Here is a 273,509-nt window from a genome sequence, read left to right as displayed (position 1 = left end):
CAAGCTCTGCAGACATGTGGGACAGTGACTGTGGGAATCTGCTATTGCAGACTCTGATAAAGCAAACCAGCCATCAGGAAAGTGCACTTGCAAGTCTGTTACCAGGGATCGTGCGTTGGACTGGTGACTATTTCCAGTAGCCCACTCCAACCCTGTCACTGGGGATATTATTATGGAAAGTTCCCAACTCTAAAAAATCTGGGTTTAGTAGTTAAACCTCTGTAAATTTACGTAACTGTTTATTTATTTTCACTTTGATGCACTGGTTAGTGACAATTTTTATATTTTAAAACCATATATGAAGAGTGCTTAGTACATAAGAGCATAATCTTCATTTACTTTCCCAGACACTGCTCTGATACAAATTGCAAAAAATTGACTTTGATTTTTATGAACTTTAATTTGAATGCAGAAATTGTAGAAATAAATTTTTTCATCATTTGCATCATCACTAAATATTTTGCATAATTTGAGCTGAAAACTTCTATGTGTGATGTTCATCTTTGATGTTTTTATTCAGTGTTTCAGCAAAAATGTGTCAGCCTTTTTTGAGAACATAACTAGACAAAAATGATGTGGAACTCAATGAGGGAAACATCAGAGAAGAAGCTGAAATATTTAATGTTTTGAGATGTTCTAGTTCTAAGACCAAAAAATGATTATTGCTGCTCCACTGATGTGAGACTGAAGATATGATCTGAGTGGAGCATTAGGCAGTATCCCTGATGGTGGGAGGGATGGACAGCTGCCCTGCCTCCTGTCTCCCAACTAGAACTATTCCCTTTTGGAGACTAAATGGAGCAGGTAGAGCTGTCTTAAACTGATGCCATGAAGAGCATGATGCTGGAGACAAATGGAATATAAACTTGCCTTCAAAAAGTTGTGAAGAAAATTGATGTGATGTGATAAGAAAACATTAAGACAACTTTTCAGTTGCAGATAATTCAAACCAAAAATCTTTTCCAGTATGTTTACCAGGGAGAAAGCTTTCAGCATCTAATGAATATCAATATTATAATGTGGTTATAAAACAGTAAGTTAAGCATTGGTTTGAGTCAAAATGATGAAGAAAAAAGCTATGTAGAATTCAGCAATAAAAACCTAAAGAATGAAGATGAAGTTAATACTTCAAAAAAAGCATTAGTGCTCATTTTCAAGGTTATTAGAATTTGAGTTAATAAATGGAACAGTAAAAGGTGAAATTTTTGAGACTTTTGTAGTACTTTTGACTTAGTATCACAGAGAATTCTGATAAACATACATGAAATGGCTAAGGGCTGATCAGATGACAGGTCTTCAAAAGTACCTGTGATAGTAGAGTTGTATGGTGAGCTGTGCTTTTTCCTGCTCAATACTGCTGCTAGGAATCTGGAAATAGATTCTGAATAATTTATGTTGAAATGTGCTGCTGGCACAAATATTGACAAACTTGTAAATAACTCTAAAAAGATGATCATACAGATAATAGGAATCTATTAAAGCAAAGCGTGTTCTGAAATCAAATTGAAAGTAATAGGTTGAATTAAAGTTGAATTTTTTTCTTTAACAAGAACTGAGCCTGTGTTATTACTTTTTGTTCTTTATTTAACCCAAACAAAAAAAAAATCAATACAATATTTACAACAGCTCTTTAACACAAGAAGAGCCCACTGCTATGGCAGAAATCTAGGCAGGGGTAGAAGAATAAGCATGGGATGTTCTTGGTGCAGGCAGAGAGGGATAGTGGTGTGAACATGTAAGGCAGGTGAGATGAGGACAAGGTTGGCTTGAGAATCCCAGAGGAGATGACAGCTTGCATCCTGAGAGATAGTCAAATTAGGAGGAGAAGGATTCCCTGCTAGTGTTTATTGTCCTCTGAAATCTCCCAGTGCTGCTAAAACACCTCTGGCCTCTCTCATGTATTGTTCCTAAACACTTTCCCCCTACCCTTATTACCCCAATGCATGTTATGAAGACATTCATGACTGTTGAGATGTGAGGAATTTGCTACAGAGCTCAAATTAGGAAAATTTGGTAGACCAGAACTCAGTCAAAATATCACCAGTGCATTTTGCTGGTTTTAATACTACCAGACTGACAGTGGGCTTAAAAACAAGAGTTTTATACAAAGTCTTTCAGATCAATGTGTGTCCCATGGGACATGGTGATTTTGCAAGAGATCTAGAGATTTTGTTGGACAAGTAAATCTATTTCTAATGCTGCCCTGTAGCTCATATAGTCCAGTTTTTAGTACTGGGGTACCAGTTAGAAATTGCTAAGTCCACTTTGGGTTTCCATGCCTAAAAAAGATATTTGCAAAATCAGGGAAATAACTACACATGATAGCTGTAAAATTATTTAAGAAAATACTAGGTACATACACAGTTGAGTAATTAGTGAAGATGCAGGAAGTCCTAGAAGCAGAACAGAAGGACTGATTCTTGTTTTCCAGGTAGGAAGACCTCTGTGGCTGGGCTACAGCCCACAAAACTTTTATTTTCATGAAGCCTTAAAGAGACAGTGCTTTACATAGGAGCGTGTAACATTCTGTGATGTGAACAGGCTTCTGGGGATCAGTTAGGGATGTGTAGAGAGATTTTATGCACAGCCTTCTTGTCTTACCAAACATAGACATTTGAGTTTTAACAGCAGAGTGTAAAATGGAAGAATTGTTCAAGAAGCTGAATAAATTTTGAAAAATTGGCTTTGTTTCTTTCCGCTGTGAAAAATCATGTGTGCTAAAGTATTTTTTGTTCCTCACCTGAAAAAATATCAGAAATTCTATGCACTCCAAGCTAAAAGCTTTTTTTTTTTTTTGGTCACTATGCTTCCAATGTACCATAAGCTAGAAACATGAAACAATATAAAATATTGGAAGATATCTTGTTAATTTAACATGTAAGATTTATGTTTTATGCTTACTCTACCTGCTTACTTTATCTCCCATCTTTAAGATAGAGTGACAGGTCTTCAAGTCAGCATTGCCAAAATAATTTCACTACTACTCTTGAATCATTCACATCCTCTGATAAAAATAACAAAAAAATTATAGAAGAAAATTAGTAACTTTCTACTCAATGAAGGGGTTATGACAGGAAATCCTATGGTAAGAAAGATTTGGACACCATTTTGAATAAAATAATGATTTTAAAAAATTAACAATACTCAATGAAGCAAGACATTTGCAGAAAAAGTAGTATACTATGATATTGCTAGAGACAGTGTCATCATACACAAAAGAAGAGAGGGAAATTAATTAAATTACATCACAGGATTGTTGCTGTCATTTCTCAATATCTGAGTGATCATGTATTTTAATGTAGCTTGTGGGAGGGGTAATTATAATTGTTTTTATTGTTTGCTACAACATTTCTCAAATACTGTCTAAAATAGGATGCCTTTGTGCTGTGCATTATTCAAGCACACACCAGATGACAGCCCCTGCCCCAAATATCTCTCAGTGAAAAAAAATGAACACAGATCAAAGAGTGCATGACACAGAGTGGTAAATGAATTTGCAGAAATCAATATACAAATGTTGTTTTTCAAGTGAAGGTTGTCATTAGCAAGGTAATACTTGAATGAAAGAGCAAGGAAAGGAGATTTAGGCAAGCTGTAGAAGGGAGACCAGGGAGGTTGTGATGTGAAGAAGAGTGAGAGGAGAAGTTTGAACAGGCAGCCAAACAGCATGGGAAAGAGCCCAGTCAAACCCTTCATACTGTCATACATGAAGAACTTCACTTGAGATGTGTATTTTGGTGTAGTTTAAAAAGCACATCTTCAAATTCTTGAGAGCCTAGAGGTTAGCAGCAAGACTGGCTGAAGAGGGTGAATCAATTACTCTTACCTGCTTCATTTTGTATTTTGCACATGCTATGGAAGAATCTTTTGGCCATTTTTATACATCTGTTTGTTCAGTGAAGCTTTAGCAGGGTAGTCACTTGGAAGTGCTGAAGATGTGGCAGAGAGCAGGAAGAGGAGTTGTACTGTCTCTTGTATGCTGAAACTGGTAGTATGTTGGTAGTATCAAAGCATTGCTGAGAACTGTATCCTCTGAAGTTAATGGAAAAACAGTGTTGGTAGCCACTGAGAAATAAAAATACCTAAATTTCTCTGAAATCTGTAAACCTTTTCTTCCTATAATATGCTGGGAAAAAGAAATCTTTCCTACGTGTTCTTTTGTATTATCATCAGTTATGGTGACTGTGTTCTTTTACATTCATTTTGAATCTGTGTTTCCTGTCATGAGCAGATTAAAAACAGAAGAGAGTGGAGTGAAAGTTTTCTATTGCAAACATCTGTTTCTGAAAAAGGATTGTATTTCCATGTCCTGGAACATCAAGGGGAAAACCTTGCCCTCCCCAGACACACACCTTTGGTTTGCAGCAATAAGGAGTTTATAGACAAGGTTGCTTTACTACAGTAAATAGAAAACCCATTTCTGTATTTCCGGTGAGTAATACAGCCTGGATGTCTGAAGAGACCTTCAATTATTCCCAGCAGAGAGCTATCTTATTGTATATCTTTAAAATGGTTAACAATTTTTTGAGTGTGACATGAGCAATGCTTTTAATAACTCCTGTCTTTTGTATCTGAAACTGCATTTTATATGCAAATATGGTTGTCCAGATAAGTGTTCTTAGGGACTGTCATTAGAAATGGTGAATGGACATATTTACTCCATGGAAGTCAATGAAATCCACAGAAAAAAACCCCAAAACTACAGTGTCAACAGACTTCAAAAAGAAAAAAAAATGACGCTGATGTATCGTCCATATCTGTCTCCTTTTAAATAACACAAGGCCGGAAAATGAGAGAAAATACGTAAGAAACACTTGGGGCCAGATATATAGTACTTTCTCATAATTTTTGGTATTCTTACAGGAATTTAGCCCTGGAAAGGAGGAAATTTATTTGTTTAGAAGCAACCCTGAGACCTTCCTATCTCCTACATAAATGCCCTCGTTTTAAAACTTCAATATACAAATATCCATCAGTACAAATATCACCCAAAATATATTGCACTAGATTAATGTACTCCCTCGCCCCTTTGAACCCAGAGATCTGTTGTTTGCAAAACTGGAACAAATTTGGGACACAATTTAATGGAATCATCATCTGGGCTGGTTCTTAGTTTGTAATTGTCTCGGGCAGTGAGGAGGCTTGTGCTGGTATGCAGCCGTGATTTTTTCCTTTCCAAAGTGGAAGCACATCTTCAAGTAACAGTTTCACTTTGGGCAACATTATTGGTGAGGATGGTCTCCTGTCTCCTAATTATTTCCCTCATCTGCCAAATCTCCTTCATGTATACACAACTGATGGTGATATTTCCATATCTGTGAACATATTAAAAAACTCAAGGTTTCAAATATTAATACTAGAATTAATTGAAAAAATCAAAGAAAATTAATTGAAAAAACCAAAGCTTTAAAGTTTCAAAACCAGGTCGGCGAAGTTAAGAACTTGTTAGAAAATTCTTGTAGGCGAACAGATTTGGAAAATTCAGGAATGGATAGGAATTCACAGTCTGAACCTGTGCTTTGTAACTCTGGTTGTTCAGTTTAGTAAGAGAACTGGCAGTTGGCTGTTTACAGTGGTAATTATTATGACGTCTCTCTCACCTTCTCTAGAGGATATATTACAGTGTGAACATCTGCCCGTGACTTACATGGTTATCCAAGACACTCAGAAGACAATCTAGAAAGAATATGGAAATTAATCCTTCATCCTGCTTGTTGGAATAAGGATCCTTAAGATGTGAGAGGAGGGTACAGGGAGATCTGCTTGTCAAATTTGCATTTGAATTGGGGGTCATTAGGCACCAGACACTTACGTAAAGACATTGATGTAAACCCTATTATTTATTTTTATAAATAGTTCCAGTTTCTGTTAAATATACCCTATTTCCAATACAAAATAGTCTGCTTTCCAATTTGAGATTGTGTAACCTCATTGCCTTTTAAGCTAATACACTTTTTAGTTTAAGAAATCTTCTCCCTTTATAATCAAAGAATGTTTTTATTTTTGTTTCTTAAAGAAACAGCATGGACTTCTTTTCCCCCTCCCACAACTGTTGTAAAATAGGCTTTACATATTATAAATTACAATTGTGACTCCTTAATCTTTTCAGCTTTTTAAGCTCTTCTGTTCAGGGTAAGCACCAAAATGTGCTGCAATACAATCGCTATTCTCATTATTATTCATCTGCTTCTTCTCAAAAATTTGCTAAAAAAAAATTAAAAATAGAAGCTTTACTGAGAAAGTTTGCAGATGATGCACAGATTGATAGAACAATTAATAGCATTTTTCTGTTTGAGAATAGGGTTAGCTGCTGCACCGAACTGAGCTCAATTTTTTTAATCTAATATCTGTCAATTTCAGTGTCACTTGGTAAGGGTGACAGGTATTTTAATTTCCAGGTGTGTGACCTTCCCCATTTATGTGTTCAGACTCATTGCTTGAATGAGTTCCCCTTCCTACCAAATAACCCAGCTGTGTACAACTAGCACAATACAGTTTATCATTCCACTAAGCTGTGTATCATCTGCAAACTTTATTAGCAGCACTTTCCTTATTTTTTCCTTGTGGTTAATAACAACGCTAATTGCTAAAATGAGATCAGAAGCTTAACACCTGTTGACCTGGTAAAGATTTAACATCCAGGTAATGTACAGCTACGTGTACACTTTACTGATTATTTCGTATTAATCTAAAAAATAAGGCTTTAATGAAGTACTAAAATAAACTCTTTTCAAAAAATGTAGCTATGGCACAGCCAAGTGTATTTCTAGAAAGAATGAATTACGTAAAATGCAGAGTTGTTGTAATTATCTCTAAAAAGATCACTGTCATGTGAATATTTAATAACATTCCTAGACAAAGTTTTTCAAAGTTGTTCTGGTTTTTATTTTACCTTTTATATGCACTTTTGTGGCTGTGCTCTGACTATTGTGTTCCCTTCTGGGGAACACAAACCACCTATGGTTTATGGGACACTTTGACTGGGTATGCAGCTGCTTTGTTTCATCAGAGCAATGAAAGGCTGCTGAAAGAGATTCTAGCACCCTTTCCTTTCTGAACTCCAAATCCTTCCTGATTTGTCAACCCCCATCATCAATTATTCTTCATACCCCCTTGTTTGCATTCCCTTATCTTGGTTTTATCTGCAAATATTAGGAATTCTGCTGGCTTGCATGATTCTTCTCCCCTTGTATGCCAAACTGGTATTTAATTCTGGTGGAGTGACCAGCTGCTGAGGGCACCAGATTTGTTGGGGGGGATAGCAAAACCTCCCTGCTCTGCCAACTTCTTATCTTGTGCAGAGAGTGCACATGTCCACTTTCCTCTTCATCACTCCTCCAGGGAGAGGGCTCCTGGTTTCCCCTTTGGTGCAGAAGACAAGCATGGTGCCTCCCACCTTCCTCTCAGCCTGCCTGAAAAGAGGGCCTGGCACAATAGGTGCTTTCCTTCCAGAGGCTTCATATGAATGGCCATACTTGCTGTTGGTTTTTGTAACTAAAAGTTGTTTGGTTGTTGTTGTTGTTGTTGTTTTCCCCCCCATGCAGAGTTGTTCCCTTTTGTACTGGCCACCATCATCCATTGTTCTCCATGAAACAGAAACTGCCTTTGCCCTCGGGGGAGATGGTGGCTGCCTATACTGTGAGGCATCATAAAACACAGACCCCGTTGGGAACAATGGGGAAAAGCCTTCTCAACGTGGCCACCAGCTGAGGCCCACGCTGAACCCTGGGGAGCAGCAGCCACGCTGAGGGGAGGCAGCTGTCCACCACGGAGCCTCTTGGCCCTGCCTGAGGGAAAATGAGATTACATGCAACAGGAAAAACATCCAAACCAAACCAGCTTAATTACAAGAAGCAAGTGAAATAAAGTCCTTGTGCAAGGTTACAAAGAGTTCTACTTCTGTGTGAGCTAGCAGAGCTCTTCGCCAGTTTTGTAGGGGAGGTTGAAATTCTTTTTGCTGCTTTCTCTTTTGGTTGCCTTAACTCTCTCTGAAAAACTAAGTGAACAAAATTCTCATTTGACAGTTTTAATAGGCAACAATTTTTGTCGCAGAATAAAAAGCATTTTGTCTATGAAAATATTATATTTTTCCACCCTTACTCCCTTTTTACTGGACAGCCTTCTTCCTCATAAACTCTTGGCTCTATGGACTACGTATTATTTTTTTAACAAGATTGGAGATAAAGAAAGGTCAAATAATGGGTGGTTCATTTTCAATCTCTAAGTAAATCAATATATTCAAATATGTCTTTCAAGTCACTGTAAAATATGTAACCAAACTGTATGCATTGTGCTGCTAAGGAGAGTACATTGCATTTTTTTAACGGAGAGTAAGGAATCCAGAAAACATGCCTGAGTCTGAAAATTCTATCTAACTCTAGAATATTTTGTTGCCTCTGAAACATGAATTTAGTGAGAGAAAATATTTTAAAATATGAAAAATTTGAGAGCAAACATCATCAACAATTTTGCACAAACCATACTGTAGGAATGTTGTGATTATTTTTGAAAATAAGCATTGTGAGTGACGGAAAGAAATTGGAAGACCTCTCTTAACAGGAATTCAAACTGTTCAGGTAATTAAAATCACAGTTAGCATACTCAACCAAGTCAAACTATAATCTGTTAAAATGCCTTGTACATAAGCCTCCAGATCTCCATTCTTGTACATTTACAGTTCTGTAGGATGAACAGTCACTTGCTGCCATTATTCTTTGTAGCATAAAATTTCTTCTTGAGCAGAAGTCTTAACCCTGCCACAAAGTGATGCTTTACGATTATAGCCCATGGCCATCTGAGTGTCCTTGTAATTCAGTTGATAAAGTTGATCTGTAAAGGTTTAGCATATGCTCTCTGCTCTGCAGAGTAGGGACAGTAATTTTATTTTGAAAGTAGCAATTGTTCTAGAATTGTGAAGAAGCCACATTCTCAACAGAGACAGTAAGTATTTACTGGTACTGTACACTTATAACTGTGACTTTGGGAGCTGAAAGGCAGAGTTTTGGTTTTGAATCACCATAAATCCCACTCAGGGTGCTAGGTGTGCTGGTCGCCTTCCACACTGACTAAGAGAGTGTTTAACAAAAGCTTAAAAAATTGAATCTGTTACCCCAACATAAGCATTGAACGCAGGGTTGGAGGATCGATGAGAGTGATTGAAACAATGGAAAGCTGGAGGAAGCAGGAAGGGAGCAAACCCAAAAATCGTGATACAAGAAATGAAGTGAATACACAATGGCCTTGAAAGAAAGCCAAGGAAAGGAGTTTTTTGAGCAGAGCCCTGACGGCAAGCAGATCTGGGATCATGAGCAAAGCAACACATTCTTGTTCAATCTTATAGTTATTTCAAGAAGTGGGACTTTTTTTGTAGTAAAACAAGATTACTTCAAAGAAATACCTGGCTCTTGTAACCAATTTCTCATTCTAATGGAAACAGCCTGCTATATTGTGCATGCAGGCGAACTGCTCAGGCCATGATGGAGTTAGACACTAAAATCAGAGAGGGCAAACAATGAAGAAAAACAGGGAAAGAGACAGAGGGAGATTTTAGAAAAAGGCATGGCAAAGTGGGAGAAATGAAAACTTGCAGGAAATTAACCTAGGGCACAGAGATATAAAAGAATGAAGTCAGGATGTAATCTCCAGCATGATAGTCAGTCAACCAAGAGATGCTAATGTCTGGGGGAAAGAGTAAACCCTAAAGTGCACCCATGATCAAATTTATGATAAAAAAGAGCCTGTGCCTCCCACCCCTTTGCTATTTCAGAAAAGCAGCCTTCTCTGCCTGACAGGCAGCCAGGCATCATGATGGAGGGCTAAAACACATGAAGCTGCTGCCCGTTTGGAACACACTCTGTCTCCTTTCACATCTGCAGAGCATTTAGCTGCTTGCATCTGGTTGTGTTTGCGCAAATATAATTCCATATTCACTAATAATTCCCGAGGCTAAAGGCCCCTCTCCTGTAACCTTGTTAATATTCTCACAAGGCCTGGTGTGAACGCCTCACAGCATTTGGATTAGAATTCAGTCTGGTGGGTTTCCCCCCCGCCCCCGTCTCTTACTCCTTCTCTCACTCGTACTTTTCTGGCCTCCAGTTTCCTGGCCACCCACATGACGAGACACTCTCCCTCCCGCTCTCTCCCCATTCTCAGTTTCAAGGAATTTCCTTTTGTCAAAGGCGAAGTGTGATTGACATATTTTCCCCCTCTTAAGTGCAGTCTTCTTAATACTTGATTTAACTATGTCCTTATGGGGCTCATATAATCATTACCTAGGTGAGAAAGAGACCCCCTGCTCCCTCACTAGCATCCAATCTTGGCCTTCAAGTGCCAGACAACTGGCTACCTAGTGCTTTTTACATGGTTTTTATTCACATTTAAAGACATTTTTATTAATTTGGTGATGATGAGGTGTTCCAGATTGACAGCATTGGAAACTGAAGTAATTTGTTTGTCCACAAAACGGCTACCACTGAAGCAGCAGAACTGCTGGTTCCCCTACTAGTGTTCATGGGGATCCCCTTTCAGAAAAATTACCTTCTCCTCTGGCCTTTGTGGAAGGAAGGCAATTCAATTTTCTAATCAGTACTCAACCCTGATGCTAAGAGTGATAAAAAACTGAGCTGAAGCTCACTCTGACCACAGTGTCACAGGAATGAGGGGCACAAGCATTTTGCTGGCCTGCTTCTGGTTTCTGCACTCTTTAGCACAAGAAATGTTTTCCTTTTGTTCTCCAGACTATTTTCCATGTGACCTGCATAGCATGGGCTGTGAACAAATGTCCACCCCAGGTAGAGTCAAGGTGTGTTAGTGGGGGGACAAAGAGTTAAAGGAAAATGGCTGTGGGATTTGGGAAGGCAGGTGGACTACTGGCAGAAAAAGAGGAGGGTGAGTCCCCAGGCTGGTAGTTTGGAGTCCTTAATGATTCCCTGGTTGATCTATGTTGGACACCCTGCTGCAATGCTCTGTTTTCATCCATGTCTTGTGTACAGGAAAGTAAAATTCTGGATTATGATGTCTGTGGGTTGGCTGTGGGAATGGAGTTGAAGAGATTGCTCAGACCGAACCAAAAATTTTCAATACAGTGTAGGAAGGTCGATTAATGAGTTTTTGAATTGAGATTTGCAAGATCTTAGGACACCTTTTAATCCATATGAGACACGTTTTAATCCAACCAGAGTTTTGTATTGAATTTAACAGTAATAGTCCTGAAAACTGATTGGTATAACCAACATATAAAGAAATGTTTCTAATAATGCATGTGGAAAATTTATGCCACATCACTGTAACACCTTGTTTTCTGTTTTGTATCATCTTTACTGCATTTGAAATAACTACAGTGAAATTTCCCATATCAGGGATTAATCTCTGTATCTTGCATCCTTCTTTTCCCCCTTCTGTGAAAAATGGAGGAAAAATAAATAACTGAGTTTTCAGAAAATATTTTGGGAGAGTATTCTCACATATGCTGCAAAACATGAAAAGGATGCCGGTAACAATTAATAATCCCTACCTAATTTGGATGAAAGAGTTGTCTTTTGATCAGTAGATGGTGTGGAAGGTCCCTCTGATGTCAGGAATGTATTCTTGCCCATTTCCACAAAAAAATTCCCACATTTAGTCAAGTTGTGAGTCTCAGGAAGTCCCACTTCACACAAAGACATTAGAAATGCAAGGAAGGAAGAATTGGAAGGATTTTGGCCTGTTCTCAACCCCAGAGGTGGATGGCAATCTTCTCTCCCAGCGGAGCAGTGGGGTACATGCTGTGCCCATGCTGTCTCAGGTCAGGGGAGATGAACAGTGCTGCTCCCTCCACTGTGCTTTCAATGTTTGTCTGACAGACCCTGGGAGAAGAGAAGGAACCTTCCTGACAAGACTGCAAAAGGTAGGGACCTGGGACTGAAGCACTGTGAATTAAGGCATTGGGACAAAAAGCTGCTGAGCTCAATGTCTTGATGTTCTGAGAAAGGGGTGGGAGGCTTACAGTGTGATGAGGGAGGCATGGACCTCAGATACTTGGCTCCAGAAACAGAACAGAAATTTCCTCACATTGGAATTTCATCAATATAAGAGGGGAAAAACTACCCAAAACTAGAACTAGAAAATTAATGGTTCAGGCTTCAGAGCAGTTTTTGGATAATATGCAGAGTAAGACACGAGGCACATATTGAACAATGAGTATAAAAGAAGACCTTGAATACCCAGCATCTTCAGCTGTGGTCCAATGGAAAATTGTGTGGTTATGGAATAAGGTAGTTCACAGGCAGAGCTGAAATAAAGTCAGGCTTATCACTGATGATCCTTGACATCTGAGTGTTTGACTTAGCAGCATTAATAGTTTATCAGCATATTAATATTCACAAAGTACATTGACCTGCTATTGCCTCTAGGCCACGAACTCACTGCTGCAAAGTGAGTTAGGTTCTTTATCTCATTAAAGGCTTAAATTAAATTAATTAACAACCTTAGGTCTGGTTTCAAGCCATAAGGATTCAAAAGAACACATCCTTTGCACAGCCAGATTCTGTGTTTTCTGCAATGAGATCGGACCAAATGGTAATGATATAAAAAAATCCTTTCATTCTTGTCCTCCTTTCTTCACACAAACATGTGCAGCTGTGGCCCATATCTGCTGAAAATAGTCATCACCACAATATGGCAATGAATATTTTCAACCATTCTTTTAAGAAAGCTTTTATCTTTTCTTGGCCTCACAATGTCTCCAGGCAATCTATCTCCATTGTCAGGGCCTTGTTTTGTAAAGTATTGTTTCAAGAAGCGTAGCCCAGGACTTTTTTTTCCCTGGTATGTGCCTGGGAAGGAGTTAATTTGTAGATGGCTTAAGCAATGTATCAGATCACAGTCCTCAGCCTTGCTGCTGCCATGTGCCAACTGCTTCCCTTGCCACAAAGACCTGTGACCTGTTTTGCCCTGGCTTTGCATGCATTTGGTTTGCAAACTGGCCAGAAACTCACGTTGGCTACCTTACTACAGATATTGGTAAAATTCTGTGTTTATGAGTTAGAGGAATGTGCCAGATTCCATTGCTGTGGAGTAAATGTGGCAATGCTTCCAGAAGGTGAGGAGAGAACTGTTGTTTCCAGCTCCAAGGCAGCTCTGTGCTGCTGCAATGGTTTGCCCCTGGTTCAGGTTCTCACAGTTATTTCTGTAACTGCAATAATCAGAAGTTTTTTCTTAAAATCGAAGCTATAATTTCTAGAGCATGGTTTATGGTAGGTGGGTTGTCCATGGGCTGCAGAGTTTGGGAAGCAGAGTCTCTGAGTGTGCAGCAGGGCAGGCTGTGCCCGCAGAGCAGCTCACACCACACAGGATCATTGCTGTTCTGCCTTTTCCTCTGGGACATTTCTGTTGAACACCTTATGCCACGCATGGTTGTGCACACCCCCTGTGAAATGAATTCTCCACCCTTGTGTCCTGTTGGGCCAGTCTTTTGTCTAATGTTAGGTGAAGCATGGCTCACTTTCCTGCCTGCTCAGCCTCAGGGCTGTGGTGGGGTGTTTGGAGGGGTTCTCAGGCTTATAGGACTGCATTGTTAACCACAGTGCTCTAGGTGAAAAACCAGAAAGCAGCTTCTGCAACCTGTCAGCCAGCCTTGGCTTTCAGAATGACCCATTAGCTCAGGAGATAAGTGACCTGAAACCTGTTAGAATATTTATACAGTCTGGTTTTGCTGAAGAATATCCCCTCTGTTCTCTGTAGTCAAGAACTGAGTGATACCATCTCTTCTTTTTATTTCAAAGTAACAAATAATCCTACACCTTCCTTGCCAGATTTAAATATCTTTAAATCTTTTTCTTTTCTAACTGTTTGAATTGCTGGTGGAGTGTCTTGATGTGTCAGGTGTTTTCCAGGTATATGTACAATACTAAATGTTCCAGCTGTATGTAAAATAGGAATTTCCTTAGTGTTCTTACAGTGTCAAACAAAGGGTACAGAAATTCTGGAATTGGAAATTGGGAGTGGGATGAAGCTAGTAGCAAGTAGCATCACGGTCCTGGAGAATAGGTCTGGAGGGACCTATCAGCACCAGGGTTCAGTTTGGAGTATGGGGAACGTAATGCAGAGAGCATTTGAATCACTCAGTTGTCATCAGGTGTGATGTCCTGTCATCAGGACACAGTCATCAGGTAACTGTGAAGTTCACAGATGAAGTACACCTCACTTCCTTTAATGGCCAGGCCAGATATGAAATGGCAGGCTGCTGCTTCTGCTTGCAATTTGAGAAGCAAAGACTTTTCTGTCCCATCCTTCATCCTCAAACCAAAAGCAAACATGAGGGATGCTGGGCCTTCTGTTTTTGAATCAGTAGTTTGACAACTACACTGTGAACATTGACTAATAGCAAGGACAGTTAAGATGTGGAATAAGAGAATAAGAGAATCCCAAACCCAGGATATCCCCTAGGAAGAGGGAAAACTGGGATATGGTAACTGGTGTTTCTGTTGAGACATGAGTGATCAGGAGCTCCCTTCTGCATCTGATTTTGAGCTGCCTGCAGACATGTAAGGTGCTGCTGTGGGCTGAGGTGTGAGACAGGGTGCCTCCTTTAGGCTTTCCAGAAGCAGCTCCTGTTCCTGTGGATGTTTTGGACAGTGAATGGCATTGTTCTGGGGGCTGCAGCTTGCACCGAGAGGATTTATACACCATGTCACATCCCTCCTGTCTTGACCCCTCCTGACTCCTAGACATCTGTAAGGGAACACCCCTGAGAGGGTATCTTTAAGGAACTGTTTGTTTTGCAGTGAAGGGTAATCTCATAATAACCAGGGAGTTCCTCCAAGTTCCTGGGAGTACTGAGTGAACCTTGCCCAGCGCTGCTGGCTGAAATGTTGCAAACACAAGTACAATGGAGGCTCTGAAGAAAACAGAGAAGCTCAGCACCCAGAGCCCGTGTTTATTTTCTCCAGAGATGAAGGGAGGACTGCAGGTCAGCCAGAATTGTGCATTTTGACTGGTATTTATTGACTCAGAAGTCCTTGCTGACAGACAGACAGACAGTCAGTCAGGGAAGGGTTCCATTACAGTGACGTCGTTTCTTTCCCTCTTCTCCCCCGAGGCTCCCACTGCTGGCACTCTTTGCACATTGCTGTGGCTTCTCCAGCTGGTGCTGGGACGAATGGCAGCTGCCTTTCACCTCGCTGTTGCTGGAAGCCTGGCTGCCCCCAGGGAACACGACTGCCAGGCTCTCAATACACCCAGCAGCACATCTGTCAGAGATGGGGCAACAGCACAGAGATTGGTGTCCAGCCTTCCCTCTGAGACCTGGGAGAGGGCTGGAGGTCCGGGTCAGATGCTGAAGGTGATCCCTGAGTCAGGGATCACACAGGGGGTCAGTGTACAGGGCGTGTCTGAAAGGGAAATATATCCCTGAGCTCTGTTCAGCCCTATTGCCTCCTTCCATTCCCTAATGCCACCACTGCTAATTAGGCCTCTGATTGCCCATGTCTAATATTGTGCTTTAGGAGAGATTTGAGTCCTTTCTGTAAGTGACAGTAAGGCAGATCTAGTGGCAGATCTAGTGACAGCTACATGCAAGGATGCTGCAACACTGAGCAGCCTCTGTTTGGGCCAAGGGTCATGGCTTTAATACTTTTGATTCCTAGTATGGATCCTCTAGCCTGTCCCTTTGGATTTAGGACCATGCTGGAGACTTGTATCTATTGCAAGCAGGACCGTTTCCTATGCTTTTAGCCATCAAGAGCAACTTTTTTTGGTGAGTCCTCACTGGAAGTATAAAATACTGTATTCTTCATCCTTTGTCAGAATTGAGAGGCAAAATGTGCATGTTTAAATAGCATGAATTGTTTCTCTTGTCCCCACACTCTCCATGGGTTTTTTTAGGATGAGTTATCTCATTTTGAGTCCATTAAACCAAAGGGTGCAGCAGGCTGAGACAGGAGTTTGGGTTGGAAGGAACCTTTAAGATCATATAATTTTCAAACTCCCTGCCATGGGCAGGGACACTTCCCACTAGACCAGGTTGCTCAGAGGCCCATTCAACCTGGCCTTGAATGCTTCCAGGAATGGGACATCCACAGCTTCTCTGGACAAGCCATTCCAGTGTTTCATCAACCTCACAGTACAGATTTTTTTTTGCAGTATCTAATCGAAACCGTCTTGAAGTTTGAAGCTGTTTCCTCTTGTCCTGTCGCTCCATGCCTTTCTAAAAGGTGCTTCTTCAGCTCTCCTGTAGCCCCTTCAAGTACTGGAAGGTGCTATAAGACCTCCCTGGAGCCTTCTCTTCTCCAGGCCTAACAACATGAACTCCATCAGGAGTGTTTGCAGCAAAGCAGCGCCAGATAGATCCGGTCAGAAGTTTTTTATTTGCTTCACAAACATTGTATCAGCAGCATGGACACACAATGAATCACGCTGACCTCTTGGTTAGTGAAACTTACACTAGGGATGCTACAAAGTGACAATGAGGGTTTCTTTTCAGATACAGTCACAATGAACATGCTGTCTCTGCAAACACAGATGGGTATGGATGAGAACCCAAGCATCAGATAATTCAGTCCACTTTTTGATTGCCAATGCAAGATTATGTGCAACAGTACACATTTTGTTTTAACAGTTTTTAATGATGAGTATCTTCCGTGTTTGGATTCTGGCTGTTTTTCCTGTAATTTGATTCATGCAGTGAGGCATGGTTGCAACACTTTCTGTTCTGTGACAGAGTGCTTCTTACATCACCTATCATATATGGAATTCTTTTCAGGCTCTACCTCATTAAAACCCAATGCTTAGATCTCCTGCCTCTCTAATGTACAGGGGCAGATCTAGGCATATTTTCACTTTGAAAAGATTTCCTTTTCTTTTCATTAATGACAGCTGTACAGTTGTCTAAAGACTGTGGAGATCTCTCTCTACACTGCTGTGTTTACTGTCTTTGTAATCTGTTTTGGAGAGCCACATGCTTTTGTTCCCCCAGTAAAGCTCCTCTAAGTAGAACCTGTTTTCCCTAGTGTGGCCTTCCCTAATGTGGCCCTCCCAGTAAACAGGAATAAAGAGGGTGAGGAGCTCAATATATGTGTGGTGGATTCCAGTGATGGGATGGTACTGCAAGGAAAAGGCTTTCCCAGCTGTGTCTTGGCTGCTGGGAATGTCTCATGTCACGGGGCTGAAAAAGTGCATCTCTCTGTGAGGGTGCATATGAAGCACCCTCAGGCCGCTTATAGGTGCACACCAACCTACTGGGCTAAGGATAGGAAGACCAAACCAGCCCCCAAGCATTTTGCCATCTAGTCTTGCTGAGCTTTATGTCTAGCTGAGCAAAATGTATTACAAATACTTGCCAGAGTTATCAGCACTCTAATGGCCTTCTGTGCCTGAAGAGGGAGTAGCTTGACCATAGTGTCTCACCTAGGGGCTGACTTAAATAACTGGGATACCCCAAGCTAATTCCTGTTTGAATAAGAGCACATACATAGAAACAAACCTTGATTTAAAAGCAAACTAAGTGATTACCAATCTATTACATGACTATCACACTGCAACTTTTAATTTTTTTCTCTCTTTACTCCACTGCTTTTCTTAACTTTCCCCATGAGGTGCACTGTCTTTATGGCAGTGACTTTCAGTCTGTGACCACAGAATCCTGGAAGTCGGGGGACTGCTTCTAAAGGATGTGAGAAATAAGAGCAAAGTACTCTTTGTACTCTGTGAGAAATAAGAGCAAAGTACTCAAAGATGGGCTGTGCTGTAATTTATATAGTGAAATATATACAGTAGATGTTCCTGTGCCCATTGGCATGGTCAGGAAAGTAGGGTGATAGGTTTTTTTCATGGGAAGAAGCAGGGTATTTGAATCCCAAGTTTGTGGCAGTTTTGTAATTTTTAGATTCTGCTTTGTTTCAAGAGAGGCATGGCACTTTGTACTTGGTACTTTGCTGGTACTTTGTAGCTTGATGGCACCTCCCAGGAGTGTCCTGTATCTGCAGAAAAAAAGGATACACAGTACAGAGGGTGTTCACATGTGATTGGAATAGGTTCCATGCTACAGAGGTATACTGTATCTGGCTCAAAATTCTGTGTGAGGAAATCTTGGACATGACATCCATGCACAGGAAAGATGCTGACATCAAAGAGTGAAAGTAATCTCTTTAATAAAGGCAGGCACAGATGCAAACCTGTCCTGGACTTGGAGGTGAAAATTTTTTGATCCTGTGCAAATGACTATGAATCAGTTATGTTTGATCTCTAATTCAGATCCTATTTAGTCCCTTTCAAGTATACTCCCTTGTGTTCTATTCCATTTCTTTTACCCTTGCTTGAAGTGCTACCATGGCCCATTTGGCCACCTGTTAAATTTGATTCTGGTTTTGCCCAGCACCTTGGAGCCCCTTTTCTTCAGAGCCTGTGGTTCCATCCATTTGTGTCAGCTGTGTTCTAGAAACAGATTTTTTTGCCATTTTTGTTTTCCCTCCAAAGCAAGTGACAGGCACAATGGATGCAGCAAAAGCTCGCTTCCATTGTTACTTGTAGTTAGCTCTTAGCTTTTCCTTGCAAACCTCAGTCAACTCCACTTAGCTTAGCTGTCTTTGTCAGAAGGGGAAACAGACTTTGCTGTTTTGTTTTCTACCAGTGAACCCCAGCAAAGAATGGTACTTACAATATAGAAAATCTACCCACATAGTGCAGATCTGCAGTCTTACTGTCATTGATCCATGGCTTAGGCCTAGGAAAAATTAATTTTGGCAGTTTGGCTAGAGGCAGATTAAAGCATTTTTAAAAAATAACAGATCTCTGGGTTCTTTCACAGATCTCCTTTTGGTTTTGTTTCTTTCCTAAAGCATCTTGTGTTTTCCTGCAGACAAACATAATGATGTGAGATACTATGTATACCTAATCTATGCATAATTTCTATATAATGCAATGCACATATCTGATTCTCCACAGAAACATATACTCACAAAAAATTCTGTAGGTTTATAAATTTAGATACCTTAACAGATGCTGGATGTCCACAGGTGCTAGATGTTGTGAATGCACAAAATAAAACTAAAGTTTAATTCGGTGGAAGCTAATGAAATTTTGTTGAACATTAAGGCATTTTGACATATATGAGGAAAAATGCTTTATTAAGTATTATAATCAAAGGTGCACTTACCTAATCCTGGGTAGAAAGGAAATTTTTGTCACTGGCTCTTGAACATACATACTTAAATTGGAAGACCTTGGCTTTTGGGTTTTGTTTTTGCAGCATGGATCAGTTGTATTATGAACTGGGAGTTATGAAATATGAAGTGGGAAATAGTGCTTTTCTTTAAAGGCTTGTCTGCTTCCACTTTTGTCAAGTTTTTGTTCTGTGTTTATCCTGTGTACCTCTACTTCATTTTCATGTCTTTCAGCTGCACCTGGATGTCTGTTATTAACATGTACTGTTAATACTGCAAATTTAATTTTCAGAAGCACAGCACAAAACCAAAAGCAGTTGCCTTTGGTCTCAGCTGGAATCCAGCACCTCTGAAAATCAGGCACTCCTGTTTTTCAGTTGGAAGAACTGATTCTCATCTATAAAATGCTTTGAATTTACAATTTAAAGAACTTCCAATCTATGTAGGTTTTAAAACACTGTGTACATGCTATGTTTGCACAGGAATCTGGCAGCCATTTCTAGGGAGCATTAAGCAACAAGATCTTGTAGTGAGCAGCAGAAATATTTTTTATTTAGAGATTACATAACTCTGACAAAATGGAAACCAGCCCCTGTGCTTCACTGTAGACCAGAACTTTCTCTTCCCAGATGGAGGGTGACCTTTAATTGTGTCAGTTCCACCCCACATCCTCAGAAAACAAGGGCAGCTGCTTCACACATGAAGGGAAGCAGAGACTGAAGCAACCATGTTGATCAAGGATAGATCAAGACTGAGGTAATCTTCCAATAGCTCCACAAATCTGACTGCATCCATCAGTCAGGTCTCCAAGAGAGTCCAGGTAAAAATAATTGGTCCTCAATGTCTCAAAATGAATTAGTCCCCACCTACCTGTGTCCCTTTAGTAGCCAGTGCCCTGGCAGTATTGATGCAGGCAGCAAAGCTGCCTGTCACCACTAATCCATGTGGGATGGATCAAGCAGTGTTTGATGCTAGCAGTACAAAGAGTGACACTGAACTGGAGTGGGAGGACTGGGCAGATGGAGCTGATGGTGCCTTCAGGCTCAGTCAGGGGAGGAGGAGTTCCCATGTGGACTTCATGTAACTGGGACTCATAGCAAAGAGAGAGAGAATCTAGAGCCACCCTCAGTGCTCTGTCCTGAGTTAATCAATCAGAACTCTTATACCCCTTCAAAATATTTGTCCTGAAAAAAAATCCACCACCAGCTGTGCTCCCCTACCTTTCACTCCTTTTGTCCTAGACACTCTGCTAAACATTCAGGATTTTGATTCTCTTTCCCTGTTCCTTTAATGTGTTCATGGTGTGGAGGGGGTGGGTAGGCAGGAGGTGCTGGCACCCCTTCTGTGGAGCATCTGGGATTGCTGCCCGAGGATGTGCAATAGTTGGGAAAGATTTTGAGGTATGATTTTTTACTGTACGCTGAAAGGCTTTCTCCATCACCCTGAAGAAGAGAACCTGAGGAGTTGTGAAAAGGTATAGAGTTGTCAGCCCTGAAACAAAAGCATTTGCACAGTTGGGAAGTAACTGGACAGTGTCTGTGTCCTCTGATGAGCTGAGACAATTCCATTACCCACAATTTGCCAGAAATCAGTGAGTTCCCCTCTCTGAAACAGGTATTCAGTGTGTGCTCTGCTATTCCTTAAAGTTCAGGGCTCTTGGTCAGAGATTTGACTTGCGAGCCGTGGTGTCAAGGAGTCACAGCAGTGAAGACTTTATCATTGCTTTTGGCAAAGTTGCCACTTTGTCAAAAGAAGGCAGTTGCTTGCTAAAACACAGTTTTAAAATAGGAATTCACTCTGACTCTGTTTATGTTAACTTTCTGTGAACAGTCAAGCAATTTACTTTTATTGACAAGAAAATCTGTAAAAAGTCAATGTCAAAGATACATATGTGTGCATTTAAGTAAACTAGTTTAAAGTTCTCATGCATAAGCATTCAGTTTTGAAGTGCTTACACATTCCCTGAGCCAAAGGAATGGAAACAATACAATGTGATTTATCTGACCAATCAAACCTAGCCCAGACAGCTGCGGCACAGGCTCTCCTGCTGGCTGCTATTTTCATGCCGGCAGAAGAAGAGGGTAGATGCCTCACATGATTGTGTTTTTGTTGTGATCTTGGCACTCTGCTCTTCTCACCAGTGACTCAGAAGCTAGAGAAAGGACAACCTGCCTCAAAGGGTCAAATGGGAAAAGCCCAGGAAACCTGGTGCTCACCAAGCAACTGCCTACCCATGGTCTTCACCACGTTTGATCTTTCATTTTCGTATTTGAATAGGGATATGTTAATAGGGAGCAGTTTGCATGCTGTGCTGGATACGAAATCTCAGCCCCCCATAACTGATCCAAAATCATTAAAGGAACTTTGGACAAATTCTATGCACTATGTAGCATATTTGGACAAAATACTCTGATATTTCTTGTCACAGTGTTGTTCTCATGTAGCATGGGGAACACGAGATCATCACTGAAGTAACAGCTTCAAGCTGTACCTTGTATCACTCCTGTGTGCACATCCCTGTGAACAGCTCGGAAATAAAATACAAAGGCCTCATTAAAAAGAAAAAAAACCAACCCACTAGCACCAAGAACCAATACCAAGATTTCTCAGGGACATGACAAAAACACCAGCAAACCTACGGCCAAACCTGAAGATGTCTAAATTCCTTGCTGGGCTATTACATTGCCAGCAAAACTCCTTGTGATATTGAAAGTGCTGCTGAGCAGGTAAAATCTGACTGCATTGGGTAGTGCAGCATGTAACCTGCAAGATCTCAAGAAGAAAACCAGAGAGATGTGAGCAGGATTTCCCTGCACACCTCTCAGGTCTCTGTGACAAAGATTACAGAAATCCATGCCTGGGATTCAGGCAGGTTGTGTGCATGCTCGTGATGTGCTGGCGATCCCACCTGGCAATGTGGTTTAGTTCATAGCTCCCTGTCCATGCTAGTTCTTGGAATCTCTCTTACTTGTCTTTCCTCCATCTGAATTTGTTACAGGGAATCTTTGCAAAGAACTCGAGAGAAAAGGTAATCTGAGGACAGGTCTGTATTTTCAAGGGGCACATTTTGACTGGGCTGTGCACTTGGAATAAAATGACTCAGAATGCAGTGCTTCTCAAATCAAATACTTAATTAACTGTAGGAGCATGACCTGCTTACTGTCTGAAGTCAGTTGTCAAACATAAACCTCCTTATAAAAACATTATTTTGAAATCAGAGAAATTGAGTGCTTTTCCCTTTTCGAACCAGAAGTCAAAGACAGATGGATATATAACGTGTGAATGCTGCCATTTTTGGTTTGTTGCTGATCCCTCCCATGCTTTCAGGAGAAACCCCTGTGGCTCCCAAGGTGTCTATGGCTATGAAGGGACCATTTTCCAAGGTGTGGGGAGCTTCTGGTGGCCTCCACAAGGGCAGGAGCAGCAGACATCTGCTGCACACTTTTTATGTAGCTCTTGTTTTCAGCAGCCGTATGGGCAGCGCGGTGCATCTCACACATTTTCTCAATCTGTATCCCAACTAGGTAGGATTGACAGCTGGAGAAAACCATATATTCTGGGTGCTAAATAGGTTATCCACAATACATAAGAAAGAAAAGCAGTGAGCTTTGCAGCCGTGCCTCCCAGCCCTGCCCTTGGTTGTGACTTTGCCACGGGCAAGGCTGAGTGCCTGACCCCTGCTAATGTGCGGTGCCTTTAATAAGGAGAGGGAGGGAAGTAATTTTATACTCAGCATGCAAGTGATTCATGTTCTCAAAGGGGATAAAAATGTTATTAGAAAATTCTCCTGCCAAATGTGTGGCAAATGAAACCAATTTATTAATGCTGTGAAGCCAACGTGTGAAATTGGGATAAAAGGTGAGGTGCAGTCTCACCCCTGTGCTTGCTGTGGCAGAATGTGTGCAAGACAAAGGGCTCTTGTCCTTGGGAAGGGGATGCTGCTGTTGTGACCACATGCACCAGCAGCAAACAAACACAGCAAGTTTTTTCAGCACAGATGCACTTCAAAGTGTTAGGGTGAGAGATGCCAAGACATAAAGAGCAGATCTTGATCATGGGCGATCAAGCTGCTGCTTGAAACCTGTAAAACATTGTCAGGACACGTTTGGAAATGCTTTTATTAATTTCATAGTTCAGGGCTTCCCATTCATTTAGGATTATTATTTATTTTATTATGTGTTAAGCAGTCTCAGTGCTCTCTGTGTCTCCAAAGACACAAAACAAAATCAGACCCAGGCCCCAGAACACTCCTGACCTGAAATGAAGTCCACACAAGCAAGGCATGGGTTTGGAGCCAAGAGGCCCCAGACATGGCCCTTGCTTTTGTAGTAATGAACTTTATGTAGGATGACAATGAAGGTGACCACATGTTCATGAAGTGCCTATAAAGCAAGTGCTGTACTATTGACAAAAGCAAGGTGAAAGAGGTTTATAAAGTGACCCTTGAGAGGTGAAGAGTCCTCTGCCTTGGTGCCCTTAAGCTGAAAAGGTCTGTGACTCTTCCTGCATCCCCCTAGTTTTTGCTCTCTCTCTGCCAACACCATGCTTGATGTGGCTGAACAAGTCTGAAACAGTATCGATGGAGTTAGAAACAGGATGGAGCAAGCCTTAGCTCCACTTCTTTTTACCTCATATGCAAATAGCACCATCTGCCTGTTTTCAGTACCTGGAAAACATCAACATCTGGACAAAGAACAGTCGTCCAGAGCCTGTCAGGACAAAGGAAATCTATGGAGGAATTTCTGCCTTGGAAAGCTTATCTTCTCCAGAGCAGTATCTAACTTCAAATTATCATGTAAGTAGTCATACACAGTTCTTCTTCGTTTCTCTTCCTGAGCAGCCCCCAAAGCATAGAATCTAATAATTCAATTTTTTTCAGCTGCAGGTATTTAAAAATCTGGACCTTGTTTAATCAAATTCTGATTTCACTGGAGCAATCATCATCTCTAAGGTGTTTTTTTTTTTTGCATGATTTCATAGTCAGAAACAAGGCTGAAGATTGTTCTGATCAATTTCTAGAGAGCTTTAACCCAGGAATCAGCTCACTTAGCCCATCCAAGACCAATCTTTCTGATCACATTTCATTCAAGGAAGCACTTGCCATATTATCCCCACACACTGGCAGTGGGGCAGAAGGGTCAAGCTTTGAACAAAGAAGTGAAATGGATTCTGAATGCTCCTGGACAAGTAATGTGAAATCTTCCTGTTGTTCTTTTATGCTAAAGAGGAACACTTAAGAATTTTCTGTAAGACTAAAGGGTATAAAATTTAGCTGCTCTAGTCAAGCACATGTCAAGTTCGAGTGGCTTCTTATCTTTTTGTCTTTTACTTTATCGATTCGACCAAGAAATGAAGTTGTGCAGATTTAACTATTCTCAAAAAAATGAATTTTGTTTTATATTCCCCCTCTCCTCCTCTCCCTCTCCTCCCTCTCCCCTAGCTTCTATTGATGAATCTTGTACTGGTAAATTTGTTCAGATATGAGATTTCTTCAGGCTTCTCTCAGCTTCCATTGTATGACTTTTCTGCCTGCCATCAAACCAGCAAACTCATTCCATAAGATCTTAACATTATTTGTATTTTGTCTAAAGAAGGGATAAATCAATTAGTTTCTGGCATAATGTGAACATTTTATTAGCATAAGTCACAAAGCCAAGTGATTCAGAATTCAAATTAATTTTTGGGATTAGTATAAATACCCACAGTCATCTGTCAGGTAAGTGTCTCCATATGTCTGTGTTTATGGCTGGATTTGAAAGGTGAAGTTTCCAGAATCAGTGGCTCAGTCCCTCACCTTCATATCATCAGCTAACAGCACTCAGCTTTCTTGCCACTAGACAAGAGTCCTTCCAAGAGTGAGGTAACCACAGCTGATGCTCAGGACACAGTATTCCCAAGTGGAGTCCAAGGTCTCTAACACATAAAAAGCCATAAATAAATAAAGCCTACCACTGTCTGGCAGAAAAAAATATTCAAGCTCAATATATGGTTCAGAGTTCCCAGACTCATGAGAGGGTCCCGTATCACACTCCTAATCCAAGCCCTACAGTGTTTTCACCTTCACAAGCTGCTTATTGTTGATGCAAGTTCCTGTGTCTCTTAACTTTGTGAGTGAGCTTCTGGGTACTCCACATTTTAAGAAGATTTTTGAGACTCCAAGCTTAATTCCAGCATTTGTCCATCCTCTTTATGGAAGTGACCTCAGAAATACCTGGCTGTGGGCTCACTCAGTTAAAGCCAAGGAAAATCTTAGGCGTTTATTGCGCTTTGAAATAAATTCAAGTATGCGCTTGCCCAGAGTATGGATGTACTTAATATGTTCTGTCTGATGAGTTGATTCCATGTGTTCTTTGGGCTCTTCAACAACATTGAAAACCCAGTACATTAAATTCAGGAACTTTCCTAGAAGAACCTCTGGGGCAGGTAGAACCTGTAGACGACTTCGGCAAAGGACATCTGTGCCTAAATTGAGGCAAGAGGAACACCTGAAGCTGCATCTCAGGAGGTGAAGCCTGAGATGAATGGGCTGTTCAAACCATTCTTCAACAATCTGCTAATTGTATTCCCATTTTTAAAATTTTTTTTTTATTTTTTGTTAGCACAAAAATATTAATACAATCCCTTCAGATATCAGGAAAACCAGGAAACTGTCCCTCCCTGAAGAAGTCTTCTCCATGGGATCCCTGGAGACCAGTGTGCTGCATTTCACGAGATCTAGGAGTTTACAGTCCGGCACTAATTCTGGAAATGCATTCCCTACATGAAGATTATTATTTGTACAGTTCTAGTTCACAGACCTGTTATTTGAATTTGCTAATCCTTTGCTAAAATCCATCATGGGTCAGTGATTACAGAAGAATATATTCTGACAACCACTAAGCAAAATAGAAGGCAAATAACTCCATTAATTATTAAACTAAGGGAAAGAACATGGATGAAAACTTGTGGTATTTGTGTGGCATCCACTAAAATTTTGATGCCTAATAATGACATCTTTCATTATTAGGACCTCTTTCTCTAATTACCTTCAAGAGCAGCTTCCTGAATGGATTCTCTGAGGTCAAGGAAGATCTAATCTTGCCTTGCCATCTCCCCATCAGCAGGGAAGAGCTTGCAAAGGCTTTCCTGTACAGGTAGACACTGTCATGTTGACTATCTAGAATCAATATCTGTGAAATATTGTCACTTGTGTCAGATATAGTTGAAACTGGCTAACCTGTTCAAGCAGCATTGTGAAGAGAGAGAGAATAGAAAGGAAATTCTAGGAAAATGAATATCCCAGTCTTCCATTTTCCCCTTTGACAGCCCACATATCTTCATAAGCCTTGCTTCCTCGGGAAGCATTTTAATTTGCTCTCAGCAGCAAAAGCGCCCAACAGACTTTTCTGCCAGTTTGATAATTTTGTGTTCTGAACAGAGACTTAACAGTCAAAATTATGGAAAGGACAATTAATGAGTTTCTGACATCACCTGTGCTGGTGTGTCTAACCTTTGGAGCTCTCTCTGTTGATGTCACTGGGATTACTCTGTATTTCCACTGATGTGAGCCGACTAAAGCATAGCCTAATTTGTGCTGTAACTAATTTTTTAGGGAAGCATAGGATTTTCCATTTTGTATTACAGTGCTTAATTGGGAGTTGTTTGTTATGTAGCATTATTTTCATGTGGCCTAAGTGTTAGTGGGCAGAATAATTTGTCAATGTAATTTTGTATTTCTTGAAATCCCAGATCCTTGGATGTCTCAGACACAGTGCTCCAGCTAGTAGCAGCATAGATGTGACTGAGCTGTAATAAGCTTTTGGTATTCCCTTGCCACATAAACTGTGATTTATTGCTGTGTATCTCGTTGTTGTTTGCAGCTATATGGCAGCAGTGCTCTTCACAGTGTGCCAGAACTGTTTTTGGCCTTGGGTGTCAACATTTCCATAGCAGGACTGCATGATTTCAGCTGGGCCAATGAACATTCATATGTAAATGGATATATTCATATACATACCCTCTTGTGCCTGCTCCACTGCTCTGTGAATCTGTCTGATGCTGGTGTTAGAATCATACAATAGTTTGGGTTGGAAGGGGCCTCTGAAGTCATCTAGTTGCAACCTCCCTGGAAAAAGCAGGGCACCTCCCACTAGATCAGTTTGCTCAGAGTCCTGTCTGACTTGGTCTTGAATGTTTCTAGGGATGGGGCACCCACCAGTTGTAGTATTTCCCCACCTTCATTGTAAATATTTTCTTTATTATAGCTAGTATAAATTGACTCTTTCAGCTTAAAACCATTACCCCTTGTCCTAATCCACAGGCCCTACTAAAAAATTCAGCCCCATCTTTCTTATAAACTCATTTTAGGTTCTGGAAGATGCTGCAAGGTCACCCACAGCCTGCTCTTCTAGAGGCTGAACAACCCCAACTCTCTCAGCCTTTCTCCTTAGCAGAGGTGTTCCAACTTTTTGACTGTCTTTGTGGCCCTCCTAGTGGGCCTGCTCCAGGGTCTGATGTGCGTAATATTTAAGTGTTACAGTGTTTATCATCACAAAGAAAGAATGTCCTGACAAAGAGCTACGCTGGCATTTCCCATTGCTTAGACTGCAAGACCCTCACTGAGAGATGAAGGTTGAAGTGCAATGTGTAGTAAATGTGTGCCTTAACAATGAAGGCTCTTTCAACAGTCTGTGTCTGTGTAGTCACAGTTGGATTAATTTACCTAAAAATTGGAAAACACATTCTTGAAGAGTTCTCTTAGTAGCTAAGTGGGGGGACAGCGAGGGCATGCTGGTTTTGGCTGGGGTAGAGTTAATTTCCTTCACAGTGACTGGTACGGGGCTGTGTTTTGGTTTTGTGCTGAACAAAGGATTGATAATATAAAAAAACTTTTGTTATTGCTGAGCATGGCTTGCACAGTGCCAAGACCCCTTCTGCTTTCCATACTGCCATGCTGGCAAGGAAGCTGGGGGTGCATGGCAAATTGTGAGGAAACACAGCCAGAATAGGTGACCCAAACTGGCCAAAGGGACATTCCAGACAATATCACATCATGGTCAGTATGTACAGTAGGGGGAGGAGGGAGAAATGGGGGATGTTTGAAGCGGTGACATTTGTCTTCCCAAGTCACCATTACATGTGATGGGCCCTGCTCTCCAGGAAATGGCTAAACACCTGCCTGCCATGGGAAACAGTGAATCAGTTTCTTGTTTTGTTCTGTTTGTGTGTGCAGCTTCTGCTTTTTCTATTTAACTGTCTTTATTTCAACCCATGGGTTTTCTCACTTTTACCCTTGCAATTCTCTCCCCAGTCCTGCTAGAGGGGGAATGAGCAAGCAGCTGTGTGGGGCTTGATCCTCGTTGGAGTTAAACCATCCCAAAGGGCCAGTGCTCCCTTAGGGTTGGGAACCTGGAAGCCAGCAACAGTAACGTGCCTGGCAGGGCAGCAGGTTTACCAGGCTAGGTTTACTTCCATTATACCTAAATGATGTAAGCAGACTAGACAGGGTCAGCTGAAACCAAGAGTCCAGATCATCAGGATGAAGATGAAGCAAGTGCAAGGTCAAGACAGGAAGTCAATCCATGGGACAGAGTCCAGGATTGTGGGGAAGGTCTGCAGTGACAAGACAGGTCCATGAATGACACCCAAAACATGGGGTTCAAGATCAGGCACAGGCAAGGCTGTGGCTTCTCTGGAGAACAAAGGTCAAGCAAGGGCTGTAGTTAGCTCAGGACTGAAGTCATAGGAACCTTCTGGGCCCATGGTCAGGGAGTATGGGAGAGTTCCAGATGTAAGGCTGGTCAGAGAAACTAAAGCCGGTTAGTGCAGTCAGGCCACTGACAGCTTTACACTGAAAATACTGTAGAAATAGTTAGAAATATGGCCCATTATTTAGATTAAATTTTCCTCAGTACAAAATGCTCTGTAAGCCTCCTTTTCTATGTGCCTGAATTCTGTTTGAACTATTCAATATGAAAAAACATTTTCTATCCAAATTGACCATGGTCTGGAGCTAATGTGAGCTCTAGAGCTTGCAGGAGCTCACAGAGGAGCTTTAACAGCAACATTCACAACATTCAATGCATTTCCAGGGAACATGGCAAGTGTGTGTTCATCGAGTTTTTTCTTAGTCTATTAGTCTCATTTTGTGTGAAAGGGAGTCAAGGGCATGATCTCTTAATGGAAAACAGATGCTGTGCTTTCAGTTTGGGGCAGTATTATATTATATTAACAGAAATACTCAGCTGAGAACAGGTCTCCAAAAGAGATTTCTTCTGCAAAGGAGAGAATTGTATCTTCAACTTGTCCAAAAGACCTGTAGGCCAAGTGATTTAGCTGCATTGTGGGAAATTGTCTAAGGTCCCCACAGTACTTAATCCACACTTGCAGTCCTTATCTCATGTATTCCTAGTAAGAACTTAGTCCAAAGATCTTTTAAGTCTTTTCTGGAAATCCAGCAGTTCCTGGGGCAAATGCCACTTTTTATGATGATTAATTGGAGTAGGGACTTAAGTCTTGTTTTCACCTGCACTGGACAACTGCCATATCTACTAAATATGCAGAACCAGTCACTTGGAGTCAGTAGGAGTAATGCTGACTTGCATTTTGGTCCACCAAATGTCTGATTGTTTATTTGAAGTCAAATCCTGTCAGTAGGAGAAATCAAATTGGAGAAACCTCATTTCAAGTTATTGGTCTTTGCATAGGTAAAACTGAAATCCACATCTCTGTTCAGGAAAATGTGTCTCCAGCAAAGAGTCCTACTATAAAATTGATATAATTGCAACTTTTAGTGATTGCCATCTTTCCCAGCACCAGACTACATGATGTTGGAATCGATACTCCACAACTGAGTGGAAGGAAAGAATGCAAGATAATAAGAATAGCATGTTTCTGTCTTGATAGGATGCTGAGCACTGTAAATCAGTGTGGACTTCAGCCAGAAAGAATCTTCAGCTCCTGCTGAGAGTGTCAGCAGCAGAGAGTTCCCCAAGTTTATATCGCTTTGCACAAAATTTGTACAAATTCGAGCTCCTCCTCTCTGGTCCAATAAATTCTGAAATAGATCTTCATTCTCCATTCCTGGAACTTGTGATATCAGTCTCTAGGGATTTGGCTTTTCTGTGTATTTTCCCCTTAAAATGTCTCCAGTTGAATGAAATAAAGTTGTTTTTTCTACAGTGTATTGGCAGAAGTAATAGAACGTCAGTCATAGAATTTCAATTTATTTTCAGCCAGTGTCTAATGCCTGTTCAGATATGCTGAGAATGGACAGTCAAACCCAATGCTGGCCTTAACCAGCTTAATTAACTAGTAGCACATTGTGTTCGGATGAATTGCATCACCTTACCCTAAGGTTAAATAGGGTATTTGAGGGCAGTCTCTTTATGCTTTTGCTCTTGTTTTGATAGAGCATGCCCTTTGTGGTGAGCTCTTTGAGTGAAATTCCACAGTCCCCAGCTGGAATGTAAATACAAGTGGAAACCATTGGGTGGTGAAAAGTGTTGTATCTCTAGTTGGCCAAAAGTCAGGTGAATAAATACAATTTTCATAGCAAACGTAACCCATAGTAAATGAATAGCATGGCTGAGTGGTATGTGGTCAATTTGTTTGTCTCTGTGTGTAGCTGAGCTCTCAAGTGGGATTTTGTATCTGAAATAACTCATAGTGGGATCCCTCCTAGACTCCTCATAGTTAGGTTTTTCCTTTTAGTTTCATGTTCTATTTCCCTCCCTCTCAGGATGTAAATGGTGCAACCTGAGGAATTCTTATTAAGCTGTCACACAAAGGATATTCCTTAGCAGGAAATGCAGCTCAGATACATGGTCTGAAAAGGAACTGGCTGGTTCTGTTACATCCCACAGTTAGTGTTGTGCTATAGGGGTGAGTTGTCTTACTGTGAAATTCTGTGTGAGGCTGACACAAAGTGCCTCACCCTGATGGAAGAAAGTAATTTTTTCCCTACCTTTTTGAAGTGAATGGAATGCTGTACACTAGCAGGACAAAGGGAGTAGGGATAGCTGCTGCTGAAGCCTAACTGGGAGGCAGTAACTATGGAAGTCCAGCTTGTGGCAAATGACTGAATATGACCTTTTGGTGCAGGGCCATGGCTGAGTGAGCCCAATGAGTGATGGCTGGGTAATCACTGGGTATATAAACAGACAACACTGAATAAAGGGATCAGATGTCCTCTGCAAACAGCACTGGTCACATGTATCTGGCACAAGATCTGTGCCTGGTTCTGCTGTCCACACCTCAAAAGGGTGATGAAAAAATAATGAGAGTTTAGAAACTACTGCAGGTAGGACCCCCAAAGAGAGTCTCTGCAATGAGAAAGCAACTCCACAATGGCCTGTAGGTAACTAAACAGACAGAAGATTTTGATTGAACTGCTTGGGCAAAGGCAGAAGTCACCAGGAGTCTGCAAGTTTACACATTGTGAGACAGACAAAATCAAACACAAAATCAAGTTTGGACACAGGGTGAGGCCAAAGAGTTGCTGGAAAAAAAACCATCAGCAAATGCAGTGTGTTCCTCTTTCCTTGAAATAACTAAGTAAATTTACATTATGGCTGGCAATTTGCCTGTGAAATGTCCTCCAGCTCAGAGAAGTTTTATATAGGATTTCTGTGCCTTGTATTTCACTAAAAGTGAAAATAACCTCCTATTTTTCTCCTTTAGCCATAAAATCTATGTCTACCTTCTCTCCTGCTCCTTTGGCCTGTGGGATTGCTTCTTCTCCTTTGTGGTGGGCTTTGAGCACAATTCTGAAAGCTGAGATAGTTCATATTCCTAATCTACAGGAAGGGTGGATTAAATTCACTGGGATCATTTTTCAAATTTTCATCATAAACAAAGAAGCTTGCCTATGCTTATTTCAGTTGTGTTATTGTATGAAAATGTCACGTTTAGCAAATAACTGGGATATTGCTGCTGCTGCTGCTTGTGTCTTCACCTCACTCCTCATCTTCTTTGGGCCAACTGCAGCTGTTGTGTTGGTGCTGAGTGGCTAGGAAAATAATGATCTGGAACTCAGCAGCATATTGTGTGCAAGCAATGAATTTATTGCCAAGAGTATGTATAAAATAAATTACTGCCACAATCCTTTTAGAAATCCTCACTTTCCTTTGCTCTATGGCATCTCCTTGGACAGTGCTGCTGGGCTGGAGCTCTGGCAGGGACTGTGTGTACCTGGACAAGAGGTTGTGATTTGGCATGTGGCAGTGGGAGGGTGGGAGAGGAAATCAGAAGGAGCTGGTGGAAAGGCTGAGGCTAAGTTTTGCTCCTTTGTGCTGTGAGACCAAGGTAATTTTTCTGAGACAGGCAGCTGGATGAGGGGAGGAGGACCAAGGTGAGAAAGATGCAGGAGAGAGACACATAGTAGGATCAGTTAAAGAACCACATTGGGAGGAAAAAAAAAGGCCATCATTCTTTTTCAGCCTCTGATGGAAAACTGAGAATCATTAATTTTTTTTATTCACCTACCTATTAACAATACTGTAAGGGGGCTTAATCTTTATATGTAGGATTAAAGACATTGACAATCAAATATTTCTCTCTATTTGATAAAACAACATAGATCTGTGTTATTTGGAAAATAACAGGATCTGTGTCCTGTTATCTGCCATACATTGCCACTTCTGTGCCACATTTTTGTGTTTCTGATTTTTCAGGAAGCCTTTAAAAAAATGTGTCATATGATTGTATACTTAAGGGTTGAACCATAGTGTGCATCCACAGGAGAGCCTAATTAATGCAGGCAGCATAAAAACTCAAGCACGTTAAATTATTTCTGATTTGCGATTATCTGGCTAGCAGTGTTTTCATAATTTCATTTTTCTGTTTGTTGAATTGTATGGTTCAACCTGGTGAGCAACTCCCTAATCTAGTAGGGATTGACCTGCTGACTGCTTTTTGCAAGACTCACACTTGTGCACAACCCAGCCTCTGCTGAAATCCCTGATTTGCCTTCATTTTCTCATACTCTTATCATTCCATTTCTATGGCTTCCCTCAGTCCCAGCTGTCCAAACCAGCACATACTAAATTCTGCTGCCCATCTGTTCATCTTCACAGAGAAGCGTGACCACATCCCCACAGCCTCAACCAATTTCATTCACTTCCTGCTGTCTTTGGATTCCAGATAAAGTTTTTTTTAAAGAAACCTGCCCCTAATCTGTCCACTGACTGATGTTAGTGGGCATGCTTTCATTTAGAAGGAGGTTTTATCATAATGGTTGTATTGCTTTTGTAACAATGCCTGCCTAAGGAGGTTTGTGAGTTGAGACCATGGGAAGAGCAGGCATTTCTTTGTTTTTGTTCCTATGAGGCATTCATTGCTGGGTGGCTCCACATTTCCACTGTCACCTGGTTTCCCTAGGAAGTTCTTGAATCAAAAATTTGCACTTATCCATTACTGTGTTAGGACTGGTGTCAAAAGCCCCAGTCACTAATATGGCCCTGCCATGTTTGGTGTTATATAAGCACATGGAAATACAGCCTCTTCCCCCAGTTGCTTACAATGAGCTAGCACCATGCAACACATACCCCTGCAGCAGGCACTTCTCATGTTATTCCCTGGTATGGATGCCTGCAAAATGAACATCATCTGGAAGCAATGGATCATTTTACCTAGGCCACCAAACATGTGTTTGTTGCTAATAACTTTGGTTTGCTATTCAGCCATGTCCAAGCAAAATGAATGGCCTGGATTCAGAAGCCTTTGTATCCTACCTCCACTTTTCCCCACACATTATTCTACAAGACCCTGATCTATGGACGTTTGCTTTATAGCCCCTATGTAAAGTACCATGTGTTTTACAGAACAGAATAATAGTGACTGCCACATTTTAAGTCAGTGTGGTTTGGGATTTGGATGTCTTTCCTCTGCCTCTCTCCCTGCTTTGGGACACGGTATTATTTTCAGAACTGGTATATCTCAGCAATCAGCAAGTTACTGTGACTGGGCTCTCCTTTACCTGGGGTCTTCTTGAGTCCTGTGCTGTGAGTTTGCTCCGAATTTAAACATGCAGTTTCTAGAAAAGGCAATCCCAGCAAGGCAGTAATATTTAGCTTCTTTTTGCAGCCATGACATCCAAGCAATGAGTAAGCCCACCAGAGTACCTGTCTGGCAGTGCACACGCCTGTTGTGCCGGTCTGTAAGCCAAAACACTTCAAGTGATGACCAGTGAAAGCAGGACACCATTGCCTGGGAAACCAAATAAATAGAAGCACACAGCCATCCATCACTGCCATCTGGAAAAGATTGGGCTGAACGTCTTCCTGTCAGGATCTGCTACGGTATTTATTTGTGTAGCTGAGCTTTGACTTTGGGGATTTCAGCAAAATATTTCTTTCAGTGACGACTCGAAGAGAAGATTTGGGTCTGATTGTCAGGCTAGTGCTAATTCCTCTGTTCAGTTTTGCAAAATTACAACTGTAACTAATATTTATGTTTCTTGTTTTTTTCACAGGTATGGACTTCACATGTATGGAAACAACGTGTAAGAGATGATCTTGTTTTGATATTGTGTACATGTGTTACCAAAGCACGGTGAATGACCATGAGCTGGTGACAAGTACAGGTGTAAATGATTCATGATGGATGAGTTTGCTCCTCCAGTGGATGTCTAAACCTCATAAGAAGAACAAGGTTTTGCTTAACACAAATAGTCTGGTGGATTCTCCTAACACAGCTGAAAGATGGAGTTATTTTAAGCATTAAAAATAGAACCATCTGAATTTACCTAGTGTACAAGGAGCTTGTGGGTCAGGTAAGCAGTTCAGAGGATAAGGCTGTACTAAGGAATGTATATTGCAATGCAGCAAAGCAAACCTTGAAATGTACTCGTGCCATAATACTGGAAGAACAGCATGAGGTGTCCAAGCTATACAAAACAGAAAAGGGCAAGCGGGAAGTTGTACTGACTCATTTCTCTAAGTGAGAACACAAGAAAAGGAAATAAACAAATATAAATGTGCACTTACCCTCCCCCCCAACTACAAACCAGAAGGAGAATACAAACAAAATCTTCTCAAAACAGAATATCATAGAATCATAGGATCATAAAGTCTTTAAGGTCAAAAAAGACCTCCAAGATCATGGAGTCCAACTTTTGACCAATTACCACTTTGTCAACTAAATCATAGCACTGAGTGCCATGCCCAATCTTTTCTGGAATACTTCCAAGGATGGTGCTGAATACAGGAAGACAGTCACTGCCCTGGTCCTCCTGGCCACACTATGGCTGATCCAGGCCAGGTGCCATTGGCCTTTGTGGCCACCTGAGCACAGCTGGCTCATGTACAGCTGCTGTCACCAGCACCCCCAGGTCCTTTTCCTCTGGGCAGCTTCCCAGCCACTCTGCCCCAGCCTGTGCTGCTGCCTGCGGTTGTTCTGACTGACAAGCAGAACCTGGAACTTGGCCTTATTGAACCTCACACTATTGGCCCCAGCCCATCAATCCAGCCTATACAGATCCTCTGCAGAGCCTTCCTGCCCCTCAGCACAGCAACACTCCCACCCTGATGTCATCCAGGAACTTAGCCTCAATCCCTTCATCCAGACCACTGATAAAGGTTTTACACAGGACTGGCCCCAGTATGGAGCCGTGGGGAACCCCACTGGCGATCAGCTGGATGTAAATCCACCCAGCACCACTCTCTGGGCCCGGCCACACAGCCAGTTTTTAGCCCAGCACAGAATGCACCTGCTCAGGCTGTGGGCTGCCAGCTTCTCCAGGAGAATGCTGTGGGAAGTGGTGCCAAAGGCTTACTGAAGTCCAGGTAGAAAACAAGCACAGCCTTTCCCTCACCCACTGTTACGGTCACCTGGTCCTAAAGAAAGGTCAGTTTGGACAAGCAGAATACCACAAAATGTCAAGTTTAGGGAGAAGCATAAACTTTATGTATGTTGATACCTGCCATAAATTCTCTTTAGTCGAAGAAGGGCAAAATTATTTTCTAAACTGAATAGAAAAAACAATATTACAGAAGAGAGGGAGTGTAGTCAGAGAAGGCGCTATGAGGTATCTGCTTAGCCATCTGAGAGGGCTGGAGAGCACGTGAAAGGCACAGGATAGTCTGGCACCAAGACTTGGGGTTGTGCCAACAGAGGACATGGACTGAATTACTGAATTCACAAATACACTGAAGAAGGAGAAGAAAGAAAAGGAAAAATTAATTAAAAATAGGGAGGACAAAAGAAGAGGGAATTGCAGTGGGTTTATTCTTTGGGAAAACGGGCAGGCATTTAATTAACACATTCAGAGAAAGATCTTCTAGTCAATAAAAGTCTAATAATCAAGGTTAATAGTCAAGAACAGAATGCAGTAGTAGAAAAATCTGTTCTGCAAAGCTGAAGCAGACATATCTGAGAGTAAAAGCTACTATAAAGGGAGAGATTATGGTGCAGAAGATTTTGGTCTGGCCAAAACCAAGTGCTGCTGATTTGCAGGAAATTTATTCAGAAGAGTTTTGGTCCAGAGAAAAACGAAACCTCAGATCCTGTGCAGACAACAATTTCTTTACCTTTCAGCTGTTCACTTTAAGTGCTGTTCTTCCCAGTTGAGTGAAATATGTTTTGCCAGATAGTTTGCAAGAGCAGTAATACATAGATGAAGAAATAAGCACTGAGCAAAGGTGAAGTTAGGGATCAAGCAATATGGTGTGTAGTTTCTGTACTATTTTACAGGGAGTCTGTCAGACTTGAAAGCAATGGCCTGAGAGCAGAAGAGGAAAATTTCTCAGTAACTGGCTTGCTTTCCAGTGAAGATGAGACTTTGGCATTCTGTAAATAAAATGTATAAACTCCTGTGTTCAGTGAAGTTTACATCAGCAGCAGCAGCAGCACCACCACCGCCAACAACAGATAGGTGTGGAAAATGAGAAGGAGAAATAAAATGAAAAATTCCCTCAGCGTCTGAACTGTGGTTTTATGTTGTTGGAACAGTAACTCTGGGACTTGCATGCATCACAGTGATGTAAGTCTACCCATGCTTAGATATTTAGATGGACAGATGTTGCAGTGATGCCACAATAATCACACCTGCTTTCTATGTCCAGCATCTTACTTACTTAGGACTCACTCTGGAGATGTCAAACAGCATTGCTTCTGTGCTCCTTGCATCTGCTCCCTTGGAGGAGGCAGCGGTTTATTTTCTGCCTCGCTCCCTAGGGAAATCCTGAGGCACAGTTGTGTGGGGATGGTTGCAGCGTAAGCGTGTCCCCGATGAGCTCAGCTCGCCTCTCTTCCTGCAGTGATGCCTTCTTGGCTGCCCTGCTGGCACATGGTAGCGAGCTCACAGTGTCCTGCCAACATGGAAAGCGTGATCAAGGATTCTGAGAGCAGATGTCTTTTTATTTTTGATACCTTATATTCTGTAACAGAACTTGGAAAAAAGGGAGCATTGGTGTTTTCTTAAAATGGGAATGAACTTCTACTGTGCCTTTCCACCTCGTTTCATGGTGCTAATTCACACTATTTACCTGTTTGTCCTGTGACAGGTAATATTTTGGTTTGTTTCTTTTGCTAAAGGGATTGTGTATCTCATCCTTTGTCCATAAAAATAGCATATTTGTATATTAAGAGGGCCAAATGTCAAGACTAAAAATATAGAAAGACATAAAACCAATTTATTATTTTAAATATATTTAATGACTTTTAAGTAAATCTAATGATCTTCTTGCATTTGAATAGTGGCTTCTGAGCTCTCTGATGGGCAATGCAGTAGCCTGAAGCTAAATGGGAATATTTTCTGTTGACCTTCATAGGTGCAAAACTATACCACCATGTGTTACTGCTAATAAACTCAATTTTATTTTGTTTATATAAGCTGCCTCCAAATATGCTGTGTGCACTGGGCTGATGAGGGAGGGATTTATATCATTTTAGAAAAGACACTCAGGAAGTCCCAGGTGAAAAGGAAGGAAGGAAGGAAGGAAGGAAGGAAGGAAGGAAGGAAGGAAGGAAGGAAGGAAGGAAGGAAGGAAGGAAGGAAGGAAGGAAGGAAGGAAGGAAGGATTGCCTGCTTGATCAGAGGCTAGATTTTGCTTTGATGAAGCTGCAAAGAATGTGAGCACATATGAAGAATGCCTTATGAAAGTTTTTAGAACCCAAATAAGACATACTTCACTTCTCAAAGCATTCCCAAAGAGCAATGTCCCATTTAGTGCATCAGAGTGCATCAAGCACCTTCAATTTATCACTCTGGCATCTCTCAAGTACCTTCTGTTCAATCCTCTCTTTCAACCTAGGCAGTTGTCTTTATTCCAGAAAGACTTTAAATGCAGGAAGGCTACGAAGGCAGAAGGAGGACAAAAAATACAGCAGCTTATATCAGGCTACTGACAATTATTTTAAAGCGATAGAAAATGAAGGACAAAGCAGGATACTTAGTGAAAGCAAATGTAGAGCCCGTCATCAAAAAAAGGAGCAAGATTGATGCTAGTGAATGCTGTGGCTGTCTCAGATGGCATGCAGGCTACCAGCTGGACTGTTAGCTGTGATATAAATACTTTGTTGAGGTTTTTTAAAAATATTCATGGCAACTTTTTGGAAACATTTTTCTCATTTCTGGAGTCACACTCTATGAACTCTAAAGTCACAGTAATGTGCTCTTAGGCCAGGAATTGTTTAGAGTCAGGAGTAGAGCTGGTAGATATTTTTCACTTGAAAACAATTTTTTGATGAAAAATGGCCTCTTTTCTGAAACCTTCTGTATTTAATGAAAAACAGAAAGCAAATATGTTCTTTGACTCTAAGTTAAGAGTAAATATCATCCCAAGGCAGTGTGAGTCCACATGAAGGGGGAAATCAAAGAGTGGGAAAGTGCACACACTCCCTAGAGCTTCTTTCACTCAGAACCTGTCATTTCCTCCATAGGGGTGCTTAATTGAAACTGGTGCGGGATATAAATGTTGAATACAGAGGAAAATAGCGGTTGCAGGCGGAAGACTGCAGCTGTATGCCTAATCAGAGAATATCAGCTAAGGGCTGATATTGTTGTCCTCAGAGTCAGAGTCCATGGCCTCCCTGTTTGAAAGACCTACCCATGCAATGATACTTTCTGGTCACTTTTCATCTTGGTGTTATTCATAGCCTTCCAGTGATTCTGAAATATTTGTGGTCTGATGTGGGTTCACAGAGTGAGCCACAGCTGAGGCATTTTTCACTCTAAACATAATTACCTTCAAGTTGTCATCATTTCCTAATGTGCTTAGTCTCTGTTCAGAGCTAGTAATAAGCTGGATTAATCTCCATCACTTAAGTATTTAAGTAGTGAATAGTTTTGGAGTGATATGTCATTGAACATCTCTGTACTTAAACATATATGAACTCTCAAGGACTAAATTTAATCCCTGGCCTCTTTGCAGGGTGTGTCAGCCTTGTTTGGTGCAAGGGAACTCATTTATTGGTTAACTTGGGGCTTCATTCCTTAAGCACATGGCACAAGACAGACTGATGCTGTGACTGGCTTCATTTCACTGATGCACTTCTATAAGCTGATGTCTTAATTACATTTCTTGTCAAGGTGAAGGGTTACAGACAGTCCCCAGAGGCAGATATTTTTAGTCACAGGACCTCTGTGACTTGGACTTTTCTTATGGGAAGCTTATCCCAGATAAAGGTTCCTCTTTGGAGGAGCAATGAGCAGAGGCCATGGATCACTTAGGGATTCAGCTGGCAGCTCTGACAGCTGTGAAATTGTCCTATCAACAGTGTCATTGAAGGGAGTGCCACACAGATCTCCAAAGAGAGCTAAGTGACTAGGAATTGCCTCGTGGTGCTTCACATTGGAATAAACTTAACATTTTTCCCTCAAATCTGATCTGGTCAGAGAGCACTGAGAAACCTCTGTGTGAAGAAATGAACATAGGGAGGGAGTGGTCCCTTGGGGGCCATCCTGTGCCCACTGTAGAAAGTCCTCACTGTTCTGCAGGACTGTGTCCCGCTGAAATGCAAGGAACCGGACACATTGTGTCTGGGAAGGGAAGTCTTCCTTGGTAAGCAGTATTCACAGCTTGCGAGCAAGCAAAAATCCTAGAAAATACATAGCAACTTGACATTGTCTTAATTTTTTTTTCTTGATTCCTAGATTAGTAGCACTTTTGACGTCCCAGGTTGTTTCTTCTGCACCAAGGTGAGTGTTAGATAGCCAGGGGAGGCATAGGGCCTTATAATAGATGGGCTACTACACATCTGTGCTCATGCTCCATGATGAGTTAATTCAACTTGGCTTGAGGGTCATGTTATTTATTCTTTATTTCCTTTTATTTATGCTAATATTTGAAAGAAAAAAAAAGCATGTTGTTTATTTCTAAAGAAGGATAAGTTGCAAATCAATGACAAAGCTTATAAATCAAGTGGGAATGATTGCTGAAGCTGAACATGCAGAAATTTTTTTAGTTCAAAGGCTGTCTTTAATTTGTTCATGACCATCTGTAATTTTCACCCTGAGAGTCACGTTTTCAAGACTGACCACTGGTCACATTTTTTTTAAAGTGGGAGAAAAAGTGATTTAGTAATTCCTAAGTAAGGGGAAAACTGCAAACTCCATTCTTTCTGATTAAAAAGGGATGGAAATTTTCTTATGATACCATAGCTGCAGACAAAAACTTCAAAATCAGCAAAAAAAAGTGTCTTCACTGAAGACAAAAGCTTGTGGATGTGCTGGTGAAAACTGATTTGCTTTTGCCTCAGGGATCAGACTCTGCCTAGACTCAGTTAGTTTTAAAGTGCTCCTGTGGTACTCTTAACAACAAATGCCCACTGCAGCCTTTACTACGTCCATTGTGTCTCCTGTATATAAATTATTTTTGTGAACTGTTTGTCTGGCACATGCAGTAGTGGAGGGCACTGTGCAAGTGTATTTGAAGTAGAGAAAATGGTATGGCAGAGGTAGGCAGGTTTCATTGGTGCTGCAGCATTATGATCTCTGCTTTAATAGTTGCCTTGGCATTCTGAAGGATCAAAATGCTACGGAAATATAAGTTATAATATAGTTACATAAAATTAGAGCTGCAGTAAAAATGAGAGTGGGCTAGAGCCAGGAGAGGATACATGAGAAAACAGTTCCTCAAGTGAAACATGGATTAAAGGTTCATTTAAACAGGTTGCTGTGTAGCTTTGGACTGACCACAAGCATGTTAAGGCAGCATTCAGCTCCTCTGTAAAACATTTGCTGGTCCACAGGAAGAGTTTGTTGCATTAAGTAATTTATGGGGTGCTAAGAAGTTCCTTAAGCTATTATTAAAAACATACAAAATCTTCCCTGGTTAGGAATCTAGTAACTCAGACTTCTAACTAAGCAGAACTGATAGGGCAGGCCTTTTGATGTTTAATGAGTTCTGAAGCAGATGTGAGATGTGATAGACAGGGGAGCCGGGGTGATTTAGTGCTCATGGAACAAAATGATGAGATCCCCCCCTGAAAAAGAAAATGTAGCTGAAAAGGACAGGTTTTCTGGTATTTTGGGATTTTTTTCTTCTTCCCCCCTTCTTCCTTCTTGGTGCATGTGTTTTTGATTTCCTCACCCCGTGCCTCTCAGTGCTGGCTTGTTTCCATTCAAACACACACAGAACACTGAAAACTAATTAGCCCTGGATGCAGCCACAGGAAGTTAGGCTGCCAAGTCCCCTTTCCCCCACAATTCCTCAACTTTCTCAGCTTGCCTCAGGCCAAGGGCCTTGCACTGGGCCTCTCTGTGTAGGTTGCCAGGTCTAATTTTACAATTTCCCTTCACCTTATCAAGTGTGCCCCAGGCCCAACAAGGGGGAAAGGATCAGAGCCAATGTTGTGTTGTGGGCCTTTCTCCCCCACACCCAGTCCCCACCCACCTCTTTTCTTTTCTGCATCAGTTTTGGGAGTCTTGGTCGTATCTAGTTTCGGTGTTGACTTGTTAATCTGACCTTTGCTAATGCTTTTTAAAGGAACTAAAGAGAGCTTCACCATCTTGTAAAACTTGAAAGTCCCTCTTCTCCAAGAGCTTCTCTTGAAGGTTAACAAATTTTCCCGAGAGCCAGAGGAGTACAGGTGTCAACCATTTTCAGGCATCTCATTTCAAAGCAGAGCCCACCACAATCCCAATGCGAGAAGCCAGACTGATTAGAGGAACACAGCAGGCTGGATGCCAGCCTAGAGTGGGCAGAGTCGTGACATGTGCAACTCAACTAGAAATTACCAACACAGCTGCAAAGTTATCATGGGCTGGGAGCGTATTGGGGTTCTCTTCTTGATTCTTATGCTTGGTTGTTGTGGGACATTGAGCAAAAGTCACTTCAGCATGTTTGACATGCCTTTCTAAGCTGGTTGTACCAGGACACAACCCCTACAGAGTGTACTTTGAGCTTTGTGGATAAAAGGCATGGAAAGAGTTGGAGAAGGAGAGGCATCGGGCAACTGAAGCCCCCTTCCTGCTTCTGTGATATAGAGGAGTGGAATCTCCTGGTCCTGTTGGACTGTTGCCCATCCAGTCCAGTGTCCAGAACCCAAAAGTCTTCAGAAGAAGATTTGAGGATCCTGTGGTATGATAACTGAGGAAAGAGAAGAGGATGGTTTGACCTTGTGTCCCAGTGCCATTAAGATCTCCAGGAGTTGGGAAGTGGCAGAAGCCCTCAAGTACGGAACATTTGCTGTTGTTGCCTGTGGCAGCTGTGGATGTTCTTGGTCTTTTCAATTGATGTTAGGTTTTGAGCTGTGCCTGTTTCCTGAAGCAATGAGCTCCACAGTGTAATTGTGTGTTGTGTGACCATCCTCTTTCCATTGATGGGCTCAGTGAATGTCTGGAGAAACTCAGACAGCATCTGCTGGTGTTGCACCTGCTCTGTAGACAGAGAACTCCACTCTCAGGCATGGCTGAGAGAGGGGAATTATCTGGGAACCAGCTCTAAATAAACTCAGAGTTTGAAAAGAACCTGAAGAAAAATATTAAGTACAGAGCTAAGAACTGCTGCTGTAGGAAAGGAAAAATATCCTATTTATATTCTTAATATTCTTATTTCATTCTTCCCTGATGCAAGACTTGAGAAGAGTTTTGTAGCTAAGTTACATTTTAAACACATTTACCATCTTGCCTTTCATTTCCATGAATGCTCTTCCTGTAGAGCAGGTGGAGGCATCTGATGTAGTACAATGTGTGGGGAGCCATGCCTGCTACCAGCCTCTTTTCACAGCCTGCAAAATGCCCGTTATGCTGTTGTATTTAACATTTCATACATTTTGTAAGTGTTAGAGATAACCAGAGCAGTGACTTCACTACACAGGCACACTGTTCTGGAGTGGAGACCAAGCAGGAGGACAAAAATATGAGGTTCTAGAGTCCAGTTCAGAGTGTTCTTAAATGTGTGGTGTATAACATGTGACTAGTCCATTCAAATGAAAGGGACTACTCTGGTGACAGCTGTAATGGTAAGTTCAAATAGCTCATTGAGCTCAGGCAACCTAGATAAATTTTAGGGAAAAAACAACTGTCTTTGGGTACAGACAATCCTGCTCATCTGATGTCAGAGATATCAGTGTAGCATAAGCATAGCACTGTTTTTTCCTCTGCATCTAGACCTGGCACAAGTGACTCCCAGTGTGTTTGGCCGGTCCCTGTTACAACATTGACAAATATAAATTTGGCAGGGTTGTAGAACTAGCAGCTCACTAGCTGACCTGTCTGCTCTTCCTCTGGATCCAAGTTTCAACAGTTCTTGCAAGAAAATAGCCTCTTAGTTTTTTGATCTCTGCCTGAGTGTCAGGACTCTTGGCCAAGATTATCACATCACTATTGGTTGCTCTGAAGGAATCTCTAACCCCCAGTAGAGAACTAATCAGCAGGACCACGTGTGTCTTCAAAGAACAAAAGAAAGACCATTTATGCAAACATCCGTATTTCTTTTGCGGAAATTCCACAGGATGCCTCCCAGACCCAAGCTGGGCACCACTGCCAACTCGGGCTGGTTTGACAGTGCCAAGCGCCCCCTGCAATCTGCTATCAGGAACTTGGACTGGTGAGTTTTGCTTGCCAGGGAAAAGGACCGGCATTTATGTTCAGGGGCTTGTGGTGCTAAGTGCCTGGCTGTCTGCTAGGGTTCTGAAAACCAGGCTGCCTCTGCCCCATTTGTCACTCTGCCCTTCACCCCTCCCCATCCTGCCCCTTCCCCGTCACTCTCCCCACCGCCCACCCGTGACTCCCTGCAGCAGCATGTGGGAACCCAAACACGAGCTTTGTGTGACACACAGACATTGTGGGCTGAGGGGCAAAGACGGGGCGGGGCTTGATAGGTGGAGAGCTGGCACCGAGGATTAGGGCTGCAAAGGACACAGGCTACCAGGTAGGGTTAGGGTGCAGGTGCAGCCCTAATGGTGGGACAGCCCCAGAACCCTCCCAGCAGGTTCAGGCAGTTACCCTAATGGTGGGACAACCCCAGAACCCTCCCAGCAGGCTCAGGCAGTTACCCCAGTTAATAGGTAGAGATGATTTTTGGAGGCCACAGAATTACAGGTAGGGGTTGAACAGTTTTTAGGGTTCTTTTTAGGATTTTTTTTCTGTACATTTTAAAGATTTTTTTTTTTTTGTAGAAGTTTTTTAGGAATTCTCTGAGAATGCTTGGGATGCTTTTAGGGCTTTTTCAGGGCTGTTAAAAGAATTTTTTAGGGTGTTTTAACGGCTGTCTTACTATCAACTGGAATTGTTAGGGGTGTTCTTGGGGCTCTTTTAGGACTACTTAAAAGTTTTTAGGGCTTTTGGAGGACTGTTGAGGGTATATGGAGAACTTTTTCAGGACTAGGGTATTTCTAGGGTTTTTGTGGGAATTTTTAAGGGTTTTTTAGAGTCTTATCAGGGCATTTTCAAGATTTTAGGGGTACTCTCAGAGCTCTTTTAGGGCTATTTAGAGATTTTTTTAAAGGTTCTTTGGGAATTTTTAGGGAGTGTTTTAGGGGCTTTTAAAAAGTAGGGTATTTTAGTGTATTCTGAGGCTCTTTTTAGGTGTTTGTGGGGTGTTTAGGGCACTTTGAAAACTAGGGATTTTTTGGGGAATTGATAGGGGTTTTTTTTACGGTCCTTACAGGGCATGACAGAGGCTGGGGGCAGCTTGAGGGGCACTGTGGCAGCTTGAGGGTGGCAGAGGCTGGGAACTAAGGGAGGAACAGGGAGAAGGGACAGTGGGTGACACACAGAGATGCTGAGGGTGGCAGGGGCAGCTGGAGGGTGACAGAGAAACTGGGGGCTGAGGGCCAAAGGAGAGGGATTAAGGATGACAAACAGGAGCTGAGGGGCAGCAGAGAGGGGCCTTGAGGGGCATAGGGGGGGCTTGAGGGTGACAGACAGAGTCTGAGGGCTTGAGGGATGGACAGTCCAGTCGTCAGTCCACCCTGGACAGTCCACCCCCCTAAGGGTGCAGCTTAGGAGGCAAGTTATGGTACAGCTGCACCACCCCTTAGCCAAACCCTAACCTCACCCTAACCAGCCCCCCCAACAACAGCCTTTTCCCCCAACAGCAGTGCAACACAGCAACCATAACAGTGAGACCACGGACCCTCCTGGTGGGACAAGACAGCAACCTTCACACCAGGACAATGACAGAACTCTCAGAGGACAAGATCCACTGCAAAAAAGTAGGGAAGACATCTGAGCATTAGCGAGCAACTGGTGGGGCTTGGACGCTGAGAAGATTTTTTTCAGGATTTTCCCACAACTTCTGAGGATATATAGGGGATCTTGAATGTTTCTTAGGACATTTTTGGCTTTTCAGTGTATTGTAAGGGTTTTTTTAAGGCTATTTCAGGATATTTTGGAGTATTGTTATGGTCAGGGTCAGGATCAGAGGGGATGCTCAATGAAAATACGGAGTTTTAGGACTGCAGTGGAATGCATTTGAAAAGGGCCAGTGGTAACAGAGTGGATTGAGTAAGACATTGCTGGTCTGAGGGCTGTGAGTTCCAGGAGCAGAGGAGTCATTGTGGCTAGGGTCAGATGCTGGCAGCTTTATAACAGAGATATCTAGGACAGTAAAATTCACATCTCCATCAGTTTGCCACATGTAAAGTGAAACCAGGAACCTGGGCTGCTGAGTTTTATGCCCCATGGAAAAGGGTGTTGTTGTTCAGGGGTCTGTGGCCCTGAGTGGCCAATCATCTGCTAGGGTACTGAAAACCACAAAGCCCAGAGCTCCAGGCACACTGCAGCTGCAATACATGTCCCGAGGGGAGTAAAAAACTGCCACAACATGGCTTCCTCCGCAGCTTTTTCCTTGGAATGAGCCATAGCCCAGGCCTGGGTTTACTGCCTTGTTTTGTTTCCCTGGGGAAAGGGCTGGCGTTCGTGTTCAGGGGCCTGTCGTTATAGAGCAGGACACAGTACAATAATACACGACTCCATCAAAAGTGTGCAAGAGAGAGATTTATTAGCGCAGCATTGCTTTTATACTTCTTCCAGATGTTTACACCCATCCAAAACACACACAGTGCCCATTGGCCATAAGAAAGAAACAAAGTTCCCAGTAGGCAGCCAGGGAGCCATGTCACTCTGTGAGTCAGCCAGAGTCCATTTCTCTCAACTTTCTCTCCTTCCTCCCGTCTCCATGGTAACAACCTTGGACTTCCTTCAGGAGAGATATGGGGCTTCTCCTTATCTTCAAGAGACCCTGCTATCTCACAAGGACAGCACAAAGTGTCTGTCCCACAGGGGCCTGTGGCCGGAAATGGTTGGCTGCGTGCTGGAATTTCGCATTCGCACAGGATGTTCCCCGACTCCAGCTGCCACCTGTGCCAAGTTGGGCTCGTTTTATAGTGCCAAGTGGCTCCTACAAATTGACACCAGGAACCTTGACTGGTGAGTTTTGTTTCCTGGGGAAATGGCCTGAACAGTTGTTCTGCGTCTTGAGGCCCAAAATGGCCGGCTGCCTCCTGGAGCTCCACATTGCACAGGATGCCTCCCAGACCCCAGCTGCCACCACCGGAATCTTGAGCTCATTTGACAGTGTCACGTGCCTTTTGTAAGCTTACATCAGGAACCTGGCCTGCTGGGTATTCTTTCCCAGGGTAAGAGGCCAGCAGTGGTGTTCAGAGTCCTTTGGCCTAGCGTGGCCAGCTGCCCACTGGAATTCTGCATTATGCAGGATGCATCCTCGCCCCTAGCTGCCAACAGTGCTAACTGAAGCTGCTTAGATCACGCCAAGTGCCTCCTGCAAGTGGACATCAGGAACCTGGCCTGGTGAGTTTTGTTTCCTGGGGAAATTGCCTCAACAGTTGTTCAGGCGCCCGTGGCCAAAAATTCCCGGCTGACTGCAGGCGTTCCGCCTTGTGCAGGATGCCTCCCAGACCCCAGCTGCAGCCTGTGTCAAGTCAAGCTGCTTTGAGAGTGCCAAGTTTCTCCTGCAAACTGACGCCAGGAACCTGGCCTCGTGAGTTTAGTTTCCTGGAGAAAAGGCCTGGACAGGTATTCAGGGGCCTGAGGCAAAAAATGGCCGTCTGCCGGCTGGAATTTCGCATTGCGCAGGATGCCTCCCTGACCCCAGCCGCCCCCTGTGCCGACTAGAGCTGCTTTGATAGTGCCTGGTGCCTCTTGTAGACTGACACCAGGAACCTGTCCAGGAGAGTTTTGTTTCCTGGAGAAATGGCCTGAACAGTTGTTCGGGTGCTGAAAGCCCAAAATAGCCAGCTCGCAGCTCGGAGTTCCACATTGCGCAGGATGCCTCCCAGACCCCCACTGCCACCTGTGCCAACTCAATCTCGTTTGGCAATGACAAGCCCCTCCTGCAAACTGACTCCAGGAACCTGGACTGGTCTGTTTTGTTTCTTGGGGAAAAGGTCTGAATACTTTAGCAGGAGCCCATGGCCAAAGGTGGCTGGCTGACTGTTGGAGTTCAGCATTAGGCAGGATGCCTCCCAGACCCCAGCTGCCACCTGTGCCAACTCGAGCTGCATTGATAGGGCATGGTTTCTCCTGCAAATTGACACCAGGAACCTGGCCTCGTGAGTTTTATTTCCTTGGGAAATGTCCTGAACAGATGTTCAGGGGCATGAGGCCCTAGATGGCTGGCTGACTGCTGGAATTCTGCATTGCGAAGGATGCCTCCCAGACCCCAGCTGCCACCAGTGCCACCTCGAGCTGCTCTGATAGTGCATCGTTCCTCCTGCACACTGATACCAGCAACTTGGCCTGGTGAGTTTTGTTTCCTGGGGAAATGGCCTGAACACTTGCTCAGGGGCCTCTGGCAAGAAATGCCTGGCTGCCTGCTGGAATTCTACATTGCACAGGATGCCTCCCAGACCCCAGCTGCCACCTGTACCAACTCAAGGTATTTTGGCAGTGCCAATTGCCTCGTTCAAACTGACACCAGGAACTTGGACTGGTGAGTTTTGTTTCCTGGAAAATGGGCCAGTGTTGGAGTTTGGTGGCCTGTTGCCTGGCGTGGCCATCTGCCTGCTGAAAATCTGCATTGCGCAGCATCTCTCCCAGACCCCATCTGCCCCCTGTTGCAACTTGGGCTGCTTTGGCAGTGCCAGTTGGCTCCCTCAATCTGCTATGAGGAACCTGGGCTGGTGAGTTTGGTTTCCCATGGAAAAGGGCCAGTGTTTTTGTTCAGTGGCCTGTGGCTCGGATTGGCCATCTGCCTTCTGAAATTCCATGTTGCACAGGATGCCTCCCAGACCCACGCTGGCACCACGGCCAACTCAGGCTGGTTTGACAGTGCAAATCACCTCCTGCATTCCGCCATCAGTAACCTTGCCTGGTGAGTTTTGTTTGACAGGGAAATGTCATGGTGTTTGTGTTCAGTGGCCTGTGGCCCAGAGTGGCCGGCTGCTTGCTGAAATTCCGCATTGCACAGGATGCCTCCCAAACCGAAGCTGGCACCACTGCCAACTTGGGCTGGTTTAAAAGTGCCCTAGCGCCTCCTGGAATCTGTCATCAGGAACCTGGTCTGGTGAGGGAAAAAGGCTGGCATTGATGTTCAGGCCCCTTTTGTCCTGAGTGGCTAGGAGCAGTGCAGTGCAGAAATGGAGCACTTGATCAAGCTTATTTCTGATTTCTGCTTTGCAGTTTTCTGAAAAACATATAATGTCCTACAATCCTGAAACACAGAACACTGCTTTTGTGTCTCTTTTCTGAGATTAGATTCCTATAGTTCAGCTCATTTTTCAGAATTCTTCATTTTTTCTGTAGACCCAAATGAGAAAAACAGAAGTTCAATATGAGAAATTTTCTTCCTTTCATATTTGTGATATCAAAGAAGTGCCTATATTTTACTAGAGTCCTAGCAAAATGAGCCCATGTGGCTGGTCCTAGAGGTATGACATTTATCTGATTGCAAGTATAACAAGCTAAGTAATTTCTATCCACATTTTTCTAAAATTCAGAAAGAATTTTCTACTGAAAATGGACAATTACTCAAAATAATCCTCATCTCTTTAAGTTGTTAATCTATTCTTCTTAGACCCCAAACAAAAGAAATCAGAGGACGTTTCTTTGTGGCTAGGATTTATAACCTTTTGTCAGTTGTTAAAAAATGCTTGCCTTGCCTTGCTTTGCCTTGCCTCACCTTGCTTTCCCTCTGTAGTTTGTCCTTTTTCTCAGTGATAGGCTTTTAAAAAGTAAATGTTTGATGTCCTCCTGTCAAGTTTCTCCCTCAGAAATCTTCACATTTCTAGGAGTATTACTGTAAAAGTTGCAGTCTGTCCACTTTTGATAATTCTGTGGAGGAGAATACAAATGTAGCCATTGGTGATGCCTGAGTATGGTGAACAGCTTCAGCTGAGTGCACATGGCTGGGTTTGAGGAGATGAAATTACCAGATTTTAATGTCTTAACACAGAAATCAAATTTTAAAACATGTGAGAAGCTGATCTCTCACCTCTGAATTTGCAATCAATAATAGTCTTTCTCCAGTTAAATAGGCCTGAATGTACAAAATCTTAATTATCTTTCTGTGCGGTCTTGCAAATTAGTCCAGATTCCTTCAAGATTCTTCTAATGTAATACAGAAGATGATGATCTCTGAAGCCCTTTCTCTGAAAAATGCATTTGTAAACATGTTTACAAAGACTCACCAGAATAAAATTTCTGCAACATTTTGCCATTAAAATCTCTGTGTAAGAATGGTCTAAATCAGGACTAGGGAACAGGGAAGTACAAAATTCATATTCCCCAAACTTATCAAGCCCCTCATCCCAAAATCAAGAAAATGAGATAATAATGACCACAAACCACTTTCAAGTTGCTGTAGTTGGATGCATTATCTTTTTTCTCACCCTCTAATTTTGGTTGTATACTAGAGCTGGTTGAGTGTTGAATTTTATTTGATTTGGGCACTTTCCCAAGGAACTTGGATTCTTTTAGTAAAAAATCAACATGCGCACAGAAAATAAGTCTTGCAATGCAAAATATCTGGTTTACGGAGTTTGCTTGATGCCTCTCTTCTTCCCAGTTTTCAGATTTTTGTCTCTTACAGCATCTGTCTTACCACCAGCCCTTTCCTGGTTCATGATTGTGCCAGAGCTTTAAGAAGTTATCTAGGACTACACGCTGGAGAAGCACGGGGGCCTGAGTGACCCAACAAAGATGAAAGCCAACATTGGTCATTAGAACTGCCATTAGTGATGATTCTGGTATCTAATATCCCATGGGCGTTTTACAGAGATACATTACATTTATTTACATTTACATTATATTTCTGGTGCTTAATCAGTCACAAAAGAACAGTTGCATGGTGTACAATGTGGTAGATAGGAACTAGTGAGAGAAAAATATTTATGCTTGTATATGAAAAGCAAATAAATAAAAACAATATCTCTCATGAAAGTGAAATCAAAAGATTAATTACTACTACTCTGTTAGAGAAAAACAAAGAGACTTCTCTAGTGCAGCTGATACCCTTAGAAAGTCTTTGATGTCACTGTCATCTGGGCTCCCATTTCTGAGAAACTATCTGTCTCATTCTCAAATATATCTATGCATATAAACATGACTTTTTATTTTTGAATCACATGAAATAATTTAGTATAAACTAGAAAATAACTTCCAAATGCCCATTTTTTGCCTGCAGTCTTCTGAGAACATGTGGGGAATATAGTACATAGTTTTCTTACAAAGAAAATGAAAATGTCATTGTTTTCCCCAAATGAATTTGAAAAATTGATTTTGGAAAAAATGCATCTTTGAGATCAACCCTTCCCATATCAATACATCAGAGGAGTAACCAGTCACCTCTGCAGAAACATTTATTAGTTTCCATCATGTTGCATTGTTTAAAGATGAGACAGCATACTCTGCAAAGGGCAGAACTTCCTCTTCTCTCCACTTTAATTGCATTTCTGTTCTCAGTATTACATAACTTTAAAGGCATGTTATAAATATTGTTCTGCATCATAGATCATGTCTATAATTTATACAGCAGTTTCACGTAGACATAGTCTCCTAAAGAACAAGTTAAACATGGGAATTTAAAATAAAAGGGGCCAAGATGCCCATTTGAAAGACATTTGGTGCTTTTTTTTTCCTTCAGAAGCCAATTTGATGTATTTTGTGTAGCATGGTAATTCTTCAAAGTCAGATTAGAAAGGTTTGATAATTTTGTTGGAGTCAGAAAAAGATTTTTAATGGAATTTCCCCCCCATGTCCATAATGTCATGTAATTATTTTAAATTCAAGATGAAATCATGTCTGATTTCCACCCACAGTGAGGTAACCAGATTAACAAGTGGGGAATGCCACACTCTAAACAGTCAGATGTGTGAGAACAACTAGCTTCACTCCTCGAGTTTTACATAGTACAGCAAGAAAGAGGAGTGCTGCAGGTACAGAAGAGACATAGAGACATTTGCTCTTTTCACAATTTGCTCCAGCAAGGTATAAGTTAAACTCCTATGGCAGAGAATAGGGTCATAATGCAAAGACATTTTACTGCTTATTGCAAATTCTGCTCATTGGCAACCTTCCAATCCATCTTACATTTTTCCATTTGTTTGTGAAATCGTAGCTATGCAAACTGCCACTTTTATCATTCAGGGTATGAATATACTGCCATTTGTGTCCCAGTTGAATCTTTTTAATTTTTCTGTGGATGATTCACCATAATTTTGAACTTTAGTAAAGAATGGAAATTTGTATTTAAGTAACAATTCTTTTTTCTAAAAATATCCTTACCATTACCATATCAAATGCTCAGACCATCCACTTTTCTGCAGAGTAGAAGTTCTGAAAAGCTTTATCCAGGAAGATAAATTTTTTGACATCTTCATTTCTAAAACACATTTCAATATCTGTGAATTATGTTTTCTTGGGGACTTTTTTTTTGAACCCTATTTCATCATTAAAATAAGTTTGTGTACTGCATTACAAGCTATGTAGTCCAGGCTCCTGCTCTCTCTTAGAGTTTGAGTTCCCTGGCTGGACAACATCTTTCCATGATGTGCTCAAAATCTAGTGATTCCCAGGACAAACTTTCTCAGGAAAAGAAGAGAATGGGAAGTGCATATGGAGATGGGATGGATCTCATCTAATGGTTTTAGTACAAAGCATAAGAAAGCAATGATGGCTTTTTGATGGCACAGACCTGGGGACATCATGAGCACAAAAAAGGTCTTATTTTACACAGGAAAAAAAAAAGGATATAAATACTGGTGCATGGAAAGGGGAGGGCAAGGTTGTTTCAGAGCAGGATAAAACCTGAGGGTTTACTTGATTGCACATTGGCTGTGAGTTGCCAGCGGGATATGAACGGGGAGAAAACATATGTCATCCTACAGTGTCCTGAAGCATTTCTACCACATGTTGACTTTTAATACCATGATTCAAGAGTTCAGTGAGAACACAGTTCATGCCTGGCAAAGCCTAAACTGGAAGTAAAATTGCAGAGGATGCCTTGCTGGCACAGTTGTAGGTAGAAAGCCTGTCTTATGTGTGGACACCTGTCATGGTTTGAGAGGAAGTAAGTTTAGAGGAACCAAGATAATTTGTCTTTTTTAACTGAGTTTTCAGAAGACCAGGAAGAAAATACTCATATTTTCTGTGCGCAATCCAGGGCTGAGCAGCCAGGGTACAGAAGAGCTGTATAAGCAGAGCGACCATCCTGGCACAAGAACAAATGGCTCTGAGCAAACATGTGCTGTGAATTGGAAGAGTTGAGGAAAAGCATCAGTAGGAATAATGGAAGCTGGAAGCTGAACAAACTCTAAGATGGAGCTGGTAGATGTTTTAAAAGGATTACATGATGTGATTGCCTGCTTTGGTGACTGGGGAGGTTCATTATGGCTCTGCTTTCTGCTTCCTTTCAGCCAGTGTAGCCCTTTCCTGGACACCAGCCCTTGGAAACAAAGGCTGAGAGAGACCTCATGAGATGAGATGTCTGCTCACACATCAATCACGTGGGTTGTGCCAGAGGTCCCTTTGCACATCTGGAAGGATGGAGATCATCCCATTGTGTCTCAGTGGACTGCTTTGGGCAGTCATGCAGCATCTGCCCTAAGTTTGCCAGGAGCTGGGTAGAAAACTTCCACTTCATGTTCTCCATATAGCTGCTGTCTAGCAGATGACATCACCTAAATGCCCATAGTCCTGGCTCTCCCCTCAAAAGGCAGTGTGATTAGGGAAAAAAGAAACCAAACCTCCTCCCTAATCCCCCTCATCCCTAGAAAAAATGCAGAAGTCAAAAGTCTTAATGAATTTTGTCGACTGAAGAGCAGCAACCCATCCTCAGGCCTCATAATTTGTTACGGATACTTAATTGCAGGGTTGGTTTTCTGTGTTTTTGATTGGGTGGGAAGCCTGCAATTCCTCTTAAGGCTCTGTAAAGAGCTTTGTGACATGTGGTAATGCTGGGGAGAATGAAGACCGGGAAACATATGTGGCTAGACAGGCAGGGCCAGTTGTCCTCCTCCTGCCAAAGTAGGCTGCCTTCACATGTGTTTCTGGCAGGGAGCTGCATGACACCTCTGGTTCCCTCCCATGTCTTTCCAAGAGTAACAGAGATTTTCTTCTTTGCGAAGGAAAAATGAAATCATGACAAAAAGTAATAAAAGCCATCATCCCAAGGCACTTGAAGGAGTATAAGACAAGAGTTGGTAGGTTTCTAGCACAGAATTATTTCTTTGCAGATTATTACTGGTTAATGTATTTTATAATTTTGTATTTTATTTTGAAGTGTTTCATTTCTTTAAGGTTGTGACCTTCAGCATGCTGACAGCATAAGTGGATGATCTTACCCTGTTTTGTATGGTCCAGTCATCCTTATGCATGTTTCAAACACTATAAGCCGCTCCGAAGGTACTTTGAGACTAGAGTTTACTAATTAAATTTTTGACTAATTAAATGTTGACTTTTCCCTTTAGCAGTGCTTGCACTCAGGGGGGCAATGGTAGTTTCCCTGCAGTGCAGAAGGAGCTGGCAGCAAGGTGGGTGGTGGTGTACCAGAGCTTTCCTGCAGCACAAATTGTGGGAAGATGGGTGTCCCAAGCCCTCAAAAGTGATTAGCCCATCCACTTTTAAATATTTATGGATGTATGATTCTTACAATGGCATAAACTCTACTTCCCTTCACTCTGTTTTGTGATGTCTCTGGCCATTAAATCCTCTCTGAGAAAATTACTTTTATTTCTTTCTCTTTCCTCAGGAGGGTCTTCGCCTCCCCAGCCTCTCAACATCTCTTTGTTATTTTGCTTCTGACCTTTACAGTCCTCTGTGGTTCTTAAAATCCTACTACACCACAGAGTCCCCTGAGATCCTTGTCAGCCCTTCCTTGCACACAGCATGCACACAAGTTTTTGTAACTACTTCCTCTTTATTCTCTGCGGTTTCCCCACGCATCCCTATTTTCCTTCTGTCTCATCCTCCTCCTCCATGTTTTATGATCTCTTTGCCAGTGCAAAGTAGTCCCCAGTAACATATTTACTGCACTTTTAATAATTACTAATGATTTAAATGTCATGAGAGGAAGGACTTGCCTAAATAAGTGATAATTCAAAGATGAGATCCTTATTCTCTCTTTAAAAATACAATCCAATTTGTCTTCCTCCCCGCCTTTGCCAAAACTACAAACCAGTCTGTCTTACATTTCTTATATATGATCTCATGTCAGAGCAGAAGTTTTCTGGAAAATTTGAGACAAATTGGATGAGGCATTTTTGGACTTGTAGAGAAACTGAAGCATTCTTTAAAAGATTATTTTTTTACACTTTTTTTTTTTTTTTTTGGCATGTCATGACTCAAAAGCACATGAGCTGGAAAATTCCAGATCTGCCAAAATCATGGGTTTTCTCCCCATAGTCTAGGTTTTCAGGTTCTTCTTGGGGCCCAGAGAGTAAAATCAATGAAAGGGACAGCCCTTTTTGGTTGGTTGTCTTTCTCCCTTCCCTGACTGAGCTGTGGTGTGTACCAAGGGACAGCCTTCCACATAATTACCCATCACCTCTCAATTCCAGAAACCAAGGGTTAGGGAATGACCTGGGCCAAACTGAGCCAAGCCCATGGTTGTTCAGTGTCAGCCTTTTTTATGGTTACTGAATGTTGGTTTTTGAATGGTTTATCAATAGATGGTTTTTCAGCTTGAATTCTGATTCAATAGTTCTGAATTTTTTTTTTCTTTTACTAATACAATTTTTTTTTCTCCCAGTAAAATAAATCATTTTTTCAAGATGACTTTTTTTTTCCTTCAATACTAAAGCAGAGAAATAATTTAAATTTAGTGAATTGTTTTTTAGTCTTAAGACTATTACCTGCAGGCAAATTTCAAAACAAAATATTTTGTGGAAAAATGAAAATGTTTATCAAGAAAATGTCAAAATAATTTCTTTCTTGTCCCCTCCCACCTCACTCCCCCTGCAAAATTTCTGTACATTTACTAAATTCAGTGTGGATTTATGTTTTGATTAACCCCAAATGATATTTTTCTGAGCAAATAGGTTAATTATTTGCCCCAATGTACTTTGTAGCTCCATTTTACAGTCTTTTTCTCAGTGATGATCTCATCACTGACTGTCACCTCTGACTAGTTTGGTTAAAGTTTGAAGTTGAAATAAACCTATGGAAGCCTTTAGGAACTTTACTTGCTGATTTTCATGAGCCTGAAGAAGCCCACCCCAGCCAGCTATGACATATTTAAATTTTTTTGTAGCTTCCCTTTTTGGATACAGCATAGGTTGAATTCTCAGTGCATATGGGGGAATTTACCCAAGCAGTTTTAAACACAGAGAAGGTGACTAGGAGCTCTGTAGTTCTTCCATGATAATGCCATCAATTCAAAGATTGAGAGGGCTTTGTCTGCTGTAGTTGAGGATCACAGGTGCTCTCCCTGTGCAAGCAGCAAGCTATTAGTATGGTTTTTATCCTTGCTAAAATCAGTTCCTACCAGAAGTAGAGGAAATGTGCATAGAATACTAAAAAATAAAACATAAAATACTATAAAATGTGCATTCTTTTATCTTGGGAGTGAGAACAGTGGAAAGGAAACTCTCCATTTTTTTGTTTCTCCATTTTTCCTCCTCCTCTGTTGTATGAGCCCTGGGATAACTCACAAGTGGCATGGGTATGGTCAGCCACGAGGGCCAGAGCTTTGGGAGGAGTAAAACTGGAAGCAAGGCTTGCATGAATTTTTTATTACGCACAAGTTGACAGTGATGGGCAATGTGGTGCAGTGCTGCCAGGAGAACAGTGTGACTGTCAGGGCAGAACATGATCACAGCTGCCAACAACGATTTCATGTCCTACCCTGGTATATAAATCAGGTCTTGCACTGGCCTTTTGCATAGGATTAATTTTATTCTAGAGAGGAGTGACATTTCTTCTACAGAAAAATGAGCACTCCAACAGTCTAAATTAAATTAAAATTAAGAAAATACCATTAATGTCTGAAGAATGAAAAATAATGGTAAAAGACTAGAGTTAAAAGTAAGTAGGCTTAATGGAAATTCAGTGAGGTAATGTACAAATCTAAAACCTCAGTGAGTTCAAGGTCTCAACAATCTGTAGCCTGTTTTCCTCTTGTTGCATGTATTCCATTTTCGGTAATGAAAACAATCCACACAGATCTGCAATCCCTATGTACATTGACAAGATGAGCCATCAATGTGCACTGTATGTGATTTAAGAACATCTTAAGCTCCCACCCAGGACATGTGGACATCTACATAACCAAAAATCCACATAACTACTCTCTTCTAACTCTTGTATCTATGGCAAAATCCTGACCTTTACAAAAGGAACAAAGATTCCTAGATTCCCATTTAAATTCCCCCTTCCATGTACTGAAAATATTAAAACAATTTAATCTCCTTACAATTCCCAATAGTGCCCTTTAAATCGGCTTTTCATTGGGAATTGAATACATACTTCCTGTAACATAAACTGAAATCTGGGAATTGTAGGCTGCCAGCAAAATATGAAGGTATGCTCAGATATATAAGATATGACAATACTTAATATATATTAAATTTAACAGGTGCTATGATCTCCTGCATAGATACACAATATTCAAAGGTGTACTCCAGAGAACTCTACATTCCCTGCTGGTTCTGCATTTCTGTCCTTTGCAGCACATTCTTATCTCTAATCTTACCTCACATTTCTTACAATCCAGATTTGTTTTATTTAAGCAACATTATCCATTTTTTATCAAGTTCCTAAATTACAGGCAACATATGCAACCTTAGTTCTGGCTTCCCAGAGGTGTTAGTTGGGGTAATTGCAGGCTGTTTAGCTAAGCTTTGAGAGAAACAGAATGAAACTTGGATGTCACATTTCTCACCCGGTCAGAAAAGCTCTTTCTCTCACATGCTTTCCATTTGAAACTTACGTGGAGAAATTTTAGGGAAAAGGTGGATGGGAAGAAAGGATATTTTTGTTTTTTAAGAGCTCCTTAGTCAGTGAAGAGCCATCCATTGCTACCTCGATCAGGGATGTAAAGCATATCAATGTGTCCACATTCTAAAATTTACACACTCTAAAAATTACAGGTCTTTCTGTGAAGACATGGTTCTTGATTGCCAGTTACAGCACCCACACATTGATTTCACTGATGCTGCAATGTCCCAGGCAGTGACCTTTAGTTTGTTTAATGTCTCACCCACTCAGGCATTAATAGAGACATCATCCCCATATGCATGACCGCGCTCTGCGTTCTCTGAGCATGTCATGCACACCCTTATTCGCTCAGCACTCCCACATCCACCCATCCTTCTGCAGCTCAAGGAAGTCACAGTGAGCTTTCCAGGCCAGCTTTCAGTGGGGATCTGCCAGCTGGTAAGAAGCAGGTTCTCTGAAAATTTGTTTTCCCTTTTCGGTCAAAGGAGGATCACTTACTGGGAGAGCTATGTGAGAGGAAAATGTCATCATCTCAGTGAGGTAAAAAAACCCATATTTTGCTCTCTGCCTGGTTCAGTATTTTTAAAAAGGGACCTGATGATGATGCACTGTACACAGAAGGAAGGAGACTGCTCAACACAAAAAGAGAGACACTTCTACACATGAAGAAGCTGCATGAGCTTAAAAGCTGAAGATCAGCCTATTAAAAACAGAAGAGATAAAATAAAAACTAAACTCCTGTAAACACAGGACACTAATGATGTTTCCAGAGATTTTAAAGCCCAGAGTAACCTCTACAATATTTGTAGTGTAGGCTTTTCCATAAGATAAGCCAAGGATTGGTGGTTCCGTCAATAGAATGGTATCTTCTGCTTTATCTCTAAATTAGCTGTTAGAAATACATTCCATTTTTTATTTGAAAATGTCAGCTGATGAAGTGTTTCTTGGGTACATGGCTTCATGGACAAGAATATAATCTAATTTATTCTCTGAGATGATCTTCTTCAGTTTCCAGTCATCGATTTCCTTTTGCTTTTATCTGTCTTTCACTGGGTATCTTTTGCCCATCAACATACTTCCAATAACTTCCTCTTGTATAAATTAACCAGGATGATGTTTTTTTGCTTCAGAGAAGACCATGAAGTTTGTATGAAATGTTTGAAATCGTTGAGTTTCCTTTCCAAATCTAACTTCCTACAATTCTGTGGTGAACAGGACTTCAAATGAAATTTTTCTATCAAGAGGCAGTCTCATTCTAAAACATTGAAATGTCTTTGTCAGAGGTATCTTGAACACCAGATAGAACCTGTTTTTAAACCTACAAGCAAACAGGAATGAAGCACTTTTGAAATGTGTTAGATCGTGCTCCATGATCAGAATGATACCTCAAAAAGAGTTAATCCCATTCCATGTAGTTGTCCAGCAGAGGGCCTGGGTACAGATATCACCAGTTGCCTTGAGAGGAGAAAAATGCTGATCTGAGAATGCACATTATATGAAGAGTGTGGAGGTGTATGAATTCTGGATGTTGGATGCATAAGTTGCATCCTTTGTGGATTTCATTGGTTTATGGATGATGTGAACTGGTGAGTCCATTTACTGCAACAATGGGCAGGTTTCAGGCCTCTGCAATCCTGCTGGGAAAGGTGTCATATATGTTAGCTATCAGAAAAGAAAACCCAAAAAAAAAGTTAAAGATTCCTTAATGCTGGATCCAGCCAAGATAATTTCAGAATCAGCAACAATATTGTCAGCCTTCTGTGCAATATACACACCTCTGACGGCCAGAGGTGCACTGGTCCAATCACATTCCAAATTTATGAAGCTTTCCTCTAGAAATATGAGTGTTCCACAAAAATTTCTGTAAGCATTTTGTAATAAGGCATCAACCTCCATATATACAGCAGAGGTGCTAACCCTTCCAAGGGATTAGCTTAAGTTGAGCCACAGTAATAGCATTTAGATTTTAAAAAATCAATAGGGCATGTATTTTAAGGAATGTGTGTTGTATGACATTTTGCAACTCTGGCGCAAGAGGCCTAGTGTTTGAAAACCAAATCTGATCCAATTGAGATTGGATATGAAACATGTGCATGGCTGTGGAGTCAGTTAACTACTGAAGTAACTTAGGCATATGGAGGAATTTCCAGTAGTTGGAGACTTTAAATAAAGCCTTTGAGCACATGGAAAGGTTGGGTACTGGGACTGGTGTAGGGAGAAATGTTTTAGATAATTTGTTTTGTCTTTACATTCTAGTAAAACCTACAAGGGAAAAAGATTACAGGAAATCAAGCTAGCCTCATTTGTTGGAAAAACACAATTCACACAGAATGAATAAACATCCTGTGGTTCTGAAGTGGAAGAAGGAGAGAAAGTGAGGATAAAACGTGGAACAAAATCTTTTTACTTTATAATTTTGGTGGGGTATGCCTAGGCAGCGTAAGGTGCCTACTCTATAAAACAAATAAAATGAAAGAAAGCATGGTATGAACAGCTGTGTCCAGTATGGTCGATAGCCACATGGAGAAATGAAATTTGTATTTGGTGACATGACTTGCTTCTTCCAGGTGGTTGCGCTGGTTTTGAAGTTTGAGGAGGTGTGTGGACACCGCAGCCACAGACCTGATGCTGGCAATTCCCTATGGGTTCTCACAGACCTCCCACCTGGGCATTACTTTGTGGCAGGATTTCCAGCCATTGTAAATACACCTCTGAATGGGTGTGTCCTAGCCCATCACTCATACACTGCAGATGTGTGATGGTTCCATTATGGACACCAGAAGACAAAATGGGAACACAACAGAATGGAATCATCTGTAGCACCCTCAATGCTATTTGCTGTTGCAAACCACTGATAACCAAAAGAGCAAAACACAGATAATCACAGACTAAACCAGCAGGAATATATAGGGTGTATATGGTTAGCCCTGAAATCTGATTCTCACTCTCATAGCATATTCACATTGTGATGCTGCCCTGTCAAATACCTTGTCTCTAAATTCTACTCGTTTTTTCCAAAGTGATTTTTTTTATGCTGCATAAATTATGCATCTTTCTATCCCAGAACTTGTTAGTTAATTGAAAAACAATTAGAATACCATGGAGCTAGACAGAAAATGGTAGCAAAATTGAGTAAGAAGCTGAGATTGCTGGAAAAATGAATATATATGGATTGAAAACCTTCCTGAGATCCACAGTGAATATATTACTTGTCATATTGAGTGACATTTGGCACTTCAAGACCTACCAGTAATTGCCTGAACAAAGAAAGGGAATGGTCCATGCAGGAGACTCAAGAACATGGCCAGAGTGCTGGGGGAAAGACAGTTACTATACTAAAGTGAGTACTTCAGGAAAACCTTCCTAAGGCAGGAAAAAATGTTACATGAGGGGCTTATTAATTAAACAATTGGATGTGTCCAGAACAGGAAATATAATAGAAACGAGGACAGCACTTCTTCATTAAAACTAAACAAACAAATACATGTACAAGAAACTCACGAGCCAAAAGTTTTGTGGTTGGTATTCTGTTACACCTATCAGGACCCAGAGAAGGCATAGATGTAGCAAGTCACAATGTAAATCTAGAGACAAATTCCCTGTCTGAGGAGCGCGGATATCCAGTTAAGAAACTTTACTGTGCTGCCATTAATTATGAAAGACTTGATGGCTGTTTTCTGGACTCACTTTCAACAGGGATATGCAGGACAAATGTTAGTTAGCCAGTATTTTCGGTGTTCCCATTGTCTGCCTGACAACATATGTAAAAGTAGGAGTAAAAATTACAGAATCCTCTTTGGTTGACCTTGAATATTACCTAGCACAGAGGCTGCCAAGAAGTTAAGAGGTTATTGGCAGAGTTACAAAAAACTGTAGGCCTCTACAGGATTTAAGATCAAAGTTGTAAACCTAAAGGGTTTAGTAATTTTTTTCAGTGACTTTAGTAGCCTGTGGTTGAGTTATAGCATATCCTCTGCAAATCTTTTCAGTTTTGATGTAAGGTGTTTTTGTAATGAAAAATACCTCATGTCTCCCCATAAGTGATTTCATTGTTTAAATAGAAATCCTTCCCACCCCAAATTTGTAACTCTCATAGTCTTTTCTTGCTAAACTAAAGAGCTCTTTCTTATTAGATACCTCTTCCCCACATATGTATTTGTTGTTAAGGTTCCAATCTCATCTCAAAACATCTATTGGATAAGGTAGGTTTGCATTTCTTCCTTTTCCGCTATACAGCAGATATTCCTGACCTAATATTAGTCATTAAATTATTTTCTGGAATTTTTTTGAATCCATTCCAATTTTGACCATTCTGTCCTGGGTGTGGACACCAGAACTAGAATCATTGCTTCAATCACAGTACTTTAGCTGTGGGTATAAACTGTTCAGCTGCCCATTTCTCTGTAGAAATTAGAAAGATGAGAGACAACACAATTGTGGAGGCAACTCCAGGAAGAAATGCAGAAGTGCCTAATCTCCAGTCCTCCAAGATGTCTCTGGGAAAAGTCATCCTCTTGTCAAAGATGGTAGAGGGAGAGAGAGACCCGCTTCCCTAAGCTGAGGTTAGCATTAGTAAAAACCTTGGAGCTAAAAATTGCTTTGCCCAGGTTGTCACTACATGATTATCTAGCACTACATGAAAATCTAGACAGATTTTCTCAGGCAGCTGATTCAGACAGAATCAGATTTACTCTTTGGCCATGAACCAGGTTCCTGGTTCAAGAACTTTCCTGACAGTTTTCCATGTGGGATGTTATTCTGATTCATGTTTGGTCCGCAGCAATAATTCAGTCCCTCCATACAGTAATTTTATGCTTTTCTAGCTTGTGTTCTTGGAAGATCTCAAAAATACTATAAATACTCATTGATTTACATTCAGGATGATCTAAGGAAGAAAGTAAATATATCTGCCTTAATAAGATTCTTCTGAGCCTTTTTTTAATATTACATGTAAGGTCAGTTTCTGAGAGGGAAATAGAGCCAGTTTCTCATGCAAACTACTGAGTCCATCATATCTCTTGACTTGATATTAGAATTATTGTGCTCTGCACTGAAAATTCCTCTCCTTCTTTGTCTGTGTAAGTAGCCAACCCTATTGCTATAGTACACAAATCCTTGACTATATGCTGGAAAGGAACCTCCAAGTATGTGTTGAGTGTGGCTCCTTTTTTCAACAGGAGGGTTTTTTCCCCCTCTCAACATTCAAAAGAAGAAGGAAATGTGGAAATAACTTCCCCAAAAGCATAATGGAATATTCCTGATTCATACATTTCTCCTCTTGGACCACGCCCCCTTGGCTTGAAGAGGAAAAACTTCAAAAGGAGAGGGCAGGGAGTTCTTTTTCAGTACATTTGTCTAAGCTGTGGTCCTTCGTGCTATGAGACACCTCTCAAGCAGCTTCAGCAAGAATCTTCTTTCTGCTCCCTTCCACATCTTCCTTTATTCCTACCTCCTTCTCCCCCTCCTCACTTTCTTTCATGTGGATCAAGGCCTGGAAAATGACAAGCCATTTGATTAATAGATACAGAAAGTCTTCTTATGTAATTTATTTGCTTTCTGCACCTGACTAGAATCACTAGGTTTATCTGGAAAAGAAAATATATTGCCCTTCCTGACTCCAAGTGGCAGCAGAGAGAGCTGAGCATGTGATATCAAGCTGCGCATGGAAAGCAAACAAAACGCCATTTCTGTATTTTGTAAGCATCTCAGGTCATAAAAGTGTCAGCACGCTATATTTCTTGCTGGGATCCTCTCTGTTTTATTATCTGAGCCCTTTCCATTGTGTTGAATGTGCAAGGAGAGTCTCCAAAGCAGGCAACATCTGTTTCCCTGCCATGTTTTGATAATCAACTCCATATTCCTTGCAAGTCTCTCACTCACATATTCCAATCAAACTCAATGGGGGCTTCAATAGTGAGGACACTTCCTTATCTCCCTTCCCCCAGACTCTCCATCTATCATTCTCACATGCTGGCTCACTAAATGCTCATGCAAGAAGCCTGTTCTTACACTTGGGGAACACACTCATAACCCCTCCAATTTGTTTTGTTTGCTTAAGTCTAATTGCTGTAAGGATGCCTGCCTTGTTGTCCTTTATGGGGGAGAGGTCAGAGGAAGGAAGCAGGTGGGACATCTGACTGATTTTCACTTTGGTACCTGTGGAGAACAGTTTTCTAATGCAGTTTTAGATGTGTTTCCCAGTTTTCTTCCCTCAAGAGGAAGTATCTTCCCCTCTTTCTCAGTTCCCAATTGCCAAATCAATCTCTCTGTCTTTTGCCAAGAGATCTGTTTTACCATTTATGCAGGAATTTCAATCTGTGGATGGGGATTCTGCCAATAAGAATCAATTAATCAATTGTCTTTTCCATGTATTGCATTTAGAGGTTATCTGGCACACTGAGATTTGGGAATGCAGAAATGTAAGTTTCATTGAACTATGAGTTGTTTTTCCAGTGATGTTTTATATTCACTTTCACAGGATCTGTTTGTGCAGAACAGCATTGAACAATCATAGGATGATGGCACCAGTGTTGCAGTTGAGATACAGGAATGGCATTCTGTACAAGAGAATTCAACTTATTTATTTAAACTGTAGATTTCCACCACCACAGGTAACCCATCCATCCATCCATCCATCCATCCATCCATCCATCCATCCACAACAAAGCCATGTTGTGAACCCACATGGCAAAGCATCCCAAAATATCTCCTAGATCTGGGGGAGATTGGACTTCATACTTGCCTTGGTTCTTGACAGTTCCTCTTGCACCTTGATTAAGAGGTGTGGGAAAGAGATCAAGGGTTCAGCAGGTCAATACCAGCACCAAACTGACTCCATAATGAAAGGCCATAAGGACTGAATAAAGAAGAAAAACAAAAGAAAGTGGCTTCTTGCAGAGCACCTGTCACCAAAGATGACTGCAGGAAACAAAAGATAAGAGTGAGGAAAAGTGGGGAGAAGTGATGGATGGACATAGCTCAGGTAGGAGCCAGACATGGAAGACCCCAGTCTGTTGGTGGGCCCACAGAGCAATCTGTGAGTGCAAAGGCAGAGTGTTGTGAGAAATTGCAGTGCTCAGGCAGCTGCAAAACAGGAGTGTCCTAGAAAGGGGGTAGGAATCCCTGAGGAAATAAAAGGTGGGGGAGAAGAAAGGGAGCTGCAGTAAGGTGGGAGAGTCAGATGGTGCAGGGTATGAATAGCCTGAATGGGAATTGTGGACAAGGAGAGAGAAATAAAAAATGGTGGTCAGGAAGAGAAGGAGGTAATAGAAAATTGTGGTGGAGATCCACAGAGTGCTGTGTAGGAAAAAGAGGTAGGACAGGTAAGGAAAGAAGATAAAGAGTGTGAGTGAACATGGGAGTGCCCATAAAAGGCAGAAAGAGAGGGGGGAAAAGAGATCACAACAGAAACTTCCTGTCAGGGATCCAGGAACAGAACACAAAATCCCGCAGCTGAGGTTACTCATCCACAGCTTTTGCTTATGTTTCATACACCCTGTACTAGATTTTTTTTCTTCTTTTTTTTTTTTATATGAGTGCTATCTTCCCTACCTTCATGATTAGAAATATATTTACATAATATATTATTTCCTGGTTTTTTAAGCACTATTTAGAAATTTTTGTGTTATTTTAGTAATAAAATATTTATGTATGATTAGATGCATACTTATGTATGATTGGAGCTAGCTAAAACTATTTCCTAGGCTGACTTCTTAATTCCAATTCCACTATATAAAAGTGTGAATGGCCTCATTAATTTTATTGGTATAATTTGCCATAATGTTTTTAATAAGTTCATTGGGAAATTTCTAGTATTAGACTGTTCTATTTAATACAGTATTTTTAAAAATGCATAATAATTTGCTTTACCCTTTTATACCTTTTAATAAAATACACAGCAGCAAGTTTGCATTAATGAAATCAAATATTTCAGCTTGAAAGTGAATCACTGCCTAGAGAAAGTGCCTAAAAGAAAGTATTTCAGTTATCTTGAATTAAAATTTGAGAGAGGGGTGGGGGGGAATGTCCTGTCCTGCCCTGTTCCTTTCAAATCACAGGGCAGGAAAAACAGCATGAAAAACCTTGTACTGGATATCTGGGCACAAAAAGCCTTTGGGAGGACACTGCACTTCTGAAATGGGAGGTGGGAGAGAAGGTGGCTGTTTGTGTGACACTTTCCAAAGGCTGCTCAGCTGAACATTCAACAAGAGGCTCTTGAGCATCAATTAGTTAAATTTGTGAAGGCATTCACTCTCACTGTAGAAGAAACCACATATCTAGACAGTATCAGGAACTGAATGAGATTATAGGGAAATGTGAATCCTGTTACTGGGAGTTAGTGACTTCAGTTTTTGTTCATGGATATTTCAGATGTGCTCGCCAGGAAACACCATCCAATAAAAGGCAATGTACTGTGCAGTGGTACAAGCAGAGTTGATTGCAAGACAGATTGACTCAGGGCTTAGCTCTGCAATGGCTGTAAAAACAAGAGCCAAGGAACATTGAAATTCCAAGTGCAGTTTGGCTTCAACTTGCTATGTGGTCCCTTACACAATATAAAGATGTCACAAGGGTTTGCCCTGTCTTGATCTCATGTGCTTGACCTTCCCAGTTTTCTCCCCCATGCTTTGATGACTCTTCTGCCCTTTCTGCTGCATTTGGGAACCTCTGTCTTGCCCCTGCCTTCCACACAGCTCTCTGCGATGCTCCTCCCCACCCACAGGAAGTTTACAATCTCCCTGTACACTTCATTGTCCCTTCATCTTTTTGTCCTTTATGGATTTCTACATTAAGTTTGAACCAAGAAGCAGTTGCAGTGCTTTAACTGGGAGATGTCAGATCACCAGTTCTAGTGTCTGGGCCTGGCTGTTGATTAATATTTAAGATAGATGCAGGCTATGATTTTTTTGCAGGCAAGTTCTCATTCCATTTGAAAATGCAATTTTTATTGAGTATGCATGATTGATAACAGCAGAAACTAATCTGGAAAACCTGACAAAAGCAATTATAATGCTATTAAAAACAAAGAAAGTGTTGTGTCTAATTTCTATTTTATTTAAAAATATTTGCTCATACGTCCTATGTGCCAGTCATTTGTGGTGCAGCATCACAACATCTGCAATTTTATTAGTTTGTCCAGACAAACTAATTCAGACTGGGAGAAAAGCTCTAGCCATGTTTTGCAGTTGGGAATGTGCCACCTTATGACCTGTGCCACTTTAGGATGGGCTCCTGGCAAACTTTCTGTGCTTCTGATCTTGCCTTCTGCTGCAGCTGCTTGCCCACAGCATATACATCATTTGACTGCCTAAATCCAGTGCTGTCTTTGAGCCTTGATGCTGTGCATCTGAGCTCACCTGTCAAAGGATAAGTAGCAGTAAGATCTACAGTATGGAAACATGAAGAGAAAGTAGACTTTGTCAGACAGAAGCTTTTAAAATAGATTTCAGTAGTGTGTGAGATGAATGGGAAGAGTGAGGGCAGTAGGTGGAGCAAATATGACACGAGAACTTTAACACAGAGCCAGGTTCAAATGTGCCTTACATGCCCTCCAGAGTACCCCCTGCTCCTGTCCTGCACTGCAGGAAGCCAGTCACACTGCCTCCTACTTTGTCCCTTCTCCAGGTCACCAATGCAAGCATGTCACCTTCAATTCTTCCCCGTCCTCACCTCATCTGGATTCCACATGCCTGAGGTCAGTGAGATGAATCAGAGCAGCCTTCAAGCAGTCTTAGGTTTTAGGAGGCACTTGCAGGCAGCCAGACTGGGAAGTGCTAAGAGTGCTTTGCTGCTAAGGTTTCACAGTGCTAAGCTGCTTTGTCCTGTCTCTTTTTTAGGATTGTGTCGATCATGTTGTAACTCTGGACTCAGACCTTTGGCTTTAGTAGCACAATTTAAAATGCTTTGTCACTAACAGGTAATCTGAAAACTGCCCAAAAATCGGCTTACAGTCTACAGCTTTCCAGAATTTTGCAGAACACATTGCACACTGAACAATAATGTGGATATTTTCTAGATCTTTTGGGCAAGAGAGTGAGGCTCAAGTTTCTCATGTCTGCAGGCATGAGGGTACTAGCCAGGTAGGTGGGAATAGAGAAAGCCCAAGAATCAGAGAGTAGGTAACTGGGTGACAAAGTGAAATCCTAGTTGGGAAAAGATAAAAACCAGTACATATGGGGAAAATTATCTAAAGCACATTATTCACCAGGGGAGCCATGGGAATATGTAGGCTAAGGAAAAGACCTAATTTTGAGAGAAGCCTGTAAATTACACATGAGTTTCCAATGTGTCAGCAACAGAGTTTGGGGTGCATACACAAATGATACCACATGAGAGAACATGACAGTAAACCCCCTCTCTACATGTCTGGTGTGCCTGTACCTGAAAATTTTAAGGACTTTGAGGGCAAGTGGAATTGTGCCAATGAACACCAGCAGAGTGTCTGCCTGTTGGGTTTGGTTATAGGGGTGTCATTAGAGATCATTATTGACAAATTGGGCAATTCCACACAACAGGAACAAAAGTTATAACTCAGATGGCAAGGCCCACACCTGTAAATGTGTATATATATATGATACTACATATGTTTGTGGAATGGTTGGGTTTGCATAGATTTGCATAAGAACAAAGATCTATGAACAAACATGGGTATGGGAGCAATGTTGGGGCAGTGCTGTGCTCCCTTGGCATGCCTTTTGTAGTTGCAGCATCCCTGGAGCTCTGGGCTTTCTTGTTCTTTCAAGCCTAACCCTAAGCAGAGCAGTAAAAGCAGCCTTTTAGCTGAGGTGCCCAACACATGGGTTGTGCCAAGAAGGAAGATGTGGAGGGAGCAAGCTTTGGGCAGTGGGATGCTCTTGTTTTGCAGTGAAATGGACCAAACCTTGCCAAAATGATACTCATTGAAATCCAGAAATCAGGGAATTAAGTGAAATAAAGAGAACTGGAGAAGAAATTGATTAAATGAACCACTAAAAATACCAAAAAGAAACAACAACAAGAAAAAATCCAAAGTGAAAACAATAAAAAGGAATGGGATGATATGAAGTGCAGGGAAATGGGCTGAACCATGCTGAATTGATCCTTATTGAAATCACAAGATTTCATTTCCTTTCACTAAATAAAGAATTTCATTTTGTGAAAGGATGTGAAATCTAAAAGAGAAAAAAATGAAAGAAAACTGACTGGGATGGACTTACAATGAAAGGAAATTTGATTGAGAGAAATACAAAAAAATTCTGGAAAGAAGTGATTGTAATCAAATGTAAGAACGTGACATGGAGTGCTCCAGTTTGGATGCCTTTTGTAATTGCAATGTCCCTGGAACTCTAGGCTTTGTCATTTTCTCAAGCCTAACCCTAAATGTTGCCCTAAGCCTTCATGCATCATTAAATGACACATTTTTCTGAGGTGCCAAGCACATGGGTGACGCTGAGCTGAAAGGTGTGGAAGGAGCAATACTGGGGCAGTGCTGTTCTCCCCTTGGCCTATCTTTCGTAGTTGCAGTGTCCCCAGTGTCCTCTAGGGTGTTTGCATTTCTCAAGCCTAACCCTTCAAGCTTGTTTTCTCTCCACATCTTAGTTATATAGAAGTTTAGGTGTATACATCTCAGTATAAGTGTCTAGATTTTTGTTGCTTAGTGTACAACAGTGAAGTGGTCATGAAGCTCCAAACATTTTCCATTTAATTTTTAAAGGAACACTGGCCTTTACAGCTAGTCAAGGCCATTGAATGCCATGTCCCTTGAAATGAAATCCTGAAGATGAAAGTTCCTTGTCATTCTGTATAAGTCTATCCTGGGACCTGATTCAGAGTTCCGGAATTCAGTGAAAATCTTTCCATTGACTTCAAAGCATTTTCAGTCATTCCTAGATAATAGCACAAATGTCACTTCTTTCTTTCTTTCCAGTTGGGTTGTCTGAAACTGCACAGTGGATGATTGAATCCCTATGTCCCTTGCATATCTTGCATGCCAGCTCCCTTTAACACATTCTGTGAAGCTGGTGATATTTAATGACACACTCGGTTTCTGTAGGCATCTTCTTTCCAATCTGGACCCCAGCTGCTTGAGGTCTAACAAATTGTTCTCAAAGGACAATGTGAAAGCAACATTTGATGTATCTAGTCAGTTTAGCTGAGCACCTCTAAACAGATGACTATGAAACTTGGAGAGTTAATTTAGTTTCAGGCACAGAAGCCTCAGCAGCAGACAAGTGATTACAAACTTACCTATTCATTAGGCTCGATAAAGGTAGATATTTTTCTTGTTTCTAGTGTTTATAATACAGAAGAGTCATGCTGAAGTGCCTACAGAGAATTTAACCTCTTAACTGTCAGAGACCCAGATGACCTACATCACATACACATATGAATGTGAACACATGACCAAGTCTGCAGCAAGGCTTTTACTCACAGAAAACGACAAACTTATAAAGTCTGCACACAAAAAAACCCCCAAAAACAAAACCAAAACAAAACAAAAAAAAAACCATGCTAAAGACAGATGAACTTCCTATCGTGTAAACTCCTTGAGTTTCAGTCATGTTTTTTTCCCCGAGATGATGCCAGAGGCCAATATAGGGTTATTCATCTTTGTATGTGAGATGGGAAATAAAAATCCTGGAGCTACCTCTCTGGTGTCCCTGAAATTGCTCAGTCTTTCCACCACCTGACTGATGCAAACACCCTCCAGATGCTATTTAGCTACTATTTAGATCCTATTGTTAGCACTGGAAACACAAAGTCTGCTAGTTTCATTAACACTTGGTATCCTTATAACAAAAGCTTGAAGGAAGTGGAATTATCTATCACAAATAAATGATGTCAGGTTTTTTTCAGGGGATTCAGTCCCACCCCTGAAGCTGGTCTAACCTGTAGGTAGTTCTCCTAAATTCACAGACACTGTTTCTGTCTAACAGTGTACAATCCACCTGTGTTGTCAGCCTCCTCACTTGGGCATTTCTATTGCATGTGACAGTGCAAAAAGATATCACTAACTAATATTGCAATGAATGCAAAGAGCTGAAGTTGAAAAATACATACAAGAGGAGGCAAGACTATTTGCCCTTGTCATGCTGGCTGACTGGTGATTAAAAAGACAACAAGGTTAAACAAAGCAGATGAGAGGTCAGTGTATTCCCCATCATAGGGGCAAAATAGCAGCATGGCTTACTAATAAAACCTGCAAAGAAACAAATAAGAAAGCCTTCATATGTAGAAACACTCCAAATACCACAAGCACTGATGGGGAGGAAATGAGAGGCTGGGGAGGAAATGAGAGGCTGGGCAGGTGGGATGGGTGAGAGCACCTCCGGCCAATCCAACAATAACTCCTTGACACAGATTTCAGACTCCAGCCTGAAATTTGGTCATTCTCAGAAGCTTCTCTGACCATGCCAGACAGGCCTGCTTTGGTGTTTCCATATCAGTCTCAGACACGCGTAGGCAGATGGAGTATTTACTCTGTCACAGCTTCAAACTCTCTTTTTTGAATTAATCCACATCTCCTAGAGAAGTGCTTGATCCCTGCTGTGACATAACTTTCACTGTCTTTATGAAACTGAGTGCCCAGTCTTCCAATGTGAAATCCTCTCTCAAAGGTAATAGGAATTATGAAATAATTATGGACTGTGACCTGTGGTGACACAGGAACATCTTCCATAACTGAGGGATAGAGGTGGACATCAGACAAAATCATGCATAATCTTTTGCAGACCAGAGCAGAAGAGAAGAGAACAGACAGCAGTGGAATGCACTTAAGAGAAATAGATACACAGATGAAAGAAAAAAGCCTTGATATTTAAAATATTTATTGTCTTAAAAGGCATGAAAACTGATACTAGCCATTAACTAATAGACGTTCTGCCTTTGTGATGCAGCTTACATCCCTAACTAAAACCACATCTCTCTTCTGACTTTGTCTGAAGCCAGGTGCACAGATGATTAAACTTTGGTCCAGCTGTAAGGAGAGTGTCTCCATCCTGTCCTCTCCTCTAAGCACACACCATCTGTATGATACTTATTCATCTCCTTTTGCTGGGCTGACATACTGAGCCCGTATTCTTCCAGCATCAGTTGTCCTCGCACTGTCAAGCTGGGGAAATGGAAGGGATCTACGCCTAAGGAAGTAGCAGGCTCTGGAAGAAGGCTTCTGCTGTATTAAAGCAGTATTAACTGCTCTGCTTTAACCTTGATGTTGTTCATATGCCTTTTCACAAAAAAGATTTGGGGCTCGCTATTCACTCTTTCCAGAATGACTTATACATCTGTATTTACCATATTGAAACGCTGTGCTGCTGTGAATGTCCTCCGTGTGAATCAGAAAGGGAAGAGGTTGGCTTTGTATCTCCAAGCATATGGATTCCTTGTAATGAGCAGAGGGTAGATTGCTTAAAGCATTTTTATTTTATTTTCTGAACATAATTTTTGAGCCCCTGTTCCTGTGTCATAGGCCTGCTTGTAGCAGGAAATTATAAACCCAGACCGCGCCTCTTTGAGGAAAGGATAGGTGGAGAAAAAGACTTCAAATACATGTATGTTTTTCATAAAAAGATAAGACAGCTACTTTAAGTGTGCTGAACATACCAGAGAATAGAAACAGATTCTTTTTTTTTTTTTCTTTTGTTTGCTTCTTGCTCTGGTCTAAGCCATGGAGCCTAACCAGATCAAATGTATGCAAAAGGTTTGACCCAGATGCAAATGTTATTCAGACCTGGATCCAATTCTATCACCCAGGTTTTTCACTCTAGCAGATATTGAACCACACAAGAGGCATTCAAACTTCCATTTCAAGAAGTTCCTCTAAAGCATGTCACTATTGACTAACCTTACCTTTTATTCTCCCTTCATTTCCTCTAAAATGCAAAAAGGCATTTTCTTCCTCATTTTTCACAAGACTTTAGGATCTGTTTTCTGTTGAGGAGGGTGCCTTCTAGATGTGATTCTGCCCTGTACTTCCCAGGATTATTTCAGGGAGGATGGACTCGGGCTGCACAGGGCACAGGTCTTGAATGGAAAAACTTTGAGAAGAGCAGGTAGAGAGCAGAGAAAACACCTGATGGATTCCACAAATAAAGAGGCTGATGGTGGAGATTCAACACTGCTTGTTGAATATATCTTGTCAGGAGAGAGCATCATCCTTTACCTCACATCACCCACAACTCGTGTCCCTCCAAGGTACCAGAACAATGTCGAGAACCCAGAAGGACGAGGATAGATCTGTGCTCTCTCTGCTTTTACCAGTAGAGCACCCACCAGTACTGCATTAGTTTCCATCTTTCAGTCTGATTAGAATCTAGGGTGTGATAAGCCTAGGCCAGGCCACACAGCCATGCCAAAATTTCTAGAGATAAGGAGAAAAAAATTGAAGTGTTGACAAGAAGGTGACTGCTTGCCAATAGCATTCTGTCAAGTGTCCTACACCATTGTTTGGATGCCATAAATAGCATATTCTGCAGGACATTGTCCCTTGATAAAAATAGAAGCCCCAAGTGAAAGAACATCCAGAGAAGTGAATTGCTAAAGGTGAGATAGAGGAGAATATGGAAATTATGAGCTATGCTTTGCAGCCACTTCCTAGTCACAAAGTCCTTGCTTTCCTCAGCCACCTAAGAAATTTTGTAGGGAAAAACTGTAATTGAAGTACAATTATGAACATATATAAATTATAATAAATAAATAAATATTTATGGAGTAGTCCATTTGTCTAGTGGGTTAGCAGACAGATGTAGGTGTAAAGGAAAAGTAGAACAGCAGATCATAGAAAGGGTTCTTCTAGAAGCACCAAGTTCCATATCAAGATAGCTTTCAGTGAACTCTTACAGTAAAAAGGGCAAGAAATATTTTTCATAATGAACAATTCACATGTAAATGTAACAAACATATTCAGTCTTGGGGTTTTTTTGTTTTGTTCAGTAATGGGCAACAAATTGTTAAACCTGTAACCGCTCACTCTGTCACATGTGAACCATAGTCCAAACATGGGACATTAGGGATAAAAAATAGATTTGGTTAAAGTTGACCTTGGGGTCATTCTTGGAATTCAACCTTAATTCTGCTCTGAGAAAGGCTGTATCTCCTCTTCTCTCCTGCACAGAGCTGGGTTAAAAATGGGAAACCACTGCAAATTGATTAAGAATAATGAGATATAAAAACTTTATGGTGACATTATTAGTGAGATGATTTACTATACTTGAGATTATAATGCTTTCACGGGCGAAAGAATTGGTCTTGCTGGAGAAAAGTAAACAGGAGAGCAATGCAGTAGCCAACAAGTAAGAAAAATCTGACGGTGTTCACAGGGTCTTATGTTGAGGGAAGAGACGAGGATCTGACTCCTTGTTTCAGAAGGCTTGATTTGTTATTTTATGATATACATTACATTAAAACTATCCTAAAAGAATAGAAGAAAAGGTTTCATCAGAAGGCTAGCTAAGCTAAGAATAGAAAGGAATGATAACAAAAGCTTCTGTCTCGGACAGAGTGCAAGCCAGCTGACTGTGATTGGCCATTAAATAGAAACAACTCTATGAGACCAGTCACAGATGCACCTGTTGCATTCCACAGCAGCAGATAACCGTTGTTTACATTTTGTTCCTGAGGCCTCTCAGCTTCTCAGGAGGAAAAATCCTAAGGAAAGGATTTTTCATGAAAAGATGTCAGCGGCAGAAACATTTCCCACCAACACCCAAACTAACAGGGCAAGGGCCAAACTTCAGGCTTCCAAAACAGCACAGCTGGAAAATCTATTGAACATTTACAAAGATCTCAGTACAGAAAAAGGGAGAGAAGATAAATGTACAGGACTGTCAGTGGCTTCTTTTTCCAAGTAGATATGTTGTTCTGCTGGATTAGAACCTTTTTACTCTAAGGTTTTTTTTACTTTCAAAAAATAATCCTTTTCATTGGGACAGATGCTTGATTGGAAGACAGGACTGCCCTTGCTTATGGAAGGAGCAGAGCAGGAAGTGCTGCAGGGAATCAAGGCACTGCAAGAAGTTCTGGTGTCCTTCAGGCCAGCCTGAGGAACCTTTCACAGGCTCTTACATCTGCCCCTCACACAAACCTTGCCAAGGCTCTGGCCTCCATGAAAAGGCTTTGGAAAGGGCTGCTTTTAAAGCTTCTGCCATAGACCCTCCCTGCTAATAGGAGCCAGCAGAAATGACATGCATGAAATCTGTGTAAATGGTGAAAGAATGCTACATTTGCAAAATAATGATTCAACTTTGTTGTAAGTGTTCTGTCTAAAGGATATTTTTTCAATAGGCTGAGAAGACTGATAAGAAATTAATTCCTAGAGCAATCACATATATTATTTTCTGCATATACTTCTCTTTGTTACAGAAATTCAATACCAGAAAAATCAAGCAGAATACAAAGTTTATTTTCTCCACTATACCTGAGTTAGCATAGTACTGTATCTTCCCCTGCTACAGTAAAATAAAAGATAAGAGCAGCCCTAAGGAGCTGGAAATTTGATTCACAGACAAATTAGCTGCATTGCACTTAATGTTCCCAGTGAGGAAATGAAGAGAAATTTATTCTGTTCCCACTCTCCACAAATTCACCAGAGGGAATGATAACCCTTAATTAAAGAAGACTGATTGCCTTTTTTTTTTTCCCAGCTTTCATTTGCCCTAAAATAAAATGATGAGAAATAAATGGTGCACATAAAAAAAAATATAAAAACCTCACTGGAAATGTTGCAGTCATTCAAATTTCTCATTGTAGTAGATATTACATTCTAAAGAGCTCTTTAATAATCTAGCAGGAGAGGAGCTCAAATTGGACAAATCCATTCAAGAAAATAAACAAAACCCCAGGAATTCTTTCTCTTACTTCAGGACTCATAATTTTGCATAGTTTGCAAGTATACAGCCTTTTTTTTCCCCTATAAGAACTATATTTAAATATGAAGAAAACAGGAAGATCTGGATGAAGAAGGAGATGGATGGCAAAGCAGAAAGGAGCCCAGGACTAGAACTATATTGATGACACCTTGGCATGGTCCGACGAAATTGAATAGGAAACACAGGCTGAACAGCAGAACTGATCCTAATGCAAGCTTAACAAAGAAGTGTGGTTGTGCCTAGAGAGCTGCAAACTGTTAAAATATTTGTCAATATTTAAGGAATATTTGTCAATATTTAAGGAGATGTGAACTAAAATCTTTATTTACATCTCGTTTATAAAGAATATTCATCTTTCCATTTGTTTAAAAATGCAAAATAGAGGAGTTGGAAAGTCTAGTTAGAGAGAAGACATCTCAGTACCTTCTACTGCACACTTAGACCAAGAAGGAACTCTGAAGGGTCTGATGGCAAGGGGGCCTTTGATAATGGGTAGGTAAGGTAGAGGATGACTCTTGCATGACTTGTTTCTCCTGGCCTGAATGTAGACACGGTGCTGCCTTAGACTGTCACTCAAAGGGCTGATGACACTATATTGACAGCCTCTGACACATTTCCCTCAGCATTCTACTGGGGGAACCATTACAGATCTTTTCCAACCCAAATTTCTAGGAATCTGTGTAAGAAAGAGGTCTATGAAAACTGTTATCCTGCTTTGATACAGGATACTTTTGGCTCTGGCACAAATCCTTGTGCAGCTTCTCTGGAGACATCTGCTCTGAAAAATATGTATTGCTACTCTCTGTTTCCTTTGTTTCAATTAATTCTTTTTCATAAACTTCCTTCTTATACAATGGCTATTTAGTGCACTTATCAGGCTTTGGTGAGGCAGATTCTGTCTACAGGGCTGTCTTTGACAATCTGCTGATGATCCTTTCAGAGATATGCAAGAAAAGCTCTCAGACAAGACTTCTCTTTACACAAAGATTTTTACTCACTTGAAGTATATTCTATCTCTTCACATATGAAGAATGAATTCTCTACTGAATGCTAACGATTTGTCAACAGCAGAATTTGCCCTCTGACACAAGCATGCCCTGGTCTTCTGGAGCTGTGCTGTTCACATTTCTAGGCTTAGAAAGTACTATGAAACATAAGAGTTGTGTTTCCCCAGATGTCACCCAGGACCTGTTTTAAAGATTGGCTTCATAAATGTCACCTTTCAGTCTTCAGGTCCCAAAGAGGTTCCAAATGGAAGGCTGCACACCATGAACAGTAATTCAGGGTTTCCATCCTTGATTTCTGCTTGATATCATCTGACTCCAGCAGCTTGTAATAAATATTTCACTTTGTATATTATCCACAATTACTTTGAGTTCAGATGTATCTTCTGCATTTTCCCCCATATGAAATTTTTTCCCTTTTCTTCCCAGTGAAAAACACTGCAGAATGGCTTAATTGTCTCTGATTTTTGTCTAATCACTAGCTGGCTGTGCAGAGCCCCTAGCAAGATTTTTCTCCAGACATTTTTAATGAAGTACTAGTTTTGATTTCCTTAGCTAGTTCTCCTCAAACTCTTCTAGGATTTTTGCTTTTAATCTGCCTGACAACACTATTCTTTTCATTTTATTGGTTTGGATACAATAGACATCTTTTTGGAAGTTGCCTTTTTGCTGCTAATAAACTTGCTTACTTGGCTGCTCATATGTGCTGGCCTCCTTTAATCCATTCTCCGGCCTTTCTCAATAGGTCATACGCAGCGGTGTTATGCTTCCAGTCTGGTGTTCTTCAGAAGTTTCCATGCTGTTTGCTAGGATTTCTCTTTGTTGACCTTTCTAGATTCTTTTTAACAAGCTCCCTCATTCCTGCCTAGCTTTTCTTGAAGTGGAGGACAATGGCACTGGTGTATTTGGCCTGCAGTGCTCCTCTAGAGCTGGTGAAGCTGAGCCCTCTGTGGTCACTGTCACAGAGTGGAGCTGCCATTAGAAAGGCTGGAGCCACAAAGCTGAGGTCTGCCTTTGCTCCTGTGGGCTCAGACCAGATGCTCCATGAAATAATTGCTGACAGAGCCAAAAATGTCATCTCTCTTTCATCTGCTGGCATGACATTTGTCAATCTACAGGAGGGCTGTTGATGTCTCCCATTGCTACTGTTTTTCCTGCTTCTCTGATTTCTTAGAGTGTATTGAATTCAGGGCATTTTGCTATCCTGGGTCAGTAACATTATCTATCATAACAATAATCTTCTGTTTAGGCCTGGAATTTCAACCAGCACAGACTTCATGTAACTTGAGATGGTGAACTTGTAAATTTTTTTTTTGCTGATGAGCCTTTGATGAAGCAGAGCAATGCTCTGCCTCCTGCACAGTTTATCTCTGCATTTTATATCCTGGGGTTAGTGTCCCTTTAATTGTCTTCTTTGCTCCAGGTTTCTAATATGTATGATTGATCAGCATCTGCATTTTGGATCAAACATTCTGCTTCCCTATTTCCTTTCTGAGATTTCACATGCTATGTGGAAGTGAGTGTAGCACTCCTTTGGTTCTGTTATTGGCATCTTGTATAAAGTTCATTATGTTTGTTCTCCTTTGCCTGCTGGGTTACTTGCATCTTCTGCATTATGATTTTCTTGAGGATTCAGAACTTCCCCATTTTTTATCTCATAAGGATACCCATGTTGAACCTGGCCTTTTCCACACCCATCAGCTTGCCCCAACTACTTGGGTTTTCCAGCCTGTTGGGGAATATTTTAATTCCAAAATTACTGTCTGGGGCCTTCATTTTGCTAAGGATGTTTGGGAGTGTTTTCAATTTGCTGCAAGACCAAGCAATATCATGAAAGAGACTTAGATATGTTGGATGTTTTCAAATCAGCTGGACTTGATGAAAATCCTGCTAGGATACTGGGAAGATTGTCTGAAGCGATGCCAGCACTATTAGCTGCATCTTTGAGGAACTGTGAGGTACAGAGATGAATGTGTTGCCTCTTACATTTTTTTTCAAGAATGAGGGAGCAGGGGAAGCAATAATTGAGCCTCCAGAAGTCAACTACAAGGTGAGTGGCAACTAGGGTGGATTTATTAAGAACAAATCATATCAAACCAATCTAATATATTCCTGTGATGGGACTTGTGGCAAGGGAAGAAAAGCAGACAGATTATTTTAACTTTAGTGAGGCTTGGAACATTGTCTCGTAGCTTCTAAGAAGCAAGCTAAGGAAATATTGTCTGTGTACAATTTTCAGCAGTTAAGAGCAATACAGACTGAAAAATATAATCAGACAGTAGTCCTTGATATTCACACTTAATTTGATTATTGAGATCTCTATTGCTAACTTTTTAATTAATCAAATAACACAGGGGAAAAAAAAACCCCCACAGAATATTTTAAGAGTTTTAAATTAGTTTAAATGATCTTGATGACCTGGAGAAATAATCTGGAAAACCTAGTATACAGTTTTGTGAGGAAAACATCTTCTGCCTCTAGCTCTCAATCACCAGCTGTCTGTGAGCTGGACAGCAGCATTGCAGGGAAGAATCTGGAGGCTGCAGAGCGTCCCAGGCTAAAAGCTTCATGCAAAGCTGCTGCAAAACAGAGAAACTCCTCAGTAGAACGTTGCCACAGACCAGTGGGCAAACAGGGTCACACTGCCTCAGCTCAGCTGTGTCCCCACTCTCAGAGCCAGTGCCAGCCAGAGGAGTGCCTCTGAGTGGGCTGCTGGGCTGGGGGCAGCCTCTGAACCCATTCTGGGGCCTCTTGAGAGCAAAGTCTCTACTTTCAAGAGAGACCGAAGCTCTGCTGGGTGCCTAGACATTAGCAATAGTAGACAAGCCAACTTCCAATACACCAGTGGAGGTTTGCTTCCTGAAGGCAGCAGTTCAGGTGCTCCAGAGCCCTAGGCTCAGCTTAAGCACTAATTCAGTCTCAAGGGTAAAAGCAGCCTCTCATTTATACTTTTGAGTCCACAGTCTCATTAACACTGAGATTCATTAAAATCTCCTTCTTTTCTGCCCTTCCACCACCACGAAATCTCAAGGCTGAGGTGGACCTGTCATGATAGAGATTGTTCATGACACTGTTGCTCAAAGGCCTCCTTTATACCATAGCAGTTTTCTCTGCCTCTTTTTCTCTGAGGTGACTTCCAGGATGTATTAGGGTGTCTCTGTCATGTATTTGGGATGGGGTCTTTTTAAGCCATCTGCCACCTCTCAACATCTTCAGCAAAAATGAGAGTTCTTTGCTGCGTGGTTGATCTCTGAGATTTGAGATTTCTATTACCCTTAGCCTGACTCTTATCTGAGCTGAAGAGGAGATAAGACTACTTCTTTGTTTGGAAGAGATGAACAAAAGTGTTTGTCTCCTTTCTTCATCTCCAGGATGAACTGGCACACCTGAAGCAATAAGTAAGGAGCATACTGCTGAGTAATGAACACAAAAATATTGTATCATCACAGCTGAATAAACAGTAGTATTGGCAAAATCTGTCTCCTTTGTTCCATATGAGGGCCAAGAGAGGACTCAGCTGGAAGATCATGTCCTGGTGCTTTAATTAAGGGAGGATGTTGAACAGCTGGAGAGTCAGAGGACAGAACTTGGGGTGACCAGAAGTCTAGAAAATATGGCTCATGATGAAAAGCCAAAGGAATTTGCATAACTTGGTTTAGAAAAGAGACAATAGAGGGGGTGGCCCATCAATGAACTTGAAATATTTTAAAAATAGACAAGAAGAGAAAGGGACTGAATGTTTTTTGCGCCCATTATGGGTGGAAAATAAGTGAAATTACAGGAAGGGGGATCCAGATGAAACATCTGTAAATTTTCGTTGTATAGTCAATTGATGAAACCGGTTTTCTTTGGAGGAACTGGCATCTCCATGAGTGCAGACAGGCATGGGTGTAGCTAATTCTGACTTCAGGAACAGGAGCGGACTGGATGGCTTCTCCTCTCCAACCTAGTTTTCTGTTCTTCTGTGAATGTTGTCCAGTGGCTGACAATGACTTAATCCTCACTGATTCCCAAATGATGCTGCAGATAGCAGGATTACTCCCACTGCAAGTAGAAGCTATCAGGACTTTTTCCAGCTGACAAAATGGAAAGGGAACATCAAGAGCAGAGCACTGTTTGACTCAGACAGGGGCAGGTCCGAGGTACCTCTTGTTTCTGTTTTTAATGTGCTCTGTGAATCTGAGCAAGCTACTGCTTTCACTGCTAGGACCATGGAACTTTAAAAGCAAGGCAAAGAAGGAAGGCCACAGCTACAGAAGCCTAGCTGGCCCAGCAGGCCAGGTAAGGCTAGGGACAAAATAATCCACAGCTAAACCTACATTTATCATTATATATGTCAGGGTATATCATGATTAATGTAATTTCCAGCTGCCTCTGACTCCCTGGCTTCAAGAGGGACAACTGTCCATGGAAAACAAGGGGAAAACCCCAAGCTGAGTCTTGTCTGAGCTCCTCTGCTGCTCCACCCTGTGTGAGCTCAGTGTCTTTGGAGACAGCTTTGGCAGCAGCTGGTGAGAACCAAAGGGTGTTCTGGGAAACAGCTTCCACAGACCTTCCTCCCCAAGTCTGTTCTTGCTCACACTTTACACCAACTTTTCATAAGGGCTATAAGTTGCACTTATCTGTGGAGTTCTTTGCCTGACAGCAGTCTTAGATAGGTACCTGAAGGGTGCTGTATGTTTTCATACTGAGAATATACAGTCAGTGTCCTCCAGCATTTCCCAGCAATAGTTCAATGACTCTGCATCTGCTCTCTGAAATCCATTTTTTAAAATGTTTTGTTATGGTCTCCTCAACCTGTGACTGCTTGCACACACCCTCCCTGATATCTGCAGGTCATCCCTCCTCACATGACCCACCTGGGTCTCCTACATCAAACACTGATGTGGTCTTTCCTCCCAGCCTGTTGGACTTATCCAAGCATTGCTGGTGTCACAGTTTACAGCTCCAGCTCTTTTATGGAGAGAGGTAACCAGGGGAAAAGATTGCATTATCTTTCTTCAGTGCCACAAAGCACTCCAGATCTTCCTCATTTGAAGAAATACAGAGGAACAGACTTCCACAGTAGGACACAGAAGCAGGCTCCTGAATTCTTCTGGGTTTTGTTGGGGGGGGGGGGGGGAAGGAGGAATGAAAAAGGAAATTGTAAGGGTGAGAGGAAAGAGGATACCACAAAAAATTCAGATGAATGCTGAGCATAAATCAAGTTCTCTTCTGGTTTTTGGAGGCAGAGGTTTTTTGCAGAAAGAGCAGCCAAATTCTTGGTAGTCTCCTAGAACACTAGAAAAGTGTGTCACAGTCCATCCCCTTCTGCCTCTTACCCAAATTTATCCCCTTCTCTTGATCCTTTTATCCCTCTGCCACTCTGCCATCCCAGGACATCCCTGTCTGTTTTGTTCCCACCTGCTCTGTCTCTGGCCTTGCTGCCTCTGCATATCCCTCCCTGCCTGTCCCTGGATGCTGTCCTGTAGGTCCTGTTTTGAGCCATTATTTTTCTCCTCCTCCTCCTCCTTCCCTTCAGTGCTGTTTAAGGCTGCATCCAGCTCTGGGTGGCACAGGGTGAGGGAGAGCAGGGCACAGCCAATTCTCTGCCCTCTGCTCGTACTTGGGGCTGAGCTCCTGCGGCACCAGCACGCTCTGCACCAGGCAAGTCTTCAGCAAAGACAACATCTGGATTTCAGACAAGCTCTGCAGGCCATGTGCAAGTGGAAAGCAGTGATTTACAGCTAGGTCAGATCTGACAGGATTTTCATATGGCCACCAAGTACAGGCTGATGTCTCCAGGGATCAACCCCCGCTAATTTCAAGCCCCTGCATGAAGCACTGAACTGCAGTGAAACCACTGCAAGATATTTTCAGCACGGGCCAACCATATTTTTCACTAACCTCATTCTTGGAAGTTGCTGACCAACTTTCAGTGAAATGTTCTCAAAATAAAAATTCAGCCCAACACAGAACAAGGGTGGAAAATTTCAGCCTAGAATGATTAAAATATGAAAAAATTAAAAGCAACTGAAAAAACAGATCTTATAATCAAAACTGCTAGGCAACATTAAATATAAGATTTGTTGCCCTCTCCACCTGTAACAGAGGGATGGCTATTTAAGCATTCAATTTGGGAAAAGCTTTCTTGCATAACTGACCTTCTGCACTTGAGGCATATGCCCAAGAAAGACATCTGATAAGGAGAAACAGTGGTGACTGTATGCAAACTGTTATGCGATCTGAATTATTTACATTGCTTGGAGTTCACCAGATTCTTCACCTAAGTGTTTTAAAGTCACTGAGCACTAGTGGAGCACTAGTGGATGCATCAGGGAGAGAGATGTCAGCTTGACCCACCGTGATTTGCCATCTGTGAAAAGCAAACAAATGCAACCAGCTGGAGGAAGGAGCATTGTGACTGCAATAGGAACTGGAGCACTGATTTACAGAGGATCTTTGTGTTGGACTCATGAACCTTTGACTGTGTTAGCACTGAAAAGTAAGCAGCTGCAAAAGCCCAGCTACACAGATCTGTGCAAAAATCAAGCTTTGCCTGTTGACTGCTTGACAAAATTCTACCTGCAAGGATGGACCAGATGTGTGTAATTATTTCTATACTATTTTCTTTAGTTTTTAAAAGAAGACAGCTAGGTTTCCAGCAAAGTTTTCAGAGAGTCTTTGTAAGGTTTTTGCTATGCTCCAATGAAAAGGCTCTGGGATTTTAAAATTTTCCACTTTTTTTCAAGTATATACAGGGGTTATAATAAAAGGTATTATCTCTGTGGCAAATTCTGATTTCCTCAGAATACAGCTTCACAGCTAAATCAGGAGTATTACTGCTATCAGAGAAACTACCACTTTTGGAACAACAAATCACCGCTACTTTGAATTGAGTCCATTGCTGAAAGAAGCAAATATATCTAGATGCAAAGTACAGCCTCTTAAAAGCCACAGCATAAACACAGAGATTTTCCCCCTTTTCTGATCCAAAATACAGTAGTCACAGACTATTTTTAATTCATGTAAAATTATGATAATCATGAAAGCATAAACTCTATGGTTTGCTGAATTGGCTGCAATGTGCTTCCCTAAAGTAGGGAAGTACTGAGATCAGCATAATGAGAAATATGACAGAGGACCCTGCAGATGACTCGTAGGCTGAACCAAAGATCATGCCAGACCAGATGTAGCTACATTTATTGCTGTGCTGTGCACCAGAAAATGTTAAAAATAAGGCACAGGGAGTGAAGATTTCCAAACACATTAGCAGTGCTCTGGTGATGTGATTGTAGCAGTTTTAAGGCCATAGTGCCTTGCAGTGCAGGCCAGCAAGTACTGCACTCTTGTTACTGCTTTTACCAACCTAGATATTGAAATATATGACCCAAACCTGACATCTAGTGGAGGAAGAACGAGGGCAAGATTTTCTTTGCCTTCCCAGGCATGCCCTGGGCTGTGAGCACACACTTTGCTCTTTTCAGAAGAGACCTGAAGGCCGTCTGCCCTATGGCTTGTGCTGGGCAGGGAAGCAAACCAAGGAGCTTGTGGGCATTTCAGCTAATTGTGCACACCTTGTCTAGCTTATGACACCTTTACCCACAGCTATCCATGCCAGAAGCCAGTTCCACAGTGCTGTCAGCAGATAACGAGCTCTGAAGGCTGAATTTAAAGTTTCAAAAGATAGTAGTAGAGCCAACCATGACTGGTTGAATTTAGGCAGGATCTTGTGAATGCATCTAACAGGAAGAAGAGGTGTTCACTACAGCTGCACAGATGGTGTCAGTGACCTTCAATTTCTGCTGTCACAAATGTCAGGTCTGCTCTCCTGGACCAGACCAGACAGTTCAATGCTAGCCCGTGAGGCTGCAGCTCTGTTTAGCTTCCAGCTTTTCCCACCACAGTAGTTCATTCACTCTCCCATCTGGGTTGCTTGAGCTGGGAGGCCAACAATACTTTGGGAAAGTTTTAACAAGTTTCTGACTTGTCCTCTGCACCTGCCACTGTAATATCTCATTTCTCAGTTAGCAAAAAATCAAAACTTCAGGCTCTCATACTTGCACAGAAATATTGAAAGCATGAACCCTAAAGGCTAAAAGAATCTAAAAGCCAAATAAAACTGTCCAGTGTTTATTTTTCACATCTTAGAAATTTAAATCAATATAATAAATTGTTAGAAATTTAATAAATTAATAGAAATTTAAATCAATATCATTTTGTTACCTCTGTCCTGATGAGACCACTTACAGGCCCTTAAAATTGGCGGAAGAGAAAGGGTATTTTAGTTGTTTATACACTGCAGGGAGCAAAAAACATCTCCCGCATGCTAGTAAATTATCCAGGTTTTGTAGCTGGGAGTTGTAACTACTCACACTGTCTGTGAAGCATCATTTTGGGAGGATGAACCAACGAGTTACCAACAGTTTAGAGATTCATTAAACCCCCTGAAATACTGTTGCTTGATTAAGTGAGTGCAGAGCCATCAGCCACTGCCCAAGAGTTCAGCTACAGGGCTCTGAGCTGAAGCAATCACAATGCTGACAAGGTGATGCATTTTTTAGGAGGGATTTTTAATCTCCTGATGGCAAAACAAAGTTAGTGTTATACAAACAGTACAAAGTTTACCACAGGATTGAGCTTTAATCTCTGGTGGTTGCTTATTGACTGCAGAAGCCACTCAGTGAAAAGACCTCAAAATCCTGTTTGCAGGCAAACTTGAAGGAGAGGCTCTCACCCCCTGCAGCTTTCCCTGAAATCCAAAGTAAGTCTGAACTGGGGTTGTTTAAAATTCCTGTTTATTCTGCCATGAGAGGACTTGGTTTATCTTATCTTTCTTGATGATGTTGACCTTTCGAAAAGTTAGAAAAGCAGAAGTTGTGATAGATGGTTTAAAGAATGTCACAGTACATTTATGAAGACTTGCGCTATCAGCATGATTCTCAAAGTCAGAGAAAGCAGGCTTGGGATACTTGCACCCCCTCCTACCTGATGCCTGTCAGAGCAGACAGAACAATACTAAAGAAATCAGTTGCATTTCTTCTTCTTCTTCCAATGAGTTCCTCATCCTGGGCTCTTTACTAGCAGAGAATTGTGAGTGCTAATTCTCAAATGCAAACACGGGTACTTCAGTCAGTGAGAAGCAGGGTGCCTGCAGTTTGACAGGTTGTGTCTGTGTACAGAACCTGTGTCTTTATCTGTGCCAAAAGTGACCAACACAGGACATGTGGGGCTGATTTGGGTGAAGATTGCAACCCTTGCTAATCTGGGGTGGGAGGTTAATCCTGAAAATTAGGATACTTACTTCTTCCTGTATGTTTTTTAGAGAAGTTAGACCGAGCCACAGCTGTTTTAAAATTTCATGTTTCCACATATCTTGCTAAATACAGGACTGCAGAAGTAATTGCAACAAACAATTTAGAAAATTGACTTTGTCTGTGTTTTGTACATGTTTCTGCACACACGGGCATGGTTTGCTAAAACATTCATTTGCACAGCTTTCAGTTCTTGCTTCTTCAAAAGTATGTAAGTGCAGGCATTTTCTGGGCAGCATTTATGTTGGTTTGATTAGACATCTGGGTCACACAACTTCACTTCCATTCCCTGAAAGGCTGAGGTTAGTTCTCAGAAATATGTTTCATATTGTGGAATTTGTTTTTTGCTAGTGTTTTCTTATGGTTTGTCCAAATTCTGTATATTCCTTTTATAGTATGTATCAGTGCTCCAGCATGTAATGCAAACACCCAGAAAGTATTTGTTCCAGAAGAGAAAGGAAGATCTGTAGAAAATTGTTTGTTTTTTCCACAGCACTGGCCTCTACAGTGATTTACTCTCAGGGTCTGGACATAGTTTTACAGTGTGTTCATTCTGGAGCAGGTTACATGTAGACTCTGTATTTACTTGTTTCCAGATTTCATGATCTTGAATTCCATCCCTGTGCTCCATAACTAATTGTTCAGTCACAGTGCCGTCCTTAGGGGTAATCTGACAAATTATGTTCTGGGACAACCTTTGAGCAGAATTAGTGGAACAAATAATGCAGCTTGTTTTAAGATGGAACTTATGACAGAATTACACAATTGAAATAGCAGAGGACCTAAAATGTCCTCTTCAGGCTGCTGTTTAAAACAGAATGAAGAGAGGCACAGAGATGCAAGCTTCCTCCTGCTCTCATGGCTGCATCTGCAAGTTTTCCTCGTACTAGGGTAGAGGATTCATAGACCAATGTGCAAGACAGACTGAAAACTCAGCAGCTCTTCTATAAAACAGGTGGCTCCAAGTTTTGCCTTCAGTGACATTAGAACCCCTGGAAGAGTGAATGACAGTTCAGGGATCTAATTTCTGCTCCATGTCATTCTTTTCTTCAAGGTTCCCTACACCTCTCTCAGCAATGTCGATGGTGTGTCTTTCTGACTTCGAAGCTTATGCTAAGAAGTATTTGCCCAAGATTGCTTGGGATTATTTTGCAGCTGGAGCAGACGACTGTACCACACGAGATGAAAATATCCTGGCATATAAAAGGTAATGTGAGAAGGGAATGAAGGGAGTCGTACTGGGACCTTTTAAACTGGTTTTGAGCAAGTATTTGGACTTGACAAGCAAAGGAACCTAAAACCTTGTCCTTTCCAGGGGGTCTCCAAGCTAAATGCAAAACCTGAGTGATGTGCACTGTGTGCTCTGATGCCAGACTGAGTATGACACGGGTTGTATGAGGCTTTAGGGATGCTGAGGTTATAGGCAGGTGCTAGGGTAGGGTAGGGTAGGGTAGAGTACAGTGTGCTATGGAGTGTGTGGCATTACAGGAAAGGGGATGAGCAGCTCTAATAGAATGAGTTGCAACAGGGAGCTCTTGGTGAACAGCAGGAAGCCTATGTGCAAGCAGGGTGGGATTTGGGGAACATGCTGCAGAACCAGAGGGCAGGCACACTGAACAGAGAGGACAGACACATGGATGGTGAGGTGGAAGGACCCAGCCTGCCTGCAAGTAAAAGGAATCTGGGGGAGGACAGTGGGAGAACAAGACACAGTGACCTGAGGCAGGAGATGCAGAAATTATGTGGTAAACGAAGACCTGGTTTCCATGAAATTTCAGAAAACTCACTGAACATCTGCTATCCTGAAAGCAGATGTGGAGAATACATTTTTTGCCTTACAGAATTCATTTCCGGCCACGTATGCTGCGGGATGTATCCGTGATGGACATCAGGACTAAAATCCTGGGTTCTGAAATCAGCTTTCCTGTAGGAATTGCCCCTACAGGCTTCCACCAGCTAGCATGGCCTGATGGAGAGAAAAGCACAGCCAGAGGTACTCTTCTGCTCTGGTGCTGTGTAGCACCAAAAGGGGGTTGTAGAAAAGCCTCAAGAAGCTGTTAGGAGGACTCGAAGTGTGACTGAGAAAAATTTTCAGTCTTGAGGGGGCAAACTCCATTCCCACTTTCTGACAGCCTGCATAGGAAGCTGTATAGATGGTGCCCTTCTTCTCCAGCTACCAACATTAAAAATCAGCCCCATGGAGTCTGCTGCAAACCGAAGAAGAGGGCAGTGAACACATTTCTGACTCATACCAAAAACCACATAAGGTTTTCAGTCAAAGGGGCTCTAGATGGGTTGTAGAAGAGGTGGATGGGACTCAGACTGTGAATTCCTTGTTACTGGTTAAGAAATATCTCCCTTGGACAAAAAGATATCCCACAAATCCCGTGGAGAGTTTGGAGACCTGACCCTTAGAAATGTTTTTTCTTCTGTGTACACTGAGTAGATCTAACAGTACATCCCTGAGAGGACTCAGTAATAAAGATAAAATTCATGCTTTTTTAAAAATGCAGATGCAAAATGAAAGCACAGCTTGGTTAATTAGCTCTCCCTTTTCTGCTTTCTTAACCATGGACTAACAAGAGTGCAGGGTAAATACAGTCATTGTTAATCCTGGGGCATAGCTGCCCTGTGCTTTGTAGGATGCACATGAAATCAGGAGTTGGGGTGGTCTCTGCAAACAGTGCATGGTTTTGTGTCTGATGCCTGGCAAGGCCCTTCAGATGCCTTTGTTTCTGACTCCTTCCCAATGCCCCCCCAGCGGCCAGAGCAATGGACACCTGCTACATCGCCAGCACCTACTCCACCTGCTCGCTGGAGGAGATCTCCGCGGCTGCGCCCGGCGGCCTCCGCTGGTTCCAGCTCTACATCCACCGCAACAGGGCAGCTTCCCAGCAGCTGGTCCGGCGGGCAGAGGCCTTGGGCTTCCAGGCCCTCGTCCTCACCGCCGACCTGCCCTACACGGGCAAGAGACGCGACGATGTCCGCAATGGCTTCCGCCTTCCTCCCCACATGAAAGTGAAGAACTTGGAAGGAGCCTTTGAGGTTTGTAAAATGAGCCCGTCCTTTCATTCACTGCACTGGCATGTACCACATGAGAGAAAAACCACTGGGTAACTGCTGCCCTGGCATTTGCTGTACTGGGGTGTATCTCCTCCCCTGCTGCTTCTGCAGCATCCTGGCTTGACCTCCTGCCGGACTGGGTTCTGTCTTCAAAATCCCCACCCAGCTGCCTCAGAGACACTGATCTCCACCCCCATTGTAATTATTCTCCTCCAGAGACATGTGACATTTCTGGAGCTGATGAACATGTCTGTTGGCAAGTTTGATTAATCTGTTCTAGGGCAAGGGGAGACACCAAGGGACCTGTGTATTGTTGCAGCCTGGATGAGTTTTCCTTTTGCTGTTTCACTGTGGCTGTAGGGAGATGACTGCTCTGAGTATGGACTGCCACCCAACAGCTTGGATCCTTCAGTCACCTGGAATGACATCTACTGGCTGCGGAGCCTGACACGCCTGCCCATCATCATCAAAGGCATCTTAACAAGAGAAGATGCAGAGCTGGCAGTGAAACATGGAGTTCAGGGAATTATTGTGTCCAACCATGGTGGAAGGCAACTGGATGAAGGACCTGCCACTGTAAGTGAGAAGGGATAAAAATGGATCTCCCACATTTTCCCCATTTAAGGTCTGCACGTTTGCATTAACCTGGGTGTCTCTATGCCCAGGTTTGTGTGTACCCTTCTGGTGGGCTTGAGTTTATCCAGTGGCCATGGATGTGTACAGATATACTTTACCTTTAAACTGGTGAGATCCATGCCTTGGTATGGGGGCTATCCACTGAAGTAATTCCTCAGCTTCTTGGGAGGGTTCTGTATGTACCACAGAACCCACTTAAGTGCAGGTAAACTCCTGGCCTAAGCCAGGGAGAGTTCCTGCCTGTGCCTCCATGAGCTGGTGCAGCACACTCAAACTCTTTGCGCACTGCAGCAAAAAGAAAACAAAGCTCTGGAACCAAAATTGTACAAATGAGAGCATAATGTATTCTCATTGTTCACATCTGTCAAAACATGCAAAACAATGCAGCTAGATTTAGTGAGAGGTCTGCCTGCGTATTTACAGGCTCAAGTCTAAACAGGAATTTATTGACTTACACAAGCCAGAAAAAGGACAACTTATCTGGAGAAAAATTCTCCTGCTTTTAAATTTGTACAAAGAAACCATGCATTGTTTAGACATGTGTGTATTTCACTGGATTAATTTGGCTTCTGTCAGTTTTTCCAATTGCTCTTATTTTACAGTTCTGCATTGCACAGTATCTTACGAACTTTCTTTTCTCGGCTTTCTTTTGTTAAATAAAAATAGGTACCAGGGAATTCTCTTCTATTCTGCGTCAAGGATGACAATAATGAATAAAAAAAAATTTAATAAGCTCAATGCTAAAGGCATAATAACAGAAGTGGCATCCACATTAAACTGTTCTTCTACCTTAAAAGTTGTTTTACATACACAGACAAGGCAGTAGATACCTAGTTGGGCTCTGCTATTTTTCTAGTGCCAAGCTTGACTCTTGCTGAGTTAGTCCTAGAAAATTTCAGCCTGAAGGTTCTCAGTTTGAAATTCAGAAAAAAAAAACTAAAGGAAGGCAAAAAGGTATAAGACACTGCAGAAAAGAGCCTTTTGGGTTTGCTCTGAAGGAGAGTTAATTATGTCCAGTGCCTTTTGCTGCCCCTGGCTATACTGCCTTTGGGGGCAGAGCCAGCATCTCTGCGTGGTGCTGCCCTGCAATAACATCTGAGGCTTACACCATGCTAAACTCTTCAGAAAAGACCTTAGGGAACATGGAGACCTAACCTGGAGGAAATTGTTGACTGTACTACATAGCAAATTAAGCCCTTCACAGATGCTTTAGAGGGAGGCACTCAACAAGTGGTCACCAGGATTAAGCTGAAATGTAAGCTTAGGTAGTTTGAGCAGTAGAAGTCTGGCATCAGCCTTTCTTGCAAACAGCTGTATTATTCATCATTGTCTCAAATAAAAGTAAAATGTTGATGACAGTTTTTCCATTGAAATTTATATTTAAAATCTTTCCTAAATCTACTGAAAATGTTACTTTTTCACTAATCAAAAGTGATAGCAAAGAATATTAGTATAAGCAAAGCACTGAAAAATGGCATTAAGTGTCTGGAAAGCAGAGCAGGGAGCTGCATGTTTGTTATTCTGCAGCTCCTGGTGCTGTGCTATTTGTGATGCATTGTCACATTTCATTTCGAGAAGGTATCCCACTAAAGCACTGCCTCCCTGCCTGTCTCTTTGGAATATGTCCTCCTTCTCTGGGAATCAAAAGCTGCCCTCAAGGTAAGACTGGCTTCTTCTTGCAGATTGATGCCCTGGTTGAGGTTGTGGAGGCAGTTCAGGGCAGAGTGGAAGTTTATGTCGATGGAGGGATACGAAAAGGCAGCGACGTGCTAAAAGCTCTGGCACTGGGGGCAAAATGTGTCTTTATTGGAAGACCAGCTTTGTGGGGCCTGGCTTACAAGGTGAGTAAGGAGCTCTGGGTCCATATGCCTGCTTCTCACACTCTCCAGCAGTCCTGCAACTGAAGTCACACAGTTGTCACTGGTGGAGAATATATTTTTTAATTTTATTTTGCTGAATTTGAAGTGGAATCACCCCAAATTGAATGAAACCCTGACATTTCCTCTGATTTAAAAATACCACTGAATTTGACAATTTCCTGGGATTTTGAACAATGGGATTTTGAAGGTGATAGCATTGTTTTGTGGGACCTGATTTCTTGAAGTTGCAGTTTGGTCCTAAAATACTTTAGGACTCAGTGCTTTTGAAAACTGGAGCTGGCTTATTTGCCAGAAAGATTAGTCTGACAATTTTATTTGCTTTCAGCAAATAGTTGGGAACAATACATGGTTTTAGTAGAACAGTTTCACAGCAGTGCTATGAATTCTTCAGAAATACATATAGAGCTCCATCCCATGGATGGCTGAAACATTTTGGACCAGGCTGAGCAAAACTGTATCCTGGAAAACTGTATCCACAGTTTTCCACTGTCGCCTGGGTTTCCACTGCTATTTCAGTTCCAGCTTTGCTGCTTCTCAACTCCAGGCATATTTCTATGGTCCAGAGTCATGCAGTCTGATGCAGGAGGTAAACTTAATATAATTAAAATTCAAATAGTATTATTATACTAGATGGGGGTTTTTGTTAATTTTTTGCTTTTTACACTCTGGATGGAGTCTTCCAAAACTTTTCTCTAGAAGAAAAGATACTTTTTTTGTGTGGTCTAGACACATTTCCTTTCTCTTAAATGGCACTCTTGTCCAGTGGTGTGATTGCTGTGGATTCCAGTAGCAAGGCTTTGATCAAGAAGTCACCTGAATCTCCTGAAAAAACCTGTAAGTGTTGGCAGTACTGTTTTTTTGGCCAGTAAATATCAACAAAGGGCCTAAGATGAAAAAGGTGTTCCTGTGAGTTGCCTGCACTTTCTCCACAATGGCAACAGAAAGGAGATGAGATTTTGGGGGGTTCAATTGTGCTTTGATGTTGTATTCCATAGAGAATTCCTAAAGATGTATCTCAGTGGCATTACCAAAGCACACAACAGAGGAAGGGCATAAGCAAGTGCCAACATTGACTGCACCCAAAGCATTCATTATTGCAAGACATAAAAAGAAAATTCAAGAGAAAAAAAATTAATCCCCAGTATTTCATAGGAAGATCAAAATCTTCTATGCATTTTTTTGGCTTTTGAGCTTCTTGGTGTCACTTACACAAAGGAAAACACATAGTGTATTATTTTTAAAGATTCAGTCTGCTAATTGATTGAACTACAGTTTCTGGAGTGGTAACATATATAAAACTCATTACTTTGTTAAAACCTGTCAGCATTGTAAGGCTTGACATTTTAAATAGCAAGCCCATTAGTGGGGGAAAACTGAAAGCTAAAAAAAAGAACCAGCTACAAAATGTCAGAAGTGAAAAACAGCTTTGTTTTCTTTCCCTGTTCAGATGTATCCCAAAAGGAAAAGCATCTAAATTAATCTGTGATGAACTGAGCACATCCATCACATCATTTTAATCATTCATCTGCATGAGAGACTGGAATTGGCACGGATTTAAGGGACTATCCCAGCTCTCAGGGTGCAGGCATCCTGCAGCACTGCTCTGTGCCAGGGCTCCTTTTACCCTGACTGCTTTCTCTGTTGGTGCAGGGTGAAGAAGGGCTTCAGGATGTCTTGAGAATCCTTCAGGATGAGTTTCGCTTGTCTATGGCCTTAGCTGGTAAGCATTTTGTTTGTGATGGGTGTTACAGATGTTTCTGCATGCAAGCCCTGTAAAATCAGGAGTGTGATGGATAGGTGACAAAAAGGGAATCCACAGGAGCTGTGATGATTCTAGCTGCTGTACTTGAGATTCTCTGCTTCCTCTGAAACCACTTGGCATTCCAGGTGTCACAGCAATGAAGTTTGCATGGAGGGAGTAGGTTAGAGCAGCTTTGTGACCCAAGTAAACAGATGCAAAACTCCGAAGTACAGCCGAGCAAAACTTGGAATTTCTGTTCTCCTGGGAATGACAGCAGCAGTTTTTCAGTATTTAGTGTTTATCAAGGTGAAATGCAACTGATCTTTTTTCTGTGTGAAGAGCTCATTAAAAATGGATGCAGAATTTTTCTTTCTGTGTGTTAGAGAATATGGTCTGGAGGTGATTACACATATTTTAAAAGCTTTTGTGTCTCCTCCCTTTACTCTCACTCTGTTTTTCTCACTCCTGCTCCCAGCTGTAGCTGCCCTGTTTGAGCCTCTCATCAAACAGCAAATTTGCAGAGCCCAGTGCAAGCTCCAGTTTTACTCTTGGACAAGAGGGTTTCGGCACTGGAACAGGCTCCCCAGGGCAGTGGTCAAAGCACCAAGCCTGACAGAGTTCCAGAAGCATTTGGACAGTGCTCTCAGGCACATGGTGTTATCCTTGGGGTGTCCTTTGCAGGGCCAGGAGTTGGACAGGATGATCCTTATGGGTTCCTTCCAGAGCAGGATATTCTATATATTATGACATGTAGAACTCAAGTGGATAGCAACACTGACTGGGAGACTGAAGCTGAAATCCCTCTGGCCATAGTGTGGTTTTATGGGTTACTTTTTCAACTAGTAAAGATTCCTGGGTTTTTTCCCCAGCAGACTTTTACAGTTCATGTAAAAGGGCACAGGATTCAGCAAGGTTGGGATCCTTTTGCTGAGGCTGTGAAATTCATTGAATGATACAATCTTTTAGGTTGGAAAAAACATTTTTAGATCATCAAGTCCAACTGCTGACCCAACACAGCCAATTCCACCATGAAACCATGTCCCTTAATGCCATATCTACGTGTCTTTTAAACACATTCGGAGCTGGTGACTCAACCACTTCCTTGGCAGCCTATTCCAGTGCTCGATAACAATTTCTGTGAAGAACTTCTTCCTAATATCCAATTTAAACCTCGCCTGAGCAGAGGATTCAAGGTGCAGCCTCATCAGTGCCCTGCACAGGGGACAATCACTGGCCTGGTCCTGCTGCCCACACCATTGCTGACACAGGCCAGGATGCCTGTACCACACCTGGGTACACAGCTGGCTCATGTTCAGTCAGCTATCAATCAGCATCCCTATTCCACCCATATTTGTCCAAATTAAATGGCAATGCAAATCTTCACCTCTGGCCATTTGGTGCACAGCAACCACTGTCTTTTCTCTGTGTTTTTCTGCTGACTTTACTGGATCAGGTTGCACCCTGCTGAGCTTCTTACAAAAAAATTTTTTTTCATGTTTCTGACTCTTCTTGTTGAGGGACTCCAGTGCTGAACCTCAAGGCTGATGATGCTGCTGAGGAGTGGAGATATTGAAGTACCAACCTATTTCAGCCTGGATCGTACAAGACTGGGGTTCAGAGCAGGGGGGCTCCCAAGCTTCACCCACAGACCTTTCCCTCTCACCAGTGTTTCATTTATTGCAGGCTGTGCCAGCGTCTCAGAGATTGGCCAGCACCTGGTTCAGTTCTCAAGGCTGTGATCAGTCTCCTGCCATGCCCACCAAACAGAGGCAGCTGAAGCTAAGGTCCCAGCCAGACTGAAGATGAAAAAGGAGGTGCAATAAGTATCTGATAAGGCCTTCTGGACACTTCTGAAGAGATGAGGAAAGGCTCTGTGTTAGCAAAGGCTGTTCTCTGCTTTTATTGAATGAATTCCATAACAGTTTGGGTAATTGTTACTTGTCTAAATGCATTTTCGTTAAACTGGCTGTTCCACAGCATTACCTATGTTGGGTCTTCCTCCAAAGTTCCTCTACACTGGAGAGCCAGACATGGAAAACCCTGTGCCTTGCTTTTTCCACTTGTCATGCCAAGTCTCACTGCAACCCAATCCACACGCCTCTCCTGCTCTGGGACTGTAAGTGTTGTGGCTGCTATCTTCCACAGACTTGGCTTTTCCTGGATGTATTTATAAAAGATGTAGAAGTGAGGTGAATCAGCTGCCAGGCACCCCAGCTGCCCTGTGCAAGTGGGGGCAGTTCTTGCCCACTGCTTCTAAATGCAAAGCAGGGAAGGGGTGGAGCAGAGTGCCACTTGTGGGGAAAGAGCCAGCTCATTTTTCCAGCGGTGCAGCCCCCTGCCTCCCCCTGCTTTGGAGCCAGCAGATTCCCTGATACCCATTTCCCTGGCACATGCAGTGGGAGTCATGCTACCAAAAGGTGACCTTTTGCATAAATCCCACTTTAAATCTGCCCAAAGAGGGCAGAAGGAAGAAGCTAACCCTGTTGGCTCTCTCTGTTTAGACTTTGGTTTTTCTCAGAGATAACAGTGTCTGCAGTGATCTTCCAGAGGCCTTCACATGGAGGACTTCCTCTCTGTTCCAGTAACAATAAACCTTGTCAGCAGACTGACAGCCCAGCAGATAAGACTTGGGAATTACAGCACATCACACACGTTGATGGATTTCAAGGATGTTCAAGAAGAGAATGAGACAACTGGGAGTGCTCAGTCCTGCGAAGGCTAAAGGCAGGGGGAGGAGGGATCACATCACTGCCTTTTACCACTCATTTGGAGAAGGTCCAGGCCAAATTCTTGGATGTGTGCAGTAAAAGGGTGAAAGGCAATGGGCACTAGTTGCAATGAGGAAAATTGCAGGCAGAAATCAGTGGGGAGAAAAACCACCATGAGTGCAGTGAGACACTGCAAAAGGGGTTTGTGAAACCTCCCTTGTCAGAGATATTCAGAGCTTGCCTGGGCAAGGTCCAAAGCAACCTCTCTGACACTGCTGTGAGAACAGGCTGGCACAGAGATCTCCCAAGGCTGCCTTTAATCTGAATTGTAGGAGGATGTCACAGAATCATAAAAAGAGCTGCACATGAGATCTGTACCTGCCATGCCACCGTGCTGCCATGACCAAGTACCTGGAGCTGCAGAGGCAGCACGTGTATCTCCGTGAAAGCCTGCAAGAAAGCATTTTGAGTGAAAAACAAAGATATTTGGTGAGTGAACTTAAAGTGAGAGGTCACTGGGTTCAATCAGGATACGAGCCTATTTAACAAACCCCGTTTTTCCAAGATATTGAAAGTTTTCTGTGATCTGAGTTAGGCCTAAGCCAATGCATACCAAAGTTTTACACCCTGTTGTCTGCACCCAGTTCTGCTTTACGTACTTGATGTCTCATACACTTTCAAGCAAGGTTAAATCTTACAAAAAAACTGTCCTCAAAGATTGTAAACATGCAGCTTCAGGACTAATCAAACACTGATGCTTCCCAGTATCCCTGGAGGATGGGACAGAGAATCAGCCTACCTACAAGGGTAGTTTATCTACAAAATGGATCCAAACATAAACATTTTTCTTTGGCATATAATGCAAATTTCTCCAGCCTTTAAATATATGAGTCACTCATCAATTTCACCTGAGGAAATAGAGTTCTTCCTAAAACTAAAGGGAAAAGGAGACTAAATGTTTGTTTCTAGATAATTGCCCAAATCATGTGCTGTCTAATATGGCAAAGACTACTGCAAGAAGCCTTTTTGATCGTGGAGATAATGTCAGAAATGTTTACAATCAGCTTCTCCGTTCTACTGGAATAATTTTGGTATTACTGAAATAGGAGAGATTTTCTTTGTCAGGTTTGAAGACACAGAAACACTGAGGCCTCTTAAGCTGGTTTTCTTCAGACCATGATAAAAGTGTCTTACAACTCTTCTCCACTATGAGAAGTTGTGTTTATTCAGAGTCCAATACAGGACAGATGTCCACAAGTCAATTATTTAAATATTTTCCCCCTCTTGTCAATATATAACTAGAAGAGAGGGAAATGTTTCCAGGAGGGAACAGTGCCTCCTACACTGAAGGGCAGAAGTTTTCCTTGAGTAAAACTACATTTCAAAGTCCAGCCTCTCTCCCAGAGCTGCCAGCATGCCAGCTTACAGACATACAGTGGTAGAGAAACACATTAGTTTTTCATGTGAGAAGAAACATAGAATTGAGTGAGAGAAAGAGAGAGAGAGAGAGAGAGAGAGAGAGAGAGTGTGTTTTGGTCATAATTACTCTATATTTTGAAATCAAAAGGTCCAGTGAAATAATGAGTATGCTTTTGCTGCTTTTGCTTTTCCCTGCTTCAGTTCTCATAGGTCTGGGCAACAGGCCAGACTTCAGAAACCCCTTTCCTGAATTAAAATTCTTTCTGGACAAATAGATCTGTTCTTTCTTTTTTACTTCTGGATACCCTGATTGATAGCGAAATCAGTTTACTTCATTCCATAATAATTAAACAGCATTGCCCTCTGTAAAAGTACCTTTTATCCTATAAAACTTCCATGCTCATTCCAATACCATGACACAGTTTTTTCCTAATGCTGCTGGGAATTTTCCCTTCACTATTTCTCTTTGTGTCTTCTCATCTCCCCTACACTCCCTCCCAATCCATTTTCCCCCTTGTGACAAGGCTAAGAAAATACATTCTCTGACACCTGCCAGTCATTGCCCCAAAGTATCTGTCACAGCAAAGCAGAGGAGCAGCTGTTCCTGGGCCAGTCTGGAATGGGACATGGGGCAATGAACATATACTAAGCTATCCACTTAGTCCACGTATAGCATTTCTCCAACACTCATCAAAATATACAAGCTCTGATTTTCTAAAATGATGCTCTTAGTAATGCAGTCCATTCTACAGCAAAATATCAGATTGTGGTGGCTTCATTTTACAGACACCAACATAGTTTAAAAATGTCTATGCCTTGACACAGCTTGGTAAACTTTTCAAACGCTGCCCAATTATGTTTTTATCTGCAAGTCCCCTACCTTCAGTGTGCAATAACTCTGAATTTCATCAAGTTGTTCCTGGTGGGGGGGTCTGGACTGTGGCCTTGCTGCTCCCTGGCACAGTTCTGGGGCGTGCAGCCCATTCCCGCATCTGCCTCCCTCTCCTTTGGGGAACACCAGAGCAAGTCCTGTCTGCTCAGGAGGAGCTGGTATGGCACTCAGCAGCCCCAACAGCAATATCAACACGAAACAAGAGGTGAAAATGTTGTCTCTAGATGAGATTGCAGAAGAACCAGGAGGTCTGAGCTGGAGTTGAGCAAATCTCTGCTGTCTGACCACTGACATTCACACACAGCAGTTCAGATGAAGGCTGCTATGCAGTGATGTATAAAATTCCCTCAAACTAAGCCAAGCATTTGTCTGAGTCGTACCTGAGAGGACAAAGCACAGCAGCAGTAAATCTCCCTGCAGTCCCCTATGAAGCACTCATATTCTCATACAAGCACTACCCTGCTAAGCTTGGTCATTCTGAAAGGCAAGCTTGGTGCACAAGAGTGTTTTGTATCCCAAGAGGCTACGTGGTGTTGTTTGGTCGTGTAATGCCTCTTCAAAGCATTTTATTTCCTTTTTGAAAGCAAAAAAGGAGCCCTATTACAGGGAATGCTACTTGGAGCAGCAGTATTTGGCCAGTTATTTTTCCTTGCAAAGTGCACAAAATTAATTTGCAGCAGCTTCTGATAAGAATATACAATGTCAAGGTCCTGAATGTGAAAAGCCAAGGAGAGAAGCACTGATAACAAATTTTTTAAAGCTCTGTTGGGGTAAGTAACAGATTTTCAAGGACTCTGGGACTGGAACAGTTGCCAAAACTTTGTCATCTGTGTCAGCTAGAAACCTTTCTCCTCCAACAGAAGTGGTTTTGCTTTTCTCCTGAGACTTGCAAGCCCAGTTTTGCTCTAAAAAAGTAACAGTGTGCGGATGCTTCTACAGCTTTTCTTCAGAACTCTCTTTAATGAGTGAACAAAACCCATGACAGAACAAAAAAAGGAGCGTAGCATGAAAGGAAACAAAGCATTTTTAGAGATCCATTCCAGCTATGCCCCAAAACAAGGATCCCTTCTCCAATGATTTCAGCCTAATTAATTGTGTTGCTGGGCTTCTTTGTAACTTCCTCGTCGCTCAAGGCAGCTCCCTATTTATCATCCTGCTTCAGCAGGGATGGCAGCCTATCCCTGTGTGAGAGAGAGAGAGAGAAAATACAGCTGCAGCCAGCATGTCCTGACAGACCCAGGAGGGCAGTGCTGCCATCAGGGGGTTCAGGCTATTGCCCTGCCCTGGTCTCACACTGCAAAACAGTTTTGCTGGAGGTGGAGTGAAATCCCAAGGAGAAACACCTGGGCATTTTCCCTGCGTGTTGGAGATGCAAAGCAGTAACAACACAGATCACTGCAGAGGCACAAACAGCCTTACTTTAAATAGCTACTCTTGCACAAGACATTTCCAGAGGTGAATCTTTCCCTCCTGCATCTTGGATTTAACTTGGATGGTACATTAAACAATTTCATCATTTCAAATGCCTGTAGTGTACTGAACAAATACAAAATCCCCAGGGTTCGTTTCTGATCTTGCACAGACAGAGTGACAAACCCACACTGTAATGGGGGAGCCCAGTATCCAGAAAATATACAGCAGCAGAATTCACTCCTCAAACAACCTTAAATAGCTTCTCCTCTATTCACATTTAATTTAAATCCTCCCTACATTCAATATTGGCACAATACTGGCGCTGTATTACACAAGCAAGTGCAGCTGAAGAGAATTATGAACATGAGGGTTTATTCTCTGGGGATTTAGGGATGCAGGACCACATCTAGGCTCAGACCTCACTGTATTCAGAGCCTTCCTCTCTGGTGGGAGTGGAGTGGAAGCATCACATTCTTTTGCAGCAAAGGAGGCACTCAAGAGGGAGGGGAGCAGAATGACTGAGGTGGTGCCCTGCAGGGTATAAATACAGGCAAATCTCCCCCACGGTCTGCTGAGTGCTAGGGAGGTGGAACCGAGACTCAAGGCAGACTTTTGTGGGGTTTGTTTGGCATTGAAGTCGATTTTGAGCATTTTCAGATTTGTTAATTGAATTGGTGGTTTGTAATGATTTGTTAGAATGTTTTCTTTGCACGGAAAAAATACATAGACTACCTCTGAATAGGATTAGCTAGCAAAAGTAAGGCATGCTTAAAAAATTTTTTTATGTAGGGATTAAAGTTTGTTTTTCAGTAGTCTCTCCTTCTGGTAACACCCTTTGATTGGCAGTGTTTCCAGAGGTTGATGTCATATGTTCCTTCCCTCAGGCAGGACGAGAACCGAGCTCAAGAGACGGCAAATCCACCACCGAGGAGGAACCCAGAGCAATGTCCCTGGCTGGGGTGAGCTGCCTGGTGACAGGGGCAGGAGGGTTTCTTGGCCAGAGGATTGTGTGCTTGCTGCTGGAAGAAGAGGAGGCTCCGGCCGAGATCCGGCTGCTGGACAAAGCCTTCAGCGCTGAGGCACTCGGCAGGTTTGACAGTAAGTGACATTCCTGGACTGTGCTGCAGCTGGGGGTGCTGCAGTCCCTCCTGGGCACCTGGGAAACCTTTACCTGTCATCTGAAACAGCTCTGCAGATAGAGGTTTCAGCTCAAGGAATCCTTGCTCTATCCCTTTCTCTATCTCCAGCACAGAAATCAGATGTAAAATGTGAAAACAAGAGGGTTTTTTGTCAGGCCCTGAGGCTTCTGTATACTGTTCATGCAGTAAACAGGCTGTCTTCAACCTGACTCCTCTTACAACAAAGCCCACTGAGCAAAATTAATGCAAAAATCTCACACTTCTTCTTGGGGAAAGGGAAAATTCAAGCATTGCTGTACTGGGTGGGAGGGCAGAGATATCCAGAGCATGCTGCGCTGGGCTCTGGTGTGCCAGACAGTGAAGGCAGTGAAAAAGTTGTGGGTGCAAATTCCAATGGTTTTCTTCAACCTGTGATTAATTTGATTAATAGTGATCTTCTGGCTGAGAGCTGTGGTGAGATATTTTTAAAACTGCTTCTGTTAATAACATTGTTGCAGTTTCCTGTTTACGCAAATGCTAAACAGAAGAGACAGAACCCATTTGCAAAGTGCAAGGCAGGATTCTTGAATGGATTGGAGACAGCACAAGGGAGCGGTGTGCCCAGTGTCAGAAACAGTCTGTGGCAGGGAAAGCAGCTCAGAGGGTTTTATTTTGAATGTCCTGTTTACTGAGATACACTGAGCACACTTATAAAAAGGCATCTAAGGGGCCTAAATTCAGTCAGGTTTGTAAGCCCTTACATTATATTTACTTAACAGTAACTTCCTCCATCACATTTTCAGTGCAAGACTCCTCTTCCTCTATGCAGGAAACTATATGGGAGCCCTTAAGGAATATCTCTGTATGATTTGCTGAAGAGCCCCAATCACTCTACAGAGCATTAAAGTGTCATCAAGGGACAGCAACAGTGCACAATACACCTGGTACAAATTGCACAAGCCTTTATCACTGTTTTACACAACTCTGCTCCATTTTACAGACTTCTTCTCCATTAAGTCTGACTCAGGATTTCTAAATGCCCCTGAGCCTTGCAGCAGCCCTTCCTGCTCTGGTTTCCACAGAGTTTCCACAGGAACAAACCCAAAACCTGCAGCTACAGTAGAGGCTGAAGCAGCAGGAGTGTGTGTGGTTTAGCACTGATGCAGCAGGGCAGAGGCATCTACATTGCTTTGGGCCAGAAGAGCTTTGTGGGGATAATGGAGCATCCTGGGGAGTGACAACCATTGTTTGTGTGGGCACAATGTTGGCTGGGCTGCAGCAAACGTTTTGATGTTTGGTTTTTTTGTTAATAGGCAAGCTCTGTGCCCTCTTTCCTTATCCTCCCTTCTTCCTCCACGGAGCACTGCCCACACACCCCCTCTCCTATTCTTTTAACATTCCTTCTGCCTACCTGAGCAGCACAGGAGGTAGGGAAAAATCAGTTACCAAAGCCTTTTCTTCCCCATAAATAGGTAGTAGGGACCATAGGCTGACATTACAGATGTGCTTAAACAGATTTGAACCCCTGCATTTTGACTGGGCAGCACCTCTGTCTGCATCAGCCCTTGTGGCTGCATCTCTTTTAGTGTCCTGCCAGTCCCAGTGCTCAGAGCTGCCCAAAATATTTCCCTGCTGCTCCCTTTCAAGCCCTTCTCTGTCTCACTGACTCCTATTCCAAGTGCTGGGCTGCTACAAAACCTGTGGGTGGGGCTGGAGTCTTCTGACCTGCATTATTTTTACTACAAGGACTTTTACTGGCTAGCAGATGTTATCTGGACTTCTGGAACAGCCAGGAGCAGAGCTGAGTGGGTTTCTTCCTCACTAATCTCTTGAGCACCTTGCACTTGCAATATCTGTGCAGAGTCAGGGCTGTGGGTAGTGAGACAGAGCAGTGTGTGCAATCACAGGTCCCTGTGCCAGAAGGCACTCAGGGGCACTCCCCTTTTGTCCACACAACTTTCCTGCTGAGAGCTTGCCCACCCCATCAGTCTGTATAGGACAGTGGCATTTCTGGTCTTCCACAGCCCCAGGGAGTCTGGGATGATCCAGTCAGTGTCCAGGGCTGTGAGCTGGAATCCACCTGGTTCCATTGTGTGGTTGAGAATGGACGTCACATTCAACATGGTTCTTTGGTTTCTTACCTCCCACCTCCCATGTCAGATTTATCTTTCTGCCCTTCCTGTGCTCCCACTTACACAATCCTTTTTTTTGTTGTTCACTATTGCATTGGCACTTCTGGAGAAATCAGAACTCCTCTGTTGTTCTCAAGTTTAGGGCAAATAGTCTGACTGTACTGCTGAGTCAAAAACTGCTCACAACAGGACACTGAATTTTATTGAGAAATCATAGCATTTTCAAGCAAAACCTACCCACAAGCAAGCAGGGAGATTACTTACAACTCAGAGGACACAGAAACCACTGGTGAAGAAGAACAAGTTTTCCCAGTGAGTAGGTACTTTGTCATAATCACTTTATGCAAAAAATGGAGAGCTGACTTGAATTTTTTCTGTTCCTCCCCCTCTGACCTACCCACAAGTGTTCTTTTGCTTCCTGGGCAATGGTTTGTCTAGATGGAAATCAAGAGCAGTTCTCTCTGCTGGCCATCCCTGACTGAAACCCCTGCCAGTCATTTCTTAACTCTCCTTTCTTCCAAGCTCACCTGTAGTTTTGTCTTCACCCAGAGCAAAACAAGATCAATCTGCTGATTCCTGACATGCAGCTGATGCTGCTAAATGGAGCAAGGCCCATATTGTACTTACCATGGCAACTTCTGCTGGCTAAAACAGAATAGAGGAGCAGATTTCCTGAGTCATATCATACACACACAAACTGCAAGCCCAAACAAGGCACAAAGCACCTAGACAGCAGACTTCTTGTGATCAGCTTTAAAAGGAACAGGCTTCTTCTGTACTTTTCCCAAAAGCTTTGATTTGCATGTGTAAAACTTCCATTTTCCTAACCCCTTCCTGGGCACTGTGATAACTTTGAAGGGGTCACATGTCGGAATTTATGTTGTGAAAACTATTTCTGTCTGTTCTTGGGATTATTACAACCCCGTAACGCCTTGTTCATGGAGAACATCAACCTAAGGGCAGTGCAGACACTAATATTTATTAGGGCAAATCTAACTTCCAGGAGCTTAAAAAAAGCCCAGCCCTAGTCTGACACTTTTGTATCCATGCAAGCAGAGATCAGAGTGAATCTTCTGGAGATGGAATCCTAGGAAATGAATGCAGTCTGTAAAAAAAAGGAGCAGAAGAGAGTGTGTGGCAATTACTGTGCTGGGAGGGCAGCAACTCTAGATTTAGTAACAGTTCAGCAAATGTTCCACAAACATTAAATCTCAGACCAACTGTCTGTGGTGGGAGAAAAAAAAGTCCCTTAAGCCTGTTGCATCAGAATAATTGTTAAATTGACACAGGATTACATTCTTAGCGTGCTACAGAGAAAATGAGATAAAACCATTTTAAAATATATCCCCACTCAGTTCCAGACCCAGCAGCTGTCTCTCTCAGTGTTTCTTATTACAGACATGGGATGAAATACTGCCTGCTTTGGAGCTGGTGACAAAGCACTGGGATACATGAGATTTCAGTCATGGCTGAAGCAAAAAGCTGTACAAATTAATCAGGTTCTTCTCTTATCTAAAAGGGGCATTTGATGATGCTGAAGAAGACAGAGGCTCTGCCTGTGCTGCAGTCCCTGCCCAGTGGCTGTGCCTGGGGAGCCATCTAGTGCAGCCACAGCAGAGGCTCCCAGGGGACTTGGTGATGGCACCAGCTCCTCACAGGCTGGGGTCATGCTGGGGAAGTCCCCTCCTGTCCCATGGCACTGCTGAGCCAGGCCAGCTGAGGCCCCTGCACAGCAGCACTGCCTTGGACTGGGCATCTTTTTCCAAGTGATTGTCTGGTGCTGACTCATTTTGTGTAGCTCTGGGCTGCAGAAAGAATCCTTCTGCCCAGCACAGGATGGCTCTGAGACCTAGAGCTCCTCTGGGGTCACACACTGCAGCTGCTGTGGAGGGACAGGGCTTAAAAAGCAGGATTTAATCAAGCCAGGCTGAGGTAGCTCAGGAGAACACTCTTGAGAGTTCAGGTATGAACCAGAAAGATGTGCAGGCTAAAAATTACCCACAGCACAGACACTGAAATGGAGCCAGAGCTGGAGCTGGAGGAGGCACTGTAGGTCCTGGCCAAGGTACAAGAAAAAGATGTCAGAATTGTATGTGATTTACTAGAAGAGCTGCAATACAGGCCAGGTAAAGGAACAGAAAGTAGGCATGAACACATCCCTGTGCTCACATGCCCTGGGTGGAGAGAGATCATTCATCAGCCTGAAGACAGGAACATGCAGTGCCTGTTCAGTGTTCTTGGGTTAACACATCCATAGCCAGCCAGCCACCAGAACATGCACAGCTAAAGCCACTCCTCTGTGAGCTTCAACACAGGCACAACTCAAGGAAGCTTGCTAGCAGGGGGAAAGATCTCTCTCTAAAAAATAAAATAGAAAGAAATACGTTGAATATTGGCTCCAGATCTATGGCAGGTAATGCAAAATAAACCTCTGCAGCACTGTAGTTAGCATTGACAATAGAGTCCTGGGGAGATGCCTTCTGTTTCACAGCCTTAAATATCCCTGCAGTTCCTGGACAGTCAGCACCTGCCAGGCAGGGTCAGCTCTTCACCAGCCTTCCAGAGCTCTTCTTAGGGTGCCTGTAAGGTCTTGTGCTCTGTTTTCTGCTGCCCCTGCAGAGTTCAAGGGGAAGACTGAGCTGAAGATCCTGGAAGGGGACATCCGAGATGTGACATTCCTGCACCGCGCCTGCCAGGGTGTCTCCCTGGTCATCCACACGGCCTCCCTCATTGACACCCTGGGCCTCATCGAGAAGAAGCTGCTCTGGGAAGTCAATGTGACAGGTGAGCAGGGGAAGCACCTTCCTCAAAGCCACATCTGTGTCCTGATCACTGCTCAGGGAAGGGAGCACCTGAGCTGTGGTTGTTTTGGGCCAGGTTACCTGGGTTGTCCTGCATCGTGCACAGACAAACCCAGGGGTGCAAATCCCGTGTCCGTGCAGCCCCAAGAAGTTCTGGGCCTCTCCACATCCAGTCTTCCACTTCAGGGCAGTGCAGGATCACTCACTCTTGTCAACACTTATGTATGCCCATGCTGAGGTCTGCACAGGCTCTGCCTTCAGTGGTGATAGTCATAAACCCATGCTCAGTGGAACTTTCTGGAAGAAATTCCCCTCTGAAATCCCAATGCTCACCTCAGAAATTGGTTCTTATTCTCCCACCCCACATGGCATCCCTGCCTGAGTACGTTTTTCAATGTTTACAACTACTGCAGGCTTTGGCTGCAGTTACAGAAATGTTGCACTGATAACATCCCAGAGCCTGTGGCTCTCTCCTTGCTATTCCTTTTCTTCTGCTCTTTCTCCTTTTCCTTCCTCTGCCTTTAAATCTGTGTGTGCAAGAAGGCAGTTGAAAGGAACAAGTACTCTCCCACCTTGAGCTTATAATTTAAAAGTCCCCAACAAATTCAGAGCTTTGGGAGGGAGGAGTTTCAGTGACACAGTGATGGGATTTTCCCTTCCACTAAGGAACCCCCATTCCTCAGGAAAGATCAGGTGAAGGGAGAAGGAAAATCTTAGGAATGGCCCATGTAGAATCACCTACCAGGAAGTTCAATGTATTTCCTAAAGGAACAACCTGTCTGTGATGCCAAAACCCTCAGTGCCATTCAGAGAACAGGCACTGCCTAAACTGCATGCACGCTGGCCTCCCTGGCTGTGCTGCTTCAACAGCTTGGGGCAGATTTGGGAAAGATGTTCTTATTTACATGAACAGCTTTCCCAGTACTTTGTTCCTCTCTGCCACAGCCACAGGGCTTCTTCACAGAAAAATAAGGAACATACCTGTACAGGCATCACTTTCACAAATATTGGCTGCTCACCAGGGCTCAGAGGAAGAGAGAATTCTTGGCAGGCGAGTTGTTTCTTACATGTACCTGAAAAACAGTGGGATGGCATTGTAGTTGTTTCATGTGCCTCATTCCCTGTATCATTAGCTTCCAGACCCTTTCATTTTGGTTCAATCAAAGCCACAAATTGTCAGTGATCAAAGCACAGAGCCCACTGGGCAGCCTCTTAGGCCCCTGTCAGGAGGGAAGAGTAGAAAGGCAAGTTCCTGGAAACCTGTGCATTGGGTAATATGAAAATACACCTGGTTGGTAGTTCAGAGAGAGAATTTCTAAAGCTCTCTCTTGATGCCTGTACTCCTGCTAAAATCTGGTTTTTCACAGCAGAATGTGTTGCTTAAACACATTTTACCATGGGGAAAAATAAAAAACAACAACAAAAAAAAAAAAAAAAGAAAAAAAAAGAAAAGAATGAAAGAAAAGAAAAAAGAAAAAGAAGAAAAAAACAAGAAAAAAGAAAAAAATCAAACTACTATTAAAATGTCCCAGAAAGCTCTTTAGCTCTGACTCCCCAGTACTCACTCCCTTGCCAACAGTGTCTGCCTATGGGTGAAAAAAGCCCCCTGGGCCAGGGAGGATTAGCTGATAACATTTGCTAGAATGAAAAACCACCCACAGTCCTGCTCCCAGAGCCAAGTGGCCACAAAGTCAGTGAGTGAATGCTGCTGTCCTCTCTTCCCTGTTTTCTTCCATTTTCATTCTGATGCTCTTCTGGTTTTCTGACCAGCCAGGGCACTGCTATGTATTTCATGGGCTTGCAGGATGAAAGTTTTGTTTCTCCTAGGAAATAGAACTTGTGTAATATAAATATAAATGTTTCTATAATAGAAATGTTTCAAGAATCAGATGTGGCTGTTCACGAACCAGGACAGAAGTGAGAAAGTTAAAGTTGCCTTGATGCAGGGCTTTCCTCCATTGCCACACAATATCTCAAAGCAAAAATATCTTTTTAGGAAGGAAGGGGAGCAAATTTTTAAAAGGAAGTGAATTGAGAAAATAATTAATTATAATCAAAACAAAATACCTTCTGTGAACCAGATCCTCAAACAGTAGGGCAGGCAAACCATGGGGACCCTCTCACTGAATAAAGCATGTAACACAGTAATAATTTACTTTATTACATGCTATATGAAAGATACTCAGAGTCCCACTACTGTAGGAATCTTTAAACTTTTACATACAACTCTGATTTTCAAATAAACCACATTTTATTCAGGTGAAAATTATCTTGAACAGATATCAACTGTCAAGCTTATTTTATTATTGCCTTTTTCTAATACTTGCTATCTCGTTTGATTTCATCAAGACCTTCTGTATTTGATTACTTTCCCTCATTTACCAAATGGTATTGACAGCAGGAATAAAGCTACTATTTTTTAAATAATATAATAAATACACTTTTTTTCCAGATGACCCTGGCTTTTATGTCATCTAAACAGGGTGTCTTGCATAAACTCATTTTTCACATTAATTTATTCCTGTCTGTGTAACTTTTTTTTCAGTGCACTTCCTTAATGTTTCTGAAAGCCTCATACAGATTTGTTTTCCATTTGTTTCAATTTCTTTCTTTTTCTTGTTCAAGCTTGAAAAGAGGAATTTTGGTGCCCTAACAATATTCAGTTCAATAATTCCTCCTATTTTTCACTCATTAACAAGTCCATATTTTGCTGCCAATATTTCTGGCTCTTCTGAACCTCTGTAATTCATTATATTTGTTTCAGTCACACTAGCCTGGTCTGCCTTGTGCTGCCTTCAGTTGTTGCTGTAGCAGACTGAGCAGACTTGGAAGATCTTTAATGTGCCTCACTGCTGGTGCTTGATTTTATCCTCTAGATTTTAGGCTACACCCTTCTGATATCATATCAGTCATTTTAATTTAATGTTCCTTTGCTGAAGATGTTTTCAAATGTCTTTGAGCTGTGTCTTCATATCCAAAGTCACTGGCCTTTCTGCATTTAATTTCTCTCATTACACCATGCACAACAAGTAAGGCAATTTCTGCCTGAAAGCTGGGTAGAAAAAAATATTCTAATTGCAACTATAACAACACAACTTATTAAAGTATTTATTTCCCCCTTCAGTGTGCTTTCCTTGTTTAACCTTCTTGGCTATTTAAAAGACTTTGAACAGCTGACCTCTGTTGCCCCCGATGAAAGCATTAAAGGATTTTAAATGTAAGAAATCCTGTACTACTGCAAGGAAAAACCAGATTATGCCAGAAAAGGAAGCATACATCCACAAGCCTCTCTTTTCTCATTGCACTTCATGATCTTTGACTACATGTTACTGTGTCTTGCTTCACCATGTTTCTGTCCAAGCCCTTCTCTTTAGTCAGTCAAATACTGGATAGATTTGCACTGAGTGTGAGTGCACTGATTTTGGAGCAGACCTTCAGGTCCCATAATAATTTTGTCCCTTCTTAGCAAACCAAGAGCATCCTCAAACCTGAAAAACATGGGCTTCACCACGGATGATACCTAAGGAGAGGGGCAGCTTCTCAAGGTTCTCTGCCTTAAGCCTACTCAAGTTGGCACAAATCCCTGATGTGTGGGAAGGAAGACTCCATGCTAAGGAAGGGCAAAATTTTGATTCTTGGCATAAAAAAACCTCCCACAATATGCAATTAGGATCAAATATTCACCCTTGTTTAACCCTGAAAGGTGCCCTGGTACCACTTAAATACACATTCAGAGCAGGTTCAGTGTCATTGAACATACAGCCCTGTTCAGGACAGGATTCTCCCAGCTGCAGGGAGGGAGATCTGGCTAAGCTCAGGCCAGAGATGCTGTTTGTGATCTGAAACCCCCACTTTTCCCTGGTTAGGAGGCCCTAAACTAGACTGCCTTTCATGTTTGTTTTTTGAAGGTACTCAGCTGCTGCTGGAGGCGTGCGTCCGCTGCAACGTCCAGCACTTCATTTACACCAGTACCATAGAAGTGACGGGCCCAAACTGCAAAGGGGACCCCATTTTCAATGGGGACGAAGATACAGCTTATGAGAGCACATCCAAATTTCCTTATGCCCAAAGCAAGAGACTGGCAGAGGATGCTGTGCTGAAAGCAGACGGCCAGGTGCTGAAGGATGGCGGCACGCTGATGACCTGTGCCCTGAGATCCATGTACATTTTTGGGGAAGGCTGCCCCTTTCTCCAAGGCCATCTGGACAAGTGCCTGCTGAACAAGAACGTCTACCTACGCTTCTCCAGGAAGGAGGCTCTGGTGAACCCCGTGTACGTGGGGAACATCGCCTGGGCACACGTGCAGGCAGCCAAAGCCCTGCGGGCCCCGCAGAGAGCCAAGCACATCAGAGGCAAGTTCTACTACATCTCAGATGACACTCCTCACATGAGCTACGCCGACCTGAATTACGAGCTGACCAAGGAGCTGGGGTTTGGGATTGAGCCCCGGCTGCCCATGCCCCTGACAATGCTCTATTACTTCTCGCTGCTGCTGGAGATGCTGAGCTTCCTGCTGAGGCCCTTTGTCAGATACGTGCCCTCCACCAATCGCCACCTGGTCACGCTGCTCAACACCCCCTTCACCTTCTCCTACAGAAAGGCACAGCAGGATTTTGGCTACGTGCCCCGCTACACGTGGGAAGAGGCCAAGCAGGGCACTGGTGAGTGGCTTGCCTCCGTGATCCCCCAGAGAAGGCTGATCTTGCAGAGCAGCACTGCCTGACCTGAAGAGGAGCTGAAACCCAGCTAAGCAAGTAGGGCCTTGAGCCAGAGGAGAGCCTGTCACAGACATGTTTTATGAAAAATCCTTTCCTTAGGATTTTTTCTCCTGAAAACCTGAGAGGTCTCAAGAACAAAATGTAAACAATGATTATCTGCTGCTGTGGAATGCAACAGGTGGATCTGTGATTGGTCTCATGCAGTTGTTTTTAATTAATGGCCAATCACAGTCCAAATGTGTCTCTCTCTGGTCAGACACAAGGTTTTGTTATTCATGCCATTCTTCTTCTTGCTTGTTAGCCTTCTGATGAAATCCTTTCTTCTATTCTTTTAGTATAGTTTCAATATAACATATATATCATAAAATAATAAATCAAGCCTTCTGAAACATGGAGTCAGATCCTCATCTCTTCCCTGGTCCTAGGACCCCTGCAAACACCACCACAGAGATCCAGGAGAGCAGCAGCAGCAGCAAACTACAAAGCATTTAAATGAATACTTTGTGTAAGAGCCCACTGAAATCCCACACCCTTGACCTCAGAATAAATAAAAGTGAAATGTTCATTTGTTTGTTGGTACAGGCTGATGAGGGTAACTGTACTGCATAGTCCACACCCACTTGTACATCTCTGCAGCACAAGGACTTATTTTAGCAAGACTCCACACAATCCATGGTGTGAACACTTCAGCCCTTCTTTCACTCCACGCCACCTCCAAGGCTTCTGTAAAACACAACTTGTCCTAGAAGTATGATTACACATTACAAATGTGCACTACTCAGCTACTCCCTATTCACTCAGAGTTTGCCAACCTCACCAAACAGGCAGCAGGCAGAAGCCACCTGATGGCAAAAGCTGCAACAAATCTTGTTCACTTTTTCAAGGGCGTTGTGCATTTCATGTTCACCTGACAGTCAAACTCTGAGCACCGTAAGCATTGTGAGATCAAAAGTACAATATAAGTGCAATACAGTTTTAATCAGGACAGCATGTGGAGGGAGAGAAGGGACAGATCTGGTCAGGTGAATACTCCTTTATACACCCTCATTTTGCAATAAATCCAGTGGGTGTCCAGCAGAACAACTTCAAGAAAATGGAATGGAGAAAAATATTGCAGGAAGGCCTTGATCACAGAGGGGTTCTCACTGCAGAGTCAATGTATTTGTGAACACTGAGGAAAAATAAAGAGTGCTGAAAAATATCCTGCTCCTACCACATTTCAGCTGGGAACAAAGGCTAACCTTAGCTGATAGGTACACGTGTGCTGCCCCTGTGCTTCTCTGATGGCCACATGAGCTTCTCCACAATGTGTGACTTGACTTGTGGGCAAAAATACAGATCTTGTCTGAACAAAAAAATCTGATCCAGTGTTTGTTTCTTAAACATACATCTCACTTGCTGAAAACAACTCTAAAAGATGGGAATTCCTCTGTTGTTTCGGAGGTGTGAACAGAAACATTTTACCTGACTCAATACTAATATAAATAAATCACACTTCCAGGGGTGCTGAGTGCTTGAAGTCTGTGTTCAGTTTAATTATTCAACGCCCTAGACATTAGATAGTCCCAGTGCAAACATAACTATGTGTTTTAGTAACATTTTTGGTCAACTATGTAAGCTCTGAAGTAGCAGAATAGCAGACACCAGAACTGTCAGTCATGTTCTGGGGATACAGATCCCCACAAGGGTATGGCCTTTGGTTTCCATCTGCCTGCAAGGAGATTACTTCATCCCTCCCTGCCTTCAGATGTGAGATGATTCACCTTTTCTGCCATGGTGACAATGATTATCAAATATCCTGAAGGAACACAGGATCTCTCTTCCAAAGAGGTGTGTGGAGAGAAGGAAGGGTCACAAGCACTTTGGGTGCAGCTGCTTTGGGCCCTGGCAGAGCACCAGCTCCTCCTGTCAGGCCTCACCTCTCCCTGCAGCTGGGACACTGCACTTGGATCTCTGTGCTTTCTTCTTCTCCATCCCCTTCCATGGACACTGTTCCTCTTCCCTCCCCTGCAGGCACACTCTTATTTCATTTATTCTGCTCTCTGCACACCCTTAGAAAAGCAAAAACATGTTTAACACAGCAACACCCACAGTTTTTCTGGGCTAGTGATATTTCATCCTAATGCTCAGTGAGTGCCAAGCTATGGGTGCAGCCACGGCTGCTCTGTCACTGAGGTAGGAGCAGGAAGGGCAATCCAGGCACAGGGAATTAGATCAGCAAGGGAAGAGGGGCAACAGCAGCAAAGCCACTGTTTAACAGGGGGAGACACTTCACACATCAAAGGGGTGGGGCATTAAAACACATACCAGAAAACTGGGACAACTTTCTACATGTTTAACAGAGATCCTAAAATATTCACAGATGGTGCCAGAGAGAATAAAGGATAATTTTTCTTCCACAGTTCAGTGACTTGTTTCCCAAGTGCAAGCTCCCATTGCCAGACTTTTCTTTGCCATTTTTGCCTTCACAGGAAGACAGTGGGATCTTTTTCATCTCTCCAAGAGCCTTGCTCCCAACAGTCAGATTTCTAAGTGCCAAATTCCTCCTTTGTTGAACTTACTCCCTGTGTCTTGCTACCACATCCCTTCCTTCAATCCCCACGACAAGCCATTTCTGCTTACAGGAAGCTCATTCCCCACTTCTGTCCCTGCCCGAGCACCCCTGGGTTGGCATCTGTGTTGCCTTTTGCTTCAGGTGGCTGCCCAAAATAGTGGAGTGCCTGCAATAAAGCATCCTGGAAGCCCAAGGGAGTGGCTGCCTGAGACATTTATCCTGCTGCCCAGAGGCACTGGAGCTGTTGTGTGCTGTTACCCAGTAACAAACACAAGACAATAAAGATATTCCAAGGATACCACGAGGGAGAACAGGCAAACTTACTGCAGAGGGTTGATTTTCTGCAAGTCTGCACTCCAGTCTACTTTGCAGTAACTTGTTTCCATACTCTTACCCTTGGCAGGTTAGCAAAATGGCTACAAAATGCACTTGATCAGGACAAGCCTTGTTGTTTTTATGTCAGCTGACCAGGACCATTCTTATGATTTAATTAGTTTGTCTGGCAATCAAGAAAGCAAACTATTGGTTATCAATGAAGCTCCACTGTCAACAGGATCACAGTCAGTAAGAAGAACTTTACTTCTGTATAAAGAACGGAAAAAAACCCCAAAGCATTAAGGCTGCTTTGCTGGAAAGGTGTTTATTTACCCTTCAGACATGCAGAAAAGGATGAAATAGCAAATATATCAGTGGTACTTACATGCTACTGGCAAATTAATGACTTCTGGTTCCAGCAGGTACCAAACCCTACATTTATAAAGGCCACCATTGGCTGTTAAATATTTTGTCACTGCAGAGGAGCAGAGTTTTGCTTGCTAAAAGGGACCAGGAACTATAATAACACACATTTTGAATAGATTTAGGAATAAGGAAGAAGCTCCAGAGGAACAGAAGCAAAAGGGGCTATCATGTCAATACCAGAAATCCATGCCTGGAATTGGTATCATTAATATAGGATACAGTCAGTGGAGGACAGTTGGACAGTTGATGCCAATGAGCATGTTTTTGTGAAAAATCCATTTTATCAGACAAGCATGACACTGGTATTCTGAGTGCATTGCAGACTTCAAAGAATGATAAAATTTTTTTACATTATGAAGTTAAATGGATTAATGCAGACTAAATTATAAAAATCACAAAATTAATGTTAATGTTCTCAATTATGATCTTTAAAATTGCTTTTTTTCTTTTTTAAATCTTTGGCTCAGTTCACAGGCTTTGTGCAGAATAACAATGTGAAAAGTTATGAACAGGCCCTGTAATGTAGGAAACCAAATGTACCAATTGTTTCTTGACCTGAGGAATCTGTCACTTATACATGTAGATAGATTATAGTGGCTGTAAAGCTAATTTGGGAAGTGGGAGCACAGTTGGGTACATTCCCAAAGAACAACTTCACCACTCCTTGTCGTGTCCCCTGCAGTCCCATGTAATACTCTTGTCCCTCCTGAAATCTCTCCCTCTGCATCTCCATCCCAGTTCAAAATCCACTGGATAACTGGAATTCAGGTGTAGCTGTGCAATGGATTTCTTACTCAGACCAGTGATTGCTATTTCCAGACATTCCTCATTCACAAAGCTAAACTTGTCTCATTTCTTAAATAAGATGTGTCTCTCCAGTGCTGGCAGCAGGCACTGAATATTAAGCAGTTAAGGATTAATCTGCAAAAGGGAAAAGAATATTAATAAAAACTAAAGATTTATTAAATCTCCAGCTTGATCCTATAACAGGTGCCACTCAAAATGCTTAACATGCATTGTGGAAGACCATCAAGACAGAGAAAGGTGGGGATTTTTTGCTTCCTAAAATGTGGAAAGACAATCTAGAAACTTGAAAGGAAACAAAATACATGTGGGCAAAAATTGCTTTGAAGGTACTGATATACTCAGTAATCATCTCATCCTTTCAGGTTTTTTTGGTTTTTTTTTTTTAAAGAAAATAAATTACAGGAATGAAGCATCTTCAGCTTCTCTATTTTCTCTTTCAAATATTCTTGCACCTCAAAATTTTCTATGTGGTGATTTCATCAGAAGCTAGATATATATTTTTCTGATAATCCCACATGCAATTTTAATTATATATTTAGGTTTCATTTATCTAGACCAAAAGCACACTGGATTTTTTACATGCACTTAGGCTTTCTACATGCTCTATTTGCAATTTCTTTGTGCTGATGACATAAGGAATGCTGCACACTCACCACTAAGTCCAAGAAAGTTCACTGTCAGGGGGGAGTTTCTTTTGGTCCATCTTGGAATTGATGTCTCTTGTCTACAGGGCTCTTGAAATAACCCCTGGCCCACAGGTGTTGCTGCAGCAATGGTCTCTCTGGCCAGCCACCAGCAATAATCAGGAGATGAGAACTGTCGGATCCCGGTCATGGCACGGCAGGTATTGCCTGTACAAAGTGGTTGGGGCAGTGTGGTTCTGCAGTTGCAGTGTTCAACTTCTCCTGCTTCTCCAGGAACTTTCCCTCAGCCCCCTTAAATGTACTGGCTATCCATTTACAGAGAGGAATTAGCTACTATTACAGCAGCCTCATTTAATTCGAACTCTGTGTTCCTGGCATTGCCATAAATGAGGGAAAGGAACCAGGACAAGCTCACAGCAGGAGCTGGATCACCTCTAGGAACAAGCCCTGCGATTAACTGCGAACTGGCCGGGTCCTGCTGCAGGACACAGATCCCAGCTGGACTCTGCTGCCCTCGGTGCCTCCCCCTGGGCTCTGGGAGCAGCCAAGCTGGGCATCAGGGGCTAGCGGCAGCGGGCAGAGCTCCTGATGGACTGGGAAGGCGGGTGGGAAGTGGCCACGGCCACACCTGGGAGAGGTCCCGGGGTAAGGACCCGATCTGTGTGAGACTCCGTGTCTGGGCGGGCTGCTCAGGTCCAATCCGGCTGGCTATGGCCCTCAGCCCACACGATCTTACACGGACGAAGACAAAAGACGAGAAATGCTCTTCTCCACGTGGGAATGACTGTCCTCCCTTTATTCCCAGGAGAACTACCAGATGGAAAAACCCGCACGGACCGAGACCGGCCAGCGGCCTCTAGGGCATTTTGTACCCGGGGAATGGGAGGCGGAGGAAGAGGAGCGCAGGCAATGGGACACCAGCGAGGAGGGGCGAGAGGAGGGACTGACCAGGGCAGAGACCACCAGGAGGTATTGGGGAGAGGGGTGGGTGAGGGGAAAGCCATGTGATAAGAGAGGGGAAGAACAAACCATGTGATGTAACATAAACTATTCAGTGCAATATAAAGACTACTCAGTGCAAATCTCCAATTACCCAGTGCCAAACAACAACTAAATTAACTGTTTAGTGCAATACCACAGATCTGCATTCAGATCTCGCCATCCTGCCACAGGGAAAGTTGTTTAGGGCAAGGGATGTCGTGGAGCGGCCGCTGGGTGGGGTGAGTGCCGTGTAAACCTGGGGCTCTTCCTGTGGGTCCCCTTCCCGCGGCTCCTGGGCGAGGACACAGCGCGATCAGAGCCCAGGATCAGGGCTTGCTCCTCGGTGGCATTTCTTCCTTTTCTTGGAAAGGCAGGAGTGCACGGTCAGCTGTTGGGTAGGACTGATGCTTTGCTCCACACAGCTTAGATCTGCTGGCTCTGTTGGTCTGTGCCTCTTACTGCCACAAGATGGTATCTTCAGCGATGGTTTCCCCTCTCTTGCTCTGCAAAGCCCGACTTAATATTCCGACTGCGGAGTTTCTGTCCTCACAAAGTCTGCGCTTTTATCACAAAAAACACCGTGCAAGGTTGCTGGTGTGGGCTGCCCGCTGCTGGGTACGAGGGATCCAGACAAACAGAGACAAATGAACATCCCTGATACATCACAGAAGTATTCATCCCACCTCCTCTTCTGCATTCTTGGGTGCTTTGCAACCCAAGACAGCTCCTCTTACGAGTCAAAATTTCTCAATGTCGCTTTAAGGGAATGACTTGATACATATATTTTAAGAAAGGATCTCAGGTTCATCCTCTGACACTGCTCCAGTGGGAGTGATGCCATGCTTAGCTGTGACAACACCAGAGCTACAGCACAGCTGAGATAGTGTCTGGAAGAAGCTTCCAAAACTGGAGTGTCACTGTCTAGCTTTTTGTTCCTGTCTGAGAACAAACTGGTTAATACACTGGAAGTCTGCTGGGTCTCTCTGTACAAGCAGATAAGTAGCACGGGATTAAAAAAATCCCTGGAGTTTCTCCCTTGCTTCCTCCCTCCAGCACTCCTGCTGCAAGTGATGGAAGAACCACAGGTGATAGACTCAAGGTCAAGTGTATGAATCCCATTCAAGTGCGTAAATCCCATTTATTCATTTCCACTTTGGTGTGGAAAAATTATTCTGTCCCCATGAAGATCAGTGCAAGAATCCTTGAAGTGACTCTGGGGCTCACATTTATATCACAGGGACATTTTACCTGGACGTTCTGGTTTTGAGTGTTATGTTTTGTACTTGGTTACTGTGAGCCATCTCACTAAAACCAAGATGCTGCCAACTGTTTGAACCAGACCAGTCCACAGGATCAATTGTGTGGTATGTCTATGGAATGAAGATCCATGTCTGCTTCACATTTAAGTTGTAAAAAATTTTGAAATTTTGTTTTCTGGACAGCAAGTTGGCCTTAAGTATCTGTAGCAACGCTCTGGGTGAGCTTAATGCAGCAGTGCCCACTCTTGATCATCTAATAATGCCGGAACTTCTGCCAGATTGGAAGATAAGCCAAGTTTTATTTTTCATTTATTTTTAAGGGTGGTTCTCACCATTCTGGAAAAAAAAAAAAAAAGGTCAGGGCTTGGAAATATTAAACTCTGAGTGGCATAAAAGCTCGAGATTAAATAAAACCCCACAACTGCAGACATGGAAAAAGATCCTCAGACTCATTATTTAGAAGCAATCTCATAATTCTTGCAGCCTGACTCATCAGTTTTTGAAAAATCAGGCTTGTCAAGCAGCTGAAGTACAGCCTTTTCCCAACAGGAGCCAGTTAAAATCTCATGGTGCCCACAGAGGTTACAGACCCTCCACATCAGGTGATTTTTTTTCCCTTCAGGAAGACGGCTCCTCACAGTCACAGTTCCTATCCCACATCACAAATGCATTTTCATCCTTTGTATTGATTTTCTGATCTGTTCAGGGCAGACTGCTGTGCCCCCTGTGCCTGGCTGGCTCTGCTCAGCCTTGCTGACTCCCCAAACCAGGAACTTTGCAAATCCTGGCAAGTTAAACAGGCAGGGGTGGACAAAGGTTGTTCAGCATTTGGGTGAGTGTTTGACATATGAACCTTAATGCTCAAATGTCACCATTCTGGAAGTCAGTCTGATACTATTATTGAAAACAAACTATGACTTCCAGATTCTGAGCTGACCTGCACCAGAGCACACCCAGCCACATCCTTGCCCTTTCCCAACAGCTCAAGCTGGCAAGAAGTTTCTACTGCAGGGGTAAAAAAAGGATGTGGGCAGAGCATCTTTCTGATGCAGCTAACCAGCCTCTGGCACCGAACATAACCTGTTCAGAGGGAACATCTCCAGGGCTACAGACTGTGCTCTGTGAAGCCTGGATGTGCTTAACCCATAGACTTCTATTAAGAAACAACATGAGCAGGATCTGGAGGAAATTTGAGGCAGTATATTGAAATTTTTTCTTAGGGGACACACTTGAAAAAGGAGCATTTGTGTATTATTTAAGCTAATAAAAAGTCAGCGTAACAATGTCACCTGGATGTGGCAGTGAATTTTTCACTGTTGTCACTGAAGTCATCAAAGCCTGCTTCACAGTGAAGCAATTAATTCCACAAGTTGATGGCTGGTGTGCATTCAAAGATTTGGAGGATTTTTTCCCTGTGGAAAATTTGCACTTCAGTTGCAAAATATCTAATGAGAACCTGAAAACCTAACCTTGCTGTAATACAAGTAGAAGTACAGTGTGGGAGTTTGGCATAAGGTTTAGCAGACTGTAGTACTGGTCTGACATAAATGGTTGCTCAAGTTACACTGGTTTTAAGATTTGAGCACACTAACAGCAAGAATCTGTGCATTCTTTGAAATTATGTGCTTGGCTGAAGTGTACAAAATGCATGACCATGTATCAGTGCTGAGCTAAGAGAACACTTGCAAAAATGCCAGAGAACTGTCATGGAAATCCCTTGATGAGAACATTAATTAGTGCAGAAATAGCCCACAGGCATAAAGCGCCCCAAGTAATAACAGGATGTGTACCCAAACAAAGGACAAGATGAGCCATCTAGAACTGGGAGCAGAAAGAATTTAAATGCATGCAACAGAGAGTATCTTCAGAGATTCTCTCTTGAGGGTACTGGTGATCTTCCCTTAGTTTGCTGTGTAAGAATTACTGCACAAAGGACTCTATTTGCAGACTGTACAACTCCTTTGTTTTAATATAATATTCTTAGTTACTTAGGGTTTTGTTCAGCAACAGTCTTTAGATCAAAAGAGATTGGTGTCCCTCTGTTGTTAACACCGTGCTCCAACACCCTGCAATCTGTTTCTGATTTCTCCACAGAAAATCCAGTGGCAAAAGGTCATTGGATAACCGTGTTAGAAAACTTAATAGGAAGTCTTTTGGTGAATTTCTATTCATCATTACTCAAACAGCATAGCAAATGTAGTGAGTAACTCCCATCCATGAAGTTAAGAAAGGCTTTTTGCTTCCTGATTCCATGGCCTTTTACACTCACCCTGCCCTAGCAACAGAATACAGAGCAAAGGAAAGAGCTTTTGTAAATTCAACCCTAGACTTAGAGATCCCACAGGAGCTCTGGAATGCAGGACAGCAAAGGACCTCCTACATCCTTGATTCAGGTAGATGAAACTGCAGGCAAGCACACAACATCACCCTTTTATTCAGCAGATAAACATGTGTTCTACTCCTAGGACATCCTTGTCAGAAATTATGCAGGTGTTGCAGATATCAGTTTGTGTGGGGCCTTTGTGCAAGGTTTGTCCTCCAGGAAAAACAGTTTTTTTCTCTCCCAGGCTGACCAACCACTTGATTGTGTTGTGGACAGCAGATATCCTCTCTGTGAATTCCTCTCACCTCTCCTGATGCCAACTCTCCATTCCCTGGTAAGCCTCAATACTCCTGTCTCCACTGAGACAAGCCCTCCTGAACACAGGTGACCAGAACCACAGAGCACATCTCAGAAGTGTTCACCCATCTCTGCACAGCACTGACATGCTTTTTGTGTCATCAGAAACGGCCTCCCAGTGCACGGATGCCTTGCCAGCACCATGAGGCTCCTTGGCAGAGCTTGCTCTGTCCCTGACAGCCACTATTGATTCAATGAGTGACTGGACTAATTCCAGAGAACAGCCCCCCTCCATGGATGTCAAGGCCTATTAAATACCACGATAACCACCTATGGCTCAGGAAGCTGCACATCACTTCAGGCTATGTTTGTGAAGTATCAAAATTCACTTTCCTGCTCCTCTGTTGGAGTTTGCTCTTGATCAGAGTTGAGTCAAGATACGAGGTCAGACAGACATTAGTTTTGACTCAGCACAACCATTTTAATTTTCACTTGTTTTTTTCACCTTGCACTGATGATTTGTATATTATGGCTGACTGTATGTTCAGCCATATATGTTCCCTTTTTTCTGTTACCAATTTCATATTGACAACATCACAGACTACAGTGAAAGGTTTTGCTCCTTGTCCCAGGAGGAGCAACTTTTCATTTTCACTTTTTAAATCTCTTTTGTCTTCTGCTGTTAGAGGCATCAGCATTATCTGATCCTTTATTCTCTGTATTGACAATTCTTTCTAGATTTTTCTGCAACCAAATTCTTCTTACCATTACAGACAGACATCACACCTGTCACCTGTGACTACTCGGAAACCACCTAAGAAAGCAGTGACACTGTTGGTACACATGAACACACGGTGCTTTTCCCTTCCTCCCCAAATTCTTCCCTGAATTTTTACCTGCAAGTTAAGTTTGGCTACATGAGTGACTGCTCTTTCTCAAACCATTTCTCATGGGGGTTGCCTCAGCCTGAAATATTGTCAAAAAGACTCTTGCTCTTCATATTAAAAAAACAACCACACCATCGCCAGCCTTCACACATCCCACACGTGAACCAGCAAAGATAGAGTAATGCTTCCTTTCCAAAGCCCACAGAAAGCCTATGACTTTGCACTGAGAGAAGCCAGCTCCCAGAGCTACAAGAAAAAGGCTAAAAATAACCCATTAAAGGATTAATTTCAGGATTTTTAAATACAGCTAATTAATATGCATAGGAAAGACACACGGTCTCCAGGAAGGAGCACACACAATCACAGAGTCTGCAAGGGAAGGGAGGGGGGTGGGTGACATGCAGGCAGAGTGCCAGCGGAGAGATAAAAGAGGATATTCCCTATATATATCCCTTGGGCAGAGAACATGCAAAAGAACGTCTGCTTCAGAGGAGGTGCAAGCAGAGGCAGGAAGCACTTCACTGTTGAAGAGGCACAGACAATGCAGTGCAACCACAAAGGACAGGACACACCTTGCTACAGCAAGTGAATCCCAGTGAGGTGGTTCAGGGGCTGAGGACACCACAGGGAGATCAAAGGATGCAAAAGCTGCTGCTCTGGAAGTGACGCTGCAGTTGGGAGCTGGGTGCAGCGTGAATGTGCCAGTGCAAGAAGCTATGGAGCAACACATGGATGAAAAACTGGATCTCAAGGAGGATGGCATGGCAGTGCAGCAGGGGCCAGGTGTTGCACTCAGTTATGACACTTAGGAGGCAATTTCTTCTTATGATCATTGCATCTTGAAAACAAGGTACCATGTATAAGCAACATGGGTGATGTCAGACAGAAAGGATTATGCAAAGTTAAAGTGAATCAGAAAGCAAATCTGGTTATTCACTGGTTGTACTGGAAAAAACAGAAATATAGCAGCAGTTCCAGAGAATTTCAAGATGCAGGGGAAAAACAAGCTCAGTTGAAGCCACATAGCAGTTTCCCTGTGAGTAACACTTAATTGGAAACTTTCCATTTCCCAGACAGCAGAGGAATGGACAGACAGATGTTATTGCCCAACTCACTGGCTACTGAAGTCTCAAGAAAAGCTGGGGGTTTAACCTTGTGGCTTAATTATTTAGTACCACTGCTTGTCTGTCTGACCCTTTACCCTCATCTAAAAGGATCTTTGGACCTTTTAGCCACTTTCACACAATTTCACACAACTTTTGTAAGGTTTGGTGGCTTTCACAATGACACCCAGGAACAGCCTTGAAGTGTTGTGCCTGAAGCTGCATCTTGAGAGCCATCTGATCACTACAGGGATCTGTCAGAAGCAAGTACAAGCTACAGGGGTTTAAATTTGCAACAGGGGGTCTTGATACATGTTTAAGTTGACTAAGTCCTTAGTAGAGCTGCAGTGGAAAGAAAAGTTGCAGCACCACCACGCCTTTGGAATAGGGTCAGCTTCACACTTCAGTGCTACAGGATGCTGCTTTTGGAGGCAAAGGAGAAAAACCACACTCTTTTCACTTAAAGACATTCTTTATTCAATCTTTTTTATATACAATATTATTTTTTAATCTGTAAAAAGTACATATGCAGGATTCCAGGTCAGAGGCAGAAGGTTTCCACATCAGAAGATAGACTTTTGCCCTTTTATTATTTTGGAGGAAAAAAAAATCTGTCAGTTTTAGACAAAGCAAGAATAAAGGCAGAATGCAAATCCAACTTCCACCAAGCAATTAGGATTAAAGGCAACAATTCACTGTAACAGGTCAGGCTGTCTCCTCTGACTTTGGTGGTTCCCAACTTTCCTGGGCAATTACAGAGCAGTTCGTTAGAAGACGCTGACAGCTGAAGCAGCTCGTGCTTATCATCTCTGCTGCAGCTTGCACACAACTTGCAAAAGAGCCTGGGCTTCCTCTGTGTATGGCAACTCAAACTCTTGAGTCAGAAGACTTTTCTCAAGATTCAGGGAGTGAAAGAGGGATGTCTTACTAGGGGTGAAGGGATCTCCCAACTACAGTATGGATCAAGAGCTTGCTTTCATTTTTCTCTGGCATCAAGAAGTCTGTTTCTTATTTGTCCCCTTATAAACATGGTCTAGGCTTAGTGTGAATACCAACAGGGCTTTGCTGAGGGGGTGCACCTCTAACCTTAAAGGATGGCATTACAGGGAGTGTGTAATTAATGTCACCTTTCAGAACCCAGGCAATATTCAAATGTTGTAAAATACTGTGAGGGAATGTGTCAGTGTTTGGGAGCTAGAACACAGTGATTCAGAAATCTCGAGCAGAGAGCTGAAGGAACAGCAAAGGTGTGACTGGCACATGGAACTACTTGCTCTTCCTTCTACTCCAGGGCACTTGCTATTTTCTATACTTTCCTTGAACATTCAGTTTGAAGGACTATATTGTGCAGCAAAGTTAACACTCAGAATATCCTTCAAGGTATTTTTTTTATTTAGAGGACAATTCTAAGAAGTTGACTTCTTGACTGCAGGACATGCACAGCTCCAGGGTTGTTAATGGAAGCTGCAGAAATCTGGCCTCTTTGAAAAGTCAAGCTCTATTGTTAGGAAAAAAATTGCTGGCAGATCCCAACCAAGAGGCAAATTTGAGGCTTGGATTAGGAAAAGAACCATACATCCTTGTTTTGACTGCATGCAAACAGGAAATAGACAATTTGGGGATTTCCAGGCTCTTGCCCAAATCCAGTGTGCCAAAAATGCACATGATTTTCTGGTTTTTATTTCATTCTGTAAGGGAAGAGGGTATTGTAGAAGCTGTAAAATGGGGCAGCTACCTAGAGAGAATGAGGATTGTTTTGTTAGAGAGTACAGTGCAAGACTCAGAAACAGCTAGGACTAAAAAGTCATTTTTGTGCTTAAATTTACACTCTTATCTTCAAGAAAGTAAGACAGCAGCAACAGAATGAAATGGCAACATTCTACTGTACCTTATGTACCCAGAGGGAAAACAGTCTGAACTTTGGGTTGCACATAATGCCATTTTGCAGATCAGAACCTACTTTTCTGTGAAGGACTCAGAAGGAGGGCACATCACTTCAGTCTGAAGTTTCAGTATCTGTGGTGCCTGGTAATTAAGCATGTACCTTGGCCAACACCCATAACCTTCAAACTCTGCTTGATCTAGGAAATCTCAGGATGAAATTTATGAAAGACACAGCAATTAGTCCTTAAAATGCATTGTTTTTCATAGACTCTGCACATCATTAGCTTCTGGAGGAAAAGGCCAGTTGGTACTTTAAAGAGTGATGGAGAATAAAGTGACTGTTATTGGGGTGACTGGGAAACAAGAAACAAGTGTTCTTTATTTAGTTCCTGCTGCTTATCTACACAAAGAAGAAACAGCAGTACTGTACATCTGCTTTGAGAAGAATACCATCCCATAACATGAAATGGCTTAGTCTTCAATTCAGACATTCTTGTGACATTAAGTTAACCCACTGGGATTCATGGTGAAGTTTGAAAATTTGAAGGGTTCCTCTTTAATTCACAAGAGGGGGATGGAGGAGGAGAAGCAAGTTTGCTGTTTCTGGGACTCCTTGACATTTCTCTGAACAGACTGGCAGCCATTCTACACCTGCATTTACCAGGAGGAGTACAGGGACAGGTCTATGGGGCAGAAAGTGCTTTTATTATTTTTAAATCTTTCTTTCTTTCTTTCTTAACAGAAAGGTCTGCTTTTCCTCTTTCTTCTATATACCCAGAGACATGTAGGAGAACAAGGCAATCGACTGCAGTTTTAAACTAATAACAGTTCTCATAGGATCAGAAAAACAATTTGAAAACACAGCATATCTGAACTTGGGAAAATGAAAAATTACTAGTTCTTCAGTAAGTCACTGAATAATAATTAGAAAAATAAATTAATGTGGGGCCAGTAAGAAGAATCCATTTATTAAGCTACTTCTAATTTTAACTAAACAGTTACTGAAATCAGTATTGTTTACTATACCAATTACTTTATAAGTTCTCAAATTATTTTTAGGATACTGCTGCAAATTACAGTAACAAAGTAACTAGAAATAAGGTACAAACATTGAGACTCAAACTTTTCCCAAGCCCCATGTTTTCTTCCTCTTAAACTAAAGTAACTGTCTGGAAAAAAAAGCATCTGACAGCATTTTTACTTAGATCATATGATGATTTCTTTGTCTAAGTTAGTGACACAGACAAATGAAAAGTAATTTTGGGGGGAAACTCTACAGTCAGATGTAATATAATATGTTAAGCAGCAAAGTTTTTTTTAAAAAAAATTCATATAAAAATGTTTTTGAGGAGGGAAAATAGCATTCACTCCCTTTAAATCTGATGCTGTACTGCTGTAGCTCACTGAAGAGTTCTCCTACTTGCTTCAGTAAAAAACATCATCAAGATTTTTTAAAGACTCAACCTGTGCACTAATTAGGAGGGAAACCTGCAGGCTGTTTGTCAACAAAGGAGCCAGTCACCATGGCAAAAAGATCTGAGAGCTATATAGGGGAATAAAAAGAATAGTTTGAGCTGTAATTATCTGAACAACAGTAAAAGAGATTGAGGAAGACAAAACTGAAAAGATAGAAAATCTGGAAAGATGGAACTTTTTTTAGCAAATAAATGAAGACTGAAAAAGACTCCATTTAAGGGATACTATCCAGCCCAGCCATGATGTACTTGAAAATACCCCATGCATTTGGCAGCATCATAAATTAATGAAAGAAGAGACTCTTCAGTTTCTTTTTCCAGTCACATATGAGAGATGTTAGGCTGCTTCCAAAGATCATGTTGGATTTGTACTGAAGCACCCAGAAGAAAAGCAAGTTTTGTAAAGTAATTCAAAAGCAGTTTTAGGCTTCTGTCAGACACCCATATACCTGCAAAGAAGGTTCTGTGAATAGTATCCAAAGAATGAAATGTAACAGATTGTGTACAAAAATACAGAGCAGCAAGCTCTCACTGCTTAGCTCAAGGGGAGCTTCTTTTAGTTCCATATACTGTATCCTCCTATATAAATCATGAAACAGTTATGCTCATGTTGTCATCTCTTTTTATTTAGCTAAAAGAACCAGGACTAAGAGGAGAATGTTTTTTTTCATGTGACATAATTTGTGAGGAAGGGAAACTTAGGCTCCTTCCTACTCCTGTGATATGCTCCAGACTCTCTGACTGAGCTTGCCAAATGAACTAAGCCCACTCTGCTGACAGTGAACTACAAAGCAAATGCTTACTAATTGTTTTTTCTTTTTTGGATATAAGCATTATTTTGAAAAGGGGAAATGAGGAGGCAATATTTTTTGTACTTTAGGTCTAACAGATACGAGGCTCTGAGAATGGCTGCCAGTCTGGACAGATGCTCCTTAGAAAATTCAGACAGGTACAGAAAGAAATTCAAATCCTGATGCTGCTGGTGCAGTGGTGTTGCTTTGTTCATGCCATCATAAAAAAATTTGAAAAAAAATAAAAAAAGAAAGGAAAAGAAAACCTAGGTATTTGGAACCCACCCAATCTGAAGAGGTGACTGTGTGTTGTTCCTTGCAACAGCAATCAGCAAGTTCCTTTCCCTGGAAGGGAAAGCCTCCTCTTTCTCATGCTGTTGCATTAATAGTATCTGTAGATTCCATGTCTTGCCAGGGTTCAAAGCGTGTGAAGTCTCCGCCTGCAAAAATCACACTCATGTGTTTTGGTCATGTATAAAACAGAACTTTTAACTTATTTATATGTTGAAGAGCTTCGTTTCCCATGCCAATACTTGCTTGACTCGGGGGTCTAGGTTTACCAAGTGTCTGTCTGTCTGTCTCCCCTCCTGCTAAAGTCTCAAGTGGTCCATGTAAACAAAACAGAGCTGAAAACAGTCTCTCTTCCTCTTCATAGAGCTGTTTTTATCGATATGCAGGATTTCCTGACAGTGTGGTGTTGGCTAAATGTAAAACAGGCAGAGGATGAGCTTCTGTGTTAAAAACCCAGTTGTCTAATGGTAGAAGATCATCATTGGAGAAAAGCAGATACAAATACCTGGACAAGAAGACAGAGATGAAAAACGTGGGTATTAAAGCAGAGCACAGGCAGACAGGAGCAACAGACCATCTTCAGGCCTCACAGTTCAGCAACTACAGTTATAAACAAATTACTTGCTTTCAATCTTTGTACAGCACACACACAACCTTCCCTATTATGACAATCTGAACTCATTTTTATTATGATCAAGTCCTTCAATGAAAAGTTGTTATAAAGACAACATTTTAATCTTTCCAAGAAACTTTTGTTTTTTGAGTCTCCCTTCAAAGATCTGCAGTGTAAAACAAACGTCAAGACCCCAACCACAAGTATTTGGGGACCAGAAGAGCAGAGAAGTTGTCAAAAAGCTTTTCTTAATGGAGGAAACCCACTTGGAAATTACTAATCCTCTTTAATCCAAGCCAAAGATTTTGTGAAGAAGCTACTAAACCATGGCAGGTGTCTGATTTGTCATCACTGATCACTGTTCTGGAAACTGGTTCAGCTTCTGGTGAGAGGAAATGGGACAACAGATTGTGCAGAGGTTTTCACAGATGTTGTACATTATAATAAAATGCAGAGGACATAAAGCACGTAACAAAATAAGGATTACTGGACACATGCAAAAAAAAAATATTTGTTGTTCCTTTTTTCTTAATGCACACTTTGAATGTGGCTGTGCTGTAACTCTGTAGGACATACTGGTAGTAGGGATCTGTCAAAGTTTCCTATCACAACAGCTAAAACTCAAATGAATTTTCCTTGTTACAGAACACCTGGCTGTGTGAGTGCAAGCACAACAGCGTGGGTGTACAGGATCTCTCACCTCCTGCTTGCTTTCCTGCCATCCAGAAAAAGACAGCTCTTGCTGCACTTGACAAGGAAAGGGTGTCATTCCCGTTAGTGGACTCTGCCACATCCAGAATGCACACACTTGTTCTGCTGCTCCTTTGCTCTCTCTTCTTCAGACACTGGGAGTGTCTGCTGCTTTCAGCCCTGTGTCACTGCCTGATCAATTCTTCTGCTGCCTTTATTTGCCAGCTCTATCCACAATCCAGTCAGTGGAGCCTTACTTTTTCTTTCCTTCCTCATCTATTTACTGTTTACAGATAAAAATTTCTTGCAAGGATGATTCAGTTTTGTCACACATATCTTGTTTCCTTCTCTACACTCTTCATTTGTCTTTAAAGCATCAGGCCTTTCCTTTCCTCAGTACTTCTGCCTCGCTCTCTCCTGCTGCAGCTCTCCAAGCTCCTTCTCACCACAGCAGCAATATTTCATTTTACTCAAACTCACCTTCCTCATTTGATTCACACTTTTCCTTTGAATAACTTAAGCAACCTATTTCTCCATCTTGGTCCTTCCCACTCAACAGGTACCTTCATGCCAGGTACTGCTCAAAACTCTCAAATTTGCTGTGTATCTCTGATGAGTTGAAGTATCCAAGCAGCAACAAAGCATATTTGGGACAGTTACCAAATTTGAATTTGAGAGGAATGAATATACAGAGAAAATCACCAATAGCAGAAAAAACTACAGCAGGTATAGCTTAAGACATATTTTACATCCCTCTTCTGAGGAACATCTTCTCAGAACATTTTTCTCATAACATCATACCCAACTCTTCTGTCTTTATTTTCATTTGGGTATCTCATGAAACCAGTTTCTGGTTTGGGCTATGCCAATTGCATCAATGTCAAAAACATCTAATATTCAGCTCTTCAATAAACCTTCATTTTGTTCCACAAGCAGGAAATACTCCAAACCAAAAGTCAGTAAAAATTTCTGAGTTCTTTCCTAGAAATGCCACCATCTGCAATGCTTGCACTATAATATATCCAGTTACTGAATGATGCATCAGTGAATTTTCAGATCTCCTTGTGATTATTTAAGATGCAGACAGGATTCTGGTGATACATCAAAAGTCAGCCTTGCCACCACACAAGTCCCTTAGGAGCAGATTTCATTCTCATTTGGCTTTTATAGGCAGATCAGTCATATACCATCAGCTCCTGGAGAGGTACTGTTTCTCTGCCCTGACCTGTTTGAAACTGCTGCCTCTCTCTTTGGGACCACTGCTTTTAGTCTCCAGAAAATGAACTTGAAGGGTAAGTGAAATAAAATTAAAGAAGACAACAGAGGAGGTGGCAGTGGCTGACTTCCTTTTTATAATGGTAACACAAGGCAACAAAGTATTGTGATTACCTGGAGGAATTTGGTAAGGAGCCAGCAGAAGGATAGAATAGCCACACTATCCCCTTAGACACAATGAACTTGGAGTCCCCTTTTCCCAGTGAAACATGCTGTGATGCCTGAATTAGACACAAAATCTGCCATTTTCAGGACATGTTTTCTATTCCATTTGGTGCTCCTAATACTCAAAATCAGTCTTTGTCTCCTTTAGCTACCTGTGGAGCATCTTCTAGAATTTAGATGTGAATTTTTACAGGAAGATGCAAAAGTGAAAAGTACTTACTTCAAAGTTTCAGCAAGGAAAAAGCTCTGCTGTACATCATCATATGTAGGAGATGAGGAATACACATCCTTGACACCAGAAAAGCCACCACTAACTCGGCAATACTTGTCAATTGCCTGCAAAAGGGAAGGGAAAAGACACAGGGAATTTAACTATAGAACAAAATTTGGAAATTTTAAAGCATCAAGCTTGATGAACAAAGAAGGTGGTTCTTTTTGTGCTGCATTTCTCTGCTGTGAATCTCTTTGTTGAAAGATGCTATGGACATTACCAGTTTATGCTGGACACATACAGAAGTCGCATCCTTCCAGGGTTATTAGTGACACCACATTTGGCAAACTGCTACATGCTAAGAAAGTATTCTGGGGAAGAACACTTTCTTTCCTGGGTATTTACTGTTGGCTGATATTGATGACATGACAAGGACTCCGCAGACTTTTTCTCTGAGCTCATGCAGTTCCTCATTGGTGACATTGGGTAGAACATCAGTCAAATCAATGGAATAAGTGCTGTGATGTGCACAGGAAGGTAACAAACATCCCTGGATATTGGAGCTGGAAGAGTCTGAAGAGTTATAGGAATTCTTTGATTGGTAGCTAGTCATGGAGACTTATTGAAAGTAGAAATAAAATACTGTTCTCATCTTTATGGACTGTTGATTCCATCCTGTAAACTCTTCTAGCTGCTGCTTTCTCCCCTCATCTCCTTCTCTTACCTACGTTATTCTCTGTTTCCTGTTTATACAGCTGAAACTCAAGTCAGCTTGCATGCTGGACTGCAGCAGAGCTCTTTACCTTTAAAGCATGGAGTTTAAATCCATGCACATTCCATGAAGGAAGGGGCCAATGGATTCTTCCCCTCCCCAGCTCCAACACAGTACTGTGAAAAGCACAGTGGAAGAGGAGGAGACGGGAAAGAAAGCGTTAGTAGCTCAGAGCACCTCTCGCCTACACTTTCATTATTCCACTGGCATGCACGACCTTACAGCACACAAGGATATCAGCCATTAAAACTGGCTCTGAAGAAATGATTCACAGGTTATTTGTGCTTCCCTGCTGCTTTGACTGTGCTTCCTCAGCAGATAGCAACTCTTTTAATAGATTCATGCAGGGACAGAAAAGAATCAGGGATGAAGGAAAATGTTTGTCTCGGGATGTCTGTCATTACCAACAACTGAACACAGCCACCTGTAGCTCAGTCATCTATGATTCAGCCCAATAGCCTTGTATGAAGCTCCTCTCCACAGGGTGCTTTAGGCCCACATTTCTGTTAATTCTGATTTTTGCTAGTTATACTCAGCAGAAGCTGAGGGGAGTCAAGGCAGGGGAGCAAATAAGTTTTGAATTATGCCCTTTTTATGCAGAGAAAACAGATTCAATCAAAACTAACTCTTCAAGGACCTCAGTATTGCCTTTGCATACTAGAAATACTGGGAGACAGACAGGAATTTTCCACTGGGCAAATGGACAAAGAATGTCAGCAGATGCTGTCACTGAAATCAGGAGGAAAAGCAAAAAAATTGAGCAGGATACCCAGGACAGTAAGTCACAGCAGGTACTTCAGCTGACCTCCTCCTAGAACATACTCTTACCCTGTGGAAATCTCAGACCGTTCACAGACCAAAGAATAATCCAGACTGTACAAAGTTCTTTCAATTTTCCAAAAAGCAAGGTTTTAGAAAAGCAAGTGGAGAGACTGGCAAAAGGATGTTATTGGAATAGCTGTGGCTCTAGAGTCTGAACTTCTGCCAAGAAAGGTACAGTCTTTCTTGGCAAAATCTAATGCTTGCTGTAATTCCTTATCTCAAGCACAGCTTTCTCCAAGTTTGGATGGAAAGGCTCCATTTTTTGTTGGGATTTGAGTCTAAAAGGAGAAAGTGTCTGGATGAATTAGTTTCAGATTTGGTTACTGGTGCAGGATAGGGCTACACTGAGAGTGCTCACATGCTGAGAGCTGGGTGGACCAGGTTTTCTCTACAGTGAAGGGAAAGGTGTGTGTGACACATCTAACCCATGACAATCTCTTTGTCTGCATGCTCTTGCACAACAAAAGTGATGCTAGCTACCACATGGCAGCCAAACAACAACATCAACAACACAAACAACCCCAACATCACTCTCTCCACACAAAATCAAACCACACTCATCAACCAAACCAACAAAGAGGAAAGAAAAAAAATGAATTGCTTAGCTTCTGAAGAAATAACGCATATGCTGTTTACAGAACAATTTGCATATTCCTCCCCAGAACTCCTACAGCCACCAGGTAGGTGTTTTATGAATAAACAAGAGCCAAAGCATTTTTAGGCAGAAAATGAAGTGCCTGCTCTTGGCACTATCCCCTTTTACAATAATGCAGAACCCGACCTTGTGTCTGCTCTGAAGCATGGCAAGGTGGAGGAGGAAGCCCCAGTGTTTACAACTCCTGCCAGAATTCCCAGCATACACCCTGATCAGGACTCTGGTCCACCAGCCAGCAACCCTGATGCTGTGTGCCCCAGCCTGTACAGGAGAAACCTGCTAGTGACTGTGGCAAAATGAAAACAAGGAATACATGGTACCACTGTTAGAGCACCATCTCCTTCCTCCAGAAGAATTAAATCCCCAAGCCAGTGTAAGAGACAAAACTTGCTTATTTTGGAAATTGCAGCTAGTGGATAGCACTGAGATCCTCCTCTATGCTGTAGAGGTCTCATATTTGGGTAACTAAGTGCAAAACTGGTGAAGCCATCAGGTCTACAAGCCTAGAGAGAGAAAATGTATGATCTATTTTTTTTTTTTTTATGAACAACTTTTTTTTTCCTTACAGTTACCAAGTAACCTTGTATCTTCAGAAATTTCTCCTTGGGAAGGCAGACTTGTGTTCAGAATAGGCAAAGGATTTACCGTGGCTGATCAGAGTTCTACATAATACAGGTAGTAATGAACTGTACAGGAAAAAAGCCTCTGAAAAATTGCTTTTCAGCTATTCATCCAAACAGAAAATTTTAAAATATGAACAATTAATTTGTCCTTGATTCCAAAATGTACAGAACTTCAGGACACTGGCTGAAAAACTTGGTGCCACAGACAAGCTGCTTAGATGCCACTTGAAATTCTCAGTGTTCTGTTTTCACACAGACCTCAGAGCACTTGGTGCACTGGCATCTGCTTTGCCACCCAGATACACTTTCACTCCAGAGCTGAAGACCAGTCTCCCTGATAAAACAATGCTTAATTTATTGCACCAGAGAATACAGGGAAGCTCCAAGATGACTGGAAGGGTATTAAGGTAATATTGCTACCATTATGAGGCATTGGCAGACTGAATAATTATAGGACAGCATACCTAATGTTAGTTCCAGTCAATTACAGAGACACATGGATACATACATATATATATATATGTGTGTATATAAAATTAGAGTATAACTGACACCAATCAGCATGGTTTTATAGAAAACTATTTTGGTCACAAGCTTGATTTCATTCTTTGAGAGCTACAAATTTGACAAATAAAGGCAATTGCAAAGCTGCAATAAACTTAAAAGCTTCTAAGGCAATTGCCGTGGTATTTAAGATGTTATAAGAAGACAAGGCAGCACTATACCATATCAATATAATTCAATTTAAAATTGACTGGCAGCACTCTAAGAAAGAACTGGCAATGCAAAATCATCACAAAATAGAGCTGCTTCTTACAGAGATCCACAAGGAGCAGTCTGAAGTTTTAACAATCACTGCAACACTGCTGCTGGCTACAATGACATACGTAAATAACAGCAGACAGCGTAATCTGCTGGTAACTGGGTGCAAAACAAAATAAGTTTCATAAAACCAGGCACATAATCCTAAATCTAGTCATCAAGACTGTGTAACTGCAGACCCAGGCTAGCCTGGAAGGTAGAGACAACCTTTGGAATGCAGAGACACTTCCAAGACTTCCATGGCCATGTAAGACAGTTCAGTCTGAGTTCCTGCTAGGACATTGCTTATTATAATCTATGAAAATTCTTTGGAAAGAAAACATGGGGGAAAGGACATTTAAAAATGGCATAGGAAGTCACAGGAAAACCCAGTGATTGAGAGCTGAAACTAGGCAAATTCAAATGGGAAATAAAACATGGGTTTTTTTAACAGCAAGAACAAATAAATAATGGAGCAAGCTACAAGAAGTAGTGGGTTCTCTACTTTCCTTTATTCAAATACAGAATAGAACAGGAGAATATTCAGCAGTATACTCCTGCCAAATACATGTGTCTTGACTCAAAAGTGACAAAAAATGAAATTTCAGTGCCGATAACATACAGGGAGGTCAACATGAACCTAAGTTCTTTGGAAATAAAATTTGATATACTTCTAGATTGGACCCCAGCTCCCTCAGTTTCTCTGAGGGTGTTTTTTGTGGCATATGCAACTTTTCTTGACTGTGCCAACAACATGCCCATGAAAACTGTGCCAGTTTCTTCACCAGCTGTCATATTCACAGCTTCTAACCCACGAAACTGTGAAACCATATTTCTTTTACCTCCAACTTATGTCTGGCTCTTTTCTGTCTACTCCTCTCTAAGTAGAATCACAGAATGGCTTGGGTTGGAAAGGACCTCAAAGATCATCTAATTCCAACCTCAATGCCATGGGTACAGATGTCACTCACTGGAACAGAATGCTCAAGGCTCCATCCAACCTGACCTTGAACACTTACATCCACAGCTTCTCTGGGCAACCTGTTCCACTGCCTCACCATGCTCTCAGTAAAGAATTTCTTTCTAACATCTAATATAAATCTGTCCCCTTTCAGTTTAAAACCATTGCCTTTTGTCCTGTCACTATGTGCCCACATAAAACCACCATCTCGCTTCTTTAAATAAGCCCTTTTTAGGTACTAGAAGGCTGCAATGAGGTCTCCCTGGAGCCTTCCCCTCCCCAGGCTGAACAACCCCAGCTCTCTCAGCCTGTCTTTGTAGGAGAGGTGCTCCCACCCTTGGATCATATTTCTGTCCCTTCCTGGAGCCTGCTCTAAAAGGTCCACATCGTTCTTGTGCTGAGGACCCCAAATCTGGGTGCAGCTGAGGTCTCATGAGGACAGAGAGCTATGGGTCTTTCCACTCCATTTTAGTATCAACCCTCAGTTTGCCTGAAGTTAGCCTGAGCTTCAGGTCTTGGCTATTTATTTTCACTGTTAATAGAAGCTCTGATGAACTCAGCAGCCTCTCTCTGGTGCAGTCCTATTTAGTGAGATACACAAGTCCACAGCTCTTAATTGAGCCCTTCATTCACACAGCTCAGATCAGTAATTGGCTTTACATGCCTGTTGTGAAATGGTGGCTCTTACTGCTTTCAAATAATTCGCCTGAAAAGGATTTTAGTAATTTTCTGTATTTACCCTGAGTATCCTCCATGCATATTTCTGTAATACTTCAGCCAGCCCCCCAGCACACCATCATCCAATTTGATGGGCCCAACACAATTGAGATGAATGCTGTCTCTAGTGCTTAAGTACAGTATTAGGGAGAATTAGCCTTTTTTTCATCAGGAAAGAGATAGAGACCCTGTCACAGGGATTTATGATCACTGAGGGAATGTAAGATTGAACTTCCTGGTTTTTCCCCCAGAGACACTGGATTTGGAGAGATGCAACAGAACAGGCCTTGGACAAAGCATAGGATTTGTACTAAAGTGCATAACTTTTGTCAAAAAATATAGATAATAAATCCAAGTATGCTTCAGAGGTTGGAAGGCAAAAGGAAGACAAATTCAGACAGTGTCGTACAACAGCAGTAAGCCAACTGCTCTGCGTGTCACACCAGCTTCTTCTCTATTTATAAATGATGGAATAAACACAGCCAGGGCTGTGTGTGATAGGGAAGAAGAAAAAGTAGTGAGTAGGTGTGAGGGATAAACACAAGAACTTATTATCTATATGCAATGAACAGAAAATCCTGGGGAGCAAAAAGCTTCAAGCTTCTGTGTCAGTACAATGGTGGGGTAGGAAAATTCCTAATTGTGGGAAGGAGGGGTTTGCAAAATTATTTATGAAGAAGTCAAAAATAATTTATGGCTATGTTAGATAAAGAAATCTCGTATCAAGGAAACAACAAGCAGAAGAAGGCAGTCTGTAAGGATAGAGGCAATTAAGCACAGGGGCTGCTTGATTTACAACTTCAATGGAGGTTGACAGAAGGATAAAATAAAATCCTACCCTGCACACAGAGAAAACTGGAGGCAGGGGAGGAGGAAGGGAGGGTTTGTTTTGAAAGCATTAATGAGAACCAAGATAATGAAAGCAAATGGAGAAAACTGAGCAAAATGCAATTAAAATAGATGCTTTGCAGTGTGCTTAAGAGACTGATTCTGGCTTGAAAATCTTTACATCTGTAAATTTTTTAACCTATTACAAAGGACCCCACCTCAGCTTGGATCATCCAGCCATAGCTTCTGAAAGGAGCTTGGTTACATCAGCAAGAATTTGTAATATCTACATAGGCAAGGAGACAATGTTTTGGAGACAGCAGCAATGCATTCTGGAATACAAATGTGGACTAATACACAACTGTAAAATACCTGGCCTCTTCTAGGTGTTGCAGCTGTGCTGAGGAATGGATAGTAATGAGCTTGGCTAAATATTCTGAATACCGGCATCTCAACAGATCTCTTCTCACCTTTTCTTGATCTCTTGCTTCTGGAGCAAAACTGGTTTTCAGCCACAGAATAAACTTACCCAGTCTCCTGGTTTGTCTCTTCCTTTGCTTTTCTCTCATCTCCTCTGGATGTAGTCAAAATATTTCATTACTGTCTTGTTATCTTTAATGTTTATTCTCATCTTTGAAACTGGCTTTGAGCTGTTTCCAAAGACTGCTGGAGCAATTCAGGGAAGCAGAGAAACTCTCAGGGGCTGCACACTACTGACAACAGTAGGAGTCATGACTAAGGAGTTCTGTTTCCATGCCTGAACTCATGGGCTGTGTAATGCTGAATGCACCTCTCACCTGAGCATCTGACTCAGCAAATGCAAAACAGCAATAACTGTGTGCACCCTCATATGTACCCCGATTTGCAGGAAACTGTGAAAATCAATTACCACTCCAAGTGTTTCATTACCATGAGACTGAAGTGGCTTCAAAGGGGAAATACACAAAATTAATTAGTGACAGATGATTAACAGAGTTACCTGTGCTGCCTCCCAGCCCCACTGCCTGTACTTGGGATCGTGAGTGAACCTCCACATATACCAGTAGGTCTCAATCACCTCTGGCCTTAGGATGTAATACTTCTCGTTCTGCCGTACTGCCACCGCCTCCACGCCACCATCAAATTTGAATGCTTCTGGGCCCAGCTTTAGTGCTGCAGAGAAAACAAACAACAACAACAAAAAAGTAAAGGTAAGAAAAAATTTGTTCCATACCAATCTTTGCAGGAAGGATGAGTAGGAGACTGCTTTATTCCAAGCTTGTGGGAAAAAAAACCAAAACCTTTAAGCAGTCTCATAAATATGTCTTACTTTAGAGGCCTATAATTTTTCTTATCAATAATTTATCTAATTCCTTTGAGAAAACTACCTATTTTGACAGGACTACAGTAATCCTCTTGAAAACTAATGGAACACTAAGAATATAAACACACTAACACATTCAATTATAGGATAAAATTGAAGCGACCAACATCAGTTCCTTACAAGAAAAAGAAAAAAGAAAAAAAGGGTCAACACAGGTTTTGATGTCCTTTGATCCCACCTAGAACAGTAGGAAAAGATCTTGGAACTAAACCAAGTAGTATCATACCAAATAACCTGTATCTTTATCCAAACTGTTGGTTTAAGGATGTGCTGTCAGGTCACTGTAACTGATGTGCTGTGATCTTCCAGTAAAGGGTTTACAACTGGGCAGCGAAGTCTTAAGTACACCAGAAAATAAATCTCTGAAATAAGAGATTCACTGTTAAAGCCCTTAAAGGAACCTGTAAAGGCCCTGTGCCAGCACCTGGAAGACTACTCATATAAGAACAACACACCTGTAAAACATCTGTCTATAGTAAGAAGTTACACATATTTTGTATTAAACAGCTGCACATTGGTCCTCAAATGTAACATTACTAATGCACTCTTATTACTGCAACGCACCATTTGTTTTGGCAGAGACTTTTTGAGGTGCTGAACTCTGAAGCTGCACTCAAGCTTTAAAAAATATCAAAGCAATTAATCGTGTAATTCCTATGGGCTAGAGATTCAAATTAACCAGGGTTTCATGGGTCTGAAAGGGGAACCTTAGAATGCTATAATGAAAAATACAAGCAACTCTCAGTGCAGCCCCAGCAGAAAATCTCCAGAAGTTCCTTAATCTTTTTGTTTCAAGGGACTATGGCTCTGGATGCCAAAAGGAAAAGCATCACACTGCTTCAGCCACATGAATGGTATGGGAAACTCCATCAAGAAATGTTTATTGCACTTCTTTCAAAATGGTACACTTTACCAGTTTCACTTCAAAAATTATATAAATCTCACTATAAAATAGAGGAGATTAGATACAGAGTTCTACCAATCCAAAATTCTGAGTATAAGAATGGTTATCTTGGACCAGATGGAATTCTGTCTGCTCCAGCATCGCATCAACAATTACCAAGATCAGACATTGATGGGGAAGTGGAAGCACCCATCAAGTATGTGAGATACCTTTTTCCATCTTTTCTACCAGCCTCTACTGTTTTTGAGCTCAAGACTTCTCCCAAACTAGACATATTTTTTTAGGTGATCAGTAATTCTTAATAAATTTATTTCCCAAGTACTCATCTGGTGCTTCCTTAAATCTATCTAAGCCTTGAGCATCCAAAACAAACTCTGCTAAGGGGTTCCACATCTCTAATACCTATTTGATGCAGAACCACTCTCCAATCCCTATGTGATTTTGCAAATCTGATGAATCCTACCTAGAAGGCCCCTTTTCCACCCTGAATAATATTATTCAATTCAGTTGTGCCTTGAATGAAAACTGTTCGATGCCTCTAGTTAATCTTCTTGCCCTTCTCTGCAATTCTTCCAGTTCTACTATATCCTTTGTTAAATTAGAGAGGACCAGCAAATACAGGGAAAAAAGGTGCAGGTGAGATTAATACAGTGACATAATGACATTTTCTATTTTTCTCTTTCTCATTTTGTTTTTCCTGAGTGCTACTGAGTTGACATTTTCATAATCTCAAAAGCAATTTCCTGAATTGCAACGGTCAGTTAGCACTCATCATTTAATATGTAAGGTTAGAAATAATTTTTTCAGAGGTGCCTCACTTTACAATTAACTACACTGGATTTAATTTAGCAATTTATTATGCAGTTACTCAACCTCATAAGATCCTTGTGTAGTGCTTTTTTTGTTATTATCAGCACACTTAGTTTACTGTTCCTGCCCTTTTCTGATCATTTATATATGTGTGTCCTTCATTTATAGATAATACATACTAAAATATGAAACGTAAATATACTACACACTTAAAATGTATATAAATACATTGTACACACCTATACACACAAATATATATATATATATCTCAAAGATATCAGAGTACTTCTGGTTAACCAGCATTTATCCACTGCAAGAGTAGGCTATTTATCTCTATCCTCTTTTCTATATTATGCCCATTTTCTTCCTCCATGCAGGTACTTGCTGCTTAAATTGTAATCGTTTAATGTCCCTAATGGGCCTTAGTAAAACACTTGTTGAAAAGAGTTTTGGAATCAGAGAAACATCACAGCTATGTTAGTCTTATCCACCAAAGAAGCTGGATTTCAGGCAGTTCTGGTGATCCACCACCTACAGAAACTGTGATGTCTTGCTTTGTAGCCTGCTTGTGCATTAAATCCTTAATTATCTTCTCACACCTACTCCTAATGCTATTGAGCACTATAAGAAATTAAACCACCCAAGGATGGGTGACCTCTGCATGTTGTGATGATTTCACCAAATACTTATCTGAAACCAAGGATGTAAAACTGATAGCTGACTAAAGAAAAGAAGCTATTATGGACACAGTATCTTTCAGGTGCCATTCCTCTAAGCCAAGAACCATCTATGGCCATTTCACAATGCTATAGTGGTCACAGATAATATTTTGGATTATAATCCAAATATTTTCATATTAATAGCACTGACAGACTATAGTCTAGGCAGCGAGAGTAGATGAGAAACAATTTCATACCAGTGCAAAGCTGAACAACCACCATTTAAAAAAATTTTAACTGACGTAAAGTTGACTTCAATGAGAGCTGTATTTAGCACTGCCAACAAAAGGGCAAATCTTTGTACTTTTAGATAAATATTTCTAATTCCGTAAGTATTTTTGAAAATATTGTTGTCTGCTTTGTATGTTTCTTTAAGACTATGATCAATCTAACAATAAATTTCCGAAAGTAAGAAAGGATGCACAGTTATAATAATACATGCTAGGCTCTAATTCATACAAAATTGGAGGAACAGAACATCCAAGACACTTCTCTTTGAGACTCTGAACTATTCCATCAACACATTGCTATTTCATACGTCTCACAAAAACATGTTATTATTCTCATTTCCTCAGCCTTGCCTGTTTAGCTGCTTACTGAAAGTCTTGGGGCAGAGATAGCATCTACTCATACCCTTGCATATGTCTCAGCTGAAATCTTAGTCATCTGGCTTATTCTGCACTAGAATTGTCACACATAAAAAACAGCTAAAGCTGTACTGCGATTCTGAGGACAGCTCTTGTCAAGAAACTTTAAAGAAGTGCAAAAAATTTCATCCTAAAATAAGCTCTCTGTAGTCAGTCAATACTTTACACACTATCAGCTAATGGCTAGGAAAATTCTTATGCATAAGGGATGGTAGAGTGTACTAAAAATACTGTGTGCTATAGATCAGCACACAAATGCCATATATACAGATAATTTTGCTTATTTATCTAACCTCTACAATACTTATGAAAGCTGATTATTCAGATTGATTTGTTAGTGATCTTTCCATTCCTTTGATTTCATTGAACTTGTTTTTTGTTGCCATCTCCAGATTTCACATTGCCAATTATTTTATGCCTGTGCCATGTTTCTCAGTGGTTCACATTAAGCATAAAAAACAAAGAACTAATCGCCAGAAACCAGAACACCTCAAGATGTGCAGTACTCACATAAGCTTCAACATCAAGAAACCTTGTGCCATGAGCACAGGAAGCTGTATTTTTTTAGCCTTACCAGTGCCCACTGACAGCATTGTGATTTCTTCTGCTGGTAAATGAGCACACAGATCAGAATATGCCTCCTACCCTTGTTTTTCTCAATCTTCTCTTCAAACTGAGAGCACACAGGACTACAGGAAAATCCTGAAATCTCCTGTCACAGGATGGGCGATTTAGGATGGCTACAGCATTAATATATTGATAATTCATGGTACAAAAAAATAGTAGAGTTGGTAGGAAGCAGAGGCATGTGTAGACTACACATCATAAGACTATTCTGGTTACAGTTAAGTTTTCTCATTGACCATCAATAAGCCTTTTCAAATCCTTTCTAAGGGGTGCCACATGCATTAACAATTTCCCGAAGAGGGGAAGAGCCTTGGAGGGGGCTCTCATGCTGCCATGCCGAATAGATCCTGGAAACACAGATCCCTTGCTCAGAGGCAGACCAGAACCACGACTGCACCCCTTGCCTTCACCTTCCAAAGTCCACCAGGCTCCTCCAGCTGCTGAATTAGAAAGACATCCTTTGAGCAGTGCTACAGACTGATCCTCAGCTCAAGCAGAATCTACAAGGATTGTCACAGAGCCATGGCAAGGGCCCAAGCTTCTCACAACATACCTAGTCACTTCTCCAGCATCTTAGTCTGGAGTCTAAGGTCTTCTCTCAGGTATTCCTGGGGAACATTGACAGGTGACTCAGATTATCAGTGAGACTACATCCCTGCATAAACTTCTCGATTACATGGCAGTGATGCCAGTTGCCACTGGACATAATCCCCAAGAAAATACATCAGGAATAGTTTCAAGGACTTTCCAGCTTCCCTGTACCAGTCAGTACTAAAATAACCAGCTTTCTGAAATATCAGGCTGTTTTTTCTAACAGGCTTTTAAACCTGCAATATGTGCAACAGGTTGATGATAGCTGTCAATATAATGCCCTCATTTTCCAGAAATGCTTTTCTTCTGTGAAATTTTGTTTCAATTTTGCTGAGACTTAAGCTCAGCTATGGAAATTTAGGTTGCTTCATAAAGTAGTATTTTCATACTGAAGTATTACATCACCATTACTGTAGTTTATTACAAGCAGCTGTGGGATGACACAGGAAAGGGCAGCTCTGCTGGTTTATCTAAAGAAAGAGCTGCCTAACCCCTGCCTGCAGTCTCTGCATCCTTCTCCCTCCTCTGGGCATGCCCAATGGGGCTAGCTCTCCCATGTCCATAGGAGAAAAATCAGGAAATCCCCTTTGCCTGCTGAACCATAAACCTATTAGCTGAACCAGGATGTCTGTTTGCCCTCTTAAAGATGCTTTTTCTGCCATCAGCCAGTTCTGCCATTAAAGTCTACCATTTTGCTCAAATCCTGCTGTTGAAACATAACAAAGAAGTTGACATTTTGCATACGTAAGTTCTTAATATCCTTTGAAAAATCAGGCCAGAAAATTAAAACCAAAACATCCAAACACAAACAATCCACATTTCTGGGACTGCATGACTGAACAAAAGAGAACAAGGGCATTGCAAATTTATAGCTGTCTGTACAGCTTTCAGTCTTTCTTGCTCATGCGTTCTTATACAGTCATTAAATATGCAATCAAAACTTTTATCTCCCCCATCTTTTGACTTATTTAGGGTACAGAATAAACATCTGAAGGAATAAAATTAGGTCTGCTCAAACAACTGTGAATTTAACATTGCTTATTTTTAAATGTCAAATTAAACATTTAAATGCAATTTTTCAGAATGCAACAATAGCTGCTATGTCCTACCTTTTTTTCTTCAGCATACTCATATTTTTTCTTTTCCTTTTTTTAAAACTGTTGCTTATGCAAATAAAATTATCACTTCTGTGACTGAATTATTTAGAAAGACAGGCAACTATACAATGATATGATGTAATCCTGTGGATAAATACATAAATTCTCATCTTAAAACTGCTTAAGTTATAGTTACCATTATTTCTACTGGGAAGGTATTTCAGAAACTCACTTCTCTGATAGCTATGCAAAACCATTTCCAATCTCCAACCTACACTTATGCACAGCGAGCTTAAAAATCTTGCTCTCATTACAACTGTGTTCTTTTATATCCTAAAATAACTATTTCTCTTCAGTGTTTACCCCTTGAGATGGCAATAAATTTGTTCCTTTCTTCGGTATTATTTTTCTAGCCTGAGCAGGCCAATCTCTCATATTTTCCTCACTGTAAGATAAAAGCTCTGTCACTCTATTCATTCTCTTGGTCCTTCTCTGCATTTGTTCTGCTTGAAATTCAGATTTATACAGAGTATTCAGGGTGACAAATTACACATGTCTTCTAAGGCAGTCTTAATATTATCTAATCTTTGCTGAAAATTCTTCATCTGATACAGACCAGGACATTTTTCAACTCCCACTTCCGACAAAGAGCTCCTGACTTTTTCTGGCAAACTTCTTATTTCTGATAGTCCAGTTCTCAAGATGTCCCTGATTACTATTCTGAGACTCTTCCATTTTAATTATGTTCTACAACTATATGGCCACCCTAAGCATACTCAGTACACTTCAAGCATCAAGGTCACTATAACATAATCCTGGTCCAAAAGACTGACCTTGAGAAGCTTCCAGCCTAACAAAGTCTGATGCTGCCTTCTCACTAGTCAGGCCTTTGGCGTCCTCACAGTCTGCACAATACTCTTCATCCTCTCTTGTTTAATTGTACTTTCTCAGAATGGACTATTACTAAAACCAGTAAAAAGTCTATTTACAATTTTTACCCTCTACTTAACTGTAAGAACTGTATATATGAAAGAAAAACTTCCCTATATATCTGTGACGACAAGAGGTCACACAAATTCCTTCCTCACCATACCCAGATAACCCATCTTAGCTGACTGATGCAAAACTGAGGACAAACATGCATGAAGGAACCATAAAATCTGGGTTTAGATTTACTCACCATGATGAAGAGCAGAAGTAAATACACAGATGTTAAAAATTCATACTGGTATAAAACCAGTGCATGTTAGACAGAGTCCAAACAAATCCTAACAATAATTACAAGAGTTGCTGCATTCCAACTATTGAAATAATTAGATTAACAATAGGTCTTACTTGTCCTGTCATACGACTCGTGACACGTATGTGCAATTTCAGCTCCGAGCTGCAAATAATGTCCAGCTTTATCATCTCTGGAACCATCTGCTCCAAGGGCAAACATTCCACCTGCAAAACAGGTCAAATGGCCCATCTTTCTTTCAAGATGCCCGTTCTTCCACTCCCCAATAAAGGTCAGTCCTCCATTGGACTTTCTGATGAGATGTTTTTCTATGGCCTACAAAGAGATTAAGAGAACATTCAAATGCTGTTCACATGCAAGCTTTACTTATTAACTTTCCTTTAGCAAGCAAAGTCTGGCTTTCGAAACAAAAATAATTTTCTTTTTTCAAATTCACTTCTGAGCACCACAGGAACAGACAGCTATAAGAATATAATTTCAAAGTACAAAAAACCCTCCTTAACTGCTAAAAATGCTAATGACATCTAACATATGAAAATCACAACAGAGACAATACAGTGCTTTTACTTGAGAATTCAACACTTATTTTATGGCTCAAAGAGTATTTGTCAAACTGTTAACTCTGGGAAGTACCAGAGCTCTGTGCACTCTGTGAGTACTCAGAAAACACAACCAGGTTGGAAATTTTTGGTCAGCAACATATGCAAACTTGTACCCTCAGTCAGTCTTTAATAGAAAGTGACAGGAATGCTCCAGCCACCTTCTAGCTTCTCCATAGCAGCTTTCTGATTGCACATTCTCAAATGATAGGTGTTGCAGCAGCTGATCACAAAAAAACCCTTTATTTTATACGTGAGGCAACTGCTGCTTTCTTTTTACACATCTGTACCAAAACATGCTGTTGCTTGTGACTTAGGTATCCTTCTCTTAGAAGAGCAGCTGACTTAACTTCCCAAAGTTTGCAAACTAGATGGAACAACATTTGCTTAAGCCTCTTTCAGAAAGGATCACAATTCCCACCAACCTACTTCAGTATTTACTATGTCTAGCATTAGACAGTGAGAAAGTAATGAAAGAGAAGTGCTGGCCTGCACTCCTGTTGGGTTAATTCCTTCACTAATACCACGGATAGATCTGAGGATTGTGCTCATGGCAGGATCCAGAGAGAAGAAGGCAGAAGTAACTGACAGAGTAGAAACCAGTAAGTCTCTGTCAGCTGCCAGGGTGGCTGTCTAACCATCAGGCAAATGGGTATTGACGACTGCCTTCTGCTGCTAAGGAGCCTGATGTGGTTAACTGTACAGGCCTCATTTGGGCTGAAAGTACTGGTACAGGAAGTATTGGATCTGCTGAAAACTGCCATTGGAAAGGATATCAAGATCTGGAACACTAACTCTGTTGATTCCATTATTCTAGACTGTGACAAAACTGATGTTTTTCGACCATATGGTACACTAAAGTTGAGCACTCTTTGAAGGAAAGCCACTTTAACTGTGAAGAGCAGAAAGGCACTAAAGCGTATGGATTATTTATTTCCTACAGGAAAGCATTTTTTTCCAAATGCTAAATGACATCTGAATTGTATCTTCCCATAACTCCGTAACTGTTGAGGAGCAAATGGTTGCAGAAGCATTTCCAGTGGGACAAAATTACTGTGGCTAGCACCAGGATAGCCAACAAAAGCCAAATTTATATATTTCTCCACAAGCTACACTTCTACTCTGGATTTGCTTTCATAGTTTGACTGAAGAGGATATTCTAGGTGCAACATGCTCCTCTTCTGAGCAGAAAACACATCTTCTGAACTTGGAAATAACTGCCTGGTAGAAGGGGTAGTTTTTGTAATCTGAAAATCAAGTCCTATCAGCTACTGAATAACTAGGTTAGGTTCTGAGAGTCACAAAGGAAGCATCTCAAGAACATAAATGCAACTCTCTCAAAATACTTTATTGTTCAACAACCTGCTGCCTGCATACTGCAAAAAAAAAAAAAAAGACAATTGGTATTTACAGTAATTAACAAGGGACAGCTGGGCATTGCTGGGAACACTGCCCAGGGGTGCAGGTTGGGATAGGTGGGGCATTTGTACCCTCAGCTAGATGGCTGAGGCCACAGAGCACTCCAACAGGAACTGCAAAGCAGTGATATCCAGCTGGACTAAAAGGAGTATACACATACCAGAGTGGATGTGTACACCTCAACTCCCAAAGAGAAGATTTAGTTCACATCAACTAAGAGATTAACTAATGGAAGGAGCTTCCTTAGTCTGAGCAATGCCTGAGCAACAGGGGTGGTTGAGGTCACTTGGTTTGTTCAGCCTAGAGAAGAGACTGAGGGGAGACCTCACTGTAGCCTTCAACATCCTCACGAGGGGCAGGGGAGGGAAAGGCACTGATCTCTTCACTCTTGAGACCAGTGACAGTAGGCATGGGGACAGCTTGAAGTTGTGTCAGGGGAGGTTTAGGTTGGATAGCAAGAGAAGGTTCTTCACCCAGAGGGTGGCTGGGCACTGGAACAGGCTGCCCAGGGCAGTGGCCACAGCACCAAGCCTGACAGAGTTCAGGAAGTGTTTTAACAACATTCAGGCACATGATGTGATTCTTGGGGTGTCCTGTGCAGGGCCAGGAGCTGGACTCAATGATTCCTGAGGGTCCCCTGCTATTCAAGGTACTCTGTCATTCTATGCAAAACCTGAATGTTCCCTGAAGTTCACGTGCTTTTCATGACTACAAAAAATAGCATTTTCTGAGCTGTCTTGCAGCAGTACTTGCTATGTTGTGACAGTCAAGCACACGGCCAAATCCTTCTTTTAGCTGCCTAATGCTGTGCAGTAAGAAAGAGTGAAGATCAAATTTGTGAGCCTTACAGATTAGGCTACTCAAGGCAGCAGATCAAAAAGAAGCTTACCTATCCTCCAGCTGATGTGAAAAGGAAAAAAAGACACTTGAAACCAGACTAGCTGGAAGACCCACATGATGATGTTGAAAGCAAAGTTAAGAGGCCCATCCTCAATTTTTATCACCACAAAAAATTCCCAACAGGTTTCACAACTTCAGCTTTTATCACAGCTGTGAATTTCCATACTAGGACATAGCATTGACGTGTCCTTTACAGTGGAAGATTGCACCCATGTTATACAGAGGGGTTATGGATATACAAATTGTTTGTATTCATGTTAGAAGTATGTGGTGACCTGGATAAGACTTCATATGCCATGGATTGGAAACCATGGCATCTGAAGAACTGATGCATTTTTCTTCCCTGTGATGGTTCTAAGGAATGAGATATCACTGTCTACTGCAAGACTTAGGAGTGAGGTTATGTTGTCCATCTTCCACTCACATTGCTGTAATAAGATAAGGGAATGAAGTGTGGCTGGACAGAGACATTCTTTTAGACTGGTGGGTGCTGAGAACATTTCCAACTCTGTGCTGTGAGTGGGAGGAATGCATGCTACACCTTTCCCCTTCTGCTTGCACAAATGATGCAAACAGCTTCTGCTCCACATTTTGAAAAACAAAGAATAAGAAGTGTTAGCTATGGAGGAAGACCTACATTATAGGCAAAAACAAAAGAATGGTAAGGGAATGGCCTCTTAAAAAATTATAATAAAAATTCCAATTGCAGTTACACAAAGCGAATCCTACTTAATGACTCTTTGCCTATGTCTTTCAATGTCAAGTAGGACCTGGGAGAGACACAAACCCTGAAACAGCACATAAATTCCACAGCACATAAATCAGTACAATTCATGCAGACTCAAATGTACAGGGTGGGTTTAGCTGAGAAAAAACAGAAGGAACTCTCTGATATTTGGACTGCAGGATATATCACACATGAATAAGGAGCAGCTTGGCTTTTCCTCCCTCCTATCCACAGTGTGTTTTCACATGGTCCCAAATTTGCTTTGCTCTGTCTCCATTCAGAGATGTGCCCATATAAAATGTTTGCAAGATGATTTACAGTGAAGAGGATGAACAAGAGAGTTTATTTCTTCTAATTTTGAAGTGTTCACAGTTTAAGAATTAGAGTAAAATATTTCAACAGTAACCACAGTGGAAGCTAAATATCAACTGCTAAAAGCTTCTAAACTCACAGGCCCCCATACACTGTATTTTAGCCTATTAAAAATACACAAGTAATTTATGAACTAGTAATATAGATTTTAACAAACCCTGGAAAGCTAAGGAAGTTCAAAAGGACTGGGAAACAGCCAATGCTTTATCAGTAGTTAAAAAAATTAATAAAACAATTATATAAAATGAATGATGTGGTTTCAAAAATAAATGTTTGGTTGATATGTGTATGCTGATACTAGAAATATTAGAGATTTCAAAAATTTCTTGGCATTTTACAAAATATTAGTCCTAAACAAGAAAAAAAAATTGTGAAAAAAATAAAAAAAATCCTTATCCCATGAAGATTCTGCATAGCTACTTTATTCAACACCAGACAGTATTTCTAACAATGATCTCCAAGAAAAATGCTAGAAAAAAAATTGCAGATGACACAAAAATTGATGTAACTATAGATAATGATAAAGGAAAAGTCAGTTCTGTAAAATCACTGAGAGCAGGTGACAAAACGGGTTTTGCCTGAACAATGTGTTGCAATAGAGATAAGTGTAAGGTCAAACACTGAGGAATCAGGAATGTAAATCACAGTGGTAGGAAAGCAGTAAATCGAAAAGATTATAACCAGCTTCAGAATAAAGCAACTGGAAAGTGGATGATGGTATGAGGCAAAGGTTAAGAACACAAGCAGAGCTTCTGGCTGGATGAAGAGGATAAAATCAAGAAGGAATCAGTTAGAAGAAGAATCACATTAGAAGAACATTGCTATCTCCATACTGAAGATACTGGGAAATACATAGAAAAACGCTTAAGAAATAATCCAAAATCTGTTTTATCTTGTGAGACCCAGAAAAAAAAAAAAGGCACTTTTCCTTCAGGAGAGAATGTCTATTGTACATTTGATAGTAACTAACTATATGGTGCAGATAACCCTTTAAAACAATGTAGAGAAGGGAAAAGTCAAAGCAGCTGGAAGTCAAATGTAATCAAATTCAGGTCAGGAGTAAGACATATTACAGCTTCAAAGCAATTTTGTACTAGAATTTTCATCATATATCTTGTAAAATGTGAATTTTGAGAATTCCAAGAATAGGTGTTTTGCTTTAGAAGACCGATCGCACTAAAACTAAGCTGTAAAAACTTACATTGAAAGCAACAGGACATGCACAGAGCCTGGAACACATCAGGCACCAGCCTCACATCAGCACTGGGACAAGGCTACACAGCCCCTGCTGCTGCTGGTACCATAGCTCACTCAGACCAGCTCAGTTACTCTTTATGTTTCTAAACTGTAGTAGGGGAATGATGGCACAGTGGGAACCACTGTGAGAGGCTGCTGAGAGAAGATGGGGAAACTGGGAAAGTAACAGCTGGGCAGCAAAAAGCTCAGAGCCACCAGAGAAAGGCCACCAACCCCCAAATCCCACTGAACCATCTGCAGTACTGCCCTGCTTAGGCAAGCACTTTGTCTGTGACAGGGAGTAAGACCATAGCACAAAAGAGCCATAGAAACAGGAATAGATATGAACTGCATTTTGCAAGGTAAATATGGAATATAACATGTAAATGCCCTAGAAAATAATGTAAAGAATAAAACAATTTGGGACTTCGTGTCCTAGAATGATGAATTCTCAACATTGTAAAAAAGTGACTTGGTTGTTCTGCACACATCTCAAGGTTGCTAGATCTCCTTCTAATAAATTAGAGCCTGGGCTTTTACATTGTACCATTTGGGAAAGCTGATTATTTTTAGCACAATAATCTGCATCACATGTATTCCACAATAATACTTTTTAAACTACTCAAAGTGAAAGCTAGTATTATTCATCACTTGATTTCTTAAAACTTACATAATCAAAACAAGTCCTGTGGTTGGTGGTGGTTTTTCTCCCTAGCTTTCTTTTTTTTTGATTTAATTTCATTTCCTTAAAATCATTAAAGATTGTTCCACTGTATTGGAAAACTCAATGAATCATAATCACCTCAATTGCATCGTCGTACATTTTCCTTGCCTCCGTGTCCGTCTTGTCTGACATAAGCCAGGCTTTCAATAAATATTCATAAAAACTGTCTCCCAGCCCGCCCACGGATGTGTGATCTGTAGAAGGGAAAGAGGGAAGAAAACAACAAAAAAAAAGGTTGAAGTTATGTAATAGCACCTTAGATTTATTCAAAACATAAACTTGTGTTTTTAAGGCCTACTTCTGCAGAATTATAAACATTTTTAGCCTGTTTAGAAAGCTGCACTGTGCTCCTTCCCCTCCAAACTTACATCACAGGCATAGAACCTTCTGTATGTGTTCCCTATTTGCCATTCAGCACAGGCTATGCCTCATATCAAAAATGTACTTTAACCTCTGTTTTTACTGCATTCCAAAGAACCTAATTGTTTTACTGCCAGGGTTTGGGGGTTTTAGTTTTTGGGTTTTTAAGGTATATGTGAAAAAAGCATGTAGAAAACCTCCTAAGACCTCTGTATCCAGGATGTAACCAGGTCATGTGGCTGGCTACAAACTCATTCATTAACTACACAGAATCCAATCTTTCCAGCAGATTTTTATTTCTTACAGGGTAGTTACTCAGCAGACTAATGAATTCCCTAAATTAAATGTTCTTATTGAAATTATTTTTCAAAGGCAAGCAAGGTGCCTTTGCAGTGTACAGCACAAGCCCTGCTCTGTTCCACTGTGCCTGAGAAGCTGCGCCATGTGCCACAGGGTAAGAGTGTTTCACTATTAGAATCCACCAGCACATAAACTGAACCTCCTAACACACAGATTTCTTCTTTGTCCCCTTTTTTTATTTTATTTTATTTGTTCCCTTGCAGAGGTTGCCTTTCACAAATAGTGCCACTGCTATTCTGTGCTGATAGACCACTTGAGAACTATCTGTATTTCTCTTTGGCTGAACTATCATACTTCCCCACAAAAAGCCTACTGATGGTCTGGCAGCCTTGCAGCTCCTGCTCCAACCAGGGTAAGCACTCACTCAGTACACTCTTCATTCAAAAAGCAGCACTCTGTGAGATTTAATAAGTGACTCCAACCAGAATACACAAAACCTTCTCTTTCCTAATGTTACAGCTCTCAGAACAGCAGCACCAGAACAGTCTTAGACTCCTGAAGCTAGGCAAGGGAAATGTTTAACACCAACATTGTCACAATGCCAGAAATTCACTGCCCTAAACATGGCTGGTTGAGTCATGCAAGTACCCTTTTACTGGGTGAAGAAAAGATATGACACTTCCTTTTACAAAATACCTCAAAAAGTGGTATTATTCACAGTTTTTCTGGGATAAAGGTGCAAAAGAGAGGTTGAGCTCTCCTTCTGTTCTTTTTTCCTCCAAGCACCACCCTACCACAGCATGTCTGCTTGTCTCTGAAGATGTGAGTAGGAGGTTAGAGCTGGTAGATGCTGCTATCCTAACTCTTCTAGCTGCCTCTTGGCTCCTCTGCTACTTAAAAATGGATTTCTAAACAAAGGAAGGAGCAAGTAGAGAGTCTGTAGCTTTCCCATTTCGTTTCAAGTTGTGAATTTGAAGCAAATTACTTCATGCCCTTCTTTTGTACCTCAGACTTTTCCTGACTGCCTTTTCACACCCAGTTACTCAGTGATTATGAGTTTTCATAAGCTTTCTCACCCTGAGCTATAAGAGGACATTCAGGTCATGAGTCACTTTCTTACACAAACACAAGGGCTAGAAATCATTCCTTCGATTTACAGTTACATTCTTAAGCAGACACAAGAAACAAGGATCTGTGGTTTTCAGGAAAAAAATAAAAAAAATCCAAACTATCCCAAGACTTCAAAGCTACAATTCATGCCAGCATTGCTCAGGGACTGACTTCACAAGAGACAGTTTAAAACTACTTCTGTAAAGCTGCTGCCTTGTCCCCAGCTGAGCTCTGTCATTTGAGTAAGGGATGATCCTTAGCCAGATTTCCTTGACAGATGCACTCAGGTCCCAACAAGGACAGGCTGTTGAACCCTCAGCAGTGTTCTCGTAGTAGCTCCAGCTGGGAGTGGGACAGGAAAGAGCAGGAAGATGAGCAGAAAAGGTTCATTTCCTAAACAGAGAAATCCACATTCCAGGTGTCTTTCAAAAGTCAATTATCAGCAACATGTCCCATTTCATGACTACTTCTCCAGGCAGTCATTTGAGAACTGTCCTTCTCTTCTGTCAGCAGCTCTCCTCCTTCACATTGCTTCTCATCTTAGCCAAGAGTATAGGGAACACAGGCACCAGAAAGACTGGGGGACACAGAACTTAGAGCCATCCCCTACCACAGCCTTTTTTGCACCTTCTTCGTGCAGAGAACAGGGCTGCTCAAGCCTCTTGGATTCAGATCCTCCTCCCATTCAGAAGCAGACAAGCACATGGTAAGAAACTAAGGCCTTTCAAGGGCCTTCCAATTCCCAGCAGCAGCATTTTCCTTGCTCCTTTTATGCATACCTCACTCCAGCTCTGACCAGCCCAGAGTTTTCAAGGCTCCTCTCTCATTCAGCAGTGGGCTACTCCACTCCCCAGCTGATGCCTTTCACAGCTGGACCAGAGGGAAGACCTGTCAAAAAAGGCAAAGGGATCCTGTTCCTTCTCTTCAGCAGCAGGAGAAGGACATATGAAATATTTCTGGCGGGAACACATGATGGTATTTCAGGGGAGCTGGCCACATCAAGATGCAGCTGTCTTTATGTCCTGTCCCCTCCCCATCCACAAAAATAGCCAAAAGGGGATGGAAGTGAAAAGGAGGCCAATGCAGCAGCTGAACTGAGATTTAAACACAGTGAGTTTTCCAGCTTCTGCAGCTGCATAAACTGCACTCTGGCATGGTCTTCTTCAGCTTTTCTGCTAGTGTCTGCTAAAGCAGAATTTGCTGCTTTAGAACTTTATAAGAACTATAAGTAGAAATTACTTAAAACACAGTTTGCGACAGATTGCTGGTCTTTGACAATTTGGTCTCACCTAGGGCAGAAATGCTAAAGAAATATTTTTCAAGATTCCTTAGCAAATATATAACTGGTGAAGACTGCAGAACTGGGTCATCGCATATCATTCTCTCCTAAAAGCAAACCTCCCTATCCAAACTTATCAGAAGGTCCATGGTGGTTATCACTTTCTCCTGCTCTTTGAGCTATAGCTCAGATGGCTTCAAAGATTCAAGTCAGCTTAACTCAGAATGTTTTGCTCATAAAAATGTTTTCCACATAAAATTTACTGATGTTTTCACACTGGCCCTAGCCTTCAGTGTCAATCCAGAGTACTAAAAAGGAATAACTTGTGATTTGAATAACTGAGCTTACAATAGCATCTTGACACTGGGTACTCCTCAGTGAACAACTGAGAAGACAAACATTAAGCAAAAGCATTTTGAACATTTAAAAATGGATTCGATCTTTCACAAATTTGATCTACAAGAATCATTTAATTAGCTCTTTGTCATGTAAAGGTTTTTATTTTGAGCTGTTTTTGATGAGCTGTTTTCCAGTGAAATCCTGGAGTAGAATTCATTCTAGATTAAGACAAATATAGCAAAAAGAACAGAAGTTCTTGATAGCACAACAAATGTGGCTGAAGCCACATGTTCTGTTCAATGTATATATTTTTAGAACACTCATTCCTTCAAATCAAGACAAATTTGGGTAATTTCTTCATTCTGCATTTTTTCAAATGTAGGCCCAGATGACTGGGCAAACATAAAAGGATTCCAGTCAAGAATTGCTTTGGAATTCTTTTCAAACTAAAAGACACGGTAACTGCAGTTGGAAAGAATGCCTTCAACTTTTGCAACCAAAAGCAATTACAAGAGACCCTATATTTTTTCTGGTTTGTCACACTTGAAAGCATATTGTGTGCAAACCTGTGCAGTTAGTCTGTTTGTAAGGATTCTTCTTCCCAAAAAGAGACATATAAAACCTTAATAGAAAGACAACGGTATTCCAAGCTCACAGCAATATTTCTGCTCAGCTACTACAAAGGGTCTTCATCCTGTTAAATATTGGCATTTTTCTTCTTAATAAACAGCACTCAACTGTAAACAAAAAACCCTCAATGAACAACAAACCAATCAATCTCAGAGCAATACTTTAATGAGTTTTTAAGGTATTGATAAAATATCTGTGCTTAGTAACATATCGTGTCTCAGCTAATATGCCGAAAACCAGATCTACCTCTTTCCCACAGACTGAGACGGGGACCTTCTTTTACAACCTCACACCATCATTATTTAATATTCCAAAGATAGTTTCATTCCAAATGATCTTATTGGTATCAGCAACCCATGAGCTCACTGCTGACACAGTCTCCCAGACAAGAAGCAGGACAGCACTAAACCACAGCACAGGCAGGAGGTCAGACAGGGCACACAGTCTCGCTGAAATGCCACTGGATCTAAGCCCCAGAGGAGGCAGGGTCTGCAGAGCTCCAGTGATTTGTTCTCTGTAAGTGAAACTGTTTCTTTACAAATCTGGGGAAACAAATAAACAGGTTTTTTACTGCAAACAGCTCTTCAAGGCATAGGCAACAAGGCTCCCCCTCCTCAGTGACAGGTGAGGCACTGAGACTGGTCTGTCTACTCTTTCTCTTCAGGACTAATTTTTGAGGACGGTTGTAGATACCATGGATACTATGCATTCCCATAGCTCATCCTCATTTGTCATACCCAGACGTACCTAATATCTGTAAATAACTTCCTCCACAGCAAGCCAATTTCCACATGAATGGCACTAGTTCCCAAGAATATGGTTATGGCCACAGACTGCAAGTTACCAACATGTGCCACTTTGTTTTGTTTACAGGGAAAGTTTGGTTCAGTGAGCATGTTTCCCACAACAACTGACAGCCCCCTAAAGATAACTTTAATAATGAAGCCTGTTCTAATGAAGGTCTACCTGCTCTCTAGAGCAAACTTAAGATGTGCAAATTATTTTTAAGCAGATGGCTTTAAGTAGTTAACAGCAGCTTAATGAGGCAAATTAAAAACAGTTCATGATTTGCTAAACCCTCTCTGCTTTGTGCCTTAATTGTTCAATTGTCATTTCTTGGCAAGGAGCAAGAATAAATAAAGAAGCCAAGCATTGTATTAAAGGCAGCACCTCATGCCAGAACTGATGCTGCAGTCCCAACACCTGAGGGTGAGGCTTCCTGCTAGCCAGGAGCAGAGGGGAGCAAGCCTCTGTCCTTCCCTGACCCTGGGGCAGAAAGTTTCTGCATGGCTTACTGCACACAGGATAAAAAAAAAGAAATATAATACTGAGCAGAGGTATGTTTAGCATGCACAGGCTGCCCTGCTGGAAAGCAAGACAGTGAGATAACATTGGAGCAGTGCAGAAGCACAAACAGGTGGAGATCAGGATCAGCTATGCCCACAGTATTTTTAATTCACAAATTGTAACTACAACACTGATTCAATATTTTAAACTAGAGACAGAGAGAACAAGCAAGCAAAAAATTACTAATTTGGCTATTTGTAAACTGAAATCTCGGAACTGTAATTGTCACTTTGGACTTTAAAATAAAGCAAAACTCACTAAAACCTGTGCTATTCTCACTAGACTGGAAATGCCAAAATAAACAAACCACTGATTAATTTCAACCAAGAGCAGTAGTACAGAATTACTTTGCAACAAAAGAAGAAAGCAATAAAAAGGAGGCTGATCTTCCCCAAGGATCACAAATTGACAAAGTGTTATTGTAATATGTCAGAGAAGGAGTTCAAGAGTGGAGAAGTTAAATGACCAGGAGGGGGTAGCTAATATTGACTTTCATTAAGAAACCCACATAACCCATCACCATTAGTTGTTCTGGCCTGCACCAACTAGCCTTACACTGCAGGAGTCCTCTTTCTCTGTGCAGGAAACTTCCAAAGAATTGTTTTTCTGTTTGTCTTTAGGCTGGCTCTGATTAAATTTCAGTTCAATCTTTACTTCATGTAGTTGGTCTTACTGCTCCTCAGCAGCTCTAAATAGGTGCAAGCTCCCCTTTTAATCCTTTAATCCAGAAAGCTGAGGCCCTGGAAATTGCAGCTGCTGCAATTCACAGCAGAAATTCAACCTAAGGATGTCATAAGCCATAGTAGTTCACTTAAAAGTGCAAACACTTGTAAATTAACTTCAGGAAAGGCAGCCCTGGTAAAAGGAGGTGGAGGTGCAATTTTCAGTCAAATATAAACTATGTATCACTAAGGAACACATTACCAGCATGAGAATTTTTCTGAAAACATTCAGGGTCTCATACAACAGAACCACTTTTGGAGAATTTAAGTTAAGCATTTATCAGTTGGGAGGTAGCTGAAGAGACACTACTTCCCATTCTACAGTCTGGTGCCACAACAGAATCCAGCACCATGAAACACCTCGCTCAGCTCCTCCCGACCTGGGGGTGCGTGAGCACGCCTGCTCAGCACTCACAGCTCTGGAGAATGGAGCAGTTGAACTCTAAATACTCCAGATGGAGAACCTAGATGTGAATATTTTAACAAGACTTGGGAAAATATGGATGGTTCTTGAGTTCCTTAACTGCACTCTTTGAAAAAACAGACTTTAATCTGAGTAGAATCACGTTCCATTTCTAGTTTCATTTAGAGATGACTAAAGCATTTTTGTCAAAGTTGTTTAAAGAAACCCCAAGAGAACAGCTTGAGGCAGACAGAATATTCCAGTTGTAAGAACTAAAGTCTGGCAGCTACAAGAAACTGAAAACACAATCATTTAATGGAAAGTATTAAGCAATCTTAATTATAAGTGCTACCAGTTTCTCATATAATAAAATTAAGCAAAATTACTTTCTAGATCTGTAGGGACTATCAAACTACAGATTAAAAACAGTTAAACTTGCACAATTCGAGTGAGTCCAAAGACAATAGAAATACTTTGAAACAGACCAGCAAGCATAACGAGCCAACTAATACACATATTTAGGTAACTAATGTTCTTAGAATCAAAACATTTCTTCAGACTGAATGTAATGTCAAAGGAATATCCTAATTTGGTATCTTACAACAGACTGTACTTTCACTCTCAGGAATTCACAGCTGGAACAAATGTTTTGTTTTTTGTATTCAAACTTTCCTGAAACATCAAAACATTCCAGCTATTATTTATAATTCTGGAAAGATGTAGGTCATCTCTCAGAAGACATATTCAAGAATTAAACACCAATCAACTAAAAAAATCAAGTCCACATGCTAAAATTAGAAACACATTAAATCCTTATATCAGTGTGTTTACTGAGAAGTTTACTCAGAAGCCTTTTATCACCTGAAGTTGTCTTTTCAAGGTTATTACACTCACCCACAGAGCCACCCAAATGAAGCACACCTGCCTCTCAGCCAAGTTTGGAGTCACTGTAAATCCCAACTGTGTGGGCAGCTTTAACAAAGCCTCTGGGATTTGCAGTGGATTGGTCACGTGCATGCTTGTCTCTGATGACTTTACTTGACAAGGTGGCTGTGAAAGAGCTAAAAGGGATAGCATCCCCTGCTGCAAGTATGCACACAAAACCCAAAGAGTCCTTGTTGAATAAGAGTTCATATATAGGGGGATTGACAAGTTCTTAAGGTTGTTACACCCTTTAGTTTATTCACCTTAATCTTCCTCGAAGATCTTGATTCTCCTCTTGAAGATTATAAACAAAAACATGGGAGAGGGAAAACTTTGTTAGATTTTAGATTAAGTCTAGTCCAACATTCATCTGCACCAAATCAGCTGGCAAAGCCACTGTCAAAAACTTCACCATTCAAGCTGTATCAAGACATGGCAGTTTATATATTTACATACATACATATATATATATATATATATATATATATATATATATATATATATATCCCACATGGAAGCTGACAGTCAAAAGTGATTCTGAGGAGCAAGGAAAGACACTCCCTGTTTTTGATGTACTTTTGGATTATACCACATGCGATATAAATCCAGGCTACTCTGTTTCCTTCTCCTAAACTTCAGTCTATGTAGCTCTTATTTTTCTTCTCATGACAGATGCTTGAAATGGTGCACGCAGCTGCCTGACATTTTGATCACTCTGTGGGTGCTGGGAAATTGTGCTGATTTTAAGACTTGTTCAGTCCATGCTCTGTGACTGACACTGAGCTATCATACCATACGTGGACTGCATTTATCACCACTCTTCTCTTACTTGACTATGTATGTCATATGGGACCATATCACACAGATCTTCAAGTTGAGACAGTATTTTAGGTTGCTGCTACAAGGACAGTCCAACTCCCAGTGAAACTTCAGGAGTAAAAGAAGCCATTGGTCAGATACATTCAATGTTCATCAAACAGAACTAGAGACCCTCTCCTCTCAATGTCACCAAACTGGAAATGTTTCTCACATGACCACCAGCAGTTACATCTCCAAACAGAACTCAGAATATGAAGTCTCACATACTGAAGACATAATAAAAAGAAACAGATGTCAGCTATGACAACAGATGTGTCATCTGAATTTACCAATCACCTAAAGAGCATCGATAGAAACACTTAAAGTGCACAGCCTCCAACACATTACAGAGAAGGAATAAAATAAAACCAAGAAAGTTTAATAAGGTTGTAACAAGTTTCTAAGTGGACTTTGATAGCCTTCCCTTTTGTAAGAAACTAGTAAGTCAAGAAAGGTTCAAAAATTCAGTTTTAGGCATAAAATTATCACAGAAATAATGAGATTCCACAGGCAATCAAACTCTAAAAACTCACAGAGGTGTCAAAGGATAACTTTATACTCCCCAATGATTTCAAGTTAATGTCTTCAAAGCCATCAGTTTAAGCTCTCAAAAACATCAGGCAGTACCCTAAACATGCCAGACTTCATTAATACAGATGAACTTACTGAATTCACAGTAAATGACAAAGATGAGAAAGACAAGTGGAAAAGCTGCTGTGGGACAAATCACAAATTCTAGATATTGATGCACTCCCCACCGAGATCATGCTCTAAAAGTATAGCTTGATGGTACAACAAATGAAACATTAATCTCTTTGCCTAGCAATGTATACAAGCATTCTCATAACCCAAAGTTACACCATATCCAAATCCTCTCTTTAGGAATTATTTATAGACACTTCTTTCCAAATGCATAATTCATATACATGTTTAACCTTCCAATAACACTAGAATCTTTAACACACTAAACAAAGCTTTTATTTGTTCACCTTTTCCAGCATCTTGCTCAGCAGACCAGCTGAGCATCTTAACCTTGTAGTCTTATAAAAGCACATACCTTGTAATGCACGGTTCTGTTGTATTTCATTAAAATAAAGTTTTAACAGATTATCATACTCTTGGCTTCTAGTGAATAAACAAATTTGAATGCAGCTTTTTCCTGGAACACAGCTAATTACATTTGTACAAGGTTGTAAAGCAAAAGTGCAAGGGGAATTCCCCAGCAGAGATTACACAGATTATCTTCTATTCAAAACACACGCATGTTCCAAAGGACAGAACAACACAAAATAAATTGGAGAGTAAAATTAAGGACACCTGTTAAGACAGCAAAAGAAATAAACTGCAAAGAACCACCCCCACCTCCCCATATGCAACAGCATGCCTACTACTGGAAGTCTAGAAATACTGCGGTAATTTTATTTGTTCATAATGTAATAAACTGAAAGCAGATTTCAAATAGCAAAACCTCCATAAATAAATGCTTACACAAATGTCCAAACTATCCAACAGATCACATATCTCCAGTTCTATAAATGATGATCCAAACACGAATTAAAAAAGAAATTTACTTGCTAAATCAAATAAATGTGCAAAAATGCAGTCAGGTTGGGAACTACTCCACATGTACTTTTACAATATGCAATTATTTTACTTCTGTACCATTTCTATTTAAGAGAGAGAAAATCTTTTCCTTAAGCTGAAGGGGAAAAATAATCATCTGCAACTTAAAGTATTAGAAATTATTATTCACAAGTCCAAATAGAAAGTAGTTATCTGATGAGTTTTGGAAAATACTTTGGAATATACAAGGTTGGTTTGACCCAATTCCCTTTGCTTCCTTTTAGCTTATGGATGTTTTGCCAGAACTTTACCGTACATTTCATAATTTTATTTTTCCTGACTCATGGCATTGCTATTTTCTTTAAAGAAGGTACAGGTATTAATAGACAAAATTTAAGATACTCCTTGTGCTAAGCACGGCATGTAGTAAATAGGTAAGGGTACTAGAGAGAATGCATAATATCTTCACAGTTAAAGGAGATTATGAGCAGCTTCAGCTGGAAAGGACGTGTTTTCCACAACTAGCATCTTTGCACTATCTCTAACCACACCATCAACCTGTTAATTTATGCTACAGTTACATTTTTATCTGAAATATTTATCTGCAGTATTTCTTTAATCTTTTCAAAGACTACTTCATTCTTCAGTATTATTCACTTCACCTTGCCATCTGCAAGGGTTTTCATCTCCCAGAGGCAGGTGTAAAGACTGAAAGAGCTTCTGCTTAATTTTAAAAATGAAAGGCCCGATAACTGATAAATAAATCAGGATCTGGATTTATATCTCTGAACCCTTGAAAGTTTGCATTTTAGAGAGCCACTCTCCCTATGGATCAGACAGAGCTCACACTGACAGGGCAATACCCTTCAGCTGACATGCTGATTTTTCTCAGTGTTTGCATTCTCACAAGGGGATGCACAGAGTGTGACAGCACCTTCTTCATCAAAAAGAGGTCTGCAGATCATAGGGGCTGGGAGAGCTGGGTGGCAGAGCTCAGAGGCTGACGGTGAGTCCCAGGGCCCCAGGTTTACGTGCCAGCAACTGAAATCACCTCTGTGTGTTTGTTTTTCCCAGTGAATTTAATCCTGAGTGCATGTGTAGTTCATTAGCAAAATCCCAGCTGGACAGCAGGAGACAGGAGACCTCTGCATCTGCACAGGTCCAGGGTGCAAGCACAGGTATTGGACTGAGAGCCTCTGCTAATATTTGAAGGGCCCATGAGCATGAGGATACTTGTGAAGGGTGCAAGCCCATGCATCTATTTGACAGTGAACATAAGGAGGAGGATCAAAACTTGGCTATCTGTGGGTGTGTTGCAGGTGAGTTGTGGCAGGACTACACAGGGGTGCTGCCAAGGCAGGGCTGTTGGTGGCTCTCTGTGTGGGCAGTTGCATCACTATCCTCTTAATGCACCTCTGGAATATGTCCTGACTGCAAATGGGAACTTCAGCAGTCACATCCATCAGACAGGGATGGAGATATTTGGACCTGGCTGGCCTTGAAGTGCTGGGAAGGAGGAATCCCCAGGTCTTAGAGTCTGCTAAATACAGTGGTTTTGTTACCATCTTTAACCATGTTATATACATTATCATCAAATTCATTTTCACTGTTCCTTTAAATTCTGAAAAATAAATATAGACAGATGGTGTTGTGTATTTGATACCATATCATACCACAAATGAAAATAGATAGGATGTATTGCTCATGGTTTGTCTATTACCTGCAAGAGTTTAAATGAAGCCTTTTGCTTAATTACTTTGCTCAGCCCAAGGGCATTAGCCTCAAACCAGCTGTACAGACAGGCATAAAAAACCTGGAATATTCACCCAGTATTTCCACTGACTTAATGACAGTAATTTAATGGTTTTTTTCTAATGTTTGAAATTTGCACCATTTTAAAATAAAGGTAAATCTAAGACAAATAAATCTACAGATGCCTCCTCCAAGTAGCATTTTAAAATTAAAAATGCTTGGTTTGATTTAAGCAGTTATTGTTGAAAATTAAAGGCCACCTGAAGAAAATGCAATGTGCACATCCATAAAGATACTTGCTTAAGTTTATTTGAAGGTCAGTCTACCGCACAACCAACTGGGAAATAGAAGATGTAAACTTCTCCCATTCAGCCATCCAGGTTGTACCTTTACCTACGCTGTAGTAACAGGTACAAGAAGCTGCAAGAAAGTGAGAACATCACCAGAGGGGCCTAAGGTAGTGTAACAGGCTAAATAACCTGTGTGAATCTTCTTATTGTCTTTAAAGGACAGCTATCACTTTGACATGGAAGACACCATTTAGATTTAGTGCATTTAATACTCTGATCACTTGTGATCAATATCACACTGCCAATGAGTCCTTATAAAGATGATGACAGTGTGACCCATGCTGGGCTTTTAAACTGGACTACTTGCAAGTCTGAATAAGGGGCTTGTTTTCTGTAAGGAGACATGAATAAAGCAGCAGAGAACAAACTGCAGCCTGAACGTTCATCACATCAGCATTTGGTGGTGACAAATTTGGTGTTTGCTGCTACTTTCCTAATAGCAATGCTCAGCTCATGATTCTCTAAATTCACATGCTAGCTTATTTCACAGCAACCTGTCAATGTGCCCACATATCACTAAGGTGAAATAAACATAGAAGTTTAACACAGTATGACATTTCTGCTTATTTTCTTGCATATGGAAGCCATATTTGGCCTAAACCCCATCTTTAGTTAAACTGACAACTCTCTTAGTAACCAATCCAGGTAACCCCATAGGTAGCCCAGATGCAGGAAATGAGATTTGAAGTTAAAAGTAATTAGAGTTCCTCTTCAATAACATTATTACTTGCAAGAGATGTTGGAACCAGAAGAAATAAAGTAGTTTATTTTCAGTGTTGGAAAGCAAAAACGAAGAACGACCAATTTACAGAAATGTGCAAACATGGCGTGCATGCCCTGACTTTGCAATAACATGCAGATTTGGCTTTTCTTTTGTTGTTGCCTTTCTAGTTGGTATTCTCATCTAAGATGTTTGCAAATGCAAACTAAATTTTTTCAACATATTTTAATTTTTTAAGAAATCACTTTTCTTCAGTACCAATCAATTTTCATAATTTTGAAATCACAGCTTTTTAATCAACTTTCTGTTATATCTGCTTAGGAAGCTTCTCTAGAAAGCACTGTTACTGCTTTTGAAAATAACCTAAATTCAAAGTTCTGATGCTTACACCAATCCAACTACTCACCATGTGTAAACCAAAAGCTAACAAAGTCAACTGAAGGTTAATGTGAGAGATTAGAAAATCCTTCCTGACAGCTATTTTCCTTTCAGTCTTACAGAAACTGAAACCCCAAAACAGAAGAATTGTAAATAACTTGTTCCTACTGGACCATCACCTTAGCCCATACGTAAAAATGGAATCTGTCAACATTCCTGTAGGCATTATAGCTCTGCCTTCTAGCAAATGCCCCAGTGAGCTGACATTCAGTGAGCTGAGCTGAAGCCATTCAAAAGATGTCTGTCATGACCCCCATGCTCCAATAATGCCTGCCCATTATAAGCTTAACCCCAAATATTTAGCTATCATTTTCCTCCTCCTGGGTATAATGAACCCCCTTGCTGCTACACAGCATTAAGTGTCCAGTTGTATTACAAAGCATTTGCATTGGTAAGGATGGGGATTTAGCAATGACCAGTAAACCATTCACCCAGCAGTTCTTAGAATTGGGGTTTACAGCATTCAAGTGGAAAGAAATTATGGGATGAAGCAGTAGTCCCTGCTCAGTCCTGCCTGCTGTGGCTTCAGACCCTGGCTGCTGCTGCTTCACTGAGGCAGGCAGTAAAAGAAAGAAGTAATCTGTCACCCTTCTTCAAGGGCTATGTCAAGTGCATTAAATGCAAATGAACATTTATATTAATTAAATTGTAATCACTTCAAAGACGTGCCTATAGATTAATGCCACACTGACATAATGATTTGACTCATCTCTATAACTTGTTAAGAACCTGGAAGCAATGGTCACATCGTTCTTGATGAAATGATTATTACTAATTGACTGGTAGGTTACTTCACTGGTTATAGCTGTTCAGGCATTTGTAAGAGAAGCATTGACTGGTTTGAATGAAAGCACTTGTCTTTTAAGCTCCAGCAGACGAACAAGTGGAAAAGATGGTCTGCACATCTCAGGGCACTGTCCCCAGGACGTTATTCCCAGCAGTGAAACCGCTGAACATGCTACTTATACTGAGATCAAAAGGCCTGCACTCTGATAAATCCAACCCTAGCAGAAATGACTCACTGGACCCTGCATCCTCACATCAGAAGGATGTTGACAAAATTACAGCATATCACACACACCACTCCCCTTCTCCTAACCCAAGAAGAGCACAGACCACATTTTGAGCAAACGTTTAAACGAGGCAAACCAGACACAGCAACATGGCCTAAGATCTACGGAGGCTAAGACAGAAATATTCTGAGGCACAGAAAAACCCTGTAACAACTGCTGATGCCCAAAAGGCCTGAAAGACCTTTACAAAAGCTAGCTCATCACCATTCATGAACACTGGATATGCAAAGAGGACTGGGGGGCCAATGTACCTTTGGTTAAACCCTACAAAATTGGGGTGTGCCTAGGCTTCTAGTGCAAACAGCTCTGAAAAAGAATCAAAATACTCTAACAAGTATTAAGGTAGAAGGTACCAAGAACTTTCCACAAGGTTTTGTTTGCAAGTACAGATAGATCCAGTTTACAGCCCTATGGGGCCACACCAAAGCCACAGAAAATGATGCTTCCCTTTTGTCCCACAATCTTGCAACAGGAATTTCCTTCAAATATTCAAGTTTACCCATCAGCTTGTTGGAACAAAATTAAACAAAACAGCAATACTTTTAGAGGGAAAAAATTTTTCTTCTATTCAAATAGTGTCATTTTTTTCTTTAAAAAATAAATTAAAAGGCAAAGAAAAAATATAACTGCTGAGAAAATTTGACCTAAATTAATTCTTCCACTATATATTTTGTCTAATACTACGAATCAACTGGTAGTAATAGCATTAATTGGTCTGACTGCTAAGTTCCCACCACCACTGATGTTATTATTACTTTGAATAAAGGTACTCACCACTAGAATAAAGGGTACAGAAATAGAAAATAAACCCACCACTAGAAATATGTTATATTGCCTCTATGTCCCATAGTTCTTCAACAGAGTCTTTAGGTATGTATTTATGCTGATTTATTTTATCTATTTCACACCCCTTGTGACTTAGTTGGAATACTGCACAGATTAACAAAAAAGCTAACTAGAATTGAACCAAGAAAGTCTGAGCAGAGAAAAAATTGTTGAAAGGAAGAAAGAAAGGGAAAAAATAAAAAAGGAAAGCAACACTAGAAAGGTCAGAGTGAAGTTACTTGTATCTAGGCAAATAATGTGTTCCGAAATAATTCTCAGAAACTTATCTGCAGAAAGTACTTTGTACAAGATAAGATGCATCAAACTAAAGGTCACAGCAAAGATGAAAAGGGCAGCTTTCCCAGAAGCTGGAAAAAGAAAAGCTATCTTTGATACTCTTTCCATTGTCTCAGTCTTTCCAGTACAAAGGTATATAACAAGCCAAATACAATACTCTTTGAAATTACCTTCTGAGGGGAACATAAAAGCCTTGCCTGCCTGTAATACCAACCATGGGACTCAAGCCAGTAACAGTGTAGGGGGCTTAGACATGAGTCCTCTAGTGAATTGGGATGTTGTGGTAAGGCATCATCCCTACTCACCTCACTCATGGATAGCAGAACACAACCTCTGTAAGGGAGAAAAATTCCTGCCTAAGCCCCTGCTACTCCATCCCATCTGTCCAGTGTGTTTCAGACCATGTGCTCCTTCACTGTAACTTCTTAAATTTTTTCAAGTAGATACACCTAAGATTGATCTACCAGGGATACAGCCAAGACATTTTCTCATAATTCCATCCAAGTTTGTCAAAGGAAATAGAGAATTATGCTATCCATAATATGAGTATTAGGTTTCCAAATGCTGTTTGTCCTAGTTTCAGCTTGGACAGCATTAATTTTTTAGAGCAGCTGGGAGGGGGCATGGCCAGACTCTAATGTTGCTCAATACCATCTCAGGTCATTGCCAGAAGCAGGGAAAATGACCCCTGTCAGGAAAAGGGCATAATTTCTGGTCAGGGAGAAGAAACTGGCTGGAAAGAACAGGTCTCCTCTTCTGTGTAAACCATTTCTTTGTCTTATACGTTTTGTTATTAATATTCTCGCAGTTATTGTTAATTTTCTTATCTCACTGCTGTTTCCAGCAAATTGTTCTTATCTCAACCAGTGATCTGTTGTGCAGGAGGCAGGCAGAAGGCAAGTGAGCAGCAGATATGGTTTTAGCAGAACTACTAAAATGGAGACTACTATCCTAAGCCATGATATTGCTGCACTGTAAAAATCCTAGAAATAGTACAAGAATATCTGAATATGCACTTGGAACCTTATTTGCTCAAAAAAAAAAACCCCAAACCCCAATCACTAAATTCCAGTAAATAAATTTTTCACTTATGATCAGCATAGAAAAATTAAAGGCTCTAAGAATTTGTATTTCTTTTTATCCTCAGAACGCAAGTCTCAGTTTGTACTCCTAGAGTCCCAAATGTATTATCTTGCAAAACCCATTTAACAGTATGTTTGAGCTCCATCTAACCTCTGCAAAGTTCCACTGTATGTTTATTTTTAGTGATGAGGAGCATCTAATTCCCAAGAGATACTAATTCTGTGCATTGTAATTACAAGAAAGCTGGACAGGGACTTTTTACAAGGGCATGTAGTGACAGGACAAGGAGAGATGGATTCAAAGTGAAAGAGAGTAGGTTTAAATTGGATATCAGAAAGAAAGTCTTTACTGTGGGGGTGAGCTGCCCAGAGAAGTTGAGTATGCCCAATCCCTGAAAATGTCCAAGGCCAGGTTAGAGGCTTTGAGCAACATGATCCAGCAGAAGGTGCCCCTGCCCACAGCAGGGAGGTTGGAACTAGATGATCTTTACTTGCCCCTCCCAACCCAAGCCATTCCAAGAGTCTATGAAACAGCCTCTAAAGAATCCTGGTGATACATCACATTAGACTGCTTTTGATAAAACTAGCACAAGCAGATAGTTAGGAATAAAAAAAAAAATACAAAAAATTGTTTCAAAGCAAAAATACAAAACTGTCTTTTGAATAAATAATGCCTGAGTATTTGTATTTGCATATTTTCTTATTTATGAATATGTTGTTAAACTTAAATTTATCAGAAAAATTTGTCCCATCAAACCATTTGCCCATCTCAGCTGGTGTCATGATCCACTCAAAGATATAAGATGCTTTGGAGAGAATTTTGGCTTTTAAGATGGGAATAGACTAGTATTTCACAATGACTGCAATGACAGCTGTATTCATCTCCCTCACATACCAGATTCAAAGTCAGAAGCAGATTCTCAGTTTGCAAGCCAGAACATGTTCTGCAGGATATTTACAGCCAACCACTGAAATCCCCAAAACTCTATCAATGATGTCAAACAGGACAGAAATAGATCATCTTGCCTGTTCTTCCTAAATAGACTTGCATTTATAAAAGATAAAGAAATAAAACCTTGAAGAAAAAAATTCTCTTTTATCACTGCCACTACCAAAGCACAAAACCATTCAACTTTTTTTGAAAGAGCCACTACAAGAAAGGAATCATGTTTGTGTCTCTCTCTTGATGTTTTATCTCTCCTCTTAACTTGTCAGCAATAATGCCTGCTTTTTCTTTTCATTCCAAAGCTTTTTTTTTTTTTTTTAATCTATAAGGAGGTTCATCATGCCATTTCACAGGCCACTAAGGAGATGAATTATGTTTGTAGATGTCAGTGCCTAACACAATTTAACCACCACAAACACGCATTAATGCACGTCACCTTACAATAATCCACTTACCAGATGGTTTGCAGAACAAAACCAGGAACAGAATCTAAATGAGGAAATACTTTCAGCCTTATTCTTTATTACTGAAGATTTTATTGACTGATAAACATAAGGACAGGCATCAGATTAAGCAGCAAGCTGTTTTCAGAAAGTACCCTAAAAAGTGAGCTCTGTGACTTCAGACAGAGACAGGAAAATATTCATTTCAGGAGATTTCAAGTTCAAGCAATCCTTCCGCATTTTATGTTATCAAGCAATGCTGTTTGTGCCCTACAGAATAAATTTTCTGATCTCCAACTCAACAACAAGATAAGAAGTAGACTTCTAATTAGGAATTAATAAAATAAGAATACTTACGCTGACCCCACCGGCCTGTTCTTGGATTCAAATAATTTGGATAAAGTCCATTAGGACGATCCATTTTTTGAAGTAACTTCCGAATGTGCATGACCTAAATTAAATCAAGAGTCAGGTTCACCACTAACAACGTTTGTCTGCCCTCTGCACAAAGTTAAATCTAAACTTTTTTATTTTTCTTTCATTTTTAGTAGCAAATTTTATTAATCTGAACCGCAAGCTTTCTTGAGGGCTTTCTTCAGATTTGTACATTTTTGGTTTTAAAGGACTGCTCACATAAACATGCTTAAAAATAATGATTCTTAAATGTATTCTGAAACAAGTAAGAAAACCTGTGTTATTATATATTTCTAGTTGAAAAATACAACTATTTGGTAACAGAAATACAAGCATGAAAATATTACCTGCTACCAAGAATGGAAGTAGAATTCAATACAGAAAGTACTTCTCCTTTAATTAAATTTATGATAAGAAGTATGATAAAAGAATATTGATTTTTGAGACTCACCTTGTTGTAATATACAGGGTCTCCTGTCAAATAACTAAGGTGGACAAATTCCATGTGCAGAGTACCAAATTCAGCAAGGATGCTGCTGCCAGCAGAAGCCCAGCCCCAGTTTCGACCAACACCACTGAATTCCAACAAATAAGCATAAAGAAAGGAAGAAAACAACACAAAATTCAGAATTATGGTGCACAGCACAACTACCATAGCCAATTACGCAAGCAACAACAATATTTTAACCCACACTTAAGTTTACAGGAGTTGTGATTTGATTGGTCAATTGGTACACTGGTTGGATCTTTTTGGAATACAGATACCATAACCTCATCGACAAAAAGTCCTATTATTAAATAATATAATACCATGAAGTCACACAAATATGATGACTTAACACTGGGCTCAATCACAGTTGTTTCTTATTCACTGCATGTTCTTAAGAACAAGAATCAAGGTAAGACAAGTTTTGAAGGTGGCAGCATTTGCTGCCTTGTCCTGTTGATCTGCTGTGTTCCCTTCACTTGTGTGAGATGTGCTTCCCTATCTTGTGTCTACACAGGAATACAGGATGTTTATTGTTGGCACAACATATGAGTTCCTCAGGCTCACCTAAAGAATCAGCAGAAAGCGTGACATATCTATTTTGTGCACTCAAATGATACCATCTTGCTAATCCTAACTCCTAAATTACCTCTGGTTTAATCTAATCTGGGAGTTTTCACCACCTTTCAGAACTGGGTCTTTTAATTTCTGTAATTAACTATGTATTTCTGAAGATTACTTCTACTTCCTCTCATAAATTATTTCAGTTATGAGTTAGTGTACACACAATCTAGATATACATCCCAATTCAGCTACTGTTTAAGGACATAGTGAAAATTTAAAGAATGCCTTGCATCAAAAACACTCTCAAAATCTGAGGGAAATCCTAGCACTGAGCAAGCAATACAACATAAATTAGGCAAGGCAGTTGTCTTCCATGAGGCAATGCAGACCATCTAAGTTCAGTCTGATCTGAGCAGTCATCTAAAGGAGCCTCTCCATCTGCACAGACCACAGTTCACTTTAGCACGTCAGACCCCAAGCTAAAATGCAAAATGAAATAGTAACTTCAGAGTCCCATCATCTTCGCAAATGCTGGGAATCTTCTAAAGGTAATATACACCTCAAACAGTACAGAAAACCCAGTAAGTTCAATCATGTCCTGCAAACAACTTTGATTTTTAACAGATTTTGTAATGAGTAAAGAAACAATTATTAAGCTCTAGAGCAACACACAGAATAATACACTGTGTGGTCCAATGGCAAATTGAATGTTTATTATATTACATATATCTAGATTATATTATGTATATCTACATACAAAAAAAACCCAGGATCAAAATGTATTGCTGTTATGAGTTAGAACGTGCTGAACTCTATCAAAAACATTCTAATGTGCCAAGAATGACAATTTGTCTGCATTTTCTACAGTTCCACTACTAAGAAAAACTGCTGTATGCCATTATTAATTTTAAGTTGGAGGGAAGGGGAGGAAGACATTTCACAAAAGAAAACTCATTACCTTTTCAGATTCACCATCGCCCATGGTATACCCGTAGGTGTGTTGAAGGCTGGAAGAAGTTTTCCTGCCAGTTGCACTGCTTTGATCTTGAAAACCTAAGATAGTAGGATCAATTGCAAATAGTTACAAAGTCTGATTTATCTCCCAGAACTGTAAAGACTGAAATTTCCTTGGCCCACCTACCTCTTTGTATTAAAAAAGCTTTACGTTGTAAAAAATATATTAACTTATAATTTTTTGCCACTTGTTCACTTTATAACTTTCGTTTAGATTTGAACATGAAAAGCAAACTTGTCATTTTGATTTCTTTCCTTCCAATCTCTCCAGCAACAGTTCTTAGAGTCCTATTACAGAAGAATATCAGGTCTCCTCCCACCTCCCTCCACCGCTGTTAGGAAATTCAAGTGCTTTTTAAAACAGTCTTTAAATCATACCTTGTATTTTTCAGTTAAAAACCAAGACACAACTCTCCTACCCAAGTATTTTAGCTTTTACAAACTTCCAACTTCTTTTTAATGAGTTTACTTCAGACATAGTTCCTATTCTTTTATGAACATTGTCTATGCAAAACCAGATATGCCGTTTCCTCTAGTTTTTCCTTCATCGATACTGCATATGAAAAATAATTTCAGGGCTAATCTTCCCTCTCTAGTCTGAACTCCCAAAGAAATTATTGACAAGACAAAACCTCAGTAATTTTTACTGTTATTTCTCCTTACTTTTAGAACATAAATCTGTAATAGCCTTACTCAGAGCCCAGCACTTATTAGACAAGCAATTGGGGGAATTCTTCTAAGTCTACCTGCAAGCATGTTTTCCAAAGGCATATTTGGTACCTAGATATACATAATACAATCTAGATATACGTAATATAATAATTCATACTCCATAGTATGAATCTGCTTTTACCAGTTAGTTGCTAGCACACATTTTAATCAACGCCCTCTCAGTATTCACTACATTTCTGGACAAGTATCTCCTTAACCTGAAGATAACATTATTTGCCAATTTGATGCACCACACAAAACAGTTAGAAAAAAAGCTACCACATCCCAGAATAACATGCAACACAGACATAGCATAGAAACATCATCTATTTGATGACCAGCAATAGGACATGAAGAAGTCTAATGAAGATGCATAAGGGCAGTTTCAGGTAGGGAAAATGTTCTTCACTAAGAGACTGGTCACAGCACTAAGCCTGCCAGAGCTCAAGGAAATTGTGGAGATGCTCTTAGTCACATGGTTCAGTTTTAGCTAGTCCTGAGAGAAGCAGGGGGTTGGATTCCCCAGTCCTTAAAGGTCCTTCTAACTTGAGATATTCTACAATTCTATTGTTAATGACCTGACCAGTAATCTGTAATCAAAATGAATAAAATCTTTAGGAAGGACTGCAGCAGCTGATTTGTAAGGTCTATGGGAAGAAACTGAAGAGATGCTCACTAGAGAAGAAAGCTGAAAAATAAGTAATCAAGAATATCCTTATTTTTCATATGAAGGTGGGAAAAAATCAATATCTTTATGTTTGAGGAAATGACTAGTGAGACATGAAATAAACCAGAAGAAAATATTAAAGATGACATCTAATTGTATTTGATGCAGTGGAGTATGGAGAGATATAGGTGAATCTGAAAGCAATGAGCCAGGATAAAGAACTTTTAGAGAGGTTCTCCATATGAACTGTAAGATGGGATATGTCTAAACTCAAAAAGGATATACCTGAGAATACAATTTGGTATAACTATGAAGCAACAGAGGCAATGCAGCTTGAATGATTTTTAGCCAAGAAACCGACAAAAGACAGTCTTTGAGAAAATACACAGAAATTTAGGAGTAAAATTCATATAGCACTTTGACCTCGAATAAAGGACCGATTCAGAACAGGAAGGCATAGTATAAGGAAGAGGTATAGTACAGGTGGAATCTCTGGTAACTGGGAAAAAAAGAAACCCTTAAGAGAACTAAAACCTCGGTCTTGGCCCAGTTGCATAAGAACTACCTCATTTGAATCTATAAATAAGCATCAAAAATTCATGGTGAACTTTTCGAATTTTAAGTAGCAGATGGGTCAAGGCAAGACAGAACTATCTACTGGGAGTCATCTGGGGGTACTCCCACTACAGCGCAGGCAAGCTTCAATACCTAATGAAGAACAGAATGATGACTTCCAGTGAAATTGCAAATAGTTTGGAAAGACATTTGTAATATGAATTTGTTTATCTTCAGCTTTCTTATCTTGCACCCTCTGAAAGTACTATACACTATCATATTGTTGATTAATAAAAGATACTGAAACATTAGGGTAAGACTATTCAATGGAAGAACATCCTGAGAAACATCCTTGCTTAAGAATATTCTTAATGGCTATTTAGATTGCTATCCAGCTTTTAATTAGTTTGAAATGTATGGTATCTGAGGAAGGAGTTTTTAGCTAGAGTGTATGAAGTAAAGGTTGAGCTGATCTAAATGTGCATGAATCTGGACAAGACAGTTAAAAGGCAATCACAGCACCATTTCAGCATCAGAGCACCAGCAGGAACTGCTAATTCAGACAACCATGCTGTTAGCAGTACCTGCCCAAACTGGCTGTGATTAAAGGCACTTTCCTGTCACCTCAAGGGCTGAGGACTCTTGAGCACCACTGATGTAGCATCAGAAGGGTACAACACTCCCTCTCTATATGCTTCACATCTAAAACTGAATGTATTGGTTTTAGCATGCCTTTACTTTCTATTACTGTCATCTCAGCCTGATCTCGCTGCTACTTCTGCATTAAAAAACCACTGAGTGCTTGGCACAGTGTTTACCTATGCAGGCTGGAGTAAGAACTGGGAGACAGCTGCATAGGATTTTATCAGAGCCAAGTGACCACAAGAGCATTTTTGGAGAGAGGGAGGGAAAAGAAATGTAGCAGGCAGTGGTGAGTGACGTGCTGTTTATGGGAAACTGCAGATGTGTCCAGAGAGTTCTGCTGCGTTCATTAAAGTGCCTTCTTTAGCAAGTTTCAAACTTAACATAAGAACAACAGTAAAAGCCTTGGGCTCTAGCTTATAAATAATGTGTTGGTATCAGACAACACAGTTACTTATCATTTAATGTTTTTACTTTAATTTTTTTTTACACTGAGTTGAACTCATAGATTCTATTTCAGCCCTGGCAGTTCCCTGTTGACAGGCAATGCATTTCAAAAAATGCACAGGCAAGAAAAACAGAAAAGAACAAAAAATGAATGGCTGCCTTAAAAATAGAGCTCATTAGGAAACAGCAGAAGAATTGGGGTTATTTAGTGTAGACATAAGATGTTCAAAAGAGGACAAGATAATGACTTTTCAGTATATAAAAGGCTAACACAAGTAAAAGGAAATAATATTTTTTCCATGGACACAGAGAACAAAAAATAACACCAAAATGGACCATGGAAAAGTAAGTTAGTTATTAGGAAAAATTTGATGATAAGAATAACTACTAATGCAGCATGACTCTGATTGCTTCAAAGTCGTCACCAAAGCTTTTAAAAATGCTCTGTACAATACACACAAAGACTTAGATGATTTAATTTTGCCAAGGAACAGAAGAATAACTGAGAATTACTCTGCTGTCTTAGCACTCTTCCAGCCATGTTGCTGCATTTTGCTTGCATGGTAAGGTTTTGGTAGTAGGGGGACACAAGGGTGGCTTCTGTGAGAAGCTGCCAGAAGCTTCCTCATGTCTGGCTAAGCCAATGCCAGCTGGCTCTGAAACAGGCAAACCATGGGTCAAGGCTGAGCCCATCAGTGATGGTGGTAGAGCCTCTGGGATAACATAGTTAAGAATAGGGTAAAAAACCAACCACAGAAGAGCAACTGCAGCCAGAGGAGTGAGAATATATCAGGGAATCAACCCTGCAGACACCAAGGTCAGTGCAGGAGGGAAGGGAGATGCTCCAGGCATCAGAGAAGAGATTCTCCTGCAGACCATAGAGGTCCATGGGGGAGCAGAGATCCACCTGCAGCCCATGGAAGAGCCCCACATCAGAGCAGGTGGATCCCCAAAGGAGGCTGTGACCCTGTAGGAGCCTACACTGGAGCAGGGTCCTGGCAGACCTGTAGTCCTGTGGAGAGAGGAGCCCACACTGGAGCAGGTTTGCTGGTGGGACTGACAACCCCGTGGGGGGATACTCACTGGAGCAGTTTGTGAAAAACTGTGGCTTGTGGGAAGAACTCATGTTGGAGAAGCTCATGGAGAGCTGTCTCCTGTGGGAGGGACCCCATGCTGGAGCAGGGGAGAGTGTGAGGAGTCCTCCCCCTGAAGAGGAAGGAATGGCAGAGATAACACCTGATGCAACCCCATTCCCTGACCCCTGTGCTGCTGTGGGGGAGGAGGTAGAGAAAATTGTTAGTGAAAGTGAGCCTGTGAAGAAGAGAGGGTGGGGGGAAGGTGTTTCAAGATTTAATTTTTATTTTTCTTTATCAATTAATTACCCCTAGTTGAGTCTAATTGCCCATGACAGTAGTTGGCAATTAGACCTCCTGTCCTTACCCTGACCCATGAGTCTTTCATTGCATTTTTTTTTGTCTCTCCCCTGTCCAGCTGAGGAGGGGAGTGGCAGAGCAGTTTTGGTGGGCACTTTGGTGGGCATCAACCCACCACAGTTCCCAAGTATGAGATGGCTTGTGCGCATTCTATACCCATAAAATTAAAATGTTTTGCCCCTCAGGTGTGGTATCTACTCTGTAGATACACAAAGCACCTTTCATGGATAAAGGAGACCATCCACCCCAAGGTGCTTTGTTAGCACAAAGCTACAATTATAGAACAGATCAGAATCTTCTTAAAGACAGTAGCAGCATGACATCCTGCTTTGCAGATTCAAAAATACTGTTCTAGGTAAATGGGTATTAATCTCAAGGTAGCTGTTCTGTCCACTCCCAAAATATGGGCATTCTTCAGAAAAGTTTTAGAAGCCACTGTAGCCTTGGAAAAGTGTCTCCATTTTACATGGCAAAATCTAACACATTAAAGCCATCAATTTACATGGCCTTTACTAGCCCAACACTTCTTTCTTCAAATACTGTAAACCAATAGAAGAATTTTCCCCCTTTCAAAAACAAATCAAGCTGTAGGCAGCTAGAAGGAAAGAGAGTGAAAATTGGCAGAAAAAGCAAAATCTAAACCCCAAATCGGATAAGTGGATCCCTCATTAAGATGAAAACAGCAATCAGTATTTACAAACTAGTATGTACAGCAGACCAGCTGTGAGGGCCTGAATAATTTTCATCCATTAAATTGATGCTTAACATATCAAACCTGCCACCCACCCCACAATATGAAAGCTTGCTCCTGAGCCGATTAATCCAAGCAAGGCCCTTAAAACATGCAGCAGAAAAGGGCCTTAAAGATTTCAATGATTCTTCAAAAGCCTTATTGATGTATCCAGTGACTGCCTAGATGCATGGCTTCAGCTCTCAGAAGACTGTATTATGCTAATACTGCTGTTAGGTGTTCCCTTCCAGCAAAATGAATGGCAAACAGCACCAAATGGCCTCTGCTCCTAACTTTGAGAGCGATGATAGATGTTTTCTACAAATAAGGAATCTCTTTCATTTATGTGCATAGAGCAGCCTTTGAATCGTTCTTATTAAAAAGTAATAAATGCCAGACTTCTCTCTAATCTGATAGTTATTAAGTAGTGAGAATCTATGGCCTTGCAATGTGGCTGGATCTGTAGGCTTGATAGCCCTGGATCACTGAAAAAAACATCAGACAAAGCAGACATACTGCACAAGTTCACAGAAATGTAATGCTTGGTTCAGCATCAGTACTACTATATTGGTATCAAATCCTGAACACATTTCCTTTGAACACAAAGGATGAAGATGATGGGGGAGACCTATCAATCTACTAAATGTAGATTGAAAAACCAGAGCCCTTGACAGCAATACCAGACTCTGACCCATGAGGAAACTACGTGGTATTCCTTGGCCCAATCAAAATTAGTTATCTTTGTACTTTCAGAGTTCAATCTGCAGCAGTCAGCTCCTCACTGCCTTTTGGTGGCTAAACACTCATTTAAAGGTCAACGTCTTAGAGAATACTCTCTGCATGAGTAGAGATAAAGGTTCATGGTGAAAATCAAGCAGTATTATCATCAAAAAAAAATTAAGAAAAGCAGAAGTAGCTTAATAAGCATTGCAGGTTTGATGATAGATAAGTCTTACTGCATAAGAAAAAGATGTCTGCATGTCAGATAAATAGCTCCAAGTTCCTAGATGAATAGGTCTTAAATTTCAACATATTTTGCTCCTGTAAATCTTGGGAGCTCCCAGGTTTGGGGGCTCCCACTGTTCCTAGGGCATTCTCTCCCGCTAGTGTGGGCCATCTTGCTACCGAGAAATGGAGAAACAGCTCCCTCTTTACACATCTGCTTCTAGTAATTTTCACTTTGTAATTACAAAGTCATCTTGTGAGATGAGGGAGATGCAGTAAGATCCTGGTAAGATTTCAGCTATCATAGTATGAAATGAGAGTGGGAGAACACTTGAGGTATATTTCATCGATGTTTGTTAGTGATGATTGAAGAGGTATGCCACATCTAGAATTGGTCCTGGAGAATGTAAATCATGTTCATGTGATATTTAGCAAGGCAGTTACAAACTATACTACCTACAGAGGTGAAATGATGTAGAAATACATAAATTCAACAGCACCTCATCAGCACTATAGGTTTCTTGAGTTGTAGCAGATGTTCAACGAGGGAAAATTTGCAGATACTGTAAAGACAATGCCATAGCTGAGGTACTATTGCAGTCCTTGGTGAGCTGCAATGATTACCAAAGTACTTGATGAACAACACTTAGCATTTCCAAAAGACTGCAACTCTTTAAACAAGAGAAGACTTATTCTGCAAAGGGAATGCTCTATGAATTTATATTATTTTGTGACAGAAAAAAATCAATATGAAAATGAAAAATCTAAACCCATCCCAGCAGTCTAAGATCAGAGTTAAAAAATCAAGAATCAGCTTGAATCTGGACTACAGTGACAACTTAAAATGCCTATGATGACAATTTGCTCTACTTTCTTTACTTCCTCCCTTCAGATATTTGCACACAGTGATGGGGTCTCTCCTGAGCCTTTTTTTCTCCAGGCTGAACAGTCCCAGCTCTTTCAGCATTCCCTCAAATGAGAGATAATCCAGTCCTTTAACTATCTTTGTCAGTCCTTTGCTGGACTCTCTCCAGTGTGTTCATGTCTCTTGTACTATGGAGCCTATAACTGGATACAGTAAAGGCTAAGAACTACCTCCCTTGACCTGCTGGCATATTTCCTAATGCATGCCAGGATACCATTCACTTTCTTCACTGCAAGGACGCATGCAGTGCTCATGCTCAACTTGGTGTTCACCACTTTTCTGCAGAGCTGGGTCTGTTTGTTCCTCCCCAGGTGTGGGACTTTGCCCTTGCCCCCACGGAACTGAATGATGGTCCTGTCAAGCTTATTTCTCCACCCTACTGAGGTTCCTCTGCATATCAGTTGCTCTTCCTAGTCTGGTGTCATCAGCAAATCTGCTGAGAATGCCACCTGTGTCATCACCCAGATCATTCCTGAAAACATTGAACAGGATTGGACTTGGGGTATGCCTCCAGTCACTGTCCTCAAACTCTATTTTGCATAGCTGATTATCACCCTCTGAACTTGTTTGCTCAGGCAGTTTTCAATCACCTTCACTATCTGCTCATCCAGCCCATACTTCACCAACTTCTTTACAAGGATCTTATGAAATAAAGTCAGTTCATCATAGGTCATCAGGGTTGGCTGAACATGAGTTCCCCAATGACCTTGCTGTTCTGGGGAATAGTTTTCTAAATTAGTTGCTCCATCATCTTTCCAGGCACAGAGGTAAGACTGGCCAGGCTATAGTTCCCCAGACCCTCCTGGTTGCCCTTTTTGAAGGCAGAAGTGATCTAGGGTGTTGGATCTCTGTGCTGTTTAGATGGTCTGGGAAAAGCCCAAAGATGGCCTTGGGCCCCCGGGTTCGAAAGGACGAGAGGAAGCTTCAGATTTGTTCTCGGTCTCGGTGTTTATTAATTGCTTATCTAAAAGATTTTCTCTTGGCCTGACAGAGTTCTGCTCAGCAGTCAGCCATGGGCACACACTGAGAGCCCCTGGGGCGGTCACCTATCTTTATACCCGGAGTTACGTATACAATATTTATCATTTTTCTCCAATACCCTCTATCCTTATTAACCAGTGTTCCCCTAGTAAGGTCCAATCCTGGAGTGCCAACTCCACCACAGAAGATGGAGGCCTAGAGGAAGAAGAAGAAGGAGAAGGGCACGCCCCAGTACCTCCATCTTGCCTCTCTAGACCCCCCTGTACAGGGATCTTAAACCCTGTATCTCACACTCCAATTAACTTGTCCCTTCACCATTCACCCCAGTGAAATCCTCCCGTCCTCATACTGATGTCATCTCCCATGTGGGATCAAAGTCCAGCCACCAGACATTTCTGGCAACATTCCAGGACTCCCGAGTCCCCCAGGGGTAGTCTGGTTCACCCTGCACCCCAGTTCTGAGAGACTGAGATCCCACACTAGGGGTGATACCATGACACTCATCTTGAGCATTAGCTTTGGTGCCCACCGACACCCACTTAAAGCTTTGGCAGCAAAGCTACTACACCTCTGCAAGGCACTCAGATGTTACATGCAGGCAGTTTACACAGGCAAAGGCAAAGAAACTCTGCCTAATTCTAACAGTCTCCAAAATTTTAAAACACTGCCAAATTCACCCTCATAAAAGTCCAGACTGGTTAAATCCACTGCTGCAAAGTACTCCTGTGCTAGGAGAATTCTGGTCTCTCAAGAGCAACAGGATAAAGCAGATAGTACTTAAGCCATAAATATTACATAACTTGATGATTTGCTCATTTCACAAGGCAATAAATGCTTCATGGAATGTTCCTTCTATGTGGAAAAAAGGAACTCCCTTAGTTTTCAAAATATGTTGACTAGGTTGACATTTTCTTTAACCAGTAAAATCACAAACAAGACTTCTACAAACACTTTTACTTTAAAAAGTCACACCGGATTCGTCCCTGAAAGATACACTTTTGCTGACAATTTGAAAGAACAGTAGGAAAGACAAGGAAGGCTGTCCAGTTTCAGATGACACATGAAATTAGGTGATGAAACACCTAAACTTCATGGCTAAAAAAGCTTGGTTCTCCATAGTTTCTCCGCTTAAGGATCCAGAGACTCAGCTTGTAAAAATATTCTATTGCAAGGTATCACAACTATCACAACTTCCAAGGTAAAAGCTTCAACTGTGCTCTACACTCTACTTCTGAACCCAAAAGCTCAGTAAAGCCCACAGGACTGGATAGGTCCATTCATACATCCAAAGCGGCTTCTTTCCTAGAGGCTCTACTCTATTTTGAGATGAAAATACAAGTAATGATTTTTTGGAATAATGAATACAGGGACAAAGACGATCAAAAGAGATGGGAAGAAACTATCTATCTTATCATAACACTCTAGAAGAACTATCCTAGTTAAGAGTTGTACTGAAAAGCATTAAAATGCCTACTTCATCACACTGTTCAGCTACAGTCTACAAATGAGCTGAAAAATAAACACACAAAAATACTCCAACTCCATCAGTTAACTGCAGATAAGACAGATATTATCTGGTTGACTACAACTTCCCCTATTTACATTTTACAAATTAGCAATCATATATTCAAATAGTGCTTCTTAGATAAAAGATAAATACTCTGGCATTTCTCTATGATCAGCAGGGAAAGATTTCCAAACAGAATTCTTAAGTGATACTATCTTTACCTTCTTCAAAAGTTTTCCAAAGCTGGTTTCCTGGACAAGAGACACGAGGAATTCAGTTACTGTTGACTGAGGCATCTCAGGATGTAATGAAATATTCATTGGTTTCACACTACTGATATTTTTGAAAAATCCATATGAGAAAGTCTGTGCATATATTAGCTTATTAGAAATATTCAACATTTTTGCTTTAGAAGATCTGAACATAAAAATTTGGCATGAACTGGACAACTAGCTAATCATATTTGAACTACCTGGCACTGGCTAATAATACTTCAATTAAACTGCATAATTTCCATTTACTTCAATAGCTGTATTAGCTTCCTTGGCACAGATTTCATGCATTTCTGAGTAGAAATGTTACATGTTCTCAATTTTTAAAGGGCCTTCAAATCCAAGGCACTTTACAGCAGTCAGTCAACATCACAGATGACTTAAAATTCAGAATAAATGTGATGAAAATCTGGCATATAAATGCCTCCTCAATCTGATAATTCCAGGAGATGTAGCATATTGCTTCACATCCTGTCTGAACCAAAAACCATGGCAGTCTTGAGTTAATTTTTTCTTCTGCTATTATTATTAGAGTAGTAAGCAATTTTAGTGCTTCATCTTTCCTGCTTTTCATATCTCTGGCTTCTTCACTCTAAGTTTACCTGCACAAGCAGTATTAACCTGCCAGTTTAGCTACCTTTGTTAAAAAAATGGTCCCTGAATTAAAAGCAACAATCTTGAATTTGCACAACACACCAACCACAATCACTCATGCCTAAGCACAATCTCCTTTTTCTGTGGGAGCTACTCCAGTAGCAGAGGGAACCAGATGTGACAGCATGGACAATGCCTGGCTTCTGGATTAAATGTTCCCCCACTAGCAGCTGGCACAGAGAAAGACTGATTTAAACTGTGGAGAAAGGGAACAGAGACAGAGAAAGGAGAAAAATGAATTGGAATGGCCATCAGGAAATTGGAGAAAAGAACCATCAAGGGACAGAAGATCAGCATGGAGCTTTGCCAGTGGGGAAGCAGAAGTGGTAAAGCACAGGGCTTCTAGTCCCCTCCCTCCTACAAGGTGAAGCGTCAGGGAGAAGCTGGTAAAAGAAGGAAGCATAAATAGGCAGTGAAGGGGAGATACAAAGGCATCAGGAGGAAGGACAGGGAACAAATGGAGATCTAAAGAAGGTAGGACATAAAATGGGTGGACTGCCAAGAGCACAGCTGAAAGTAACAGGATTATGAGAAACATCTTGGGGAATGTGACAGGAGAAAAACACTTTCTCATCTCCAAAACATAGTCCTATGTTGCGGTGTGTTGTAATATCCTGTTATAAACTTCCAGGTCCCTTCCCCAGGTGGCAATACCTCTCTCCCTTCCCCCTCGCCCCCTTGCTGAGTAAGTCCTGTCAATCAGGCTTAACATTCCGGGAAGGTCGTCCTGTGGTTGGTCAAGTTCAAAAGATGCCCCTATGCCCAGAGGTCACTGGCCTGTCTAGGTGTCCCTTGTCCCTTGAGACCCTGCCCCTCCCACCTGGTTGGTGACCCACCTGTCCCTTCCCTCCCCCTCCCCTGGAGCTTAAAAGGTGAATCAGACCATGTGCTCGGTATTCTGTTGGAGCTGTAACCAAGATTCAGACCTCTGTGACCATGGAATAAAGCTCTGGATATCAACCCTCCAGCAGAACCCATCTCCTTTCTCTTGACCATCGCCTGAAGCCTCCTCCCCTGAGGTAAACAGAGTTCCTAACAAGCCTGGACTTGTTCAGTGCCCAGCTACAATCTCCAGCAAGCTAAAGGTGTCTCTGGGGTGTTACACCACAGTTGCCGCCTTTGGCCCAGCAGCAAGGGTCAGACTGGCCCAGGCACAATCTACCTGGTAATATTGGGATTCATATTCCAATAGTCCTAGGAACTAGAAGTGACTCTAATATATCAGTCTTTCAACATGCCTTTGTAGCCAAACACATCCAGGCAAAGCAAATGGTATCAATGAATCTTGGAGTGCTGTTTTTTGGGTTTTTTCTATTAATCAATGGTCTTTGGTATTTTGGTACTACCAGCTGTTCTCAGTTGAGTTAGACTGCATTACATGCCTGAAGTTCACAACTCAACTGATGATCCACTCAATCTGTGATTTTTAAGAAGAAAAATCTGCGTTAGAAACCTTAAGAAATGGTTCTGAAGTCAAATAATTAAGATGTTTGTACTAGGCTAACAAGTTTTATTAGAACCATTTTTGTGCAATGGAAGTTATCTACTTTCTGTGGTTATTAATCTCTCTTGACATTGGTTTCTTTTTGGTAACACCTTTTCCTAGCACCTTCTCTATTCATGACAAATATCTCCTTAATTTCTCATATATTTTTTTCTATGCCATGAAATATATTTCCCCATATATTTCTCTTTTTTGTACTTCAGCTCTATGCTTAGATTGTCTCAATTTCTACTTTCTTTCTCAGTTATTCCTCTGTCTCCCATTTCTCTTGAATGTGCTGCCAATCTTTCCCTGCCAAGCTTTCCCTTTTAAATTTATCTTGATTTCCCCTTCAGTTTTGTCAGAAATGACTCAGTCCCTTTTAGACTGTATTTGCCTTTACAAAGAAAAGTTAAACAGAGATTAAATTACATATTGTTTTACACTATGTGCAGTCATTATACACACAGCCTCCCTTCTCCCACTGTGACAATGTGACAGATTACAATGCAAAAATCACAGTCTAGGGGGAAAGAAAAAGGTAAAAATCATACAGCAATTACATCTTCAAAAACATATTCCTGATACAATGACAGATGCAAAGCACATTACACTGCACCTGATGAAAGTAAATAGTGTTTGGCGGTTGTTTTTTGTTTGGTTTTTTCTTTTTTATGAACTGGCTTGTTTTCCCCAGTCAACAGATATGTAGCTTATCTACAGTTTATATATACATATATGGACTAAGTTCTGACAGAAAATTAGTTGGCAAGCAAAACCTATGAGCAATGAATTAGTAAGCACTGAATCTTCATAGTAGCATAAATTCTGCAAGGCACTTGAAAAAGCAGACATTTGTTTTGACAAAATGGTGAGATAAATATCCAGACTCCTGCAGCATAATTTATAGTTCTCAGGATCAGAAATATAAGATAAAAATGTTGCTCTTTTATGCCACACAAATGAAAATTAAAAAGGTTCAAGAGCAACATCTAATCATCTGCATAAAATAAGGACTAAGTGTCAAGATACCTTTACACAGATACATCAATAAGCAGTACTGAAGAGGAAGATTCCCTTCAGAGAGATATCTGGACTGTGTCCTGTATCACATCCTGACTATTCACTTGTCCAGGAGGCACAACTACCAGTCCTCTTACTTTTCACGACTTTCTACTGCTTCTACAAATCCTTCTAAGAACATTATTACCAAGAAGCTTGCAGCATACCAACAGCAGTCTTATAAGTCTTGTTAATGACTTCAACAGAAATAAATTCCACCTCATATGTGAAGTTCCTATTTATAAACCCAAATGCTCATAGGTCTTTTGCCTCAGGATTTCATACCAGAGGTTCAAGCTGAGCAGCTTGCCTTTTTTGAGTTTCACATACTCTTCCAAAGCCACAACTACTCAAAATGCAATCCCTTATTCTGTCCCCATGTTGGTCTGTTCAACATGAGTTGTGCGTTTTTCTTGTAGCAGCCAGTCTGCACCTACACCTTTGGCAACACTAAAACGGATTTAATTTACACAGGCCTAGTTGAACATTCAATTAAATTTCTCAGGAGTTTTCTACTTATTTGCCATCCCAACAAGAACAAACCTACAGTCAGATATAAATTCTTAAGACTTTTATTGTCAAATCACTAATGTACTGATCATGTCTTATTTTCCATTATATAAATTTCTGGTGTGGGCAGAAAAAGTGAAATCAGACTATCTGGCTCACAATTACCTAGGTTACCTTAAAAGACCTTTTCTTAAAATGCACATAGTTGCATTATTTTGATATAGGCACTTATCTTCAATCTTCTATTTTGAATTGAAAAAAAAAAAATCACAGAATCACAGAATATGCTGAGTTGGAAGGCTAGAGAACTTCTTGGTCATTCCTTTAAATATTTGTTTCTTGATTTTCCAATTCATAAATGGTAATAGAATGTTACTGCAGACAGCATCCTCTTGATTCCTAAGATAACAAGAGTTCATAATCTTTATCATGTGGTAGATGAACACACCATTAGAGGCAATATATTTTTTTGTTAATATTTTCCTAGATTCTAGTGGGTTTGCTTAGCAGTTATTGTAGCATTCCTGGCATTTCTTTTTCTCTCACCATATCTGTTCTCAGCGAACATGCAAATTACTTTTCAAGACAAAAACATAAAGAGTTAGTACTGAATGAGAACTAGTTCCAAAAGGCAAAGCCAGCCAAAGATGCTGAATTTAAAGCAGTATGTCCAGAGTTGTATTTTAGTTCTGTTTCAAAGTGAAAAAAAAATCCTGCTGGAAGAACTGTGTTTTCAGTTGACAAAAGACAATGCCATACTTCCTTTCTGGATCAGATAAAGTGTGAAAATCCTCAGGAGGAAAGAAGAGGAAAACTCCATGGTAGAAACTAATGTGTTACTATGTCAAGAGTAATGCCAATAAACAAATGTCTGGAAAAACAACAGGAAGGATACTGTGCTTGCTATCACTGGTGCCCATCAGCATCAATGTGTTTCTTAAACTACTGAAGAGGGACAGACAAACTCACAGACCTGGTCAAGAGGAGATACATGACACATGAACAATAGTTACCAATTACCTGCTCCTTCTTAGCTTTTACAGCCCTCCACAGGAACCATGGCCAAAGAATGAGTTTTAAGAGTAGCTATCACTGCACAGCTATCCTATTTTCTAGTGCTAAATCAGATTATCCTTTATTTCCATCAGTTTAAAGTATATTATACTAACAGAAAAAACCTATTTCCAATCAGAGTGGAAGAAACAAATTCAAAATGAAGTCAGTTTTCTCTGCTTCAGGTGTCATGCAGCACCAAGATGCAGCAATAAACTGGGCTAAGTGTCCTTTGCCAGTCAAGAAAATGTTTACTACAAGCCTGGTAAACAGAAACTGCAAAAGTATTGCAATCTGCACTGCAGTGAGCTGTGGCAACGCCCAATATGAGACAACACTTTAAGAGTCAAAGAAAAATAGAAGGTTTTTTTCAGACTGTGTCCTGTTAAGAGACCAGTGAGCTGTCACAACTACTTATGAATAAGCAGCTCATCTCCTGGCAACAAGCTCAAATCTCATCTTCATTGAACAGGACATACACAATGCTGTTAACTCTTCTGAGATTTTCACCCTTTGAAAACTTAATTTAGATAAGCCTTAAAGCTTTAATTTAGGTAATTTCATCAGTACAAATAAGAATCCCGTGAAACCAGCACACACAGTATTGTCTTACTTATTGAAGACCTGTATTTCATATGTTTAGGTTGGTTGTTGGGCATATCCATTGACACATATAACATAATTTGACTAACGAGCTTTCCTGAACAGAGGAGATGCTGCCTGTCAGATTCCTGGAAAGGATTAGTTTGATTATCTGTTAATAGAGTACCAGGTACTTAACATCCCTTGTGCTCTACTTTAAATGAGATTTGAGGCTAGATTTATCCACACAAATGATATTACTATTTCACCCACAAAGATATGTCATTTTGATGGTGTTTAAAAAGATGAAAAAGGCAGTCATGTAAATGAACTGCTTTATATCTAAAGCTGACAAAAGTAAACAGAGTAAACTATTAATCTTCTATTTTTTTATGTTGCAAATACCGTAAATAACTTTGTTCAACAAAAATAAAACAATAAGCTACCCTTTTTATTATGTTAATAAATCAGCAGCAGACAAGAACACTTTGTCATAATGGTGTAAGTGTCCTCCTGCTGCTATCACACAAGAGACATTTAGAATAATATTCACTTTGTTTTCCTTACTTGACGCTGTTCCTCAAGCACAGCCATGTACACTGTGCAACAAGCGACTCTCCATCCATCTCTGGGCTTTTGTCATTCCGTGCACTACTGCTAGCAGGAATATTTTATTTCCAACTGCCACTCACACCATAAGTTCTAAAGATTTGTGAAGCTTCACTTCATGAAAAAAGCAAGCAGTCAATGGGTCATTTGTGCACGCTCTCCTCAGACAAATGCTGCTCGTACCAGAGAACACTTAGTTACTCTAAAGGCAAGAAGGGGTCACTCCTGCATACCCTACAAATCTCTTATGGACTGCTAACAAAGGAGCTCTGGGCAGAGAATGTAAGTATCACTTACTTAGCCCAATTCTCAGTCACTTTTCCTACAAACCAGAACACATGCAAGAACTGGAAACAACCTTCAAATTCTGCTGCAAACAGCTGCAGATGAACTTTTGTGGGGAGCAATTCCAAGGCCATGGGCTCAATGTCTGGTTTTGTTACAGACTTTCTATCAGATACTATTAGAAAAGTTAAATCCAAGTTTTAAGAGATCACTGTCACATTCCTTTTTCTGGTTCTTCTTGCTTTAGAAAATGTGCTGAACTGTCAGAAGCTTTAAGGACTCTAATGTGAGAGGGCCACAGGCACTCAGAGTGCTAATTGCTGAGAAAAGGTAATGTCATACTCCTGATCACTGAAGCACTCCAAATCCAGTAACTATCTTCACTATTTTTATTCTCAAGTCTATCCACTTTGCAATTACTAATGCCTGAAATGAGCGTGACAACATTCTCTCACAACACTGTAAACCTTCACGCACATTAATGGGACATATGTCCAATACAATTCCACAAAAAAGATCAAGAACACAAAGCTCACCCTGGGTGCTCATAAAGACAGATGTCACACACACACCTGCCAACTCTCCCTCACAGCACCTATGGGTGATGGCTGAATAGCCCTTCCTCTGTGATCGCCTCTCTGGCTGAGGTTGCATTTCATGCATTTGCAGAACAGAGACTACTTCCCAAGCACCCTGGAATGTAGTGACCATCTCAGACATAGAACAGAGGAGTGCTGGTAGCATGATACTATAGTCAGCACACACACTGCTTTGGTGGAAATCCTAGCTCAAAACAACCAGCTTGGCAGATGCATTCTAGAGCCTGTGATACAATTTTTTAATAAATCATAGAGTAAGCACATCAAAACAAGCAATGACTTTTTAAGGATCAGAAAATAAAACAGACTTACTCACTGAAATGACCATTGAAGAGTTTGTCTGTATATATGTGGGCTCTATTTACATGTTTTTGTACTATTTCTTCTTCAATGTTCAGAAAGACAGGGGAAATCCACACATTCAAAGGATCCATCTTAATTTAGATAAAATCTATGTACCTGAAAGAAAGTCTGCAGTGAAACAAAATAGATCCATGTAACATCATGTTCCTCTGACTCTCTTAGTCTCAGTTAACTACATCTCCTCAGCCTCCTGTCAATGATATGCATTTTACACCCTGCCTTCTCCTACTTGGAGACATAGCTGCAGCAAGTGCCTGCAGATGTTTGCTCCAGGTACTCTCTTTCAGTGTTAGAGGATTTTATCTCCATATAAACAGTATCTCACTTAACACATATTATGAGAAAACAGAAAATAATGCATGCTGGGAACACACAGAGGAAACACCAAAATCCCCAACCCAGGCTGAAACTGCTATTTGAGGGAGTTTACCAACTCCCACAGGTGACACCAAGCCCCAGAGGGGATCCATGGTCATGAGGGCTCACCACCACAGCTAGCCACCAGATAGCCATGCAGTGTCACAGACTGGGCTGCAGCCATGGGGAAGGGGAAGGCTTGATATATAAAAGGTAGAAGACTCCCTCCCCTCCTGGGGACATGCTGATAACTCTGTAATTATCAATGGATGAGGCTCTTTTTTTTTGGCTAGGGCTTGCTGTGTAAGAAGTAAGTATGCCAAGCCACTCTGGAAATACAAACTTTTCTAAAGCAAGAAGTGGTTCCACAGCATGGAGAAGAAATAGTACTCAAGGATTATTAACCTTTAGGGAAGATGTCACAGCATCCAGAGACAGCAGACATGCCTTTGACTGGAATCCCTGTGAAGAGATTACTATTCTTGGAGATTTGCTCAAAAAATTGGACTGTATCTATCTATTTTTCAAGAAGCTGGACAGACATTTGGCAGGCAGTCATGTTCATTCTAGCAGTGGGTATCATCCATGCTGGAGGCTATTGGGCAGGAGCCATAGAGGAGCAGTGACAGCAATTCATCAAATACAACTGTAAAAAAATTGGATTTTGAACACAGAGCAATAACCTCTGGTACAAGATTGTTCTTTGTCTTATTTGGGCTTTATTGCTCCAATGATCATTCCCTGTGTTTAATTACAGGATGATTCTGCGTGTATACAACACTTGGCTATGCAGATGTCTGTCCTTCCCTCCTTGAAGACATTCCCATTTGGAGAGCAGAAAGTTCATTTACAGTGTGCTCACAAACACTTGGAAGTGAAAATACTGCTCATAGCAGGGTTCAGTATCTTCACTGCTGTCTTTTGGATGGGTTTCAGAAATAAGGAACAATGGGTCCTGCAAGATGCTCTAGGAATCTCCATCTGCCTTTATGAGCTCAAAGAACTTCACACACCCAATAGGAAGGCTTGAAGCTGATTTCTTCTGGCATTGTCATCTGTGAAGTCTTCCTCATACTGACTGCTCCTTCACTAGCCAGGTCTGGGGACAGCATAGCAGAAATCACAACTCTTGGACCACTTGATGCAGCACACCACAAGAAAATCCAACTTCTGTTGAAAATTCCAGTGTGATATCCTACATCAGGTAGCAACAGACCTTTTACTGTTTTAGTCTTTAAGGACACCGGAACTCCTGGTTTCCTGGTAGCCTACTCTCACAAATTCTACATTCAGACACAATCATCATGGATCTATTTTGTAAATTCCCCTGCAGCTCATTGCTGTGGTCTGTTGGCAAGCTTCATTCTTTCAGCATTAACACAGAGAGATCAGCCAACTCATTTCTGCCTTGTGCAGTTCATTCTTACTGCTTGCCTGCTTGCTGCACTTCTGCACCAGGAGTTGAAAGCTTGGTGGACATACAGTGATTTTACAAAACAGTGCTCCTATCGTCCCTCAGAAATCAGTATCAGCTACCCTGATGCCCAAAAAGACCCAGATGCACAGATATGACTGAAAGAAGTGGAAGAACATATAATTAATCATATACCAAATAAAGATCAATTAGATAATTTGTGTTGAAAAAAAGAATTTATTAATACCAACATCCATACAGAAGAGAAAAACCCCATCTTACCCAGAGAAAAACCAAGCACCAAATATGACTGATCTTGAATAAAATCTTGAACTGCAGAACTAGATAGACACCAAAGGAGATCAAAGAATTTCAGAAGCACATCCTCAGAAACCAGTCATGCTGGGGTTCATTTCCAGACAACCTCCCTGAAAATGACTTTAGAAGACTGTATGAACAGACAGATCTAATCTAATAAGAGTACAAATTGCAATAGCATTCTTTTTTTTTTTTTTGTGAAATACAAGTAGTTTATCTTGCTCTAATCTCCTTGTATACTTGATACTCTTTCATTAAGCATTTCTATCCTGATGGTGTTACATACAATAGAGTGATATCAAGATATTTTATTTCATTAGTGCTGGATACTAAGTTAAAGAAAATCATAAAGAATACAAAACATTCTTATACAGTAAGTCTAGGGAATGAAGTTGGAATAAACAAAGAAGCCTACTGTTCCAGGGAAAATGCTAAACAGTGCCTTGCCAGGCATCACTGAAAACTATAAAAAACCACATGGATTCATAACTAAAGACAAAAATTATATTTGTGCCGGTACGATGCACTAAAGAAAGAAAATACCTTAAAGCAACCACATTAAAAAAAGTTGGGTTTTTTGTTATTTTGTTTTGGGATTTTATTGACAGTTATTTTTTGTTTTTTAAATCATGTAAGGCTGGTTTTCCACACTCAATGTTTACTCCAAACTAGGCATATGGACCATTTAATTTCTACTTATTTCTTTTACATTATCAGCTGTATCATGGTGTTGTCCCTCACCCCCAACCCACAAGCATGATGAAGACTCTACATAGTTCTTACAGAAATTAAAGGATTGTTGCAGGGATTACTGAGAAACAGTCTGGTTCAATTTAGATAAGAATTCATTACATATTATACCATCAATATGTTATTTTGGACTATTAACTCTATTTGACAGACGCAAAAGAGGAAGCACAGTGGTTCCTCTGAACTCAGAAGGTGGGAAGCTTGCACTTCACACACTTTAACTACAATCCTGTTTGATCAAAATGTAAACTACAAACATGTTATCCATTTTATCACAACCTGGGGTAGAAAATAGGAGTGCCTAGTTTTCACAGTATGTCTCCCAGTCACTCACAATTCTACTAAGCAACTCTCATAAACTCTATACCTCAAAAACATTTAATTAGTGGCTCCTTATTAAATATAGACACAATGAATTTTGCAATTCTTATGTAGGTATTTAGGTACTTAAGAGATTATACCTATTAGCATACAATTTAATATAGAATAACAATGAGTGAACACTTTGCACTGGTTGCTTACTGGAACTGGGAAGAAATCTCTGGCATACAGCAAAATACAAGAGAGTCTACTTGGAGAGGCTGAACTCTATTGTCAAGGTGTTTTCCAACCTAGATTATTCTATTATTTTATGACACACAGCACTCCCAGGAGAGACCATGCTTTTTTCCTTCATTTTTTATTGAGCCTCCCTCTGTTGCACAGAATCAGTCAGGTTGGAAGGGACCACGGGCGATCATCTGGTCCAACCTCCTCTTTCTTTCATTTATACCATTTCAAAAGAAATACACTGAACCCCCACTTATACCGAGGACCCTAATACCATTTGCAGCTCTGGGGTCCCAATAAAAGAAGAATGTGGCCCTGTTGGAGCAGGTTGAGAAGATGGTCACAAAAATGATCCGAGGGCTGAGGCACATCTCCTTTGAAGGCAGGCTAAGAGAGTTGAGGTTGTTCAGCATGGAGAAGGCTCCAGAGGGACCTTCTAGCACCTTCCAGCACCTGAAGGGGGCCTGGCTTCCAAGAAAGATGAAGAGGACTTTCTACTATGGTCTCTAATGACAGGAGAAGGAACAACTGTTTTAAAACTGAAAGAGGGTAGTTTTAGAGTGGATATTATCACAAGACTGTTCACATTGGAAGACACTCCTAAAGATCATCTAGTTCCAACCCCTGCCAAGGGACACCTTCCACCACCACATCAGGCTGCTCAAAGTCCTCTTAGGGCCCTATTAGGAAGGCATTTGTTACAATGAGGGTAACGAGGTTGTACTGCCCAGGGAAGCTGTGAACACACCTTCCCTGGCAGTGTTCAAGGCCAGGTCAGAGAGGGCTCTGAGGAATGTGTCTGTAGAAAGCTGTCCCTGTCTACAGTGAGGGGGCTGTACTAGATGATCTTCAAAGGTCCTTTCCAACCCAAACCATTCTATGATCCTATATTCCATGATTTTAGCATATATTCATGATATAGTTCAATAATGTACCCTGCAGAGAAAAGTCATTGCCTCAAAGAATCTCAAAATTGATGACAGATTGAGACCTCATTTCTCTGTGGGAACTGAGACAAAGAAGGAACACACTTTTATCTGGTAACATATACCTAGCCAGACACCAGATGGCCTGTCCACAATCAGCCAGGAAAAACATACTGTGCAGAGGATTTAAACAAGGGCCCCCAGACTGCAGGTCTGCAACCTCTGCCACCAGAGAGGTATTATCAGTGCTGCTTCAACTTCAGAAGACTGAAACAGAATGCATGGGCAAATTTTCAACTGTGTTAAGGTTTGCAGTTGTATCTTGATTATCTTCCATTCAAATGGCACGCTGAGATGGAAAAATGGAGAAAGGTGGTGATCTTTCACACATCAAGAGAACAGCCTGTTAGACAGGGAAACAATTTTGTTTCCCTACTTTAGCACACAGGTACAGGGAGGCAAGACAACCATGACATTTGCACCAAAATGAATCCTTCTCAAGCTTTAGCTTTACATGCTCATCACTTATGAAAGCCCACCAGAAATTCCCACATGTGAAAGGCTGAGCTGTTAAAAATTTTACACATGTCATGTTTTACAAAGGCCTGTGACTCAGCACTGGACAGGACAAGCCCTACAGCATTTTCAGCCAAGCTGTCAGCTGCTAAAAACAGCAACTTTATTTTTGGTGGTATGGGAGATATATTTCACTATTCACCCATTCACTGCAGTGAGTAAGAGGGAACCCTTACTGATGAAAGGACAGCAATACTCACAATCTTAGTAAAAAAGGCTTAAAATTCTACCATTACCTATAATCAGCATTATTAAAACCATGATTTGAGTTGATGCTCCTCTAAGTAATAGCAGTAATGTGACAGTTTAAATACAGTATGGAAGCCACAGAGTCATGCCACTAAACATGTTAAATAAATTTTAAATCTAGCATGTTTTCAATAAAAGCATTTTAAAGGACTATTTAATCCAAATTAATCATCTGCTGTGCTTGAAAACTATGATCAATAGCTACCATTATGAATCAATCAGATAGAATCCTGTCAGGCACAGTTGCTCTCTCCCTACAAAGGGCATTGTAGATACACCATGAGGACTTTAAAATTCTCCAGACATGATCATTTACAAATTATTACAGTTCCACAGCTGATATTGAGTCTTGGACACTGTTTTATGGTTGTCCCTACAGCACCTTTATCAACACTAAGTGGCAGGAGTCCAAATTAAGTAAGAGCAGCTTTAGTAACTATCACCAAACAGCAGTAACTCCTGTTGCAGACCTAAGCAGAATTTATATTTCTTTAAAGGAAAAAACAGGATTAATTCAAAGCAGCAGCTCATTGTACCGGACCTTACTATAAATACATCAAACAAGACATGCAAAAGTATGGAAAATCAGTATGAAAACCTTCTAAAACCAATCTAGCAACAGCCTTGCAGAAGTAGAGGTTTGGAGATAGGAAGATGGTGACTGGAATATCAACAAGGTATGGTAAGTGAATATGATCAAGCAAATGATGGCTTGATGAACAAAGAAAGGACAGAGACTGCCTAAAGGTGTAAGCCCATGTGCACATTCACAACCTGAGCAGGCAAAACACCCAAAAGGCTGGGAACAGGCTTGTCTGTCTTAGCAATGCTACAAAGTGCTCCTCACATGTCTGAATGCAGTGAATAAAGAAATCAAACATGTTCCAATCCTGAGCTCAGGAATATGTTCCCTTTTTGGGGAAGAGAGAGGACCAGATTGGAAATCACATCTCAAGCAACCTGTTTCTGACTCCAAGGAGTTCCCAGACGCAGGTGTCTCTCCTGGGCTCAATTGCTGAAGAGCCTCAAAATCCCTTGCTTGTCATATCCACAACGACAAATTGCAGAGAAAACCCATCCAACTTGGCAAATGAAGCAGCGTCTCAGATACCCAAAGCAATCCTAGCTGCCACACTATTTTGAAAGAAATGCAGTCTGAGCACTTTTTTTAGCAGTTCCTTAGGAAAATAAAGATGATACATATGGACATTTGACGGGAATCCTGTATCACAAGCCATGAAGCATTTGAAGTCTGTTGGAGAGAATGATGCCATAAAAATCTTAAAAACAAAAGACTCAGCCCAGCCAACATTTAGGAAAGAAAGGGTAGATGTTTTCTATGAAGGAAAGAAATTAAAGTTATTTAAGCAAAAGAGCTTGTTCTGACTCTACCAAAAGGTTAGAAGCAAATTTAAGAAAGAATATTCTCCTTTACAAATGCAGGCAAAGCATATGTTTTGGCAGTGCTTGGCTGCACCCATCTGCATACTGGGGCAAAAAAGTTCTTTTTAAGGGGCTTGTGCACAAGTGCAGTATCAATATATACAAATAATTCAGCTGTGAACGTGTGATCCTAGCTTTTTCTCTGAGGTTTTTCATATTCAGAGTAGATACCTCTAAGGAGCATGGTGCAGTTTGAAGAAGGTGAAGCAGGAGCACTGGATGAAAAATAAACCACCCGTTTCTTTCAAGAGCTACACAGGATTTTTGCTTTGCTGCTGAGCTCTTCTTCCTAAGAGAAGACCCTCATAAAGGAGAAAATTCACTGATAAAGAGACAATAAATTATGAGTTTTCTCTTGGTTACTTTTAGGGCTGCAGTCTTAAAATCCCTGACAACTTGTTGGTACATATATGGTGCTTCTCTAAACAAAGTAGTTACCCAAGAACACCTGAAAGCCATGAAATATGCCTGGTAGTGGGCTACAGATGGGTCATGAAAAATAAAGGACAAAACCAAAGAATCAAAGACACAGGCAATAAGTTAAATTCATGCAGCTCCTAAGATATAAGAAGAGCTGGGGGTCAAGCTCTACTCTTGTTAAAGTATGTGAAGTAAGAGGTCAGTACTGTGACTGCTGGACCAAGGAAGTCCATTGTTGCAAGTCTCTGGGGACATGCATCCTGTCAATCCAAGCATGAATCTACATTTTTTTAACAGAAGTTTCAGAAGCTGTATAAAATTGGCTTGCTATTTCCCAGTTTGTCACCAAGAAAATGGTAAGAAGATTGAGTAGCACTTTGATGAAGCAAACCTACATCCTTGCAGGACAAGTGACAAAGCTATTATTTCTACCTTCATGGAGCTACAGAATATCAAAACAAGTTATTGTTGGCATGAAAAGGTTGACATTTCACTTGACATTTCAAGCTGATGCTTATTTGAGTGGATATCTTCTGAAAACATCTCGATAAAAGAAGCATTTCAAAACTGTAACCAAGCGTCCTAAATGCCAAGAGATCTACTCAGAAACAAACTTTAAAGATTCCATACTCTAAGAATTTTAATATTTTGGACAACTGACTACTGTGAAATTAGTTTGCAAGCTACTGAGAAATCAAGATCCTACAAAAGTCTCCATATGCCACATTTGGTAGAAGACAATGAATTTCAGACACCTTTCAATCTCCTTACCTCTTGTCCTGAAAGGTAGTATGCTGCCAGAAGACCGCCAATGAAGCGAATATTGACCTCAAAAACAGACACTTCGGAATTCTAGAACAGAAAGAGAGCATTAATAAATAATTAACCAACTCCTTAATGAAGGAAGAAAAAAATTGTCAAGGCAGAAGAAAGTATATATCCTAAGGCAATCCACATGCAAGGGTCTGTACTGTTGCAGTCTCTAGATCCAAACTGAAATTCTCATGCACATCTTTGTGACACCAAATGACAATTCTAGTTACAGCTTCAACCGATTTTAATAAAATCAAATTAGTTTTTCTCCTGCCCTCTAACCATTTTATCACCACAAAGTACAATTACAGTAATTTGGGCTGGTGGAAAAGGAGGCAAGGACTACACATTTCTATAATTCAGCATCTTCTCTTTTATGTTTCAGCATAGCACCAAACCTTCTAGTTTAAAAAGATAAAGCAAAATGATAATTAGAGAATTCCCATAATGCACTTTTTTAACCTAAATTACTAAACTCAAATTCAGAGCTCTATTTTAACATAATCTTTGTCTCGGAATAGCTTTTCTGTTATGACAAGTACTACTGCAGGACCACTGAGAAATTCAAGAGAATAAACGATTTTATTGCCTTCCTCCACATTATTATCCCTAGGTTAAATTCAACAGTATCTTTTGACTCATTTAACCCACAAAAAATTAAGAGGAATCAGATAGTTTTAGCAACTGACTCCCTCTGTGCCCCATTCAGCTAATTTTCCACATACACTCCATCTGTCTCCCCATAAACTTCTCTTCAACCTATTAGACACAGAAATATAGTTTTATTAAGAGATTTTGAGATAGGCAAGACTTTTCCTTTTATCCAGAAAAGTCACTACAATGTGCACTGAACAAGCTGAGTCACCAATCTGCACACAGCTGAAATGACATTTACAGGTACGTCTTTCCTTTTGTGCAATTTCTCTGGTACCTGCAGTGCTTGGACCAAAACTAAATTAATTTTGCACATATTACGTATTTCAGAAAGATTATGTGAATAAAAATTTATTCAAACAGCACTGATTAAAACTTGGAAGTTTGAAATACTCCCAAATGTTTTTAGTAAAACGTTTTCCCTTTTCACATAGAGGTGATACAAGAAAAATAACACCAATGCAGCATGATTCCACTTAATACCTATTAAAGTCATGAATCACACATGCAGTGGGACAGTGTAAAGTGAAACCAATGATTTCCATTTCCCAGTAGAAGAATCCAAGAGGATCATATTTATGTATTTATTTATAAACTCCAAACTATGTAAGAAAATTATTCAAATTTGGTGTATACACAAGACAACTCATTAACCTTCAGAAATGGTTTTTGATACATAGGAAGATGTAACTGAACCCCAGAGGGTCATGTAAATTTCTTCCATCCAAATCCTAGATTAATACTGCAAATTTATATTGAAATTGCCTTAGATCAGACAAAAGTTATGGAAGCAATTTAGTTCATCCTCATAATGGCATCATTATCTCTACACTGTCTCTGATATATTTAGGATCTTCAGTTTTAGACTGAATAATTATCTAGCACTAACAGAAAAAGCAGAGTAAAATTTCTTTGATGTTTGCCAGACAGTCAAGGTATAAATCAAAAGGAAAAAGCCCAAACAAATAATTTTTGAAAAGTGAGTTAAAATAAAGAAATAACAGTAAGCATTTGCTGAATTTGGAGTATACAACTATATTTCATTAGGTACATTTACTGAATGAAAAATTATTTTTGGAACCATAGGGCAAATCCAAGGACTGAAATACAAATTCCATCACAGAGTCTGTGACAGTCCCAAAATTAGTACAAAGAACACTAATCAATAAGACTAAAATAGAGCCATTTCTTCCATTTAATGCTTCTCAAGAATGTCAGACACTGTATGACCAACTGGGAAATTCTTGTGATAGATTAGGAGCCTGTAGGAAAACTCACGAATTCAAGTGGCATATTTTGTGTTAAAACTCTTAAGAAATGGAAGAAGAGATTGTATTCGTAATTAATTTACACACTGTAGTTTTGGGAAAAATTGTCTTTCATAGCTCACTTATTTGCAACAACTATCAGCCCATAAAACCTCATCTTTGTGTCTTCATTTCTGAGACCTGACTGCTTCTCACAAAACATTTTCTGTTACTTCCATTATCCAGTTATAATTTGTACTTTGAAAATACAATATATAGGTGTATCTCTACTTAGAATCATAACTGTGAAAAGGTCATGCCATTTTTTTTTCCTAAAACAAAGTCAGATACACAAAGAATGTCACATCTGTTACAAGTTCACATCTAACACTTTGATCTGTAATTTTTATTAAGTTTCACCTGAAAGACCTCTTCCAAGATGAACATTTGAAAAGAACTACAGAAATATTTAGGGCAGGCTGTACTCACCACACTGAAATCAAGATTTTTGTCAATCCATTCTTGTCCTTCTCTGAATTCATCGTGAAGGCCCATGATATAAAGAGTATCCAATGCATCTACTATGGTAGCACCCATTTGTGAGTTTCCTACGTGCAAAAAAGAAGGGTTTCTATTACAAGTGACTATTTCACTACTTTTCTTAAACATCACAAACATGAGAAAATAACCCAAGCAGTAGCAAAGCAAAGTTACTACAAAGGTGTCAGCACAAAGAATTATCAAAGAATTATCCTTGCTCAAATAATGAGCAAGGAATTATCAGGTACAGAAGAGAATTCCCACTTCTCTTTGAAAGTATCAATCCTCTGGCACAGTTTGGCTTCTGCAGAGAAAAGAATGCTAAAGACAGAAAAAAAGAGCCCTTCTCATCTGCTTTCCCAACTTGAACTTGAGCAACTGTACTTTGACACAAAAAAAACCCCACAAAAAACCAAAGGACAGAAAGACATTCAGCTTCAAAAAGCTACTAGGAATTCTAGGATGGAAGCATTAGGGGAGGAAAAAAAAAAAGGCATAGGCAAGATAAAGCAATCAGCACTTGCAGTAACGCCTTAGTAATGCCTTGCATTTCCCAACATTTACTTCTGAAATATTCAAAGTTTGGCAATTATGGACGCTAGCTAATGATTGAAAAGCACGGCCTGATGAGCAGGGAAGCGCTGGCCGGGCGCGAGTGCCAGAGCCGCAGTCCCAAGATGTTCTCCTGGGCGTCTGCAGGGACGCGCTAGGAGCGCTAATGGATTTCTCAACTGTCACCACTTCAAGTGGAGCATTGAAAGCCAAATAAAAATCAATGGTGCTTTAAGCTGAAATGCCATTCACTTGAAACAGCAGCAATTTAGAGCTGATTGATGAGTGACTCATCGGTCTGTGCAAGGGATGAGGAGATGGTGAGCCGCGGCCCATGAGAGCCCTGATCTCCCTAGGCCATCCCGACCAAACCTGCTGCCCTCAGTAGGCACAGGTCTTGGTTTCTAGAGGAAACTAAAATCATCCTGAGTTATCTGTTTTGATTAAGTGTTTAAAACTTCCTGTGCACCAACAAAGTCACCAAATTTCACTGAATGAAAAATTAATCATACACCAGTAATCTATAATCTATACACCAGTGCATGCTGGTTTATAAACTCTGGTGAATTGATGCGTAATTTAATGACGCTAGTGACAAGCCCATTTTAGGGTTCTTTAAAAGTGCTTTCCACCTCTAATGGGAATCTCTACAGCAGTGTTCCTGCTTGGTAGTTCTTATTAATCCATTTCTGACTTTCACATGGTTAGAGCTATATTTTTTCCCCTCAAACATAACAGTAATTGAATGAAGCCATCATCCCCACTGTGTTTCTTTCACACATCTAAATGACTGAGAAAGCTTAATTCCATTTGCAGGGACTTCTTTCTCCAGATAATAAAAATTAAACACAACAGTATCCATGACAAAGTAACCACCAACTAATTTTTAAAGAATAGCCATGCATTGCTTTTAATTAATTTCAATTAGATTTTAAAAGCCTGAAGTTGGCAGTGTTTGTTAAGAAAATTCAAGTAGAGATTGGGACACGCTACCTTTTGCAAGATTAATTAAAAGACAAATCCTTTGACAAATTGTCCACCAGCCATACCTACAACTCTCTGGAAATGAATTCACTGGGGTGCTCAAGTACTATAAGGTTTAACACCTTCAGCCAAATGACAAATTCCACTGCTTATGCTAAAGTGGAGGTTGCTTTGAGCAGAGCCACAGCACTGCACTTAACTTAGCACCTTCTCAAAAGCATCATGTGACAGTTATCTAATTTATCACTTCAAAAATATGCAAATAAGACCATGACACAAGGACTACCTTCAGCACCAGCTGACAAAGTATTTTTTTTACATAAAGTTGGAATGTGTTATACAGCTTCCACCACATGCTCAAAGTAATTTCTGTTCCCTTATTTAAATCACATTGATCAAATTGTCAAATACACACAGTGTTTGAATGAATAGAGATACATAAGTCTTGGGAAATCCTGGAAGTTCCTCTTGCAATAGTTTCAAATAGTAAAAGCCTTCCAACTTAAACACAGTGGTAATCAGATCAGTAAGCTCTCGTATTCTTCAGCTTGCAAGGGATGCAGAAAACACATTGCATGGAAATGGCCTGGCGTGTCATTGTCCGCCACCCTACCTCCTCACACCTACTCCAAAGGACTTCAAACACCATGGTACAATCTTCCACAGTTTTCTGGATCTCAGAACTACATTCCACTGTCAACAATATGGGAGAGTAGTATGTTAGGGGCAAGAATAACTACTTGCCAGATGTCAAGAAAGTATCTTCAAAACCACAAATTTAAACAACCCTTTTAGCTGAATTCTCTTTGCACAGAGCCACAAAAGAAGGGCCATGGAAATTAAAAAGCACACAACTTTTGCCATCTAACAAATCCAATAGATGAATTCAGAGAGAACAGAACAGAGCTCTCTCCAGAGCTGATCAAAGGTGTTCAATGTTTCCCTAGAGCATCCCATAATGACTGAAAAATATGACCTCGCCAAATAAAGACAAGAAATTTGCTTTCACTATCCCTGTGTTAAAAGTGAGCCCTGAACCCCATATACAGAGATCTCACCTAAAATAGTAGGTCCCCAAAAGGGATTGCCTACAACCCTTCTACAGATCCTTTGGTGCTGTTTGCAGCCACAGAAACAAGTGCAGCCCAAAAAACTGGCTTATTCAGCACTTTTTGTACCTTAGAGTCAACTAAAGGCATAGGCACACTTTGAGATTTTTGTCTGGGCCATACCCTACTACATTGTTCAAACCCTCATTCCAGCTGCCTTTACACTCCTTTCTTTCACCTTTCATGTTTATGTTTTCTAGAACCATGAACGTCAAACAAAACATTACTGAGAAAAGCCTATTCTATTTTCATGTGCCTCTTTCCTAAGCAGTGATGGGCACCTGTTTCTGAGGCACAAATCAGTGTGGTTATAGTTTCTAGACTCCATGTGCAAGCTCAACTCTTTTTTATCCCAATCTTGTAAGGATAGCATATCCATCCCAACCTATAATAAATTATTAGTTTTTCTTTTTTTATATAAGCACACTATTTTGACCAAACTTGAGTTATTTTTCTTATTTCTACACATGAGTACTTCTTCCTTGAGGAAGACTCAGAAGAACAATCTTTGCATTTTCAAATCCTTTTGGCTGAAAATGTTTCCAAAAGGTCAAGAGATGACGAATCAAAATTTTGCAACAGATTGTCTGCCCAGTCTTCTTCTTTAATGTCAATCAGGCAGCAGGAAGCAAGCTAATTCCTTCCTCATGGGCATTGAGGTGGAAAAGCCCAAAATGCAGAATTCACACTCAGAAGTCTTGTATCTACAAGAATACAGGGCAGAACTGAACATAATGCAACACTGAGGACAATACACATTTAACACCTTGGCTACTCCATACTGCAAGACAGGTACATCTTAAAACTATTTGTGGGCTACATGATGCTTGGTCAGAGAGTAAAATTAGCTCTCAGCTTCTTTCTTCAAGGACTGTGTAGAGAGGATGTCATTCTTAATTTGTTCTTAAGTAAGACCTTCCACTGAATTCTTCAGTATCTACAGCTTGACCAAAACAAACAGTGACATTCTTCATCTTAAAATGTACTACACTTGCAGCAAGGCAGAGACTGCAAACTGAAGAAGGAAGAAACAGCAAGTGTTCCAGTCACTAGCCTGCACTAGGGTCAGTGTGCTGCTATAGGTAAAGGAGAAATGGATAGGCAGCAGTCCTTCCCCCTACTGATGCTGATAGAAACCATTCATCTAAAGTCATAAAGTGAAATAATTTTCCATTCATAATAGAGAATGCTCCTTTTTCTTCTTTCCCAGCCATGCCAAGATCCATAAATTTTGGATCAAAAGGACAAGGGGATAACCTTCCTGGAATTAAACTGCAGAAGGTATCATTCAAAGTGCCATAAAGTAACCCTAAATGATGAGATAACAGTTTATAGTATACACTTCTTGCTACCACCTCAAGCAGTCTATTATTGCTCCACATATAGAGGGAGCAGATGTCTCATTGTGGTGAAAAAAGCCTATAAAACAATTAAACTATAATAGAAAATAACACTTCTGCTAGCTGAAGGCACTCCTCCCAGTGTCTGCCTCTGTTCAATACAAAGGCTCAGCTAGTCATGTCACAGACGATAATAACCAATTCCAAAAAGGCTCCGTTTTAAAAACGTCAGATTAGGAAGTTTCCTCTTCATATAATTATAGTTCTAGTTGATTGAGCTCCAAATTTAATGAAGTTTGCCTAATGAATGCAATGCCCATTCTTCTAAATAAAACAGAACATCCATCATGAGCTAATGGAAAGAATTTAGCAGTGAAATAGCTGAACTATTAAGAAAATCATGCACACTCTCATTAAGCAAAAGTATTATTCCAAAGGACTGCAAAATGGTAATTCAAATTTGTAGTTAGACTTCAGTTTCTTGAGATAAGTCAAATAATTCCTTCACTCAATGCCACATAAACTACAGTTTGAAATTTCTAGCAAATAATATGACTAAGTGTAAATATCAGGGCCTCTAAAAGAAAAACAGTCTTCTTATCTAAAATTCTTTCAGTATGCCAAAGCACTAGATGAAGAACTGGCTTAGTAGTACCATTTGAAAGTCCCACAAGAGACTATCAGAGTACAAGGGAGACAGATCACTGTCAAGTGTTCCACAACAAAATGAATATGAAGAAAATAAATAGCCCATTTTCATTATACCATAAGAAAAGTGTAGAGATTTAGAACGACTGATATCAGCCTATATCAGCTCAGGGTTTCTTTGTGTATTTATTATGTGGAAGCAGAAGAGACTATAAGCAGTGAAGTACTAGAGAAAATATATTAATAGATCAACTATGCATAGATCAATTATGAACAGAAAAGACTAAAGATATGAGACATAGACAAGTTAAATAAGGAACAAGATGACAAAACTCTGCACCAACAGACTGAAGTCATGCACTAAGCTGAAAGGTAACCATCAAATAGGTGCTTCACAGAAACTTTGATTATTTAACATCTCACCCATACCTCCTCATTACTTCAACATGTATACATCACACACAAATCTCATTACCTCTCCTAAAAACAATCCATAGGAGCTTTCATTGGCCCAAGTGGAGGGTTGAGCAGGAATACCGAGTTTGCATGGGAGCAAGTTAATTTTCTTCACAGCAGCTTGTATGGTGCTGTGGGGTTTGGATGTGTGACTAAACCAGTGTTGTAAACACACGAGAATTTTGACCATTGCCGAGCAGTGCTTGCACAGCATCAAGGCTTTCTCTTTCCTGCCCCCCCGCATCCCCACAGTGAATAAGCCAGGGGAAGGCATAAGGTTGGAGAGAGAATTTCCTTTTTACCCTTTCTCCCTATGCCTGTGCTCCAACACCCCTGTACCACAAGTGTGTGAGTGTCTTACAACACACTTGGCACTTACCCAGAGACTTGCTAGAGGAGCAACAAACCTAAAGGAAATCCAGCCTAGTCAAATGGATCTCTCATTACCAAAACGTACGCTGCTGCTATGAAGTCAAGGAAACCACTTGTGGTTTAAGTGTAAAACTACCAAGGCCGCTCTGCTTCCAAAGAAATCATATAAATACAAAGAAGTCATATAAATAGAGGCATGTAACCATTCCTACTCTTCTGCCTCAAGCAGTAACTGAGAAGGAAGCATTTTATTTTTCCTCAGAAAAGACAGCAGATGACACGCCCAAAAGCAGGATGCTCATCAGTCCATTTACAATCAAGGCAGGGTTTTTATATTTCCTAAACCAGTGACAAAATCACACAGGAATAAATAACAGTAGTAAAGACTCTTACTCTCCTTGGCAAGGATAGCCTGCAGACATCAGCAGCAGCTACATTTTGAAGAAAGCTAAGGGAAATTGCAAGACTGAGGAGGAATAAGAAGCTAGATACACTAAAAGCATTTGGGCAATTACTGAAGACAAGTGTCTCTACACCACACAAAGAGCAAGTATCTCTGTGTTAAGACATCCCTGCAATCAAAATAAATTATTTTATACTCTAGAAAGCAGACTTATCTTCCTAAGCAATAAAAAGCTGGAATCCATAGTTAGTTATACGCAAAGACTAGAGATATAAATGCAAGAAAATAGCTTTCATTCTCAAAACAACTTCCCATGGCCAATGGGATGGTCATATTGACTGACAGAACCATAAGATACAAACAGAAATAGTGCCAGAAATACTATTGGTCTCAGCCTGTCTCATATCTGATTTTTTTTTTTGCAGGGCCCTGGACAGACATCACTTAGTGGAAGCTGAGCCTACTCCTACTGGTGCAGAACATGCTTGATTGGTGGTGAAGCTACTTAGGGATGGAGGCAGGATCAGCTTGCAAAAGGAATGTAAGAGGACCAAAGCCTCAAGGGGTAATTTACCATAATTTCTAAGATAAATCTCCACTAAAGCAGGCAACCTCAGCTTCAGACTCATCCAGCACTACTGACAGAGCAACCCAACCATTGGGGTGTACACAAGTATAAAGCAGATCCTCCCCTTTCCACCATAGTGGTTCCAGAAACAAAAGAGGAGATGTAAAGCCTCCCCAAGGAGAAATATATACTCTCTCAACACTCTGAAGTGTTACACTCTGAAGGTAAAAGTTTAGTTATTTTTCACATAGGCAGTTATTTTAATTCCCAGCAACTGAGTGAAAATGCTTCCTTGATAAACTCAGCCTGACATTCAATACAGAGTTATTACAATCCTAAGGAAAATAAATATTCTTGTTATTGTTATTCCTGTCTGCCCAGATTCATAATGGCTGAAAAATACATACTGGGCAAGACTGCACTATATATTAGAAAATACACCAATTTCTAGTCAAAAAGATTTAAATAATTCAAGTTTTTAGATTGTAGCAACAGAATTTCTTGATGTGACAGACAATTAGAGACATAGTATGAAAATATGTAACATGAAAATTAAAAGCAAACAATTATCAACAATTTTCTGTATCTCTAATGAGAGTCTGGCAATAAAGCTGCCACTGCTGAAGCATACCACTTGCAAAATATCTTAATGACTCACAAGGAACAAGATAACGTTTAAGAAAATTAATTAAACTTTTGAACAAGAGAGTTTAATTTCACTGAGAAAACAAGTGCCTCAAAATTAGTCAATGAAACTACACATTTCATACAAAACTGCAGTGTATGATTTCAGCTCAGTCATAAAATGCAATGAATAAGCCTGTAAGTATCCATGAAGAAACCAATTGCCTTTAACATTTTAGACTAATTTAAAAAGCAGAACAAAAACCTAAGCATGTTGATTGCTTAGTTCTGTTAAATTGCTGATAATAGACAACATGAAAAGGAGGTCTTAATGTTTTGTATCAGACAATAGAGTACTTCAGCATATAAATAACATTAAATGATCAATTTTAATGCTTTCCTTAATTCCATAACTGAGGAGGTCATGGGAGTAGAACACTGAATTGTATGCTAGACTTTGAACCTATTAAAAACTGGACCTGCTGGTATTTGTTAATAATCAACAAACTGCTGCCTGAATACCCATGCTCTTAAGACCCGAATTTTAAAACATTGTCTAAAAATCTACACGGCAATAAACCTTCCTCTTGACTGCTCTTCAGTTGATTGATTTACTTTGCTCCCTAAATCTTACATGGCCCTTCAAATTAATTCAAAATTCATGCAAGCAAGAGCTGAATGCAGTCCCCCCCTAGTACAAAGACTGAATATCCTCAGACCATTTCAATTTTCTACATTTCTATCCAATTTCCTCCATATTTTTTGTTCTCATTTTTAAAGCACCAAGACCAAACTCTATTACTGTATACAGGAGGAAGACTGTGTGCAGACCATAATAAAGATTAATGCTGGAACTATGATATCAGTTAGTGGAAGGTTAAGACCTGGTGATAACTGAAAGCCACAATGTCAGGAGAGGAAGGATAGAATGAATTTCAGAGTAGGAAAGGAAAAAGGGAGAGAAGGAAAGGAAAAAGGAGGCCATGGAAGCACATCAGAAAGAAAGCAAGAATAATGTATGAAAAGTGAATGGTGACAGCAAATCTGCTGTATATACAAAGCAGTCAATCAGAACTAATCAAAAATATAGATCTGAAGTAAGCCCATTTTAAGAAAACAGGAAGTGGAAGACTGAAGGGAAAAGTATCTGTCAATGATGGCCTGGAAGTATGAAGAGCCTAAACACTAGCAGCAATCAGTTAAACACCATGGCAAGCAAAGCAAGGCTAATAATTGAGAGTAAATAAGAGAACAAGATGCCATCTGGACTTGAGTATAGTTGTGTGACTTTATATGAAGCAAGCTAAGTACAGGTCTTCCATGACAAGATAACAATCTCTCACAAATAATTGTAAGCTAAAATACTTTGTCAGCTAGGCAGTAGGAAAAGGCATATCAAAAAAACAACACCTAAGAGCCATCATGGCACACTAGCTTTTCTGTCTTTATATTTAGGCCACTTCCACACACTTTGGTCCAAGCCACGTCCTAAATTTTCTTTGGGACAGCATAAGAGGAGCGGATTTCCAGTGGGATAGCCATAGAACTTCACCAGATGGGTGCAAAACTTGAGTGAACAGTAGCAGTGTATCAGGCACAAGCACAGTGCTCCACTCACGTGGTTGAACAGTTCCTGAATTCCAGCTGCCTGGTGCATCCTCTGGCTTCAGATGACAGCAAAGCACACCCACACCTGACTCCCTCACTGTACACATGCCCATGGAGTTGTCCTCAGCAGATTTAGGTTTAGAACTCAGAATGCTAATTCTTACTCAGCTGTCATGCCTGTTCATATTTTAACACTGTCCAAAACAAGGCTGCATGGCCTTATCTTCATTTCTTTATTATACCCCCTGTGCTCAATTCCAAAAGGTAGGAAAAAAGTTTAAATTCATGAATAGCATTCCCACAACCTAAATAATTCACAATTCAAAATAAACGTTAAGTCCAAAGATTTCCAACAAGAAACAATTTTTTTTTCCTCAGAGCAAACCATCTGGTTTATAAGAGAAGAACAGAAGAGAATGCTATTGGGAAGAATCAAAATTCTGAGCCTCAGCCCTGAACTCTAGCATGATTAATTTTTTCATTGCCATTTCATGCAGATGTTTACCTCACTATTCTATGTGTGTGTAGGTGAGGTGTGTTTATCTAATTTCACTTTGCATTTGCGCATATTTTGTTTGTTTTGTGGTATTTTCTCATTAAAGCAGAATTTTCAATCTTCTGAATAGGATTTAACGTAATTGCTTCAGGCACTTAAAGAAGTCACTGAGTACAACTGCCCTAATTATGTTGTACATGAACTAATACAAACTGTGTGAGAAGAATTCAGTAAGAATATTGTATTATTAAAAAGAACAAGACAACAGCTGCTTGTGGTGAATTTTCCCGTTTTCCTGATATGCATAGGCACACTTTTGACAGTTTGATGAAATATCAGTGACATTCAAAAAACATTCTTCCTAAGCAGTTGTTTTTATCTACAGCACCAGTACTGTAAAACACTTAAGAGGGAACATACAGACAGATTGTATCCTGTCTGCACAAATTTGCAAGTTTCAGAGAACAACTATATTCTGAATAAGCACGATACACATTGCAGGGAAGCAAAACAGTGTTAACAAATCACTATTTGCCCAATTGGCAGCATCAATCAGAAAACAGCTTTAAATGAGATAAACGAGGGAAAAGTCAGAAATTTTGTAGAGGGAAGTGTTGTCTTAGCATCAATGTTAAAGTCTTTTTAAGAAGTGAACTTGCATATCGACAGAGAATATACACAGAAGGGATGTGAGACCACCCCTTAACAAAATCTCTGAGAAAACTGACCTGCCACACAGTAAAAGAAAATAGTTCTCATGCAGATGAATAATGGTTTAAAAGATAGAAAATGGGATAAGTGTAAACAGCCATCAGTGTAAGGTAAAATCACCAGTGGGATCCTACTGAAATGATTAGGTTGGACAAAAGCTTAAATATTAAATAACTAAAAATATTTATAACATTAGCATAAATCATTGGGTACAGTGGATGAGGATTTCCAAAAGGAATGCTATTGGAGAAATGCTACCCTGTACTGTGTTTGTAGACTCAACAAGGAGCCTAAAAGACAGAGAATATAATTATTAGGAGAGGAACAGCAGACGAAACAGAAAATGGAGCAAAGTTTTAGCCTTCGTCTCAAAGACCAAAAAAGACCCCAAAACCACCGCCTTGAAAATATACAAAGAAAGAAAATAACAACATATTAGGTATGAAAAATGTAAGTAAGATAAATGAGTTTACAGGCTAAGACCCTCCATGCAGGACAGGGGCACTACTGAGGGCATATGCAGTTCTACAAACCCATGAACGGCAAGCAAGAGATGAATAATGGATTTATTTCTTTTTTCCAACATCAAAACCAGTAATCCAGGACAGCGAGCAGCCTTCAAAACTAAAAAGTTTTCTACACAATATCAAATCAAACTATGGAACCACTCATAGTGGGTTATGTTGCTCTTAAGGTTGGCCAGACTCCAAAGCAGTTTGGATAAAATCAAGGAAAAATCTACTAGAAGTGATTAAATAAACTTGCTGCCTCTGACCACAGAAGCACTAGCACTATACAAACTTCTGTAAGGCTGTGGAGTACTCTGAGACAAGCTCACTATGAGCTTTTCCTGCTCTTACATGTCTTCCCTAGGTACCTGCTGTGAGCAATTTTTGAACACTGAGTTACAATCATGTTTGATCTGTCATCTGACCTAAAGGAACTTTTCTTCTGATATTAGAACACTGTTCTAGTTTCAAACAAAGCCAGCAGCTCAAGAGTTATGCTCTTTCTCAAAATTTTATCTTTTCAAAGTTCATCTTACTGGTCAAAAAATACACATTCAATGTACTTATAATATTCAACATTATCTTGCTGTAATCACTCATTATGGAGTTTGCAGAGGACACAGATGCACAGGCCTGTCTTAAGGCCATTTCCATTTATTTTAAAATTGACTTGAACCTGAAATACAGAGATTAGGCTGAAATTTGCATTGTGAAATTACCTCTCTTCCCTAGTTAGGAAGAATGGATTTTCTTTCCCTTTCCATTTGCCACAGAAAAAGGCAATAATGACTAAATTACTTGTGCATGTACAGTTAAAATATAAGAACTACTGCTCACTAAGGAGGCTTTTGTTTATCAAGATAACATATAGTCAAGAACATTTTTGTTTACATATACACCTCATATTCCCTTTTTGTGCTCATTTATCCTCTACATGGATTCAGAGGTTGAACACACGCACAGAAAAAGGATGTTGAGCAGAAGCTGTGATTTCCATCTGTCTTTTTATTAGGATTTTACAGTGAGAAGACACGAGAAGTTTTCCACCATATTTTTAAAAGGTCATTCCAGTCTTTAAAGTGTATAATCTATTTTCTTTCCAGTAAAAGTGTTTGTCTCCATACTATTTATAAACAGGTATTTTGCCAGCTAAAAACCAAACAAATGAACAAACCAGAAAATACAAAAGGCTTACTAAATCAGACACCCTTGACAATTAATGTGAACTTGAAAAGTAAATTACAACTAATCAGGTGACAGCAGATGATAATGTTAGAGCAGCTCAGGCAGCCCAGTAACTGCCACAAGGACAGATAAAAAAATGTCTTATAAACTAAAGAATATTTCCAAGGGTAAATAATAATAAAAACTCTGTTACAGTGTTTTCTTTTAGTGCTTAGAAGAAATATTCCACCCCTCACTTCAGGAACCACAAAGAGGACAAAGAAATCACATTGCTCTCCCAGGCTGTACTGTACTTGTCAAAGGTATTGGAAAAGCAGGCTCCTGTGCCTGACTCAGCTCCTTCTTGCCACAGCCTCCCATCCTTGCAGTGTGACAGATGCATTTTCTTTGGGAGTTCTGCTGGTCCTGCTCCCTGGCACAGGGAGAAATGCACTGTCAGATCTCCATTGCTTAGCAACACGAGGAGCCGCTGCAGGAGCTTCCTACACTGCTGCGGCACCGGGCAGTCACCTCAGCAACTTTCCCCCGTGTCACCGGGGTGCATCAGTGGCACTGGCAGCAAAAGGCTGAGGCTAGACATGCTCAATGATGTGGTACAAACCAAGTAGTCCACTGGTATATCAAGGAATATTCAACACATGAACTTCCCCACCTGAATCCTTGAGTTATTCCCTCAGACATATCTCGCTCACCAATGACACTTAAAATGCCAGACAAAAAATTCCTCATAAAAGAGAGGACAGATTTATTTGGTCAAGCTTTAAGGAAGAGATAAGGCACTGCATTGCAGCCTTGGGGCTCTACCATGTACCACAAATGCAATCACAATGTGACTTCACTGACAATTCTCTCTTCCCCCTCAGAAGACAGGATCCCAAGAGAGAGCTGGCAGGCAGCTCAGGTTAAATTGACTGTTTGCATGGCATGTGAGGTGAGAGAACAGGAGAGACATGAAAGCACTATCAATGCAGCTCTAGTGTGACAAAATACAAAATAATGACTTCATTAAATCTTTGGGCATGAGAATAGGCATGTGTATATGCAAGCATCCATAAATTCTAAACTTTTAAAACTTTTTATCACTATTAAAATCTTTCCACACCCTTCAAAACACATCTAGACATATAACTGTCTATGGATTATGTGCATTACCAGATCATCTTCATATAAAGCAGCTCATCTCTGACAGAATACATCCAAATGCAAGGTTTAGACATGCACTGCTAGTAATATGGGAAGTTTTCAATTTTGCAAGAATTGTATCAGTACTTGACATGCACTTATTACTGGACAAACTGCACATCTTCACTTTATTTTTAGATAATTAAAATTAGCAAAACAAACCAAAAACCAAGCTCAAAACAACATAAAAAACACCACAAATGTCAGAACTCTCATTTCAGAAAGCATCAGGTTAGATGACAGCCCACAATCTCTAGTTTTGGTGAGGACAGTGCTCCAAATTGCCCAAGTATTGTCTATTTTCTTTATATTGTTCCTTACAGTAGTTCAGGTTCTCAAATAAGCATATTTTAGAAAAACACAGATTGAAGACTGATGCAAACTAACTAGTACTAACTACTCAATTTAACTCACAATAAAGTATCCTTACAGCTTATGCTATGGTAATTAGTTCATATTATACTGGATACAAACACATACAGTTTAAAACTCTGAAGCATATCAGGACTGAATAATTTTGTTTGTGTTTTCAGGAGATGTTCATCTACATCAAACAGAGACAAATCATCTGCAAACATCATGTTTCAGGTGGTTACTCTCATCCTCAAAAGCAAATCCAATCAGATTTCATTACAGGGAGAGAATCCAACAATACCATCAACTACTCTGGTTCATGCTAAACTCAGAAAACCTCTTGAAGCAAGCTCAGTGTTTGCTGTGCTTGCTCACTGTCTTACATGCATCACTTTCATAATCAGCCTCTTTACCCTTTGTGTTCTAATGAGAACTTGACCACAATCCCACACAAACCCCCTCTGCAACAAGACCCTGCAGCTGCCATCAATTTTTTTCACCAATTTAAGCAGTCCAACAAAAAAGGCCAACTTTTCTTTCTTAGCTTAGCTGCTACAACCTTCAGCAGAGCTGCAAATAAAAGTCTAAACTGGAAAGAAAATTTACACCTCTCTGCTGCACCTTCTCCTTGACTTTTATATTTCATTTTACAGGGTAGGAATAAATGCCTGCCTTTTCAAAAGCAGTTATCACCCCGATTCAGCAAGAGAGAACCTATTAAGGTTTGTTTCATATATCATCTAAATGTAAATATCTTTAAAAGCTCACCCACTCCCAGTCATACTTTCTCAAAGCAGTACCATACTACCAGTGCTGTGACCCAGCTGTGGAAGAGGTGCTGCTCAAGATACTGCCCAACTACACGGTTTGAAAGACAGTATTTTTAGCAGACTCTCCTTTACAATTTACAGTCAGACATCTCAAAAAGACTGGCAAGAGTTTCTTGCTGCAGGCCAACTAAAGCAACCTACCATGTTTTGTCATAAAAGTCAAACTAATAATTGAGGAAGCCCATAAACATCCTTGCTGGCATGCTTCAGCAAGGCATAGAGCATCTTGCTTTAAAGTTTATAAAGTTTATCCTTCTTTATATTTTTAATTACTTAAAAGTAAGATTTAAGAGCAGAGAAGGCCACCTCCTCTGCCCTTCTCTGACCGCAGACTGAAACCCGCTTGATCTTGCAATGTTAGAAAAAGTTGTGTTCTCCTTGGCATAGATATAGATATACACTGCTTTAGACAAAAGTGGAGTCCAACGGAGAAGACTAATGACTTATTTGTCTTCCAAATTGAATCGTGTTTAACCTCACTTGGGAGTTATCAGCAAACCTGATTTCCCAAAGATTCATGCAAAGGGCTGCCTTTCATTCAACCAGTGATACCATCTCCTTGCAGGATCTCATAGACGTGCTAGGAATTGAAATGGAAGCACAGTAGATTGCAGTAATGGCTGAAAATAGTTTGGATCAGATCATCTTTGAGATGAATAATAAAAACAGATTTTGCTGAGCATCTTTTTATTAAGACTAGCATGAGGTTTCAAAAAAAATTAAGCAACCCTTCTATAAAGGCAAATACTGCTGGGAATCGTGTCAATAGGGGTAATAGAGATTGGTAAAGAGCTTGGAATAACAATACAGCCTAAGACAGTCCTTGACAAAGACCAATTGCCACACACATCTCCCCCATCAACCATCCACCAAATGAACAATAGCTGATTCTATTTTAGACTTGATATACGCTGAAGATTATGTGTTTCAGAAAAGTTTTTCATATGAAATAGCCTTGAATAGAGCAATCATGACATGATTTGGCTAAAAACTAAATGGCACAAAATAGCATCTGGATTTTAAAAGGACAAATATGTAGGGCATTGGCTGCTAGAGTTAGCTGGAACAAGAGGAGCAGAAACTTTAGCATGGACAAGGCCTACAATTTCTTTCAGAAAGCAATGCCAAAATTTTAAAAATAAGCTCTCCAAAGAATAATCATTCCAAGAAAAAAAGCAGAAATCCTCCAGACTCATTAGCAGACATGTTAGAAGTAAGCAGAGGAGGAATGGAAAAAAAAATACTACAGTGAAATTGCAATTCGTAACTGCTTCAAAATATCATGTCAGTCACATTAAAAACAAACATCATAAAAATGTCTTTCTGCCACATGAAGGAAAACAACTTACTTCATAGAGTCTGGGTTACAAACCAAGGCTAATCTAGAATTACACATGGCAAATTAAGCAACAGATTTGCAAGTAGCAAAGACTACATGATCATAGAGGTGAACATTAAAGATTTTTCCCTGTCAAATCCAATTTCATCAGCTGTAAAAAATATAAAGGAAAACCATCAATTAATCATAACATAAAACTAAATCACAGTGAGGTGCAGAAGAGATCTTCTTAGCGAAACTTATGGCAGTGCCTATGTACAAGATAACAAAGTATCTAAGAGTGCTACACAATGCTGTGCTGGTACCTAAGAAATGCCCTTGCGCCGTGGAAGCAGCCTTTTGCTCCAGTGTTGCACTCAGCTCACTCTCTCCTTGCACTGTGCTAAGCACCACTGGTGAGGCACTGGCACAGGTTGCCCAGAGAAGCTGTGGGTGTCCCAACCAGCTCAGAACCAGGCTGCATGGGGCTCTGAGCAACCTGGTCTCATGGAAGGTCCCAGCCCATGGCAGAGGGGTTGGACTAGATCATCTTTAAAAGTTTCCCTCCAACTCAAATTCTTCCATGCTTCTCATGGAACTAAACACAAAGATCTAGACAATACGAGGTGGGTTTAAAAAAAAAAACAAAACAACCCAACACATTTATATTCATTGCATCTCAAAATATAACCAAAAAATAACCATCATTGCATCAGGACCTTCATTTATATATGTGCACATGCACACAAAGCATCAGTGTACATAGACACAGCTTAGTCTCTGCAACAATAAGAACATACTACTCCCAAAAAGATAGGTCAATAAAGTAATTCAATGAAATACCACTGAAATAATACATTTCTGTCAATCACACTTAGAAAGATTCTTTATTAAAACAGAGTTTGCTAGAAAGTTCGAGAAGACTTCCAAAGAAAATACATGGACAGAAATATTAAAAAAAAAAAAAAAATCACAAACAAACCAGAAAATATAGCCTACCAAATATGTTGGTGGAATGTCCTTTCCGGGCAATTGGTTTGAGCTCATTATGTCCCCATCCATATTGCCTGTAATTGTCCCAGGCATGCTTCATCATCTAAGAAACAGGAAAAAAATAGGATTTGATTACATTGTAAAACTACTCTCTATGAATACAACATTTTACTCCTTCTTTGAGATTTCATCTTTCACAAGCATCCCAGCACAGTGACTAATTATTTTGTCACTGCTTCTGTTACAGAAATCAGATTTTACAGCATGAATAAATTTGGAAAAAATTTCAGGCCTATTTGACTTGAGCTACAGATCCTAATGCTCTGCATTAGGTTGTTTTCTTGTTCTTTCTTTTCCTTCAACATATGCACAGACATTTAAGAATGTAAGCATAAGGAATGCATTTAAGTGTAAGGAATTGCTGTAAAACCCTGGCAAATGTCTTAAGATACTAACTAAAAGAAAAATATATCTACTGATACCTGAAGCATAAAAAGGATTCATTTACACTGGTACATCCAAATAGGAATCAACAATTTTACAAAAGGCATAACAGATTTCTCATTAGCAACACCTACTTGACAAAGATGTACCGTCATATAGCCTCTACCAAAAGAAATGCCAAAAGCTTTGCTTTTTAGAAAGCATAATGAACAAAGCAGTGTAATGTTATTAACATTTACTACACAAAACATTTAGCTTTTTAATAGATATTTCCACCACCTAGTAAGAAAATTGCATCTAAAAACCCAAAAGGTCTTGCTGACTAGTTGTGCACATGAGCCACTAAGCAATGTTTTTATGAATTTGCTAAAACTCTTTAAACTCCTTACTTGTTGGAAATTCAGCAGCCACCAAATTGCAAAGTGAATGCAGTTTTAAATAAATAAATATTATTAGTACACAAACAGGTAAAAGAAAGTAATAGGAAGAAATTAGATATTAAAAGACATTGACTGCCCCAGACACAAGAACAGTAACAAGAAACCTTTAGAACAGCCATGTGTCTGTAACCACAACATTTTACATATTTTATTTTAGATTTCATTTTAAAAATAGTATTAAAATAGTGTTAATATAAACAAAAGCCCCAAGAAAATGTATAGGACTTAAAATCATGATTTTCACAAGTCTGATAAATGCTTTCTAAGAGGAGTAACTATGTAAATGTAACTAACAGAACAATACTAACCCTTTAAGAAACTGAGGCAAGGCAATCTGTTTTCACTACAATTTACATGACTGTAATTTTCTTATTTTAATCAGACAGCCACCATACTCACAGAAAATGTGAAGGAACAAGCAGATGCTAGCTAAAAAATTAGGTGCAGCCAGCTGCCTTACCAGCACTACCTCACATCTCTCCTCTTACTACCTCTCAGATTCCTCCTCCCACCATATTCAAGATTTAGTGGAAGTCAGCATCTTTCAAACTGCATCTAAACTGCCTGCTGAGACATGGAAAACAAAGTTTCTGTTCCCCCTACAACCATCAAGAGACCCCTATCCAAACTACAAAGCCATAATTCCTTTAAATGTAAGCTGCCTCCAAATTTCCCATGGCCCTGTTAAGTCATGCCTAGACAATAAATTTGAACCCTCCACAGGCCCATGGAGCTGGGGAGCACTTCTGTGTTAAACTGGCATCAACCTAAGCACAGTTGCCCATCTCAAGATGCCAAAGTCCCACTCCTTTTGTCATTCAAAGTCAACTCACATGTTGCTTTCAGTATTTGCACTGATTTTGACACCTGATTAGGCCATAATACTCTAGAACTTCTTTTAGTGCCATGAACTAGCAGTGTAAGAAAAAGAGGATGCAAATATATTAAAAGAGGAGAGAAAAGCCATTTCCCTAGCAGTCACAAACTCCTTAGTGTTTAGACAGCACTTAGCAAATTGACCAATTCATGGCTATTGAACATCAAGATGAATCAGGTAAAGGGACCCTCTCTTGACAGGTAAGAAAAGTGCAGTGTGACAAATCCAATAAAAGCCTGGGACAGGCAGTAAGCACAGAAGTTCCTCAGAGAGCTCTCACTGATGTTATCCAGAACAAACCTACAATTTTCCATATAAAATTGTTCATTAATTTAGTATCATAAAATCGAGACTCACAGCACCATTCATATGGGAAGGAACCTCAGGATGCCTCTCCTGCTCAACCTCCTGCTCAAAGCACGATCACTTATGGGATCACTCTGGGCTACTTTAGGCTTTATCTAGTCAGGGTAGACTTAAGGACTGGGGACAGTCAAGGCTTCTGTGAAGGGTCCTGCTGTAACCTGCAGCCTGCCAGTCCTAAAAACTCTACTTGGGAAAACAGACTTAAAGGTTCAGAAAGAACTAGAGGATAAAACAAAAGGCTGACCAGTGCACTCTTTGTGTTTGAAAGCAGAGAGATAACTAAACAACATGTGACCATGACGTGGCAGATCCAACCAACTGGCTTGCACATAAGGGAAACTGGGTTTCTGAGATCTTTGGATGTCCCAAATAAATATTTCATGAAGAAGAATCAAATAGGCATTAACATTCTGATAGCAAATACCAGAACAGACCAAAACTAGCTAAGTCCAGGAGAAGAACAACTTGTTTCCTCACAGCAGAAGCTTAATTATGGAATATTTCACTGTCCTAATTCGCTGTACTTCTGGGGGGGAAGGTACATAATTTATTACAGAATATTTCATTCTGAAGAAACCCAAAAAAAGTATGCAAATTACAAAGGGCTAAAACAGAATACATACAACACAAGATGTTTCTCTATATATAATATATCCTAAGAAAATTTTATTAAGATAGAAACTGAAAAGGAGTACATTTCAATGGGTGCATGAATTAATGCAGAAGTAACTTAAGAATACACTAGTGAGACCTGAAAGTCTCTTCAACACAAGAGACTAAGACACAGTTGACTGCATCAACTAAGACTGAGATAAGAAATCGTATTTTGAGGAGACTAAGCTACTTTGGTAAGCACAAACACACCTGTCCTGCCTCTCTGCCTGCCCCAAAAACTAAGAATATGTGTTTTAAGTCCTCAAGAATCATTCATGACACTAAGCAGCCAACTGATTGTTTCCAGATGAACACTGACCGTTACTTGGGCACTCAACTCGCTGCTTTCCTCCACCACAAAGCAAGCAGACTGCATGATATCATGTTAGCAGAGAGCTGCACATCACACGCAAGTGAGAAGCCCCAGAGCTCTTGCATACAGTATTAAGTTTTGTAAGGAGGAGATGCCAAGAGATCTTGTAACAACATGGAGGTTTCTGTTACTGTCAGAACAGGTAGCCTGTTATACTACAGACAGAACATCTATACCATTGGGAACAGTTGTGGACACGAAAGCTTTGGAGAAACACAAGAAGACAGACGCCTCTGACAGCTACAAAATTTAACTGAGGATGGCATTTTGGCTCAGAAAGTACAAACAACATGAACTCTTGATCGGAAAAACAAAATTATTTCTATAGGTAAGCTAGGTAGCGTTTGCATAGTGCAAATTGGAAATGCTGAAGAATAGCTGCAGGGATAGGCAGCTTTTCCTAAAACAAAGCTCTGTCTTTAAGAGGAGAGGAAAGTCTCAGAACTGATTGGAACATCGGCACTACAGATAATAGCAAGAAGGTAAAACTATTTAAAAAACAAATGTACCCAGTCCTTAAAGAACTCAAGAGAGGTACCTCAAGCTCAGTAGAATGAAAATTACAAGCATGGATCAGTAAGTGTGAAAACCACAAGACACACATTTCCATAGCTGAAATTTCCATATCTGATAGCAGTTTGTCACAGGAAAGGACTGGAACTTGGGCATGTCATATACACATCTTGCAATCTGGCCACCAGAGAACAAGCAGTTTTGACTTTTAACTGACACCATTAATGACAGATCTTGCTTTTGAAAGCAAAATCATTCATGGGCTATTGATCTGCTGCATCCTAATCTTGAAAATGTTTCTTATGGGATGTAATGGAAATAACAACTAGCAAGATGCTGCTGTAAATACAACTTGGTAATTCTACAAAAAAGACTAATCTGGACTCTGCTGCAAGACAGACAGAAAAGGAAGAAGCAGGACGTGCCAAATGAAACTGCTTTTCTAGGTACACCATTATATAATTGGTTTTGCTGACTTTAGAACATGTTCATGGGATCTAATCTCCTACAGTCACTGGGAAATCAGATTTTTATAAAGAAGTTTTATAAAGACAGAGTGGCAATGATGTCTTTTGACAAACAATAAAAGAAGGCTACAATTATTGAAAAGTGAGTTGTAAGGCAGTTCTACCACTACACCAGCATGTCACAAACAGTAATTCAAGGTAAGGATTTGTTCAAAAACCGCTTTCCAGTCTTAAAAACAGGACAGGCAACCGGCAGACAAAGTAGGAGTCCTGAGAAACAAGCAAAAGAACCAATTTTCTGGCAAATTGCTGTATTTACTGGTTCCTGCCATTCCATCAGGAACATGCATAACAGACAGCAAATAGGTTTTGCTTTCAAAGCAATGTATTCTGATTAAGGATACAATTTTGAGAGATTTATATAAACCATCTTCAAACTCTATTTTAAAATTAACCAAGGACTTGCTGACAAAATTACTGCTCAATTGGCAGATTAAAAATTAATAATCATTTTCCTACTGTTGGACGTTAATTTAAAAAATTATCATTTCCTTGTATACTCAGATTGTTGATGAAACTTAGAAAACTCATACATTTATTTTCTGGGAACGCTATCTCAAAAGAAATTATTTTAGGCATCAGTTCATGCCTCTGTCATGCATTTTTAAACATGTCACTGAAAAAGTCTGTTTGGAATATGTTCCTAACACACACAGAACACTAGGTTTTCTTTTACTGTCAAATCTGGTAACAAATCCATTAATAAAACAAAAACACTTATCAGATGGAGGCAAAGTGGGAAACTCTTTTTGCTGGCATTAAATACTTGAAGCTTTAGATGCCTGATGAAATTACATAGGAAAATCCTTCAGACTGGTGAGAACTGGAACAGTAGATGTAAAGAGCCTAAATCTGGAGAGCTTGCAGCAGTGAACCTTGCTCAAAAATGTTAAGAAAGCCAAATATTTTTAATTCAACATGATGCAAGTATTTTTGACCTTGGGCATGATCACGGTTTCAAGAAAGAGAATATGGTATTCACAAGATTGATTGGTGCTGCGCTGTTAAGAAAAGTAGAGCCTCTTGGATCAACTTTGTAAACAACCACAGCTGCACATCAGCCAGGAGACAGAGGTTCCTATAGCTCCTTTCTTCCAGTCTTGTCCTTTTAGGCATCAGTCTAAGCTTAGCCATCATCTGCTTAGCCCTGCACCCCTGCCAATTCTACCCCATCCTTTTTGAGGCTGAAAGACCAGAACTACATGAAGCTTACAAGATGCAGGGGCACCTGAGCTTCACAGGCTGAGGTAAAGGACCTCATCTGTTCCCTTCTCCTTCTCTGAAATGCTGAAATGCTCACTGTCTGCCATTAAGCACTACAGTGACATTTCCAAGGAACTATAAAAAACACAATTTCTCATTCTCAAGTGTACTAAGTCACCTCACAGCTTTTCATACTTAGCATGAAGTTGGAATCTCTCCATCTCCAGCCCCAATATGCATCATTTTACATTTAGCTGAGAAATAAAAAAAGAGATTATCACTCAGTCCCATAAGGTTTTTCTGCAATTCTTCACATTGGCAGCAAAGTTGCCATAGCACTACACATCCATTTTCAAACTCTAAATAATTCATTTGTATAATTTAGAGCATGGATCCCCAGCACATGTCCTCTGTGACCTCCAGCACTGTTTATCTGCACTCTCCATTTCCTGCCTTCTAACCAGTTTTCCAGGCAAACACAGAAACTATCCTCCATCCCATAACTGCTTAGTTCAACACCTATTAGCAGTGAACCTTGCCAAATATTTTTTTTAAAACTATGTATCCAACCATCTCTCCATTATTCACATGGTTGTTGACTCTTCTGGGGATCTTCTATGGCTTTGGAATAGAGCAGGACATCATACATATCTATATGCTCAGTGATTCTATTCCCTCTTCTGGTTTCTGGTAATCTGCAGTTCATTCAGCAGTCACAGGGTTCTGCAGTTGCTTTGGCTTCTCCTTGAATCCCTTTCAAAAACTGATGCCTTGTTAGCCACTATTCCTCTGGTAACAAAGCAGAAAATAAGAATAGATGCCAGCGATGCAAATCAGGAATCCAAATCTCAGAGTGAACTAATTAGAGTGAACTGTAGGGAGTTTCAGGTAGCTCAGTATTGTATGTAGATGGTCTCTGACTTAATGGAATGCACTGTGAGGGGTTACACAATCAACTACCAGTAGCTCAGACTCTGTATCAATATCATCACTACTACCAATACTTGAGAGCTAACACCATCAGGAAAACTGCATGTTAAAAACACATTGGCATATATCCTATGGAGCTGCTCCAGTAAACACAGAGGGGACTACAAGAGAAATTATGTAAAGATGACTAACAAGAACATAACAGGATGCTCTGGCTTTCCAATCAAAATCTCCGTAGCTCAAAACACACCTATTGTCACTTGTATAATAGATCATGTGTAATTTAAAACAGAGATCTCTTCAATCTAGCTGTAATTCATGATTTTTGCTACCAGCATTTCTGTTTCACAAGAATAAATGGCATAAAATATACAAATTTAAAAAAAATAGCAGTAAGGTCAACTAGATCTCATGGAGTCTTTTGATTTACCCAGTTGTGAAGATAGAAAATTTACCTGGAGTTTTTCTCATTTTTGTTTGGCTGATAATATCAGGTAAGTGAAATATTTCCATATTTCTTTGATTTTAATTTGCATTTATGAGTTTTAAATACTGCAAATGTGCTAATTCACTGTTGAAAGACAGGTTCTTCTCACAATGGTCTGGAAAAAAGACATCTTTAATAATGAACACCTTCCTGAATTTTTAACATGCTTCCAATACTGCCTAAGCGCTGGAGAATTCTGTAATTTCTACAACTTGACTAAATTGATTCATTTTTAAAACAGCCTCCAACAAAAACTTGCATTCTTCATGAGTAGCGCATTTTAAGTTACGAATCAAATCAACATATCCAGGATCTGCAGCAGAAATATTGTAAATGAAGTTGCACACTAGGATTTTATTTCCATTCTTCTATTCCAGCAAAATAAATACACCGAGATGCAAAGCTTCTCACAGACATAAATGATTGATTTAACAAATGTAAAATGAATTCTTTATAAAATCATTCCAACAAGCTGGGGCACAGCTTTTTCAGGGCCACTCCTAACATGCCTGTACTGGCCAAAGTGCCAATTGAACAATATTCATTCTAATATATGAATGGAAAACTAGTTTACCCACAGGCTCAATCAAAAAGATTTTATCCTCAATTTACAGATTGCACTAATTCAGTAAAATTAAGGTAAGCTATAAAAGAGTGCAGTGAAACTAACTGAAAACAAATTTACCTGTTCTCAACTTGTCAGATTACACTGGAAAACCAAAAACATAGAGAATCCAAATAATGTGCAAACAAAACCAACTAATAAACAATGTGTGTGTGTATACACGTGAGTAAATGCAAAGAGATTTTTATACACACACACATATGTAAAATGTGTGTGTATGGATTTTATACAAACATTCACACTGCAGAGAGTGTTACCTTAAATACTGAAAAAGTTGTGTGATGATAATTATGTCCTTCAGTTTCAGGAAATAAATGAAAAAATGCAAGGAGCAGTGAGCTACAAAATACAATGCAAAACCCTTCACAGGCACGGAGCATTACAAACTGGTATTGCAACCAACTAGAAGTCCAAGTAAATTTGACCAGGGAAACAAAGACTGTAAAGTGTCAGCAGTAATGAAATTGTTCTAAATTGGTTTTAGATATTGATAAAAAGTCCTCCAGTCAGAGAAGGCAACCTATTTGGCTAGATCAGAAACACTGCAATGAGAAACAATAAATGAGATTAGCTCTGAAAGTTGTATGAATAGTAACTATGAAAAGAGGATTTAGGTAGCATGAAAAGATCTCTGGATGATTAAGTAATTCTTTCTTCTACACAGCTCTTTCCTCAATAAGCACAAAAATTAGAACTCAGGTGAAGGGACACTTACTATTTTTAGCCCAATTTCTTAAAAGAATGAGGCTTATGCAACCTTGCTGTCTGTACATCCATCATTTGACACATACATTTATAGTAGCCTTTTAATCCATTTTCTAATTTCACACTTGATTTTAAAGAGCTGGAGGAGCCAGATACTCTACTTTTTGTGTTGAGGAAAAGAAAAAATATCTGTGGCTAGATAAAGCAGACCGATACAAATTGGTACCCTGACTGAGACAAATGCATTTATAATTCAACCCTTTATTCATTCAGGGGGGCAGCATTTAGCACACCAGTAGCTCTAAAGAAGGCACAGAACACACAGAAGAACAGGCAGAACAGAATTCATGCAGTCAAATAGGAAGCTAAGAGGATATTCACAGCAACAAGTGCATGATCAGCAGAGGGTGGTATGAGGGAATATAGGTCAAAAATCCATAGGAAACCGTAAGTTTTGCTGCTTATAAAACAGCCTGTTACTCCTCAACAGTATTAGCAGCCTCTTGAGTATCACCCAGAGACCAGGATGAAAATACATTTTAATCACTTTTCTTCTTGGCACTTACCTGTAAGTACTTCTGACATTGCCTCCACTAATATTAAATAAATTAACTTCCTACCTTCTCTTCAAACAGGCAATATATTACAACTCTAATTTTAAAAGAGGATAAATGAGAAGTTGTGATGGGGGAAGTTCACTGGCAAAAGAACTCAAGTCAGAACATCCCCAGCTTCCCAGACAGACTTGTTCCTCACTTGTGCAAAGCATCCAAACTTAACTCTTTCTACAGGTGTCATGTGTCACAAATGAACCTCAAGTTGTGCTGGATGACCTTTAAAGGTCCCTTCCAACCCAAACTATTCTATTATTCAATGACCTTTAACTCTGGCGCCTCTACTTCCTGGATGTCCATTTCACAATAACTTTTGTTTAAATGTGTTATCCACCTTTTTTGTTTCTGTGGGTTTTTTTTTAACCAGAAAGGTGTGGCACACAGGAACACAACCAGAATTTTGCTGGGCTGAGAACAGCTTATCAGAAAGATAACCACCTTGCCCTCCCATCTCATTAAAAATAAGAGCTTTTGAACTGCACAAGCAAGAATGGTACAGGCAGCAGTTTCAGTCACTTCATAACTCTACCTTACCTCTCTGGACAGCACACCTCCTTTCAGCTTGATTTTTTAAAAGTGTATTTATAATTAGCACTGTGTATTTACATGATTGCATATCACAACAAAGAACAAGTAATAGAACAGAAGCCTCCAGAGAACTCAGATTTCCCAATCTGAAACCTACAGCATTATTATTTAGCTGTTAAGTTTACCATGTGCCCTCATGTAACATTCTGGAGAAGCTGTCTTCCAGCTGACAGGCTTAGTCAACAAACATCATCTTACTTGAGAATAGCTGAGGTTGGAAGGGATCTCTGGAGGGTATCTGGTCCCACCTCCCCACTCAAGGAGGGTAATTTTAAACAAGCTGTCCACTCCCAGTCACTACCAAGGAGGAAGACTCCACAATCTCTGTAGGCAGCCAGCTCCAGTGCTTGGCCACTCTCACAAAAACCAATGCTTTATGATGTTCAGGTGCAGCTTCCTTCCTGTGTTTCAGTGTATGCCCACTGCCTTTGTGCCTGCCACTGGGAATCACTGAAAAGAGCCTGCCTCTGTCTTCCTGGCATCCTCCCTCCAGGTATTTTGCAAAATTCCCTCTCTTGCCCAGCCCAGCTGCCTCGTCCTTTGTTCAGATGAGAACTCTCCAGTCCCTTAAGCATCTTTGTGGTCTCTCACTGGACCCTCTCCAACAATGCTCCTGTCTCTTTCATACTGGGGAGTCCAAAACTGAACAAAGAACTCAGGGGTGGCCTCACCCCAGTGCTGAGCAGAGAGAAAGGATCACCTGCATAGGATTAGGACATTATTGGATGAAATACACTATTTTAACAAGTATCCTAAATGAGTGCTGGCAGTAAGACAATACTGTGACATCTCAGGCTGAAATTAAAGAAAACATGAACCCTGAATAGAGCGAAAAGAATTACAAAATTTTCCTTATTTGACTGGGTAGAATTTACCTTCCCATGGAAATAAAACTTACTATAGACTCCAGAGCACTATGTAATGATTACCTTCAAACTGAAAGAAAAAAAAATACTCTGAACACCTTTAAAGAGTACAATATTGGAAATTAAGTGCCAAAATTCCAAGTGCTCAAGCAATTTATAGCTAATTTAACTTGGAAACAAAGCCAACTACTTCCAAAAGACAGGATTTGTTCTTAATTTCTCTGCATTAACCACAATGAAAAGACTCACCTTAAAGCCTTGCTGTAAAATTATACAAGTTGCACTTAAAATCTTTAAAAAAAATAAATTTCTCTTTTCAATATTTTTGTTCTACATAGTACAAAAATATAAATACAAAGCTAAAGAATAATAAGAATAATTTTCAATGTGTTTGTTCTTAAAGTACCAGTTAATTAAACACCACAGCATCTTCTAAAAGCCTGAACAGCAAGCTAATATGCCAGAGAAGTGCTACTATAAAGCATGTATGGTCAGCAAGTGGAAAACCTTTCTTTCTCAGAGTTGTCACTGTGCATCTAAAATAATCAGCCAACTCAGAAATTCTCCTTATTGAAATAATTAATAGCTTCTTAGAAGAATATAGACAGATTATACCATTTTGTAAACAAAACTTGAGAATACAATGTAACACTATATATAGTTATCAGAACAAAATGACACACTAAAAAACCCCAGTAAGATGCAGATTCTGCTCCCAGTTGTATTCCCTGACCTTAAGAAACTTCCCTCTCCATGCTCAGCAAACATTCCTATTATATAAAATTTCCAAATGTTTTGCAAAGCTCTCTTAAGAGCATTACAGAAATTCTTTTTTACTTTTATATGCACCTTTTTCTAAAATCAAAATATGCCTTTTTAAAATGTTAAACTACTGCCAAACTACTTATAAAGAGATGTTAAAAATACCAGTCTTCAACAAATTGCTATTTGGAAAGAAATCTGGTAATATATTTTCTGCAAAAATAATAGAAACTGGATCCTCATTTGAAAGTTTTCCAGCCTTCCTCACATATGTAAAGACTCATGTGTGTTACAAAGAGCCCCCATCATTCCATCCAATTCTACACAGTTTTTCACCATTTGATAGGAGGTGAAATAGGCTGTATAACATCATTAATTTTGTGAATTTGAACAGTCTAAAGCTGTTCTTTGAGAGTGAAATTCCTCAAATATTTACCAGGACAATTCACAGTAAACCAAATCAGGTCAAATGCTTTCTTGAGAACACCAGGAATTCTGAAGCCAGATATGCAGCCTCCAAAGAGTCAGTAGCTTCCCTGGGCAATTTTTCAGGCAATCAAAATGTCTTACATGTCAAAAAAAATTTTTTTTTTTCATATATATCAGTTGTAGACTTACATTAGAGATATTGTCTCCTTTGTTCATTTTTTCTGCTATGTCTCTATCTCCAAAGACTATTTGTATTAGTCCACACTGGTTACATAAAACAGTGATGGAGGACCTCAGTGATGAACAGACTTCAAAATGCCCTTCACATCTCTGAAATCGCTGCTGTCTTTTCTGAGACATGGGATGCTGTCAAAAACAGGCTTCAGATAAAATATGATTCATTTGACACTATTAATATATGTTTTAATCTCAGCCACATTGTTCATCAATGGTTCCTGAGCATTACTGCTTATCCATTCTCCCTAGCAGACCTCCCACTGCAGTGTTCTATGCCTTCACACATCTAGCTATAGGAGTGACAATCTCCTGCCCTGCATGAAACTAAAATTAAGAACTCTGGAGATCACCTGGTAGCTACAGTACTAACGTGGCTGAGTCAATGAAGGCAATTCATACAACAAAGAATTTGCACTCATGCTCCCGTGATCCTGGGTTGTAACAAGCACAGTGTGCACTCAAGGGAAAACTGCTCAAGACAAAGGCATTATTATCCTAACTGAAGGACTTACCCACTTAAAACATAGTCCAACAAACACCTATGGTCTGGTAATGAAAAGCTACACTTCAGAAGCCATAATAGTAGTCATCAACAAGTTATGCAATAGAAAAACAGCTTGTCAGTGTGACTCACACGTAGGCTGATCATAAAAAAAAGAAGCAAGCCTTTTACAGCATGAGGTGTGTGGCAACTGCAGCTAAGGATCACCACCTGGTGATTCTTACTCACAAACTACTCTGAATTCCTTACACTTTGCTATACCTCCAGGTTTAGATCAGCAAGAATGGTCCAAATTTTACTACTTTTTCATGAGACCAAGAAAATTGCCATTCTCTACTAACTGAGAATTTATAATCTCTCAATCTACAATCTGACCAAACAACCTCAGAAAGGCAAATACTAATTTTCAATCCCCCCCTCCAATTCCAGACTTGATCTATAAGAGCTTTCGTTAATTATTTCTTCTAGCCAGTTCTTCACTGTTAGCTGTGCTCAGTAATTTTGCATTTCTTGGTAAATTCAACTTTATTCTATGCATTAAATCCATCTCAAAGGTATTTTGCTACAGTAATCTGTAGTAAAAATTAAGAAGTGTTGACAACCATGCTGTTCACTGTCCACCCTACAAAAACATTTAGAAAAGCAAACTGTTCTATATATTCTCACTCAAAATGTTTGCAAACAAATTAGTAGAGCCTTTTCAAATCCACAATTCAATTTTGTTCTTCAGGAAGCAGCCCTAACCAAGCAGGGTCAAGGAGGTCCAATATTCCAGACACAACTTCCTAGCAAAAGCACCTCTGCAGTAATCACTAACAGGCACAACTTTCACAGAAGGATTTGCCACTTCAGACACCCAGATTGTGACAGGGCTCTATACGGAGCACATACAACAAATAGTGATACAGCTCAACACTGCATCACTCATGTATAATAACCAGCTGCTCATTACTTTATTAGAGTGGATTCCATCTAGCCATCATTAATATTCAAAGTAAAATTCTAGCTTGGGTGGTCTACCTACAGAATGGATGATCTACCCACAGAATGGCACATAATTCAGCTACAACTACTTCCTACAATGAGGACAGGTGAATGACAGATTTCTTTTTGGTTTTATAAGTGAACTGAACTCAGATTTCAATTTAAAAGTAAGTTTATCTGATGTAAATACTAAGTGCTATTGTCCTGGACATTCTTCAGTAACAGAGTCAGTGCTTGTCTGCATCTGACCTGAAGCATTCCTGCTTTGCTAAACCCATTTTTTGGCATAAAACTTATCAGAGTGCAGGAAAGAAAAAGAATAATGGAGGCTGTACAATGTTTTTGCTATGCGAGTTAGAAGGTCAGACTCAGAGAAACGTCTGGCAATAGTAATAGAAAATTGCCATTGCCAGGACAAAAAGGGGCAACAAATCTCACAGTCAACCAGTAGTGGAGAAGATAAGACCACAAACAGCAATTCCCATAGTGTAAGTTGCTACAGACCCAAAAGCCTAAGCAAGATCTTAGTTTGTCTCACTTACCTGTAACATTCAATCCATTTAAATTTACTCAATTTTTAAAACCCATTTAAAATGTATTTTGAAAAATATGTAATAATTTGGTAATTTTCAAATATTAGCAGCAAGTCTTCTTTTTCCTTATATTCAATCTTATGTTTTAACATCTAAAATCATCCTGTGACACCGTAAGATATTCCATTCTTTGAAAGGAAACTCACAAAGTCATGCCCTACTTCAAAGATGCCCTTGTTACTCTTCCATGTGTTGATGACAAAATCACTTGGAATCCATACCACTAAGATGAAGAAATTCCTTAAAATAATTTTTAAGTTGTTATCCAGTGAAATATTAATACTCCAACAGCATACAATAATGCTGATGCTCATTACTACTTGTCCACTTTTAGTTTACTACATGATTTGCAGATCTGTTTTTCTTTCTTAACATAAATCACAGCAACCAAATGCCATATAAATAACTGCTGTCAGACACAAGAACAGGCAGGACCACATCATCATCATCATCTTTACCTCTTTAATTTTGTTCCTCCTCTCTCGGATATCCGGGTCTGCTGGTTCTCCGCTGTGTATCCCTATCAGGTTTGGTAAAGGAACAGGGGGCAGTGGCTTGCTGTCTTTCTTTTTCAATTCTTGCATTACTTTGTTCTTTTCTGTCTGAATCTCAGCTTGAATCTCATCCCGTGATTTCTTCAATTTCTCCTTAGCCTCTTCCAGAGCCTTTTCATGATCTGCTCGGATCTTATTTCTCAGACGTTCCTCTTCTTCTCTAGAGACACAAATGCCAGTCAGCATCTCATTACTAAAAAAATATTGGTTACAAACAAACTGCAGCTTCAACAGAAGCCACATCCTAACCTGGTTTTCTCTAAGCAATTCTAATGATTTAGACAAGTTTATTGATTTATGTTAGTACACAATCCTACACTATTTTTGCCAAGAACCCCAAAAGAACACCACACACATCCACAACACTATTGTAGAAAAATTTATCATAGGAATTTTTTAGATTGTCTTAGCACCTTTGCTTGTCCACTCAAGAGTTTAGAGAGTTGTACTTCAACTACAGGATGTGTGCAGAGGCATATCTAGCAATAATTCAAAAATTTTTTTTTAAGAAATCAGAAGGGCTCTTCTTCACTTTCTCCACAATAAATAAATCGTACACAACTTGACAAGATTGGAAGTAACCACTACAAAAAAACTCCACAACCACTTTGTTTATTACCAACCCCCACCACAGCATGTTTTCCCTTCAATTCATAACTCATTGTTCCAATCAGTAAAGTCCTTAAACCATCAGTCCTAAAAGCAGAATTAATTATAAAGCCATTTAGGCGCATAAGAGCTTTTAGTAAAACATTATTTTGAAATTCACTTTCAACAAGACCAACGTGATCTTGATTTTAAGCAGTACCTTACAGTGTGATCTTTAATGATCAGTCAAGGTTTTAAGATTTGCACATAGAATGAAGAGTTCTAAAGCTTGGCTTAAAGAGGTTATTTTAACAACAGACAAAAATGGCCCGTTCCAGTCCTAAAATATTTCAAGGCATCAGAAAGACACACATCAGACTCTCAATATAGCACCACCTTTACAAGATTCTTCAAAAAACAGAGTTGCTCAATGACTAATGCAAGCCAAAAAAAGTTGTAGGCATTTTAAAACAAGCATTAGGTAAAAAAAAATGCATTGTTACACAAAGGGTACTTTATTAGCTCTTACATTTTTCCAAAGTGCTATTAGGTTTGCATTTAAAATAAATTATAGCAGCATTATTACCTTCAATATATCAGTACTAAGAATACAAAGCAACATTTTAATAGATGCACTGATGGAAACACTTTCAAACTGAAGTTCTTCAGCCACTTTTCTCAATATGATTCACACCACATCCATATTTCTTCCAAACAATAAAAAAATAAAGGATTGAGCTCCTCAATTTGACTGTGAAATCCAAGATCATTAATAACTATCTAAAGGTACCAGTGCCTCTTTCCCTTAACTGAGAAGCAAAGAAAAAACTTCCAAAGCAGCAAAACATTATTCTAAAAAGAGAAAATAAGTAATACCATTTAGGATAACTTTTACTTCTACTGTGGCCCACTTATATGAGAAAAAAACTTCCTTGTATTCCTGCAAAAGCTACTCACACTCTGTCATGGCAGCAATATCATGCTCAAATAGCAATAACAAAAAACAGAAAAAATTTCTACCACTTGGAAGATCTGAAGCTCTGGAAAGCTTTTCCAAGGCTAGCAGAGGGCTCTGCATAAAATGCAACTAGAGAGAATGAGAATGAGGTCGCCAGAACAAGACGTCACTCTCACAGTCATGCTCTCCCTGAGAGACAGTAAAGGAGCCAAAGAGGTGCTTGACAGAGAATGAGAAATCTGAAATGTTACTGAACGGTTAAGAGTCAAAATATTTCAGTGTGGGAATAATGTATTTTGCAGGTACATTTCCCATATTCAAAATTCAGTATCTTTAGGCAAGTGACAGTATTTACTCTCTGACTAAATTCACAAATATTTTGCTGATAGGTATTGAAATTCTTTTTGCAAAGGATCAATCATCATTGAAATAACTGCATTTTTATGAGGGAAAAGGTAATAGTGTATCTCAGACCTTAACAAAAAGCTGGTCAAGGTATCTTTACATTAACCTAATTGCTTATTGATAAATAGAAATATGTTTGGTAAAACACATGGTTAACTTGGAAGTGCCTAAATACAATCCCCCTGTGTGAAAAAGAATTATGAAGTTTGAGTAGTTACAGTGAATCTGATTCACTGAAATGAGTCACTGCCGATGTGCTTTGTGCACCTTAACTTTGCACCACCAATATCAAGTGCCAGGAAGATTTTGCTTTTACCTTTTTTTAAGTTTTCCGTTCCAGGTGCCACATGTAATAATCATAATACAAGCTCCATCACTCTACAAACTTCATCTGTTTCTAGATTCAAAGTGCATGAAACAGCCATAAATTGGAAAACAAGTTTTGAACTCACATCTGTCTACGCTGCAGGAACCACTGTATAAACATACAAAAGCTGTTCATTTCTAGAGCACAATAATCCAATTAGAGCCATTAAGAAAGTTTGAATGGCACAGTCTGATTTCCTTCAGTCACTCAGAAGAAAATAAACAGACTCAATAGAGATGAAAAATCCCAATGCTAACTTTATGATCAACTCAAAGCCTTTCTTCCAGGAAGTGACATTTTGAGATAAACAAACAGTAAGATGAAGAGAAAGGTCAACAGGTATTTGAGGGAGTTTACAGGAGATAGCACAAGAGCTTCTTCTGCAGACACATATTCTCTGTGCAATTACCAATGATGGACAGCATGAGCTACATGACACCTCATATTCTACATGCCAGCTGAAGACATATTTTTAAATGCATTCAAGTATAAGACTCTGATAGAAGAAAAATCACACCCCTAAATAACAATGCCACGTTTCATTTGAGCTCTTAAGCAAACAAGAATTCAGTGAAATTACAGAATAAAGTTCAGAGAATGAGAAGACGGATTATGTGTGAGCAGCTGACACCTCCTCAAGTCACCAAGCTTCCTGGCCAGCAGAGGAAGGCGTAAGCAACAATTTAATACATGCAGAGAGCACTATATTAAAATACTCAGAGACCTCAGAAGGATCAATTTAAAAATATAAGATTGGAGAGAATCCCAGCATAAACACGTATACCAAAACCTGTCAAACTGCTTCCATATCCCACCCCCGCTTCCAAGCAACATAAGTAAACCCTTAAAATTTAAAGTATTTTGAGTAAATCTTCAAAACCTTATCTAAGAGAAAGCTACTTACTTCTAGGCATCCCTAAAGCTTATTCAAGAGTCTCAAGAGATGTTCAAGTACCATGAAACTACAGCAGTAGCTACTTTAAAACAACCAATGTTATTAAAATAATCTGTGATTAGACTGTTTTTGCCAAGAAGGACCATAAATAGATTTAATAATTAGAATCTGAAACTAGAAACAGGTGCAAGTTCTTTAAACAATCACTGCCATGAGCTATTGCAGCTGCCTATGCAGGAACACTGTATGCTCTCAAAGTGTCCACGAGCTGCCTAAATATCATTCAGAGAAGACCACAAATTATAACGCTTGACACCCAAATCACCAACTGGAACTTAATGTGCTTTAATTATGCGCACAATAGCGAGCCTTCTGAACAGCTCCCAAGCCTCACTTGTCAAGACAATGACTTTTAACAAAAGTCTTCCCTATCTGCTGTGACATAACAGGCTCTTTAGAAAGCAAACTGAAAAAAAAACCCTCTAAAAATTTGTTCAAATTTCTTTGTGAGATTCAAAATTTAAAAGAGAGAAATAAAAATTAGAACAGAGTCAAGAAAAGCAAGCAGGCCACCAGCAACTGTTCTTGCCACGAAAAAGTAGGCCACTGGCTTACTATACAGAAAGGACACAGTTTATTATCATTTGGATTTTCAGCAGATGGATAGACAACTGTTAGAGGACACAAATATTTGTGTAAGCCTATCATTCAGAAATAACCTTCTGTGTGGAAATTGCGAACTTTTACCCTTTGGTCACGTCTGATCTTCAACCAGAGGCTACTTTCAGAGACAGTGAAAGAAAAAAAGCAGGCACTAATTAAAACAAAGTTTGAGAGTCAGCATCTAAAAAGCATTTCACACACTAACTGCAAGACTTCATTCCAGTCCTTCAGCATACACTGTTTTATACTATCCTCATGTATCACAACCCCATTACCTTCCCTCAGTATATGGTGAATATACATTCATGGCATACATGAGGCATGGAGATACACATCCTGCCCCTCACATGATTGGAGTCTGAAAGAGGAAGAACTGGAAGAACAGAGCAGTTGTGCTGGGTTTTGTTCTTGCTGGATTACCCCTACTGTATGGATGGCTGTATTACTGTCAACACAGAAAAAGAGGCCTGATTATTTTTCTCTAATATTTGGTTTTCATCATGATCATCTTGCAGAAGTGACCACTTTCTCCCACTTTGCTGGGCTGCTCTGAGACATCAGAGGTAGGCTCATGAAGGAGTACCAGAGCTGTATGTGTCTGTGACAGCTGAAGAGGGAAGCTCCACCATTAACACAGAGGCTGTTCCTCAGCAAGAGTTTTCTCTTTCAAGGCAAGTCAAGGTTGTATTTATTAGACCGAATTTTTTTTTCTTCAGGTAATGAACTGAGTCAGAGATCACTGGTTAGAAAGGAATATTTTTTTTGGAAAAAAAATGAATTCTACAGGCATGGAGGTAACTTTGGTGCATCAAAAATACTGTCAAAGTATTGGTTATAAAGATTTTCAAAAGTGACTTTAAGAAGAATCTTATTCATGTTTTCAACCAAATGTTTTGTCCCCAAAACACTGTTTCTAAATATATTTTCACCTTGCAGATGGACACAGCCTAAAACTCTAGCATGCAGAGTAAATAGATGATAACTTAGTAGGAAAAAGCTTTTGTTATTTAAAAAAAACTAAGTCAAACTGTCCTTTGTCAATGTTCTAAACTACTTTAAGAACATTATGCTCTTTTAGTTATCTGCAAGCACTCTACCTGCTCACTGTTTTACTTAAAACAGCAATACCTACATGTGCTATATACACACACTATACAGTTACTTGTGCATCTATGTGGTGGCCTGGGAATGAAATGCTGAAATGCAGAATATTCCCCATTTCAACCTTTCTTCCCCAAGGGAGTTAATAACACTTCATTATGACATCAGAAGAGAACATACCTAATACACTTTGAAAAACTATTGTTGAACAACTTTTCCATATACAGAAAACCTGTGGAAAGGAATCCTGGTCAATGGTAAGTTGAATCTGAGTCAGCAGTGCCCTGGCAGCCAGGAGAGCCAACATTGCATCAGGCACAGCATCACCAGCAGAGCAAAGGAGGGGATTGTCCCACTCTGCTCTGCACCAGAGCAGCCTCACCTCGAGTGCTGGGGGCACTTTTGGGTGCTACAAGAAAGACATTGAGTTATTAGGGAGTGTCCAAAGGAGAGCCATCCTCTGATGGTGAACAGTCTGGAGGGGAAGCCTTGTGAGGAGCAGCTGAGGTCACTAGGTCTGTTCAGCCTGGAGAGGACGAAACTGAGGAGAGAACTCATTGCAGGCTGCAACTTGCTCAGAAGGGGAAGAGGAGGGGCAGGCACTGATCTCTTCTCTGTGGTGAGCAGTGAAAGGACCTAAGGAAATGGCCTGAAGTTGTGTCAGGGGAGATTTGGGTTGGACATTAGAAAAGGTTCTTCACCCAGAGTGTGGCTGGGCACTGGAACAGTTCCCCAGAGAAGTGGTCACAGAACCAAGCCTGACAGAGTTCAAGGAGCATTCGGACAACACTCCCAGGTACATGGTGTCTCTTGAGATTGTCCCCTCAGTACCAGGAGTGAACTCTAAGATCCATCTGGGTCCTTTCCAACTCAAGATACTCTCTGATTCTGTGATTTACTGCCCAGAAAATTACCCCAAAAAATAGATGCCTCGAGTGGTTTCTTTTAGACAAAGATGACAGTAAAATCTTTTCCTTGCAAGTGGTTAATTTGCATATGACATGAGCACTGTTCCTCAAACAGAAGGAAAATGAGACAGAATCCTAATTCAACTCCTATCCCTTTCCATCTAGTTTTAACTTTTCTTCCTCTTGCTGTAACACTTCCTCTTGACCTCCTTCATCTTCCTACCTTCCTTTACTATTATTTGCACCAACTTAGGCTTCACTAGCTTCTTTCCTTGGTCTTCAAAAAGGGCAGGGCCACCCCTCTGTATGCCAGTCCTCCTCACTGTAATCATTCAACTTACTTGGACAACACTAGGCAGAAGAGAGAATTCACCGACACAGCCGCTCTCCTTGAACCCCAAATACTCCCACAAAGTCTACACAGACCTTCTCCAAATAAAATTTCATTCCATCCTTCTGCAAGAAATGTTCGTAGCCCAAATCTCAGACCAAGAATCTGGGCTTTTAGCCACCCTCATCACTGCCCTCGAGACTTCTCATCTCTATGACGGAATCTCACAGATCCTGTTTCAGATCTGATCTTGTGTTTAAACCAAAACCTTAGCCCCTGACATTTCTTTGTAGATAGCTGGGTGTCACCTTCAAGGCAAATAAACTAATTTAACTTTTAATCTTCCTTCCCTATCTTTTGTCTAGCAGTGGAAACTTTGCCATTGTCCAGATTGCCAGTGTCTGGGCATTCTTCCCATTTTCTAGAACCTGACTACATCTAATTTATCTGCTTAGTTGCCAAGTATTCTAAATTCAGTCTTTCTTAACCCATATCATTAGAAGCCCTCAGAATTTGATTGTGCTCCTCTTACCCAGCAATTCCACCAGGAAGACAAGCCACTTAACTACTGACATCCTTAGACTGCCTTTCTGTACTTTCTTCCCCTGCAACTGTAATTCATTATATGCATTTTTTTTAGAAACACCCAAAAAATATGTCTATTTCCAGAAATCCAGTATGTTAAACTCACAGATTTCTATGCTAGTCATTAGAGGCCTTCTGCTTGTTAGTCCTTTACTGTCTCTACCTAATTGTTTTCCTTTGTCCTCTAATTTAGGTATGGGCCTTGGAAACAGCTCTAGAATGAGGACAAGCAAAATTCTGGGGGGAATATATTTAGAAAGAATTTCAAAAACAGAAATTGAATGGGCACACAGAATTTGCAGAAGGGAGTGCAGAGTTGAAGCACATTCCTTATGCATTAAGTCCTCTACAAAACAAAACAACACTGAATATTCCTTGGTATCTTGTATAATATTTTGGAACACAGCCAGGACCTTCATGAATCTTCATATGCTAATAATTTATTAATTAAGAATGTTAACATAAAAGACAACTCATAGGCTTTCTTTACAACCATAATAAAAAGAACAAAACATACCTTCCAGTTAAGACCAAAATAGTACAGCTAACACTATCAAATGTGGAACATGTACAGCCTTTGAAGGAAGAAGGAAAAAAAGATATGCAGGTAAGGGATCATCCTTTGGGAATTATTTGCTTCCTATGTTATAAATATTTACATGAACAGAATTGGTAAAACTTATTTTGAGAATCTGTCAAGTGGCGTGACCATTAGCAAAGGCATTTGTTCCTCACCTCTGTCTACAGCAACCATGTAATCTGAAAAAACAACTTTAAAAAGGACAAGGGTGCCAAGCTCAGGAAGCACTGCTGGTACAGTCAGCTCAAGTTTTACTAGGGAAGAAAAGTAGTTGTTTTCTACAAACACTCCTACACTTGCACTTACACGAGCAGCCAGGCATTTGTCAACACTAAGAAGGATCACTAGAGACTGTAAACATTTAAAGCTTATATGAAACTTCTTTGTTTTGCAGTTACAGTATCAGCTGAAACAGATTTTCAGAAGAATCAGATCAACTACTTCAGGAAAAAATATAATACTTTTTAAGACCACAACAGCAATTATTGCAATGTTAACTAGTGGTGAGCAAACAAAATTACACATTTTCAACTAGATATAAGCAAACTAATTTAGTTTTTACTGTCTTAATGTCATTCGGGTACAAAACACTTCATTAGAAAAAGCAGTAGTTGCACAAAGTTCAACAATGTGGAGTTTTCAATCACTACAGCCCTATCAAACATCTCTTTTGTATCTCTTCTGCTCCTCCAGTGTAAAGTAGAATACAACCACTTTTGCCTCAATGCACTAACACAATCAAAAATAGGCATTATTTCATTTTTTTTTTTTGATGATTAAAGGAACTTGAGTTAACATCTGCAACTAATTACTTCTGTGCAGAATATTACGCATCTGCAGAACAAGGTCTTAAATCTGGTCCAAGCACAATGCTAATATAGAGGGGAAAATATATCTTTTAGGAATCAATCTTATGCTTTAAAAGGACTCTGAAAATTCTACTAAAAGTTCAGGAAATTTAGGATCTCTTCCTGTTTCCTCAAGAAAACTGAATGAGAAGAATGGTGGTACCTTGCCCTGAGTAAAACTGTTTTAAATAGCTTCCTGTATCCTAGCACCATACTGACTGGAGCATCAGATCTTCCTTTCCAACTAGCACCCAAATGAGACAGACTTTATTTTTAAAAGTAATAAAGATGAAAGAACTTTACAAGAAATGGGAGGGAAAATTCATATAGTCTATGGGAGTAAGAAACAGAAAAAGAAATCAATACTGAACAAGAGAATTGGGTAGGATAAAAAGTTAAGAATTCTCCATTTGGAAATGTTAGCTTTATTTTGATGTGGGTTTCAATCCACCAAAAACCAGAAGGATTATTTTAATTCAGGATTAATTTCAGAAGCCCATTACAACTAACAATGTCAAACCTCAGTATTTTCCACTACAAATCACTCTAAGTCACTGGAAACACTGCTGTTACACAAATTTAATTATGTATGTAGCAATGTATTTACACTCTACTCACTATAGTCAAGTCTAAGACAGCATGGACCATCACCTTGCATACTGTATTATTTATCAACACAAAGAGCAGTTTTGATGAAGGTAGAATAACACATAGCTGGTCCTGTGACACTGAGGAAGTAATGAACTGAGTTCTCAAGCAAGACCAATGCATCATCTCTGCTTCCTACTAAAGAAGGAATTTTTATAAATAAGCACATTTACATATAGGACAAGGCAGTCCCACTGATGTTGATGGCACAGATCAGATACTGAAGCATATGCTCAAGCAGAACTAAAAGGAACCAGAGAACTCCCACATACAGCATTAAGCTCTTAAATATTATTTCTAGTCTACTACTATTACCCAAAATTGAATTTCCAATAGGAAGAAAACCCAAATATTTAAACCCATCAACACAAGACATAAAGGAAAATAAGAGTGGTACATTCTATGAGCTGGCATATATCACAAAAGTTGCTGCAGAGTCTGAAGCTTTACTGCATTTTCCATATCACTCAAAGCTCATCCTTCACAGAGGTCACCACATTACAATCTTCACAAGCATTACCTATTTTTCTTTATTCTATACAAAACTGAGTATCTGTAAACTCAAGTGTTTCACTATAATAAACAAGGTTGCTTTGACAGAAGTTTTTTCAGAGAAAAAGTTGCTAACTTAGCTACCCTTACTTAGCTAACATTAAACAGAACCCTAAAATTAGCTAGACTTAGCTAATTTTAGATTGAAAACAATAGATTAAAACACCTAAACCCCAAGAATATCACTGGTTTCTGTTACACCTTAATTTTCACCCTTTCAAGCACATGCAGACCCACAAGTTGCATGTGCAACTGCTATTCTACATATTTTAATATTCTTGGGAGTGACAAGTTTTTTTGAATTTTCAGAAACATAATTCCTAAATCTTTTTTACCTAAGAAAAATGAATCATGGGTTCCATTTTGTACACCACCAGCAACTGTTTTAGTGCATACTCTACAGAAGCTTGAATTACATGTTCAGCACTACAGTACTGACTTACTACTCCTTCACCTTCTGTACCACCCACATTGCCCAAGAATTGTGCCAAGACAGGATGCTGGCTTCAAAACCTCAAATTTGTACGGGAATTTTGGGAGGATATGGAGACAAACACAAGAACAAAGTGACAACAAACGAACTGCAATCATACATGTGTGTTATACACAGTATCTTGCCCTCCCTCCTTTTCTGATCTTCCTTGACCCCAGAATTATAAATCTCTCCTTTTACACATGATACTACCAGAGGAAAAGAAACAGTTTCTGATGTCATGCCAAAAAATGTTCAGGAGTAATGGAAAGGACCCAAATAATAGTCTTCAGAAACTGAAGTTGTGAGTAGGAGCTTTAGCCAGTTGAAAAAATTTCGTTTCTGCACATGCACATATTAAAGCAAAGGAATTTTTAGCACATCTATTGATGTGCACATGCCTTTGTTCAGATTTCTCAGCCCAATAAGAGAACAATATTTGTCTGCCTCATAAGCTATGAAGAGTTCTCAAACATTTCACCTAACATAGAGAAACAGCAATATAGAAGAATCTTCAAGCAAAAGAGAAGCAGGATTTTGCCTGTTACCTTAATAAAGTTAGAGCTTGAAAACTTTCATTCAGCAGGTATCAAAAGCTTGCTGCAATCACTGTGTAAGACTATCACAGTGAAAGCTGCATTACTTCCTTGCAATGAGAAATGCTTAATACAAATGCTCTAAATACTTAATAGAACAGGACAGCCTCATTCTCCACATGTGGTAGGACAGATGCTTCTGTGACATTCTACACAGACATTATAAGCTTGTTCTAAAATGAAGGAACAAGAGAGGACATACTTGAAAAGAACTTGTCCAAAAACACCCACACTAAATGTATGATTCCAGGATGAAGAGCAGAAAGAAGAAAACTCCTGGTCTACTGATGTTTTGTATAAAAGACCAAGCAAATCACAACACAGACTAAGAAAGCTTTTCAAGCAACACAGTTAACAAGCCAACACCCCTATCAGCCCTCCTTTATTTTATTAAGAACAGGGTTTGAAAACTTTATTTAGTTTCAAATAACAGCCAGGAAAAGTTAAAACAGCAACTGTGAGCAGCAAAATCTTACTGACTTCTAGAAGCATCAAGTAAGCAGCCTTAAGAACAGAACCTTGAGACAACACAAAATAGGCTGACAAAAGACACTTGTCATATAGAATTGCAGTAAGGGATAAGGGTGTGTTTTTAAAGAAAATTAAGAAGCAGCAATCACTGAAAATTATGACAATCATTTAAATATTCTTGTGTTTCAAAACAGAAATCCTAGAGCTTTTTGTCACTAAGAGAATCTACCATTTGAGCTAGTAGCAGGAGGCTGTCATCCTCTATCTACGTAAACAACAGAGGAAGAGAAAATACCTTGACAGGGTTTCACACATCTCAGCTCACAGCAAAAAAATAAAAGAGACTCCATTACACATTATATTTAAGCTGATTAATACCTAGCTACTGACAAGTGAAATGTCCCAACAGCAATACAGCAAGGATCTGCTGGAAACTGAGGACTATTGGATAAAAACATGGTGAGATAAATGATAACTGGACAACTGAAACAGCACCTAAAGCACAGAACACCAGTGCATGCACAAGCCTTGGCAGGTTGAGCTCTGGGAAGCTCTTCTCCGACAAACTGAGAAGGGACCCATGTGCAGACCCCACTTCCAGCTGCAGAATAACACTGCCACCACTGCACACCTGAGATTGTGAAGCTACCCTGTGTGGTAAGAAGATATCTCTGGGAAAGTAAGAGTTGCACTCCATCAGCATGGGTCCCCTCTGCTGACCACCAGCCAGATAAAGCCCAGAACACAGCTTCCCTGGCATTGTCATAGCCAGTCAGCTATGGCTACAAAACTAGCACTTCTGTAGGAACAAGAAATGGCATATAAGGATGCTCCGATGTCCATACCTGCTGCTGATTTAGTAGGTTAAAGACTGATTGTATGTGACTGTAGCATTACTAGAATGATCAACTGTAACAGCTGAAATATTGGTTTATAGATAAAGGATGTTATAACCCTATATTCCTTATACTGGTCACTATCTCTGTACAAATCATTCTTTTCTCTTTTAGTGGTCCTGTAAAAGCAAGCTCCCTTACTCCTTATGCTGGCACTCAGGAGACTGGGCAACAAGCCATGCAGCCAGTGGTGAGCTGAGCCAGCTGAAAAATTATGGATCATTTCAGGCCAAATCAGGTCTCCTAACTGGCCAACTGCCCAAACACTGATGTTGAGGCTAGAATATTGTCAAGATTAAATGTCTGGGGACACAGCAGAACAGGAAATGAGCTTCAAAGTGTTTAAATCTGCATGTTCAGGGGTGTTAAACTATAGCCCAAGGTACAAGTAGCGTGTTTTCTGCACACAAATTCACATGGCCATTAACCACTACTATCCATAGCCATTCCCTACTATCACTTCTATCTATTTCATCACTCAGCCACATGGTTTCCTCTACTCTACCTCATTGATACCACTTCTTCCATAAGAAAGAGTCACTTCCTACCATCTTAAATTCTATTTCTGCCTTCCAAACTATCAACTTCCACCAAATGTCTCCTCTTCCCAAGGCCTCTGATTAGTATCTGGTATCTCACGCAGCCAATGCCTGCCTCTTCTTACACCTGAGACAACAATCATCTTTTTCTACTTAGGGAAAAAGGAAAAGAAACCAAGAAGCAATATTTCAGAGTTATCCTACACTCGTCTATTTTACTCCAAGAGCAGTTTCCATCTCCAGCTTTCAAAGAAATAAACTGCTGCTCCTCACTACCACTAAGGTCCTTTGCAAGCCCTGGCTTAATCTCACCGCTCCCCTCCAGGTTCCCATTCCTAATCAGGTACTTCCTTCCCTTTTCCCACCCCCTATACTTGGAAAATGAGAACTGTATTAACTGAAGGAATACCCTCTTCCTGATGTCTGTATTCAAAAGGGGCATCACAATTAAATAAGATAGCTCCCTCCTTTTACACTCTGAGTCTCCTTGGTAGCCTGATCTCCAGGAGTAAGCACCAAAACTCTCACCAACAGAAGAAAAACAGCTGGAGAAAGTTAGCAATTTAAAGCAACAGCCATGATACTATTATGGTCTTAGTCTGAAAGTTCTTAATTGTTCAAATACTAAATAGACAGCAAAAATAAATATAAATAGCAAATATAAATAGACAGCAAAAAAAGACAAAGTGAAAATGGCTGTTACAAAGTAAAAGTAGCAAGTGGCATATAATGCAGACTCAGAGATGGCAAACTTTCAGGTAAGCAGATGGTACCAGGCTTCTCTGCATGGGAAACCCTCTGGCAGGTCCTACAGAGCTCTAAGGAAGTGACTACCCTCACACAGATGTTCTGTCAACTCAAGCTACCACATTTCCATAATGCTATTTTAATCACCCAGCCAAAGCTGCCTTGCACATCCCAGAAGCAACACTGCTTTAAATATCTGATTGGAAGTTCACACACTTTGCTCAGATTTCTCTTCCTCCTGTACCAATAATTGTTACTGTACGTCTATATGGTAAATTGACACCTGTCTATCAATGTGTTTAAAATCAGAATAGCACTCAACATGCATGGTGCCACAAGCCCTGCACTGAAAAGTTGTATGGCAGAGCTTGCAGAGAAAGAGGAGGGGGAATATCCTGGGATCTCCCATGGGAAAAGGAGACAAGCTCTTTGCTATGGGGAATCAACACTACTAGGGGTGGGCAGCTCTGTCCAAACACAGGCCTAGAACAATTTCTCCTGACTGTTCCTCTTGCCCCCAGGACACCACTATGCACAACCCTCCTAGCTCACACGGAATCAGTGCTACTCAATTTGCCTTGCTGTGGCGCAGCAACAGGACTGGATTTGTCTGAAAGACACAGAGCTTTGAGTGCAAGATTGGCAGGATCACTCCCTTCCTTCTATGTGGCAGCAGTTTAAAACGTAGCCCTGCTCTGCAGAAACTGGATGAATTACAGGGCAACAACAGTAACTAAACAAAAAAAAAAAATTAGTTCGAACTCAGTCTCTGAATATCAATAGTTTCCAGAAGGTATTATGTGACATGTCGTGAGAAAAGCTCTGACAGGACAGGAGCTGCAGGCAATGTTCTGCTGTTAAACACAGTTGTCCTTGTTTCAGGGTGGAAATACACACACACACACACACACATATATAGTACATACACTGTGATTCAAAAGGTTTTCATATAAAATGGCACAGGCTGCAGTGTGGACATATTTAAGAGTAATGCTGCATTAACTAAAACAGAAATGTAAATTCTCACATTCAGCACTGCTGGGACTAGTCAGAAAGAAAGAACACCAAAGCTTTATGCCTCTCCACTTAGCAAATCAGCCAAAACAGTAACTAAAGATAGATCAACAAAATACCTGGAAATCATGACGTACGGTCTAATCTGCGCTGTTTCCACAGAGCAAAACTCTATCTCATTACTCCCAAAGTTCTTTAATCTTGTCAGTAAAGCAGAGGATAAGAGACAACTATATGACAAATTATTTAGCCTTCCAGGTGCTTTTAATAAGTTTCCACATGACAATAATCCCCACTGCTAATAAAATACGCCATTTTGATTCAGGAGACAGATAACTGGATGTTGGTTTTTTTCCTTTTCAAAAAGGCCAGAAAAGCAACACTAGGTTAGCAACTCCCATCCAAAAAACCTAGCAATGCAAGGCTCAAACTACTCTGTACATCTATAAATATGGAAAAGCAGCTATTTGCATGTCAGATGAGAACACAGTCCTTGTCACAGAATGCAAGAAAGGTTGAGGGGGGAAGGGGTCTCTGGAGGTCATCTGATCCAACCCCACTGCTCAAGCAGGGTCACCTAGAGGTGTTTGCCCAGGATCACATCCAGATAGCTTCCAAATATCTTCAAGAATCTAGATATCATTGCCACAAATTATGCAGGAGTTTGCTCATTTGCTCCATTCCATGAGCAAACTGCACAAAATATGAATGATAAGCTTCACTCCACAAAAGATATCTTCCCAATTGAAATGTCTTCCCAAATGACTCAACACTGTTGACAGCCATCTCAGCTAGCAAAATCCAGGCTGCAGTCTAAGGAATCACTGACCCATAAACAAGGTAAGGATGGTAGGTAGCATCATGACAGTAAACACCACCAAATGCAAAAAGTACAAGAGAAGAAACAATGATATGTAAATAATTTCACCAAAGATGACTTGCCATTCTTTGGGAATTGCTGAGCAAATCTTTGTCCACATATATCTGCAATCAAAATATTGTCAGGACACAAGAAGGGAAACAAAATATAGCAAATGAGCAATGTTTCAGAAGTATGTACATTTAGAACTACCACATGTGGTTTTCACAAGCCTATCATAATATTAACAGATTAAGCTAATGCAATGAAATGCTGACTTAAAGCTATCAGTGCTATTTCCACTATCAGTGAAATACTTTTAATACTAACACGTTTTACAAGCTATACACAGGCTTTAGATGTATGCAGCAGTAGATAAGCTGAACACAAACTACTCTTGACCAAAACAGAAAACACAAAGAAGTACCACAGCCCAAAACATGAATCTAGAACAATGGGAGAGCTGGGGGTATAAAATGTCTCAACGATTTGATCTTTGAATTGTGTTCAACAAGAGAATCTCAGGTTTTTCAGACAGCTTTAGAAACAGTACATAGTACACAGTGTTTTCTTCCCCTGTTCATTTGCAGAATAAAGTAACATATGCATCCAGCATGTAAAGTCTAACTTCTTCCTCTACCACCATCACATACAACTTCCTGAACTCCCAACAACAAAGTGCAGTTCATGGATAGCTGTAGTTACATGTTTGATTCCTTCAAGATTAAATTAAAATCTGTTCCATTACTTAAAATTATTATGGCAACGTTCTTACCTCATTCATGAAAAAGAGTTCATTTCACTAACAAATACATCCACGCTATAACTGCACATAATTAAGAAAGAGATTGCTCAAGCAGGATAACACTGTCAATTTGACTAATGCAAGTTTTGGAAATGGAAAAAGACCCACAACCTTTTCCTTCACTTCACTGGCTGTAGGCAACAGTCATGTTTATTTTGAGTTCAGATCTAATAGTTTCAAATACACTGGTCCAGAGTAAACAAGCACGCAGTCCCAAGATCACCAAACCAAGAACTGTACTCTTTTACTACCCAAAAATCCAGTGTGAGCTTGGGCTGAGCTCCTCCAAAAATAAACTGGTACCTTATAAGAGGATTCTCTCATCACCGTAAGCCACAAAAGCTAAGAAAAAGAGTGTAACTGATGAGACACTAACTTAATTCAAGAGAAGAATATTGACTAAAAGAGGCATAAAAACTGAGAAAAAAGTGGCGCTGGAACATGTTGACTCAGCAAGATCAAGAATCAATCCACTTCAAGATCAAAGGAGGCTGGTATTTTCCTACCTTATACCTTCCAGGCCAGCAGGGACTCCTTGAGCTGGTAAGCACATTAATCCACAGTAAATTGCCTAACTGGCTAGGCTCTCTGCATGAGCCAGTAAATAATTGCTGTCTATCTCCTGCTTGAAGAACCTCCATGCATGGGAGAAGATGCCGAACACTCACCCAGGGCAATTTTAAAGACAGACTCTACTTCTCAAGACTAATGGTCTGGCAAAAGGTTGTGTCCTTGCAGCCAGTGTCCTGCATGGAAGATAATATTAGCTGGAAGTTCTTTCCAATCCTAAAGACACTGCAAAATTAAGTACTCAGACTAGGAATTCAAAGTTTTAGTCCATCTCCAATAAACACTATGTCACCATTTTGGATTCCAGAAAGAAGGTATGGGGCAAAATAAATAACACAAAACTTGGTATTTAAGACTGATGTCAAAGCCTAATGTAACTTCCTTTCTTGAGGATTTCTTTAGTTTTATTGAGACTTCTACTCATTTCTTCTTTTCAGAGGTTAAAGTTCAGTCATTATCAACAGGTTAAAAGAAGCAGTATTATCCAGCCATCACCATAACACATTTCAGTACCACACCAAGCCTTTGTAGGAAGAAGGCTGGGGTAAAGGCTGTGATGTGAAAAACAGCATAGCTGTCCTGGTTTAGGGCAAATTTAGGGAGTAAACCCCCAAAGGGGTCCCTCTAGAAAGCAAATTCAAGTGGCCCCTGCCTCATCCAGTTTGGGAGACAAAAATTTCCTTTGAGAAAAGCGGAAAAAACCCTGTTTCTTTAACAAGTACTCAAAACATGGAAAAATGAATAATATTAAACAATGGAACTTCTCATTATTCTGAAGAGATGGCAAAAACAGAAAGTCCTTTTTGTGGGGTGTGGCTCAGCTCGCTCAGTCTCTTATCTGTCCCTCCAGTGCTGGAAAATGCCGTGCCCCAGGCCCCGGTGGGCTACAGCCATGAGCTCCCAGTGTTTTTCAGGTTTTTTGGTCCAAAGCGAGGCTCATCAGTTCCAAGAAAAACAACAGCCACGGTCTGAGGAACTCCTCTGCCTCAGCTAGCAAAAAAACTAACTAAAAGCAAAGAAGAGCCCTCTCCCACTGTCCATGCTGCAGACAATACCGTCCGTGAGAGAGCAGGCTGAAGCTCTTATCCCTTCGTTTTTAAGTACAGCCACCTCAGACATTCCACTGCTTCTTCTCCCCCCCTTCACTCTCAGATCTAGTTTAAAGGTGCAAAACCTATTTCTAGGCTAAACAGATGAATGGGGATACAATTCAGCATCACAAAGTCACCCCAGGACATTGGTATAAAGCAATACAAGAAAAATTTCTGGGTTACACTTCAATCCAACTCTTCCTATCCTTTCCTCCCTTCCCAGCTTTTCCATCTCTAGAGAGCATAGAAGATGATGCTGCTGTTTCAGAAGTTCTGGACTAGAGAGCCACTGCATAGCCCTTGCCACTTCACTGCCCTGTTTTATTTCAACTGTTGAGCACTGAACTGAAAGCAGTAGGGTCAAATTGCTAAAAATAAGTGAACAATTTTATAAAAAGGAAAGGTAGAGCAGAAACTGAAAATAAAATACAAAACCAAAAACCATCTGCCACAAATGTGTTTGAACAGTTTGATGTAAATATAAGAGTTTCTAAATCTCAAAAGACATTCTATTTTAAGCATTACTGAATACACTTTAAAGCTAGAAAGAGCAAGGTTATGGCTGATGGAATTTAAGGCAATTTTTTCAAGACAGCTTGGAAGAACTCTACTTACAGTCTGTACAGGCTCCAGGAATTTTTTCTTCTTAAAAGGTTTCAGATATAGAAAAATGAATTTGTTAGGTATAATATTTAAGGAGTACTTAAAATTTTTTATGCTTCCATATATTTTCTAGTTACTAAAACACTAGGCAATATTACACAGCCTGCTTTTTTCCTAAAAATTCCACACTATGAATCCATGAAGTTTCAAAACAAATTTGCTAGAGAACCAAAGAACAGCAAGTAATTATGACTGACTCAGAAGTTACACACACTGCTTTGGAGTTTGGGCTAGTTGCTAGTTGGTTAACTTATTACTGTACGAAAGGAAGTTCCATAGATGTTTCCCTGGATTTTTTTTTTCTTTTAAACTTAAAAGGTTCTTTAAATTTTCCGAGGATCATCACCACCACCAAATTCTAGAGACTGAAAATCTTTTAACAAAATTAAATATCTTAATGGAGTAAGCCACAATCTTGTGATGGGTACTGATCAGGTGGCTTGTGTCAGTATCTGAACCTCCCAGCCCAAGTAAGGGTGGCATTTTCCTTGCACTGCCTCCAGTTTCTCCAGCAAGTGCTCCTGCAGGTTACATTCCCACTTGAAATGTCACATATTTCATTGAGCATAATGATTCAGGCATTTTGCCAAATTGACACGAATATGTCAAGCCTCATTTTTCTTTGTAATAGCAGTAGATTGGATGATCTAGTCCCACTGTAGTGTGATGGCCAGATGCTATTCCGAGAAAATTATGTCTGAAGAGGGGAGACAGGGTGTCAAGCAAATGACGATGCATAACTGCAACAGCAAATCCATCTGAATAAAATTAGTGCTCAAGTGATTTATGGAAAACAAAACAAACATATCAAAAGACCACAGATGTATAAAACCTGGACCAAACTAAGGACCTGGAGTTCACATGGAATAGCAATCACAAAAATTCCATTGTTTCACCAACACACACAAGAACAAAGTCACCATTAGGCTCTTGGCTTAGTGAGTTAATAAACTGTTCCCATTGCCTACTCTGGCCAGCAAGCAGCTGCCAAACACTGCGATGCCAACATGGGGCTAAGTAAAAGCCAGTCACAAAAGAAACAAAAAAACACTGGTGGAAGAGAACCTGGAATCTTTTTCACATTAAGGAATACCAAGAATGATGGCAGGCTTTATTGTTTGGTTTTGGGTAGGGATTTGAGTAAATTTTGGTCTTATTTTCACAAAAGAGCTTCCTTTGGTTACCAACACAACTCTGAATCATTTCTGATTATTGTGTTCACATAAATACTGAACCAAGTTCATACAGGACTTATTCATAAAAACTGCCAATACAGTATCAGTCATCTCCTTAGCCACTGGCTTTGAAGTTTCACATTCAAGTACTGAAATGATGGCAGTGACAACTGATTATCCACCTCACTGGGCAATTTATAGATATAGATATTACACACACAGATACCTTGGTATCCTTCCATAGGTATCAGACCCTCAAAATGACAAAGCTCCCAGACATGACACAAAACTAAAAAAATTCTTAGTTATCAGTGTGTCAGCTACTGAAGAGCAGTTAAGTTCCCTTCCAGAATTTGGGATTTGAAAAAGTAACTCATTTCACATAAAAATAGGTGTAACGGTGCAGCTCTTTGAACTTTTCACTGCATGGATCTGGAGCAATTAAACAAGTGTAACAATTAGCACATCCAGCTTGACTGTTTTTAAGTATCTAAATCAGAACAGTTAGAACCAGTTAAAATCATGTGCAAGACAGTGATAAAACTGAAGTTAAAGTTTTGTTTAATTGCTTGCATTATTTCCCATTTGTTCTGATTTTTTTCTGCTTATTGGAAAATGTCTGTATTACAGACCAATTAAAATTTTAATTGTCATAGATTCCACTGTCTGTAGAAGGCAGATTTATTCACAAATCAGAAATCTGAATTTCCATTATACTCCTTATAACATCAGAACTCCAGAATGCAAAGAGTCTCTTACACCTCTGCAATATTTTCTTCTCCAGAACATTGTGCATTGCAATTCAGAATTCACTTCATGTGTTACTTAATCACTTAGAGAACACTTTCCACTCAAATAGAAGCCAGTGACAACAGAACAGATGCCTTTAGGAAAATAAGGATGTGTGATTACAGTACTGGAAAAACAGACACATGCTTGCATCATCTGCAATTATTAAGTTTAGAATTAAATAGTCATCAGTGTTTCCAAGATAAAACTGATTAAGAGATTTAAAAGGTCACTAGAAACACAGTTCTAAGTCAAGCTACTTCATGCTATCATTTTTTCAAGACAAAATACTTTCTTTCTGTGAGGAAAAAAAAAAGAAAAAAAGGAGGGGAAAAATATTGTATCTTAACCAGGAAAATAACTTCCCTCTTCTCTAAGCATCTTTCCCACTACTGTCATCTCAAACAACCCAAGAGAGTGACAGATCTTCTTCCAATTTTTATTATTGAAGTGCACAGCAAATTTTATTTCATAAAAGTAATGAAAACAAACAGGAAGTTTGTGGTCCAGAAAGTCAGCTCTGGATTATGATTCTCTAAATATACTGCAGAAAGGATGCAAGAATTTTGGAGCAAAAGCAGATCCTCTAACTTGCGTTGGGAAAACAGCAAATAGCCCTCCAAAGGCAATACATTGGTAAAGATAGCAACACACCCAGAAAAATCTGCTGAGGAAACAGCACACTGCTGTGAGCTATTCTTACTTGCTAACAAACCTAAACCAGGAATAGAACCCAGTATATTCACCACAGGTTTGTTTATCCAGCAGGACAATCAAAGCAAGATTCCCACTGAAGGGTTTAAGGGATATACCGCTCCCACAAATGGTATGTTTTTCTCACCCTTCATAAGTACATTCAGGTTGATCCAATAAAAAGCAAATTGGATTAGTTTGATTTACCACTGATGGTCACCTGCTCTTAAGTGGCCTGATGGTACACTTCAGCCTTAAAACATGTCAGCAGGTCACAGAGAGATATGATAACAAATTACTGAGAAAATACTTACACAGCTTGTCAGTGCAAGCTTCAGATGCCTTGCTGACCTGCAAACAGTGCTAAAACTCAGCTGAGATGAATGTCATCATGCAAATTACTTCCAAATGGGTACTAGCATACAGAAAAAGCTGGAGCAGCTCTTTATGAAGACAGGCTGAGAGAGCTGGGGTTGATTCAGCCTGGAGTGAGCTCCATGGAGACCTACTACCAGCCTTCCAGTACCAAAAGGGGTCCTACAAGAAAGCTGGAGAGGGACTTTTTACCAGGGCTTGGAGTGACAGAATAAGGGAGAATGGCCTTAAACTGAAACAGCTTTAGATAAGATGTCAGGAAGAAATTCTTTACTGTGAGGGTGATGAGGCACTGGAATGAGCTGTCCAGAAAACCTGTGGATACCCCACCCCTAGAAGTGTTCAGGGCCAGGCTGTATGGGGCTTTGAGCAATCTGGTCTAGTGGACGAGGTCCCTGCTTTTGGAAGGGGAGTTAAAAATTGATGTTCTTTCAGATACCTTCCAACCCAAACAAAGTTCTGTGAAAATTGACACTTCTGCATGCTGGTGTTAACAGACACAAAGTAATCTCATTGAGGAGCTCTTAGAGCTTTATATAGAGAGAAAATACTCACTCCCTTAAAACTGTAATTTTGCTCATGCCATACTGATCAGATTACATAATGTTAAGCCTAGTGAAAACCTCAAACTTGCTCTCTCAAATAGAATCACAGAAAATAACTAGCTGGCCACTGGAAGCTGCAACGGCAGTGCTGCTGAAAGGAGCTGGGGAAGCATTTCCAAAATCATCTGGTGGGTTAAGAGTTAACTAACAAGTAACAGAGCACATCAAACATTAACAAAACTGATGCTGAATACAATATGCCACGTAATCCAGTTCATAGGTGTGCATCATAAGAATATTTAAAAGAACAAAGGCAGCAAGACAGAATGACAAATATGATTCAATGTTTGGGCAAATAAATCCTTGGAGAAACAGAACTAACACACCCCTGTATTTCAAACCTGAATGACCTTTAGCCTTCTGTCCCAATGTTTTCTACTACTTCAGTAAACACACCCTGTTGCTACTGCTGTGCCACAAAACCCCGGTTCTCCTTACCACAGCATTCATTTCCAGCCACCCTTCTCTAACAATCAGTGAAGAACAGAAGACTCATGCTGTGGCTGGCTCAAAATTACACTTGTGCAGACTGAGTAGCAGCAGCAGAAGTATCACAAGCTACTCTTGGGCTCTGTGATCCTTCCTTCAGCACAGCTCCCAGTTAAGGTCTTTCCCTCAGCACCAGGACACACCAGATAGAGAAATGTAATTCTAACAGGTCACCCTTTGCTGCTGATTGACTGGGAAAAGGAGGGAATAGAGAACAGCAAGGGATCAGTGAGAGCTACAATGTGTCCACAGCAGGGCCACAAAGTTTCTTGGCTTCCAAGACAAGGCTAAAAAGACCTTTCAAAACTAGTCTCTAGGTAACAAAAGAATATTACAGGTTACTTCTTAACCTATCTTCTCGGGGGGTTTTTTTCCTTTTAAATTTTAGAAATGCTAGTGTACCTGGTTAGGTACTCTAAAAAACAAGAGTGGAAGGAACAGAAGTTACCAGGGCAAGTTATCTCCCTTATCATTTAGTATTTGTGGACCTGAAAAATAACGCAGAACCTCCACATTCTTGAGTGAATAGATGAAGTTACATAATTTGTTCTATACTGGGCACTACATTAGAAAACAAAGACAAAAGGAACCAAAAGCCTACAGATATTATGAGCAAACATATGACAAGAACTTAGTCACCAAAACTTTTCCCTCTTTCCCCCCATGAACACATGTATTCACTCTAAATAAAACAGTTACAGGCATACAGGACACTTGGAGCACTCAGAATTTTTATTTCAAGGTTTGAGGTGGCAGGAAAAAGGCATTTATTTTTTCCCTTTCTTGCCTCTTACTGGCACATTGGCCTGTTGAGCATCCCTCTCCCCACAGTTTACTTGCAACAGAACTCTTAATTCAGTCAAAAAGTAATGATCTAGTTACTGAATTAAGACAGATGACAGCACTCACTTGAACCTGCTTCTGAAAATGAAGGGAAAAGAACAAATCCCATAAGCTATACCCAAACATGTGTCCCCAAGTTCCTACTCTGTTAGCCTGAATAACTACTGTGAGAAACAGCTGCCTACCCATGAGACCAGACTTTTCTCAACACTGAGAGCTGCAATAATTAAAAGTGAAGGATGGTGGAATAAAAGCACTGACCATGTTTAAAATTTTACAGGCTTCTTAGGGATGGACATAAGAAGAAAGGTATTACAAAATTTGTCTTCTTTGCCCATATTCAGCCTCATTTCAATTGTTATGAAAACATGTACACAAACCACACGTGGATGTAAAACTAATTACAAGTTTGGTAATATTTTTGTATGGGAGAAAAATCCCATCATTCAGAACTAGCCCAGTAGGACTGAGATGTTTGTATTTACTACAGGAAACCAAAAGGATCAGAAGATGGGGGAACTCTTGCAGTGCTGTATGCCCACAACTAGCCATACTGCTTACTATTGCCTGCACTGCTACCATCATCAAGCAACCCACATTTATGCTAAAGTTCTTCTAAGACTTTAATCTACAAAACTCCAAATGAACCAAATTGCTACTGCCTTCCACCCACTAGCTGGCATAAATCCAGACAGCAGGCTTTCTGCAGTTTTCCCACGCCTGATTGTTTCCCATCATGTAGACAAAGTGTAGATCATGTAGAAAACCAACAAGTTCAATTTATTTTTTTTTTTACTGTAAAGGGTAAGAATTGGAGAATACCAGCACTCAACTCCTCTCTTTCATAATACAGGAAATACTTTGACTAACTGGAGTACAGCAAGAGAACATGAAGAAAGCAGCACTCTACATATGATGTAGGCTGCTCAGCAGATTGGGGGGGGAGGAGGGAGGACATCTAAACAGATGGTCTAAAATTTGCATTTTGTATTTCAAAGCTGAAAGCATTTCTCAGCCTACAACATAAAGCACTAATTCCAGCAGAACCTTAGAAATAATCCAAGAGGGCACCTCTCCCACTGTCCAGTGCAACTGCAGGAAAAATCCTAATTATGTTTAAGGTTTTAACGTAGGCACTCCAGAAGACATCAAACCCTCCTAATTCTTCAAGTACCAGCATAATCTCTCAAGTCTCTTCTCAACACAGGCTCCAGAGAAAAGAATAACATGCAGCTACTAAAAACTCTAGCCAAGAACAGTCTTCAAATAAAGAGGGTCAGTGCTCTTGCAGAAGGTTCAGCAGCTGAAGATGACACCAGGCAGTTACACCTCGACTTCACCCTAGACATATGAGATGTCTCTGAAGCCTGACCTGGAATGCACTATCCTGCCCTCACTGGCTCCAGAGATGTCACCATGAGGACTTGCATTTCCTGAAAGTGGCCCTCCAGAAAATCCTTGCTTCTAGATCAAGCATCTCAGCTTAAAATCAGTGCCCACATTTCAGAGAGGCTGTGGGGAACCTGCTCTAAAGATAGGCTCAATCTCATCCACTGAAAGACTGAATGGAGTTGGAGCTGGGGTGCAGACATAGAGTGGCTCCTGATTTTTCAGGGGAAAAAACAGGTTCCCTGAATCACAATAGCAAGTACTCTTAATTTCATTAATGAACTGTGCCTCAAGAAAAGCTGGAAGGCAAGAGCAAAGAGTTTTATGCACTGTTATACTCGATGACACGACAGAGGATGACAGAAGACACTGATCCCACTGAGTAATAGAAGCTAAATTATCTCCTCTGCCCACTTTTACTATAGCTAACTAAGTAATATAGATGAGAGAAGATAAAGGGATTCAAAATAAGCATATTAAGCTTTTCATGTTTCTTTTTTAAAAAACTGCAGAAATTAGAAGAAGAAATTAAGACCAAAAGCACCTCAGAATATTTTTTTTTACTTTCACCTACTTAACAACAGAAGAAAGGGCACTTTTAGGCTATTGCCATAGATCTGCTGATCCACAACTCATCATATCAGACTGCAGACCTTCCATCTTTGCATAACACAGCAGTCAGTAATCCTCAGCATTCCAGAAACAGAGTCAAAAGCACGATTTAAACTGATCTATACCCACTGCCACACAGAGGCCAAGGCCATTGAGGTGGGCACATGTATGAGCAGCAGCTGCTGTCAACCTAATGGCTTGAGGGCTGCTGAGGTATTTTTCCAGGCACAGACAGAAATTTTGACTTGAAGTGATACACAGGAATTCAGCAGCTGAAGATACATCTTCACAGATTCTGAAGGATTGAACTGTTTGCCCAACAGCAGTCCAAGTGCTGCTACAAAGTAGCTAAGAGCTCATAAAATTACATTACTCGTTGCCTCTAAGATTAACACACTTTCACCACAGAAACGGCCTTAGCTTTTGTCAAGTAACACAGAGAGCAGCTGCTTTGACAGATCATTAAAGAAAGAAGTCTTCTCAATTTACATATTGCAGATTATCTTATTTTTAAAAAATCTGAGAAATCAAGGAGATTATAGGGCATTTGCATTCTCACTCATTTGCATCAGATGCAAAGAAGCTATAAGAATGTTTTGGTTTACTTCCAGAGCTATCTTTTAGATCTGGTACTGAAGAATGAAACACCACAGATACTTGAAAAGTAACTGGGTAGTAAGAAATACCTTAAGTATCTTTGTGTGGCAAAAGATGCAGAAGTTCGGGGGAAATTACAGTTATCTAAAATCATGTAAAAATTTTTGAGTGCTACACAAGTTTGTTCGACAAGATGTGTCTTCAAAACCGTGCAGCTCCCGTTCCAGAATCTCTGCAATATCCTATTTGAAATGGAAAGAAATTCATCTTCAGGAAATGAAATTGATTTTTTAAAACTGTGATATGTGTATGCACATATCTTCCTAAGTCCTGGACTAATCCTTTCCATTCTCCCTCCTCTCAAAGGCAAAAATTTGTGGTACACCTTCCCAACATTACTCACTCATTCCCCATGCACTACCCTGCAGGAAGAGCTTACAGATGAAATGAACAGCTGAAAGTGAGAACTGCCTTGCAATACAGCCCATCCATCTCCCAAACACAAACTGCAGTTTTACTCCAGATTTGAACCATCTTCTTAGAAGAAATGTGTTTTTCTCTGGAGATAGGCAAGAACATCGTAATTCTTGAATAAATATTTAAGACCATCAGGAAGGGAGTAGGGCTTTCCCTCCACACCCCACACCCAATTTTTCTGCCTGGAAGGGGAAACAAAAGACAGGAGCACTAAAGAAAACAATTTAAGGGAAGATGTAAAGTGAACGTCACCAAGGGGTAACCACTGTAACAATAAAAATAAAAGCACTCAAGAATGTCAAGGGTGCCCAGGGGAAGAGGTGGGAAAGCAATGCAAGGAATACAGAGAAAGTCCAATGGGAACCATTGTTTGCATACCCAACCCTAAAGCACAGTTTTCACAATGATTTTCTACCTACATCACTGCTGCATTTTTCTAGAAGACAGAAACACAAATATTTTCCAGTAGCCTACAAAACTAAAGATTTGAGAAAGGCAAAATGAGCATTAAAATATTATAGCCTATATACCAAGGGAGCAGTATAATAAGATGTGTGTTTTATCATTTGATAGACACCAATAGCAGCATTCACAGAAGAAACACTATAGCTTTTAGTGACTAATCAAAACATCTGTCACTTCATAATCAAGTGTATACTTCATATGAATGACCTTTGATCCAATTAGTTCTGAAGCCCCTCGATTTCTGGAAACAGCTTGTCAATCCATCCTCACCCTTCACATTTTAGACTGCATCCTCCTTCACATTAGGATTAGGTTAATTTCTCTTGATCTTTTCCACCCTAACTCCTCTGCCTCACTCAAAAAACAGCACTTACAAAGTAGCTGATGCTTGACTTTGCCTTTTGATAGTAAGCAGAACAAATTTTTCCATCCCAAACTGTAACAGTAAATAATCCAGAGCTCACCACTGAAGATCCTACACTTTCTCAAAATACCATCTGTCAATATCCCTGCAATCCAGGAGCAAGAACTCTGCAATGAAAATGGCAGCATGTGTTTTCCATTATGGTAAACAACCACATTAGCCACAAGCTGATGGCAAAAAAAAAGTTGATAAAACTGTGGTGATCAGCCAAAGTTGCTCCAAAAGTAAAGCACATAACCTTGCTTCACAATGCATACTGTGACATTCACAAAAGGGTCTCACAAGCAGGTTAAGCACGCAGGCTTTTAAGTAGTTAAGATATGCCTGTTTTGCAAAGCTAAAACAACAGGAATAATAACTATTCTCACTCAAATAACAACTCAAAAAATGAACATGACAGGGAAATTTTGGATGGAGGGCAGGTGGGAGGTACACACAGCCACGGCAATACAGGAACCATAGCACAGCTAACTGATGTCAGGATAACCACTTTGTTTAAGAACAGATCCCAAACAACTTGGCTCTGACAGTTGTAAGCTACTGCTTATCTACACATGACACACAAAAAAGTAGCACTTCATTCCTAAAGATGTGGCCTCAGTAACTAAAAGAGGGAACCTGGAAAGAATATGAACTATCACTATCAACAGACTCCTTTTTTCTACAGCCCATCTACTGGGCAACACAAGGTACAACAGCCACAGCTGGAGTTCTGAACATTCCTGAACTCTTCTTTTTGTTTCATCTGTCCTATATTTTAGAAACTGATTTTGACTGCATGTGCCACAGGGACTGGGGAAGCTAAGAAATAAGATCACACACACACAAAAAAATAAACCCACACAGTAAAAGACAAGAACTTCAAAGGCATATTACAGACTGTCTAAACCTATGTTTAATGCAGCGTTTAAACACACCAGCAATTAACATCATAGACAAAACAAGTCCTTGTTAAATATTAAGTACCTGTGCCCTCTCAGATAGGGAGAAAGGGCTCAACTTAGGTGCCCGAAAACATCCAACAGTGAAGATGCCTTAAGGAAAAATGCCACAGTATTCACGTATTCTTTATAACTCATCACATATTAATAAAAATAAGTAAATTAAACCCTCTCCTTTTAATCTCATACAAATAACCTTTAAATAATTCTTATGCCAGTAAGATATATTTCAAGCTGTTTCCAAAGGAACACTATCAGCATAAGTAACCTTTCTTTAAAATCCCCTGTATTACTAATTTCAGTATGGAAAAGCAGGTATTTTATCACCCACCATCATATTTTAACACATCTTTGACAGTGAAATCTGTCAGCCTCATTAAGATCCAGGCAGCAGGGTAGGATTTAGGCAACTGAAGTATGTTAGAAGCAAATATACTGTATAATCATGATTTAAGGTTTTTTACCAGCGTTTTGAATGCTTAACTTCACATGATCCAGTCCTGAACATTTAGAGGCTTGCACCACACAAAGCTTTAGGTGGCCCCCCAAAAGCTGTTGATACAGCATATCTACCCTTGATACTCTTATTCTATCTGTGATTTCTTTACACTGGCAAATACAATTAAGGAAACCCAGCCACCGGCACCTTCAATCGTCTGGATTAACATTAGAGCAAGTGATTTTAAGGGCCAGAAAAAGGCAATTGTGCCATCTGCACTAGTTCTGTGTCCTGCACGTCATAGGCTGACAGCCTCTGGATCACAGCATGAAGTCTTTTTCAGATCAAAGTTCTTGTGCACTATTCAGCAACAAGCAGCTGTTTTGAGTAAGCACATAATAGCTGTAGAAGAGATGCGGCAGTTTTTCAGTCACTTGTACTGCCTCCACAAATGCCATAACTTAACCCCCTTCTTTCCATGGCTGATGCATGGAATTGGCCAGGTTGAGAAAATAAATCAGCCACTGGAGGACACCTCGCATCTGCCCTCTCAGGTCTAGCTCGCCAGAAGGCTAAATTCACACTGAGGAAGGCAACACGGAGCCACAGTTACATATGACAGCTGGAGGACACAGGGCTAGCGCTCAGAAGTTGATACACGTTTGGGAGGACGTCAGTGAGAGGAGGGACAGCAGAAAGACATATTTTAAGGGATCTCCCTGTCACCCAGTCCCGCTGCCTTCCCGGCGAGCGAGGCACCCACCTGTGCCGGTGCTCGTCGTGCCCTTGCCCGTGGATGAGGAAGCCGCCGAGGTTCTTGCCCCCCTTGCTGGTGTCCACGTGGGGAATGAGCACATCCTCCAAGCCCAGGTCAAAGCGCTTGTGCTTCGAGGAGTCGGGGAGGAAGAAGAACGCCCCGAAGCACAGGGTGATGAAGGCACTAAGAATAAGGAGCAGGATAAATTTTTCGGAGAGTCTCAAGGTAGCCCTGTGGTGCGGGAAGGCGGAGGCCCCCAGGTTCAGCGGGGGCAGCCTCCGCCCGGAGAGCGGCAGCAGGGCGGGAGTGGTCATCCTTCCGCTAGCGACCCCCCGGCGGGGCACGGCTCATCCCCTCAGCCCCTGCGGAGGGCGGCCCCGGCCCGCCTCGGGGGCTGCGGGCGGCTGCACCATCACCATCCTCCCCGCGGCTGCCGGAGGAAGGGAGGACGGGGGGGAGGCCGGGCCGCCCCGACGGCCCCCGCCCCCACGGGGGCTCGGGCCGGGGCGCTGTCGCCCCGCTACCTGCGCGCCCCCCTCCTTCCTTCCTTGCCTCCCTCCCTCGCCGCGGGGCCAGCCGGGCCCGAGCGAGCGACTCCGGTCAGCGGCGCTCCCCGAGCTCCGCGGCCGCGGGGCTGCGGGACGAGCGGCAGCGGGGAGCCGGGGGCCCGGCCTGGCGCGCGGCGTCTCTCCACCCGCGTCCCCTTATCCGGGCCGGGCGGAGGCGCATCCCCCTGGCCGCGCCGGGGCCCCGCTGCGAACGACGCCGGGAGCGGCCGCCGCGCCGGTCCCGCTCCGGACCCTCTGCCCGCCCCCACGGCGCCTGCGCGGCGGCGGCGGGCGGCGCACGCGCGTGGGGCGGGGGCGGGGCGGGGCGGAGGCGGGGCCGGCGCGGCCCCCGCGGGGAGCGGGAGCGGGGCCGGCCTGAGGGAGCCGCGTTTCTCGGGGGAAACGCCGCACGGACACGCAGCTGCGGGACAGGGCCCATGGGTGGGCACAATGATGCTGAGGGGACTGGGATGTCTCTCTTACGAGAGAGCTGCGGAAGCTGGGCCTGTTTTGTCTGGAGAAGGCCGAGAGGGGATCCCATTAATGCACATAAATATCTCAATGGTGGGTGCCTAGAGGATGGTGCCAGACCCTTTCCTCTGGTGCCCGGCCACAGGGCGAGGAGCAGTGGCCATAAACTAAAATACAGTAAGTTTCACCGAAACAGGAGGAAGAACTTCTTTACACTGAGGGTGGCAGAGCACTGGAACAGGCTGTTCATGGAGATCCGTGGAGTTTCCCTCTCTGGAGACACTGAAAGCCCACCTGGATGCATTCCTGCTCCATTATTTGCACACAGTAACCTGCTCCAGGTGACCCCGCCTTGGCAGGGGGGTTGGACTAGAGGATCTCCACAAACTCATCCTGGGCACCCGATAAGACAGAGCACCATGACAAGGTTTCATGCAAAGGCAAAAGGAAAGACCTGGTCAAGGGAGCTGCAGGATCCAGATTCAATGGAGGTCACAGAACAAAAGTAGGTTCATAAATTTCGGAGACAAGTTTCACTGGCAGCTTTTTTCAGAGCAAGGTGTTTTCCACATTATAAAGGTTTAACAACACTGGAGACTCAGGTACTCCCAGATTATGGAGACCAGGGTCTGTTTAGTGAAACTGGCAGCAAATGTGAATCACAGCTGAGGAGGTATAAAGGCAGGGGAGAGAACAGGTCAGCTCAGCCTGCTGAAGTGAAGCTAACTGGGCTGGAGAGGACTTCCCAGGTGCAGGCAGCAACCCCAGGGTCTGGTAGGAGTGACAGGATGAGAACTGAGCTGAAGCAGCAGGCAACAGCTCCCTGCAGGAAACCTCCCCGCTGAGACAAGCTCCAGAAGGAAGAGGAATCCCATCTAGAGGTGTAAATACACAAAGAAAGTGAGAGAGAAAGCACTGAGACACGTGTCCTGCAGGTAGGCAAAGCAGACACGCAGCCAAGAGTGGTTTCCAGTACCACAAATGCTGCCAGTGGCCCTGAGTGGAGTGCCTTGATCCCTGTCACAGCAGCTGGAATCTGAGCAATGCAGGTTGGATAACAGCAATCCCAGGCATTTAGGTTTGTTATCTGGCTTACACTTTGTTTTACATGTTTTGAATTTGTTGAATCATGTTGGCCTGTGGAAGAAGAACTCCAAGTCCAACTGGATGTGCTGAAGATTAGTCCTCAGCTTCTCGTCTGAGTGTGGTTTACTATGAAAATTAAGCCCTCAAGAAAGGTTACTTTGGGATGTTTCCAGGGAAGGAAAGCAGCTGAGCTAACAAAAAATACTCTGACAGTCGATATAGTGGCACAGGTGTGGGTGTGTCAAAAAAATCCAGATTAGGGAACACTTAGGGCCAATCAAGTTAGTTGAAGTTAACTGCTCAAGGTAAAGGAAATCTTGACAAGATTAACTTTTCTGCTCTGACCACTCCTTATTCCTCACAACCAAGCCGTGAATCCCACCTTGCTGGATCTTATTGTGTACCATGTTGGCCTTTCCCATCTCTCCGCCCAGCTAAACTCTTTCATCAATTAATTTTGCTTCTTCTTCTCTGTTTTCTACAAAGAAGACCTGTGACAATTCCATGCAGCAGACAGCTGGGCCCTGCTCAGTAGTCTTGCCCTACTGAAAAGCAGAACAAAGTGAGAAAGTGAGGTGATAAAACCCAAAAAAACAGTGTGGGACAGAGATACCAAAGAGAGGAGATGCAAAAAGAGCTGTATTATCAATGATATTACTATGCACTCCAGTCAGTACAGAAACTAAACCCAGCATTTAATGTTGTTAGAACAGGATCAACATGCTTCAACTGGTCTGCTGGCCATTTCAACTGTCTTCTAGTTTTGATCTGGTAAAGTAAATTATCTTCAAATATGTTCATGTCTTCACTTGTTAAATTGCTTTTACACACAGTCTGGAAAACAAAGATCAGTCCATGAAGACTTTTGTTCTTCAGTCTTTTTGCCCTTTGCTTCACTCTTCTCTGCCAACTGCTACTTTTTCCTTTGCTTTAAAAGACTGAGCAGAAGCTTCCAATTTCTTTAGAAAATGTTTCTTTGTGTTTAGCTTATTGGAAGAAAGTGACATTTCTGTAGGTTTTTTAGTTTATGATGACCTTTGCAAATTCTAAAGCATCTGTGTCTAAACCGTGATGAAGTTTTGTTTTTCTACAATTTTGTGCTTGTTTTGACTTCCTTACTTTTTACCAAAGACTAATAGTAATTTTTCATCCTTTGGCTCTGTCATACTGGGTAATATGCATATCCCTGTAAGTTTGCCAGTGATTTTCCACGCTGCAGTGGTGTTACTCTGTAGCTGAACAACATTAAATATAGCACCATATTGAATTAGTTGGGTTTTGTGAGCCTGTGCTACATTGTATAGATTTTGCATCTATTAGCGTTTTATCACAGACACCCAGAACACTCTCAGAAGTGTCCTGAGCTGAAACATAAAGGTTTTTACAAGAACCAGGAATTTCCTGTACTCACTGCCTTGACTTTGATCAATTGCTAATGTAACTGGGAACTTGAGGTCCAAAAGTGCTTGATCATCAGTTCTAAAGTCACTGTATTTCCACAACCCAATATTTCTGGAAAGCTATTAGGGTAGTCCACATTTTTCAAAGGTACACAAAGTAAGTCTTGTAGAAGTACAGATCCATATCAATGTACTATTTCTTTCTTCTTGAAACTGCAGTGATCCTTTCTAGCATCAGAATTTGGGCACACAGTCTGGATTCATTGTTTGTGAAGCCTCTTCTTCAGTTTTCTCTCCAAAACTGTTCAGCCTTTCCGGGTTCCGTGGAAAATCCGATGTATCTTGAAAAAACATTCATGTTCTCTTGGACTCAATGGTGACTGTGTTCCCAAGAGCACATTCATTATGAAATCTAAAGTCTAGAGATTCACTAGTGGCTCCTGTGGCTGTCTTTATGTTTTCCCCCTATCCCTCCAATCACGGCCCATCTGAAAAAGACTTTACCCTCAGCCAGCCTTTGCCAAAAACCTTTGGTCTTTGGCCCATTGCCCTGCTCTCTATATCCTCCTCCCTGTGTTGCTGGGTGTATGTAAACGTACACTTTACTGTTATTTCTATCAAAATAATAATCACAAATTGACCTTTGCAATTCAGATCCCATCTTCTTCCAAGCAACCCTTACCCTATAACTTTATGAGGGAGTCTAGCCTTGGTCATCCTTAAGGTGGCTATAGCAGGATGATTATTACTGTCCTAATCTCATTCTCCTCCTTCCATTTTCAATCGAGATGAGAACACACTCTTCTCCTAATTCAGTCCTATATCATGTGCAAGTCTACTGCCCTGAATTCTCCCTATGTCCTCACATCCAAATTCTGACTCGCACCTTGCTGACTTTTTTCTATGTAGCATACCAAAGATACAAACTTTCTGATCCGTCGCCTCAGCCAAACTATTCCACCTAGGTATTATCATGCTTCCTTGTCTCTGGTTCTGAAAAAGGCAGTATTGCACTTTTCATGTCCATTCAGAGTTCTTCTGGAAATGCATTTTCTTTGTGAGTGACTGCCCTTGCTGTATCACTTCAAGCTTTGCATATTCCCAATCTTTCCTGACATGCCTTCCCCCTCTCCTAGGATTTCTGATTCATCTCTAAGACACCAGCTCCTCCTACACCCAGTTGGCCCATAATATCAGCCTCCAGCACCTATTTATTAATGTTTCAAGTACTTCCATGCTTTCTTCTGTGCTTCCCTAAGGCATGAAAGGACTTGCACATCAAAAAGAAATTTGGGAACCATGAAAGTGTATTAGACTGCACCAGAAAATTTGCAGCTATGAAAACTGAACTTACTTATGGCAACTTCTCTACAGAGACACAAAATGGGCATAAATATCAGATTGTAAAGGAAAATGTGATATCTATGAGTGTGTATTTGAATCAGCAGCAGTAACGCCGTTCTTTGGCTTGGAAGTGAAAATAAGTTTTCCAGGGATGGTCAGAAAAAAGAACCAAGACCTGCACAGCTTCAAGGCCTTGAAACCAAATAGTTGCCTGTAGTGTGCACTGGGAAGACTGTCCCTGAATTATTGCAGCTTGTTAAGTGCATGGACAAGTTAAATATATCACCTGCTTCATGATCTACATTTGCATATGGTGGGACTTGATGGCTGAGGTTGTCCCTGGAAATAAAAACCAAGCTGATCATTCAAATGGACATGAATCTCACACATTTGATGGTCGACATCCTAGCACAATCTGCTTTAAAAGAAAAACAGGATTTATGCCCCATTTGTGCAATCCTAAAAATAGAATTGCTAAGACATCTTTACGATAATAGAGTTGAGAAATTTCTAAGTAAATAAATTATAGCTTCCCATTGCCAGAAGTTTATTACAGAAATGAGTCAAGATAAAGATTTTCAACATTATAAAAAACAGGTCAGAGTCTGCTTTGAAACATAATTAGAAAAACCTGTCACCCATTGCCACAGGCATACTGAGATGGACAACATTTAACAGTGGCAGATCAATCAATGTTTCAAAGGGTCATGTTTTTCTTAAAATTCCATCCCTAGTCTGGTGAGCACTACAGGAGAGCGTGAAAATCAAGTTCATATTTCACAGTGAAGCGTTCTTCCATTCTGGAGAGGGCAGATTAAAATTTGGCTGGAAAAGAGAGAGATTCGCTCCCTTGCAGCTGTGTTTTGGAATATCTGCATGTCCCTGTTCCTCTATGCAGATCTTCGTGCCTGTCTCAATGAGCCTCCCTGCAGGCATATGGACCCAACTGCACTGATTACTTTGCAGAACTGGGGGTTAGAAATTACAAAGCCACATGCTTTATAATTGCAAAGTCACTAACTTATCCCAGTCTCGTTCAACGATCTTCTCCTTCCCAGCAGGGCCCATCTGTCACCATTTCACTAACTCCATGTTTTAATGAGATCCAATTTCACTCTTTGCTTTCAAGTGTTTTTATTCTATATCTGTACATTAAAAGAAAAAAAATGTTTTCTATTTAAAGAAAGTCAGTCACAAATATGTGGAAAACTGAAGGGCCCCTCCATGGATCGCCATTTAACATTTTATCATTGTATTATTGATAGTTTTGCATTCTCTTCCTTCAATATCAAAAGAGCAATTAAAAGATGTTTCATTTTAGAAAGAGAAAAAACATGAAGCAAAGGTGGACATTCAAAAATAAACTGCCTTAGAGCTACAACAGGCTGATAAGGAAGTCCTTTGGCAAGCCTAATCTTTGGGTAAAATGTTCTCATTCAGCTCATGCTACTGAATGAGCCTCAGACCATGAACAGTCAGTGAAGAATTCTGCTGTTACAGGAGAGTATACCACTTGATGTAAAAATAACGGTGTCAGCTCTCACATTCTTACCTCCCTTCATTAGCCCAGCCACAGATCTGGAGGGAAGAAAGGTTCTACACAACTTGCAGCTCTTCCAGGCTTCACCTATAATACCTTTATACCTGGAATCTCCTAGGCTGACTCAAGCCTGACAGTGGAGCTGAAGGCATCAAGACAAATTGACCAGAAGCAGTAGCTGTCAGTTCACAGGATACACTGTGAAGTTCATGAACCAATGCTCCTTTCTTCCAAATGAATCAAAAAAGCCAGATCAGGAGCACCATCATCAGCTACAGTGGCAAATACATTACTTTGTTGCATAGATGCAGTGTCACCCAACAAATGTAGGACTGTTGTCTGTCCTACATTTATCCAGCCAGTTGCAGAGTGATGTGCAGCTGAGAAAGCTGCTGTGCTGTGTCCCAAGCATTGTCCCAAGCATTGTGCTCATCCTTGCTACCCTGTGAAGCCATCAGGGTGCCTGTCAGGACTGGTAACAGTAAGACAGGGATTTTTCCATCTGCCTCTGTGCAGGTTGAAAGTCAAGCCAGTGGAAATGGAAGATTTAGTCATCCAAACACAAGGCTTCCTCTTGATTTGTTATTCTGACCATTCAGTAATCCTGCCCTCATTTATCTAACACTTTCTCCCTCTCACCCACCATTCCCTCCAAGTCATCTATAGCCACCCAGCCCTCAGGTGGGCACTGCTTTTCCTATCCACCATCTTTTAGCTGAGCTTGTGTGTGGGTCTGTAATTACACATATCCAAACATCAAACTAGCACTGCAGGGCTTCCCTGCAGAAGCTGCAATGGGAATGTATTCAGCAAAGGTCCTACATTGCATCTCTGAAGTACTTCTAGTTAGGAACTTCTAATACCCTCTCCTCTTCCACTGCATGAAGCTTTGTAGCCACAAATCCCACGGGGTCCCTGCCTGTATTCCAGCTGTGCCATGTGAGCCTGAGTGGCTTCCCACTGCTGGTCTGGGATTTCCAAGATGTATGTAGTTGTGGGTGAGTAATAAGCCTGACCTTTTTGATCATGCTGCATTTATTAAGGTATGAATCAAAGTCATATACACACAAGGAACCCAGAATTTGCTCAAAATGCTGTTCAGGCTCCACCAGCTGTAGCAGACAGAAAGTAATTGAGCCCAGTGCATCCTCATGGCACGAGCTCTACTTGACAGCTATGCAGCAACTGTGTGAGGTGTGTGTTTGAAACCACCCTAACTTCCAGATACACAGCCCCCCCAGCTGGAACAACTAGGCAGGAGATTTGCAGCTACTTGGATCCACTAGATACACTTAGAAATTCTCCTGTTCCAGAGAATTTGAAATTCTGGATACCGAAACAGAGCTTCTCTGGGTAAATCTAGGCATGGGACAATGGGTGAAGGAAAAAGGTGTTTCTGTGCCTGCTTCTACTGGTTGTAATGACCAGTGTTGCCACTGTTGATAAAAATGCCCAAAGACAGGAGACTGGTAACTTCTGCTCTACTGTAGCTGTGATTATACACCTTCACCATCATTATGCATTCTCTTCTTTCCCCTTCCAGAAACACCCACACATGAGCACACACTCTGAAAACAAAGAACAGGGAGCTGTCTCCCCTCAGGAAGAATGAAGCCAACTTCATGCCTTCTCTCAAGCATTAATAAAAATCTGCTGATCTTACCTGAACATCTTCAGAGCTTCACATTTAGTCCTTTCATGCCTCAGAGAGCCTATCCAGCCTCCCTATAAATGCTGCAATGGAAGTTTATGTTCCATCCAATAGTTAAATAACTGCTGACAGGTTATTGTGTTGTATTATTGCTAGATATTCACAAACTTCTTCAGGGAGAGTGGCCAAGTCAAAAGCTAGAATAAAAGATAGCAGCATGAATGCTGTGCTTTCTGTTTGTGGTTTGGTACCTAAAATTTGTGTATAATCGGAATTCAATACATTCAAATCCTTAAAATGGAAATCACAAGTCACAGTAAATATAGAAAAAAGATCAAGGCAGTGGAAGATATTGCCAGATCCTGCACTTGAGTCATAATAACCCCATGCAACACTACAGTCTTGGGAAAGAGCAGCTGGAAAGCTGCCTGGCAGAGAAGGATCTGGAGGTTCTGGTTGACTGAACATGAGCCAGCCGTGCCCAGGTGGCCAGGCAGGCCCGTGGCACCTGGCCTGGATCAGCAATGGTGGGGCCAGCAGGATCAGGGCAGGGATTGTCCCCCTGTGCTCAGCACTGCTGAGGCCACACCTCTAGTGCTGTGCCCAGTTCTGGGCCCCTCACTGCAAGGAACACAAGGTGGGGCTGGAGTGAGTCCAGAGAAGGGAATTGAGCTGGTGATGGGTCTGGAGCACAGGTATGAGGAGAAACAGCTGAGGGAGCTGGAATTGTTTAGCCTGGAGAAAAAGAGGGTCAGGGGGACCTTATCACTCCCAACAACACCCTGAAAGGAGGCTGTAGCCAGGTGGAATTCAGTCTCATCTCCCAAGTAACAAGCAACAGTACAAGCCCCAGGTTGTTGGGGGGGTTTAGACTGAATATTAGGTAAGATTTCTTTCATGGAAAGGGTGATCAGGCTTTGGAAGAGACCGCCCAGGGAAGAGGCTGAGTCACTATCCTTGGAAGTATTTAAAAGACATGTAGGTGTGGCACTTAGGGACATAGTTTAATGCTGGATTTGACAGTGTCAGGTTTATGGTTGGACTTGATGATCTTAAGGATCTTTCCCAATCTAAATGATTTTATAACTCTAAAATGTTAGATGAAAATCACTAACCTTGGTACAGAAAAATCACAATAAAAGTAGAGTTTCAATCTCTCTGGGTGGCACTGTGTAAATAACATGGCAGCTTTAAAAATTATGAGATGCTGATGAAATCTTGAAAAAGATCGGATTCAACTAGCATTTTCTCTTGTACATGAAAATCATTTAGACTAGTAAAAGAGATGACAATTAAAGGAATGGCACTGGTTTGAATAATATAGGTTGCCTTTTGTATAGAGAGATAAAAGAGAAGATTGATTTGAAATGCCAGTGCAAAGGTAGGAAGAACATTGTGTCTATAGGAGGAAATGTCCAGTTTCTCAGAAAAAGTGCAGAATAAAAAGAGGAAGTAGGATTTTTCCCCTCCACTCTGAAGAGTTTTGTTGTGGGATGTGGGGGTTTTTGGTTTTTTGGGGGTTTTTTTTGGTTGGTTGCTTGGCCTAATCAGATCTATTCATTAATGATAAGAAACTTGTGAATCATTGAAAAAGAAATCTGAGTGACAACTGAATCAAAATCCCAAATGTCTTTAAAAGGAACAGATCACATGATACTAAACAACCCATTTAAAACTATTTCAGTGAAGACTATAAAAAACAAAAAAGCAAAATAAATAAACATGCCAAACAACGCCAGCAAAACATCAGCTGACACTGTTTGAGCAGATATACCAGAAAATTTTCAAATACCAGCAATTGTAGTGACAAGCCCAACTAGTTCACAAAGATGTACATACAAGGCAGGAAAGATGGAAAACTGGGAGTAAGGTCCTTGTAAGCAGGATGAAGGGGAAATGTGCAATTTCTGAGAATACCTAACAAAACCAGGCACAGAAGTTTCATATTCTAACATATAGAACACACAGAACACTGTCAAGGAAAGTGAAAGCAGAAATAGAAATAACTGAAACAATTTTTATATACATGGAAGAAGCTTGAAATGCCAAAGAGTAAAATGCCACACTGGGGGAGAAATTCCAGAACCGAGTATCTGAGCAGCACCGATTCAGAGAAAAGGCAGAGCAGTGAGATAAGGGCATGGGGGTGCACCCAGGCAACCAGTGAGTTTCCATTAGAATCTCAGGGGGAGTACAGGCAAATGTGTTTTGCCTTAACAAGGTGTGTGTAACTACAGAAAATCAGCTTCCTTAACAAACCTGACCCAGATCTGAGCGAGCTGGTTGCATCACGCAGAGTTGTATTTGCAGGAAAGAGAGGTCTCCCAGAGACAAAAGAATATTTATAGAAGGCCTTGGAGATCACTGTAACTTGCAGATTTTTTACAGTACTAAAGATTTGTTCCTGTCGTGTGTTTGGTAGACAGTGCCTCACAAAACTCTTTCATAGAGTGGTGTGCAGCTGTGACTTTCCTGCACAGACACAAGGACCTGACTAGATATTGCCAGGCCTGGTTTCTACCTCCTGCTTGCTCCTACTCTGCCTGCTTTTGTGAAGAGGAGCAATTCTGGCAGAAATCCTGTGGCTAAACCACACGACACATTCTCCAGCCCATCATTCTCCCATCATCAGGTATACCAGCTTCTCAATTTATCAGATGCATTTTTATGAGTTTATGGCATACCAGACCCACATTTTCTGCCTCCTTTGTGCTATATTTGACTCAACCTCAGTTGTACCTACATCTCAATATGCAAGAATATTCCAGAAATTCATTCTTCAGTGATTAAAATCTTGTAGCGTCTGTTTTAAATTTGCTCCGACTAATTTATCACCATTTTTTTCTGCTCAAATGCTACTGTCTAAGTACCAGCATTCAGGTTTTTATGATTTCTTTTTATGAAGAGCTTGAAATTTAGTTTTGTCTGAATTTTTCTCATGGCAGAGATTCAGGGATTGGTCATGGATATCCCATAATAAATAATGCAAATATCTGTAACATTTAGTGTAGATCTGTGCCTGGAATGGCTCTGTTTATGCTATTTCATGTCTATTTGCCTACTTACCAACAGGTAGAAGAAAGGTACTGTTTACATTAGACAGAAGGCTTTTAAGTATGGCTTATTGCACTAAACTTCATACACAGCTAATGACAGCACATAAATCACATAAATCTTGAGTGTTCTCTGTCAGCAGCTACTCTTCAAATCCCTCACAGACATTATTTAACAATTGAAATGTACTAGGAAACTAATTTGATGCACTTCAAAAATAATTTTAAGGTGCACAAGTACAAAATAGTCTTGGCACGGACCCTGGGAAGCAAGGGAGTGAAAAGTTTGGGCAAACAACCCACTCGTACCTTCCACACCTCTCCCAAAGGCATGAGCATTGTGAAAGTTACCTCCTGAATCAGCAGCTCAGCATTTGCCTGGGGACCCCCCTTACCCGGGAGACCAGCACACTCCACCCACGTGGCACAGCACCAAACAGCCCCACAGCCAGGCACAGACAATTCTTTAGTCCCACTCCCCTTTTTGTCAGCTTTCCTTAGAAATGTGCTGGCACTGCTGCAGTCTTCCCTCCCTGACACAAGGCATGATTAATGGCAGTTCTTAAAAACTACAAATTCCTTTTTTGTCAGCATGGCCAACAACTGGAGTTTCACATGCTAGCAGCTTCATCAGTCTTCAAGCAGGAAACAAATCATGACACATTCCCCACAGGTCAGAATAAATGTTCCACTGTGGTACTTCTTTATCATTACTGAAAGAGAAATGCACCTAAGGAGAAAGCACCCAAGATTCATTCTGAAAAATTCTTCCAAAATTCCCTTTAGTCTGCCTCTGCTCAGTGCTCATGGACACGGATTATGGGAAGCAAAGAAATATGTGCCTACACTGAGCCGCTTTTTAGGGGGGAAAAAAGGAACCAATTGAAAAATTGAGGCTAAACAAAAGATACAGAATCTAAAATGTAGCTTTATTGAATGCTCGTTTTGGTCAGGATGCATAAGGGTTTCAATTCAACTCTCTTGTTTACAATTGCCCACAATTACCTTCTGACAAAAATTTCCCATGCCTGGTTTATCCAGTTGCTGAATTTTCTTCTGTTAAGTTTAAGCAAAACAAATTTCAGCCATTCTCATCAGGAAAGCAGGGGGAACTCCCATTGTGTTACGATCTTATCTCCAAACCGTTTCCAATTTGAACAATGAATTGAAAAAGAAAAGTCCTGACTAAATTAGGTAAGGAGACTTCAAAAATATCTTTCTGGGGCATTCCTGCCACAGTCAAGTTGGCTTTCCTGCCCAAGAAGAGCCAGTCCATGGCTATCAGACCCTCTGACCTGATTTGCACCAGGCTCTTCTGAGCTATTTCTTTATGGACTATCAACCAGAGTCTTCCACTCTTTAGCTGAGAAAGTGGGCATTTTCACTCAAAACCATCTGGGGAGGAAGCTGTGGTCATTTACCCATGGTTTTGTGTTAGAGTTAGCATCATGGGAGTCCTTGGGCTCCTCACAGTTGCTCCCATGGCACAGGGATGTGCCCCAGAACACAGCCCTGCTGAGCACAGCCCCAGCCAGCAGCCTGTGCCCAGAAGCAGTGGCAGAGGAGCCCACAGCACATGGCACTGCTCTTTCCCAGGAGCTCAGCACAATTGCTCAGCCACAGCTCCTGCTTTGCAAATTGGTACTGGGAGCCCTGGTTTGGCCAGCTATTAACCCAGGGTATGTGGGCTCCCTTCTCACTGCACTGTGCAAAGTTTTGATCAGTGTAATGAGATACTGAATCCACTGCCTTATAAACATTTGTATATTATGTATCAACGGGGTTGCTTTTATCAGTGTATCTTGCTGTCTTCCCAGCACAACTGTTTGATCTGACTCATTTCCCTAAAAACATGCTAACTGACATTAATTATAATCTTACCCCTCAGGTCTTTCTCAGCTAATCCTTTAACCACTTTTCCCTTATTTTACCATGACTGAATCAGGCTAACTAAGTTATAATTAGCAGTATCATTCTCATTCTGTGAATATTGACACAATATTATCACTAAGACATGATTTTCTGGGGTATTTTCATCATTCTTTTGTCTGTTAAAACTATCAAAGATGCAGAAGTCAAGTTGGCCAATACTTGTATAACTCATAGGAACAAATAAACCGAGCCTGCAGATTTATTGATGTTAGCATCCATTACTTAACAAGCCAATAACTAATGGGCCAGAGAGCAGTTCATTTGATAGACATGTATCACACTGATTTCTTCCAAATATAGTAAGGAAATTCTTATTTTGTCTTTTCTGCACCATTAAAAGCAATTTTACCAGCTTTATCTAGCTATGACCAAACAATTCTGGGGCTTAAGGGTGGGGTTTGTTGGGGTTTTTTTTATATTTATGCTCTTAACTTTATAGTCTCTTTTGACTTTCCAATCAAAGTCCTACTTTGGCAGCTTTATCTTACCATATCAATTTCCCAAGATTTGTGACTCCTCATTTGACATTCTTCTGTATCCAATTGTTTTTACTTGTTAAAAATTGCTTCATTATTTCTTGTCATGGCTTTCCCTCAACAACTGAAAAGAGTACCAATGTTCTTTTCTTAGACAGTGACTTTTGGACAGCTAATAAATGCTCCTCAAGAGCCATCATCTTCCATGTACATTGTTCTGCCCAGATATATTACCCAAACAGATTCTCCTTATGACTTTCCCAAGATTTCATAAATTAAAGCTTTTGAAGCTGTGTTTGAGACTCTCATGTGATTGGCCATGCTAAATATAATCAGGCCTTGAACACTGGTCTCTTGGTAACCACCAGCTTCCAATTCATCAACTTTCATCTTTATTCCTTGTAGTGAAGTCCAAAATATTTATCCTATGATGGTAAGGCTTTTTAGTTATGTAAGTGACATTTTAGCAACTTTTTGGGAAAAGTGATTAGGTCACCATTCCTTTGAATGCAGAAGACAAGATTAGATCTCTTTTAAAAAGACATTCTTTGATCTAGTTCTGGAAAAACTTTATCCAGCTTCTGCATAGGGAGGGTCAGCCTAGGTGAACAGGGAGGTCCCTTCTGTCCAGAGAGTCTGAAATTCTTTGAACAAAAATTAATCTCTATTGATGTTTAACTGGTAACTGCAAACCTTTCAATTTTTAATTTCCCCATAACAGTGCAGATTTGAATTCTGCCCATTACAGAAACTTGGTTAGGTATAACTCATCAATGTAATTGAAGGTTTTCTAACCCTTTTAAGGGGTCAGCCCTTTTCATATTTCTCTTATTCTCTCCTTCCACCCTGCTGCCTCATTGTACTTTCCAGTGTTAGTTAGCACACTGGTCTACAGGGATTTAGGAATCTTCACTTCTGATTCACTTCTTGCCGCAGCTGCACAGCAATAACATGAGAGGCAAAAACACAAGTTAGAACATGAAAAACTTAAATTATAGATCACCTTTTTTTTGTTTGATTTGGGTTTCTTTTTTTACCTTGAGAGTGGTCAGATTCTGGAAGAGGTTGCCCAGAGAGGTTAAAGGATCTCCTTCCCAAGAGGTGTTAAAGACTCAACTAGAAATGGTCCAGAGCAACCTGATGTAATTATACTTTGAGCAGAGAGGTTCCCCAGATGACCCCAGAGATCCCTTCCAAGCTAAATAATTCATGGCTCTATGAGCTATAGACCTAAAACAAGGTAATTGTGTCTTCACTGTACAGTCCTACCTCTGAAACTCTTTTTTTCCTCTCTATCTGTCTTAATCACATCATAACCAGAGGTGTTAACATTCACATCATTAACATCTCAGCAGGTCAATGTAATTGATAATGTCAGTGAAATTAAAATGTCTTTTTATTAAGGCTGTACCATTTCTTCAGGTCTTTTCCTCACCAGACTGGAACCCAGCCTTTATGCTTCATGAAAACAAAATCCTTGATAATATTTCAAGTGTTAGTATGCCAGCGTAGTGAGGTACTCCAATGCTCCTCCCGACTTTTTGTAAGATATAAATAGTATGTAACAGAAATAATGCAGTGAAGGAGGTGTTTGGATGGTACTACACAAAAGCAGACACATCTGCCTCAGTTGAAGAGGTTTTGATGATGCCATTCTTGCACAATTCTGATTTTGGTACATTGCTTCCTTCAGGCCTACATGAATGAATGCACTGGGCAAGGCAGGTGGAGCGTTATAATATATGCAGGAATTTCTGAGTTTTGAAAAGCCTGCCTTTGCAATAAAAATGTAAATCTAGAATGTATAAAAAACATCTTTGTCAATTATATAATCATTTTTTTGTCATATTCTGCTGGACTAAATATTTACAGCATTGCTAATAAACTCCACAACTTTTCACTTGTGTTTGACAGACCTGTGATGAGGTACCAGAAGCACATTAAATCACCTTGAAGAATATTTCAAGATCCATTGGCTGTTATACATAATGCAAATTCAAGGTGAAGTACTTCAAATTCTAGAAGTTACAGTAGTTAAAAAAGTAGAGGTTTAATGATGGCAGATGACAAAATACAGTGGGAACTGCAGTGTAGACCAAATAGATTTTTGGGAGACCATAGTTGCTCAAACAGTCCATCAAACCTTCTGAAGTTATATTTAATTAGAATAACTAGGGTTTTTTAATATTTATTCATACCCTGTTCCTATACTCACTGACACACAGGTATATGTAGGCATCTATTGTAAGAGTCCCAAAACCTAAGGTAAGCAAGTATCTTACACAGAGGTGTATAATGTGCTGGGAAGAGCACAGATACATCAAGAGATAGGAATAAATATTTACCAGCAGAATTACTATAGCTTTTATAACCTTACTACATTTCTGAAAGGGAAAAACCCTGTGCCTGAGAGCCTTTTACAAGGGTGATTACCCATCAATAAACTAAGAAGCCTAAACCCAGTATTACCCATTAGGCTAAATAAAATAAAGCAGGATAGATCTCAAATTAAATTACAACTGCAATAAAGCGAATTAATATACTTTTAAGTTACAGTATGAAGTCAACAACTGCACTTTATATGAACACAAGTGGGATTCAGATTGTGAAATTACCTGCTTGAGACTAAGAACGCATGATAATGGCAGTATAACAAACATAACCTTCTTCCAGCCTCTTTGAGGCAGCTGCTAGGCTTATCAGAATTGTTGTTTATTGAGCAATTTATGCAATTTTCCATTATTTAACCTAATTGCCCTTGTTTCCTTTAAAATGGCTTAAAACCCTCTCTTTCCCATTTTGGCAAGCTAATACACGACAAACACAGTTTCCAACCGTTGGAATTCAGTATGATTTAAGACAGCAATTCCTACATATTTGGATGTGTACAAGTTGTCATGCAGACACACTTAATCACAGTTTCTAAAGGTTACAAATATTACTCACCCGTAGGGAAACCATCTATAGGCAAGTTTGCAGAGCCTTGAGCTGACATCTGCTTTGGACTAGCTCCAGGACAGCGGTAATCTGCATCTTGTTGGTCCCAGAGGAAACTTGCT

General features: G+C 40.7%; 3 protein-coding genes across 4 annotated transcripts; 2 read left to right on the top strand and 1 right to left on the bottom strand.

The window, feature by feature from the left end:
- The first annotated feature begins 87,110 nt into the window (after nucleotides 1–87,110).
- Nucleotides 87,111–95,093, top strand: HAO2 (hydroxyacid oxidase 2). 2 transcript variants are annotated; one of them, XM_054270019.1, is made up of 7 exons: nucleotides 87,111–87,241; nucleotides 87,876–88,027; nucleotides 88,796–89,096; nucleotides 89,496–89,673; nucleotides 91,416–91,574; nucleotides 93,264–93,333; nucleotides 95,038–95,093. In XM_054270019.1, exons 1-7 carry the CDS (start codon nucleotides 87,111–87,113, stop codon nucleotides 95,091–95,093), a joined length of 1,047 nt encoding a protein of 348 aa, XP_054125994.1. The 2 variants fall into 2 exon arrangements, with proteins under 2 accessions (XP_054125994.1, XP_054125995.1); XM_054270020.1 differs by lacking the exon at nucleotides 89,496–89,673 and having other exon boundaries at nucleotides 88,796–89,079.
- A 5,622-nt stretch (nucleotides 95,094–100,715) lies between these two features.
- On the top strand, nucleotides 100,716–110,560 carry LOC128933140 (3 beta-hydroxysteroid dehydrogenase/Delta 5-->4-isomerase-like). The gene is made up of 3 exons (XM_054270041.1): nucleotides 100,716–100,884; nucleotides 105,656–105,820; nucleotides 109,746–110,560. Exons 1-3 carry the CDS (start codon nucleotides 100,731–100,733, stop codon nucleotides 110,558–110,560), a joined length of 1,134 nt encoding a protein of 377 aa, XP_054126016.1. The 5' UTR covers nucleotides 100,716–100,730.
- Nucleotides 110,561–123,666: 13,106 nt separating this feature from the next.
- MAN1A2 (mannosidase alpha class 1A member 2) lies at nucleotides 123,667–257,408 on the bottom strand. The gene is made up of 13 exons (XM_054269673.1): nucleotides 256,956–257,408; nucleotides 227,632–227,887; nucleotides 213,461–213,557; nucleotides 197,162–197,280; nucleotides 194,730–194,810; nucleotides 169,886–169,980; nucleotides 168,328–168,451; nucleotides 167,820–167,913; nucleotides 149,779–149,894; nucleotides 143,819–144,038; nucleotides 136,705–136,877; nucleotides 129,556–129,671; nucleotides 123,667–127,097 (listed from the first exon to the last, which is right to left on the bottom strand). The coding sequence occupies exons 1-13, from the start codon at nucleotides 257,261–257,263 to the stop codon at nucleotides 126,965–126,967; spliced, it is 1,932 nt and encodes a 643-aa protein (XP_054125648.1). The 5' UTR covers nucleotides 257,264–257,408; the 3' UTR covers nucleotides 123,667–126,964.
- Nucleotides 257,409–273,509: the final 16,101 nt, after the last annotated feature.

The sequence above is a fragment of the Melozone crissalis genome, unplaced genomic scaffold, assembly GCF_028551555.1.
Source record: "Melozone crissalis strain CALT ecotype California unplaced genomic scaffold, PUWL_Pcris_2 ptg000008l_1, whole genome shotgun sequence".
Classification (NCBI taxonomy): domain Eukaryota; kingdom Metazoa; phylum Chordata; class Aves; order Passeriformes; family Passerellidae; genus Melozone; species Melozone crissalis.
The sequence above is the reverse complement of the archived record's forward strand: the minus strand, read 5'-3'. Positions and strand labels throughout refer to the sequence as shown.

Excerpts from the sequence above, each read along its gene's own strand:
- HAO2 (XM_054270019.1), top strand. The coding sequence starts at position 87,111 with ATGTCGATGGTGTGTCTTTCTGACTTCGAAGCTTATGCTAAGAAGTAT. Across the intron at positions 88,028-88,795 it reads AGAGAAAAGCACAGCCAGAG|CGGCCAGAGCAATGGACACC; the intron begins GTACTCTTCTGC and ends ATGCCCCCCCAG. Across the intron at positions 93,334-95,037 it reads CTTGTCTATGGCCTTAGCTG|GCTGTGCCAGCGTCTCAGAG; the intron begins GTAAGCATTTTG and ends CATTTATTGCAG.
- LOC128933140 (XM_054270041.1), top strand. The coding sequence starts at position 100,731 with ATGTCCCTGGCTGGGGTGAGCTGCCTGGTGACAGGGGCAGGAGGGTTT. Across the intron at positions 100,885-105,655 it reads GGCACTCGGCAGGTTTGACA|AGTTCAAGGGGAAGACTGAG; the intron begins GTAAGTGACATT and ends CTGCCCCTGCAG. Across the intron at positions 105,821-109,745 it reads CTGGGAAGTCAATGTGACAG|GTACTCAGCTGCTGCTGGAG; the intron begins GTGAGCAGGGGA and ends TGTTTTTTGAAG.
- MAN1A2 (XM_054269673.1), bottom strand. The coding sequence starts at position 257,263 with ATGACCACTCCCGCCCTGCTGCCGCTCTCCGGGCGGAGGCTGCCCCCG. Across the intron at positions 227,888-256,955 it reads CACGACGAGCACCGGCACAG|AGAAGAAGAGGAACGTCTGA; the intron begins GTGGGTGCCTCG and ends TTGTGTCTCTAG. Across the intron at positions 129,672-136,704 it reads GGGGCTGGGAGGCAGCACAG|GCAATTGACAAGTATTGCCG; the intron begins GTAACTCTGTTA and ends TCCCTTTTGCAG.